Source organism: Cydia amplana, chromosome 27 (assembly GCF_948474715.1).
Source record: "Cydia amplana chromosome 27, ilCydAmpl1.1, whole genome shotgun sequence".
In the NCBI taxonomy this organism is placed as follows: domain Eukaryota; kingdom Metazoa; phylum Arthropoda; class Insecta; order Lepidoptera; family Tortricidae; genus Cydia; species Cydia amplana.
In genome coordinates this window covers 4,741,573-5,023,370 of record NC_086095.1, presented here as the reverse complement: position 1 = coordinate 5,023,370, position 281,798 = coordinate 4,741,573, and the positions used below count along the sequence as shown (strand labels likewise).

General features: G+C 38.9%; 11 protein-coding genes and 1 non-coding gene across 13 annotated transcripts in view; 7 read left to right on the top strand and 5 right to left on the bottom strand.

Annotated features, from left to right (window-relative positions):
• The first annotated feature begins 49,459 nt into the window (after positions 1-49,459).
• On the top strand, positions 49,460-52,716 carry LOC134660368 (zinc finger protein 501-like). Its single transcript, XM_063516100.1, has 5 exons — positions 49,460-49,472; positions 49,717-49,755; positions 50,181-50,234; positions 50,414-50,500; positions 51,437-52,716. Exons 1-5 carry the CDS (start codon positions 49,460-49,462, stop codon positions 52,714-52,716), a joined length of 1,473 nt encoding a protein of 490 aa, XP_063372170.1.
• Positions 52,717-54,526: 1,810 nt separating this feature from the next.
• LOC134660421 (zinc finger protein 260-like) lies at positions 54,527-61,435 on the top strand. Its single transcript, XM_063516161.1, has 8 exons — positions 54,527-54,703; positions 55,392-55,518; positions 56,022-56,072; positions 56,646-56,669; positions 56,921-56,959; positions 57,394-57,447; positions 57,869-57,955; positions 60,153-61,435. Exons 1-8 carry the CDS (start codon positions 54,563-54,565, stop codon positions 61,433-61,435), a joined length of 1,806 nt encoding a protein of 601 aa, XP_063372231.1. The 5' UTR covers positions 54,527-54,562.
• Positions 61,436-63,277: 1,842 nt separating this feature from the next.
• LOC134660420 (uncharacterized) lies at positions 63,278-65,848 on the top strand. The gene is made up of 3 exons (XM_063516160.1): positions 63,278-63,419; positions 65,196-65,322; positions 65,790-65,848. The coding sequence occupies exons 1-3, from the start codon at positions 63,279-63,281 to the stop codon at positions 65,846-65,848; spliced, it is 327 nt and encodes a 108-aa protein (XP_063372230.1). The 5' UTR covers position 63,278.
• A 564-nt stretch (positions 65,849-66,412) lies between these two features.
• LOC134660419 (zinc finger protein 816-like) lies at positions 66,413-69,927 on the top strand. The gene is made up of 5 exons (XM_063516159.1): positions 66,413-66,437; positions 66,689-66,727; positions 67,162-67,215; positions 67,628-67,714; positions 68,645-69,927. Exon 5 carries the CDS (start codon positions 68,815-68,817, stop codon positions 69,925-69,927), a length of 1,113 nt encoding a protein of 370 aa, XP_063372229.1. The 5' UTR covers positions 66,413-66,437; positions 66,689-66,727; positions 67,162-67,215; positions 67,628-67,714; positions 68,645-68,814.
• Positions 69,928-73,682: 3,755 nt separating this feature from the next.
• On the top strand, positions 73,683-79,439 carry LOC134660468 (gastrula zinc finger protein XlCGF26.1-like). The gene is made up of 8 exons (XM_063516224.1): positions 73,683-73,859; positions 74,548-74,674; positions 75,178-75,228; positions 75,787-75,810; positions 76,062-76,100; positions 76,535-76,588; positions 77,010-77,096; positions 78,025-79,439. Exons 1-8 carry the CDS (start codon positions 73,719-73,721, stop codon positions 79,305-79,307), a joined length of 1,806 nt encoding a protein of 601 aa, XP_063372294.1. The 5' UTR covers positions 73,683-73,718; the 3' UTR covers positions 79,308-79,439.
• A 4,125-nt stretch (positions 79,440-83,564) lies between these two features.
• LOC134660511 (transmembrane protein 145-like) lies at positions 83,565-97,489 on the bottom strand. The gene is made up of 16 exons (XM_063516283.1): positions 97,407-97,489; positions 96,235-96,384; positions 95,010-95,146; positions 93,910-94,219; positions 93,218-93,406; positions 91,270-91,354; positions 90,187-90,326; positions 89,760-89,841; positions 88,955-89,127; positions 88,372-88,503; positions 87,136-87,223; positions 86,564-86,637; positions 86,084-86,158; positions 85,265-85,356; positions 84,469-84,902; positions 83,565-83,728 (listed from the first exon to the last, which is right to left on the bottom strand). Exons 1-16 carry the CDS (start codon positions 97,470-97,472, stop codon positions 83,565-83,567), a joined length of 2,391 nt encoding a protein of 796 aa, XP_063372353.1. The 5' UTR covers positions 97,473-97,489.
• Trnat-agu (transfer RNA threonine (anticodon AGU)) lies at positions 94,466-94,538 on the bottom strand. The gene has a single exon. It is a non-coding gene; the product is annotated as a tRNA-Thr (tRNA).
• Positions 97,490-108,053: 10,564 nt separating the features above from the next.
• LOC134660478 (sorting nexin-32) lies at positions 108,054-130,761 on the bottom strand. 2 transcript variants are annotated; one of them, XM_063516241.1, is made up of 12 exons: positions 130,681-130,761; positions 128,675-128,809; positions 128,054-128,224; positions 127,069-127,190; positions 126,129-126,297; positions 120,308-120,467; positions 116,602-116,717; positions 115,726-115,835; positions 112,055-112,127; positions 110,336-110,353; positions 108,613-108,722; positions 108,054-108,159 (listed from the first exon to the last, which is right to left on the bottom strand). In XM_063516241.1, the coding sequence occupies exons 1-12, from the start codon at positions 130,684-130,686 to the stop codon at positions 108,066-108,068; spliced, it is 1,284 nt and encodes a 427-aa protein (XP_063372311.1). In that variant the 5' UTR covers positions 130,687-130,761; the 3' UTR covers positions 108,054-108,065. The 2 variants fall into 2 exon arrangements, with proteins under 2 accessions (XP_063372311.1, XP_063372312.1); XM_063516242.1 differs by lacking the exon at positions 110,336-110,353 and having other exon boundaries at positions 108,060-108,159.
• A 728-nt stretch (positions 130,762-131,489) lies between these two features.
• LOC134660418 (neurofibromin) lies at positions 131,490-253,696 on the top strand. The gene is made up of 67 exons (XM_063516158.1): positions 131,490-131,675; positions 132,583-132,726; positions 135,957-136,143; positions 136,919-137,040; positions 138,578-138,677; positions 139,278-139,378; positions 140,241-140,390; positions 141,283-141,382; positions 142,097-142,239; positions 143,198-143,391; positions 144,560-144,668; positions 145,590-145,748; positions 146,545-146,738; positions 147,757-147,940; positions 150,011-150,197; positions 150,947-150,991; positions 153,028-153,127; positions 153,612-153,750; positions 154,996-155,101; positions 155,678-155,741; positions 156,967-157,138; positions 161,687-161,829; positions 163,310-163,418; positions 165,713-165,819; positions 168,552-168,668; positions 174,892-175,046; positions 175,956-176,113; positions 177,749-177,892; positions 178,911-179,086; positions 180,410-180,545; positions 181,859-181,949; positions 182,395-182,569; positions 183,384-183,567; positions 184,338-184,387; positions 185,097-185,294; positions 186,570-186,692; positions 188,680-188,818; positions 189,552-189,716; positions 191,305-191,406; positions 192,083-192,220; positions 194,037-194,217; positions 195,703-195,809; positions 196,480-196,556; positions 198,070-198,263; positions 201,423-201,526; positions 202,458-202,512; positions 204,715-204,797; positions 205,134-205,305; positions 210,842-210,983; positions 212,612-212,803; positions 215,609-215,688; positions 220,214-220,347; positions 221,524-221,664; positions 222,775-222,854; positions 224,494-224,717; positions 224,829-224,927; positions 227,285-227,397; positions 230,146-230,251; positions 231,326-231,396; positions 234,404-234,481; positions 237,369-237,455; positions 239,395-239,502; positions 247,520-247,649; positions 249,069-249,144; positions 249,365-249,551; positions 252,040-252,370; positions 252,510-253,696. The coding sequence occupies exons 1-67, from the start codon at positions 131,616-131,618 to the stop codon at positions 253,694-253,696; spliced, it is 9,909 nt and encodes a 3,302-aa protein (XP_063372228.1). The 5' UTR covers positions 131,490-131,615.
• On the bottom strand, positions 246,466-246,885 carry LOC134660367 (death-associated inhibitor of apoptosis 1-like). Its single transcript, XM_063516099.1, has one exon. The coding sequence runs from the start codon at positions 246,838-246,840 to the stop codon at positions 246,466-246,468; it is 375 nt and encodes a 124-aa protein (XP_063372169.1). The 5' UTR covers positions 246,841-246,885.
• A 12,944-nt stretch (positions 253,697-266,640) lies between the features above and the next one.
• On the bottom strand, positions 266,641-274,741 carry LOC134660533 (uncharacterized). Its single transcript, XM_063516309.1, has 6 exons — positions 274,368-274,741; positions 271,538-271,687; positions 270,502-270,664; positions 268,934-269,112; positions 267,708-267,783; positions 266,641-266,991 (listed from the first exon to the last, which is right to left on the bottom strand). The coding sequence occupies exons 1-6, from the start codon at positions 274,620-274,622 to the stop codon at positions 266,726-266,728; spliced, it is 1,089 nt and encodes a 362-aa protein (XP_063372379.1). The 5' UTR covers positions 274,623-274,741; the 3' UTR covers positions 266,641-266,725.
• A 1,671-nt stretch (positions 274,742-276,412) lies between these two features.
• LOC134660580 (HMG box-containing protein 4) overlaps positions 276,413-281,798 on the top strand; it is a 7,202-nt gene continuing 1,816 nt past the window's right edge. Inside the window, exons 1-6 of the mRNA XM_063516357.1 lie at positions 276,413-276,542; positions 276,643-276,880; positions 277,287-277,432; positions 278,518-278,639; positions 279,768-279,873; positions 280,885-280,997. Coding sequence (XP_063372427.1) covers positions 276,533-276,542; positions 276,643-276,880; positions 277,287-277,432; positions 278,518-278,639; positions 279,768-279,873; positions 280,885-280,997 — 735 coding nt within the window. The 5' untranslated portion in view covers positions 276,413-276,532. The remainder of the gene's footprint in view (positions 276,543-276,642; positions 276,881-277,286; positions 277,433-278,517; positions 278,640-279,767; positions 279,874-280,884; positions 280,998-281,798) is intronic.

The following is a 281,798-nucleotide window of genomic DNA, read 5'->3' as shown; positions in this document are numbered from 1 at the left end:
TCAGTTTTCCATCAGTACGTGTCCACTTTAACGATCGGTTCGACCTCCGTGAGCAAACTAACTAATCGATCCTATTTTTACTCATCATTAGTCTAAGGTCGCACAGACGTCACCAGTGGTCGAATGTGAAAACATTTGGAACTGGTCGCGTCACCTTGACTTGAAGAATAGGAAAAATTGGTTTTAGTATTAACAAAACAAAATAAAAAAACCGGGCAAGTGCGAGTCGGAGTCGCCCACCGAGGGTTCCGTACTTTTTAGTATTTGTTGTTATAGCGGCAACAGAAATACAACTGAAAATTTCAAATGTCTATCACGGTTCATGAGATACAGCCTGGTGACAGACAGACGAACAGACGGAAAGTGGAGTCTTAGTAATAGGGTCCCGTTTTTACCCTTTGGGACGGAGCCCTATAAATTATAGATTGTAAGGTCAACTGCAGAACACATCAGGTTGTTAACATTAGAGAGAAAAAATAAGATAAGAATAAAGTCAGGTGGGGTAAATGTCCTTAGTCTTAGGTTTATAGTTAGAGAAGCGGTTCTTAACTTTTCAGTGATGGGAACTATTATGGGATGGGAACTATTAGTGCGACATAAAACAGTAGAAATTAAATATAATGGAACTAAAAAAATCCATACTAAATTGTTGCCATGTAAGCATTTTACGTCAAAAATGTGACAGTTACGTAGGAAGTGGCGCCGTCAATAATTTTCTACAATTTACAAGTTAGAGGCTCCATCATTACTGCATTTTTCTCATTTCTTACATACCTATATCATGTATAGCTTGTTACTAGCTAAAACATATTTGGAGCGTTAATCCTTTAAGGTTCCATTTAAGTCCATCGACGATTGAAGCCTCATTATCTCATTAAATGTCCCAATCACAACCCTCCCACTCATGATCATTATTAAATATGACAGATCTTTGAAGTTTACTTTAAAAAAAGATTTACACAAAACACGCACACAAAAGTGCGTACTTAACAGATTTAATGATTATTCAAATAGTTAATGATAATGATAACTGTCGGCTTTGACAAGGTCGGTTTGAGCAATAACATTTAATTGGAAATTAAACGAACTTACCTGTAAGTGAAGTTCATTTCAATTATATTAGCTGCACAAACTTCGAAATGATATATAACTATGTAGTACGCGCTTATCATTTTAGCCTATTCCATGAATGTTACAGAGAGGCAAAGCCAAAATTAAAAATATGTATCTGATTTATGAACGTAACTCCTACGTTGAACGGTTCCCGCGCTGTCAACTGTCAATGTCATTTAGTTTAGAGTAACAAGCCAAGACATAACACTTTCACTGCCAGTAGCCCGCTAGGGTTCTCTATTCTTAGGTACTTATCGCTACAAAGCGGAAAAAACATATAGTATCCGCTATGCTTGTAGCTCACGCTGGCAGTGAATATGCCAATAGATGGAACAACTTGGCCCCCAATTCAGCAAAGCCAATATTACCATAACTTTGACAGGGATTATAGGTACACGAATCCCTGGTTGTCTCAGGACAACGTGGGTACTGGGTGGGATGGGTTATCATTTCGAAGTTTGTGCAGCTAATATAATTGAAATGAACTTCACTTACAGGTAAGTTCGTTTAATTTCCAATTATTATTACGCTGCACAAACTTCTTCAATGATATATAACTATGTAGATGTTTAGAGATAAGTATTCAAAGTTTGTTTTGGCTTTGTATTATAACAATGAAATCGTTGATTAACAATGATTTATTATTTCATTTTAAATTGGGTACCTTTTTAGTTATCTGTAACTATTTTCAAAATATAGGTAGGTATGTATATTTAGTTTACAACATTATTTAGAGATCTAGTGATATCATTTCATCAAACTGTCTATCGTATAGTATATAGATAGTTGAAACAAAAATAATTTGATCCTTATTTAGTAATAGGTAAGTATTTTCATTTATACCACCAAATACCACATAAAAACTTAATTATTATAGGAATATCAAAGAAATCAAAGGATAGCATGAGATGCAATTATTGGCGAATACAACAACTAAGTATAAGCAACTCTTGGCAGTGTGTTGCTGGTTACACCTTTAAGTAACACTTATTTTCTCATTTATCATAGTAAGGATTTACCAAAATTATTGGATGGAACCATGATTATGAAATTGAGAAATATCATTAAGTACAAGAATCACTCCACCTTGATGTTTTTCTTCCACTAATATTAACTCCTAAACGATTTACGGTTGACACCAACACATAACAGGTTAAATAGGTGGTGAAAATAAAAATAAATCTTTTAAGAGTTGACTTAATCCCTCTACAAATCGTTTGGGAAGTGATTTTTTCATGATTTTGAGGGCAATAAATAATCACTAACAAGTTAATAACTACCATCACGAATATTATTGTTCATTATTTATATATAGGTAATCAATGTTTTACACCTCATTCAATTTAAAATTAGTGTTTTCCCTGAAAAAAATAATGCTATGGATAGCATGGGTTGCTGAAATTTATCAATCAGAATAACAGTAAAGTTTGATGTTTTATCAAGGACAGGGTTTTGCACGTTGTGTACAATCACAACAGCTAATAAAAGTGATAAAGTAATTTCTTACTTTTTCTTAATCCTGTAATGAATAATTTTCATTAGTTGGTGACATTGTTAATCAATAATTTAAGACCGATTAAGGGTACTAGGTCACACTTTAAGGTTGAGTTTTGTGTAATCGAAAAAACGTTCTTCATAAAGTGTTCAATTCTATCATTTGAGGAGAGCCTATTCTCCAATAAAAGCACAAGAGCAGATTTACAATTATTTACACATCTATACCTAGCTCCCTCATTACATAAGTAATGCTATTAAAACGGCAAGCACTTCTGAAACAGATGCCATAAAATAATTAATGTAATTATTTTTACATAACATACACCAGTATTTCAAGTGTGTGTGTGTGTGTGTGTGTGTGTGCTTGACGGTGTAGGGCGCAAGGGATTACACTGTACTGTACTCCTTTCTCCTCTTCCTCTTCTCCTTCAGTGATGGCTGATGGCACTTCCTGGATAACACTAGGGTAACCAGGATAAAACGCTGTTGAAACTTGAAACCAGTTAATAAAATATGCTTTTATATATGAGAGCTGGGGCGCAAATCTATACAATTATATGTAAGTACATAGGTATGCATATAAATATTTCGTAAACTGAGTAGTTACAATGACCGTGCCTTGATGCCTTCTACTTTTCCTAAATTTTAATACCTTAGATTTCGTTTCAGTTGGAAGGAAAACATAGATAAAATATTTTTTGCAAAAGCATCTAAGTACTTATGTAGAAAAAACATCTGGGTTACTTCACCAGGATATTTGTATAATATCCAATAACTCGGTAGGTATATGGATTTCCAAAATGTTGTAAGAAATTTCAAATTTAATTTTCGTTAAATCTGAAATCTTACATTATTTTCTCTCAATCAGCTTATGACACTTGAAGCACATATAGCATTTAAGTAGAATATTGTAATGTCTCTTTTCACACCACTGCTAATGTTCCTAGACATAAAAATACTGTATTTCATTTCACCGGTTTATAAATAATTGCGATAGCTGTGTTGTCTTCTCTCAGATGTATCTCAGTGTGGTAAACCGGAAAAGAGGGTCTTTAAACATAAACAAGACCACCATAACCTGAACAAAATTAATGTACCTAATGCATTCTATTAGGCTCATTTAATAATTTCCACACGGGTGTAAGTGTTACTGTAAGTAATTAAATATCTGCAAAAAATATATATTTATAACCCTTTATTTTAATTAGCCATCAATATACGAAATTCAGTATAGGTACTTTTATCTATTCAGCTCTTTAAATACACACATAACCATATTCATTGGCCAAACTTGTAGCTATAGGTACAACAACCCATTTATATGAGCAAAGTTCATTAAAACTAATAACAATGCGACCAATATATAAAGGACTTTATCTGTTGTTTAAGTTTGTATTTGTCCTTATCGGCTAAAGAAATAATTCTAGTATTACCCAGCTTTCTGAGGTAAGTACTAAGGAGCTAGTTTCATTTGATTATAGCTGCATATAGGTAATGGTATCAAGACTAATTAAGTGTATTTTGTATATGTATGCACCTACATAGTATAAAAAACATTTATAATAATGAGCTTCAACAATAGATATATAATCTAAACAATTGCTCATTATGTGACCTCTAGATCTTAGACACTTCATGAAAGGTCTGACACATATCGACACCTAGTCTAATTGTCTAATAATTGAACTTATGTTGTCATTACTTCATTAGTTTCATAACAGTTCCAATTCCCTGTTGACAACCTGTCAGATCCCACGGCTCAGATTTGAGCCAGAACGCTTATGGGTGACGTCACACCTGGGAGTTGACGGGTTAAACTGCTTAGTTGCAATAAATTGACTTCTTAAATATATAGGTATCTGTATTTATTTCTCTTAGGATTTGGTAGAGAAAATATTAAAGTCAATATTAAACTGTATAAAGTGTACATTATTTTATAAGAACATCATAGGCATATACACACAGTATATATCACAGTCACATAGTTTTCTAGTATTTGACTATCAATTTCACAGAATTGATCATATTTCGGAATTGTAACCTTCGGTATTGGCACTGACAAAAATTTAATTTTGTATGACAAAATCCTTGTAAATATTGAATATGATGTCACTGCAATTAAAGAAGTGTATTTAAATAAACCACAGCTTTTGAGAATTTGTTCTAAATGAACACAGGCTGTTGTAATGTCACTTGAGTGCGACCACAATGTGACTGCAGAGAGGAAAGTGTTGCTCCGCTTCTTTATCGCTGCTTTTGACCAGGGTTTTTGTATGTTGTAATGTTAAATGAATACTTTATTATATGAAACAAATACAAGTAACAGCAAAACATACATTGGAAAATATGATTGATAATTGAGCCCTTGAAGTTGAAGTACCGGGCCGTAAGCCATTAGTTTTTCTGCTAGATTTTCTTATAATATCACTTGTCGACAGCATGTTTAAAAATAAAATAAAAAATCTCTAATGCCATTTATTGTGCTTTAGTATTTAAAGGACCACTGCCTTAGCGAAGATTCTCAGTGATGATAATCACACAAAAGACGGTCAGTCACTTAAAAGCGACACCAGCTTGTCATAGCCGGTTTCAGCACAAAATTGATTGAGAGCTAAATCATCACAGTTAGCAAACAAATACTTAGCCTTGTTCCTTACTGACAAGCATCTCACCAATAGAGCACCAATAAAAATTTTACAGCGCAGATTATTTTGCATAATCTTGTTTGGGTCATACTGGTTTTGTAATGTTCTTAATTGTACATCTGAAAACAAACAACGAGGTTGTCCTATTAGGATTTTTCCATATCCAAATTTCTGGTGCCTCCGTCCCATGATGTCAAGATTTACTCGCTTAATTCCTTGCTTGCTGAAATAAGAATAAATGTTTTAATTCACCTACTTGAAGTCATAGTACATACCAAGAGACGGCCTAATTTTGCATACCACATTGATTAACTCATGGGGTTAAGAGCCGTGTCTAGTCTACAAAACCCAGTTCTAGCAAGACTTGTGGCCTTCCACTGCCATTGGCAGGTAGGATATGAGCCATATCTCAGTGCTGTTAGTAAGGAATAAGTGACAACACCACAATGCCCCAAAGATACTGGCATTGAATGCACCTAGTATTAGTATGTGAAAGATTGCCAAGTCCAAATATCATCAGAGATACCTAGGTTAGTACTCCAAAAAGCTTAGTATAGCTATTTTGCAAACAGATGCACCTAGAATAGTGCTCCAGAATGCAGTGCACAGCTCAGTCACCATGTGCAGTTAGCAGACAGACACACCTATAATAGTGGCCCAGAATGCACAGTGCACAGCACAACCACCGTGTGCAGGTAGCAGACAGATGCACCTAGAATAGTGCTCCAGAATGCACAGTGCACAGCACAACCACCGTGTGCGGTTAGCAGACAGATGCACCTAGAATAGTGCTCCAGAATGCACAGTGCACAGCACAACCACCGTGTGCAGTTAGCAGACAGATGCACCTAGAATAGTGCTCCAGAATGCAGTGCACAGCTCAGTCACCATGTGCAGTTAGCGGACAGATATACACCTAGCTAGAATAGTGTTCCAAAAAATCCAGAATGCACAGGTTAGCACAAACGTCGAAAATCATGAACAAATATTTCTTACCTTGCGTTTATTTTCTTTCGGAATTTTAGATATGTACATTCGGTCGCTGGCGAGCGAGGAGGGCACAGATTGCTTTTTATACGCCACGCGAAAATCGCTTTTTTCTCTACGCCGCTGGCGGAGATGGAGATGATGATGCTGCTAGATTCTTATTTTGATATGCAACATGTCCGGGTGGATAGTCATGCTATCCACGAAACGACGCCACCTTTGACCTTGGTCGCGAAAGTAGCATTTTTTTTCTTCAATCTTCTTGTATTTTCTTCCAATTTTGTAATTGGTCGGACTGTCGTACACTAATATTTTATTTTTTCACATATTTATTATATATTTACTATTATTTCCTATTAAAAAAGTTATATTTTATTAAGCCCTAATGGTCTAGGCTAACATGAATAAACACAATGACATTGACAGTTGACAGCGCGGGAACCGTTCAACGTAGGAGTTACGTTCATAAATCAGATACATATTTTTAATTTTGGCTTTGCCTCTCTGTAACATTCATGGAATAGGCTAAAATGATAAGCGCGTACTACATAGTTATATATCATTGAAGAAGTTTGTGCAGCGTAATAATAATGGTCCTTAGGCCAGCTAAGAATTAGACCAGAACCCATCACTGCGGTCGGCAACCATTATTGTGAGGCAACCTAGTCATTTTGAATAACCAATCAAGGATTTAGATATTTTAAATTATATTAATTCAGAGTATCACTAACCCGCCGCCAAGGTTTCATTTTTAGAATCGTTTTCGAAGATCGTGACGCCATTACACATTAAGCGCTAATTTACTTGTAAAAAACTACTCCACAAGCCGTAAAACTCACTAACATCATATGCCAATAATCACTAAAATCTATTTTTTTATTCGGTGGACTGAAATGACAATTCATAGTATGAACATAAAATGTCATTTCATACTAAGAAATGTCATTTTAGTCTACCGAATTAAAAAATAAACTTTACACCTTATGAAACAAAGTCCCCCCGCCCCGCCCCGCCTCGTTTGTCTGTTTGTGCGTTTGTTTGTTCGCGATAAACTCAATAACTACTAAACGGATTTTCATGCGGTTTTCGCCTATCGATAGAGTGATTCTAGAGGAAGGTTTGTGTATAATTTGTTAACCCGTGCGAAGCCGGGGCGGATCGCTAGTTTATTATATGACCGAGTAGTTCTCTCATAGCAAGAAAAAGCCAGTTATGAACTTGATTTTCAAGTAGCTTTAATTATTTTAGTGAACATCAAACATCAACAGTTATTCACAAATAGGCCACAAGGGCACTTTTACATGTCAACATGGAATTTACATACAGCAAAAAAAAAACACATCAACAATTATAAAATACAACTAAGCCGCAAATATCAAATCAAACTAAAGTATTACATAGAGATGTATAGTCTAAATGCGAATTACAAAAAACGCTATAACAATAGAATTGAAAAAAAAAACACAAAGATACAAAAACTATAATCTAAAATTATTTAGAGATGTAAATGTCTCAAGTGTCATCATAACCAAAAGATTACAATAATAGTAATTAATCAAATTATCCTTAGAGATGTATAGGGTCTCCAAGAGTCACAATCCTGTATACCTAGTGAAATATATTTATTATACTCGAGTAGGTATAGATTTTTATTTATTAAGAAAATCCTTAAATATATTAGAAACGGGTCACTCACGTATTTTAAGTCGAAAAACGCTCGACTCAAAATACGTGAGTGACCCGTTTCTAATATATTTAATATGTCTTTGTCTCACGGAAGTTTTGTTATTAAGAAAATCCTTTTCTGCTAGGTATAGCGTTGTGCGAAATCCATTAGTAATAAAGAGTGCCAGATGTCACAACGGTGGCAAGAAACGCACTAATCACCGTATAGTTGCAACATGGTAGCGAGAAAGCGTCCAATGAACGTACAATGTACAATCAGAGGCCGAAGGTGATGACAAATGTACCCTCCTCCAATTGAGGGGGAATTTAAATCTTCTCGGGGCAGAGGTGTAGGGTTGGAGCCGGTCTACCTAGCTTTATTTGACGTTCATAAGCGCATTGTAATTATGCCTACTTGAATAAACTATCTTTTATCTTTATCTTTATCTTTTATTAGTTCTAAGGTTCTAACCTCCTAAGGCCCAGCCATGGAGTCTGTGCGGAAAGAGAAGACTCGTGGAATGTATGGGGCCCAATATATTCTACGACTCTTCTCTTTCCGCACAGACTCTACAAACGAAACATCCAAAATTTGCCACTGAAATTTGAACCTAAACAAACTGTGGGAAATAAGAGTTGATTTTGCGTTGTTTGAAAACTGAACAAACAAAGCAAAAGCGACTCTGTTCCAATTGAACATGGTTTAAATTACATCGAACTGAATATGTACTATAGGTAGGACCTTGGACCTTAGGAGGCTAAGGAGATGACACATATATTCCGATTCGTCTTTCTCTTTCTATACCCCAATTTTAGGGTACCCAAAGGGTAAAAACCCTATCCTATTACTAAGACTCCGTTGACCGTCTCTCCGTCTGTCTGTCTGTCACCAGGTTGTATCTCATGAACCGTGATAGCTAGACAGTAGAAATTTTCACAGTATTTCTGATGCCGCTATAACAACAATAAGTTTTTGGCAAAAAAAAAATTTGGTACAAGCTTTTATCGCTGACTGTACTTTTCTTACGACAGACAACTAATACTCATCGTCCTCATCGAGACAATTCTAAAAACCCCTAACACAATTAGGTTGCGTTGTTTCATCACAGAGTTCCTATGGCCACCTCATGTCTCCATCATCAGATCAGTTCGGCAGTACCATATTATTGTATTGTCATCAGAACTACATACAGCTGCCAATTTTCATGACGCTACGATCCTTGGAAGATGGTTAAATTAGTTACCTTAGATTCCATTACATAGTTACATACAGGTCGACCTAATAAAAGCTTGTTAAAAAAAATAGAACAAATTAAATGTTGAAGTGGGGCTCCCATATAACCAACGTGATATTTTTGCCGTTTTTTGCGTAATGGTACGGAACCCATCGTGCACGAGTCCGACTCGCACTTGGCTGGTTTTTTATAAGATTAGATTTTTTTCTAACCTCAAAAGTAGTAGTAAAGTGGTAATTATTTTATTCTACCAAAATGCTAGGGTTCCTGTGATATCTGATATTGCGGTAGGTACAATAATAATTATGTACAAACGACACTATAATTCAGCGCATAGTTAGGTACTCAGATTTAATTTTGGAGGAAAAAGGTTACCACTACTTTTGAGGTTATAAAATTTCTAATCTAAAAAAGGGGGTATACCTAGTTCGTTTTTATCAAAACCATGGTATAATAATATACTCCGCCTGGTACTCTCTTCCGAGATTCGCGAATGACCTAACTGTCACTTGCCTACGTCATCATGCTGTTTACAGGTTCTCAAACTTTAAAATGTGGGAGAATTTTAACCAACGGTGAAAATTATTTTAACGGCATTAATTTTAAGTTATTCATGTAGAAACATAGTAAAATAAAACAAATCTATACTGCACTTTTCACTCCTACTCTTACAGTTCCGAATAGAGCAGCCAATCATTTTCGTAACAAAACATTAATTACCAAGCTTACGACGTGAAAAGTTTGGAAAACACTGCGATTGCTGACACTGAGCGAGAAGGAAATAACAATTAACACGCGTTCGACAAGGATGACGGTCAGGGACAAAATGGCGGATTGTCAAATGTGACAGCGCTATCCTATGTTGCCAGTAGTGTAAACAGAATTACCCGAACGTCTGAAATTTCTTTCGTCAATCGGAAGATATTGCTAACGAATAATTAAAAATAACGTGTTATTGTAAAATTTAAGATAAAATACATATAAATGAAAATTATAAAATTATAAAGAAATATTTTAACTTATTAACCATAGATATAAAGTACCCATGTAACATGTTATGTTGAAATAAAGTGGCAATGTTATTGTGACGTAGGCAAGTGACACTCTGGGAAGAGAAGACCATGTTTTATTAGACCATGATCAAAACGATCAGTTGACTTTACCCAGCGGGAAAATTCGACCAGTAAATATGAAATGCTATTTCATAACCTTGCCTCTCTCTAAAACTAAAATCACCGAGCGATGTCATGCTGACAGATATTATAAAATAAATCATATAGATAGGTCTAATACACTTTAACTATACATTTTAACATTTAAACCTTTGAAACAAGGCTCAAATTGCCATGCACTCTTTTGTAGCTAGATATCTACAATATTATAGATGCAAACTGGTTGTATCACAGTTCATCGACTTGTCTATTTGTTTAACGCGTTAGCATTTCTTCAAGAATAAAGGTACCTACCTACTAGTATGACGCCATATTTAAGGTATTTGATAGTTAATTCAACACCCTGAATAAGTTTCATTCATTAATTCATCATGAAACGAATCCCCTACCGCGATTTTGTAGGTATATAAGTAACTGTGGAATGAACTGTCGCCTGCGGTGTTTCCGGACCGATACGACCTTCAAACCTTCAAGAAAATAGCGTACTCCCACTCAAAGGCCGGCAACGCACGTACATCCCCTCCGGTGTTGCGGGTGTCCATGGGCGGCGGTAATCGCTTACCATCAGGTGATCCGTCTGCTCGTTTGCCTCCTATATCATAAAAAAAAGTCGAAAAACGTTTTCATAAATTTCACAGGGGGCTAAGCTAACGATAAGTTTTTATATTGAAAACCAAACCTCAAAAGTTTATGTTGACTTGATACTTGATAGATATAATATATTTATTGCAGTAAAAGACAGGTTAAAATACAATTAAAAAGACATACATACGGTCATACTTACAAACTAACTACTAACTAAACATTGCTGCCGCTCCTAGATGCTTCCGGTGCAAAAGTGCCCATAATACTCGCGGCATTGCCGCGCTGGATGGCTATGGATAGCCTTTGCACCAGAAACGCCTCGGAGCGGGGGTCCTCCCCCTTCTGCCTAAGTCGACGGCCTATGTCGCGCACCATGTTTTTCGCGTCCGCCCCCCAGCAGCCCGCCGTTTCTACCGCGAAAGGGACAAAAATGTATCCTGCCCCCAGGGGGGCATACTTTTGCCGCTTCACTGCAGCCTGAGACTCGGCCGCCGCTCCAGCCGTGCGCAATTGTATGCTTGATAGATAGATATCGTAACTCTGCATACCATAGCATATAGTTTTGTATAAAATAGCTGGTGATATTTTAAACAGAAGTATATTTTCAGAGTAGGTAATTTGACGTTTTCCCAAGGGGCTACAGTATGGTGTTCTTCAAAAACCGGCCAAGTGCGAGTCTGACTCGCGCACGGAGGGTTCCGCACCATCAACAAAAAATAGAGCAAAACAAGCAAAAAAACGGTCACCCATCCAAGTACTGATACTGACCTCGCCCGACGCCCGACGTTGCTTAACTTCTGTCAAAAATCACGTTTGTTGTATGGCAGCCCCACAAATCTTTATTTTATTCTGTTTTTAGTATTTGTTGTTATAGCGGCAACAGAAATACATCATCTGTGAAAATTTCAACTGTCTAGCTATCACGGTTCGTGAGATACAGCCTGGTGACAGACGGACGGACGGACGGACAGCGGAGTCTTAGTGATAGGGTCCCGTTTTTACCCTTTGGGTACGGAATCCTAAAAAAGGAGTGTACAGGTTTAATGGGTCGGAAGCGCGCTCTGGTGTTGCAGGCCTCCATAGGTTACGGTGACTGCTTACCATCAGGCGGGCCGTATGCTTGTTTGCCACCGACGTGACATTAAAAAAAAAGAGATAAAATGTAAAAACCCACGCGGTGGCCAAATCTTCCGTCGCAAGTTTCGCGCGGCGTGCCATAATTATGTTTTGTTTCTTTCTAATTTCCTGACTTAAGCCCACTGTTTAAAGTTGCGAAAAGTATAAGTTTTGGGCCCAGCAGTGGGACGTATGACGATAATCATCGCAATATCTTCTAAAAACAACTTACTAAGTAGAATGCTGCTTGTAGCCTTCATATTTACTCCTGAGACGCCGTATCTGGTTTTTAAATAGTTGCAAATCTTAAAATCTTGAACTCGCTTTGAATGTTGACGGGCCAGTTCTCATACCTATGCCAACGGAAAATAGGCTTAAATACATAGACTTAAATAAGCGCTTACGTCCTTTTTGCCTTGCCGTGCGCTTGCGCAGATTTTATAGCAAGGTAACCTGGGGTTTTATTGCAATCACTTGTCCGAGGCGAGTCGCAATAACAAGCCCCAGCGAACAAGTAAGTATGTATACTGTTTCATATGGATTAAATTAGCGTTCGATGCTACTCAAATCCCATCACTAGCATGCGTAATTTTCAACGGCTCATGAAGAAATGGAAAGCTAAATTAGATTCGGATTTTCTCCCAATGGTCTAGACGCGCCGCCACTACTGTAGATAAAAATAAAGAATGTAAAGATAATTCATTTTTCACCCTAAATATCGTTGGGCGAATAGAGTGGAGGCAGATCTCCGTGAGCTTGGCGTCGGCGAAAGCTGGCGTGATACCGCTCTGGACCGAGCAAAGTGGCGTGCTCTTGTGTTGGAGGCTGGCCTCATTTTGGGTGATCGCGCCAGCCAAGTAAGTAAGTAATTGATTTTTCAAGTAGGCATATAACAAGCACACTGTAACTGAACTGCCGGCCTAGCCAAGGTTACAATCGCTATCGCTTCGACAACGAAACGCTTTGTGTCTCTCTATCACTCTTTCATATTAGTAGGTACGACAGTGACAGTTGAGTTTCGATCGCTACGGAGCGTTAGCGATTGGCATGTTGGCTACGCGGCCTGGATCGCAGCTACCTACTTACGTAACTGTTGCGTTTTGCATGCGCGATTTTGGGTAATTGTGGAATTATGGTCAGTTATAAAACGTCATCGCTCTGACGCATAGGTTCCGAGATTCAGAGAAAGCGAGTGTTAACTCATTTTGTAAGTGGAAACAGCAGAAATATGCACAATGGCTGTCGATTTTCGGAAAATGCAATCCCTAGTAAATCTGTAATCTTAGTACAGTCAGCAGCAGAAGTTGCTAAGCGGGCGAGGTGTTCAAAATTACCTTGATGCGCTCTTATTCTCTTGACAATAAAGTCGCGTCAAGATCATTTTGATCAACTCGCCCGCTTAGCAACTATTGCTGCTGACTGTACTTATAGAACGACGAGTGACGGACATTTTGGGACATTTCGAAAGAATCTGAAGTGCTAACGATTCAGACAATTTGGGTTTTTAATCACTCTTAATTGCTAACGTTTGACATAAGTAATGAAAAATAATGAATTTTGTTTTACCTTGCCTGAAATGTGTTCTTATTTGTTAAATGTAATGTTCTTATTTCCTGCAATTATTGACAATTATCTTGCCGGAATAGGATGAAATGGCCTCCAATACTACTAATACTAAATTATATGCTTCAATAAATTCACGCGATAGGTTACTTTAGAAAATATGGAATCAAATTAACTATTATTATGACGCCATTTCAGAATATTATATCCATCACGGCTTTTAATACAATTTGTAGAGTTTCTACGAAATATGTTGATCACTTAGTTAAGGTTATGGCACCTTCCTGTGCAGCTGTGGACATGTTAAAACTTCTTAAAATTTGTATGCTAAAAGCCAAAGTCATAGAAAAATGTATCCACATCGTTTACTTTTTGTATAATGTCTAAAGAATAGACGCCGATATCCCGAACACTTTTGACCCAACTATGTATTAATGTTATGATGAATATGTCAAACATATCGGAATTGTCTTGAACATGTATTCTGCTTCGTTAATCGAAAGCGCTACATGAAACATATTATCAAATACATACAGGTTGTTTATTTAGTCACCTGCAATAATTTACAGGCTGAATATATAGGTCATGCTGCGGATATTTACCATAGGACCAACCCCGAAATCGAGAAAAAAAACCTACTCTCACATAGACAATGTCAAGGTCAGATAGCTAAGATATATGAAACAGCCAAATTTTTTTCGCGATTTCGGGGTTGGTCTCATAGTAAAAGTTGCTTAGTATGACCTATATATTCATTACGTTAATTTCTAGGGGACTAAATAAACAGCCTGTATTTAAAACGTACCTATCGCGTTTTCTTAAGATGCTATGAATGAATAAATAACATTTTCACCTCAGCAGCTCGAACAAGGGTACTTTGCTACTTAAAAACAGTGAGCAAAATAGCATTTTGCTCACTGAGTGAGACAAAATGAGCAAAATGCGATTTTGCTCACTGTTTATAAGTAGCAAAGTACCCTTGTTCGAGCTGCTGAGGTGAAAACTTAATTGTTGGTATATCTTAAGAAAACATGAGTGAATAGAGGTAGGTAAGTGATGAAGAAGGAATAGGTACATTTTTCGGGTTCTCTAATATGTTCTCACTGCTGAGGTGAAAAGTTTTGTGAACTACACGAGATCAAAGTTATTTACATCTCGTGCGCTTTTGAGTCAAAATAAGCACTCGAAGAAATATCAAACTTTGATCTCTTGTTGTACAAATAACTATTATTTCAGGACAAGTCCCATATTATGTTAGTAACAAGTTAGGTATATACGTGTACTTATATCAACGTGTTTAAATTATACCTCTGCAGTCGAAAGATACATTTGCAATTAAAAGGCGCATGTGACGTTATTAAGTTGCGCGACCGCCTGCGCGTGCGACGCGGTCCAACGGGCGCGTTCCCGATACTAGCGCCGTTGATGGTCTAGTTGGATATTAAGTTCCGTCAGTGCGATTATGATTAGACTATTGCTACAGTCTAATCATCATCTTACCTTTAAACGAGCAATTCTTGTACCTATATAAAAATAAAATATTGAAGATAATTAAAATATTGAAAATTGGAATTGTTTAGATTGACTCCACGAGACAGGCCTAGCCTAGTGTGGCGGTCATAGGTAAAGTAAACCATATGTATTTTTTCTGGTAAATAAATTATTTTTATTTATTTATTATTTCGGGGATCTCTAAAATGGCTTTTACGTTTTCGACAAAGTTTGCTATAACCTATAGGGGGGTTTTCGGGGGCGAAAAATCGATCTAGCTATCTTATATCTGGGAAAACGCGCATTTTTGAGTTTTAATATGTTTTCCGAGCGATGCTCGGTCTCCCAGATGACGTGACGTGACATGGGCGTGACGTAGGGGAAACTAAAATTCCTATACAAAATTTCGAACATTTTCATTACGATCGAAAATGTTGCTGATTCTGAGAACCCAAAAACATTAAGATGTGTAAAACAACTTTAAGAGATTTTTTTTAAATATTTCTTTGAACTTTACAAACTTCGTCAGTCTGTAAAAATCGAAAGTCGCAGACATTATGCTAGTGGCACTCGGCACTGATTTGCTCAGATACTAATGAGTGATTGCACATATCCCGCCGTGGCATTGTATGCAAATCAGTTAAATTATATGTGACCTGGAGGTGTAGACACATTATGTACGTACATAGGTAATCTAACAGACTTACCTAGGTACTACCTAGTCGGTCTGTTATACAGTCAAAGAATTTAATTTCCGTACCATTTCGTACCTTGTCACAATCAATAAGAAAGTCGCTAGGGACCTCATACTATTGTCACTGTGACAACTTACGAAATAGTGCTGAAAAAAAATTACCTGACCGTACAGTAGAACCTAAATTATCCGAACCCTTAATTGGTTGGCCGGTCGAAGTATTTAGCAGATGGCGCCATCATAGCTTGCACCATCAATCCCTAGAATTGTGTCAAATTTTAGTTTTTTTAATGCCCTGAATGCCAGCACTTTAAGCCAAATCTCATAGAAAAAGGGGCAAGCTATGATGGCGCCATCTATGCAAACTTTTGACAGTTGCCAACCCCATTACATATACCCGCGAACGCTAAAGTCATCAACTTGGTCAATTAAAAATGGACGTACATTCGTGACAAGCGCTGAATGAGTTAATCATTAAGATTTCTCATATACAACTAAGCTTTTCCTTTCAAATCGTCATTAACTCAGATCTGCTCGCGATAGACCACTCAGTATAACCTTTATTTCGGCAGACAATACTGTGAACGGTTGCTTAATGCTTTTGTACAAGTTATTTTGCGGTTCCCACGGCTCAAGTAATGTATGTGAAGTTTCAATGTAAGTACAGTCAGTTATAAGCTACTGTACTGTAGTAAAGGAATGTACCTACAGTCGCCATCAGATATACCGGAGCGGCCAAGGTGTTCAATATCTGAACACGCACTCTAACGCCCTGACAACAGAAGTGACTTCATGCTTTAAACTGCTGAAGCAATTTAGGTATATCAAATTTGGTATGGAAACGAAGGATATAGGATAGTTTTTATTATTCATCACCATCATTCCCCACTGACGAAGCATTGCTAGTTAAGTTATAACACTGATTAAAGCTGGGTTCACATTTGTCTGTCGTGTTGTGTTGTGATGCATCAGAACGGTATCGGTTTCATACATTTAATATATTAGTTGCGTTCACATTTCTCTGATGCCATGTGTTGTGACGGTGTATGAAACCGATACCGTTCTGATGCATCACAATACAACACGACAGACAAATGTGAACCCGGCTTAACATAGCCCTTCGTAATTGATTAGATCAAACCGCTTCAAGAAAGTGACCTAACCTTGTTGAATCGGAACATTTTGTAACTGCAGCTTCCGGACCGGTGTCGCAACCAACAACCGATGATTTTTACCGATAATTAGCTATAAACAGCAGAATTATCGGTTCCGCCGTCAAAGTATCCGAATCATCCTGTTTTGTAACGCGCACGTGGGTGATGAAACGCACATAATGCTTTGCTGTTACGATTATATTCGACATTGCGTTGTTCCGTTTTGCTAAATAGGTTGGTTGGATCAAATCTAAAGGTGCATGTAGATCTACTGTGCGCTACACGCTTTTTGCTTTGCAAATCTTTTCGCAAACAGGCGCATTTGCATCTCGTACGCCATATCTGGAAGTACCTTAAGAGCCCATCAACGTGCACACTAGCGCCACTCCTCAAGGGCCACAAGGCACGCACGATTCCTTATTTCTTTAGAGACAATAGACGTTCTAAATCCCAACCATAAAAGTTTAATTTTACACCCAAATAATTTCCGCAGTTTCCCAATCAATTACACGCAAACAAAAAGCACCACGTGTTTATCGCTGCTATCATACCCTTCAGATATTAACGCACCGTTATAAGCGTGTCTCCAAATACGAGTAGTTTTCGACGCATCGCGAGCTCATGTTATAAGGGGCGGGCTCGCAGTCAAGATATTTTTTTTGTGAATGAAGCAGCCATTGTGGCTAATCGTTTCCATTGTTTGATGTCCTTGTACTGAGTCATCGATTGCATGCTATCGATTATCTGATCAATTGGACGCCTTTGAACTTGGAGCCTTGATGCTAAGATCAGAGGACAAAGAGCCAGTTAAAGGAATCTTAGGACAAAAAGTATCAATAACTTGAATTATTTTACTAGTCAAATAGAGGGAGCGGACAGATTGCATATTATGAGACAATCAATTATAATGTTACTAAACGGCGGGTTGCGCTATAAACTATGCACTTACGTTACGTTACAGATGGCACTGGCAGTTTAATAACTGTCATTGTCAAACTTTTCATACAAGCCAATAAACTTTTTTAATTAGTCAAAAACGTCATCACTGGGATACCTCTGGCTAAAATCTAAGTACAAGAAAATGTGTCTACGTGAAAGACATTAAATAAATAAGCTTAGCCTTAAACATAATTTTCTTGGGATGGAAAGTTATTCCCATATTTTACATTTTAACCAGAAAAGTATTTACTTACAACAATGTATCTGTACTCTGACACTGCGAAATACGTAAGTACATACCTATGTTCAACGTGTTGACCTTATCCAAGAAAAGATGGTCGAAGGATATCCTTTTCCGCCAAGTTGTGACACAGGTACATCTCAGACAATGTTGTCAATCAACAATACACCTATAGTAGGTACTTTTAAGTTTTTTAAGCCACCTAAAGTATTCATTAGGGATTTGTAAGCATTTAATTGCCGGTTGGGTAAGGTTAGTATGGCTGAACAAATAAAAAAATGTGGTATGCTACTACTTTGAATCCAAATGAATATAAATAAGATAACGTACAAGACAGTCAACGATTTTTTAAGAAAAAATTATAACGGGTGTTTTTTTAGAGGTTTGGTTTTTAAATTGGCAACACTGTTTCTAGTGATTGTCAATTTAACAGTTGGCGGGATATTTGTGGTCAGTACGTTTTGCCATTTTCACAATGAATCTTCAGAACAACGATTGCAAATTGTGCAAATTTATTTTGAAAATCAAAATCACCATCAATTTATTGCGGGAAACATTCGATGAGCGCGTAATTTCCCGTAATGGACCTGTGAACTGGCCTCCACGATCGTGTGATCTCACACCTATGGATTACTTTCTTTGGGGATATGTGAAATCACAGGTCTACGCAGATAACGTTGGACCACTTGGAAGCCTACATTCGCCGCGTTATTGCCAATATACGGCCCCAGTTGCTCGAAAAAGTGGTCGAAAATTAGACTTCCCGATTACGCTTCATTCGAGCCAGCCGTGGCGCCCATATGCCCGAAATCATTTTTAAGAACTAATGGCATAAGAATATCTTTTAAATAAAACCAATACCATTATAATAATATATATTTTTACGTGTTTTATTTAATTTTGAATTTGTATACCTTTAAAAAAAAACATCCTTTACTAACTTAACTATAAAAACCCTGTTTCGTTAACTATCAATTTTAACTTCATTTTAAATACGTATGTAGGTTAAAAATATTTACTAATATCTCGCCTGCAGTTGTGTTAATCGATATTTAATTGTTTAAACAGTTTCGTCTATTGAAATTCGGATTTTACATGAAATTAATACCTATGATTAACCGTCCTAGTTTGTATCTTTTGTTAAAACATTTAATTTTGACCCCAATCACTATTTCTGTTCAATACTAGCTTAGCTCTTGTCACTACTTACAATGAGAGCTGAATATCTTAGAGAAGAATTCATTTATAATGTACTAGCGGCTTTGCACGGGTAAACAAATTATACATAAACATTCCTCTTGAATCACTCTATCAATTTAAAAAAAACCGCATCAACATCCGTTGCGTAGTTTTAAAGATCTAAGTATACATAGGGACAGATAGACAGCGGGAAGTGACTGTTTTATACTATGTAGTGATTAGTGTTGGTCAATACCTGAGCCCTTTGAGTCCTCTGCTTTGACTCATCTCGGTTTTTCAGACTCAAACCCTACTAAATTAAACCCTACTAAACCCTAATAAATTGTTGACGGAGTCTTTTTAAACAAGACATTGAGTACTTTTGGGTTGCAGTAAAAAAATACTCAATATAGTACTCACTTGTGACTTAAAGCCTCGGAAGTTTTTTTAGCACAGTCTTGTATTTTCCTTATTGCGTAAATAGGACCGTTATACCAAATCCAGTTGAAGTTATTATTAAGAGTTAATTACACTAAATGAGTATTAATGGATAAATCATCTATCATTAATCAGTATTAGGGTCCTCCAAAAATCAATTAAAAGTGGTACTTAATTACTTTTTCATTATAATCACCTAAGGGAAACTTAAAACTTAGTTTTGATTGGATAATAGTTATTTGTACAACAAGAGATCAAAGTTTGATATTTCTTCGAGTGCTTATTTTGAGTCCCGTGCAAGCGAAAGATTCTATAATAGATTCACGAGCGTAGCGAGTGAATCTAATTTAGAATCTTGAGCGTAGTAAGGGACTCAAAAGCGCACGAGATGTAAATAACTTTGATCTCGTGTAGTACACAACATTTTATGCATTTAACTAAAAAGCTAAAACGGAAAAATAGTGAATAGGCACGCGAGGAACCCGGAGTTGCATGGATGTTGTTCGTCTTTAATATTTACTAGTCCCTGCAAGAATTTAAAATAATTCTGTGTGCATTGGTGTGTTTGAGTTTATTTTAAAATGGTCATTACTCGCCTTACTCGAATCTCTACCTGTTGTTCCTATTTTCTAGCATTAACCCATCTTGCTTCCAACAATAGAACAACACTGGGCATCCGTTTACTTGAAACATATACAGTTTATCATTGTTGATGCCTAGGTATTATCACTGATAACAAAAATATAGCACCATTTTACAAATATCAAACATTTTTAATATAATTATTAAGGGATAATTCCCTTACCTTAACATTATTTCTTAGAATTTCGATACACGGACATATAAATTCGGTCAACTCGATCGCTTCAAGCAAAAATATAGCATGTTGCGTTTTGAAATGATGACGTAAGGTCAGTTGGAACAAGTGCCTTATGATTATGACTCACTCCCAGAAAGGAAAAGTGCGGTCACGATGAATGAGCCTTTCACCCCTATGCCAGCATATTCGTAGGTATGCTCCTTAAGGGGCCCACAGATTATTTTATTTTATTTAAACTTTATTGCACAAAATATATACAACAATGTACAAATGGCGGACTTAATACCAAATGGCATTCTCTACCAGTCAACCATAGGGCCAAACAGAGATACCTTCAATTGGTGCAGAGAGCGAAAATATATTGAGTGAGTTAAAAAAAAAGCAAACTATACTTATAAATTACATAAATAAATAATATATATATAAACTACCGAAAAATGTATTCCTTCTTCATCACTTACCTCTATTCACTCATGTTTTCTTAAGATATACCAACAATTAAATTTTCACCTCAGCAACTCGAACAAGGGTACTTTGCTACTTAAAAATAGTGAGCAAAATCGCATTTTGCTCACTCAGTAAAAATAAAATTCTATATGTCAAACTGTCAGACACTCTTACATGTGTCTCAGTTGAGTCGCTAGCGGCATATTCCGTGATTATTTCTCACTTGATGGTTTCATCGGAAGATCAGCGCTGGAAGTCGCCAGCAACATGCTGAGATGGGGCCATTTCGTGACACTTTATTTTTCACTATGTTATTTCTATGTATGTCTTTTGTCTGTGTGTTTACGAATAAAAAACTATTCTATTCTATTCTATTCATAATAGGAATATTAGGCGAAACTCTGCGTAGGGGGCGCCACTCCCACAATAAGTCACAATCTAAGGGTCTACCGCAAACGAGAGAGTCGAAATTTTGTTATCTATCTATCACTCTTGCATATTCGAGCGATAAAGAGGCAGTTAGCCGAGTTTCGATTTCGCGTTTCCCGGTAGAACTTTTGTAAACAAACCGCCTTAATGCCGCGTCAATGTCATATTTGATTGTCTGTGAAAACTTATCAAAAAACAGTGTAAGGCACAGTATGTAAAAGTTACTCTATTGTTTACTAAAGACGCTAGTGCTGCACTCTGGCGGCCAAACATTGCAGTAATGCTCCCTATTCCCTTGACGTTATTTCTGAGTAGAGCTCAGACTTCTATAGATATTCTAGTTCGTTGGATATTATGGCGATTATTCTCACTATAAATACTTTAATCGTAGAGCATTTATGCACAGTTTTAATTCGCCAGGCAGGTTATATCACTGTGTGTACGACTGGTTGGGCAAGATGGCACTTACGCAACGCTTGCGACACCGTTCATATACTCGTAACTAAGCGAGATGGAGTGTGTTCAGGCTTTTTTCTTATTTTGTATGTATTTTTATAATCTCAAAATTTGTGCTCATTTTTTCTCGGTATTTTATCTGACCTTAGACCTCCTTCATACAAATACTTTGTCAAAAATGTGATTTAAGTAGAAAGTGGCGCCCTCTTTTATTTTCTACTATTTTATGTCGCACTGTAGCTTAGTCCGACTCAATCAGTGGGTCCGCAGTGCATTTAAAACCTTTCCCGAGACCAGGCGTGGTTCACTCTATGATTTCGTCGCTTTGCTACAGGTAGCTAAAAGTACATCCGTTCCGCCCCAATTTTGGGGAAAGCCATAAGCCGCGCGTGGCGCTGTCGCCACCTAGTGGCCATATCTGTGCTGATCGTAACAGACACGTTTTGTTAGAGAGTGAGTCTTCTGTACTTAGTACTATTTATTTATTCTGTGCCGAGACTGATTTTGCATGCCCTAGTCCGCACTCCGGACTCCGCACATCTGAGCGGCAACCGCGAAAACAGAATTTCGCAAATTGCGGGTATCTTTCTCTTTTACTCCAACGAAGGCGTAATTAGAGTGACAGAGAAAAATGCCCGCAATTTGCGAAATTCGGTTTTCGCGGTAGCCACTCTGTATAAAACGATGATCACTTTGTCTGATTATTATTACGCTGCACAAACTTCTTCAATGATATATAACTATGTAGTACGCGCTTATCATTTTAGCCTATTCCATGAATGTTACAGAGAGGCAAAGCCAAAATTAAAAATATGTATCTGATTTATGAACGTAACTCCTACGTTGAACGGTTCCCGCGCTGTCAACTGTCAATGTCATTGTGTTTATTCATGTTAGCCTAGACCATTAGGGCTTAATAAAATATAACTTTTTTAATAGGAAATAATAGTAAATATATAATAAATATGTGAAAAAATAAAATATTAGTGTACGACAGTCCGACCAATTACAAAATTGGAAGAAAATACAAGAAGATTGAAGAAAAAAAATGCTACTTTCGCGACCAAGGTCAAAGGTGGCGTCGTTTCGTGGATAGCATGACTATCCACCCGGACATGTTGCATATCAAAATAAGAATCTAGCAGCATCATCATCTCCATCTCCGCCAGCGGCGTAGAGAAAAAAGCGATTTTCGCGTGGCGTATAAAAAGCAATCTGTGCCCTCCTCGCTCGCCAGCGACCGAATGTACATATCTAAAATTCCGAAAGAAAATAAACGCAAGGTAAGAAATATTTGTTCATGATTTTCGACGTTTGTGCTAACCTGTGCATTCTGGATTTTTTGGAACACTATTCTAGCTAGGTGTATATCTGTCCGCTAACTGCACATGGTGACTGAGCTGTGCACTGCATTCTGGAGCACTATTCTAGGTGCATCTGTCTGCTAACTGCACACGGTGGTTGTGCTGTGCACTGTGCATTCTGGAGCACTATTCTAGGTGCATCTGTCTGCTAACCGCACACGGTGGTTGTGCTGTGCACTGTGCATTCTGGAGCACTATTCTAGGTGCATCTGTCTGCTACCTGCACACGGTGGTTGTGCTGTGCACTGTGCATTCTGGGCCACTATTATAGGTGTGTCTGTCTGCTAACTGCACATGGTGACTGAGCTGTGCACTGCATTCTGGAGCACTATTCTAGGTGCATCTGTTTGCAAAATAGCTATACTAAGCTTTTTGGAGTACTAACCTAGGTATCTCTGATGATATTTGGACTTGGCAATCTTTCACATACTAATACTAGGTGCATTCAATGCCAGTATCTTTGGGGCATTGTGGTGTTGTCACTTATTCCTTACTAACAGCACTGAGATATGGCTCATATCCTACCTGCCAATGGCAGTGGAAGGCCACAAGTCTTGCTAGAACTGGGTTTTGTAGACTAGACACGGCTCTTAACCCCATGAGTTAATCAATGTGGTATGCAAAATTAGGCCGTCTCTTGGTATGTACTATGACTTCAAGTAGGTGAATTAAAACATTTATTCTTATTTCAGCAAGCAAGGAATTAAGCGAGTAAATCTTGACATCATGGGACGGAGGCACCAGAAATTTGGATATGGAAAAATCCTAATAGGACAACCTCGTTGTTTGTTTTCAGATGTACAATTAAGAACATTACAAAACCAGTATGACCCAAACAAGATTATGCAAAATAATCTGCGCTGTAAAATTTTTATTGGTGCTCTATTGGTGAGATGCTTGTCAGTAAGGAACAAGGCTAAGTATTTGTTTGCTAACTGTGATGATTTAGCTCTCAATCAATTTTGTGCTGAAACCGGCTATGACAAGCTGGTGTCGCTTTTAAGTGACTGACCGTCTTTTGTGTGATTATCATCACTGAGAATCTTCGCTAAGGCAGTGGTCCTTTAAATACTAAAGCACAATAAATGGCATTAGAGATTTTTTATTTTATTTTTAAACATGCTGTCGACAAGTGATATTATAAGAAAATCTAGCAGAAAAACTAATGGCTTACGGCCCGGTACTTCAACTTCAAGGGCTCAATTATCAATCATATTTTCCAATGTATGTTTTGCTGTTACTTGTATTTGTTTCATATAATAAAGTATTCATTTAACATTACAACATACAAAAACCCTGGTCAAAAGCAGCGATAAAGAAGCGGAGCAACACTTTCCTCTCTGCAGTCACATTGTGGTCGCACTCAAGTGACATTACAACAGCCTGTGTTCATTTAGAACAAATTCTCAAAAGCTGTGGTTTATTTAAATACACTTCTTTAATTGCAGTGACATCATATTCAATATTTACAAGGATTTTGTCATACAAAATTAAATTTTTGTCAGTGCCAATACCGAAGGTTACAATTCCGAAATATGATCAATTCTGTGAAATTGATAGTCAAATACTAGAAAACTATGTGACTGTGATATATACTGTGTGTATATGCCTATGATGTTCTTATAAAATAATGTACACTTTATACAGTTTAATATTGACTTTAATATTTTCTCTACCAAATCCTAAGAGAAATAAATACAGATACCTATATATTTAAGAAGTCAATTTATTGCAACTAAGCAGTTTAACCCGTCAACTCCCAGGTGTGACGTCACCCATAAGCGTTCTGGCTCAAATCTGAGCCGTGGGATCTGACAGGTTGTCAACAGGGAATTGGAACTGTTATGAAACTAATGAAGTAATGACAACATAAGTTCAATTATTAGACAATTAGACTAGGTGTCGATATGTGTCAGACCTTTCATGAAGTGTCTAAGATCTAGAGGTCACATAATGAGCAATTGTTTAGATTATATATCTATTGTTGAAGCTCATTATTATAAATGTTTTTTATACTATGTAGGTGCATACATATACAAAATACACTTAATTAGTCTTGATACCATTACCTATATGCAGCTATAATCAAATGAAACTAGCTCCTTAGTACTTACCTCAGAAAGCTGGGTAATACTAGAATTATTTCTTTAGCCGATAAGGACAAATACAAACTTAAACAACAGATAAAGTCCTTTATATATTGGTCGCATTGTTATTAGTTTTAATGAACTTTGCTCATATAAATGGGTTGTTGTACCTATAGCTACAAGTTTGGCCAATGAATATGGTTATGTGTGTATTTAAAGAGCTGAATAGATAAAAGTACCTATACTGAATTTCGTATATTGATGGCTAATTAAAATAAAGGGTTATAAATATATATTTTTTGCAGATATTTAATTACTTACAGTAACACTTACACCCGTGTGGAAATTATTAAATGAGCCTAATAGAATGCATTAGGTACATTAATTTTGTTCAGGTTATGGTGGTCTTGTTTATGTTTAAAGACCCTCTTTTCCGGTTTACCACACTGAGATACATCTGAGAGAAGACAACACAGCTATCGCAATTATTTATAAACCGGTGAAATGAAATACAGTATTTTTATGTCTAGGAACATTAGCAGTGGTGTGAAAAGAGACATTACAATATTCTACTTAAATGCTATATGTGCTTCAAGTGTCATAAGCTGATTGAGAGAAAATAATGTAAGATTTCAGATTTAACGAAAATTAAATTTGAAATTTCTTACAACATTTTGGAAATCCATATACCTACCGAGTTATTGGATATTATACAAATATCCTGGTGAAGTAACCCAGATGTTTTTTCTACATAAGTACTTAGATGCTTTTGCAAAAAATATTTTATCTATGTTTTCCTTCCAACTGAAACGAAATCTAAGGTATTAAAATTTAGGAAAAGTAGAAGGCATCAAGGCACGGTCATTGTAACTACTCAGTTTACGAAATATTTATATGCATACCTATGTACTTACATATAATTGTATAGATTTGCGCCCCAGCTCTCATATATAAAAGCATATTTTATTAACTGGTTTCAAGTTTCAACAGCGTTTTATCCTGGTTACCCTAGTGTTATCCAGGAAGTGCCATCAGCCATCACTGAAGGAGAAGAGGAAGAGGAGAAAGGAGTACAGTACAGTGTAATCCCTTGCGCCCTACACCGTCAAGCACACACACACACACACACACACACACTTGAAATACTGGTGTATGTTATGTAAAAATAATTACATTAATTATTTTATGGCATCTGTTTCAGAAGTGCTTGCCGTTTTAATAGCATTACTTATGTAATGAGGGAGCTAGGTATAGATGTGTAAATAATTGTAAATCTGCTCTTGTGCTTTTATTGGAGAATAGGCTCTCCTCAAATGATAGAATTGAACACTTTATGAAGAACGTTTTTTCGATTACACAAAACTCAACCTTAAAGTGTGACCTAGTACCCTTAATCGGTCTTAAATTATTGATTAACAATGTCACCAACTAATGAAAATTATTCATTACAGGATTAAGAAAAAGTAAGAAATTACTTTATCACTTTTATTAGCTGTTGTGATTGTACACAACGTGCAAAACCCTGTCCTTGATAAAACATCAAACTTTACTGTTATTCTGATTGATAAATTTCAGCAACCCATGCTATCCATAGCATTATTTTTTTCAGGGAAAACACTAATTTTAAATTGAATGAGGTGTAAAACATTGATTACCTATATATAAATAATGAACAATAATATTCGTGATGGTAGTTATTAACTTGTTAGTGATTATTTATTGCCCTCAAAATCATGAAAAAATCACTTCCCAAACGATTTGTAGAGGGATTAAGTCAACTCTTAAAAGATTTATTTTTATTTTCACCACCTATTTAACCTGTTATGTGTTGGTGTCAACCGTAAATCGTTTAGGAGTTAATATTAGTGGAAGAAAAACATCAAGGTGGAGTGATTCTTGTACTAATAATTTTGGTAAATCCTTACTATGATAAATGAGAAAATAAGTGTTACTTAAAGGTGTAACCAGCAACACACTGCCAAGAGTTGCTTATACTTAGTTGTTGTATTCGCCAATAATTGCATCTCATGCTATCCTTTGATTTCTTTGATATTCCTATAATAATTAAGTTTTTATGTGGTATTTGGTGGTATAAATGAAAATACTTACCTATTACTAAATAAGGATCAAATTATTTTTGTTTCAACTATCTATATACTATACGATAGACAGTTTGATGAAATGATATCACTAGATCTCTAAATAATGTTGTAAACTAAATATACATACCTACCTATATTTTGAAAATAGTTACAGATAACTAAAAAGGTACCCAATTTAAAATGAAATAATAAATCATTGTTAATCAACGATTTCATTGTTATAATACAAAGCCAAAACAAACTTTGAATACTTATCTCTAAACATCTACATAGTTATATATCATTGAAGAAGTTTGTGCAGCGTAATAATAATTGGAAATTAAACGAACTTACCTGTAAGTGAAGTTCATTTCAATTATATTAGCTGCACAAACTTCGAAATGATAACCCATCCCACCCAGTACCCACGTTGTCCTGAGACAACCAGGGATTCGTGTACCTATAATCCCTGTCAAAGTTATGGTAATATTGGCTTTGCTGAATTGGGGGCCAAGTTGTTCCATCTATTGGCATATTCACTGCCAGCGTGAGCTACAAGCATAGCGGATACTATATGTTTTTTCCGCTTTGTAGCGATAAGTACCTAAGAATAGAGAACCCTAGCGGGCTACTGGCAGTGAAAGTGTTATGTCTTGGCTTGTTACTCTAAACTAAATGACATTGACAGTTGACAGCGCGGGAACCGTTCAACGTAGGAGTTACGTTCATAAATCAGATACATATTTTTAATTTTGGCTTTGCCTCTCTGTAACATTCATGGAATAGGCTAAAATGATAAGCGCGTACTACATAGTTATATATCATTTCGAAGTTTGTGCAGCTAATATAATTGAAATGAACTTCACTTACAGGTAAGTTCGTTTAATTTCCAATTATAGGCGTGGTGTCTTTTTGTTTCCGACGGCATGCGCTCGCGCCGCGCGGACAGCCGGTGTAATTGGTAAGAAAACATTTCACAGATACTGTGTGGTGCTGATGTTAAGAGACAGCGTTTTTAGGCGATTTGATAAGGGGTTTTTCAACTACTAATGTGTCGTCGGCAAGTTTCCAAAGTTGTGCTTTCTAAACCTATATCTGTTCGTGATTTTTTTTCTTTCGACCGAAAGTTCAAAAATCAGGTTTCGAATTGATGATGTCACTAAAGAAAATCCTCAGGATGACTAATTAAATTTTTGACAACCAACACACCGTAAAATATAAAATAAAAAAAATAAATAAATATTAGGGGACATCTTACACAGATCAACCTAGCCCCAAACTAAGCAAAGCTTGTACTTTGAGTGTTAGGCGACGATATAGATAAATACATACTTATATACATAGAAAACACCCATGACTCAGGAACAAATATCTGTGCTCATCACACAAATAAATGCCCTTACCGGGATTCGAACCCAGGACCATCGGCTTCACAGGCAGGTCCACTACCCACTAGGCCAATACAACAACACTAGGGCAAATAGGTTTAATAAGTTAATTACAAAAATACAAAAGATAATAACAACTTAAGACTAGCTTAAGCTCGTAGAATGAGATGAACAGGTTCATTAAATTCTCTCGTCACTCGCACCAACCGTCGCATTCAAGAAGCGTCCGCTTTCACCGAACGCATTTTTTGCGACGCGGCGTCACTTTCTGCGTCGGACGACGCCTGACTCACTGACATACAGACCTTTTATATGTATGCGATGAACGGTAGCCATTTTACAGAAAGATACGGCAACCTTGTAGATTTAGATTTATTTAATACATTAACTGGACTCTTTAGGTACATACATATATATAAGTAATAAGTTTTGTCAAAAATTAAATTTTTGATACAACGTTTAATCACTGACTATACTTTTCTTACGACAGACAACTAATACTCATCGAGACAATTCTAAAAACCCCTAACACAATTAGGTTGCGTTGTTTCATCACAGAGTTCCTATAGCTACCTGTCTCCATCATCTGATCAGCTCTATGTCATAATATTAATGCATTGTCATCCGATTTATACATGCATGCAAAATTTCAGCTCAATCGTAAACCGGGAAGTGGATCAAATTTAACTTGCAAGATTTGATTACATTACAGACCGACAGACAGATAATGGGACAGGTGAAACTAAATAAAAGCTTGTAAAATAGTGTACCAACTTATTGATTTTTATTGACCGTGACAGTACTAATCAAGGTAATAATCGATGTTAATTGTTTGAAGATCATTCTAGCTAATTGATTTACATTAATGACGAATTAATCAAGGATGACTATTGTTATAGACGATTAAATAGTTAAGACCGACGAACTAGAACAACTATAGAAGTTTTACTAGACCTCAAAAACCGGCCAGTGCGAGTCGGACTCGCGCACGAAGCGTTTCATACCATTACGCAAAAAACGGCAAAAAAATCACGTTTGTTGTATGGGAGCTCCACTTAAATATTTATTTTATTTTGTTTTTAGTACATATTAGTTGTTATAGCGACAAAATGGAGTGAAAATTTCAACTGTCTATATAGATATAGATATACCACGGTTCACGAGTTACAGCCTGGTGACAGACAGACGGACAGCGGAGTCTTAGTAATAGGGTCCCGTTTTTACCCTTTGGGTACGAAGCTCTAGAAATGACCCCACGGGATTTGTCCGCGAGCGACTCATCTGTTGTGCGCGCACGGCGACAAAGTCACTTATTGCAATGACGCGTAAAGAGTGCGCACGAGTGACTAAAATTAAAAATACGTGAGTAAAACCGTAAAATGAGTATGTCTCACGATAGTTTAATTCGATAAATTCGACGCGCCAAAGGTTAGAGTCACAGACAAGACATCCTCTAGACTGAGCATAGTAACGCTACCCCCTCTGCCACTTATATGGTAGTTTTACTCCATCTTCGAGTCAATCCCGTGCCGTGATTGGTCCGTGTCTTTGAACGGACCAATCACGGCACGGGATTCGCTCACCTCGTCCCCCCGCACCCCCGTATTTTTGGCAGCATCGGTTTCATGAAATAATTGCTCTAAACTCAGTCTAGAGGATTCCTAGTCTATGGTTAGAGTATATATTTTATTTTGGCTAATCAAAACTTTTATTGACCAGTCACATTTTTTTAAATATTGGGAAATGGTGTGTTGCTTAATATCCAAGCTGCAGGCGGGGTATATTTATTGAGAAGGGATAACTCTCAGTGATAAGGCAGTACTAGTGCTCGACATGCTAAATGCCTAATGATGGCACCCTGCTGACACCTCTATTGACAATGACTTAAGTTTCAAGATGACATGTACTGGTACCGCGTCGAGCACTAGTCCGTTTACCTTATGTGTCTGATGTCTCAGTCATATGGACAAAGTCAAAAATGTATCGCAGTATCTAACACAATGAGAATAACTTAGTGAGAAGATTACAATCTTTACTAATTATTAGTCTTTGCTGTTATGTTATGAATAAGGTTCTAAGTAACGATGTTTATTCTATTAAGGCCGTGCATCGAAAAATAACAGGATCTTAGAAACGTGGCAGTGGCTAGCCCCGGAAACAAACAGTAGTGATTTTCGGATATATGTTTCTTGACTATATGATAAGTGATTTCGTAGTAGTCGAAACACGAATGCTTAAAATTTTCTCGATAGAAAATAAATCCAAACTTACGTGTTCATTTTTCGGTTTTAGCTTCGTGCAACTAGAAAACACATCCATATCCAGCACAATCCACCTTACAGCAAAGGTTTTAATCTCGTCTTAACTTTCAAAGAACTAAATATTAACTTATTATCCTTTACCGATGGATTTATTATCGATTTTTGATTTTATGAATTCAACAGCAAACGCCCATTTTACGCAGTTCGGTTTCTCTTTCTGTCATGCGTCAAAGTCATAAATGCATTCTTTATGCCAGTAATGTTAGATGGCCGTCGTGCCTCAAAGAGGTAAGACCTATGTCACTTCGCGCAGCGCTCCGAATTACGTAAAATTTTAATATCCAATAAACGTTGAGTCGTAACTCCATTGAGTAGTAACGGAATCGGAGGTAAACCTATGATGGTGCCTTCTTACAGGCCTATACGTTACGCATGTGTGCGTGTTTGCTTAGCTACGTCATGCTACGTCGAAATCTATACTCTTTGTCAGTTACAACGGGTTAGGAAATTTCGACAGATATTGAAATGTATCGGTAGCTGTTTGGTATTTAGCCATCAGAATCTAATCGTAACTTTTTGCTTTATTTTTGTTTGAAAATAAAATATCTATAAGAATATATTTTTTGCTTTTTTTCTATTGTAATGATAAAAATAAATCTAGTATGTTTCATGCTCAAATAATTTAAAATAATTGAATAAATATTAAAAACTAATTGATATTATTCGTTTTAATTATTATATTATTAAGTTTGTTTGAATAAAATATTTTATTTCAATAATACGAAAAGTTATTATATTTAAGTATCACTAAAAAAGGTCCCTACTTACAAAAACTCACTTGCACGGGCCGGGGTTCGAACCCGTGACCTCCGGTTTGAAAGTCGCACGCCACTACAATTTCACATAAGTAATTTACAATGACATGATACCGTGGAAAAAGTGAATATTACAATGTACTGTGTTACTATCATTTTATAGTTTATTTTGGCTTGACAAGGAGGAATGAGAAAAACGTGCAGAGCGAGAGGATTAAATCTCTCTGTCCCTTTCTTAAAGTAGCCAATCCTAATTATGACATCTGTTTTGATATTAATTCTTTGAACATATACTGGGTCAACCAAATCTTGTCAGTAAATAGGAACAACAAAAACTATACTCATCCTTTTCTTTTGGGTGCTAGTACTAGTGTAAGACAAAGATAGTATGATTCTCTGTCTATGTTTGAAATCAAACAGACCTTTGACACACTATAATTTGTCGATGTTCTTTTCATCGAGAAAGATTTTTATTAAAAAAATGTGTTGAATTTATATGTTTTATTTATGTTTTTTGGCATACATTTCATTATTTTGACAAATTTTTATTGTGATGACAAACGATTTGATGTGATGTGTGAAACGAACGATGTGATCAACGATTTATCTAATAAAACTTCATTTAGTCGAAAAAAATTGTTGTCTACTATACCGGGTGGAAAATAATTATGGGCCCTGGAGGGAAAGTGCCTTAAAACCTTAAGTTTGCTCATTTTACTTAAATGAAACATTATTGTTTTTTAAAGAAACAACTGCATTCAAAGATTATTGACGAGAAAACTTCTTTAGCGGCGCTGGGCACTTTTTGAGGTGGGGAAAAAATGATAAACTCGAGACAGCGTAAGGCGATCACGTGACCGTAAGGTTTAGATGGCCACTCATTTAGATGGCATTTAAATCAATAAAGAAAAACTCAATGACATTACATGAAAAAGGTTATAATCTTGTACGGGCTGAAATACGAGGATCTCACAGTTACATTATAACTTTATATCACTCAAATATAAATAATAATTATAATTCAATAAAGCTACATCTTGATGAAATCGCTAATAAAAGTGAACTCTAGTACTGGTGAATAAAACTCAAAATATCATGACCAAATATTAGATGCGAGGTCTGCAAGGTAACTTTACAATTTATATTCGAATTTTAAAAAATTAACGCTACAAATTTGAATTTAGAATTTTAAACAAGCTCACTGACCAGCAATTTCGGAACTAAAGTTTTTCAATAGAAAGGAGGATAGGTCAATTAGTTATTTTAGATTACAAAATTAGCGCATCAAAAAAATCAAAGTGCATAGAAAAAAGTCTCCTGAGTCATAATAAAATTGATGTCTCTTGGGTCACCAGAAAAGTCACCAGGGATAACGATGACCCAAAACACATTTAAAAGAAAATTTAAATTTTGTGTACTACCTACGAACATTTTTCAATAAACTATGTTTTTATAACATATTAGACCCAGGATAGATCTAATACCTCTTTTCGTACCCCGGATAAAATGGTCGGCGACTAAAAAAGTAACTGAAACGTTACGTTATTAGGTTCACGATGCCGCGTTGTACCCTTGCCTTCGTTGCGATATGTTTGGTAAGTCAGGAGACTTAAAAATGAGCCATGATTTTGGGACATACTAACAAATATTTTTTTGAATATATATAAATTTTAGCGGACTTCAATAATTTACCAGTTAAATTAGATGCAAATACCTTTTTAGTTAATCGTTAATATGATATATTAGTAGCAGTAAAACACTTTATTGTACAAAAAGACACATAAAACATGAAAAAACACACATCCTTCGTATATGGTAGAATATATTTTTCACACTTATAAGTAAAAACCAAAACCGATACGCGATTGGGATACATTCTTTTTGTATGGGATACAAAAAAAATTCTCCTGGGTCACCAAGAAAAATCGACATATTAAAATAATTCTGTTCGTTTTTAAGTTCTAGTCAGATTGGTTTTTTGGTTATTTGAGATAAATTACAATAACGCTTAGATTTGAAAAATATGATTTTCTATTTTGTTGCGACACGACCCGGGTAATAAAAATACTGCGAATTTGAACTTTTGTTTGTTGTCGTTGTAAAATGTATTAAAAAATTAATTTTAAATTAATACATTTAATACAAATACAAAATAATACATTTTAAATTAATTTTAATTAAAACCCCTGACAATTGAAATTCAAAATTATCCAGAAAATGGGTGTTTCAAAAAGACACCCTGTATTCCTTACATAAAATAATGTCTTATTCAATAAAACATAATTACTAAACACTGATTTATTTCAAATAAATGCAAATCGATCGGATAAAAGATATTAATACCTACCTATACAATGAATACGAGTACAGTCAGCTGCAATAATATGTTACACACCGAAGGCCGTTTTGCGGTAGATCGTGTTAGATCTTATTTGTAGAGCCATAAGAGCGTGTCACATATTTTTGCGGCCGTCGAAGAGTAACTTATTATTGCAGGTGACTGTACCTATGAAAAATTCGAGGGTTAAAAAGCATTTCAACCAAAGCATTTATAATAATAACGACTATGGACGCCTGCAACCCCAGGGGTATTGTAATCTCATAACAATAAGGTTGAAATTTGCATTTAGTGACCGCAAAGTCAGGTGAGCGTAATCAAGTAAATCTGTTTTCATCATATTTTATCAAAAATAATCTCTTTTCTGTTCTTGTGCTATTTTCTTATTATCAATACTCTTTAACTTATATGCTATCTACGCTGCTGCTTCTATGCTGTTAACATCTTCCAAAAACAACAATAAATATTTAGGTTTATTAATTAATTATTTTATTGTTTGCTATTATGAACAAGTAACAACGCCATCTGTTTCTATTTTTTCCGAATATAAGTTTCTGGCCGACCGCAGCGACCGCGTATAATGGTAGTTAACTTCTGTAACGTTAGATGGTGCTAAAAGGTCACACAAACTTCACGTGCGGCGCGAAGCGTTTCCATGTGTGCGTGTTAGCGGGGAGGGAAGAACTAGCGGGCGTGGTTTACAAAGCGCCAGACGCGGCTGCAGTAGGCCCTTAAGAACCTTGACTGCTCACCTCGCTCGCCAGTCATAAATATCTACACAATTAGCTTGGTGACACATTTTTATGATGTCCATCGATGTTGTTTTAGGATCGAATGTCTATGGGATCCAGTTCTAGTGCTTAAAAATCTTTTAATTACTTATTAAAGCAATACATGGACCTATTTATTTGTTGTAGTTTGTTTATTGTTAGATTTGGATTAAATTTGGCTGGTTGGAAGAGCTCGTCACTCTGGGTGACATTTTAATACGAAATCCCAATTTGGCAGAAAAAATGTACATACCTATAGTTGGTCAAACCAATTTGTCAGTAAATAGGAACAAAAAAAACTATGTATACTCATCCTTTTCTTTTGGGTGCTAATACTAGTGTAAGACAAAGATAGTATGAATCTCTCTGTCTATGTTTGAAATGAGACAGTCCTTTTAAACTATATGTATGAAATTTTCCGTTGAGTTACGTACGTGACGTAGATACCTACGCAAATACCATACGTTTCCGTAACTCAGTGGAAGATTTTTGGGACATACGGTGAAACTGCGAGGATATTTTGAAACCAACACTCAAAATAGTAAAAAAAATATTTTAAGAAATAACGTAAATTAAAACCTTATTTATTCGGTATTTCTATAATTATGATATTAGGTAGGAATAAATATTATATAAACGAGAAACATATATGTTATTTAATTATATCAGGAAAAAGTAAGTCGTAAACAACGACAAAGTCCAATGCTTTAAAACAGACTTAATGTAGGAACTAGTTCGTCGAATTTTAATAGGTTTTTTGTTTCTGTATAATTTAAATAATTAATATGTAGTTGGAACGTATTAAATTGACCTTTATTATTAATTCCTAATACCAGAACACAGCAGTATAATATACATAATATAATACATTATTTATTTAGTTTGTTTTGACAAAAAGAACTGATTTCCAAGTGCTGCTTAGTGCTAGTTATAGAAAACAAATTAATTTGGAACATCGTATTTCCTTATTTTAAAAAGCACTCTTGATGATGCTGTAGACTTAAAAGTTTGGCTTAATTTAATATTTAAATAAAATTTGGTTAATTCACCCCGGACTAAAACTATAAACTGAAATTGATGTCATATACCTACTAAAGAAAAAGTGGTCAAGACCCCCAGTGGCCGAAGCCGAAGGTAGTGTTATAATTAAACATCATATCTTCATAGAAATTTTTAGCATTGCAATTTATGTTAAAGTTAATTAGGTGTACTTAAGTATGTACGAATCAACCCATAAGTACATCAAATACCTCATTGACTGGACTACCGGGAACAAAGCGGAACTGTACAAAGATTCATACGTAAATATTTAAACACTTATTCACTTATTGTTATTGAATTATTCACAATAATGAATAATGACTTCCTTTGAAGACAATCCTTGTGGTTTGGTGGGGAATGTCATAATATATTTATTGTTTTTGTTTCTTTGTTCGATTGGTGTTTTATTAGGTATGCAAGGTATAGTCTTTCAAGCAATTTCAATAGCAATCTTTATGTCAATAGCAATGTAAAGCAAACTAATGTATGGTATCTGGTATCCCTAGGAAACGAACAAAAAGCAGCAATGTACATCGAACAACGATCAAATGTAAACAAAACAGTTCCACAGATAAGATATAAAAGACACGCGATTTTCGAACAATTCAAACGTAGTGTTGCTAACCCACGATTTACATATAGATAAACAAACAGACGATAAAAAAGTCGTGTTATAAACACATTTTTCTACTCCAGCACTTAAATGTGTCAATTAAATGACTGACAGTGATATCTAAAGCAATGTCATTTGAATGATTTGTCTATAGGCTCATAAGATGACTGCTAGCAGTCATCTTATGAGTATAATACAACTGCTTTATTTTTTTTAAAGATACAAGTTCCGATCATCTTGATTGAAAGAGGTATGTTTTCATTTACAATAATAACTCTTTTTTTTTTTTTTTTTGCTGCAGCTGTCATAGAAAAAGTAATGTATGCAACAGCTCATAATTGGTTATGGCCTTATTATATCACTGTTGCATAAACTACTATTGTAATGTATTTAATGATCAAATTAACGTTATTTAATCATTAATATCTGGGTGACCGAGCTTCGCTCGGAAAACATATATAAACTCGAAAATACGCGTTTTCCCAGAGATAAGACCTAGCTAGATCGATTTTTCGCCCCCGAAAACCCCCATATAGCAAATTTTATCGAAATCGTTAGAGCCGTTTCCAAGATCCCCGAAATATATATATATATATATATAAACAAGAATTACTCGTTTAAAGGTATTAGATGTACCTAATTCAGAGCCTTGCGTAAACCTACCCTCAAACTAATGATTCACGTAACTCAAATCTCAGGCTACCCACATGCTCAGATGTAATTCCAATCTCAACATATATACATAGAACGAATTAATATATTTTTTAACAAAAAGGGAGCATTCAAGAAAACTGTCGGGTATGTGACGGTATTTTTTAGGGTTCCGTACCCAACGGGTAAAAACGGAAGTCTTTAGAAGTTTAGATATATAAGTCAATGATAATTTCAAGCTTATCTGAGCTCAAAATACATCGGTATTGCGAACTCTTGAATACCAGAGCGCGCGCAGACAATTAATAAGCTGCCAGTAATCGCCGGCTATCTCGCGTGCTCCAGATTCTTTCTGGGTTGTGCTCGGAAAGTGCGTAATGGTGTGCGAAAGAGAGAAAGGCAATATAATAACAACTATGTGTATTTATAGAATGTTTTCTATGTATTTCGGTACCTATTTATTATATCTTAGTCTTCGTACCCACAACACAACCGTTATTGTAAAATAGTCTGTGCGGAAAGAGAAGAGTCGTGGAATGTATGGCGCCCAATACATTACCCGACTCTTCTCTTTCCGAACAGACTCTACCTAAATATTACCAGACATTGGAGTATTGGCGGCAAAATTAAATTACAGCCAGTGAGTTTCTATATCGATAAACTTAACCGCCGATAAAGCCCTTGCTACACGGTCGCCGACAAGCCTTCTAACCGTCTGACCTTGGTCTGTCCTTGGACAGTTTTGGTCAAATTTTGTTGGAAACAACTGTCTACACGGTCCGTCCAGACCAAGGCCACGCGGTCTGAGGGGCTTGTCGGCGACCGTGTAGCAAGGGCTTAATTTTCCCATTTACGCTTCGCTCCAATAAGTTACGCTTGTAAAATATAACCACCAACGCTTGTGTAAAACCAGAGACAAGGGAAAACTTAATTCTCATTGGTAAAACAAAAAAACTCAGACACCATAGACCGAAAATCATCTCTATTTTTTTTCCATGATCATAATTCCGGTTTTCAATTTCAGACAGGTGTATGACGCGCCTCCTTTGGTAAGGGGTTAAGGCCTATCCACACATGCCAACCTGTCACGTCCGTCCCCCCAATGCTGTCTTACGCAACCGAGGCCGCGACCCTGTGCATCGGCGTTTCTTCATCGAACCATGGCTGCATTACAAATTGTATGGTGTACAGATCGTTATTGAAGGCTTCAATCTCTAAAGCGGCCCACTGATTACCAGTCCGCCGGACGATATCGGCCTGTCAGTTGTTAGGAGCTGTCAAATTTTTGTTCTGACAGGCCGATATCGTCCGGCGGACTGGTAATCAGTGGGCCTCTTAATGGGTCAAAAACGTTCGGGAAAACCTCCTTTTCGTGGACATTACGAAGGTTAACGATTTGGATACTTTTTTTATTACTTTTATCACACAACTTTTAAGAAGTACCTAGCAGATTTGAACATGCTTAGGGCCACTTGCGCATTCTTGGGTTAGCCAACTAACTCTTTACAAGTTTAACCCTGCTTTATAACAGTAAGGTACATCAGTATACCTAGTTTAACTCTGTATAGAACACTACCACCTATCATCCTTTCTTATGCCCAGTCAGCAGCAGAAGTTGCTAAGCGGGCGAGGTGTTCAAAATTACCTTGACGCGCTCTTATCGTCTTAAAAATAGAGTCGCGTCAAGATCATTTTGAACATCTCGCCCGCTTAGCAACTATTGCAGTCAGCACGAGAATGGATAATTTGTCGTATGATAAACTAGCTTGTTATTATAAACTCTATTGTCGTATAAGTTGTAAATCGTTATCATGGTTCGTGACACAGAGGCGGTGCACGAACATGTACGTACGAGTATAATTGACCGGTGGAGGCCGCCGAGTTATCCTCATGATGAAACTGCAGGCTACTTTACTTGTTACTTACAGGTTGAAAAGTAATAAATAAAGATTAGACAAGACAACAAGACATTAAGAAATTAAGAACAAGAACAAATAACAACAAAGAACAAGAGATTAAGAAATGGGGTTGGCCGGTCGAAGTATTTAGCAGATGGCGCCATCATAGCTTGCCCTGTCAATCCCTAGAAATATGTCAAATTTTTGTTTTTTTCATGCCCTGGATGCCAGCCCTTTAAGCCAAATCTCATACAAAAAGGGGCAAGCTAATGATGGCGCCATTTATGCACACATTTGACTGATTTGACAGTTGCCAACCCTATTAGGAGTCGGAGGCCAAGTTTCATTTTGTTGGGTCGCTGAGCCAGCGGATTAAGTAAGTACGCACGTTTATATTGAAATTTTAATTTTACACGCTTTAATCATAAGCAAATGTCATAAAAAAAATCACGCGGAAACTATACATTTGCAGGGGCAGACTCTAACCTTGGCTAGATAAAAAAAACGTATTATTTTCAGTTGTAAATATATCGTTACCCTACCAGTATATCAGTATTCTTCACTACATATGCTTAGATCTTTAAAACTACGCAACGGATTTTGATGCAGTTGTTTTTTATAATAGATAGAGTGATTCAAGAGGAAGGTTTATGTGTAATTTGATAACCCGTGCGAAACCGGGGTGGGTCGCTAATAGTTTAGTATAAAATAAGCTAGTGATATCGCCAAGGAATATGACCAGCAAGATTTTAAAGAGAAATATATTTTCAGAGTAAAGTAATTGAGATATAATAAAAGATAAAAACCCGAGCGGTAGCCATTCCTTCCGTCGCAAGTTTTGCGCGGCGCACCATATATTTTTAGGGTTCCATAACGAAACCTACGGAACCCTTAACCGTCCCACATTTTTCGCACAATCCGAATGCATAATTATTATATCAGTCGCTTCACAATCATGGCTTTTTTCCTCCAACGTAACGATTACGTGACGTATACGTGTCGTAACCTCCTATTCGCAACGTACTATAAAACCAGTTTAAATTAGAACTTTGCATACGTTTAGTTGGTACTGAGCGTAAGGTTCTCTATATTTTTGATTTGTGCTGTAAAATGGTAAAGTGAATATTATATCCATTTGCGTCACATTCCGGAAGGTGGAGCAGTGGTTAACATGCGAGTATATTTACAAAGTTGGCTAATCCACGAAAAGTGTTTACCTCAGCCTCATCAGTCATTCTTATTTCATTTTGAGCATCATATACCTACTGACCACCAACAGTTAATTTTTATTTTATTAGTTTACCATACGTAATTGTTACGTAGACACATATAATGATTAAAAAATAGAAATTTCTGACCTAGTACACTAGGTAATAACAATAAACTGGGTAATAACACTGATTTTTGATCAAAATTATAAACAATCCTTTTAACGTTAATTTGGGAATTTTGAGATATTGACATGACACACTTAAATTTATGCACTTTGCGACAGTCAAGTAAGATTAGATTAAGTGTACCTACATAGACTTTTCTAGTAGTTTCTTTTACTAGACCTCGGAAAAGCCTAAATGAAGGGTTAATACGTGGCTTTAAATTAGAAAAGGGTTCTTATAAATGCACCTGAAGCATAAGGACCCTTCTCGATGGAAAGCCACATATTTTAACAGTCTATTTGTGGAGGTTTTGTCGTAATATATTCCACCTCAAACGTTAAAATTACAAGGTCAATATTGACGAATGAGGTGTCAATCAATTCGCCTTTTATCACCCGAGTCACTTAGGCAAAAAATTAACAGACTTCCTAAAAAGCAGAAAGACACCAGATACGAAACCAGATTTTAGTTTTTCGAATGTTTTATTTTACAATTGACAAGGTTAAGTTAATAATTAATAGAATTACCTATGTGATTGTAATGTCAAATGTAATGGGTTGATACCTAAATAAATAACTTTTTTTTAAAGTAGGTATGCGCTAGGGCCAGGGGTCGGCAAATCGCATGCGGCTCTTTGGACCCGCAATTGCGGCTGTTTAAATTAAACTTCTCGATATTATCATAGGAAATAAAGAAAACATTCATTCTAGAAACGGACAGTTAATTTCAATCCCCATACAAAAATATGAGAAGTGACCGAAATACCGCAATTTCGGATACTTAATTAATAAGTATAAATTTTTTGTTCAATCTCAATGTTTAGTCGCAAGTACCAGTATTTTAGGTTGGTAGACGCAGTGGCGTAACTAGGGGGGGGCTGGGGGGGGCACGTGCCCCGGGCGCCGTCCAAGGGGGGGCGCCAAAATGGGCAAAAGACCTCCCATAGAAAATGGACCAGTCAAAATGTAGGAAACAGTCTAATTTTTTTTTCGCGACTTAGGGGTTGGTCTCATAGTAAAAATTGCTCAGTATAATCCCAAAACCTCCCTGGCAACGGAAATGCAGTTATTTTTTATCCACTTTGTATACAGGGTAGTCCAACCAAATCTTAACGTCAAAAATTTTTTTTAGAATCCTCGTCGTTGGTTATCAGAATATACCCCATGTATGTTAGCCGATTTTTCGTAGTTTCCAAGTTTAACTTTTGTTAAGAAATTCCGGGGTGAAGCTTTGCGTTGCTTTTATGCCTTCCAATAATTGTTCGTGGTATTTGCACTGATAACATGATATAGCGATGGGCAAGTGACCCCATAAAATAATAGTAGAAATAACAAAACAGGATTTTTGTAATGAATTACTAATTTGGAAGCTTTCCACCTCACTTCCTTTGACCGGCGACTCTGACAAATTATGACTATTAAGTATCACTTTTTTGACCTTTTAAAAAAACGGGTCTAGCAGTTTCTAAAATAACCAAAAGTCCTTGAAATCGCTTTTATTTTTTATTTATAGGTAAGGGCAACATCTAAGCTTGACATGCTTGAACGTAAAAGTTTGTCTTTTTTTCCCAACTCAGCCAAGTGAGGATGCTGATTTTTTTTAGCAACTGCGCCGTTTGTGAAGGATTATGTTACAAAAAGAAATATTCAAAAAAGCTCAATAGTTTTTTTTAATAAATAATTTCTTCACCCCGGAATTTCTCAACAAAAGTTAAAAGTAATAAAAATAAAAATCATAATTCGAAAACTACGAAAAGTCGGTTAACATACATATTCTGATAGCCCACAGCGAGAGTAATCAAAAAAAATTTTTTGGGCGGCAAGATTTGGACCAACCTGTATAACACATGCCGTGCCAACATCGCTCGTTCTGTGATACTAGAATGCCGTGAAAAACCTGTATCAGGTATTGAGAGCATTCTATCCAGAGTTTCGGTGTGGGATCGGGAGAATTTAGTCCAATTCAATCCCACCAAGGCTCAATTTTGCGCGTTTACCGCTAAGAAAACCTCATTTTTCATCTTCCCATGTCAGGGAGTATTGGGAGCCTCGGTGTTGACATCTCCATCAGTGACGTCCAATAATTTCGTAGCCACCTTGCTGGGTAGGCTGTGCTCGTATCCAAAAAACTCGGTGTGCTCAATAAAGGGAGGCGATACTTTACTCTGGGGCAGACAGATCCATAGGCGTACCCACGGTGGGGCAAGGTGGGGCAGTTGTCCCACCCTGGTCTCTGACCATAAGCTAAGAATCTCTGTTTCAACCGTAGCCTGTTACAACGTCCCCAGCCTACCCTACTTCTGACCCACCCCTTAAAAAATGCTGCGTACGACCATGGACAGATCCCATATAATGAGTACTGCTGTCACCTATGGGCAGGAGCACCTAGATGCCACCTTGGTCCCTTCAAATTAGTCCAAAGGCGCGCTATGAATAGTCTACGATCCCAAACTTACAAGGGATATTGAATCTTCAAGTCTAAGGAGATCTCCAAAAAAGGAGTGTATAAGTTTTAAAATGGTCGGCAACGCGCATGTAACGCCCCTGGAGTGTAGACGTCCATAGGATGCGGTGACCACTTACCATCAGGTGAGTCGTAAGCTTGTTAGCCACCGATGGACTAAAAAAAACACTTATTTGTCTACTCTAAATCATAAGTAAAAAGTAACCTTTCGTTAGTTCATTTCGTTGGAGGGGGGCGAAAATTTGGTGCCTGCCCCGGGCGCCATATCCTCTAGCTACGCCACTGGGTAGACGTGAAAACATACCTGCCGATGCTACATAATACGGGTATTGTGGTTTCAGTGTCCAACAACTGAATACTTACTTATCGATAATGTGAACAACACAATGCTTTTATGTAGGTCGTGCAGGTTTAAACATATTAGCCATGCGACGGCGAGATGGAAAGTCAAGAGTTCGTGTTTCGTATAGTAGTTGCCATTTGAAACTAAAAGCTATCAACGCGCTCGACGTGGCAAAAAATATATTTGTGGCCAATGGACATCGTTTATCTTATCAAAATGGTAGTAAACAAGCGTAAGGGCTCATTTAGACGGTGCGAGAACTCGCATGCGAGTTTCATTACATTGCAGGTTTTGATCGGTCGGTTGAATTGGACGTAACCAACAGACCGCAATGTAACGGCTTCTTTTAAATCAGCCCCAAGGGCTAAATTAGACGGCGCGCGAACTCGCATGCGATTTTAGTTACGTTGCGGACTGTTGGTTACGTCCAATTCAAAGGACCGATCAAAACCCGCAATGTAATGAAACTCGCATGCGAGTTCTCGCATCGTCTAATTGAGTCCTAAGGCTCGCCTGGTGGTGAACGAACACCACAGCCTATGCACGCAACATACCCCCAATATCTACCCCTATTTTTATATTAAAATAGGCACTTAGACAGAAACGGTCAAGGAAATAATTGGAACCATGTCAAAGTGACGGAAATTTTAAGAAATCCCTACTACTTATATTTGACCTAAGTACTTGTCTGATATGGATTTCACAGTGCAATCGTTTTCTCCTGATAGTGGGTAGATTTAATGTGATAAATATTTGAGATTCAAATAATAGGTACATACCTATTTTACCCCATAAGGGTAGCTAATCATAAATGAAAACATTAAACAAAAACCAAATTGAATTAACCTTAAAAGAGAGCTATAAATAAACGATTAAGCGAGTCATAAATTACTCAATCCATCAATAATTTGATAAAGTAACATTCCACTGATTGCTCAACCACATTATAGACAAGGCTGTATGCAAGTGCCTTAGTCTTAAGCCTTAGAGGAAAATTTCAAAATAATCCGCCCGTCTTACCTTTACGTTCGATTAACAGCGAAAATTTTCTAAATCAAGCAACGCGCGCTCACAAAGTCGTTAATTTTAATTTCACAACACGCACTAAAACACAAAATACACTGTGAATTTTGACAGCTGTCAGTGATTTTTTTTTTCGCAAATCAAGTCTGGTCCACAGACGTGCGGTAGTATGGAGACCGCTTTAGTAACTGTGGATTGCTTGCTTGACCACTTTCGAAACTACAGTAATGTTTACAAACTTATTGGGTAAGCCAATACACAACTTTTCTTTCCTATTACCAACAAATTAAAGTATTAAACCGCGTGGCAGGTGTGTATTTATTTATGGTGATCGTTCCCGCTGTTAACTTTTGACGTATAGGTATTTAAGTGAAGAATCAAATATAGGTCTTAACCGCTTACGTTAAAGATTACGGGGGTTTTGGATGTAGAAGAAGATATCGCGATATCGATTAAGGTTGCATATGTATTTGCATCGATTCTTATTTTAAGTTTATTCCTATATAAATATAACATGACCTACATTGGACCAGGATATTCAGAAATATTTATGCCCTAAGCCCTGCACCTAATAATAGTACTAATTAGTACCTACTTTTTTAGTTGTAGTTTATATTTTTAATTTTAATTTAATATTGTAATATTGTAATGAAATGTAATGGGTTTATACCTTAATAAATAACATTTTTATTTATTTATGTATGAGTATGACTCACGTGAGCCAGTCGGTAGCATATATTTTAATTAATTAATAGTAATACAGTTTGGTACTTAGTTTACGATTTTAAGAACATAAATAGAAAAACTACCCTCAAAAAAGCACCGCCTCATAAAATGCAGGCCGCTCGTCTCGGTCCGGCTTGTAAAGGCCATAGGTCTGTTAGCGTTAATGAACTGTAGGGGTATAGGCAGGTAGGCAACACAAGAGCCTCCTACGCAAGCCTCAAGCCTGTGAGGCCCTGTACTAGGTACAGCTAGTCGACGTCAAAGATATGTTCACATTTTTCGCCTTATTACAAAGTAATAGTAAGGTTTTCCACCTTGTCTTCTTCTTCTACCTAGCGTTATCCCGGCCTTTGCCAGGGTCCGCTTTCCTACTTGCTTTCCTCCACTTTGCGCGATCCTGAGCGTCGTCTCGTGTGGGCCCGTTCACGCTCATATCTGCTTTCACGACATCGAGCCATCGCTTTTTTGGTCTGCCCTTGGGTCGGGGGCCGTCAAGGGCTAGTTTAAGGCATATGTTTCCTACGTAGTCAGGTGGCCTGCGACAAACGTGGCCGAACCACCGGAGGCGACTTTCTTGGAGCTTCTCTGCTACGTCACGGACTGCGAGGCTGCCGCGGATGTACTCGTTACGGATACGGTCAGCGCGCGTAACGCCGCACATCCACCGCAGCATCTTCATCTCTGTAACGTGAAGCTCCTGAACGTGCCTTCCAAGAACCGGCCACGTCTCGGCGCCATAAAGTAGGACTGGACGGATAATACACTTACCACGGTTTTCCACCTTGTAAACATATTTTTACGTCGACTGTACGTATCAGTTGGGTCGGGTGACAGAGCTTCCGCAGGCGCGTTTAATGGCTCCTTTACACGATTGGCTAGCGCCGGCCACTCCAAGGGACGCAGCCATGCGATAGAATGAGATAGCAATATCACTTGCTCCCTCTAACGCATAAATGCGTCCCTTGGAGTGGCCGGCGCTGGGCCATCGTGTAGAGGAGCAATAAGTACAGTTGAGCTGCTACACCCTAATAGCTAGCCACGATTTGCATTGCGTTAACCGTCAAAAGTATGCATGTCTAACGCCGGCTGTTAAACTTAATACTTAACAACAATTTAATATATTTTAATGCCTGTAAAAACATATTGGCAAAGAGTTGTCATGATATTATTTCGCACACAGTTATCGTAGGAGAAAAAAATCGAAAATAACGCAGTCACGCGGTAACAGACTACGTAGTGAATTAATAGTTTCCGTAAAATAAAGTATCCAATACACGTGTCGGGTTCCTTATTTTTTTATGGAACCCAGTTACTACTGTCATAACTTTTCATAAGGCAAAAATCTAAGTATCCGACGTCGCAATCGACAAAACTTTAAAAGTACAAAACGTCAAACAACTGCGCTGTCAACAAACTAGTGAATCGGGATTGTTGAAAATTAGTAAAAATATCCGATTCATACAGTGTTATCCACGTTTTAAGTGGCTCACCTTTAAATTAGCTTAATAATGACGGAAATCTGGAGTTTAGATGCACTTTGTCGATGTTGTCATGCAGACGGCGATTTCAAAGATTTACGATCAGTGTATGTTTCCGATAATGGGCCTGAAAATTATCTTAACATGTTACTCGATACCTTGGGAGTCACGGTAAGTAGTTAATAATGAGAACACTAGTTATTTAGGTGAATTACTTAAGTTATACGGGATATTGCGTCAATGCGACGAGTTGCAAGTCTTGGCAAAGGATTAAAAAATGATTTTTTTTGTAAATAAACTGAGATACGTATTTTATTCGATTTTACAAGCAAGTTGCGCTGTGTTATAGCATGCACGTAATGCTAAATTTTGATTATATGCTAACCAAATCAAATACTTAGTAAATAACTGCTAATAGGGTTCTAAAATATCAGTATAATTCTCAAGTTAATTTAGCTCCACGAAAGTAGGACTTTGAAGTAATACTAAGCATGTTAACTCTTGCTAATTCGAATCAACTCTTCTGTATCTATATAAAGTGTCATTCAATAGAACTTGCTAACTATGTAAACAAACCGCCATACTAAAATTGACACTGAACGTCAATTTACTAGTAACTTTTGTTTACATAGTTAGCAAGTTCTATTTAATGACACTTTAGTTGTGTTGATAGTCTATTGGTATGCATTGATTTGATTGCTTAAATAACACCACTTTATTACTTACTTGATCGTAAAACCCACTACTTTAGCCAAAACATTTAATTGTTTCTTGTGATTTTTTTGGGTTTTAGCATTGACACATTTGTTCTGTCAGATAAAATTGAATTATTCCAATACAATAGGCGTCAATAGGGTATTTGACTGTATTTCAAATAAATTATGCATGAAATAAAGCACCAGAAGATAAATAGAAAAACGTTACTTTTAGACACTATTTATATTTTAAAACCCGTATAAAACTAAAAAGAGTAGGTAATTTGAATGTGACGTCATATGCTAGTGTTTCATATAAATTCCATAGTAGCAAAATCGTTTTGACAGTTCGGAAAGAGAAACTGATTTTAGTAGTAATCAAATACCCTATTGTAAATTTACTTCTGTTTTCAGATAAAGCCACCGTCCGTGAATGCAAGCTACTCCATCTGTGACGCGTGCATCCTGCATCTCCGCAGTGCTGCCAACTTTAAGAAGAAAGTACTGGAATGTGAGACAAAGTTTGAGGAATATTGCAAAAGTAAGTAGAAAGCTATTTTTCTATCCTTGAAAAAATTTAATGGAGACTGTCCTAACTAACTTTGCACAACTTTGAACTGAACAAAATGTGGGAGTGTCATTATAAAAATCATATTTTCATAGAAATTTGACATTAATGATGACATTGGCTCATTTGTCTTTGCAAATGACATGCAAATTTAGCTTGTTCTGACTCTTTGCGCCTAGATTCAATATGTAATTTTCTTTTTTTAAATCTGGCTGTTAGGTCTCATCTAGGGAATGCAATCCCGCATGAGGAATTCAATCCCGGTATTCAGCGGGATTGTCAGTCTCAATCCCGCAGGATCTCGGTATTTGCGGGATCCCGCAAGTTAGTATACAATTTTACGAATTGGTACTAAATTTGAAGGTTTATTTATTTATTTATTTATTAGGTTCGCCAACAGGTGCAATACAAAAAATACTTATAAATAACAAATTATAAAATAATATTGCTAGAGTATTCACCCAATTACAGGCAAACACGGCATGCTTGTAACAGATGTTGCTTGCATATGTTTAAAATTAAAACAACAAAAAGTAAAAAAATGTAGAAACAGTAGGTACATTGTGTATTAAGGGCGGTAAACAAGAATTTACAAACGAGATGTGAATTGAAGGCAATAATAATAATTAATAACACGAGTTCGTAATTCCTGTCCCGTAGCGCACGCAATGTTTGATGATGTTGTTTTTCATCACACTTGTGAAGAAAAAATGTTTATATTTGAATATTTAATCAAAACAAATATTACCCTAATTATTATTGAATTGTCTGAAAAAAAAAATTATTTTATTATTCAATGCACAAGGTAGCAAAAAATAGACAAAACCGGGCAAAATTCGTTTCCGTAATCTTACCCCCTTTCTCTACAGATGCATCTGATCTACGCTCCGTGAAGCATTTTCGCCAGTAGGCGCGTGTCCGAGCACGTTTTACTTGTAGTAACACGTAAGAAGCACATCGCTCCTCAATCCCGCAAATTACGCGGGATCCGGCTTAATTTACGTGCGGGATTAATTCCGCAAATAGCATGCGGGATCCCGGTATTTCGGGATCCTGGTATCCCGGTATTGCATTCCCTAGTCTCATCTAGTTCTAGGTCTCTCATAATATACCTACTTAAATCTATTGATTTTTGTACAATTTTTATAGAATCCTGGTTTTGGCTCCTTCCTGATTAAGAATATACATATGGAAATATTTTCTTTATATATTTAAAATAAAATTTTACTTTCAGATGAGTTGTCACAAACAAACTATGATATAAAGACTGAACTAGAATATTTAGGTAAGTGAACAAGTGTAGCATTTACTTTTATCATATACAAAGAAGAAGAAGAATTTGATTATTGTTTATAGGTGGTCACTAAGGCTACATTTGTTGGGTACATATAGTTTGTTTTTTTTAGCATTAGATAAAGACTACGCGATCTTGACGTGTCTTTTAATTGAAAAACGCTTTTTAAAAATCAGTAACTATTACTTATGAAAGCAAAAGAATGTAAACAATCGTATATGATTCATAATTGTTACATATTTGCCGTGACTTATTTTTCATATATTAAAGATTTGTGCCAGAATGATTCCAAATATTTGTTTCAGATTACTCTGATAACAATGATTTTGGTAAGTAATTTTGTATTTTATAACATGTATCTTGTATAATGCAGCATGCAAAAAAAAACTGCAGACTCCGTGTGTCATATCATACATTTTTGTGTGCTGTGTTGTGCAAGATATTTAAATATGACTGTACTTTTGATTCTGCTCGTATAATTTATTCTTATACTACTGAAGCATTCTTCACTTTGAGTTATTTTGTTGGCTAATAATATTTCCTAAAACACATATTACTAAAAAAAATCTTATTACAGGTGATGATATTGAAGACCAAGGCATTAGTCAAAATTCAGGTGGGTATAACTATTTCAAAAATAAACTACATAAAATAGGGGTCACGTTTTATGCAATAAACTTTAAACAAATCAACTTTAGTATTAATCTATGTTAGTACTTACTTTTTAGTTTTGTAATGACTTTATAGATAGCCATAATTACTTTTTACCAACAGCCTCAGTAAAATGGGTAGTAGAAAAAACTATTAGTGCCTTCGCCAATTCTTAGGATTTGTTGCCAAGCGGACCTCAGGCTCCCAAAATGACGGGACGGGATGACGATTTAGTTCCATTGTCTATTCTATTCTGCAATGCTGTAAATTATCGAATTATTTTAGAAATACTTTCATTTTTATACGGGTAGTTCAACTATTTATATTTTACATATTACTTATTGCACTTAATTCTAATTTTCATGGTAAATAACCATGTCTTTTTTACAGAATTCACCGCAACTATCAAGAAACCAGTAAAAAATATTAAGAAAGAAAAAGAATGTGAGTATTATTTTACACATTTTTTTTAACGAGATTATTTATTTAACTCCAGTGTTTACGTAAGCTGTAATTTCTTATAACAAGTTGGAATTTAATACAATAATACGAGTATTCTTTACCTTTACTTTTCTCTATTTCGTGCAAATAAAAGTTTTTTTTTTACTTATTTTGTGTTTCAGCTGACAACAATCACTTAGAATTGACAATAGACGTGAAACCGAAGATAGAGGGCAAGCCGAGAAAGAGAATCAAGTCGTCCGTCAAAGGTAGGTACTATAATAGTATATTCTGCCCTCCAGGCGGAAAACGTCAACTTTCAACCCGCTGCGCTAAACGAAGATGGCGCTTTCTAGGAAAGAAAAATAGTATGCACACCTCGTATAGTATGTAAGAAAGACTCAGATCTCATATTTGTTAACCTCGGCCGACAATTACATATCGGGAGGAACAGAATGGAAGACTTTTATGCAAACGGAGAATTGTTTAGGCTATTTATGTACTTTATTTTTCGCTTATTAATCAATATAATATATTATTAATATATTATTTATTTAATATTTCTAACCGTCTTTGAGATAGTTTGTTAAACATTAGTGCAATCTGTATGTTTAAATTCAGCCCTAGCAAGTAGATCCTATGAATAACATGACATATATGAGTCAATTTAAAATGTAAATAATTTTGTACTGTTTGTTATGTTATAAAAATATTTAATTTTATGTTTGTATTTTACAATTTAATCCAGCTTTACGATTATAACAACTTGATTGTAGATCACATAAATAACACTATCCTTTCCGCTCAGTCTCCAGAAATGTTCCACCCTGTATTCGCTAGGTTCACGACTGGTGCTGCCCTCATTTTGTCGGACTTTCCACGTTAAATCTTATGGAGTAAAATTAGTTCAAGCGGCTGCCGCTAGTACTAATAGACATTCCATAAGATTACCTGTGCTTGTGACGATCAGCGCCACTTCTCCCTCCACCGACTTTGCACATTGCCAATACATACATACATACATATAATCACGCCTATTTTCCGGAGGGGTAGGCAGAGACCACGGATTTCCACTTGCTACGATCCTGTCGTACCTCTTTCGCTTCCGTTACTTTCATAACATTCCTCATACACGCTCGCCGGTCGGCTAGGATACGATGCACAATAAAAAATATGCATTAAGTTAATATTTAAATTCCTTACAGGTAAATCATCAAAAACCAAGCCCAAAGTCAAAGAAGAGGAATCTTTAGTAGTCACCGTCAAAACGGAAACAGGGGAGCTTTACTCTTGTAAAAATTGCGGCGCCAACTATCAGAACTTGGACCAACTCAACCAACATATTAATACAGAGCATCTAAAAGGATACAAATGTATGTACTGTCCGGAATACTTTAAAAGCGAAAGGGGCTACAGAGTTCATAACCGCCTGCAACACAACGACTTAAAACCATTCCACTGCGAGCACTGCGGCAGAAAAGTGGGATCAAAAATGGCGCTACTAGATCACGTAAACTCTGTACACACTAAAGAAATCTACTACCAATGTGATAAATGTATGAAAAAATTCCATATTAAGCAAATATTAAAAATACATTTGAAGAAACATGACGGCACTTTAAGAAAATTTATTTGCGAGCAATGTGGGGTAGGTTGCAATGACAGGACCAACTTGAGATATCACGTTATGGCAGTTCACGAGAAGTTAAGGTTAAACTGTCAAGAATGTGACAAAAAATTCTCTGCCATGAAACATTTGAAGACACATATGAGGTTTCACACTGGGGAGAGACCATACGAGTGCGAAATATGCAATAACGCTTTCATTTCAAGAGACGCGTTGACTGTTCACCAAAAGGTGCACACTAACGGTGGTTACAAATGTAAGACATGTGCCAAAGTATTCCCTACTAGAGGTTTATACGCTTCTCATTACAGGAAACACTTAAGTACTAAGCCATTTAAATGTCATTTGTGTGATAAGGAATTCGCTGGTAAATACTCCTTAAATCGTCATGTATTTGAGCATACCGGCGATCGTCCATACATGTGTCCAGTCTGTGGTAAAGATTTCTCACAAAAAGCACAGCTAGCTAGACATAGTAAGATTCACGATAAGGGGGAAGTGGTTAAGGAAAAGTGTGAATTGTGTAAAAGAACTGTGCCTAATATAGAGAAACATATGCTAGCGCATAATAATAAGCCGTATCCTTGTCATTTGTGTGAAAAGAGATACCCAGAGCAGAATGCCTTAAACAGACATTTGCAGAGGCATACCGGGATCAAGCCACACAAATGTCAACTGTGTGATAAAGGGTATATTCAATTGAAAACCCTTAGAGGACATATGATGAAAGTGCACAAATTACCATTAAAAACTGAGCAGGAAGATCATTTTGATAGTGTTGTTAATACTTATACCATTGAGAATTTGAAAAGAAAGACAGGTAACCCCAATGATATTATAACCCAAGATAGGTTATGAATGAATGAAATAATGAATGAAAACACTTTGTACAATTTACCTTTTGTCGCACCTGGGTAAGCGAAACGTCCTAACGATCTCCCGTACACCGAAAAAGAAAGAGACAGGCTGCTGTTTAACGAGCATGACAAACATGAATGGAATGCAAAAATAAATTAAAAATAACAGATTTCTTGATAAGTATAGAATTAAATACGGTAGTATTTTTTGTGCTCCTTATATATGAATATAACCTAGCTATAGTTATACATCTATACTATATAATATCATTGGGTTAGATTAGAGTCTGTGCGGAAAGAGAAGAGTCGTGGAATGTATTGGGCCCCATACATTCCACGACTCTTCTCTTTCCGCACCCTTGAATTAGGTTAGCCCAAAATACGTTGATAATTTTTTTTATTAATAATTTATTTATTATTTTGGCATAATCGGTCAGTCGTTTATAAACATAGTCATGTATTTGAAACAAAATGTATTGTATTCCTTTAGTTTTAATACACAAACGCAAACGTTTGTTATAATTATCAACAATATGCCCTAGTAAAAATCTTTGTCAACGTAGTATTTGGACCAACCTGTAGAAAGAGTAAATTTAACAGATATATTCTAAGTTTTATGTATAAGGGGGTTAATCACACTTGAAATTCTTCTAGGGCTTCTAGGCGCTTTGCAGCGCCATCTAGATTAGGATTCAAAATAACTGCAATTTTAATAAAATATTATTTGTGGTCATATTTTTACTCTTGTTTTTAACGAACCATTTTTTAACTTTATCTTAGTGGAATTCGGTTTATTATTATTTGCATATAAGACTGGAGTAAAAGTAATTGTGTTTTGAAAATATATTTTTATTTTCCTTCCCTAACGAATTCTATCAACTATCAGTACATATGAGTCGTATAAGTATAAAGTTATTGATTGTGTTAATTTATAAAAACATCCAAGCTTGACTGCCGAACTAGATGGCGCCATTTGTTTAGTGACGACTGAGAACTGAATTGTCAAAATACCTTAGAGGAAAATTTCAAAATAATTCGCCCATCTTAGATTAACAGCGAAAATTTTCTAGTATGGAGACCGCTTTAGTAACTGTATATAGATTGCTTGCTTGACCACTTTCGAAACTGCAGTAATGTTTACAAACTTATTGCGTAAGCCAATCTCATCTAGCGGCCACACGTACACCATTTTAATCACCATTTTCATTCCTAACTTCGGAAATTGGCATTTTTGTGTCCGCACCTGCTGATTTGATCGGGGAATCAAATTGGCGTTTGCGTCCGCACGGCCTAATTCAATCGGAAAATTTCATCAGATTGGCGAAATATAAAATTGTCTCGTCTGGACTCCACTTAAAAGTATGCATGTGCATGTCTAGCCTCGGCTGTTATACTTAATACTTAACAACAATAAAAATACATTCAATGGCTGAAAAAACATATTGGCAAAGAGTTGTCATGATATTATTTTGCACACAGGTAGGAAAAAAATTGTCGAAAACAACGAAAGAAAGTATATTAGAAAACTACTCAGTCCAACGCAGACACAACGCGGTAATAAACTACGACTACGGAGTGAACGTTTCCCTAAAATAAAGTATCCAATACACGTGTCGGGTTCCTTATTTGTGTATGGAACCCAGTTACTACTTTTATAAGGCAAAAATCTAAATATCCGACGTTGCAATCGCCTAATCTTTAAAAGTACAAAACGTCAAACAACTGTGCTGTCAACAAACTAGTGAGTCGGGATTGTTGAAAATTACGGAATTATTATTGAGTAAAAATATCCGATTCATACAGTGTTATCCAAGTTTTAAGTGGCTCATCTTTAAATTAGCTTAATAATGACGGAAATCTGGAGTTTAGATGCACTTTGTCGATGTTGTCATGCAGACGGCGATTTCAAAGATTTACGATCAGTGTATGTTTTCGATAATGGGCCTGAAAATTATCTTAACATGTTACTCGAGACCTTGGGAGTCACGGTAAGTAGTTAATAATGAGCAAACACTAGTTATTTAGGTGAATTACTTAAGTTATAAGGGATATTGCGTCAATGCGACGTGCTGCAAGTCTTGGCAAAGTATCAAAAAATGGTTTTTAAGTAAAAAAACTGATATGCACTGTTTCGAGTTTACAAGAGAACGAGCTGTGCTGTGGCATGTACGTGATGCTGAATTTTTAACACACTTTTATTAGGTCGACCTGTATGTAACTATGTAAATTTGACTCACTTCCCGACTACCAGTGAAGCTGAAAATTTGCATACACATGTAAGTCGGGTGACAATGCAATATTATGGTACCATCGAGCTGATCTGATGATGGAGACAGGAGGTGGCCATAGGAACTCTGTAATGAAGCAACGCAACCTAATTGTGTTAGGGGTTTTTAGAATTGTCTCGATGAGTCTTAGTTGTCTGTCGTAAGAAAAGTACAGTCAGCGATAAAAGCTTGTACCAAAAATGAAATTTTTGCCAAAAACTTATGTATATAGACAAACCAAATCAAATATTTAGGAAATATTACGGTATAAAGAGTTTTCATTATATAGAGAGAAATTACTATTAAAGTAAAGCAACTAAAGCCAACAAATGTCGACGTTATAGGCAGTGAGTCGTTATATTATATCGAGTGACGTTATATAGAGTTTACACTGTACTTATGTTTTCAGATAAAGCCGCCATCTGTGAATGCAAGCTACTCCATCTGCGACGCGTGCATCCTGCATCTCCGCAGTGCTGCCAACTTTAAGAAAAAAGTACTGGAATGTGAGACAAAGTTTGAGGAATATTGCAAAAGTAAGTAGAAAGCTAATTTGCTATCTTTAGAAAAAATTAAATGGAGACTGTCTAAGCTAAATTAGCACAAAATTGAACCAACAAAATGTGGGAGTGTCATTATAAACAATATTTTCATAGAAATTTGACATTAATGATGACATGAGCTTGGTCTGACTATAGGTCTTATTCATTACCTAATATCTGGGTGACCGAGCTTTGCTCGGAAAACATATAAATCAAAAATGCGCGTTTTCCCAGAGATTAGACCTAGCTAGGTTGACTTTTTGCCCCCGAAAACCCCCATATAGCAAATTTCTTCGAAATCGTTAGAGTGGTTTCCGAGATACTCAAAATATATATATAAATAAATAAATATACTAGAATTGCTCGTTTAAAGTTATAAGATACTAAAATCTATTGGATTTTTGGACACTAGCACAATTTTTATAGAGTCCTGGTTTTGGCTCCTTGCTGATTAAGAAAATTTTCTTTATATATTTAAAATTAAATTTTACTTTCAGATGAGTTGTCACAAACAAACTATGATATAAAGACTGAACCAGAATATTTAGGTAAGTGAACAAGTGTAGCATTTACTTTTATCATATACAAAGAAGAAGAATTTGTTTAATTTTAATAACAAAACTTCCGTGAGACAAAGACATATTAAATATATTAAAAACGGGTCACTCACGTATTTTAAGTCGAAAAACGCTCGACATGTTTCACTTCGTACCGAGAAGTACGCAAGCTCCTGATGACACTTCTCAGTACGAAGTGAAACATGTCGAGCGTTTTTCGACTTAAAATACGTGAGTGACCCGTTTTTAATATATTTATGTAATTTGTTTAATGTTTATAGGTAGAAGTAAGTAGTCACTAAGGCTACATATTATGGGTATACAGTTTGTTTTTTTTTAGCATTAGAAAAAAGACTACGCGATCTTGACGTCTTTTAATTGAAAAACGCTTTTAACAAATTAGTAACTGACTAACTAACTAATAAAAGCAAAAGAATGTACATGAATATATAATCGTATATTCTGATTGATAATTGTTACATATTTGGCGTGACTTATTTTTCACATATTAAACACTAATATTAACAAGATTTGTGCCGGTATAATTCCTAATAATTGTTTCAGATGACTTCGATAACAATGATTTTGGTAAGTAATTTTGTATTTTATAACATGTATCTTGTATAATGCAGCATGCAAAAAAAACTGACAGACTCCGTGTGTCATATCATATATTTTTGTGTGCTGTGTTGTGCAAAATATTTAAAGATGACTGTACTTTTTGATTGTACTCGAATAATTTATTATTAATTTATTCTGAACCATTTTTCACTTTGAGTTATTTTGTTGGCAAATAATATTTCCTAAAACACATATTACTAAACATTTTCTTATTACAGGTGATGATATTGAAGTCAAAGACGATAGTCAAAATTCAGGTGGGTATAACTAGAGCTATTTCATAATTAAACTAACACAGACGTCATGTATTATGCAATTAACTTTAAAAGAAATCAACTCAAGTATTACTCTATGTTAATACTTACTTTTTAGTTTTATAATGACTTTAAAGCTAGCCACAATTATTTTTTACCAACAACCTCAGTTAAATGGCTATTAAAAAAAACTATTAGTGCCTACGCCAATTCTTAGGATTACTTGCCAAGCGGACCCCAAGCTCCCAAAATGACGGGACGGGATGACTATTTAGTTCCATTGTCTATTCTATTCTGTAATGCTGTAAATTATGGAATGAAATTTATTTTAGAAAAAGTCTCATTTTTATACGCGTAGTTCAACTATATTATTTTAACTTATTACTTATTTCTCATAATTCTAATTTTCGTGATAAATAACTCTGTCTTTTTTACAGAATTCACCGCCACTATCAAGAAACGAGTAAAAAATATTAAGAAAGAAAAAGAATGTAAGTATTTTTTATAAGCTTTTACATTTTTTTAACTGATTATTTATTTAAATCCAGTGTTTACATAAGCTGTAATTTGCTATAGCAAGTTGGCATTTCATACAGCAATATGTATTGCTTTACCTTTCTCTATTTCATGCAAACAGATAAAAGTCTACATTGTGTAACTGTATATATTTACGGCTGGGCTGGCATCGAGTCAGGTATTTATATTTTACACTAGCGACCCGACCCGTCCCGACTTCGCACGGGTTAACAAATTATACATAAACCTTCCTCTTGAATCACTCTATCTATTTAAAAAAACCTCATCAAAATCCGTTGCGTAGTTTTAAAGATCTATGCATACATAGGGACAGGCAGACAGCGGGAAGCGACTTTGTTTTATACTATGTAGTGATGTACTTATTTTTTGTTTCAGCTGACAACAATCACTTAGAATTGACAATAGACGTGAAACCGAAAATAGAGGGCAAGCCGAGAAAGAGAAACAAGTCGTCCGTCAAAGGTAGGTACTATAATAGTATTTTCTGCCCTCCGGGCGGAAAACGTCAACTTTCAACCCGCTGCGCTAGACAAAGTTGGCGCTTTCCGGCTCCGTCGGAAAGAAATATAAAGTCCGTCAACCAAATCTTGTCAGTAGTAAAAGGCGGCAAATTTGAAAAATCGCGGGTTAGCAACACTGTGTTCAAATAATTCCAAAACGCGTGTCATCTGTGTTTTATCTGTGGAATGTGGACCGTGAATGACAGCCGTCACCTTATTTGTTTTCATTTGGTTTTCATTCTGAATCGTTTCTGTTTCAAGAGATATTTCTGCTGACACCATTAAATACCAATACATTAAATAAGAATAAGCAAAGCTAAGGGGCCTACAATGTACAATCATGCTCGTTGATGGTAAACATTACTAAAAATTGAGGTTATGACTTGTCTTCGAAAGAGTTCTTCCAATACTTGTATTGGAAGAACTCTTTCGAACTTTTAAGATTATGTTCAGTTTTTTTGTTTTAGGGTTAAAAGGCATAAATAAAATTAAAACGTATGCCTAAATCTATCCAACAAGACCATAAATTGTGTCCTGGAAACCGTCCATAGGCCCACATGTCTAATATTTTCAGCAATCAGTTGTGACTATTTACAAAGGTAAACCTTTTAAACAGTATTAAGAGCCTTGATTATATCGCCGTTCTTTCGCAATATCTACCTAATCCATACATGTTTGTTGCAGGATTAAATCTTGCCCAATATAAGGCGTTCGTAGTAGGTAGTATCTTTTCAGACAATACTTACCTATGGCGGTTTATGTACGTGTACAACGCAACCAAGTCGAAAAGTGACCCTTATCTTATTTACCTTTAAATTAAATAAACACCCAAATATCAGTTGTTTTATTTTTAATATGTATATTGTACAATATATACCAATCAAAAAAATTACACAGGTATGTCATATTCATCCAGAACAGTACACTAATTTACATTAACAAGTGGCATATTATATTGTAAATAACAAATATATGCACTATCTAATTATCTGCATTTTGATATGATTTTATTTTAGTAAACTTAGAAGACATAGATAGGGAACAAAGAGAATATAAGCACTACAATAGGGAGTTGTTTTTGATATCTTCAAATTTGTTCATCATTTTGATTAACATTGTTTTATCATCGCTTTTAAATTGTCCGTCCATGTTTCAATTTTTTTCAATAAACCGCGAGTGACAATTTGAATTGACGTACGCAGGGCGCGCTCAGCGGAAAAAAAAACTGTTGGTTCGATGTACATTGCTGCTTTTCTTAGCGCAATACTGCTCTTTGAGTGTTGCCCTACTTTAGTTTGCTTTACATTGCTACTGACAAGATTTGGTTGACGGACTATAGTATGCAATATGCATACCTTGACAAGTAAATAAGAACTCTCAGATTTCATATCTGTTGGCCTCGGCACCCGGCAGACAATTACATATGTATACTTAATGAAAATACAAAATACAATGCAAATTAAAAAATACGCATAAAGTTAATATTTAAATTCCTTACAGGCATAGTCTAATAAAACATGGTCTCCTCTTCCCAGTCTGACACAAGCCTACGTCACAATAACATTGCCACTTTATATAGCGCTATAGCATATTATCATAATATCTCTTGGAGGATACAACTAAACGGAGTAGCCATTATCAGGCTTTCCCCTCTGTCGAAAATAGGTGGCCAACGGTCATACACAATGTATGGACTGACGTTTATCTGACATGGGTATTTTTACGTTACGCATACATTTGACGTTCCCCTCCCCCGCAAAAATCGGCAGACTGTTTTGTACAGAAAATTACAGACATGGCGTCTCCGTTTAATTATATCCTCCAAGTAATATCTGGGTGACCGAGCTTCGCTCGGAAAACATATAAAAACTCGCAAATGCGCGTTTTCCCAGAGATAAGACCTAGCTAGATCGATTTTTCGCCCCCGAAAACCCCCGTATAGCAAATTTCATCGAAATCGTTAGAGCCGTTTCCGAGATCCCCGAAATATATATATATAAATAAATAAATAAATAAACAAGAATTGCTCGTTTAAAGGTATTAGATTAGATAGATAGATAGCGCTGTCGCATGATGACGTAGGCTTGTGTCAGTCACGTGGTCAAGGTCAAGTCGGAAGAGAGTACCAGGCGGAGTATATTATTATACCATGTTTACAGGTAAATCATCAAAAACCAAGCCCAAAGTCAAAAAAGAGGAATCTTTAGTAGTCACCGTCAAAACTGAAACAGGGGAGCTTTACTCTTGTAAAACCTGCGGCGCCAACTATCAGAACTTGGACCAACTCAACCAACATATTAATACAGAGCATCTCAAAGGATACAAATGTATGTACTGTCCGGAATACTTTAAAAACGAAAACAGGTACAGAGTTCATAACCGCCTGCACCATAACGACTTAAAACCATTCCACTGCGAGCACTGCGGCAGAAAACTGGGATCCAAAATGTCGCTACTAGAACACGTGAACTCTGTACACACTAAACAAATCTACTACCAATGTGAAAAATGTATGAAAAAATTCCATAGTAAGCAAGTACTAAAGATACATTTGAAAAAACATGACGGCACTTTTAGAAAATTAATTTGCGAGCAATGCGGGGTAGGTTGCAATGACAGGACCAACTTGAGATACCACGTTATGGCAGTTCATGAGAAGTTAAGGTTGTTCAACTGTCAGGAATGTGACAAAAAATTCTCCGCCATGAAACATTTGAAGATACATATGAGGTTTCACACTGGGGAGAGACCGTACGAGTGCGAAATATGCAATAACGCTTTCATTTCAAGAGACGCGTTGACTGTTCACCAAAAACAGCACACGAAAAGTGGGTACAAATGTAAGACGTGTGCCAAAGTATTTCCTACTCGGGGTTTATACGCTTCCCATTATAGGAAACACGTAGGTACTAAGCCATTTAAATGCCATTTGTGTGATAAGGAATTCGCTGGTAAATACTCCTTAAATCGTCATGTATTTGAGCATACCGGCGATCGTCCATACATGTGTCCAGTCTGTGGTAAAGATTTCTCACAAAAAGCACAGCTAGCTAGACATAGTAAGATTCACGATAAGGGGGAAGTGGTTAAGGAAAAGTGTGAATTGTGTAAAAGAACTGTGCCTAATATAGAGAAACATATGCTAGCGCATAATAATAAGCCGTATCCTTGTCATTTGTGTGAAAAGAGATACCCAGAGCAGAATGCCTTAAACAGACATTTGCAGAGGCATACCGGGATCAAGCCACACAAATGTCAACTGTGTGATAAAGGGTATATTCAATTGAAAACCCTTAGAGGACATATGATGAAAGTGCACAAATTACCATTAAAAACTGAGCAGGAAGATCATTTTGATAGTGTTGTTAATACTTATACCATTGAGAATTTGAAAAGAAAGACAGGTAACCCCAATGATATTATAACCCAAGATAGGTTATGAATGAATGAAATAATGAATGAAAACACTTTGTACAATTTACCTTTTGTCGCACCTGGGTAAGCGAAACGTCCTAACGATCTCCCGTACACCGAAAAAGAAAGAGACAGGCTGCTGTTTAACGAGCATGACAAACATGAATGGAATGCAAAAATAAATTAAAAATAACAGATTTCTTGATAAGTATAGAATTAAATACGGTAGTATTTTTTGTGCTCCTTATATATGAATATAACCTAGCTATAGTTATACATCTATACTATATAATATCATTGGGTTAGATTAGAGTCTGTGCGGAAAGAGAAGAGTCGTGAAATGTATTGGGCCCCATACATTCCACGACTCTTCTCTTTCCGCACCCTTGAATTAGGTTAGCCCAAAATACGTTGATAATTTTTTTTATTAATAATTTATTTATTATTTTGGCATAATCGGTCAGTCGTTTATAAACATAGTATGTATTTGAAACAAAATGTATTGTATTCCTTTAGTTTTAATACACAAACGCAAACGTTTGTTATAATTATCAACAATATGCCCTAGTAAAAATCTTTGTCAACGTAGTTTTTGGACCAACCTGTAGAAAGAGTAAATTTAACAGATATATTCTAAGTTTTATGTATAAGGGGGTTAATCACACTTGAAATTCTTCTAGGGCTTCTAGGCGCTTTGCAGCGCCATCTAGATTAGGATTCAAAATAACTGCAATTTCAATAAAATATTATTTGTGGTCATATTTTTACTCTTGTTTTTATCGAACCATTTTTTAACTTTATCTTAGTGGAATTCGGTTTATTATTATTTGCATATAAGACTGGAGTAAAAGTAATTGTGTTTTGAAAATATATTTTTATTTTCCTTCCCTAACGAATTCTATCAACTATCAGGTACATATGAGTCGTATAAGTATAAAGTTATTGATTGTGTTAATTTATAAAAACATCCAAGCTTGACTGCCGAACTAGATGGCGCCATTTGTTTAGTGACGACTGAGAACTGAATTGTCAAAGTACCTTAATCTTAAGCCTTAGAGGAAAATTTCAGAATAATTCGCCCATCTTAGATTAACAGCGAAAATTTTCTAGTATGGAGACCGCTTTAGTAACTGTATATAGATTGCTTGCTTGACCACTTTAGAAACTGCAGTAATGTTTACAAACTTATTGGGTAAGCCAATCTCATCTAGCGGCCACACGTACACAATTTAATCACCATTTTCATTCCTAACTTCGGAAATTGGCATTTTTGTGTCCGCACCTGCTGATTTGATCGGGGAATCGGGCACGGCCTAATTCAATCGGAAAATTTCATCAGATTGGCGAAATATAAAATTGTCTCGTCTGGACTCCACTTAAAAGTATGCATGTGCATGTCTAGCCTCGGCTGTTATACTTAATACTTAACAACAATAAAAATACATTCAATGGCTGAAAAAACATATTGGCAAAGAGTTGTCATGATATTATTTTGCACACAGGTAGGAAAAAAAATTGTCGAAAACAACGAAAGAAAGTATATTAGAAAACTACTCAGTCCAACGCAGACACAACGCGGTAATAAACTACGACTACGGAGTGAACGTTTCCCTAAAATAAAGTATCCAATACACGTGTCGGGTTCCTTATTTGTGTATGGAACCCAGTTACTACTTTTATAAGGCAAAAATCTAAGTATCCGACGTTGCAATCGCCAAATCTTTAAAAGTACAAAACGTCAAACAACTGTGCTGTCAACAAACTAGTGAGTCGGGATTGTTGAAAATTACGGAATTATTATTGAGTAAAAATATCCGATTCATACAGTGTTATCCAAGTTTTAAGTGGCTCATCTTTAAATTAGCTTAATAATGACGGAAATCTGGAGTTTAGATGCACTTTGTCGATGTTGTCATGCAGACGGCGATTTCAAAGATTTACGATCAGTGTATGTTTTCGATAACGGGCCTGAAAATTATCTTAACATGTTACTCGAGACCTTGGGAGTCACGGTAAGTAGTTAATAATGAGCAAACACTAGTTATTTAGGTGAATGACTTAAGTTATAAGGGATATTGCGTCAATGCGACGTGCTGCAAGTCTTGGCAAAGTATCAAAAAATGGTTTTTAAGTAAAAAAACTGATATGCACTGTTTCGAGTTTACAAGAGAATGAGCTGTGCTGTGGCATGTACGTGATGCTGAATTTTTAACACACTTCTATTAGGTCGACCTGTATGTAACTATGTAATGGAATCTTACAAGTTAAATTTGACTCACTTCCCGACTACCAGTGAAGCTGAAAATTTGCATACACATGTAAGTCGGGTGACAATGCAATATTATGGTACCATCGAGCTGATCTGATGATGGAGACAGGAGGTGGCCATAGGAACTCTGTAATGAAGCAACGCAACCTAATTGTGTTAGGGGTTTTTAGAATTGTCTCGATGAGTCTTAGTTGTCTGTTGTAAGAAAAGTACAGTCAGCGATAAAAGCTTATACCAAAATTTTTGCCAAAAACTTATGTATATAGACAAACCAAATCAAATATTTAGGAAATATTACGCTATAAAGAGTTTTCATTATATAGAGAGAAATTACTATTAAAGTAAAGCAACTATAGCCAACAAATGTCGCCGTTATAGGCAGTGAGTCGTTATATTATATCGAGTGACGTTATATCTGGGGGCACGGTAGTGCCCCCGCCAAGTCGAGCGCGAAGCAAACACTGCCGTACCATCCTTTACTGGAACCATTTCGCCGCATTTTCAGGCCCCTATTTGAGATCCTCTGGATAAGACCAGAACGCAGAAATTTTCGTCATCCAGTAAGCTATAATCACATACTTAAAATCCAAAATTTCAAGGCTGTAGGTAATTGAGTTCCGAAGCTAAGCGAAAGCAAAGTTTCGCATTTATGACACTCACTCACTCACTCATGATCATCAGAATGGAACTAGTACTTCCCATAAACTCAGAGAGCTGAAATTTGGTACAGAGTTAGGGTTTAATGGCCACATAAAGGAAAAACCTAAAAATATTGCAATATCAGTCACGTTTTAAAGATCTAAGAACTGCATAAGTAAGTTTGTAATCCCATATAAATATATGATATTACAAAGTTACTGTTGCAGTTCCTACAAGTAGTAGGTAAAGTAAAGGTACACTACGATGTACGATGTGAGTATGAATGAAGATATGTTTAGTTATGATATGTGTATACATAGTATGGGTATGAGTACCCGAAAAGAAGGACTGCCTACAAAAAGAGATGAGATCCCATCAAAAACATTACATGTAAAAAGGTGCAAGTCTCGCAACGCTTTTACTACAAAAAAGGTTTGAGATGTAATGTGAAACCAAGTCGGTTATTTTAATCAGTGCCAGGGGGTGTAAAAATCGTATCAATAAGATATCTTTAATTTGTAATACATATAATGACTTGGCAATCGCACATAATGCTTAACTCGTGCTGTACTCGTAAATATGTGTAATGCTCAAACTGCAATTGGCGCTAGCGTTATGTTCAATTAGAATTTTTTTTAATAGGTGACGATGATCCTTTTGTTATTATGCAGCCGTGCGATGGCCAAGTCATTATACATATTACAAATTAAAGATATCTTATTGATACGGTTTTAACACCCCCTGGCACTGATTAAAATAACTGACTTGGTTTCACATTACATCTCAAACCTTTTTTGTAGTAAAAGCGTTGCAAGACTTGCACCTTTTTACATGTAATGTTTTTGATGGGATAGAGTTTACACTGTACTTATGTTTTCAGATAAAGCCTCCGTCCGTGAATGCAAGCTACTCCATCTGCGACGCGTGCATCCTGCATCTCCGCAGTGCTGCCAACTTTAAGAAGAAAGTACTGGAATGTGAGACAAAGTTTGAGGAATATTGCAAAAGTAAGTAGAAAGCTACTTTGCTATCTTTAGAAAAAATTAAATGGAGACGAGAAAGAGTCATTATAAACAATATTTTCATAGAAATTTGACATTAATGATGACATGAGCTTGGTCTGACTATAGGTCTCATTCATTACCTAATATCTGGGTGACCGAGCTTTGCTCGGAAAACATATAAATACTCAAAAATGCGCGTTTTCCCAGAGATTAGACCTAGCTAGGTTGACTTTTCGCCCCCGAAAACCCCCATATAGCAAATTTCTTCGAAATCGTTAGAGTGGTTTCCGAGATACTCAAAATATATATATAAATAAATAAATATACTAGAATTGCTCGTTTAAAGTTATAAGATACTAAAATCTATTGGATTTTTGGACACTAGCACAATTTTTATAGAGTCCTGGTTTTGGCTCCTTGCTGATTAAGAAAATTTTCTTTATATATTTAAAATTAAATTTTACTTTCAGATGAGTTGTCACAAACAAACTATGATATAAAGACTGAACCAGAATATTTAGGTAAGTGAACAAGTGTAGCATTTACTTTTATCATATACAAAGAAGAAGAATTTGTTTAATTTTAATAACAAAACTTCCGTGAGACAAAGACATATTAAATATATTAAAAACGGGTCACTCACGTATTTTAAGTCGAAAAACGCTCGACATGTTTCACTTCGTACCGAGAAGTACGCAAGCTCCTGATGACACTTCTCAGTACGAAGTGAAACATGTCGAGCGTTTTTCGACTTAAAATACGTGAGTGACCCGTTTTTAATATATTTATGTAATTTGTTTAATGTTTATAGGTAGAAGTAAGTAGTCACTAAGGCTACATATTATGGGTATACAGTTTGTTTTTTTTTAGCATTAGAAAAAAGACTACGCGATCTTGACGTCTTTTAATTGAAAAACGCTTTTAACAAATTAGTAACTGACTAACTAACTAATAAAAGCAAAAGAATGTACATGAATATATAATCGTATATTCTGATTGATAATTGTTACATATTTGGCGTGACTTATTTTTCACATATTAAACACTAATATTAACAAGATTTGTGCCGGTATAATTCCTAATAATTGTTTCAGATGACTTCGATAACAATGATTTTGGTAAGTAATTTTGTATTTTATAACATGTATCTTGTATAATGCAGCATGCAAAAAAAACTGACAGACTCCGTGTGTCATATCATATATTTTTGTGTGCTGTGTTGTGCAAAATATTTAAAGATGACTGTACTTTTTGATTGTACTCGAATAATTTATTATTAATTTATTCTGAACCATTTTTCACTTTGAGTTATTTTGTTGGCAAATAATATTTCCTAAAACACATATTACTAAACATTTTCTTATTACAGGTGATGATATTGAAGTCAAAGACGATAGTCAAAATTCAGGTGGGTATAACTAGAGCTATTTCATAATTAAACTAACACAGACGTCATGTATTATGCAATTAACTTTAAAAGAAATCAACTCAAGTATTACTCTATGTTAATACTTACTTTTTAGTTTTATAATGACTTTAAAGCTAGCCACAATTATTTTTTACCAACAACCTCAGTTAAATGGCTATTAAAAAAAACTATTAGTGCCTACGCCAATTCTTAGGATTACTTGCCAAGCGGACCCCAAGCTCCCAAAATGACGGGACGGGATGACTATTTAGTTCCATTGTCTATTCTATTCTGTAATGCTGTAAATTATGGAATGAAATTTATTTTAGAAAAAGTCTCATTTTTATACGCGTAGTTCAACTATATTATTTTAACTTATTACTTATTTCACATAATTCTAATTTTCGTGATAAATAACTCTGTCTTTTTTACAGAATTCACCGCCACTATCAAGAAACGAGTAAAAAATATTAAGAAAGAAAAAGAATGTAAGTATTTTTTATAAGCTTTTACATTTTTTTAACTGATTATTTATTTAAATCCAGTGTTTACATAAGCTGTAATTTGCTATAGCAAGTTGGCATTTCATACAGCAATATGTATTGCTTTACCTTTCTCTATTTCATGCAAACCGATAAAAGTCTACATTGTGTAACTGTATATATTTACGGCTGGGCTGGCATCGAGTCAGGTATTTATATTTTACCCGACCCGTCCCGACTTCGCACGGGTTAACAAATTATACATAAACCTTCCTCTTGAATCACTCTATCTATTTAAAAAAACCTCATCAAAATCCGTTGCGTAGTTTTAAAGATCTATGCATACATAGGGACAGGCAGACAGCGGGAAGCGACTTTGTTTTATACTATGTAGTGATGTACTTATTTTTTGTTTCAGCTGACAACAATCACTTAGAATTGACAATAGACGTGAAACCGAAAATAGAGGGCAAGCCGAGAAAGAGAAACAAGTCATCCGTCAAAGGTAGGTACTATAATAGTATTTTCTGCCCTCCGGGCGGAAAACGTCAACTTTCAACCCGCTGCGCTAGACAAAGTTGGCGCTTTCCGGCTCCGTCGGAAAGAAATATAGTATGCAATATGCATACCTTGACAAGTAAATAAGAACTCTCAGATTTCATATCTGTTGGCCTCGGCACCCGGCAGACAATTACATATGTATACTTAATGAAAATACAAAATACAATGCAAATTAAAAAATACGCATAAAGTTAATATTTAAATTCCTTACAGGCATAGTCTAATAAAACATGGTCTCCTCTTCCCAGTCTGACACAAGCCTACGTCACAATAACATTGCCACTTTATATAGCGCTATAGCATATTATCATAATATCTCTTGGAGGATACAACTAAACGGAGTAGCCATTATCAGGCTTTCCCCTCTGTCGAAAATAGGTGGCCAACGGTCATACACAATGTATGGACTGACGTTTATCTGACATGGGTATTTTTACGTTACGCATACATTTGACGTTCCCCTCCCCCGCAAAAATCGGCAGACTGTTTTGTACAGAAAATTACAGACATGGCGTCTCCGTTTAATTATATCCTCCAAGTAATATCTGGGTGACCGAGCTTCGCTCGGAAAACATATAAAAACTCGCAAATGCGCGTTTTCCCAGAGATAAGACCTAGCTAGATCGATTTTTCGCCCCCGAAAACCCCCGTATAGCAAATTTCATCGAAATCGTTAGAGCCGTTTCCGAGATCCCCGAAATATATATATATATAAATAAATAAATAAATAAACAAGAATTGCTCGTTTAAAGGTATTAGATTAGATAGATAGATAGCGCTGTCGCATGATGACGTAGGCTTGTGTCAGTCACGTGGTCAAGGTCAAGTCGGAAGAGAGTACCAGGCGGAGTATATTATTATACCATGTTTACAGGTAAATCATCAAAAACCAAGCCCAAAGTCAAAAAAGAGGAATCTTTAGTAGTCACCGTCAAAACTGAAACAGGGGAGCTTTACTCTTGTAAAACCTGCGGCGCCAACTATCAGAACTTGGACCAACTCAACCAACATATTAATACAGAGCATCTCAAAGGATACAAATGTATGTACTGTCCGGAATACTTTAAAAACGAAAACAGGTACAGAGTTCATAACCGCCTGCACCATAACGACTTAAAACCATTCCACTGCGAGCACTGCGGCAGAAAACTAGGATCCAAAATGTCGCTACTAGAACACGTGAACTCTGTACACACTAAACAAATCTACTACCAATGTGAAAAATGTATGAAAAAATTCCATAGTAAGCAAGTACTAAAGATACATTTGAAAAAACATGACGGCACTTTTAGAAAATTAATTTGCGAGCAATGCGGGGTAGGTTGCAATGACAGGACCAACTTGAGATACCACGTTATGGCAGTTCATGAGAAGTTAAGGTTGTTCAACTGTCAGGAATGTGACAAAAAATTCTCCGCCATGAAACATTTGAAGATACATATGAGGTTTCACACTGGGGAGAGACCGTACGAGTGCGAAATATGCAATAACGCTTTCATTTCAAGAGACGCGTTGACTGTTCACCAAAAACAGCACACGAAAAGTGGGTACAAATGTAAGACGTGTGCCAAAGTATTTCCTACTCGGGGTTTATACGCTTCCCATTATAGGAAACACGTAGGTACTAAGCCATTTAAATGCCATTTGTGTGATAAGGAATTCGCTGGTAAATACTCCTTAAATCGTCATGTATTTGAGCATACCGGCGATCGTCCATACATGTGTCCAGTCTGTGGTAAAGATTTCTCACAAAAAGCACAGCTAGCTAGACATAGTAAGATTCACGATAAGGGGGAAGTGGTTAAGGAAAAGTGTGAATTGTGTAAAAGAACTGTGCCTAATATAGAGAAACATATGCTAGCGCATAATAATAAGCCGTATCCTTGTCATTTGTGTGAAAAGAGATACCCAGAGCAGAATGCCTTAAACAGACATTTGCAGAGGCATACCGGGATTAAGCCACACAAATGTCAACTCTGTGATAAAGGGTATATTCAATTGAAAACCCTTAGAGGACATATGATGAAAGTGCACAAATTACCATTAAAAACTGAGCAGGAAGATCATTTTGATAGTGTTGTTAATACTTATACCATTCAGAATTTGAAAAGAAAGACAGGTAACCCCAATGATATTATAACCCAAGATAGGTTATGAATGAATGAAATAATGAATGAAAACACTTTGTACAATTTACCTTTAGTCGCACCTGGGTAAGCGAAACGTGCTAACGATCTCCCGTACACCGAAAAAGAAAGAGACAGGCTGCTGTTTAACGAGCATGACAAACATGAATGGAATGCAAAAATAAATTAAAAATAACAGATTTCTTGATAAGTATAGAATTAAATACGGTAGTATTTTTTGTGCTCCTTATATATGAATATAACCTAGCTATAGTTATACATCTATACTATATAATATCATTGGGTTAGATTAGAGTCTGTGCGGAAAGAGAAGAGTCGTGGAATGTATTGGGCCCCATACATTCCACGACTCTTCTCTTTCCGCACCCTTGAATTAGGTTAGCCCAAAATACGTTGATAATTTTTTTTATTAATAATTTATTTATTATTTTGGCATAATCGGTCAGTCGTTTATAAACATAGTCATGTATTTGAAACAAAATGTATTGTATTCCTTTAGTTTTAATACACAAACGCAAACGTTTGTTATAATTATCAACAATATGCCCTAGTAAAAATCTTTGTCAACGTAGTATTTGGACCAACCTGTAGAAAGAGTAAATTTAACAGATATATTCTAAGTTTTATGTATAAGGGGGTTAATCACACTTGAAATTCTTCTAGGGCTTCTAGGCGCTTTGCAGCGCCATCTAGATTAGGATTCAAAATAACTGCAATTTTAATAAAATATTATTTGTGGTCATATTTTTACTCTTGTTTTTATCGAACCATTTTTTAACTTTATCTTAGTGGAATTCGGTTTATTATTATTTGCATATAAGACTGGAGTAAAAGTAATTGTGTTTTGAAAATATATTTTTATTTTCCTTCCCTAACGAATTCTATCAACTATCAGTACTATATGAGTCGTATAAGTATAAAGTTATTGATTGTGTTAATTTATAAAAACATCCAAGCTTGACTGCCGAACTAGATGGCGCCATTTGTTTAGTGACGACTGAGAACTGAATTGTCAAAATACCTTAGAGGAAAATTTCAAAATAATTCCAAATTCCAAATTCCAAATTCCAAATTATTTATTCGTTAAACATAGGTATGTACAACAGTAGGTCTTACATATAAAATATAGTAACACTATGTTTCGCCACATGGCACACAAATAGCTACAGAGAACATGTAGCATGCAATTATAAACTAAGTCATAAAACATACACAACAAATACAAATTAAAAGGTTATAAAGTTTCCTGAGTCTGACAAATAATCTTGAACAGAATAGTATGCTTTAGTTATTAGGAAATCATACAACATTTTTTTAAATTTATTTAAATCATTAATTTTTAAAATCTGTTTTGGTAGCTTATTATAAATTTTTGGTGCCATTCCAAAAAAGCTTTTTGCTAGTAACGCTGTTTTACATGATCTAGATTGTATTCTATGTTGTTGGCGATAACTATTGAAATAGGAGAATTGGTGAGGGTTATACTTAACATATAATGCGACTTCATATATATAAAGACAGGGAAGCGTGAGAATATTTAGCTTAATAAAGTAGGGTTTACATGATTCTAGGAAATGTAAACCGGATACTGATCGTAAGCACTTTTTTTGAGCTCTGAACACTAATTCTCGATCAGTACAGTTACCCCAGAATATAACCCCGTATCTCAAAGTTGATGTAACGTGAGCGTGATAAGAGATTAAAACAGTCGACTGGTTTACTACTTTTCGTAAATTATGCAAGGCATATGAATATTTGTTTAGTTTTTTACAAACGTTGTCTATGTGATTGTTCCAACTTAATGTTCGATCTAAGCGTAGCCCCAAAAAAGTTGTTGAATCCGTTTCTTCAATGTCCTGATCTTTGTATGTAATTTTTAAATCGGAAATAAGTTCTTTTCTCTGTTTAAAGTTCATTATTTTGGTTTTATTTAAGTTGATAAAGAGATTATTTTTATGTAGCCAATCGATTATTAATTCTATTGTTTTATTAATGTGTTGTTCAAATGATGATGGGTCTTCGCTAGTAAAAATCACTGTACTATCATCTGCAAATAAAACAATTTTATCTGTAATTGCTTGTGGCAGATCGTTAATATAGATTAAAAAGAGGAGCGGGCCTAAGACGCTTCCTTGCGGGACGCCATAATTTGTTTGTTTTAAATCTGAATAAAATGTGACCTCGTTTTTAGACTTAACACAAATTCGAGTTATTTGTGTGACTTGCTCTCTATTCGTCAAGTAGGATTGTAGTAAATTGTAGGTATTTCCGCGGATACCATAATTATACAGTTTTGATAATAAAATTTTATGATCCACAAAATCGAAAGCTTTTGTTAAATCCATATACAATGCTGTAACGGGTACTTTTTTATCTAACTGTGTCGTAATTGTGTTAAGTAGATCGTAAATGGCCATGTTTATGGATTTATTTTTGCGGAAACCTTTTTGCTCGTCAGCAAAAAGGTTATGTGATTCAAAAAAGCTACTTAAATTTAAATAAATTACTTTTTCTATTATCTTGGAGAAAATAGGTATCAATGCCACTGGTCTGTAATTAGTTATATCTTTTTTATCTCCTTTTTTATACAAAGGTCGAACGATGGTAGTTTTTAATTTGTCCGGAAATATTCCATGTTCGATACACATGTTTATAATAAAACTAAGCGGTGCTGCAATGATTTTTGAAACTGTTTTAACAATTTTTGTATTTATCCCGTCGTTTCCTGTACTATTGGTGTTTTTCAGTGAGTTGATAATTATTCTTATGTCATCTGGATTTGTTGGCTTCATAAAAATCGAATTAATAGAATTGTACGTCATTGTTGTTTTATTTGTGGTGTATTTATTTATATTAGTTGAATTATCACCTATTGTATTAAGATGAACATAGTAGTTATTGAATGCCTGTGCTATATCTTTGGGGTCCGTTATAAGTTTTTCATTCAAGTTGATTTCTGAAATGTTATCTTTTATTTTTATTATTAAATTCGCCCATCTTAGATTAACAGCGAAAATTTTCTAGTATGGAGACCGCTTTAGTAACTGTATATAGATTGCTTGCTTGACCACTTTCGAAACTGCAGTAATGTTTACAAACTAATTGCGTAAGCCAATCTCATCTAGCGGCCACACGTACACCATTTTAATCACCATTTTCATTCCTAACTTCGGAAATTGGCATTTTTGTGTCCGCACCTGCTGATTTGATCGGGGAATCAAATTGGCGTTTGCGTCCGCACGGCCTAATTCAATCGGAAAATTTCATCAGATTGGCGAAATATAAAATTGTCTCGTCTGGACTCCACTTAAAAGTATGCATGTGCATGTCTAGCCTCGGCTGTTATACTTAATACTTAACAACAATAAAAATACATTCAATGGCTGAAAAAACATATTGGCAAAGAGTTGTCATGATATTATTTTGCACACAGGTAGGAAAAAAATTGTCGAAAACAACGAAAGAAAGTATATTAGAAAACTACTCAGTCCAACGCAGACACAACGCGGTAATAAACTACGACTACGGAGTGAACGTTTCCCTAAAATAAAGTATCCAATACACGTGTCGGGTTCCTTATTTGTGTATGGAACCCAGTTACTACTTTTATAAGGCAAAAATCTAAGTATCCGACGTTGCAATCGCCTAATCTTTAAAAGTACAAAACGTCAAACAACTGTGCTGTCAACAAACTAGTGAGTCGGGATTGTTGAAAATTACGGAATTATTATTGAGTAAAAATATCCGATTCATACAGTGTTATCCAAGTTTTAAGTGGCTCATCTTTAAATTAGCTTAATAATGACGGAAATCTGGAGTTTAGATGCACTTTGTCGATGTTGTCATGCAGACGGCGATTTCAAAGATTTACGATCAGTGTATGTTTTCGATAATGGGCCTGAAAATTATCTTAACATGTTACTCGAGACCTTGGGAGTCACGGTAAGTAGTTAATAATGAGCAAACACTAGTTATTTAGGTGAATTACTTAAGTTATAAGGGATATTGCGTCAATGCGACGTGCTGCAAGTCTTGGCAAAGTATCAAAAAATGGTTTTTAAGTAAAAAAACTGATATGCACTGTTTCGAGTTTACAAGAGAACGAGCTGTGCTGTGGCATGTACGTGATGCTGAATTTTTAACACACTTTTATTAGGTCGACCTGTATGTAACTATGTAAATTTGACTCACTTCCCGACTACCAGTGAAGCTGAAAATTTGCATACACATGTAAGTCGGGTGACAATGCAATATTATGGTACCATCGAGCTGATCTGATGATGGAGACAGGAGGTGGCCATAGGAACTCTGTAATGAAGCAACGCAACCTAATTGTGTTAGGGGTTTTTAGAATTGTCTCGATGAGTCTTAGTTGTCTGTCGTAAGAAAAGTACAGTCAGCGATAAAAGCTTGTACCAAAAATGAAATTTTTGCCAAAAACTTATGTATATAGACAAACCAAATCAAATATTTAGGAAATATTACGGTATAAAGAGTTTTCATTATATAGAGAGAAATTACTATTAAAGCAAAGCAACTAAAGCCAACAAATGTCGACGTTATAGGCAGTGAGTCGTTATATTATATCGAGTGACGTTATATAGAGTTTACACTGTACTTATGTTTTCAGATAAAGCCGCCATCCGTGAATGCAAGCTACTCCATCTGCGACGCGTGCATCCTGCATCTCCGCAGTGCTGCCAACTTTAAGAAAAAAGTACTGGAATGTGAGACAAAGTTTGAGGAATATTGCAAAAGTAAGTAGAAAGCTACTTTGCTATCTTTAGAAAAAATTAAATGGAGACTGTCTAAGCTAAATTAGCACAAAATTGAACCAACAAAATGTGGGAGTGTCATTATAAACAATATTTTCATAGAAATTTGACATTAATGATGACATGAGCTTGGTCTGACTATAGGTCTCATTCATTACCTAATATCTGGGTGACCGAGCTTTGCTCGGGAAACATATAAATCAAAAATGCGCGTTTTCCCAGAGATTAGACCTAGCTAGGTTGACTTTTTGCCCCCGAAAACCCCCATATAGCAAATTTCTTCGAAATCGTTAGAGTGGTTTCCGAGATACTCAAAATATATATATAAATAAATAAATATACTAGAATTGCTCGTTTAAAGTTATAAGATACTAAAATCTATTGGATTTTTGGACACTAGCACAATTTTTATAGAGTCCTGGTTTTGGCTCCTTGCCGATTAAGAAAATTTTCTTTATATATTTAAAATTAAATTTTACTTTCAGATGAGTTGTCACAAACAAACTATGATATAAAGACTGAACCAGAATATTTAGGTAAGTGAACAAGTGTAGCATTTACTTTTATCATATACAAAGAAGAAGAATTTGTTTAATTTTAATAACAAAACTTCCGTGAGACAAAGACATATTAAATATATTAAAAACGGGTCACTCACGTATTTTAAGTCGAAAAACGCTCGACATGCAAGAGTATGCAAGCTCCTGATGACACTTCTCGGTACGAAGTGATACATGTCGAGCGTTTTTCGACTTAAAATACGTGAGTGACCCGTTTTTAATATATTTATGTAATTTGTTTAATGTTTATAGGTAGAAGTAAGTAGTCACTAAGGCTACATATTTTGGGTATACAGTTTGTTTTTTTTAGCATTAGAAAAAAGACTACGCGATCTTGACGTCTTTTAATTGAAAAACGCTTTTAACAAATTAGTAACTGACTAACTAACTAATAAAAGCAAAAGAATGTACATGAATATATAATCGTATATTCTGATTGATAATTGTTACATATTTGGCGTGACTTATTTTTCACATATTAAACACTAATATTAACAAGATTTGTGCCGGTATAATTCCTAATAATTGTTTCAGATGACTTCGATAACAATGATTTTGGTAAGTAATTTTGTATTTTATAACATGTATCTTGTATAATGCAGCATGCAAAAAAAACTGACAGACTCCGTGTGTCATATCATATATTTTTGTGTGCTGTGTTGTGCAAAATATTTAAAGATGACTGTACTTTTTGATTGTACTCGAATAATTTATTATTAATTTATTCTGAACCATTTTTCACTTTGAGTTATTTTGTTGGCAAATAATATTTCCTAAAACACATATTACTAAACATTTTCTTATTACAGGTGATGATATTGAAGTCAAAGACGATAGTCAAAATTCAGGTGGGTATAACTAGAGCTATTTCATAATTAAACTAACACAGACGTCATGTATTATGCAATTAACTTTAAAAGAAATCAACTCAAGTATTACTCTATGTTAATACTTACTTTTTAGTTTTATAATGACTTTAAAGCTAGCCACAATTATTTTTTACCAACAACCTCAGTTAAATGGCTATTAAAAAAAACTATTAGTGCCTACGCCAATTCTTAGGATTACTTGCCAAGCGGACCCCAAGCTCCCAAAATGACGGGACGGGATGACTATTTAGTTCCATTGTCTATTCTATTCTGTAATGCTGTAAATTATGGAATGAAATTTATTTTAGAAAAAGTCTCATTTTTATACGCGTAGTTCAACTATATTATTTTAACTTATTACTTATTTCACATAATTCTAATTTTCGTGATAAATAACTCTGTCTTTTTTACAGAATTCACCGCCACTATCAAGAAACGAGTAAAAAATATTAAGAAAGAAAAAGAATGTAAGTATTTTTTATAAGCTTTTACATTTTTTTAACTGATTATTTATTTAAATCCAGTGTTTACATAAGCTGTAATTTGCTATAGCAAGTTGGCATTTCATACAGCAATATGTATTGCTTTACCTTTCTCTATTTCATGCAAACAGATAAAAGTCTACATTGTGTAACTGTATATATTTACGGCTGGGCTGGCATCGAGTCAGGTATTTATATTTTACACTAGCGACCCGACCCGTCCCGACTTCGCACGGGTTAACAAATTATACATAAACCTTCCTCTTGAATCACTCTATCTATTTAAAAAAACCTCATCAAAATCCGTTGCGTAGTTTTAAAGATCTATGCATACATAGGGACAGGCAGACAGCGGGAAGCGACTTTGTTTTATACTATGTAGTGATGTACCTATTTTTTGTTTCAGCTGACAACAATCACTTAGAATTGACAATAGACGTGAAACCGAAAATAGAGGGCAAGCCGAGAAAGAGAAACAAGTCGTCCGTCAAAGGTAGGTACTATAATAGTATTTTCTGCCCTCCGGGCGGAAAACGTCAACTTTCAACCCGCTGCGCTAGACAAAGTTGGCGCTTTCCGGCTCCGTCGGAAAGAAATATAGTATGCAATATGCATACCTTGACAAGTAAATAAGAACTCTCAGATTTCATATCTGTTGGCCTCGGCACCCGGCAGACAATTACATATGTATACTTAATGAAAATACAAAATACAATGCAAATTAAAAAATACGCATAAAGTTAATATTTAAATTCCTTACAGGCATAGTCTAATAAAACATGGTCTCCTCTTCCCAGTCTGACACAAGCCTACGTCACAATAACATTGCCACTTTATATAGCGCTATAGCATATTATCATAATATCTCTTGGAGGATACAACTAAACGGAGTAGCCATTATCAGGCTTTCCCCTCTGTCGAAAATAGGTGGCCAACGGTCATACACAATGTATGGACTGACGTTTATCTGACATGGGTATTTTTACGTTACGCATACATTTGACGTTCCCCTCCCCCGCAAAAATCGGCAGACTGTTTTGTACAGAAAATTACAGACATGGCGTCTCCGTTTAATTATATCCTCCAAGTAATATCTGGGTGACCGAGCTTCGCTCGGAAAACATATAAAAACTCGCAAATGCGCGTTTTCCCAGAGATAAGACCTAGCTAGATCGATTTTTCGCCCCCGAAAACCCCCGTATAGCAAATTTCATCGAAATCGTTAGAGCCGTTTCCGAGATCCCCGAAATATATATATATAAATAAATAAATAAATAAACAAGAATTGCTCGTTTAAAGGTATTAGATTAGATAGATAGATAGCGCTGTCGCATGATGACGTAGGCTTGTGTCAGTCACGTGGTCAAGGTCAAGTCGGAAGAGAGTACCAGGCGGAGTATATTATTATACCATGTTTACAGGTAAATCATCAAAAACCAAGCCCAAAGTCAAAAAAGAGGAATCTTTAGTAGTCACCGTCAAAACTGAAACAGGGGAGCTTTACTCTTGTAAAACCTGCGGCGCCAACTATCAGAACTTGGACCAACTCAACCAACATATTAATACAGAGCATCTCAAAGGATACAAATGTATGTACTGTCCGGAATACTTTAAAAACGAAAACAGGTACAGAGTTCATAACCGCCTGCACCATAACGACTTAAAACCATTCCACTGCGAGCACTGCGGCAGAAAACTAGGATCCAAAATGTCGCTACTAGAACACGTGAACTCTGTACACACTAAACAAATCTACTACCAATGTGAAAAATGTATGAAAAAATTCCATAGTAAGCAAGTACTAAAGATACATTTGAAAAAACATGACGGCACTTTTAGAAAATTAATTTGCGAGCAATGTGGGGTAGGTTGCAATGACAGAACCAACTTGAGATATCACGTTATGGCAGTTCATGAGAAGTTAAGGTTGTTCAACTGTCAGGAATGTGACAAAAAATTCTCCGCCATGAAACATTTGAAGACACATATGAGGTTTCACACTGGGGAGAGACCGTACGAGTGCGAAATATGCAATAACGCTTTCATTTCAAGAGACGCGTTGACTGTTCACCAAAAACAGCACACGAAAAGTGGGTACAAATGTAAGACGTGTGCCAAAGTATTTCCTACTCGGGGTTTATACGCTTCCCATTATAGGAAACACGTAGGTACTAAGCCATTTAAATGCCATTTGTGTGATAAGGAATTCGCTGGTAAATACTCCTTAAATCGTCATGTATTTGAGCATACCGGAGATCGTCCATACATGTGTCCAGTCTGTGGCAAAGATTTCTCACAAAAAGCACAGCTAGCTAGACATAGTAAGATTCACGATAAGGGGGAAGTGGTTAAGGAAAAGTGTGAATTGTGTAAAAGAACTGTGCCTAATATAGAGAAACATATGCTAGCGCATAATAATAAGCCGTATCCTTGTCATTTGTGTGAAAAGAGGTACCCAGAGCAGAATGCCTTAAACAGACATTTGCAGAGGCATACCGGGATCAAGCCACACAAATGTCAACTGTGTGATAAAGGGTATATTCAATTGAAAACCCTTAGAGGACATATGATGAAAGTGCACAAATTACCATTAAAAACTGAGCAGGAAGATCATTTTGATAGTGTTGTTAATACTTATACCATTCAGAATTTGAAAAGAAAGACAGGTTACCCCAATGATAGTATAACTCAAGATCGGTTATAGGCGTTCCAAAATTGAAGCGCTTACCTTGTACAAATTGTACTAGTTGCCTTTAGTCGCGCCTTGGCAAGCGAGATGTGTGCACGTGCTAACGAGCTCCCGCACACCGAAAGAGAAAGAGACAGGCTGATGTTTAACGAGCATGACAAACATGAATGGAATGCAAAAATCAACAAAAAATAACAGATTTCTTCATAGGTATAGAAATAAATATGGTCGTATTTTTTGTGCTCCTTATATATGAATATAATCTAGCTATAGTTATACATACTGTATAATATCATTGGGTTACCCTTGAATTGGTTTGTTAAAGGTTATCCCAAAATACGTTGACAAATTAATTTTAGGTATATTTTTCTTGCGTAACTAGACCGGTTTTGCAAAATTTTATTAATGAATTATTTATTCTTATGGCATAATCGTTCAGTAGTTTATAAAGATAGTCATGGGTTTAAAACAAAATGTATAGTATGCCTTTAGTTTTAAAACGCAAACGTTTGTTAAAATTATCAAAATATGCCCCAGTAAAAACCTTTGTAAACGTATTTCTGGACCAGCCTGTACAAAGAGTAAATTTAACAGATGTTTTCTAAGTTTTATGTAGGTGTTTTTCTACTCCCGTACTTTTATTTGTCATTTAAAGGGTCGTGCACACACGTTTAAAACCCTACCTTATAGTTGTCAAGACAAGTCTTTAGTCTATTCCCCAAAAAAGAATTTGTGCATACACGCAGTATCTTTTTGGCGATTTTACGATACTTCGTGTAATGACCACTTAAAAATATTCAATGAAATACAGTGTTGCCAACCTTATTTTAAATGTCATCTCTGACAAATAAGTGAACCATAGACATGTTTTTTTTTTAATTTTATTCATTCATTCATTCTTTTCCCGCCCTACCCTCCGTTTTTGCTACTTCTTGAATTAAAAATATTTGTTAAATTTACAATTTTATTTAAAAGTGCTTGGTCGTAGAAAAAGTATTGTACGCAACGTTGTTTAACTGAGTCAAAAAATACTCGTGGCGTCTTTAATAACAATTTTCGACTTCGCCTCAAATTGTTACTCACGCCACTCGCCTTTTATGACCTCTCTTAAACAACGATGCATAAAATACTATAATCACACACGAAATTCTTCTAGGCAATTTTAATTAAATATTTTTTGTGGCCATATTGTTACAATTGTTACTCTTGTTTTTATCGCACGATTTTCAACTTTATCTTAGTGGAATGCGGTTTATTATGTTTTGCAAGTAAACTAACTTGTTAAGTAACGTGTAGTATAAGTTTGTGTCGTTTTTACAAAAAAGGGTCCATAGAGCGACTGGCCAGTACCGGTTCGCCGTTAGGTCCCTTCACTTTTCTTGGCAATGTATCTTATAAAATACATAATTTTACACCCTCTTTTTGTATTTTATTTCTAAGCGCATTTTTTTACTCTATTTGGCGCAATCGCACGGTGAAAAGGTTTATTTTTTGTTTTATTATTTTACATTAAATATATTGTACCTATGTATAATATTAAATATTTTTTTTAAATATTATTATTACAATATTTTGATTGTACACGGGTAATTATTTATAGACTAGAGTAAAAGTTTCCATTCCTAACGAATTCTATCATTTATCAGTACATATAAGTCGTATAAGTAAAAAGTTATTGATTGCGTAAAGTTTATAAAAACATCCAAGCTTGACAGCCGAACTAGATGGCGCCATTTGTTTAGTGATAACTGAGAACTGAATTGTCAAACGGCAAACAACTGGGGCCTTTTCTCAAAAGCTTGTAACTTACAAGTGGAAGTCCCTTTCTAACAGGAGCTGTCAAAAAGTGACATCCGCTTGTATTACAAGTTACAAGCTTTTGAGAAACGGGCCCCAGAGCTACGGTATAATGAACGGGTCCGCATAACGACATCTACTTCAGCTGTCAAATTCGAGGCACAAATTTTTCTTAGATTGTAGGTAACCTTTTACCATTAAATACTCTTAGTAAACTACAAATGGATGGAGGATTTATGAAAACACACAGATAGTGGAAAAAATGTTTATTTCAAATGACTAGAATATAACACTAGAAATTGCTTACACGCTAACTCGGTGACACAACAATACTTAAACAATTGTTTTTTAGGACGTATTTTAAAACATTCTGGCCATGTACAGTCACCTGTAATAATATGTTATTATTCGAAGGCCGCAAAAATATGTGACACGGTCTTATGGCTCTACAAATAAGATCGTGTCGTGTTCGTTGTGTAACATATTATTGCAGGTGACTGTACGATAATGAGTTCGTTTTTTTGTAAACAAGAGGCTGTATAAACAAATGCTACTTACATAATTAACTAAAAAAACATAGTAAAAACGAATGCATTAAATTATTTTGAGATCATAATGAGACTTATTTGTTACAAGCATAATCCAGCTCGATCGGGAACTGTTTTAAATATTATTTTGTTTGTATTGCTTGAAAATAAACTAAATTAAAGCTTGTAAATAACAACTTTTTAAAACTTATATCTAAGCTACGTATAAGGTAAATGTACTAGTGCTCGACATGCTAGTGCCCAAATAGATGTCATCCTGCTGTCACCTCTATTGACAATGACTTAAGTTTCAAGATGACATGTCCGCATGTGTGACTGGGACCGCGTCAAGCACCAGTACGTTTACCCATAGACTAGGAATCCTCTAGACGGAGTTTAGAGCAATTATTTCATGAAACCGATGCTGCCAAAAATACGGGGGTGCGGGGGACGAGGTGAGCGAATCCCGTGCCGTGATTGGTCCGTTCAAAGACACGGACCAATCACGGCACGGGATTGACTCGAAGATGGAGTAAAACTACCGTATAAGTGGCAGAGGGGGTAGCGTTACTATGCTCAGTCTAGAGGATGTCTTGTCTGTGCGTTTACCTTACCTTTGCCTTTACAAAAGAGTTTTGCAAAGAAGGAAAGACTGGTGCCATTAGTTAACTTAATTACTTATCAATTAACTTATTAATTGAGTCCGTCTATAACTTAACACTGAACTGCAATTTTTAACAAAAACTGCCCTGCTATGTGTGTGGAAATATTTAATAAGTTGCCACCTGACATTAAATGCTTGCCAATTAATAAATTTAAGAAAACCCTACATGAATGGCTATTAAATAAAATATTTCTAGAAGTTTGACGTTTAACACTTGCACTGCTTGTGCTATCAAAATCGTGGCATACCTTATCTTGGTTTAACATAACATCGTATTTTCTCGGAAACGTTTTTATTTGTCATGCTACTTCAGTCAACCTTAGTACTGTACTGAGACACTGAGACTGACTGAAATAGATTCCGTGAAAATGCGATACCTAGTAAAACATTATGCGTACCTGTATTTGCAAATCCCGTCAATGCCTAATATCAATCAGAAAAAAATATCACGTGTCATAGAAAATATATTTTTTAATAATAATAGGGAACTGACGACCAAGGTATTTAGGTTAGGGTAGGTAAATCGTCAATTACTGGCCACCGGTTAATAAACTAGCCACCTTATACTAAAAATGAATTCTATTCACCTATAAACAGAATTCATTTTAGTGTAAGGTTTCAATAACTAGCCGCCCTTCAATAACTAGCCACCATAACCATAGCATAGCCTTAAATAGCTAGCATTAGGTGGGTGGATCAACTATTTCTTGTTATTCTGTCCGGTCAGCCAAGAGACAATAGACTTCTTCTGACACGCTTGGTAGACGACCCTCAATGGAAAGAGTTCATAAGTATCACAAAACGTGTTTGGTGAATTTAAATGCCTAAAACTCAGGTTTTAAAGAGTGACCCAGGAGAAGGTATCCATGGCAACGAGTGACAAGAAAAAGTTGATTCACTCAGGTATTAATCACACACGTTAAGATAAGATAAAGATAAAAGATAGTTTATTCAAGTAGGCATAATTACAATGCGCTTATGCACGTCAAATAAAGCTAGGTAGACCGGCTCCAACCCTACACCTCTGCCCCGAGAAGATTTAAATCCCCCCTCAATTGGAGGAGGGCATCCCAATATGGGACCGGCAACAAACTCGGCGGGACACATCTTTAAAAAAAAAATTCAAAATGAATCCCTCCAACTCTTAGCGTACCCCCAGTTACGGCGCATTCTCGGTCCTGCTGGCGTTGAACAGTTGCAACGTGCTGGGAGGCGGGTAACTCTGCTCCCGACCCTCGTGGATGATGCCCCCCCTCCCCACGTTCCCCCCCCCCCCTCCCTACGTTACCCCCCACTCTCCTGCTTGGCGTTGAAGAGTTGCAACGTGCTGGGAGGCGGGTAACTCTGCTCCCGACCCTCGTGGATGGTGGAAATGGCTCCAGAACTCTGGTGAAGACCGTTGCGGACCGGGGGGACTTTCTTACCGTTGGCTATTGGTTCTGGAGGATCTGGAAATAGAAAAGTCGGTCTTTAAGGTGACGTTGGTTTTTACGTACTGGCAGCAGCAATAGTTGCTAAACTTTATTGTTAAGAGAATAAGAGCGCGTCAAGGAAATTTTGAACACCTCGCCCGCTTAGCTACTTCTGCTGCTGACTGTACCTACCACTTTTTAGATCACAATTAGGAAGAATTCGCACGTTTCTAGCAAGCTCCGGTAGCTCAGTTGTTAAGAGCAATTTGACCGGTCTTCCAAAAGAACGGAAGTACGTAACGGTGAATTTTCCATTTTTCTTTCAATTTAAAATTTTTAAGTATCGCTTGCGTATGTATAGTCTGACAAAAAAGAGTAGAAATTAAAAAGTGGCAACACTGTAGTGTCGTCCCGTTTTTCTTAGATTGATTTGAAAGGGACGACACTATAGTTCGTTTTTTTTAGCATTAGAAAGAACTTGAAAGAAGGTAAGCGATCTTGACATGTCTTTTAATTGAAAAACGCTTTTTAAAAATCAGTAACTATTACTTATGAAAGCAGAAGAATATAAATGATCGTATTAGATTCATAATTGTTACATATTTGCCGTAACTTATTTTTAAAATTTGTTTTTCCAAAAGACACATCAAGATTGTTTACCTTATTTCTGATGCTAAAAAAAACGAACTATACAGTATTGCCACTTTTTAATTTCTACTCTTTTTTGCCAGACTGTATCTGCTTAATTAAAAATGGTTAAATATTTTCATGCTTACCTTCTTCACTATTTTTTTTCTTATGCATAGCAATAACGCTAGGCCCCTTAGCAAGCGACCACGACGGCACCGGCACGTCATCCCTCTTCAAAGGTTCCAATATATTCCTTCTCGACCTCATCACACTTGGCATCTCACTACCATTACCCGTCTCATGCGGCATCTTTGGTAGTTTTTCCACACTATCCTGTGGCAACACTGGATTTGGTAGATTTTTTTCGACTGGCAACTCTAGTTTTGACATTTGGTTCTCGACTGTAAATATTTCGGGTTTTATGTCGTCTGATGTGTTGGTGTCGGTGCTGTCTTGCTGGACTAGCTGGTTTTTGGGGGAGAGGGAGTGGATGCGTTTGATGCCGTTTAGGGGGGTGTCCAGAGGGGGGGCGGTGGCCATGTATTGGTTGTACATGTTGCCTATCAGCTCTTCTGTGCGTCTGAAATAAAAAATGGGGATGGTACTATTATGATTTATGAATAAAGTAGAATTTTCGAGTAGGCAATTTAAATAAAAACATATTTTAATTTTTAACAAGCAGAAACGCCTGCGACCGATGCTATTAAGCTTCGTATAAATTTAAAAGTGGAATAATTACTGTCTTGGGCGAGACCTGAAGTCACGGCCTCTGGATCGATACTCCAGCGCTCTGCCATCTGAGCCACCAAGACCTCATCAATAGACAGCAAATCTTTCCACCATATTATGATGGGTCTGGATGGGTGTTTTTTTTGTATGGGTTAAGACAGTAATTTTTCCACTTTTAATTTTATTCGAAGCTTAAAAACATATACTACTTACCTTGTGAGGGGTATGATGACGGTCTGAGCAGTTCCGTTGCTCGGATGGTACGCGTTGTGTCCGAACCCGTCTAGACCGGTACTTCCGGTCACCTGTAAAAAGAATGACCTTTCGAGACATTTTACTTTGATCTTTATTCTTTCACTGATATGTGTCAATTTGTTAAATGTCAAAAAGTAACGTCATCTACTTGAGACTAGGCCAAAGGTATGGTGCAATCTTTTCGAGCGATGGCGCCATACCTTTGGCCACAGAATAAATAATAGTACTAGGTACAGAAGACTCACTCTCTAACAAAACGCGTCTGTTACGATCAGCACAGATACGGCCGCTAGGTGGTGACAGCGCCACGCGCGGCTTATGACTTTCCCCAAAATTGGTGTGGAACGAATGTACTTTTAGCTAACTGTTGCAAAGCGACGAAATCCAGAACGAAATCGCGGAGCTAGATGGCGTTAATTTTTGACATTTAACAAATTGACACATATCTGTGAAATAATAAGGATCAAAGTCAAATGGCGTTCTAACAGTTTTAATCTTCTCTCGAAAGATGGCAGTAAATGTACTGTGACTACATAATTTACCATGACAGTAACTCTCTATACACTCTCTTTAGTGTAAGGCCTGAGTGGACGCTCATGTTGTGCGTGCGGCGGGGCGGGGCGTGCGGCGTGCATGTTCAACAAATGCGCACGTATAGGAGCGGCCTTAGTGCACGCTGCTCACATCACGCGCGAGCCCACAGCCACGCTGCACGCGTCGCCGAGCGAGCGTCCACTCACGCCTTACACATATTTGTCTAAAGAGAGATATACGAACCTCCATAACTCCAATTTGCGTGGTTCGCACGTGGTACGGAAAATTCTTGTTGGCGAATACTGGCAGTGTCAGCAACTGAAATAGTTTTCAATAAAAATCTGGTAAACGCAAAAATCTCAACGCAGATGAGTCTTTGGTTACACTGTCCTCAGCTAGAGTTAAAAACTAAATACATGTAATGAATTAATTGTTTTAACTGAATTTACAATAATATCTATTACGTATAGGTTACCTATAATAAACTATAGGTACGTGACAGGTTGCATTTAGAAAACGTTTCACTTTGTATCCCTCGTGTTACGGGTAGAGTGACAACTTCAAAAAGTAACACAGTTCTATGGTTTGAAATAAATGCTAGATTTTGAAAAAAAAAGCAGTGTTATTTTGGGGAAAACGCGACAACTTATAAAAGTGTGTGGGGTTAGAGGCCACTCCACCATGGCTGTACTTTCCCTTACCTTACTAGAAAAAAAAACTTACCAAAAACATGACGTGTCCGTTAAAGGAGATGAGAAGAAGGACGGCAGTAACTACGCTCTCCCTCACCCATTTGTCTGCAAATCACAAATAATTTACTTAATTAAATACCTAGTAATTCAGTATAGGAGACAAGCCAAAAAATGGAGCTAAACAAGTTCTTAAAGGGTCAGCAATGCGCAAGTGACACTCGAAGGGTGGGGGGGGGGGGGATACAGGAGTCTATAAAGCTTTTATTCTAGCGACGGCGCCTCAAACATATTGACGAAGTTTAGTCTTCACCCTACCAATGTAAGCACAGTAACTGGTTACCATCAGTTAGGCGTAGCGTAGGTACATACATACATATAATCACGCCTATTTCCCGGTGTGGTAGGCAGAGACCACGGATTTCCACTTGCTACGATCCTGACATACCTCTTTCGCTTCCGTTACTTTCATAACATTCCTCATACACGCTCGCCGGTTTAGGGTGCTCTTGACCTGGCCTTTCTTCAGGATTTCCCCGATTTGATCAGAGGAAGGCGTAGGTATGCTTGTAGTAAGAGTATATTAGTTAGATATAAAATAAATACCAATGTAAGCGTTGGCAGTAAGGATAAAAAGCGGGCCCGCGTAGAACCAGAGGGTGCCGCAGATGAAGAATGGACAGTAGAACATGTTCTGTAAAAAGGAGAAAGAGCCTTAAGGTTTTCAAAAAAATGTTGGTAATTTCTGGTCTTGTCTCAATCTGTGCAAAAAATGTTGGTAACCCCTGGTCTAGCCTCAAGCTTCGCAAAAAAATGTTAGTAACCCCTGGTCCAGCCTCAAGCTTTGCAAGAAAAATGTTGGTAGCCCCTGGTCCAGCCTAAAGCTTTGCAAGAAAAATGTTGGTAGCCCCTGGTCCAGCCTAAAGCTTTGCAAGAAAAATGTTGGTAGCCCCTGGTCCAGCCTCAAGCTTTGCAAGAAAAATGTTGGTTGGCCCTGGTCCAGCCTCAAGCTTTGCAAGAAAAATGTTGGTAGCCCCTGGTCCAGCCTAAAGCTTTGCAAGAAAAATGTTGGTAGCCCCTGGTCCAGCCTCAAGCTTTGCAAGAAAAATGTTGGTAGCCCCTGGTCCAGCCTAAAGCTTTGCAAGAAAAATGTTGGTAGCCCCTGGTCCAGCCTCAAGCTTTGCAAGAAAAATGTTGGTAGGCCTTGGTTCAGCCTCAAGCTTTGCAAGAAAAATGTTGGTAGGCCTTGGTCCAGCCTCAAGCTTTGCAAGAAAAATGTTGGTAGGCCCTGGTCCAGCCTCAAGCTTTGCAAGAAAAATGTTGGTAGCCCCTGGTCCAGCCTCAAGATTTACAAGAAAAATGTTGGTAGCCCCTGGTCCAGCCTAAAGCTTTGCAAGAAAAATGTTGGTAGGCCCTGGTCCAGCCTCAAGCTTTGCAAGAAAAATGTTGGTAGGCCCTGGTCCAGCCTCAAGCTTTGCAAGAAAAATGTTGGTAGCCCCTGTTTTAGAGTGTCTTAATATGCCCAAAAACGTGATTAAATTGGGGCATCATCTATGAAAAGGGATGGCGCTTACGCCGCACAGCGTCGCGCGGCATTGTATTACTGAATCGCGATTAGAAAGGGATTGAGATAGCTGTCAATCCATACACTTACGTCAAAATCAATATGGATTGACAGCTATCTCAATCCCTTTCTAATCGCGATTCAGTAATATTTATATCGGAGCATCCTTAATAATGGCGTAACCGCTATTGACAATAAGGTCCCTTTTCATCGATAACGTTACAATTATTCTGTCTATGGCTATGCTATAACGACTGACAAGATGCAGTGTAGCGTACCTTCTCAGGGTACTTTCTAACGGTGAAGAAGACAGAATAGGCGAAGACACATGAAGCTGCGACTCGTAGTACAATGAGCCCGTACCCGGCGGGACTCTCGTAAAGATACAGAACTTCGCCCGGATCAAATGCCTGAAACATAAATGCAATTAGGCTAAAAACTTAAAAAATATTCTGGTTCCAACGGACACCAAAAGTTACAGAAGACCGTAGTCGGGTGAATCAACTTTTTCTTGCCACTCGTTTCCATGATTACGTTCTCCTGGGTCACTTTTTAAAACCTGATTTTTAGGCATTTAAATTCACCAAACACGCTTTTTTGTGATACTTATAAACCCTTTCCATAGAGGGTCGTCTATCAAGCGTGTCAGAAGAAGGTGGTGTACAATGTCTGCTAACAAACTATGCTACTATTGTCTCTTGGCTAACCGGACCGAATAACAACAAGAAATAGTTGGTCCACCCAGTCCATTGGTACCTACCTATCATAGGATTTGGCATACCCATAGATTAGTATATGTTATTACGGCATACCTACGAATATGACATACTTAATTTTTTTTTAAATTTACCTATCGCCTACCTTAGCCTGATAGATGAAGAGTGCAATATACGCCAGTACATAGCAACACATGAAGACAGTAAGTCTGACTGTGAAGCCAGCCTTAAGCCTTCCACGCGTCACGGTGTAACCCTTGCCTAATAACACCAACAGAAGTAAGAATGTCGTTTCTGATATGCCGCAGAGGAATTGACCTGGAACAGACCATTTACAATATGTGACATTCAACAACCATAGGTACAGTCAGCAGCAGAAGTTGCTAAGCAGGCGAGGTGTTCACAATGATCTTGACGCGACTTTATTATTAAGAGTAAGGTCAAGGTAATTTTGAACACCTCGCCCGCTTAGCAACTTCTGCTGCTGACTGTACATATAACATTTCCCGATAAGTAAACGATTAATTTTAAGATTTGTTGTAAGTACTAACAATTATGGATCAATTATGGATTCGATAAATAAGTAATTGAATTGAAACGTAAAGTTTACGCAAGAAGTGCGTATACTCTTAGACTTAGTAGCAGGGTGCTTAGCCAATTAACGTGCTAATCGTTTGCGCTCCATAGAGATCAAAACGCAACGGTCTAACACACTAATATGGAAGAGTGATATAAGAGAGAGATAACTACACGTTGGCTAGGCACCTTGGAGATAAGTCCATTCAAAGTTGTAGTCTTAAACAGTCTTAACTATGTAAAATTGTGTTAACTTTTCGTCACAGGCGCGTTTTCCGGACGGGCCGTGAGCGTCTTATATGTAAAAGCGACGCGCCCCGCTCACGCCCCGCCCGAAAAACGCACCTGTGTGACGAAACCTTTAGTTAACTTACCAACAACTCTGGCCCCGTCACCGCCAAATCCGTGGGTAGCGTAGCGAATGTAGGCTAAGGTCTGTATGATCACGCCTGTTTGCTGAAAATAGATATAAAACAATACACTCTTTTTGTTTGGGCAGTCGTGTAAAAAGGTTTCAAATTTCGTAGCACTTAGAATAGGAAAGCTAACTCTGCACAGACTGCAGTGACAGAGTATGCCAGTGCCACTATAAATGTCTAATTCCTGTTAACAATGCCGCTTTCACACCTCGTCACTAGAAAGACCAGAATTAGCTTAGACTGACTTCCCGGGCACTCGTAAATTGGTTAAGAGAGATATATGTTTCTTGACAATCGTGAAAGCTTCATGAACGTCAGCTGCCGCTCCGTTGGTGACTCACTGAAAAAAAGACACTGACCAGAAGCGAAAGAGACAGCATACCTGAGCACTCACTGACATAAGGAACAACTTGTACGTGGAGTGAAGTAGATGGCGCGATTTCAGCTCTATGCTGCACAGCACAACTGCCACCATCACGATGAAGTAGGCGAAGGTATATGCCAAAAGGACCGGCAGGACATCTGGAAGGACAAACATAGTTGAATTTAAACTGAAATAGATGTCATATATTAAAGGAAAAGTGACGAAGCCCTCCAGTGGTGAAGGTCGGATTCGAACCGGCGTCTTTAGCAATCCGGGCTAATGCCTTGAACCCCTCGGCCACCCCGCCACGGTGGAACCCGTGCCAATTTCTCGACTATATCAGGCGTGTCTCACTCCGCGATTTCGTCGCTTTGCTACAGGTAGCTAAAAGTATATCCGTTCCACACCAATTTTGGGGAAAGCCATAAGCCGCGCGTGGCGCTGTCGCCACCTAGCGGCCATATCTGTCCTGATCGTAACAGACGCGTTTTGTTAGAGAGTGAGTCTTCTGTACTTACTTAGTACTATTATTTATTCTGTGACTATATGCCATCTTAATAAGACTAGGCGTCTTTGGCGTAGTTTATAATTTATATAGAGTAGTGTGACTACTTAAAAATAACACAAATCAAAATATTTAATAAAATAATTTGAATTGTTCCCAAGGTTGTGTATAGGTAAATTTACTTAAAAAATCACGAGTACCTACATTTAGGAATCAAAAAAATGTTGTCTTCATATGTGTAGGAACCCCGCGTTGCGGAGCTTCGTCGACTCAGGAAAAGAAACAACGGTTTTCACGTTTTACCATATGCCTAGGAATTTCATGATCTGGCAAATACATTTACATATACATTTTTCCATTTTGAACCTTAGGTACAGTCGGCCAAAAATGTGGTCTACCACCCTACGGTTGAGGTTCGTTTGAACGTCATGAGACAACAAGGTCGATTTCCCCTTGCAATAATATTATGTCAGTGACAATTGTCAACCTTAGCGATCCTTAGATCTCGCAGAAACTTTTGTCAAAACTGGTAGACCACTTTCTTGGCCCACTGTACCTATGCCTTTAATATGAGCGAAAACCAAGGTTTAACTTACAGAACTCATCAGCAGAGAACTGCTCATGCCAGAAGTCCCCATCTGGTCCGTTGGTCATGAGGAACTTGTATCTGATGTCCAACCCCTAAAACGAGGTCAAAATAATTACAATTTCTCTTAAGTTTAACCAGAAATCAGTGTAATCATTAAACGTTCGTTAGGACGCCCTGGGCAAAATTTCCTTTCACAGGTTTTGACCCTCACCTGTTAAGACACGTAGAGTTAGACCAAGAAAAGTCTGCAACGATTTAGACAGCATACGCAGTGCAAGTGTTATTTATACGTCATAATTTCATAGAAGTTTGACATTTAAAATAACACTTGCACTGCGTGTGCTATCAGAATCGTTGCAAACTTTTGTTGGTCTAACTTAGACCATCGCTTGTGTCCGAGCTGCCTCATCTTTCCCCCGCAGCGGAATCATGTACCGCTTCAGCATTCGCAGCCGATTTTTTTTTTGTGACTTGATAAATAGACGAGTCTTTGGTTTAACGCCTGATTAAAGTGGAGTCCGGACGAGACAATTTTTCGCCAATCTGATGAAATCGTCCGATGGAATCAGACCGTGCGGACGCAAACGCCAATTAGATTCCCCGATCAAATCAGTAGGTGCGGACACAAAAACCGGCCAAGTGCGAGTTGGACTCGCGCACGGAGGGTTCCGCACCATCAACAAAAAATAGAGCAAAACAAGCAAAAAAACGGTCACCCATCCAAGTACTGACCCGCCCGACGTTGCTTAACTCCGGTCAAAAATCACGTTTGTTGTATGGGAGCCTCACTTAAATCTTCATTTTATTCCGTTTTTAGTATTTGTTGTTATAGCGGCAACAGAAATACATCATCTGTGAAATTTTCAACTGTCTAGCTATCACGGTTCGTGAGATACAGCCTGGTGACAGACGGATGGACAGCGGAGTCTTAGATTGGCGCCAATTATTTTCCTGATCAAATCGGTCGATTTGCCCAGCTCGTCTGGACTCTACTTAAGGGTCGGTTGCACCAAACTGTTTGTCATCGTTAAAGATTTCGCTAAATTTTATTGTATGGAAAGTCTCATAGTAAACCGCTGCGGCGCGCCGGCTGACGTTGATCAGTCTGTCAAGTGCAGATGGTGCAACTGGCACTGTATTACAAATGGAACTGTACCTTACCCTTACCCTGTGTCACAACACCAGCGCTCCCTAGCAGAGCGGAATCGTCTAGAGTTGTGGCAGGAGAACAGAAAACGTTCCACGGAGCCTTGTCGTGTCTGGTTATGTACGGAGTTGAGGCTGCAGTAACCTTCTAAATCTTAAGTTGACCTAGATTTATTATCTCAAATATGACTGTTAGGTAATAAATACCTTCGGACTGTCGCAGTTGCTGATCGCGATGAACCACCAGCACTCCCTAGCGGAGCGGAACCCTCTAGAGTTGTGGCAGGAGACCAGCAGACGCTCCACGGAGCCCTGGCCAGGCTGGTTGGGTACGGAGTTGAGGCTGCAGTGACCTTCTAAATCTTAAGTTGACCTAGATTTATTATCTCAAATATGACTGTTAGGTAATAAATACCTTCGGACTGTCGCAGTTGCTGATCGCGATGAACCACCAGCGCTCCCTAGCGGAGCGGAACCGTCTAGAGTTGTGGCAGGAGACCAGCAGACGCTCCACGGAGCCCTGGCCAGGCTGGTTGGGTACGGAGTTGAGGCTGCAGTGACCTTCTAAATCTTAAGTTGACCTAGATTTGGTAACACAAATATGACTGTTAGGTAATAAATACCTTTGGGCTATCGCAGTTGCTGATCGCGATGAACCACCAGCGCTCCCTAGCGGAGCGGAACCGTCTAGAGTTGTGGCAGGAGACCAGCAGACGCTCCACGGAGTCCTGGCCAGGCTGGTTGGGTACGGAGTTGAGGCTGCAGAAACCTTCTAAATCTTAAGTTGACCTAGATTTTGTAATAAATACCTTTGGGCTATCGCAGTTGCTGATCGCGATGAACCACCAGCGCTCCCTAGCGGAGCGGAATCGTCTAGAGTTGTGGCAGGAGACCAGCAGACGCTCCACGGAGCCCTGGCCAGGCTGGTTGGATACGGAGTTGAGTCGGCGGCGGCGGTAGCGTTCGAGAAGCTCGGAGGTTGAACGCTTGATTTTGTGCTGGAAAATTTAACGTTCAGGTATGTTTTCGAGTCATACATTTAAAGTCCAACAATGAAAAGTAGAAAAAACATATTCAAAAAATTTCTTTAAAAAAAAAGTAAAACCGACTTAAAAAGGACATAATAAAATATTATCCCGTTTTATATGCGCTAGCAACTGAAACGTTTGAAGTCGGTGCGGACTCCTCCTGTTTTCGAAGTCTGTTGAAAAGGGCTTTTTATTCCCTCCTAGGAGGTATCAAAGTGCCACTTTCCTTCCCTACTAGGAGGGATCAAAGTGCCACTTTTCTGTTCTAGGACCCTTTTTTTTATTGTACCTACTTATATGAAAAGCAGTATGGTGTCACATGGTAGCAAAATAATTTCCACCTTGGGCGATAACACTTTCTACGCGCGGGATTTCATTTTAGAATCCTTCGCTTCGTTCAGGATTCAATGTACCTCGCCGTAAATATGTCATTTCGCTCCCTTGTGACACAATACACAATTTACTATTCTTACCTTACTATTATCATTATCAAACATCATTTCCACATCATTTAACTTTTCCATCTTCGTATCATTTTCACCCCCAATACTTTCCCACAATTCATCTTCGGCCACCGTAGTAGTAGAAAATTCATCCGTAGGTACTACTTCAAACCACGTGGTAGAATTGGTAGAAATGGTAGAATTATCGGAGACGGTAGTGGACGCCATGGTAGGTCTGAGGAACTGGTTGTAGTAGGTCGGGTCTGAAGGCTCGCTGGTTGTGTTTGTTGTGTTTCTGGGTCTTGCTGTAGTTTTGGTGGGTTTGGGGGTGGTTGATGAGCTGGAAATAGATTTGAAGTATTATAGTAACCGCGACTGTAGTCAATGACTTAATAATAACTTAGTGAAGTATTCTACTTTTATGGTATAGTCAAAGCGAATTTGAAACAGGCGGATTGTCAAAGTAAATTAAGCATTTATTTTATTTTTATTTAGAAATTTAAATCAGGCAACAAGGCCCATATTACAAATACCTTACAGACATATGTATTAAGCTTCGAAATAAATTAAAAGTGGAAAAATTCACTGTCTTGGGTGGGACTTGAACCCACGACCACTGGATCACTAGTACAGTGCTCTTCCATCTGAGCTACCAAGACCGTACCCAATTCAGCGAATATTTCCACCATATATGAGCCCTAGGGAGGCTCATAGTGACATCTACCGTAAGAGTACTACACTTCTTAAACGGCTACCAGAGTTCCAAATCATATTGGAAATTCACCAGTAATGATGCGCTATCCCATACTAAATTAATTTATTATTTCGAAGCTTAATAGCATCGTTCGCAGACGTTTCTACTTAATACAGAATTAAGACATATGTATTTTATAAACTTAAAACTATGTAGCCACAGTAAATTTACTGCCATCGTTTGACGGAAGATTAAAACTGTTAGAACGCCATTTGAGTTTGATCCTTATTCTTTCACTGATATGTGTCAATTTGTTAAATGTCAAAAATTAACGCCATCTTCTCGAGACTAGGCCATAGGTATGGTGTCAATCTTTTCGAGCGATGGCGCCATACTTTTGGCCTACTGTCGAGTAGATGGCGTTAACTTTGCTTACCTTTTCTCTGCCGGTAGCTCCTTACTCTCCTTAGTGACGATGCAACCAGAATACTCGGTGTCCGGGAACCAATGGGACAGCTTGATTATCTGATTCTGTCCCGCTTTGTTTAACACTGCCTCTCGCTCTTTGCAGGTCTACGATCATATTAGGTATAAGTAGCGTATTGATGGTAGATTGTGTTCTAGCCCTCGTATTTCTGGTACAGTCAGCATCAAAAAGTGACAAACAAAGTAAACAAATGCACTGCAACACAGTACCTTACTTACAGGGCGGACACGCCATACATCAAAAATCATTTGCGTTTATATGTGTGCGCGGCACGTCTGTACACGTGTCATTGTGTATGTGTGTGTAAGTCGCTTTACTGAGAGTACGCCAGAAGTCCGCCAGATTCATGTCACGGGGCGAGCACGGGGGGAGGTAATGCGAGTTGGGGCGGGGCGGTGCGTGGCCGTTCTGTATGATAATACTATTACTTATTCTGTGCCATAGAGGACGTACACGGCCTGTAGGGGGCAGCATCTATAATCGCATTTCACTATGGGTTCCCGACTCAACTATAATGAATTCATTATGAAACACTTAAGTGAACTATAATGAATTTGACCAATCACGTCTCGCCGCGGCCAAGAGGCCAAAACCAACGATATCATAGAGCCGCATTTTCAGTAGGTGCCTATATGACAGTAGGGTATTTGACTGTATTTAAAAATATTTTGACCATGCATGAAATACAGCAACAGAAGATTAATAGAGAAACGTAGACAGCAGTTATTTTTAGACACAATTTCTATTATTATTTATTTGTTATGAAAGTAACGGAAGCGAAAGAGGTAGGTATGTCAGGATCGTAGCAAATGGAAATCCGTGGTCTCTGCACTTCCCCACTTCCTCTTCCCCTCTTCGTGGTCTTTCCCTCCGGGAAATAGGCGTGATTATATGTATATGTGTATGTGTACAATTTCTATTTTAAAACTTATACAAAACCCTAAAAAGTAGGTAATTTGATTGTGATGTCACATGCTAATGCTTCGGTAGACTAAAATGACATTTCATGTTATGAAATGTTATTTTATGTAATTTATGTTCATATTATGAAATGTCATTTTAGTCTACCGAATAAAAAAATAGACGTTTCATATAAATTCCATAGTAGCAAAATCGTTTTGACAGTTCGAAAAAAGACACTGATTTGACTAGTAATCAAATACCCTATTCTTACCTTAGAACTATGGTACACCGACGGCCACTGGCTATCATCATCATAATACAGCAGTAGATTTGGCGTGCCCATGTCCTTGTCATACTCGATCAGGTATTCGAACTGACCCTCCAGTGACAGGAAGCAGAAACGAGCGAGGAACGCCCAGTTCTGAAAGTTTTAAAAGTATGTAGGCAATTTTATTATATGACCTACTAAAAAAGAGACGCTTTGCACATACAGAGTGCTTCCTGTAACAGGAGCAATAAATTAAACTGTAGGCTGTACTCCTCAAACTGACCAACATTTGTTCAGCAACTTTTGGAAATAACTCAGGTTTTTTTTTTTTTTTTTTTTTTTCACTGTGGAATATATATAGTTTATTCAGAGACCATACTTTTATATCCGCAACGCAGGCTTCGTCAGGTAAACACAAACTTACAATCAGCTACAGGCATCGACTCAGGTTTTGATTTTTATTACACTTTAAAGTTTATTCTAAGACGCAATGTATTGCAAATTTTGTTATGTTAAAAGCGTGACAAACAACGTCAAACTGATGTCAGCGTACATTGAAGGCAATATTTATTTTGTATGAAAAAGACGAAGTCTAAAGGATTCATAATTTTTAAAAGTTGCTGAACAAATGTTGGTCAGTTTGAGGAGTACAGCCTACAGTTTAATTTATTGCTCCTGTTACAGGAAGCACCCTGTATATTATCGTACAGTCGCCATCAGATATATCGAAGCGGCCGTGGTGCTCAGAAATATCTGGACTCGCACTCTAACGCCTTGATAATAAAGGCGTGTTCAGATATTTGTGAGCTCCTTGGCCGCTACGATGTATCTGAAGGCGACTGTACATTGACCCCCCTGATGACATCGCACTCGCATTATTATATTGTTTTCAAATGAGTTCTTAGCTACGTTTGATAGAAATCGATCCAGCAGATTGAAGAGTATATCAGCTCTTTTCCAAAATGAAAATGCTTTACATTTTTGGCATAAAATATTTTTTATGGCATGTGCCTGGTATTTTATGATTTCGTTCCCAGGCCGGACGACGCGATAGTCGGGATCGTGTACCTACTACAGCTTTTATATCACGAAATTGTTGTGGCCTGGCGCGGATGTCTTTTGGCTGGGTGGCAATGAATGTGTTAATTTAATAGTTATTAAACAAAGTTACGTACGTCTTTGGTGTCGATGCGTCCCTCAATCCACTTGGCCTGCACGGCCGCCAGAAGCGGCCATAGCATGCACGCTCGTAGAAACACCATCTCTATTTATACAAGAGGAAATATGTCGTGCTAGCCCAGCCAATTGATTACGAGTATTGTGGCCGTGCTATATAAGTATCTACGGTAACTGAAAAGGAAAATTTATGAATATGTCTATCAAACTAATTATATAAAAGCAATCAAATGAATATGTTTCTAAAATTAACTTTTCCGATCAATTGAAATGACAAGCAGTAATCAATAACATTTAGTGTAAGGCCTAAGTGGACGCTCATGTTGGGCGTGCAGCGGGGCGGGGCGTGCGGCGTGCATGTTAAACAAATGCGCATGTATAGGAGTGGCCTTAGTGCACGCTGCTCACATCACGCGTGAGCCCACAGCCACGCTGCACGCCCCGCCGAACGCTCCGCTCCGAGCGTCCACTCAGGCCTTACACGACTTACTTATATATACTCGTAAAATACTTATGTCGGATAACTCACTGATGCACCCAATTTAGATTGAATTAATGATTATCAACATTCATTGCATCACTTAATCTAATAGCTTCATAACATTCACGCAACAGAGTCCCTAAAACATTCGTCCCTATTCAAAAAGATACCTTATTCTGTAGTAATAAGATTTAATAAGATTTAATTGGCTACGTTTTTAAGTTTTTACTGGTAGGGATATTAAAAAGGCATAATAAACAAAACCATAGCAACATCGTATTGATTTATGTATTCCTGGTACGGAGATCCCGAAGGAATAAACTAGATTTACTATCTAGGTAATCAAATTTAGCCTTTACTGCTATAAAATTAAGTATTAATTTTGTCTGCCTTTATAAAGGCAGAGGGAATGTATTTCCCACCTGATTATGAACTTTATTTCAAAGTGTTAGGGTTCGATTTTGCATAAATGCAAACACCCTTAGGCCTTATAAAGGGCCTTTCAACACGACGAACCCTAAACGTTTCAAAGGCCAGCAACGCACACGTGGCCCTTCTGAAGTTACAAAAGGTACCTCTATAATATTTAGTTCATTTCAGTTTTAGTTCCCATAAAAATCTATTTCTGTGCTCAGCCTTTATAATATACTTACATATAGTCAAAAAGCGGACTGCGAATGACATATTTTTGGAGGGGAAGAGAGTATTAACCTACCTAAAGCTAAACGGTTAGGAATTTGCTTATTTAAACCACGCGTGCTATTTCCGAGGTAACCACCCTTTTTGAGTTTATATATTTTATTAGCTACGTTTATTCACGTGCATTAAAAAAAAGATTTCTTATACATTATACAAAATGAGGAATAAACAAAGTCACTAAATGGTTGAAGTTTTTAATCCTTTTGGATAATAAATGCTAATTTAGAACTAACAACTTTGCGAGATTTTTGTTTCGTGCAAATCTAATATTATTTTTCAGTTTTCGAGAAATAATTTATATTCTTAAGCCCTAGCTGATTTAATTAGCTATCTTATGGAATTCTTCTAAATTTTCTTATTCTAACTTCCAGAAATAGAGATTTTATTGGTTTTACTTTTTTTGGGAATAATTTAGTAGAAATAATTTAAACTCACCTCAGGCTATAAAACACTGGCACTCAATTTAATGAACTTTCACTATCGATGTAGTTTTGTTTTCAAATATCACTTGTTGTGGGTGTCGCGTTGCCATGGCAACGCATGTGATGCGTTCAGTTTTAGAAACTATTGAACAACGACATGGCTATTATTTAATATATATATATATATTATACTACTCTTTGTATTTAACCCTTTACCAGGCTGAGAATTCAAAAATGACAATCGAATGTTAGTCTTAGTGTAAGGCCTGAGTGGACGCTCGCTCGGCGACGCGTGCAGCGTGGCTGTGGGCTCACGCGTGATGTGAGCAGCGTGCACTAAGGCCGCTCCTATACGTGCGCATTTGTTTAACATGCACGCCGCACGCCCCGCCCCGCTGCACGCACAACAAGAGCGTCCACTCAGGCCTTACACTTACTAATCGAAAGAACACATGTTTGAAGTGCCGTATGTGGGAAATATTTCCCTTAGCCTGGTAAAGGTAAAGGGTTAATATTGTAACTCTGCCGTTGCTAGAGCAGGCAAGAAAAATATATGTTCGAACAAAGCATTCACAAAAAAATCGGACAAGTGGGAGTCGGACTCGCCCACCGAGGGTTCCGTGCTTTTGTTATAGCGGCAACAGAAATACATCATCTGTGAAAATTTCAACTGCCTAGATATCACGGTTCATGAGATACAGCCTGGTGACAGACAGACAGACGGACGGTCAGACGGACCGTTTGTACCCTTTGGGTACGGAACCCTAAAAAACGAAGATTAGAGCAGGGAAGACAAAGCTATGTTCGATCAAAGCATTCACAAAATAAAACAGCACTTCCATTTAATTTCATATATTTTTTTACAATAAAATAAATTTAACCAATATACGAGATACATTTTTACACTTAAGATATAATAGCGGTACAAATTTTGCTTAAAAACAAGTGTTTTCTAACGATACGATCAAAATTACTTCAAGCTAAGACTCCATCAAGTTATCCATATGAAAAACAAAAAGGCACAATTATTGTTAAAATCACCAGACCTTATTGATCGGTCAATATAGTCCAACCAACACTTATTCAAGTGTCTTAGCTTAAAACATTCGAACTAAATAAACACATTGAGGATATTTATATATAAAACATTAAATAAAACCATTAATCAGTACATTTATGAATTTTTTAGGAAAGCTTGTAAAAACATTTGGTCCACAAAATAATATAAAATTGCACCCCTTACTTAATACAGACTGAAATACTTAGGTACCGATTTTAAATTAACTTAGCGCAATAATATGAACGCTATTTTGATACAATCGGTGCCGGCACCATTTTTTATAAACAAGGGCTAGCAAAGACAAACTTATCATAATGTTTTATTTTATTATCAATCGTTCGTTTAGGATAAGAAAACACGTAGAAGTAGGGGCATTTCATATGAAGCGGACAGGAAAAAAAAAGTGAGGTTCCCGAATTTGTTTATATTTGGTTTAGTTCTTCTTCTAGTAGGTATAAAACCGGACGCCAAATATTTTTTATATATGACGTTTATTTTAAAAATTATGAGCTTTTCAAAAATTACCGTAATTGAAATTCCGATTTTTTTAAACTCGAATATCGAATAATTTAAATATATAACTTATTATTAAACCAAGCGTTTTGTATAGAATTTTTAATGATCTTTTCAGCGAAGAAATCAATTTTGAAAAATAAATAAAAAATAATGGTTAAAACCGGAAGTAAACTTTTCGAAACTATTTTTCGAAAACTTTGACCAGTTTTTTTTAAATTATTTTTATCTCAAAATATAGCCCTAAGTATGTACAAAATACACTAGAAGTTGCAGAATGGGATCTCCATTGGTTAAGACAATAGGTCAATAAATGTACATACATGTCGCCCTGAGTGCGACGTACCGTACTGGTATACATGTCGCAGGGAAATGATCAAAACAGAGATTTGAACAAATCTCTAAGGGATATGATCAAATCACGCAGGATGTTAAAATGGCGAATCCATATCATCGTTTCCCTAGAAAAATTCAGTCATTTGACGAAATAACTGACTCTGTTTAGTGAAAAGACAAAATCGGCCAATAAACGCGAAACGCTTTTTCATTTCACTAGATTTGTTTAGGAATTTGACAAAATCGCTAACCACGACAGTAAGTTGACGAAACGAACTTAAAAAGTCAACTGGTTTTATCATTTCGCTAAACAAGTTTAGTGAAATGAGAAAGTCTCAACTGGAAGATGGTATATGGTGATTTGATTAAATCTCTGAACGGCGGTTTAGTGAAATGACGAAAGCAAGTACAGAATACAACAGTTTACTCTACAGTTAAGCGATTTGATCAAAGCTCTGACTAGATTAAGTGAAAATTTTTGAAAATATCGGCTGAAAAAATGAAAGAGACTTCTCTGCACAAATTTAAAGAGTTGCTAATCAAATCAAGCGTGTTGATGGACGTCCCTAAGGTAGACAGAGGTTCATTAGATGGAAGTAATGTACCGGGGATTGTTTTAAATAGGTATTTAAAATTATCCGTACCAAATCGGTACATCTGTCGGCATCATAATTTCAAACATTTTCACTTAATCTAGTCATAGATTTGATCAAATCGCTTAACTGTAGAGTAAACTGTTGTATTCTGTACTTGCTTTCGTCATTTCACTAAACCGTTCAGAGATTTAATCAAATCACCATATACCATCTTCCAGTTGAGACTTTATCATTTCACTAAACCTGTTTAGCGAAATGATAAAACTAGTTGACTTTTTAAGTTCGTTTCGTCAACTTACTGTCGTGGTTAGGGATTTTGTCAAATTCCTAAACAAATCTAGTGAAATGAAAAAGCGTTTCGCGTTTATTGGCCGATTTTGTCTTTTCACTAAACAGAGTCAGTGATTTGGTCAAATGACTGAATTTTTCTAGGGAAATGATGATATGGATTCGCCATTTTAACATCCTGCGTGATTTGATCATATCCCTTAGAGATTTGTTCAAATCTCTGTTTTGATAATTTCCCTGCGACATACATACATATAGCAGCTGTTTTACTTATAAGAACATGTATTCAGTAAGACTGCTGGTAAATTCTAATCATAACATAATGAAATAAGAAAGTCAACAATTCTAACCAGTTTATTTCATAATTTTTATTATTTTACAATAAGAATTATAAGCTAAACAGCTGCTATATGTATGTATACCAGTACGGTACGTCGCACTCAGGGCGACATGTATGTACATTTATTGACCTATTGTCATAACTAATGGAGATCCCATTCTGCAACTTCTAGTGTATTTTGTACATACTTAGGGCTATATTTTGAGATAAAAAAAAATAAAAAAAAACTGGTCAAAGTTTTCGAAAAATGGTTTCGAAAAGTTTACTTCCGGTTTTAACCATTATTTTTTATTTATTTTTCAAAATTGATTTCTTCGCTGAAAAGATCATTAAAAATTCTATACAAAACGCTTGGTTTAATAATAAGTTATATATTTAAATTATTCGATATTCGAGTTTAAAAAAATCGGAATTTCAATTACGGTAATTTTTGAAAAGCTCATAATTTTTAAAATAAACGTCATATATAAAAAATATTTGGCGTCCGGTTTTATACCTACTAGAAGAAGAACTAAACCAAATATAAACAAATTCGGGAACCTCACTTTTTTTTTCCTGTCCGCTTCATATGAAATGCCCCAGTATGCATACGGTTCTAAAATCGGCATTTAATCCGGTAAAATTTTGTAGTAAATAATCCGTACTAAAGTGTCATTCTATGGAATTTGCTAAGTATGTAAACAAACCCCCATATTGAAATTATCTCTGAATGATGAATTTACTAGTGACTTTTGTTTACATAGCAAGTTCCATATAATGACAATTTAATATTATCAAAAACGAAAGTAACTCCGTCTCGTTTCTCTGTTTACCTTTAGACCGATTTAGATGAAATTTGGTATGGAGATATTTGGTATTTGTTGTGTACTTATGTTTTATGGAATTTTATTCTGAAATAAATTATTTGAATTGAATTGAATTGATATTTTCAGACCCTGCATAGGACCCCTCCAGTACCATCAGTCCATTTTCCCAATCTGTCTACTTTACCAAACGGTCTACTTTCTCGATCTGCCTAATTGCTTTTCTCAATCCGTCTAATTACCTATCGGTCCACTTTCCCGATCCGTCTAATTACCGATCGGTCCACTTTCTTCATTGGTCTACTTGACCAAATGGTCCGCTTTTCCGATCCCATGTAAAATGTTGCCAAGACGAAACCACAAGGCTCGGACTGTCAAAAAGTTATCAGATATCTTGTAGAGCCAAGCTTCTAACTCTACAAGCTCTAACATCACAAACTCTACACCTTAGTCAAAATACGTGGCTTGGCCGTTTTTTTTACTACAAAAACTATTGTATAATAAAAAATAATGAATAGATATCACCTTCCGCCCATGTGACGGTAGCGAAACGGCCAAGCCACATATGTTGACTAAGGTGTAGAGTTTGTCATGTTAGGGCTTGCAGAGTTAAGCTTGGCTCTACAAGATATCTGATAACTTTTTGACAGTCCGGGCCTTGTGGTTTCGTCTTGGCAACATTTTACATGAAATGTTTTTCATGGGATATTGTTTACTGGAATGATCCCAGACATTTTGTTCGTTGTAGTCACAAAACGGTAATTTGCTGCAACGCAATCAGTTATATTTGATTAAATACTGTCAGAACAATGACGGTTTCTCACTCGCACCTGTTACAATACTGATCGGTCCTCTGTGGTTGACACATATTGACTTGGCATTATGCTGGCACTAAGCGTTTTTGGTATTCTGTGAAACTGGTGGCTTGTGTGTAAAAAAAATACATTTCGCGAATCGCCAAATGAAAGTTCGCGAAGTTGGTACTATGCTACGAAACGAGTGAACCAATGGCTAAAGTAGACAACGTGCTCAAGTAGACAGATCGGGAAAGTGGACCGTTTGGCAAAGTAGACAGACCGGGAAAGTGGACCGATGGTAAAGTGGACACATCGCGAAAGTGGACCGTTTGGTAAAGTACACAGATCGCGAAAATTGACCCTTTGGTAAAGTAGACAGATTGGGAAAGTGGACCGATGGTACTGGAGGGCATAGGACATACGATCATTTTTATCAATCACTAGCGACCCGCCCCGACTTCGCACGGGTTTACAAATTATACATAAACGTTCCTCTTGAATCACTCTGTTAAAAAAACCCGCATCAAAATCCGTTGCGTAGTTTTAAAGATCTAAGCATACAGACAGACAGATAGCGGGAAGCGACTTTGTTTTATACTATGTAGTGATGATCATGCAGTAAACGAAATTGCGAGCCGATGCTAGTAGGGTACAGTTCGTTTTTTTTAGCATTAGAAAAAAGGTAAACAATCCTGACGTGTTTTTTTTATTAAAATAAAATCACTTTTTAAAAATAAGTCACGACAATACGTAACAATTATGAATTATACACGATTTTTAGGGTTCCGTACCCAAAGGGTAAAAACGGGACCCTATTACTAAGACTCCGCTGTCCGTCCGTCCGTCCGTCCGTCTGTCACCAGGCTGTATCTCACGAACCGTGATAGCTAGACAGTTGAAATTTTCACAGATGATGTATTTCTGTTGCCGCTATAACAACAAATACTAAAAACAGAATAAAACAAAGATTTAAGTGGGGCTCCCATACAACAAACGTGATTTTTGACCGAAGTTAAGCAAAGTCGGGCGGGGTCAGTACTTGGATGGGTGACCGTTTTTTTGCTTGTTTTGCTCCATTTTTTGTTGATGGTGCGGAACCCTCCGTGCGCGAGTCCGACTCGCACTTGGCCGGTTTTTATTTACATTCTTTTGCTTTCGTAAGCAATAGTTACTGATTAAAAAAAAGTGTTTTTCAATTAAAAGACACCTCAAGATCGCGTACTCGCGTAGTCTTTTTCTAATGTTAAAAAAAACTAACTATAGGTATACCTACACCACACCTCATAAAGCTAAGTCTTGTAAATATGTAATTACCAACAATTTTATGGATATGTATTTCTGAAATAAAAAAATTAATTTAATTGAATACAGCGTACGCGTACGTTAAAACTCGTAATGCTTAATCCTACGGAATTCTTAGTAAATGCCTAAAAACGAACTTTTAGCACTTACAATCTAGAAAAATCTCTTCATATCACCCTAGCTAGCCTTCAGACTGGTGATCTGGCCATGCCACGACAAGTCAGTAAGGCTTGTCGAACCAAGACCAATATTTCTTGGATTTCGTAAAAAAAACGAGGCTAATAGTTACATATAATAATTATTATAATGAAATGTGTAAATAGTTATTTTCGATACAAGTGCGAAAAAGAGGAAATTCGAAACGAGTGGCGATAAATTAAAACACGACCGAAGGGAGTGTTTTAAATCGACACGAGTTGCGAATTACCTATTCGCACGTGTATCGAACAACGTTTTACAGTACATATGGCACTTTAAAGTTTCAACATACGCACGAAAAGTTCTATTTTACGCACTAGTGCGGAAAAGTAGCCCCATATGTACTGTAAAAGACAAAAAACAACACTACTCTTATGTGTTTAGAGCTGATTATCTATTGAGCACAGATCCTGAAAATACCAGGGTGTTTATCCGACCATCAATTTTCCGATCGACCGACGACCAAATTTCAATTCAAACTTATTTTTAACATTATAACACCAACAAAAATAGAATATAACGTTATCATATAAAATTATTATAATAATTGTTCAAGTATTAAACTAAAACCAATATATGTATTGAAGTTATAGAATGACTACATCAGTCGATATATATTTGATCTGTAATACCGTACCGCGTATAGCCACAGAAATACACAAAACACATTATTTTCCATCGTATTTTCACGGAAACGTACGGACGTGTCTCGCTATTTCAGTCAGTGTCGGTACAAAAAGTACTGAGGTTGACTGAAGTAGCATGACAAATACGAACGATTCCGAGAAAATACGATGGAAAACAATTATGCACTACATCTGTACACTTTTATTGATAATTGTGACGGTATCTATGAAAGGGACGTTATGGTCGATGGCGCTTACGCCATTATTAACGATGCTCCGATATAAATACAATGCCGCGCGACGCTGTGCGGCGTAAGCGCCATCGAGAATAAGGTCCCTTTTCATAGATAATGCCCCAATTATTATGTATTTGCAATATAGTAGGTTATGTGACTGCTACACATTGAAAACTCACTTCGTTCGTTTCATAAACCCACGATCGAGTTTTAATGCCTTTCATTATGTAGCAGTCACATAAACTACTATTATGCAAATGCCGTAATTTGCGGTTTTTGAACGCGTTACGCGTTATTGTGTTTATGATATGTGTAGACAAAGGTTTACAAATTGTCAGTAAACATTATTATTGAAGTGAAAACTTCTTTAGCGGCGCTGTGCACTTTTTGTGATGGGGAAAAAATGTTAAACTCGCGAGAGGTAAGATTAGAGACGTAAGACGGACACGTGACCGGATCGAAAAACTGTTACAATAATATGCCATTGAGTTTTTCTTTATTGATTTAAATGCCATCTAGTGAGTTTCCCTCTAACTGGTATTAACTCGAGTACTAACAGTGATGTGCTTAGGGGTTTTAAGTAATTCGACGAGATAACGCTAGAAATTATACATAGTGCTGCAGACATTTTGCACTAGTCATTGAGTTTTCACTTCTGCCGGCACTCCCGGAGTGCAACCCGTTGTTTTTTTTATTAAACACTGATGTTAAATCTGTGGTCTAACGTGATACGGTCAAGAAAATTGAAACATTTAATAACTTGACATTACAGTGTTTGCACACGACGCATAATTGCCATTAACACATTCATTGCCACCCAGCCAAACAAGACATCCGCGCCAGGCCACAACAATTTCTTCATATAAAGCTGTAGCACCACGATCCCGACTATCGGGTCGTCGGGCCTGGGAACGAAATCATACACTACCCGATAGTCGGGTTTTCGGCACTGAATGTGTTAAACGTGTGAGCTAGTAATTAGCAGGGTAAACTTCTAAACTTGCTTCAAGGTTATGGTGCGTGTTAATGCTGCAGATGTGATGGCTCTCTGCATAGATAGACATTAACTTAATCCACAGGTACCTAGTCTGTTTTTTTATTCCGTAGACTGAAATGACAGTTAATAGTATGAACATGAAATGTCATTTCATACTATTAACTGTCATTTCAGTCTACCGAATAAAAAAATAAGACTTTATATCCCCAAGAGATACGCGCAAGTCTCAACATTCGCAAGTTACTCCGTGTGCAATCACTTTATTATCACTGTTACAAAGTTCTCAGTGCACGTTTGAATTTACCCGTAAAGTGCAGGGGGGCGATTTAGACTGCGGGGTAATTTAAACTAATCGAAATATCTTCCATGTTTTACATTATTAACTAGAGTCACACACATAGACTAGGAATCCTCTAGACGGAGTTTAGAGCAATTATTTCATGAAACCGATGCTGCCAAAAATACTGGGGTGCGGGGGACGAGGTGAGCGAGTCCCGTGCCGTGATTGGTCCGTTCAAAGACACGGACCAATCACGGCACGGGATTCTGACACTTTGACTCGAAGATGGAGTAAAACTACCGTATATTTGTGGCAGAGGGGGTAGCGTTACTATGCTCAGTCTAGAGGGTGTCTTGTCTGTGGTCACACACAACACATCTTTTTCGCTAACTGGACATATATGACGCTCTAGTTAATAATGTAAAACATTGAAGATATTTAGATTAAGCTTAGAAAACATTTAAAGGTGGAAATATTACTGTCTTGGGTGAGACTTGAACTCACGGCCTCTGTATCGATACTCCAGCGCTCTGCCATCTGAGCTACCAAGACCTCATCCATAGCCAGCAAATCTTTCCACCATATTATGGGTCTGGGTATATTGATAGGTATATTTTGATTAGTTTAAATTACCCCGCAGTCTAAATAGCCCCCCTGCACCTGACATGTTACGCCTTAGTACGTTTACTGGCACTCCTTGAGCACTTGCAGTGATTTCCTGAACAGCTCTTGCTGCGCGCGCGCATGCTTAATTTCCAGCTCCGCTAGATCTATGAGGCTGGAAAAAAAATCACAACTTGTACAAGAGTCAAAGGAATTTCGACCTTTTGTACATGATTTACAGTTCATATTTGAGTGGCAGCGCCGAAACACGCTACGCCAACGACGAGTTGCGGTTTATTTATAGTATTTTATGCAACCGTTGTTTAAGAGAGGTCAAAAAAGTCGAGTGGCGTGAGTAACAATTTGAGGCGAAGCCGAAAATGGTTAATAAAGACGCCACGAGTATTTTTTGACTCAGTTAAACAACGTTGCATACAATACTTTTTCTACGACCAAGCACTTACTTTGAAATAAAATTGTAAAACAAATATTTTTCATTCAAAAAGTAGCAATGAATGGAGGGTACGGGCGGGATCGAGAATGAATGAAATGTGTTTTTGTTTTGTATTCATTCTATGTATAGTTAATGGTAAAGACCTTATTGTTAATGTAATAAAGTTGAAAATACCTCTTCTTGAAGGCAGCGACGCGTCTCGTCCTAAAGTCGATGAGTTCCTCGCGCGCACGCGCAGATAGTTCTTCGAATCGCGCGCACGCCGCGGCCTGAGCCTGCTCCGCCTTATTCAAACAAACATATGTGACGTTATCTAGGAAAAGGGACCTTAGGGCTCATTTAGACGGCGCGCGAACTCGTATACGATTTTAGTTACATTGCGGACCATTGAGGTGACATCAATTCAGCCGACCGATCAAACGACGCAATGTAATCAAATTCGCATGCGAGTTCTCGCACCGTATATATGAGCCCTTAGGGGCTATTCATAAATTACGTCATTTCAAATTGGGGGGGATGATGGTAGCATGACGTAGGAGGAAACGGGGTTATTCGAAGCACGATTTTTGGATGATTTTAGGGAGGGGGTCTAAATCGTCAAATATAGATGACGTAATTTATGAACAGCCCCTTATTGTCGATGGCGCATGGCCATTATTAACGATGCTCCGATATAAATACAATTAGAGATGCCCCGAATAGTGGTTTTGGCCGAATACCGAATATTCGGCATGACATGAGAACATTTTGAGTCACAATTATTATGAAAACTGATCGCTAACAAAGCTCAACGTTAGATGACGTTAGCTAAGATATATTTTTGTTGAACAGCATTAATGAATAGAGTCAAACAAAACAGACTCATGATAAAAATAAATTGTTTTTTAATCAACAAATGCTCAAAAAAGGGTCTTTGTATTTAACAACTTTCCAAGAACACATTCTAAATATACCTAAATAGTTTTTGGTTATTTTAATTATGCAATTTTTCTTTTTAAGTAGATGAAACAGATATTCGGTATTCGGCAGAATAGTAGGCAACATTCGGCCGAATACCGAACATTCGGCAAAGTGGCCGAATAGGCCGAATACCGAATAGTTGCCGAATATTCGTGGCATCTCTAAATACAATACCGCGCGACGCTGTGCGCGTAAGCGCCATCGACACTAAGGTCCTTTTTCATAGATAATGCCCCATATGGAATTTTGCAAGTTAATGGTCGGTCTTCAAACTACAGATGCCACGAATAGTGGTTTTGGCAGAATACCAAATATTCGGCCACTCTCTCGGCCGAATACCGAATATTCGGCATGAGATGCGAACATTGTGAGTCACAATTATTATGAAAACTTTTGCCAACTAAGCACAACGTTTGCTAAGATATATTTTTTGTAAAACATAACTAATGAATGTAGTTAGAGTCAATCAAATTAGACCCATGATAAAAATAAAATATTTCATCATAATCAACAAATGGGTCTTCCTATTTAACAACTTTCCAATTATACATTTTAAATATTACCTAAATATGTATACCTAATGTTTGGTATTTTTTGTGTAATTTTTCTTTTTAGGTAGGGGCAATAGATATTCGGTATTCGGCCGAATAGTAGGCAACATTCGGCCGAATACCGAATATTCGGCAAACTGGCCGAATAGGCCGAATACCGAATAGTTGCCGAATATTCGTGGCATCTCTACTTCAAACACTAGAGACTAGACTAAAGCTGCTACATATAATGCATTACCGCACACAGGTTATGTAGGCCAAAGGTTATGGCGCCATCTCACATACATTGCACCATACCTTAGGCCTACTGTTGGGTAGATGGCGTTAATTTCAAACTCTCTATTCACTCTATTCTCTTTGGTACTAGTGTATAAGCGTGCGTTTACCTCTTGAACCTCCTGGGGCTATGTGAGCACAGAACATATCGTGAAACATTAATACACACATACACACACAAACATTTAATTACATATATTGGTAAAAAAATGTTTATTATTTAGTATATAACCTTTTAACCGCCATAGAATACGTCATCGAGCGTGCTCGTGTCGCCGGGGGCACAGAATAAATAATAGTACTAAGTACAGAAGACTCACTCTCTAACAAAACGCGTCTGTTGCGATCAGCACAGATATGGCCGCTAGGTGGCGACAGCGCCACGCGCGGCTTATGGCTTTCCCCAAAATTGGTGTGGAACGGATGTACTTTTAGCTACCTGTAGCAAAGCGACGAAATCGCGGAGTGAGCCACGCCTGATATAGTCGAGAAATTGGCACGGGTTCCACCGTGGCGGGGTGGCCAAGGGGTTCAAGACGTTACCCCGGATTACGTACACGAAGTCTTATTTATCAGACAGCGGCGAAATGAGCCCGATTTTGTATGTCTTATATACATACCCCGCAACGGAGCTAGCAAAACCGTAGCATATGACAGTTTTGTGTCAGGGTTGGCGATTATGATGAACCATTTTGCTTTAACTTTATTGTATGTAAGATTAATAAAATTGATCGAGAACCTTGTTGATCCTCTTCCGATAGTTCCGATATAACCCGGTTTAATTTACTGTCAAATAATATAAATTAACAGGTCAATGTCAATATTAGATGCGTTTCAATGTATCTGTTATTTTGTTTATAAAATCAGGTTTTTTTTTCGCATATATTTCAAATATTAAAATGGAATTTTCATTGCTTGAAAATATTGGTGTGTTTGAAAACAAAGAAAAAATATTTTTTGTACTTTAGTTTATGCGTAGTTGTGATATCTTGACGTACAACTGCTACAGATTTGCTAGCTCGGTTGCGAGGTATGCTTATATATCAGTATTCGGCGGTTAAAAGGTTAAAGATAACACATTATAAAAATTGGATGATTCTCGTAATCGTACAAACGTAACGTAAACACAGCAAAAGTTAGTAAGTAAATATTTTTGATTGTGCACCATATAGTAAAAAAAACCCATAAAATGAAATACAGTTAAAAGCTAAGTAACAACAGGTGGTCTTATCGCTAAGAAGCGATCTCTTCCAGACAACCTTACCTACCGTACCGTACTTACGTATCTACTTAGGGTGCCGTTACATTTAAAAATAATTTCATTGTACCTAAATACAGTAACGCTCCATGATTGTTACGCAGTTACGCCATTTAGGGTTCTAGCTAAATTGGACATTCCATAGCGCAAGTGGGCGTTTTTTTTTTGCTGTCCCCTACAAATTTTTTTCCAAATTTGGGATTTTTTATGTTATTTCTACTCAGAATCACGAGCTCTTTCTATCCTAATAGGAGAAAAAAAGTGTCCCAAAATTTCCATACATTTTTCGATCTTTCCATTACGCGACCGCCATACAAAGTCTATGAAAAATGGTGACGGAATGGAAATAAAAACCTTAGGACACTTTTTTTCTCCTATTAGGATAGAAAGAGCTCGTGATTCTGAGTAGAAATAACATAAAAAATCCCAAATTTGAAAAACAAAAAGTGTAGGGGACAACAAAAAAAAAACGCCCAAGTATGGAACAACCAATTTAGTTAGGACCCTAAATGACGTAACAATCCCGTGTGGTGACTGTATGTATGTATGTATGTATGTATGTATAACTTACAGCATGTACGTCCTTGTTCTTAGCCCTGGCTTTTTCGAGGTTCCTATTAGCGGCTTCATATGCGGCGAGACATCTGTAAAATATTATATATTATTATATGCGGCATTATCTATGAAAAGGGACCTTATTATCGATGGCGCTTACGCCGCACAGCGTCGCGCGGCATTGTATTTATATCGGAGCATCGTTAATAATGGCGTAACCGCCATCGACAATAAGGTCCCTTTTCATAGATAACGTCACATATGTGTTAACCACTGACCACAGGCACAGAATAAACAATACAAATATAACTAGGTACAGAAGACTCACTCTCTAACAAAACGCGTCTATTACGACAGATATGACCGCTAGGTGGCGCAAGCGCGAGCAGGCGACCGTTCCGTAGCGGTGCGCGGCAACTACTATGGCTAGACACCAAAATTGGTGTGGGCCGCATGTACTTGTAGGTACTTGTAGCGACGCCACGAAATCGCGGAGTGAGCCACACCTGCCACAGTTAACTTCACTGATGGTTCCATACATCTATGCCTATTCGCAACTCGTGTCGATTTAAAACGCCGCTCGTTGCGAATTTCCTATTTTTCGCACTTGTATCGTAAATAACAATTATTTAATTGTCAACGTTCCTTTATTTTTCTCAAATTTAATTATTTATATATCTGGGTGGATCAACTATTTTTTGTTGTTTTTCTGTCCAGTTAGCCAAGAGACAATAGTAGCATAGTTTGTTAGCAGACATTGTACACCACTGACACGCTTGGTAGACGACCCTCTATGGAACGGGTTTATAAGTATCACAAAAAAGCGTGTTTGGTGAGTTTAAATGCCTAAAAATCAGGTTTTAAAGAGTGACCCAGGGGAACGTAACCATGGCAACGAGTGGCAAGAAAAAGTTGTTTCACCCATCTACCTCATAGAGAAAAAAATACATAGATTGCTCACTGCATACATCAGTTTTAGTACCAAATAGACTATTAGCATCTAGCATCGAGTAGCGGAACTATCAGTACTGCTACTTGACAATAGATGTAGCACCGACCGGAAAGTCTTTCCATCCGTGCTGTTGAGATAAGTCTTTCCGGTCGGTGCTACATCTATTGTCAAGTAGCAGTACTGATAGTTCCGCTACTCGATGCTAGATGTAGACACTGAAATTAATAGTCTAACTGATGTATGGAGTGAGCACTCTTGTCTTACTATATTTCTCTATGCTCAATTAGGGTGCTTCAAAAAAATCAAAATGATATTTTTTAACGGGGCATAGACTTAAATGCTTCCAATCGCTAAAAAAACTAACACGTATTTTTTTATTTCTCAATTAAACAACATTTACGGGTCGCTACCAGCCATCAAATCTTTTAAAAAATCGCATATTTGTTTCTGCTCATGTCGCTACAATCATGTTACTAAATACCTCCTAAATAAGCCATTTGTGATTCTAATACACTCTGTTATGCCATCAGTAGTTTTTTCAATCTATAGTTTGCATTTATCGGCATTTAAATAAACATAAATAAATCTAGTAAATCTATCCTCAAATGACCTTTGAAGCTAATTAAAAAAATCACATTAGTCAAGTCGTTCAGTGACATAGAAGTTCAGAGATTTGGTTAGTTAAGCAATTAATGTTATATTCTACGCTAAAACTTACAAATTGGTTGTTTGCGTTTATTTAAATACCTAAGAATACGGAGTACAAGTGTGTTAAACGTTCTGAGCGTGTTGACGTGTGTTTGGTATTGCAAGTCGATGTATAATACCATTATTTTCACTCCAATAAGTGACTACATACATACAGTGGCATACAATGGCGTCTAGTGCTGGTAAAAGTGATATTAGAACAAGAAAAAATACAGATATATGGCTAATTGGGCAGCTGACACCAACATTACCTCAATCAAAACTACCGTCTGTTAAAGAAGTAATGAGTTCATTTTTCTATTATAAAATTATAGAGAAATTAAATAATAAAGACTCCGCAACACACACTGCCTGCGATGTATTACAAATATGGGAAAAAGCAAGTATTCCCACCAGACTAAAAAAACATGTAGGTAATAGCCAAATTATTACAATATTTTTCGGAGTGGCAAAGATTAAAGAAAAGTCTAGGTGTTTCTTCAAAGCGAGCAACTCTTGATCAAGATCTAATTTTAGTAAAAAACTTGGAAGATTTTGTAACCAACCAAACACTGTCTTTTTTCGATACATTGGCCGTTTCATGTGATTTCTTGAAGAAAGATGTGAAGTCGTGGAAAAATGATGACAACTACAACAAATGTAAAGCTTATGTATATTCAATGAAAGTTGTCAATGACTTAGCTGAAAGAGGAGTAGCTCTGATGGAGGAATATAATCGTCTTCACACGACAAATGAGGAACAGAAGCCATTTTTACTTTTGACGGTTAAAGAATACCGACGTAAATTTCCTAATACAAAAAAGTCTACTTTAATGCAATAATTCGACATGTACCATTGCCATGTTCAACGTTATATATGCTTTATTGTAATTATTTCATGTTTTACAGACCTTTATTAAGTAAAGTTATTCATAGTTTAGTATAAATACAATTAAAAAATAATAATAAAAGATTATTTATAAAAACGTATTTTTTTGTAAAAACCTAAAACTTTCACCTCGGGTAGCGACCCCTAAATCATTTAGAAAAAACCCAAAAAAAATACTGTGTAAGTTTCTTAACAATCAAAAACATATGAGAGGGTGCCCCTAAAGAATAATAAAAAAAAATTTTTTTTCATACTTTTTGAAGCTCATGTAGAGTATCAGCTAGTTTAAGGTCCTGGCCGGACGCCACACGACCCTCGACCTTCTACTATAGTAATAGAGATCATATTTGGTTACCTCAGTCTTCTGACGAGTACAGCTTTGGCGGCGTGAGCGTCCCTCATTTAGAGTATCAGCTAGTTTTAGGTCCTGGTCGGACGCCACACGACCCTCGACCTTCTACTATAGTAATAGAGATCATATTTGGTTACCTCAGTCTTCTGACGAGTACAGCTTTGGCGGCGTGAGCGTCCCTCATTTAGAGTATCAGCTAGTTTAAGGTCCTCGTCGGACGCCACACGACCCTCGACCTTCTACTATAGTAATAGAGATCATATTTGGTTACCTCAGTCTACTGACGAGTACAGCTTTGGCGGCGTGAGCGTCCCTCATTTAGAGTATCAGCTAGTTTTAGGTCCTGTTCGGACGCCACACGACCCTCGACCTTCTACTATAGTAATAGAGATCATATTTGGTTACCTCAGTCTACTGACGAGTACAGCTTTGGCGGCGTGAGCGTCCCTCATTTAGAGTATCAGCTAGTTTTAGGTCCTGGTCGGACGCCACACAACCCTCGACCTTCTACTATAGTAATAGAGATCATATTTGGTTACCTCAGTCTACTGACGAGTACAGCTTTGGCGGCGTGAGCGTCCCTCATTTAGAGTATCAGCTAGTTTTAGGTCCTGGTCGGACGCCACACAACCCTCGACCTTCTACTATAGTAATAGAGATCATATTTGGTTACCTCAGTCTACTGACGAGTACAGCTTTGGCGGCGTGAGCGTCCCTCATTTAGAGTATCAGGTAGTTTTAGGTCCTGGTCGGACGGAACACGACCCTCGACCTTCTACTATAGTAATAGAGATCATATTTGGTTACCTCAGTCTTCTGACGAGTACAGCCTTGGCGGCGTGAGCGTCCCTCATGTAGTACCGAAGTGTGTCAGCCAGTTTCAGATCCTGGTCGGACGCCATGCGACCTTCAATTTTCTGCAAAAGAAATAGAGATTAAATTTGCACGTAACATAGAGAAATATAGTAAGAATAAGAGTGCTCACTCCATACATCAGTTTTGGTACCAAAACGCCTATTATTTTCGTAGTCGACATCTAGCATCGAGTAGCGGAATTATCAGTACTGCTACTTGACAATAGATGTTGCACCGACCCTAAAGTCTAATGCTCAAGAATTTTCAGCCAATAATATAACCGGATTAGCCGGAACTCTATTGTCAACTCCTTCTGCTTTAATATTAGTTGTAAATTGTTGTTCAATACAATTTTCGTGAGTCGCGACTCATTAGACATCTAGTATCAAGCCCGCCCAGAGGCCTATAAAAAGCCTCCGTTCCATTCTAATTTGAATCTTTATTTACACAAATTAAAATTACATTTGCATTGGCAAGTTTTGATGAGAGGTTATGTTCTACTAGCGACCCGCCCCGGCTTCGCACGGGTTAACAAATTATACGTAAACCTTTCTCTTGAATCACTCTATCTATTAAAAAACCGCATCAAAATCCGTTGCGTAGTTTTAAAGATCTAAGCATACATAGGGACAGACAGCGGGAAGCGACTTTGTTTTATACTATGTAGTGATGTATGTACATGTACGTACCCGGCACTTGTCAAAGGTGTCAGCAGCCCGAGTGAGGAAACGCTCTGTATGCGGCTGCTCTCTGGTCGCTAGTTGGGTTATGATGATGATAGCTTTATGTCAACTACAGTTCATGTTCTATGTATGTACATGTACGTACCCGGCACTTGTCAAAGGTGTCAGCAGCCCGAGTGAGGAAACGCTCTGTATGCGGCTGCTCTCTGGTAGCTAGTTGGGTTATGCACGATGACAGCTTTATATGGGCGTCGGCCACCTCTGTAAAAGAAAATATTCAATTCAATTCAATTCAATTTATTTATTTCCTTTAAATACAATTTTAACATTACAACATGTTGTTCGTAAGAGTAGGAAACGATTCCTTCGTACTAGTAAAAACTGTATGACGGCAGGAAGCACCACCTCTCCCGGATCACATTCAATCTATCTAAATCTAGACGCAGTATACATAGTATTTACGCATTATACAGTGTGTAAGTCAAATACGGGCAATAAATTAAACCAGATATAGAATTTACCCGTCTTATCATTAATTAAGATGTTTTTTTAAGTTACACTTAATTATGACCCCGTGATTAACTTTTTCCACATGTACCGAGCAGCAATGTACTGTAAACATTAAGAAACAAGATGATAATGACATTACGAGATACGAGCTTTTCATAGTAACTGCCAACAAGCGTTGACAGTTACTTTAAAAAGCTCGTATCCCGTAACGTGTGTGGTGTATTACATTGCGGGCCGAATTATTTTGTATGGTTATAATTTTCAATGCATTTCTAAGTAAAATCTATCTCAATATAGTTTTTAGGTCCTATGCTAACCACCGTTTAAATATTCGCCCGTATTGGATTTACACACTGTATAAAGATAAAGAAGAAAACAAAAAACCGGCCAAGTGCGAGTCGGACTCGCACACGGAGGGTTCCGCACCATCAACAAAAAATAGAGCAAAACAAGCAAAAAAATGGTCACCCATCCAAGTACTGACCCCGCCCGACGTTGCTTAACTTTGGTCAAAAATCACGTTTGTTGTATGGGAGCCCCACTTAAATCTTTATTTTATTCTGTTTTTAGTATTTGTTGTTATAGCGGCAACAGAAATACATCATCTGCGAAAATTTCAACTGTCTAGCTATCACGGTTCGTGAGATACAGCCTGGTGACAGACGGACGGACGGACGGACAGCGGAGTCTTAGTAATAGGGTCCCGTTTTTACCCTTTGGGTACGGAACCCTAAAAAAACAAATGATAAGGCAAACAAGTTTTTAAGTGTATGTGTGTGTGTGTGTAGTTGTTATGTAACTATTATGACATAAATAATTGAGGATGTACATAAGCCTACTATAATTACTAAACCTTACCGTACCTACCATATAGGTACCTACAGTCAAAGAATTTAATTTTCGTACCATGTGCGACTGTCTCACTCCGCGACGTCGCTTTGCTACAGGTAGCTAAAAGTACATCCGTTTCACACCAATTTTGGGGAAAGCCATAAGCCGCGCGTGGCGCTGTCGCCACCTAGCGGCTATATCTGTGCTGATCGTAACAGACGCGTTTTGTTAGAGAGTGAGTCTTCTGTACCTAGTACTATTATTTATTCTGTGGTCATACCTTGTCTCAGTGACAATCAATATGAAAGTCGCTAGGGACCTCATACTATTGTCACTGTGACATGGTACAAAATGGTACTGCAATTAAATTCCACGACCATACGTTTTGAATTGTAAAGTCAATATTTTATACTACCATCGCATAAATATGTTTTATACTGTTTGATATAGCGACCCGCCCCGGCTTCGCACGGGTTAACAAATTATACATGAACCTTCATCTTGAATCACTCTATCTCTTAAAAAAGCGGCCAAGTGCGAGTAGGACTCGCCCATGCAGGGTTCCGTATTTAGGCGATTTATGACGTATAAAAAAAAAACTACTTACTAGATCTCGTTCAAACCAATTTTTGGTGGAAGTTTACATGGTAATGTACATCATATATTTTTTTTAGTTTTATCATTCTCTTATTTTAGAAGTTACAGGGGGGGGACACACATTTTACCACTTTGGAAGTGTCTCTCGCGCAAACTATTCAGTTTATAAAAAAATGATATTAGAAACCTCAATATCATTTTTGAAGACCTATCCATACCCCACACGTATGGGTTTGATAAAAAAAATTTGAGTTTCAGTTCGAAGTTTGGTGAGTTGGCTACGGAACCCTAAAAACCGTATCAAAATCCGTTGCGTACTTTTAAAGATCTAAGCATACAGACAGACAGACAGATAGACAGCGGGAAGCGACTTTATTTTATACTATGTAGTGATTAGAATAGAATCAGCGGCATGAGTACTGAGTGGACGTACTTGCTACATGCCACGGTAAGTTATAAGATGTTATGGTCTAAATTATTTGTGTACCTTTATGTTTAGAAGTCATACGATCCACCCTAGCGACTGCCTCCTTCAAGTGCGTGTAATACTCCTGTAGGAACGTGGTCTCCTGTTGAAAAAAATCGTTCACGTCTCGGCCTGTCGTAGATCTTACCTGTTATTGTTATTATTTTACTCGTAAATACTAACATTATCAACATACCTTTATGTTTAGAAGTCATCCGATCCACCCTAGCGACTGCCTCCTTCAAGTGCGTGTAATACTCCTGTAGGAACGTGGTCTCCTGTTCGAAGAAATCGTTCACGTCGCGGCCTGTCATATATCTCGCCTGTTACTGTTATTTTACTCTAAATAGTGACATTATTCACATTATCAACGTACCTTTATGTTTAGAAGTCATACGATCCACCCTAGCGACTGCCTCCTTCAAGTGCGTGTAATACTCCTGTAGGAACGTGGTCTCCTGTTCGAAGAAATCGTTCACGTCGCGGCCTGTCGTAGATCTCGCTTGTTATTGTTATTATTTTACTCTAAATAGTGACATTATCGACATACCTTTATGTTTAGAAGTCATCCGATCCACCCTAGCGACTGCCTCCTTCAAGTGCGTGTAATACTCCTGTAGGAACGTGGTCTCCTGTTCGAAGAAATCGTTCACGTCGCGGCCTGTCGTAGATCTCGCTTGTTATTGTTATTATTTTACTCTAAATAGTGACATTATCGACATACCTTTATGTTTAGAAGTCATCCGATCCACCCTAGCGACTGCCTCCTTCAAATGCGTGTAATACTCCTGTAGGAACGTGGTCTCCTGTTCGAAGAAATCGTTCACGTCGCGGCCTGTCGTAGATCTCGCCTGATGTTGTTATCATTTTACTCTAAATGGTAACATTATCTAGTTTATCAGCATACCTTTATGTTTAGAAGTCATACGATCCACCCTAGCGACTGCCTCCTTCAAATGCGTGTAATATTCCTGTAGGAACGTGGTCTCCTGTTCGAAGAAATCGTTCACGTCGCGGCCTGTCGTAGATCTCGCCTGATGTTGTTATCATTTTACTCTAAATGGTAACATTATCTAGTTTATCAGCATACCTTTATGTTTAGAAGTCATACGATCCACCCTAGCGACTGCCTCCTTCAAGTGCGTGTAATACTCCTGTAGGAACGTGGTCTCCTGTTCGAAGAAATCGTTCACGTCGCGGCCTGTCGTAGATCTCGCTTGTTATTGTTATTATTTTACTCTAAATAGTGACATTATCGACATACCTGTATGTTTAGAAGTCATGCGATCCACCCTAGCGACTGCCTCCTTCAAGTGCGTGTAATATTCCTGTAGGAACGTGGTCTCCTGTTCGAAGAAATCGTTCACGTCGCGGCCTGTCGTAGATCTCGCCTGATTTTGTTATCATTTTACTCTAAATAGTAACATTATCTAGTTTATCAGCATACCTTTATGTTTAGAAGTCATGCGATCCACCCTAGCGACTGCCTCCTTCAAATGCGTGTAATATTCCTGTAGAAACGTGGTCTCCTGTTCGAAGAAATCGTTCACGTCCCGCACGGTCGCGCCGAGGTAGATCTCGTCTGTTGTTGTTGTCATGGAACGGACCTGTTCAATAAAACCATAGAGAAATATAGTAAGACAAGAGTGCTCACTCCATACATCAGTTAGACTATTAATTTCAGTGTCTACATCTAGCATCGAGTAGCGGAACTATCTGTACTACTACTTGACAATAGATGTAGCACCGACCGGAAAGTCTTATCTCAAGAGCAACTTTTCGGTTGGTGCTACATCTATTGTCAAGTAGCAGTACTGATAGTTCCACTACTCCATTCTAGATGCTAATAGTCTTTTTGGTACTAAAACTGATGTATGCAGTGTACAATCTATGTATTTTTTCTCTATGACAAAACATAAAGTCACAAGGGACAATATTACTGTTGTATAATACTGGGTAATCAAATTTTTGAATTAATACTTTTACACATTATGTATTCCATTGATGTATGGTGTCACTTCAATAAACTAAGTCAACAAATAAAAATTACGTATTTAAGGTGACGGTAGAGGTGGGTAAATTTTCAGATTCTGTCAATTTACCCCATTTCACACACAAGCGCACTTCACGCACACTACCTCACTTTACTGGTACAGGTCATTGACCCATCAAGTTTTTTTAAGATAGCGTTTTGAGTTTAGTGTTAACTACTGACCTCTTTTGAGGAACAGAAACTGTAAAAACGTTCCATTGAAAGAAGAAAGAGAAACAATACATTAAATCTTGCTCTCCTTGTCTGTTCATGTCACACGTGACGTATTTAAATTCTAATTTAATTCATTTGATTGTTAACTATTTTCTGCATATTATGGCTTTGTCGAGATACGCGTTTTGTAAAGTTAAACCGAATAAACCCAGATGTCATTAAGTCAGATGTAAAATGTTATTTACTACTCTATACGGTTATTCATAAGGCGAAAAATCAATTCAATTAGAAATTTAAATAAATAAAGTTTCGGCAGGGTGGAACTTTAATTAAGGCCGACAAAATAAAATTTAATAATATATGTCGGCTGATGTGGGTACATAAGATCTTTACAGATTTACTTGTACGAGTATCGTATATTCGCTATTTATTTTGCTATTAAATTTATAAAATTAAAATAAATAATTAAATATTATACTGGCATTCCACCGCTATTATTTCAGTGCTGAACTGATTATCTTCGATCGTAGCCTTGATGATGTAGTTGTACTTACACTTACGGCGGTAGGAGCGGCAATGAACCCCGCGCAGCGTAGAACGAGAGGTGCGTTGGGATAAGTGCATATACATATAATTCTTCGTGCGTCTGTCTGTCTGTCCGTCCGTCTGTCACAGTCTATTTTCTCCGAAACTACTGGACCAATTCAGTTGAAATTTGGCACACATATGTAAATTTGGCACACAAATGTAAATTTGTGACCTAAAGATGGACGTGTAACGTAAATAAAATGTATTTTAGAGAATTTGAAATACGGTAGCCATTTTTGGGGGGGGGGGTAAATGAAAAAATGAAAAAATATGTTTCTTAAACTATATAGTGTTACATATCAAATAAAAGAGCTCATTGTAAGAATCTCAAAGATATTTTTTTTTTATAATTTTAGGATTAATAGTTCAGCAGTTATTCATGAAAATAGGCAAAAAATGATCATTCTCCGCCCACTTTCTCCGAAACAACTGGATCTAAAATTTTGAAAAAAATACACAAAGTAGTTCTTTACCTATATATGTCAGGAAAATCTATAAGAAATGTGCAGTCAAGCGTGAGACGGACTTAATATACGGAACCCTTAGAATGCGAGTCCGACTCGCACTTGTTTTTGTTTAGCTCTTATTAGGGTTAAGGAGTTTTATGAGTGAAAAAAGAAGTTTTTTGTTTTATGTGCCCGCGTTATTAACGATCGATTGTGTTTTAAACGATAATTAGACAAAAAAACTTGTTTTTCACCCAACGAATGTAGATCTTCCAAGTCGCCTTTGGATAGGCTTAATTTTAAAAATAATTGAAATAATGTTCTATATCATTCATACTTGCAAAAAAAGACTAAAAATAATTTACGTGACCAATGCTTATTATTAGTAAATATCTTATAATTTAATATCTGATATATCACACGATACAAAAAAATGGCCGCAAAGTTAAAAGTTTATTTATTTACGTTACTAGTCCATCTTTGGATCACCGACTCTTTGACATATGTGAAAAATGTGTACCAAATTTCAATTGAATTAGTCTATTAGGGGCAGACACACGAGTGATCTTAAAAGGGATTTTTTTCTTGAATGATTTGTATGTACTTACCCCAACGCACCTCACGTTCCACGCGGCGCAGCGTAATCAGTAAGTACCTAATAATTAGTGTCCGACCGAAACACAATTTCTGTATATATAAATATTGTTGTCCTACTTGCTCCCCAACTTTTGGTCTTTGTCACATAGTTTAGTTTCATAATACGAAGTACTATTTCGTATGTTTCGGCCAGGCCGAAAGATTCGACCGTTTTTTGGCCGAAACCGAAACTACGGCCGAAACATGATTTTATGGCCGAAACTGGCCGAAACAGAAACCGAAACCGAATCTTCGGTCGTACGAATAATCACAATGGTCTTAAGTACCATAGACCCTACTGTCGCTTAAGTCCTTTATGACAATCTCTGCCTATTAGAACTTATAAAAAAAAAGAAACCGAGTAATTATATCCAACTACCGAACCTGCTTACAAATTTTCTCGAGATATTTGAGAAATGTGATATGCAAAGGAGAACATTCGAACAAACGAAAGTATTTTTGCCCAAGCTGAAACGGAGACCTTCGCCTACGCTCGGTCAGTGATGGTTTAGGTACAGTCAGCTGCAGGTCACCCCTGCATAGAAGATTGTATGCAGGGGTGGTACCTTTTCTCTGCAGCTGACTGTACACCTATAAAAAATAGTTGTACCTGCTGCAATTTTATACCGGTACCGTACTTTATATTTCAACAGGTATAGTACCTTCAAAACGAAGCGGTATTGATAAATAATAACGGTACCGTACCGCCTATAAATAATAATAATAATTCAGCCTATATACAGGGTGGTCCAAACCTTGACGTCCAAAAATTTTTTTTTAGATTCCTCACGTCGTGGGCTATCAGAATATACCCCATGTATGTTAGCCGATTTTTCGTAGTTATCGAGTTATGATTTTTTTTTACTTTTAACTTTTCATATGAAATTCCGGGGTTCCCATACAGAGTGGCTAAAAAATAACTGCATTTCCGTTGCCAGGGAGGTTTTGGGATTATACTGAGCAACTTTTACAATGGGGCCAACCCCGAAACCGCGAAAAAAAATTACCCTTCCATAGAAAATGGACTAGCCAAAATGTATAAAAAAGCCAATTTTTTTTCGCGATTTCGGGGTTGGTCCCATAATAAAAGTTGCTCAGTATAATCCCAACACCTCCCTGGCAACGGAATGCAGTTATTTTTCAGCCACTCTGTATGGGAACCCCGGAATTTCATAGGAAAAGTTAAAAGCTTAAAAAATCATAACTTGAAAACTACGAAAAATCGGCCAACATACATATGGGGTACATTATGATAGCCGACGATTTTTGGACGTCACGGTTTGGACCACCCTGTATAGACAATAATCTCAACGCTAGCCCAATGCGGATTGGGGACTTCACACACAGCTTTGAATTTCTTCGCAAATGTATGCACTACGAGTATGCAGGTTTCCTCACGATGTTTCCTCCTTCACCGAAAAGCTAGTGGTAAATATCAAATGATATTTCGTACATAAGTTCCGAAAAACTCATTGGTACGAGCCAGGATACCAATGAGTTTTTCCTTACCGCTTATACCGTAAAGAAATAATGCAGTCTCTGCTTTGCACGATTATTGTGTGGACATAATTCTTATAATCACCGAAACATACATACCTCTACGCACAGAATGTCATTGAAATAAAACATTGTTTTTTATAGTAAATTAATATAACATTCGATTTATACACATAACAATAAGCAGGCCAGGCCGCAGCGATATTGGCCTGTAAGCTTCATCTCGGTCTCCAAATCCGCAAAACTCGCTGGTACTAAATGCTGGTCTTGCCGTTATTAATTATCTTGATTCTTGAAGATTATCAGAACAGCACGTTACGTAATCGCATACATAGACGGAACGAACGTCAACAAAGTAGGTGTAGACACTGCAAGTCTTTAGGTATTAAACGAATTACGCTTCGTATTAATAGATGAGTAATATTTAAATGAACATATAATATTCTCTAACATAAATACAAGATTACAATTAATTGACATCAAAAGTCATTGACGTACAGAAGTCATATACATTTTTATAATGACGCAAAATTGATACCAGCATAATGGAAATCAATCCCAATCAGTAAAACGAGTCTTTAAACTTTTTTCATTTTAAGCGGGTTTTGAAGGAACAAGTTACTTAAATTCGATTGTAATCGTATTGTTTTAGGATAATTTACTGCTGTTTTCGACCGTTACGACCCGTAAATAACAACAACTCACATTTAAAATTTGACTGGAGCTCGACGTGATTATATTTATTTACCCTATTTTATGAAATACAATTTATCTACTGGTATACATTTTCGTATGCGTATATGATGAAATGTCTATAATAATGTCAAAAACGAGCTACGACGACGTACACGTCTGCTTCGATGCAAGGCCAACGGCCATCTGACTCGAAGAAGAGTTTTGAGTGATGTCGTCAATGTATGGAAATTATACGAAAGTTTACATTTGGGATTGAATTTCTGTGTTGTATTTGTGAGTAAAAATATAAGCAGATAATAATCTGGTAGTTTAGTTATCTAGCCTTCAAAATCCCACAACAACTCAATTACTGTCAAAGACAAAACTGTAATGCGTTTTGCTCAAACGGAACTCCATATTTTGATTTTTGGACACTTTTAGTGTCGATTTGTAGAGAATTACAGCAAATAAAAAAAAATATGGCGTGAAGAGCCGGTACACGGCTTCTTCGTGAACAGATTTACGTATAATTTAATGCAGTTATTAATCATTCATTGAACAAATTGATTGCACAAAGTGAGGTCTAAATCGAAAACGTCATATACCGTCCCCTTAATGGCTACTAGCCACCCGCCCCGGTTTCGCACGGGTTACACAAAACCTTAAAAATTTATAATTATTATTAGTATGTAGGTCCCTTTGTTTCCCATAAAGTTTTAAGTCATAATGTATTGTTTGTCATATTATCATTAGTCATATAAAAAACTCAAAAAGGCGCGTTATTACAAAGATAAAACCTAGCTAGATCGATTTTTCGTCCCCAAAAACCCCCACATACCAAATTTCATCGAAATCGTTAGAGCCGTTTCCGAGATCCCCGAATATATAAATAAATATATAAATAAATAATTAAATATACAAGAATTGTCGTTTAAAGGTATAATATAAAACTGAAACGGTTAACCTTTCAGGATTTTCGTAAGGTGTCCTATAGATAGGTTAGGTTAGGTTTGTTTTATGGCAATCCTGAAAAGTGACGCGTTTCTGAACCAAATGAATTATGACTAACGAAAATGCGGGCAATAATACATTATGACTTAAAACTTTTTGGTAAACAATAGAGACCCTAACTTGATGAGGTATATCTTGGTGCACGAAGCGGCGAGTCGTATATAAACTCGAGGCAGGCATGGCTATAAATAAACAGTATGATGGCTCACCAGCGTCGTGATGAGGTGTATCTTGGCTCTCGGCTTGGCGCAGAGGTCTCTCTCGTACTCGAGGAACACGCGCAGGTGCGAGTCGTTCCGAAACACGGGGTGCGACGCTAGCCGCTGCAGGAATACTTCGTGCATGGCGACTGTTTTCTTGAACGTGGCCAGATATTCGCTGTGAAACAAAACATGACGAGTTAAACTTTTATAACTAACACGGGACTTAATCGCGTAAGACTTACGTCACGTTCGAAACGTCAGGCCACAAATAAACGTTAAGTCTTACGCGATTAAGTCCCGTGGTAGTAATAAAAGTATGAGTGAGGATCGTGTTAGTTTAAATCAATATCAGGTTGCGAATATCCGCATCCGCATCCGCAACCGCGGAACTTCCGCATTATTTTCAACATCCGCATCCGCATCAAATCGATGCGTATTTAATGCGGATGCGGATGTGGAACAGGTCGGTACAGGAACGTCTTAGCATCGGCGTAAGTGCTAGACTGCTAGGTAATTTAGTCATTAACCAAAAAAACCTATTAGAAATGAGCAGTCAAGCGTGAGTGGGACTTAATGTACGGAACCCTTGGAACGCGAGTCCGACTCGCACTTGGCCGGTTATTTGAAATAAAAATTACTAAAATATAATATTTGACGTTTTTTATGGTACTATCTTGACATCCGCATCCGCGATGTGAGCCTTTAAAAATCCGCATCCGCATCCGCGGATGTCAAAAAATCGGCATCCGCAACATCCCTGATCAATATGATGACTAATGCTAAACATAAGACTTTCCGGTCGGTGCTACATCTATTGTCAAGTAGCAGTAGTGATAATTCCGCTACACGATGCTAGATGTAGACACTGAAATTTAGTCTTTTTGGTACCAAAACTGATGTATGGAGTGAGCAATCTATGTATTTTTTTCTCTACGAATAAACTCACTCTTCCAACTCCTCCTTCATTTTGAGGAACTCTTCCCGAGTCAAGGCACCTTCGCCTTCGCCGAGACGTTGCAGTTTTTCGCGCGACGCGTCAAAGTCCGGCCGTGGAGGCGCTGGCGGTATCTAATCAGAAATAAGGATTGAGAAAGTATTCTTTATTTCTAGCTGGGTGGATCAACTTCTTGTTGTTATTCTGTCCGGTCAGCCAAGAGACAATATTAATATTAGCATAGTTTGTTAGGAGACATTGTACACCACCTTCTGACACGCTTATCTTATCTTATCTTATTATTTTCGGGGGCCCTTACGGATACACTTCGACCCATAGGGATCTTTTGTGCAATTACCCCCTGGAGAAGATCCGTCAGCTACTCAAGAGCTTTTCCCACCATATCCATGTGTCGGATGATGGAGCTCATGGGTAGCGTTTTAAAGTCCTTTGGTTCCAGATATCCTGCTCCAAAGTCCTTCATTCTTTGTCTGGCGAGGGCGTGACATTCACACATTAAGTGTTTCACTGTCTCTTCCTCTTCGCCACACATACGACAATTCTGACACGCTTGGTAGACGACCCTCAATGGAAAGGGTTTATAAGTATCACAAAAAAGCGTGTTTGGTGAACTTAAATGGTTAAAAATCAGGTTTTAAAGAGTGACCCAGGAGAACGTAACCATGGCAACGACTGACAAGAAAAAGTTGATTCACCCCTCTACAAAAGAAAACACTAATAACACAGCTGTATAAGTGAGATTCGTATTTGCGATGACAATAATATGCTAATATGGAGCTGATCTGATGATGCAGTCGGAAGGTAGCAAACAGAACTCTTTGATGGGAAGACAAAAACACATTCAGTTTAGGCTCATTAGAAAGGTCTCGAGACGTACATACTTGATGCAAAGTACAGTCAGCAATAAAAGTGTGTATCAATAAATATTTTTGACCGTTACTTGTTTAAATAAATAAGTATACAAGGAACTACTCACAATGTAACCAGCGTACTGCTCATTCTCCTCATATCTGTCATGCAGCCACACGAACTCCTCATGCTGCCGGACCACCAGGAACTCTGACTTCTGGAACTCGGGCAGAGTGGTCTTGGTGTGGACCGTGAACTTCACTTTTTCCTTTTCACTGAGCGCGTCCGATATGTCCACCTGTTTGACAGTTGAAAATGATGCTAAATAATTTAATCCTTGCATTTAAACGCTTGCAATATGTGACATTTTTCCTATGCCGTTCAGTTCAGGCCCCTATTTCACCACGGTCACAGGTCAAACATTATTTACAATTATTATAAGATAGCTTAGCTTATATTAGGTATATATATTTATTTTATGGTTTCGACATATTTAATCATTCAGCCAGGAATTCTTTCACCGAGTAGTATGCTTTTGATGTGCAGAACGTGTTGAATTTACGTGTGTAGTTGCGTTCAGTACTCGATTTTTTGATTATAAACTATCACTGTTGCTGACGTCACATGCATCCATGGGCTACGGTTACCGCTTACCATCGGGCGGGCCGTATTTCTGTTTGCCAGGACAGGACATGGTGGGGGCCGAGTGTGGGTCGTGATTGGTTTAGATTAAAGTGTTGAAACTCACCAATAAGCTGTTATCAGCGAGTGACACATTCTCGCTAGGTTTCTTCTTCTCCACAACCGTGTCTCCGGCTGTCGGTGATGGTATGGACATGGTGGGGGCTGAGAGGGGGTCATCGTTGGTTTCTTCCACACAGTCCTGAAATATACATGGTCATCATCATACATCGGTGTTTTCGGTGCGGGAATGTTTTACACTAGCCAAATAACAGGTAAAAAATGTAAAAAACGATACTAGGCGGCAAATTTGAAAAATCGCGGGTTAGCAACACTACGTTTGAATTATTCTAAAATCGCGTGTCATTTATATCTTATCTGTGGAACTGTTTTGTTTACATTTCATCTTTGTTCGATGTACATTGCTGCTTTTTGTTCGTTTCCTAGGGATACCATACTTTAGTTTGCTTTATATTGCTACTGACATATCCGGCTTGACAGACTATAATTTAACATTTCTAAGCACATTTGGACCTTACTACCTACGTTTAATTCAGAGTTTAGTAATTATTTTACAATAAACAAGGTTATAAATACACGAAATCATTCCCGCACCAATAACCCCGATGTATGGTCATCATATTGTCTTCGGTTACCGCGATAGTTACTCATGAAATAAAACTATTAAAACGGATTATATCGCGTATATTGAATAAAATCCGATACAATCTGTTTTAATTGTTTTATTTCTATACATGGTCAGTCAAATTACGGTCGGTTTTAGTCGTATGAGTATCCTATTAGAGTTGCAACTTTGCACCTACTTTGCAAAAAATTGCAACATCGTACATTACCATAGGAACTTGGTGTTTAGACTTTAAGCCTCGTCTCCATATCGCGCGGCAAACCATCGAAATTGGCTCCGCGGCAGACGCGCGCAATGGATACCGGGCGCATCGAGTTGGCTCGCGCGGCAGTCCGGTATCCATTGCACGCGGCTGCCGCGCGAGCCAATGTTTGATGGTTTGCCGCGCGATATGGAGACGGGGCTTTAGAGTATCACTTCCACACAATTAGCTTGGACTGAATCTAACAATTTTACCAAATTAAAATGTAACCTTACTCCACCACATTTGAGCATCATACCCGGGTTGGTCTAAAATTATATGACTGCGGCCAGACTCGACTCCATCAAACTTTTCATACATTTAGTATGATTTCACGGAGTTTAGACGGCACAAATCCAGAGAATGACCCACCCATATCATAGCATCCAGGAAATTTTAATTTTTCCTTTAATTTAAATAGTTACAAGATAATCTGCCCTACCATCAGCCAAAACACAAAAAAACAGACAGACAGACGGACAGAGTTACTCCATAAGGGTTCCTTTTGTAGCTTTTTGGTATGGAACCTTAAAAAATTAGTTGTACCAATGTTTTTCAGAGATGGTTGAATTTAGGAACAGTGACTGATAGGACAGTATGCATTAGAAGACCAATGTTATCTTATCAGCAATGTCAAATAATACTCATTATTGTTCTACATACATACCAAAGACATATTAAAAGCTACACACTTTAGCATTTTACAAAACTAAATAAAACTTCCTTAAAATTCCCAACTAATAACTACACACGCCGAGTCTGACTGTGAAACTAGATATGATCTCTTTTTTCGCTCTCAATAGCAAAGATACCTACTTTTTCAACGCAGCAGTTTCACCAATTAACGAATTACAATGTTAACGACCTAAACATGAAGTAGTTAACAGCATTAAGCCAACAGAGCGCATTAAACAACCTTGGGAACTGTAAAAAGTTTGAGAATGCAGCTAACCACGTCAAATGGCTTGTTAGGGCAAAAAACTGCAAAAACAACGATCTAGTATCACTGATACGTGCAAGCACTGTGACTACTGTGAGTCATACGTGTTTGAAGCCGTATTGATAACGTTAAGTAGTATTTTTACTGCATTATCCCGGAAAACCGAGCGTTGACGCCCCCTAAACTCTAATTAGAAAATCGAGTAAAGAAACAACTGAGAATACATGAAATACACTTGTAACTCACCATCATCTTGTTGTTAACAAGCAGAACACTGAATAGTAAGATAAAGATGATAATTAGAACTAATTTTCCACGAAAACAATAAAAAGTGCCCAAGTGAACGATCGGAATGACAGCTATTTTTATTTTTTTTGTAGTTGGACTAACTTTTTAATTTTAGCTCCACGTTAAGGTTTGATAAATATCAAACGGCCACAGTCAATTTTATTTAATGTCTTATAACTTTTAAATTAATAGTTAAAGAAGATAATTTAATGTTAAATAATTTAATGTTATATTTGTACTTAAAAGTCTTGTTTGTATTTTTAATATCTATACAGAATAAATGACAGATACAGAAATCATAGGTAACTTTGTAAACGTAACTTCTATTGATCGAAAATTTGACAGCCGCATTTTAGTGCTGCCAGCATAAATCAATATTTTTCCGTACAATTAAGATTTTTTTGTTACAAAGAATAAAAATTGTAAAATGTAGTAGTGTTTTTTATACAGGAGGCGAACGAACAGACGAATCACCTGATGGTAAGCGATTGCCGTCGCCCATGAGCACCTAACACGATGCCATTTTTTTTATGAAATTGCATAGCTGGATTAGTACCCCCATTCATTTTTACTTGAATCAAATCAAAATAAAGAATGAAAACTCGTTTCCCATAGTCTTGTATTGTGAGAAAGCCTCTGAAACAAATCGAGCGATGTTCTGTTTTTATGGATATTTCTGCGATATTTTTGGAACTTCACATGGGTACCCCAATATCCACAATTTTTTATATATTGCCATCTTGTTCTATCTCACCAAAATTATCTACTATCCTGTTGTCACAACCCCAGGCCAAATTCAATACAAATCGAAATTCCTAGTCAAGTATGGAATCCTTTGAAATGCGTGTTGTTTATGAATTATTTACATAAAAATATACATTTATTTACACAAAATGGGCACTCAAAAACCTGGAGAATGGGCGAACTCGCTAATAGCCAGATTTGAAGAGCAAGTAAGTAGAATCTTTACTGTTCTTAAGACATAATGAGACCCACCCTTTCTGTATATTTTGCGTACATTTGTGTTGAAATGTATAATTTCTCGCTGAAGTTAGCTTGCATCGGCTTCCAGTCAATGTCCTTTTGCCTTCGGGACTCTTAACAGTTTAAAAATATACGTAGTATAAACATATTTTTTTTCCTAATACGCATCAGTTGAAACCAGGGCCCCGTTTCTCAAAAGCTCGTAACTTGAGAAACGGGCCCCAGGTCTGAATTAAGTCCAGCTGGGCTAGCACATGATTGGCGCGACAGTATCGCGGCGAGATAGACTACCCGTCCCTCTTTAATAACATAGTTAGAAAAAGACGGGTAGTCTATCTGCATGGTGTTTAGCAAAAATGTGTCAACCTACATTCATTTTGCAATAAGATGTCAACTCAAAAAATTGATGCTTAAAGTTGACATTTTATTGCAAAATCAATGTGAGTTGACACATTTTTGCTAAACACCATCCATCTCGCCACGAGATACTCGTGCTAGGCCTACAGGCACAATCGGTTGCGTGGCTCTAGGAGAGGCTAGAGAGAGAAAGAAGTTGTAGTTATCTCATCTGACTGATTAACTTGCCTATACCTATTTCTATTGTATAGTTGCTTTATATCTTTCTACTTTTTTCAAATTTTTTGTGTATTTTCCCCATTCCTTTTTGTGTAATATATGTAGATATGTCACTGTAGAGTTTTTATTTAAAATAGGTTATGCCGAAAATGGATTTGGCGCAGTAGCCACCAGCATCCATATTTTATTTTATATGGTGTGCCAATTTCTAATGTATGGTGGGACCGCATCAGCAGTACATTCTACGCCTAGAATATATTGCACATATCTCCATCTTAATCTTTTGCCTATTCTTCCTAGCTACCATACAAAACCGGGGCACAGAACCTCCACTCCCGAATAAACGAGGAACAATGCAAAGCCTGCCTCGTACAGATTAGCAGGCATCGCTTCTCGCTCGTCATCGCCGGCCTCACCAAGATCCTGCAGCGAGTCAACGAATTGGTACGTTCTCGCTACGCTCGCATTTCATACAAATCCTCGCAACACTATAATAACGAGGAACAGTAAAGCCTGCCTCGTATACATTAGCAGGCATCGCTTCTCGCTCGTCATCGCCGGCCTCACCAAGATCCTGCAGCGAGTCAACGAATTGGTACGTTCTCGCTACGCTCGTATTTCATACAAATCCTCGCAACACTATAATAACGAGGAACAGTAAAGCCTGCGTCGTATACATTAGCAGGCATCGCTTCTCGCTCGTCATTGCCGGCCTCACCAAGATCTTGCAGCGAGTCAACGAATTGATACGTTCTCGCTACGCTCGTATTTCATACAAATCCTCGCAACACTTTAATAACGAGGAACAGCAAAAAAATAAAATAAATAAATAAAAATAAAAATCGTTTATTTCAGACTAAGTAAGTCCATAAAAATGTTAGTTGTATTACAAACTTAAAAAAGGCTATGTTAGTTAAGAACAAGCAAAAACAAACAAAAAACAAAATTAATTAAAAAAGGGTCCACTGACAGGAGCAGGTAGTAGATATTTTTATTCACTACCTGGTCCTGCCAATGACAACCTCCACCCAGTACTTGGTTAGGTTAGGTTAGGCAAAGCCTGCCTCGTATACATTAGCAGGCATCCCTTCTCACCAGGGCTTCCAATACCGGGATCCCGGTATTTCGGGATCCCGGGATCCCGCCTTTTTAAACGTATTTTTCAATACCGGTATTTTCAAAGGCAATACCGGGATCCCGGTATTTTTAAAAATGAGGGAAATGCGCAGTATAAACCCTTTAAATCCATTATATTCGGCTGTATCAAAAAGATTACTAAACGTCAGACGCATCTAGAGTTAGACCAAGAAAAGTCTGCAACGATTTTGATAGCACGCGCAGTGCAAGTGTTATATTAAACGTCAAACTTCTATAAAAATTATGACGTACAAATAACACTTGCACTGCGTACTGCGTATGCTATCAAGCCCGCATTTTATTATTGAAACAAGATCGTTGCCTAATGCGTCAGATAAATATTTGGTGGTTGGTGGTGGATGAATCCTGAAGTTATGTGAGTGATGAATATGATGATAGTGACATTAACATTAACATAATTAGTTCTTATAATTTTATCAAAAAATAAAAAGAAAGAGCAAGGATAACTGTAATAATGACAAACCAATTTTGACGGAAATTTGAAAAAATGTTGTCTGGTTGGTTAGGTGAACAAATTGGATAAAATTATTGCCAACCTGGAGTGTGAAATAAAATTATTGCAGATGGCGGCATTGATTGTTTATTGTTGTAATAGCTTTTAGGACATATCTGGTACTCCAGTGAGCCTAATTCCCCTTTTTAATAAAACTATATATTTTTAAGCGATTCATATCCAATACCGGGATCCCGGTATTGATGAAGACAGTTTCGGTATTAATACTGGTATTGTGAGAAGTCCGGTATTTGGAAGCCCTACTTCTCACTCGTCATCGCCGGCCTCACCAAGATCCTGCAGCTAGTCAACGAGCTGGTACGTTCTCGCTACGCTTGCATTTCATAATTTCATATCAGGGATGTTGCGGATGCCGATTTTTTGACATCCGCGGATGCGGATGCGGATTTTTAAAGGCTCACATCCGCGGATGCGGATGCGGATGTCAAGATAGGTACATCAAAAACGTCAAATATTACATTTCAGTAATTTTTATTTAAAAAAACCGGCCAAGTGCGAGTCGGACTCGCGTTCCAAGGGTTCCGTACATTAAGTCCCACTCACGCTTGACTGCTCATTTCTAATAGGTTTTTTTGGTTAATGACTAAATTACCTAGCAGTCTAGCACTTACGCCGATGCTAAGACGTTCCTGTACCGACCTGTTGCACATCCGCATCCGCATCGATTTTATGCGGATGCGGATGTTGAAAATAATGCGGAAGTTCCGCGGTTGCGGATGCGGATATTCGCAACATCCCTGTTTCATATAATCACTAACAACTCTTTAATAACGAAGAGCAGCAAAGCCTGCCTCGTATACATTAGCAGGCATCGCTTCTCGCTCGTCATCGCCGGCCTCACCAAGATCCTGCAGCTAGTCAACGAGCTGGTACGTTCTCGCTACGCTCGCATTTCATAAAAATCCTCGCATCACTATAATAACGAGTAATGGTACCATTCGATTCCTTACATTTTATTTAAAAAAAATATTGTACAGCAACAATATACATAAACGCAATATTTGACCACAAAATTTTAACTTCCTTGTTTTCGATACATCGAAACGGCTTCTAACGTTACATGGTGACGTCACGATGTATTGCCATTTTGTTCGAAGCGTTACGTCAGTAAAGTGCGGGCGCCAGACTTTGATCATCATCTGTGACTTTTGTATTGCTTTAAGACAATGGGTCCCATACAGACATTTAAGCCCTTGCTACACGGTCGCCGACAAGCCTTCTAACCGTCTGACCTTGGTCTGACCTTAGTCAGTTTTGGTCAAATTTTGTTGGAAACAACTGTCTACACGGTCCGTCCAGACCAAGGCCACGCGGTCTGAGGGGCTTGTCGGCGACCGTGTAGCAAGGGCTTTACTCCTCAAAACAAACCTGATCGACAGATACCATTCATAAAAAAAGCGGCCAAGTGCGAGTCGGACTCGCCCATGAAGGGTTCCGTATTTAGGCGATTTATGACGTATTAAAAAAAAACTACTTGCTAGATCTCGTTCAAACCAATTTTCGGTGGAAGTTTACATGGTAATGTACATCATATATTTTTTTTTAGTTTTATCATTCTCTTATTTTAGAAGTTACAGGGGGGGGGGACACACATTTTACCACTTTGGAAGTGTCTCTCGCGCAAACTATTCAGTTTAGAAAAAAATTATATTAGAAACCTCAATATCATTTTTGTAGACCTATCCATAGATACCCCACACGTATGGGTTTGATGAAAAAAAAAATTTTGAGTTTCAGTTCGAAGTATGGGGAACCCCAAAAATTTATTGTTTTTTTCTATTTTTGTGTGAAAATCTTAATGCGGTTCACAGAATACATCTACTTACCAAGTTTCAACAGTATAGTTCTTATAGTTTCGGAGAAAAGTGGCTGTGACATACGGACGGACAGACAGACGGACAGACGGACAGACAGACAGACATGACGAATCTATAAGGGTTCCGTTTTTTGCCATTTGGCTACGGAACCCTAAAAATGTCAATACCCTATTGTCTGTCAACAGTACCAACCAACCATATCGTCGGGTGTGAACCGACCGCACACGGAGCTAGAGAAGAGCTACAGCGACAGTCTGGTCATAGTTCTGGACACGCTGGAGATATGCCTCAGCTCACAGCCGAAGGACACCACCAAGTTTGATGAGGCGATGAATGTGAAGATACTACTGAGGGAAGTCTGCCAATTTATTGGTAAGTTACTACTCATCTTCCTCGCGTTGTCCCGGCATTTTGCCACGGCTCATGGGAGCCTGGGGTCCGCTTGGCAACTAATCCCAGTAATTGGCGTGGGCACTAGTTTTTACGAAAGCGACTGCCATCTGACCTTCCAACCCAGAGGGTAAACTAGGCCCGTATTGGGATTAGTCCGGTTTCCTCACGATGTTTTCCTTCACCGAAGAGCGACTGGTACTCGTAAATATCAAATGATATTTCGTAGGTTCCGGGGATCGAACCCGCGACCTCGGGATCGCAAGTCGCACGCTCTTACCGCTAGGCCACCAGCGCTTCTCCTAATCCTATCCTTCTAAACTGAAATCACTAATCGTCGTTTATTAAAGACGTGTAAATTGGTTTTATAAATAAATTATTATGATTATTATAAAACAAAGTCGCTTCCCGCTGTCTGTCCATATGTATGCTTAGATCTTTAAAACTACGCCACGGATTTTGATGCGGTTTTTTTAACAGATAGAGTGATTCAAAAGGAAGATTTATGTATAATTTGTTAACCCGTGCGAAGCCGGGGCGAGTCGCTAGTTTGATCAATAAATAAAAACACTACATAGTATAAAACAAAGTCGCTTCCCGCTGTCTGTCCATATGTATGCTTAGATCTTTAAAACTACGCCACGGATTTTGATGTGGTTTTTTTTTACATAGAGTAATTCAAGAGGAAGGATAGTTTGTTAACCCGTGCGAAGCCGGGGCGGGTCGCTAGTTATATTAATAAGTATTGTTTGTCCAGACATGCGGAATGAGAACACAACAAGTAACACTCTACTCCGGCAGCTGGCGAGCAAAGTGCTTTTCGCGCTAAGCCTCAACTTCTTCAACGCGGTATTCAACAGAATCAGTGCTCGGTTACAGGTAAACTTCCTAATTTAACTAGTGGAGTTGGGCGGGACATGTTGCTAGGCAGAGTGATGGCAGCTGGACCAAAATGTTGACGGATTGGTGGCCGCTTACGGATGAAAGAAGCGCCTGGCGTCCGACAAGTGGCGTCTCTTCTTATACGCCACTTGTCGGACGCCAGGCGCTTCAGGTGACCTATGCTCAGCAGTGGGCGAATAATGATGATGATGATGTCAGCTATAAAGTCACTTTCTCCCACATGTTAGCTTGGTTTTGTTTCATTCTATTTTTATTGTGTTTTCCCTGGTTGCCTTGATAACCAGCGCCATGGCTAAGTACCTTAGACATCGGCATATGCTGAGTGGCATCCATTTTGGTGTTAGAATATATTAGAATAAGATGTATTAGATTAAGTTTTATGTTTTACACCAAATAAAGTATTTCTATTCTATTCTAATATGACGTGTGTAGTCCTGCCAACTTCAGCTGCCACAAATGCGGTCGCAAATGCCGGTCCCGCATTAACTTATACAACCACGAGAGACGTTGTTCGTCGCTTACAGACGCTGCATTAATCATCTGTCAAGATGTTAAAGGCCTGATGATGAGTCCTGCCAATAACAAAAAATGTCAGGTCAATGTGGCTAATTCAGTCATAGGGACTATTCCGTCTACTAGCGTTTTTCTCGAACAATATTGATAATTTATAACTTAATCGACAATAGCAGCGATTGCTTTTAGTTTCAGCAATCAAAAGCAGATGGTTTTTTCCTACGATTGACAATCAAAGAAATATACGCTCGTGGACGGAATAGTCCCTATGACGGAATTAGCCACATTGACCTTAGTTGAAAACATCTAGATCTTCACGCACTCTCGGTCTATAAATATTATAGTACTCAGTGGCTCTGTGTGCTGTACACCTCGCCAATACCCAAATACCCATGCCCCCGCCATTTGGAAAAATAATACTGGATTAGAATCGATATAAAAAATCGGATATATTATTGTGGAATATGCTTACGAAATTGTACGAAAATTGGTTCAGAAATGAGACCTGTAGAGGGGAACAGACAGACAGCCGAAAGCATTTTTGCCCAAGCCGAAACGGGGACGCTTCGCTCGCGGTTAACACTCACTCGGTCACTATAGCAAATTGAATGAAATCCTACTTCAGGATGACCTAAATTATTCTAGGTTTTTACAAGCTTTTATTTACTTTCACCTGTCCCGTTGTCTGTCTGTAATCAGATCTTGCAAGTTAAATTTGATCCACTTCCCGGTTTCCGATTGAGCTGAAATTTTGCATACACATGTAAGTCGGGTGACAATGCAATATTATGGTACCATCGAGCTTATCTGATGATGGAGACAGGAGGTGGCCATAGGAACTCTGAGATGAAACAACGGAACCTAATTGTGTTAGGGGTTTTTAGAATTGTCTCGATTAGTATTAGTTGTCTGTCGTAAGAAAAGTGCAGTCAGCGATAAAAGCTTGTACCAAAAATGAAATTTTTGCCGAAAACTTGTAATAATTCTTATGTTAATACAGGAATTGGCTTCAAGCTCAGAAGAAAACCCCGATTATACAGATATAGAGTTAATACAACACATCAACGTGGACATCCTACGGCTTATACGGCTGCTCACAGGTAAGACAATGTGGACTCTATTGCAATAGCAGTAAGGTTCAAGTTAGAAAACCCCGACTATACAGAAATAGAGTTAATACAACACATCTATGTGGACAACCTACGGCTTATACGGCACGGTAAGACAATGTGGACTCTATTATAGTTACTATAAGGTTCATGATCACAACATTTAGAAATCTATAGAGCTGTATAACATTTTATTACCTGTGATATTATATCAAACGTGTCAAAAATAAATAGAGAGCTCACATTAAAAACAAAAGAATGCGCAAAATACTGTAGCCATGAATTTGAGAGCTGAAGTAGATGGCGCGGTTTGTAGTTATTGAATTGTCAAACGTTATCGTTTAACAACATACTGCATATTGTACGAGTTTTTTTTAATATTTACTATTCAGTTGGAAATTAAGTTCCTATTTCATGGTGGGTACGTAAATGCAATTTTAGTACTTTATTCAATACAAGTGGTGTTTACCTTTAAGTAATTGTTACGCTTAGCCAAAATTAGTCAAAACGTTTGTAGTTATATTTTACATAGTGTAAACAATTGTTGGTGAACCAATAAATATAAAATAAAATATCATGTTTTTTTTTCAGAATCAATACAAAAGTTTAAGTTATTAAGAAAATCAGCGCACATAGTTTTGGTATCGTCTTTAGAGAAAGCAATATGGAACTGGATGGATACATACCCCCAAGTAAGTACATATATACATATCTGTTTAACCGTTTGAACACCAAGAATACCTAAACTGTTATGCGGACGCTGTCAAAGTAACCTTCACACTTTCAAGTAAGGTTTACATTAAAGAGGCCCACTGATTAACAGTCTGCCGGACGATATCGGCCTGTCAGTTAGAACAAAAAGTTGACAGTTCCGAAAAACTGACAGGCCGATATCGCCCGGCGGACGTAATCAGTGGGCCAATTTAGCTCGTTTGCGCCCGGGACCTTGGCGTGTCAGTTGGGGGTGATGTTTTTTAGGGTTCCGTACCCAAAGGGTAAAAACGGGACCCTATTACTAAGACTCCGCTGTCCGTCCATCCGTCCGTCCGTCCGTCTGTCACCAGGCTGTATCTCACGAACCGTGATAGCTAGACAGTTGAAATTTTCACAGATGATGTATTTCTGTTGCCGCTATAACAACAAATACTAAAAACAGAATAAAATAAAGATTTAAGTGGGGCTCCCATACAACAAACGTGATTTTTTTGACCGAAGTTAAGCAACGTCGGGCGGGGTCAGTACTTGGATGGGTGACCGTTTTTTTGCTTGTTTTGCTCTATTTTTTGTTGATGGTGCGGAACCCTCCGTGCGCGAGTCCGACTCGCACTTGGCCGGTTTTTATGACAATATTTGGGAGACCGAGCTTTGCTCGGAAAACATACAAAAACTCAAAAATGTGCGTTTTCTCAGAGATAAAACCTAGCTAGGCCTTATCTCTGGGAAAACGCGCATTTATGAGTTTTTATATGTTTTCCGAGCAAAGCACGGTCTCCCAGATATTAAATAAAGCATGCAAAAGGTTAAAAAACTTTAAAATGTTTTCTTTTTCTTCAGGAATTCGCAGAAGTCCAATGCCGGCCTAACGATGATCTCAGCAAATGCTGCGACACTCTTTTCGACATTTTACAAGATAGCTTCTCCGATAATAAGAAATCTAGAGTGGCGATGTGGCCACTGCAGATTATGTTATTAGTTTTGAACCCTGTGAGTATAATAATACGATTCAAAATCGCTTTTATAAATATATAGGTAGTCGTTTTCGAGAGCTTCGTGCGGCGTTCTAAACCCTCTGAGTATTATAATAAAATTCAAAATCGTCTGTAAGTCGTTTGTACGTTTAGTACACTCAACTGCAATAATATCTTACTCTTCGACGGCCGCAAAAATATGTGACACGCTCTTAGGGCTCTACAAATAAGATCTTGTCATATTTAGAAGTGTTGCAGCCTTCGTTGTGTAACATATTGTTGCAAGTGACTGTACGTGTCTAAATCGTGTTTAAAATCGAGTTATTCTGACATTTTAAATTTTATAAGATTATTTCTCCTATAACCAGCAAGCAATCTAGTGAAGTAGGTATAAAATACAGTTAAATATTGCATAAAGGGTATTTGACTGTATTTAATATAAATTATTTTACACCATGTATGAAATAAAGCACCAGAAGATTAATAGAGAAACGTAGACAGCAGTTATTATTAGACACAGTTTCTATTTTAAAACCCGTATAAAACTATAACGAGTAGGTAATTTGATTGTGACGTCACATGCTAGTGTTTCATATAAATTCCATAGTAGCAAAATTGTTTTGACAGTTAGAAAAACAGAAACTGATTTGACTAGTAGTCAAATACCCTATTGTATACTTATAATCGAATTTAAACTGTTGTGAGACATGCTAACATTACGCTGTGACATTATGTTGTGAGTACGCGATACACGGCCGACGTGAACACTGCTCGCACTGTTAGTGCTTGAGAAAGGAGACCTAGGCTCTCCGAAACATGTCGCGCGAGGGACTTAAAACAACTGAGTCTAAACCGTAAAATTATTCAATGTATACTTATACTAAAGAAAAGTATGTATTTATTTGCAGAAAGTTTTAGAAGAGATTGTGAATGCAGACAGCGGCGCTCCGTGCAGTCCGCGACATACCAAGAAGAAACTATTTGTCGACTCAGTGAAGAGAGGGCTTAGTAAGTATTTGGCTTGTGCCTTAATACAAATAACTTTATTTTGCATGAAATATGGTACAAAAGATGGTCAGACAATAGTATACTTACATAAGTAACACATATTTCACCAGCATCTGGCATGCAAAAAACAAAATTTACAACTAAAACTAAGTTCAAACATCCATAATAGTCAACGTCTATATTATAATATGTCACCTTCCTCGGTCAAAAGATGCCATGTATTCCTCTATGGAATAGAAGGCCTCTTGTACGAGCCATGCTTTTAGTTTCGCCTTAAACATTTTCAAAGGCAACTGTTTAATGTTATTGTCTAGTCTATTATAGATTTTTATGCTCATAGATAGATGCCTTTTAGAATAGAATAGAAGAAATTTATTCAAACACGCTTAAATTTAACTTAAGTATTACATGAGGCATACAAAACTAACTTATTATTAATCGTCACTGAAAAGGTCTCCACTCAGCTTAATCTCAAGATACCACCTATAGAGGAATCGAATGGTATCATTATTTTTTTCCTATTTGGAAGTAAAAAAGAAGATTTTTTTGCATCTTTAAGGCTTGTATTTCTTTATTATTCCGATATATTTTTTAAATTTTCAATGTATTGTAATAAATTTCCCATTTTCTATCTATTAAACTAGATTAAGATATATAATTAAACATGTGTCAAATACCGTATTCATTTGTTTATGCTACGTTTCCTTTCCCCAGGCCCACAGAACAACTCTAAACAGATGACAGAAGCGGCGGTCGTGACATGTGTCAAACTATGTAAAGCGTCGACGTATCTGAACATCTCTGACAGTGGAAACGTCACTTTCGTGCTTGTCAAATCCGTTATTAATGATCTCAAGGTACGTTTTTATTATTTTAGCACAAATTTATAACGCTACTGGATACAGTTTTTTTCCCAAAATTCGTTAATCCATACTAATATTATTAATGCGAAAGTGTGTCTGTCTGTCTGTTACCTCTTCATGATTAAATCACTGAACCGAGTTAGTTGGGTATGGAGATAGTTAGAGTCCAGGGAAGGACATAGGGTAGTTTTTATCCCAAAAATCACCCTTTAAGGGGGTGAAAAGGGGGGCAGGAAGTTTATATGGGAAATCGTTAAAAAGCAGATTGGGTAAAAATAAGCTACACAAATTACTAACTGGACGCATACGAAGTCGCGGGAAAAAGCTAGTTCGTTAGCAAAGTTATAATTTTGTTTTTATAATTCACGACAATACATGCAAAGTATCCTGGTCACGGCACCAAAGTGTAACTCCCTTATTCATAAACGTCTGCTAAGTTAATCAGCTGATGATCGTCGCTTGTCCCTCTCTATGGCATAACGACAGATAGGGACATACGACGATCATCAACCGATTAAGTTAGCAGCCGTTTATGAATAACGCCATTATGTATAGTGCTTCGTATTTCATTTTGGCCCGTCCAATTCACGTACTTAAGAAAATAAAGCAATGGGGTTGGTCGGTCGAAGTGTTTTACAGATGGCGCTATACTTCGTTTTTTTAGCATTAGAAATTTGGTAAACAATCTTGATGTGTCTTTTAATTGAAAAACACATTTTAAAAATAAGTTACTGTAAATATGTAACAATTATGAACCTAATACGATCTTTTATAGTCTTTTGCTTTCATAAGTAATAGTTATTGATTTTTAAAAAGTGTTTTTCAATTAAAAGACATGTCAAAATCGCTTACCTTCTTTCAAGTTCTTTCTAATGCAAAAAAAACTAACTATAGCATAGCTCGCCCTGTCAATCCCTATTTTTATCAAATTGTGTCAAATTCTTTGTTCCAGTCTCTCCTCTTCAACCCCTCAAAATCCTACGTGCGAGGCAACTTGATCTCAGGCTACTCGGAATTGGATCTGATGACCGACTGTTTCGTATCGTTATTTCGGATTATGCCACACACGAATGATGCTATTAAAGTGTGCCTCAACCTTAACACGCATATTTCGTACCATTATGTCATAGTCAACTCCTTATTGAGGTTAGTAATGATACGGAATACCTACTCAAAATTAAGTTGAGTCCAGACGAGCTGGGCAAATCGCCCGATTTGATCAGGAAAATAATTGGCGCCAATCTCATCTAGCGTCCACACGTACACAAATTTAATCACCAATTTGCATTTGCAATTTTGCAATTTGATAGTAACTTCGAAAATTGGCATTTTTGTGTCCGCACCTGCTGATTTGATCGGGGAATCAAATTGGCGTTTGCGTCCGCACGGCCTGATTCGATTGGACAATTTCATCAGATTGGCAATTGTCACGTCTGGACTCCACTTTACACTGCATACTTTAGCCTAAGGTTCCAAATGCACACATACATGTTTCTGATACTTTAAATTATTTTTGTGGGTTCGGCGTCGCTTCAATGTACAATAAGATATTTTCCTACTAGTCAAAGCAGTTTATTTTTTAGAACTGTTTATTGGCTAATATGGATTTTTTATGAAATATTACACAGCGACGTCACGGTCAACTCATCTATCTACTCTTTATATTTCTATCCGATTTATTAAATAGGATTTGTGCTTAAAAATAACTGCTATCTATGTTTTTATAATAATCTTCTGGTGCTTTATTTCATTCATAGTGTGAAATAATTTATTTCAAATACAGTCAAATACCCTATTCGATATACTACGGTACGGTAATTTAAGGGTAACATTCCATTTCTGACCGTAGCTGCACTACTGAACGCGTCGCTGTTACTGTCAATTTCCATAGTAAAATGAACAGTAGTGCAGCTGCGGTTGGAAATGGACTGTCACCTTAACCTTTTCGACGCCGCGTCAAACACAAAAGCTGTCTCTCAGACGCCACGTCTCCGAAGTGTAAAACTGAAATTGAACTTTATGCATATGCATCTAGGTCTCTGTTGCTCTGTGGTCTTTGGCGTTGGACCTGCGGTGCGTATATATCGGTCATTGGCGTCCAAAAGGTTAAGCCGTCGAAACGTAACTCCCCCTCTAGGTTGGAAAATCAGATGATTAGTCACTTCGTAAATACCAGTGCTTGCGCCAAATTCTTAGGATTCTTTGCTAAAAGGGGATTGCGGACTACTTTAGGATGCAATTGAGAATGCGCTAAGTTTTAAAAAGTCCAAATAGTACGAAGAAGTTTAAGTAACATATCTTATTATTGTTGCAGGATAATAAAACAGCCACGACTGCCGTGGTGGCCCCAAATAGAGTTACTATACCCGCGCGCGGCCGAGCTGAGAGCTATGTTCACAGACACGTTGAATAAAGCCACACAGGTATGTTTATAAAATATCCTTATTAACTTATTTGTCAAGCTTTAAAAAAGGGTCCAAGATATTAAGTACCTAAATTCATTTTAATAATATCTGACGATGTGATTGGTATATTTTGATGCGAGCCATGGCCTCTTCACCACCATCAGTGTTTTTCTTACATTATTTCCATAATGGAGTCCTGTGGCACTTCACATGAACTTTTGTAACTTGTAATAATAGACGCAGAAGTGTATTTGTAATAAAAGGGTAAATACAATTCTTACTAAGGCTGGTTTTAGTGTCACGCGGACCGTCCGTGTGGACCAATATGTATTAAGGCCCCAGTACACAATGGGCCATCGCCGGCCACTCCAAGGGACGCATTTGTGCGTTAGAGGGAGCAAGTGATATTGCTATCTCATTCTACCGCATGGCTAGGGTCTGTACTGGGGCCTTTAAGTCCAGGGAGCGTTTTAGAGTGGTCCATCTTTCACATACAATTTGGCGGTGCGGAGCGATACGCACGGACGGTCCGCGTGACACTAAAACCAGCCTAAGTACTTCTTACTTTTGGCATAGAGAAAAAAATACATAGAGTGCTCACTCCATACATCAGTTTTAGTACCAAAAAGACTATTAGCATCTAGCATCGAGTAGCGGAACTATCAGTACTGCTACTTGACAATAGATGTAGCACCGACCGGAAAGTCTTATGCTGTTGAGATAAGACTTTCCGGTCGGTGCTACATCTATTGTCAAGTAGCAGTACTGATAGTTCCGCTACTCGGTGCTAGATGTAGACACTGAAATTAATAGTCTGAACTGATGTATGGAGTGAGCACTCTTGTCTTACTTATTTCTCTATGCTTTTGGTTAGATTGCGTTTAAAAACATTATGAAGATCCAAGACACAATATTAATAACATGCATAATTTTCAACAGGGCTACATAGTCCACACGCCGCTCCGTATGATCTCGCGCTCGCTCAAATCCAAGGAAGTGCAAGCCAAGTTCAACAAGTCCGAGGAGATGCCGGCTTACAGGAACCTGCTGCTGTGCATGGTGAAACTTATACATGCTGATCCTATGCTGATGTTGAGTGTAAGTATATTACATGTATTTCTTTGTAAGGCCTGAGTGGACGCTCGTTCGGCGACGCGTGCAGCGTGGCTGTGGGCTCGCGCGTGATGTGAGCAGCGTGCACTAAGGCCGCTCCTATACGTGCGCATTTGTTTTAACATGCACGCCGCACGCCCCGCCCCGCTGCACGCCCAACAAGAGCGTCCACTCAGGCCTTACACTAAAAGTAGGTAAACTTAAAATGTATAATAACGAATAACACAATTTCTGGTAGTCTAAACGAAAGGTTTGTTTCCAAATAGGAGGTCGTTGGTTCAGAATGTTCAAATTTAGCTCCCACCAAAGTCTCCAGGAACTTATATGTACATTGTACCTACATCTATAGGGTATATTTACTACTACTCAAATCAGTTTCTTTTTTCGAACTGTCAAAACGATTTGACGTCCATGGAATTTATTTGAAACACTAGCAAATGACGTCACGGTCAAGTTACCTACTCTTTATAGAAATTGTGTCTAAAAATAACTTCTGTCTACGTTTCTCTATTAATTTGTGGTGTTTTGTTTCATGCATGGTCTGAAATAATTTATTTTAAATACAGTCAAATACCATATTGTTCTGTCAAAAAAATTATGGTATAGGAGTTGCTCTACTAAATAATTGGTTTTTACTTAGTTTTAAGTTTATCACGAATAAATATTTGTTTCTGATTCTGATTTTAAATATAACTTACATGCATGATCGCACGGGAGAGTTCCATCCGATTTTTCCATTTTAACGACTAAAATATTTTATCAAATACCTCTTTTTTCTCAGAACCCCGGCCGCTCAGGCATCGAGATCCAGTCATCAACCACCGAACTAATCAATGGTCTGGTCTCGCTGGTGCATCAGACGGGCATGGGCGAGATATCGCAAGAAGCAATGGACGCGTTGCTGGCTTTACATCGGCCTGATCGGGTCCATATGTGGAATCCTGAAGCGCCGCTTAACACTTTCTGGGATATCAGGTGAGTGGTATTGTCAACTATAGGTAGGGGGCCAACTACCGGTACGGGGCCAACCACTGGTAGTTTTAATAGGGTATCATTCTTAGGAAGGGTGCCGACCACTATTAGGGTGTTAACCATCGGTAGGATGCCAACTATTGGTGTCTTCTATTTGAAGGGTGCTAACTATAGGTATGGTGTCATCTATTGGTACGGTGCCGAACTCTAGTAGGGTGTTCAACCACCGAAATCAATGGTCTTATATCTCACAAGAAGCAATGGACGCGTTGCTGGCTTTACAGTGGCCTGACCGCGTGCATATGTGGAATCCTGAGGCGCCGATCAACACTTTCTGGGATATCAGGTGAGTGGGGTGCCAACTATCGGCACAGTGCCAATTATTGGTTTGGTGTCAACCATTGGTATGCTGCCAACTACTGATAGAGAATGGTAACTATTGGTAGGATGTCAGTTATTAATATCCATTCCGATTTATATTACTGATACTTCTAGTCATAACCGCTGGCAAAAATGAAAAAAATCGTATTTTCATACTGTTTGACAAAATGTCAACTGTCAAATAACGAATATGTCATGCAGCTGCCAGTCAAGCCCCACTGTCGCGCACATAACCAATATGTATTATATGGATTCAATAATTGAGCAAATACTATACCAGGCGTGGCTCCTTCGGCGATGCCGTCGCGTCGCTACAAGTACATGCGGCCCACACCAATTTTGGTGTGTAGCCATAGTAGTTGCCGCGCACCGCTACGGAACGGACGCCTGCTCGCGCTTGCGCCACCTAGCGGTCATATCTGTCATATTAGACGCGTTTTGATAGAGAGTGAACCTTCAGTAAGGACCCAAGTAAAGGCCCAATAGATGACACCATGCTGTCACCTCTATTGACAATGACTAAAGTTTCAAGATGACATGTACTGGTACCGCGTCGAGCACCAGTACGTTTACCTTAGCTAGTACTATTATTAATTCTGTGACTATACATGTATGTTCTAACTAAAAGCTTCTTCCCCAGCTCCCAAATCCTCTACAACATCAGCCAGAAGCTCATCCAGCGTCAGATCGGCAACTACCGCGAGGTGCTGCGGTGGCTGCGCGACATCCTGACGTGTCGGAACGAGTTCTTGGCCAAGCACAAGGAATACGCGAACGTCGGCTCACAGATACCGATATGCAAGCAGGCGCATATTAAGTTAGAGGTTAGTTATTAGGGTGTCAACTATTGGTTAGGTGTCAGCCATTGGAAGTGTCAAACACTGATTAGGTGGCGAATGTGTCAACCTTAGGTAGGGTGTCAAACATTCTTAGATTGCCAACTATTGGCAGAGTGCCAACCATTGGTAGCGTGCTGACTACTGCTGACCATTTGTGGGACGTCAACAATAGGTCATGTTAGAGACTCGTCCAGCGTCAGATCGGCAACTACCGCGAGGTGCTGCGGTGGCTGCGCGACATCCTGACGTGTCGGAACGAGTTCTTGGCCAAGCACAAGGAATACGCGAACGTCGGCTCACAGATACCAATATGCAAGCAGGCGCATATTAAGTTAGAGGTTAGTTATTAGGGTGTCAACTATTGGTTAGGTGTCAGCCATTGGAAGAGTGTCAAATACTGATTAGGTGGAGAATGTGACAATCTTAGGTAGGGGGCCAAACATTGGTGCCAACTATTATTAGGGTGTCAACTATCGGTTAGGTGCCAGCCATTGGAAGAGTGTCAAACACTGATTAGGTGGCGAATGTGTCAAAGTTAGGTAGGGTGCCAAACATTGGTAGGGTTATGACATTTGCCCACTATTGGTAACCATTGGCAGAGTGCCAACCATTGGTAGTGTGCCGACTGATAGTGTGCCATATATTGTAGAGTGTCAACTATTGGTATGGTGCCGATCATTGGTTGGGTACCGAGCATGCTGACGATTTTTGAGATGTCGACATTTGGGCAGGTATCAGAAAATTATGCAGTGCAAATCGGCAACTATGTATTTGAGTGTCAACTGTCAATCATTGGTATTACAGTTCGAAACTCATCGTTAGTTCGGCAACTATACGATGGCTGTGCGAAATTTAAATTTACTTCGCGTAATCAATTTTAATACGACAGGAAAATTATACAATCGTGGTTTTTAGGGTTCCGTACCTCAAAAGGAGAAAACGGAACCCTAATAGGATCACTCGTGCGTCTGTCTGTCCGTCCGTCTGTCACAGCCTATTTTCTCCGAAACTACTGGACCAATTAAGTTGAAATTTGGCACACATATGTAAGTTTGTAACCCAAAGATGTACGTGTAACGAAAACAAATGAATTTTAATTATGGAGGCCAATTTTGGGGGGTAAATGAGAAAATTAAAAAATAAAGTTTTTCAAACTACATCGTGTTACATATCAAATGAAAGAGCTCATTGTAAGAATCTCAAATATATATTTTTTATAATTTTAGGATCAATAGTTTAGCAGTTATTCAAGAAAATAGGCAAAAAATGACCATTCCCCCCCCCTTATCTCCGAAACTACTGGGTCTAAAATATTGAAAAAAATACACAAAATAGTTCTTTACCTATAGATGACAGGAAAACCTATTAAAAATGTGCAGTCAAGCGTGAGTCGGACATAATGTACGGAACCCTTGGAACGCGAGTCCGACTTGCACTTGGCCGGTTTTTTTTATCAGATAATGAATTAGATTAATTAAAATAAATATTAGTCCAAAGAATTGATTATTTTAATTTCATTTTATTATTTACTATTGTTGGGCTTTTATGACTTTTGTTTATTATTATTATTTGTTTTGCAATTTTTAAGTTTAATAATTATTTGTAAATAGTTACCATTATATAGTAGGTATACTTGGTCAAGCAGATCTTGTCAGTAGAAAAAGGCGGCAAATTTGAAAAATGTAGGCGCGAAGGGATATCGTCCCATCGAAAATTTGAATTTCGCGCCTTTTAGATTTACTTGACCAGGTATATTAAGATTATCGCAATGCCCTAACGGGGTATCATGTACCTACTTCATAATGTTTTATACTATTCTCTGTAATTAACATGATCGCAATAAAGTATATGAATATGAATTCTGACATGTCCAAATCATAGAATTATATAATGTATACTTGGTCAACCAGATCTTGACAGTAGAAAAAGGCGGTAAATTTGAAAAATGTAGGCGCGAAGGGATATCGTCCCATAGAAAATTTGAATTTCGCGCCTTTTTTTACTGACAAGATTTGGTTGACCAGCTATATATAATGTATCTTGTTTCCTCCCCAGGTGGTTTTCTTCATGTGCCTCTGGTCCATCGACACGGATGTGGTGTTGGTCGCCATGTCCTGTTTCGCCCTGCTGTGCCAGGAGGCGGATATCCGGTGCGGCGCTGACGAGATCACCACACAGTGTCTGTTGCCAAACTACGCCGTATTTCAGGAGGTGGCGCACACTTCCACCGTACTTACCACCGGTAATAATAGGCCTTTACCATCTGTGTCGGATGTTTAAGAGCCCATCAACGTGCACACTAGCGCCACTGCTAAATAATCGTGATTTTTATATAAAAAGGGGGCCGCTACGTACTGTATCTTGTATTAAAGTACCTTTTGTACACAATTTCTATTTTAAAACCCGTATAAAACTATAAAGAGTAGGTAACTTGATCGTTACGTCACATGCTAGTGTTTCATATAAATTCCATAGTTGCAAAATCGTTTTGACAGTTCGAAAAAAAGAAACTGATTTGACTAGTACTCAAATACCCTATCTATATAGATTAAATTAATATTATTATAAAAACCCCCTACGCTATATGCCAACAAAATCAATTTTATGCCAAAAATGCTTTACATTATTTTCGCAAAGAGCCGATACTCTGCAAACTTCTGGTTCGATTTCTATGAAATATAGCTAAAAAACACCGTAAGAAAACTCGCTTTCACGTATAAAAAACCGCATCGAAATAGGCCCATCCGTTTTAGAACTACGATGCCACAGATATACATTGGTGCAAGCATATAACACTCTTTTTGCGTCGGGGGTTAAAACAAATTTTTCACGTATGCTCGTAAAAATCGTAAAATTGAGGTTTAAGTCGCTTGTATGCGGCACAAAGTTGCTTATTATGCTCTAGGGCATTAAAGTAAAATCATCTATTACTGTTCATCAGTACGTTTGCTACAACATGTATGCATTTGTTACCATTTGTGTTTCAAGCAGCTAGTCAGGATATGGGACGTGGTTGCACTTACAAAAACATTCACAGTAAGTATTAAATCGACTTCACAAATGGGGCATGAAATGGCGCTTACGCCGCACAGCGTCGCACGGCACTGTATTTATATCGGAGCATCGTTAATAATGGCGTAAGCGCCATCGACAATAAGGTCCCTTTTCATAGATAACGTCACAAATGTGTTCTTTTTAGCGCAATGGAATGTTCATACTTTTGTATACCGTCATCTACAATTTGTTGTAATTGTAACACATATCTTTTACGTACAATTGCAATTGTCAATTATAAAAATGATAAATTTTCCGGAAAGTTACTTGTTAAATGTAATATTTTGTGATACGCGTAATTGTAGATTGGTCGCGGCAATTTACATATTTGTATAAATTTTCCATTACAATTTTGTCATTTGCAAATTCTGTGATATGCTTTGCCCAGTTGTAATAAGTACATATTTTGTAACTTGTCACTTGCAAATTGTAATTGTAAGTTTCGTGGGATAGGCCCCAGCCATTGATATAGTATAAAGAACTGGATACCCAATCAGCCGCCAAAAATGGCCCCACAAAAGTGATGTCAAAACAGATCATGCATTACTTTTTCGTTTAGTCTTGTTTGAAACGCTCAAATGTGAAGTTGTCAACAATTACGAAATGTGCCGTTAAAATATGTAAAAATAACAATGATAAAGCAAGGAAAAAGGATGGAATGTATTTCTTTCGGTTAGTTCTTTGGATAGCATTACATAATTTATGTAATCTGGTGGTAATTTTATGGTTTTGAATAAATTAATTTGTTAGTACCAAAGAAGGGATGTCAAGGAACAAAATTCTAATGAGTCGATGTGAGGTCAATATTTATTTTTATTTTTATATGGAATTCATAAGAAATAATATTATGTTTAAATTCAAGATTTCCAAGAAAACCTATGCGACGTGCAAAGTGGACTGCTATTTAATTATAGCAAGAGATAGGGGTGATGCAGTTTTAAACAAGGCAAAACGGCACTTGTGTGTTCGGCCCATTTCCCTGTTTTCGACATATACACCACCAATAAGGGCTTATATCGACTAACTGTAAATGCTAAACCTGTCGGAACACAGTGACAACCACAGGATTTTTTTTATAAAGTATAGGTAGACTTTATAAAAAAAATCCAATCAGTATCTATCTAAATTTCCCCGTGCACCCGTGCTATGAGTAAATGTAGATCTTAAATACACAGTTATTTAATAAGTAGAATTTATTTCAAGGAAATTAGTATTTAAAGACGTATACTTACGAATTAAAAATTTAATTTGTTTGAATTTGAACCACGAATTAATTTTATTTGAGCTCCCGATTAAATTAAATTTGTTTTATTTATTACTTCAATTGGTTTTCCTGTACAGTAATACATATTAAAGTGTACCAAAGTGACTCCATTCGTTCATTATTCTCGTTTGACGTTGTTTGACGTAAATACGTTACGTTTAGTGCCATCGGACTAAATTTTTTAACAGTGTTGGTACTTATGTTTGCAAATTTGACACTTAATGCTTACGACATTAAGTTCTTTTCTGTACGAAACATTTACCTTGACTCAAAATTTACGTAAGCGTTTTTATCATCAATGCAAATGGTGCGAAACGTCATTGGGATCCACATTTCTTGACGTTTTTGTTCTGCTTTGTGTGTCTATTTCTTTTATATTAAGTCAGTGGCCCCAGCAAATTGTAATACATGATTTACAAATTTCAAGGTTGTACCGTCAGGCAGGCGTGGCTCACTCCGCGATTTCGTCGCTTCGCTACAAGTACATGCGGCTCACACCAATTTTGGTGTCTAGTATAATAGTTGTCGCCCGCTACGGAACGGACGCCTGCTCTCGCTTGCGCCACCTAGCGGTCATAATGGACGCTTTTTGTTAGGGAGTGAATCTTCTGTACCAAGTACTATTATTTATGCTGTGTTTCAGGCGCGAATAGGGACCCGAAATGTAATTACGGTGCTTGAATTTTAAGAACCCTTATTATGTACTTGTTGCAGAAAATACTATAGATAAATGACAAAATAGTGTGTTCAACAGGCTCAGCGGCGTTGCAGAAGAGGATAATGGCGTTATTGAGGAAGATCGAGCATTGCGTGAACGGCGTTCAACCGGTGTGGGAGGAAACTTTTCGATGTTGGTAAGTACATATAAATACAATTAAATTAAATAATTGCTTTAAAAATACACCGCCTCATGTCCACTAATGTTCACTACGAAACAGGTCAAAATCTGCACAATGCGGACCTTAGAAACCGAAATGTAGGTATAGTTCCGCCAGCCGAATATTCGACTGCCGGATACCGAACATTCGGCCGATGGTCAGGCCGAACATCCGGTATCCGGCCTAACAACTATCCGTTGCATCTCTAGTTGATATGGAGCGTGCATGAACTGTATGGGGCAGCACAGGCGCCCCCTGTTTATAGGCGCAAAGTTTAAATGTCAAGTTTAAGCTTCCAATGTAGCACACAAGACGGCAGAACCTACAATGCACAAGAAAACGTACGTGAACTGTAGATGGTAGCACTTGCTTTGGCGTGAAGTTTCAATGTAAACTGTACATGTTTCCGATTCGGGCCGCAAGATGGCAGAGCCTATATATATTTCTCTGTATTTTTTAGGGACTCCCTATGCAAGCTGCTACAGAAGTACCCCAAAGGACAGGGCGACAAAATGGACGACTGTCAAATGGAGGCGATCCACAGAGCGGTAGCTAAACGGAGAGTTTCGCATCACAGCAGTAGCGAACACGATTTTGAGGTGAGTTATAATGCGCCGACGATTTGCCGGATATCCGGATTACCCGGTTTAACTCGTGGGACACCCACTACGTGGTTATCTTGGCCCAAAAGTCATTCGGCATGCGGCAGACATTCTTTATTCTTTAAATAAACACATGTATAAGTTTACAGCTCTAGATACGCCAAAACACTTATACTGTTAATACATAGTCATACACATAACTACTAATTTACATAGGTAGAGTTTAAAAGATAAAAAATCCTGATACTACTTTGTAAATCCTGATACTATACTAATTCACATAGGTTGAGTTTAAAAAAATCCTGATACTATGTTGTAAGGACGGCCACCTGTCTGCGAACATGTCTGCGTTTTGGACTGTAGCTAAGAAGTTATATGACCAGCCCAGTCCCACTTTAACTTTGCCGCTTTTCAAGCTACATATATTATTAAACAGGACTATATAGATGGTTGGTTAACCATCCATAGATGGTATGGCCACGTAAAGAGGAGACCACCAGACTACGTTGGAAAATTAGCACTACTCCTTTCCATCCCCGGTAAAAGAGGCAGAGGCAAACCGAAAACAAGATGGAAGAACGTAGTGCTAAAAGATATGATTGAGTGCAAAGTCACAGGGCGGACACGCCATAAATCAAAACTGATTTGCGTTTATATGTGTGCGCGGCACGTCTGTACACGCGTCATTGAGTTTCTGACGGAATCCTGACATGCTCTCAGTAGAGCGACTTACGCACACATTCATGTCGCGGCCAGTCGCGGGGCGAGGTAATCCGAGTCGGGGCGGGGCGGTGCGTGTCCGTTCTGTATGATAATACTACTACTTATACTGTGGCAAAGTATCCGAAAGCGACGTCGAGGATAGGGCGAAGTGGAAGCGAAAGACACGGAAAGCTGACCCCATAGACTAGGAATCCTCTAGAATGAGTTTAGAGCAACTATTTCATGAAACCGATGCTGCCAAAAATACGGGGGTGCGGGGGGACGAGGTGAGCGAATCCCGTGCCGTGATTGGTCCGTTCAAAGACACGGACCAATCACGGCACGGGATTGACTCGAAGATGGAGTAAAACTACCGTATGAGTGGCAGAGGGGGTAGCGTTACTATGCTCAGTCTAGAGGATGTCTTGTCTGTGGCTGACCCCATCACCATATGGGATATATAGCTTGGAGGAGAGAGAGATATAGATGGTTGGTTAACCTTTTTTTTATATAAATATTGATTAAATTTGTAATTAACAGATGCAGATTCAAGAGTGGGCTAACATCACATCGTTTCTATGCGCACTCGGGGGAGTATGCTTGCAGCGGCGGCCGTCTACCGTCTGGTCCCATCTTCACGCTCACGGTAATAATATATGGCTTTCCAACACAGAAGGGTCCTTATGATTCAAGTGTAATAATTTTTTACGTAAATTTCATCGGAAATTCTGATAATAAGGTCCTTATTTCACATAGAGCATTAGGATCCTTCTCTGATGGAAGGCCACATATGGTAAACCAATTTTATCAGTAGAAAAAGACGCGAAATTCAAATTTTGTGTGGAAACCGACCCTTCGCGCCTAGGTCTTTCAAATTTGCCGCCTCTTTCTACGGATGAAATATATAACCTTTTAACCGCCATAGAATACGTCATCGAGCGTGCTCGTGTCGCCGGGGGGCTATACAATAACTTGGTGTAGGTATTATTTTTTCTTATTTAAAAGTTTTGTCTTATTTATCAGACAGCGGCGAAATGAGCCCGATTTTGTATGTCTTATATATCAGTCTACGGCGAAAGGTTAAGACCTTATTCGAGAGGTACATATAAGTCACAAATTGTTTTCACTCTTTGTTTCATCATAGCATCATCATCATCATCATCATACTCTTTGTTTATCATGTGGTTGAACGAGTTGTCTAGAATGTACTTTTTGTCAACAGATTCGAGGAAATACAATGTATTGGCCAACAGCTCACAAGAAGTCCAGTACTGCCCTGTCACACAGTAAGTCAATTTTTTTTAAACTTATATGTATAAATATTATGTAAAGTTAATTATTCAAAACATTATCTCCATAAATTGTTTTCTGTACCTAATACACAAACACTACTACATTTTTTATTACAAATAGATGGAAAAATATTATATAACATTTAAAATTTTCTCGTTCAATGAACACATATTAAATCACGTCACAATCGGGTCTATCGTGTATTTATTTTGCTACTTTTATTTACCGACGTTTCGACACAGGTTTCAATTATATTATGTCAAATAATATGTACTTTAAGACTACTACTAATGTAATGTAACCTATAACCAAAGAGAATGAAAATGAAAATTATACTGTATTTAAAATAAATTATTTTACACGATGCAGTCGATGCATGAAATAAAGCACCAGAAGATTAATAAAAAAAACGTAGACAGCAGTTATTTTTAGACACAATTTTTATTTTAAAACCCGTGTATAACTATAAAGAGTAGGTAATTTGATCGTGACGTCACATGCTAGTGTTTCATACACAGAAAATCCAACCTCTAGACATAGCATACTCGCGCTACCCCCTCTGCCACACATACGGTAGCGTTACTCCATCTTCGAGTCAATCCCGTGCCGTGATTGGTCCGTGTCTTTGAACGGACCAATCACGGCACGGGATTCGCTCACCTCGTCCCCCCGCACCCCCGTATTTTTGGCAGCATCGGTTTCATGAAAGAATTGGCCTAAGCTCAGTCTACAGGTTGGATTGTCAGTGGTTTCATATAAATTCCATTGAAGCAAAATCGTTTTGACAGTTCGAAAAAAGAAACTGATTTGACTAGTTGTCAAATACCCTATTAAATCTATACGACAGGGCCCCATCCCTCCTAGGACCAGGGACCTATTCTTGTAGGTGTCAGCAATAGTAGTGATAGCAACAGCAGCAGAAGTTGCTAAGCGGGCGATGTGTTCAAAACGATCTTGACGCGACTTTGTTATTAAGAGAATAACTTGACTGCATGTAGTTAGTGCATGATATTAAATATTGTACACCATAAATATGGTAGACTGCGGAAAAGGATTTATTATCATTAACATCTTTTATATTTTTTACCTGTGGTCTGACAATAATTAATTTCTATTTCTATTCTATAAGAGCGCGTCAAGGTAATTTTGAACACCTCGCCCGCTTAGCAACTTCTGCCGCTGACTGTACCACTGATACTAAATCAAACTTATCCACAGATTCATCGGCCAACTCCTCCGCCTCCTGCTATGTAGCAACGAACGCTTCGGCCAACAGATCCAAAGCCACGTGAAGGAGCTAGTCGGCCACGAGATGTCGCCGGCGCTCTACCCGATCCTGTTCGACCAGATTAAAGCCATTATTGACAAGTTCTTCGACCAACAACAGCAGGTGTGTGTCACAAAGCCCTTTAGCGACGCCATGACGCGCCTGGTGCGTCACAAAAATCCGTTATATGACGCTTTAGAAGTTTAGAAGCATCATAATGTCCTTAGCGAGACCTTGACGGAGCTAATGCATTACATAAAAGCGTTATGGCATTATCTTTGCCTCTTTACGATATTAACAATAGAAGGTGAAACTTATATTATTATTAACTAACTGAAGTTAGTCGGCTAAATGATACAAAGCCACGTGAAGCAGCTGGTCGGCCACGAGATGTCGCCGGCGCTCTACCCGATCCTGTTCGACCAGATTAAAGCCATTATTGACAAGTTCTTCGACCAACAACAGCAGGTGTGTGTCACAAAGCCCTTTAGCGACGCCATGACGCGCCTGGTGCGTCACAAAAATCCGTTATATGACGCTTTAGAAGTTTAGAAGCATCGTAATGTCCTTAGCGAGACCTTGACGAAGCTAATGCATTACATAAAAACCTTTAGCAAATTATATAACACATCAAGTGCGTCATGACATTATCTTTGCCTCTTTACGATATTAACAATAGAAGGTGAAACTTATATTATTATTAACTAACTGAAGTTAGTCGGCTAAATGATACAAAGCCACGTGAAGCAGCTGGTCGGCCACGAGATGTCGCCGGCGCTCTACCCGATCCTGTTCGACCAGATTAAAGCCATTATTGACAAGTTTTTCGACCAACAACAGCAGGTGTGTGTCACAAAGCCCTTTAGCGACGCCATGACGCGCCTGGTGCGTTACAAAAATCCGTTATATGACGCTTTAGAAGTTTAGAAGCATCGTAATGTCCTTAGCGAGACCTTGACGAAGCTAATGCATTACATAAAAACCTTTAGCAAATTATATAACACATCAAGTGCGTCATGACATTATCTTTGCCTCTTTACGATATTAACAATAGAAGGTGAAACTTATATTATTATTAACTAACTGAAGTTAGTCGGCTAAATGATACAAAGCCACGTGAAGCAGCTGGTCGGCCACGAGATGTCGCCGGCGCTCTACCCGATCCTGTTCGACCAGATTAAAGCCATTATTGACAAGTTCTTCGACCAACAACAGCAGGTGTGTGTCATAAAGCCCTTTAGCGACGCCATGACGCGCCTGGTGCGTCACAAAAATCCGTTATATGACGCTTTAGAAGTTTAGAAGCATCGTAATGTCCTTAGCGAGACCTTGACGAAGCTAATGCATTACATAAAAACCTTTAGCAAATTATATAACACATCAAGTGCGTCATGACATTATCTTTGCCTCTTTACGATATTAACAATAGAAGGTGAAACTTATATTATTATTAACTAACTGAAGTTAGTCGGCTAAATGATACAAAGCCACGTGAAGCAGCTGGTCGGCCACGAGATGTCGCCGGCGCTCTACCCGATCCTGTTCGACCAGATTAAAGCCATTATTGACAAGTTCTTCGACCAACAACAGCAGGTGTGTGTCACAAAGCCCTTTAGCGACGCCATGACGCGCCTGGTGCGTCACAAAAATCCGTTATATGACGCTTTAGAAGTTTAGAAGCATCGTAATGTCCTTAGCGAGACCTTGACGAAGCTAATGCATTACATAAAAACCTTTAGCAAATTATATAACACATCAAGTGCGTCATGACATTATCTTTGCCTCTTTACGATATTAACAATAGAAGGTGAAACTTATATTATTATTAACTAACTGAAGTTAGTCGGCTAAATGATACAAAGCCACGTGAAGCAGCTGGTCGGCCACGAGATGTCGCCGGCGCTCTACCCGATCCTGTTCGACCAGATTAAAGCCATTATTGACAAGTTCTTCGACCAACAACAGCAGGTGTGTGTCACAAAGCCCTTTAGCGACGCCATGACGCGCCTGGTGCGTCACAAAAATCCGTTATATGACGCTTTAGAAGTTTAGAAGCATCATAATGTCCTTAGCGAGACCTTGACGGAGCTAATGCATTACATCAAAACCTTTAGCAAATTATATAACACATCAAGTGCGTCATGGCATTATCTTTGCCTCTTTACGATATTAACAATAGAAGGTGAAACTTATATTATTATTAACTAACTGAAGTTAGTCGGCTAAATGATACAAAGCCACGTGAAGCAGCTGGTCGGCCACGAGATGTCGCCGGCGCTCTACCCGATCCTGTTCGACCAGATTAAAGCCATTATTGACAAGTTCTTCGACCAACAACAGCAGGTGTGTGTCACAAAGCCCTTTAGCGACGCCATGACGCGCCTGGTGCGTCATTAAAATCCGTGACATGACGCGTCTCATAGTTGTCATAAAGCCTTTAGCGACGCCATGACTCGCCTGTGGTGCGTCATTAAAATCCGTGACATGACGCGTCTCATAGTTGTCATAAAGCCTTTAGCGATGTCATGACTCGCCTGGTGCGTCATTAAAATCCGTGACATGACGCATCTCATAGTTGTCATAAAGCTCTTTAGCGACGCCATGGCGCCCCTGGTGCGTCACAAAAATCCGTGATATGACGCTTTAGAAGTTTAGAAGCATCGTAATGTCCTTAGCGAGACCTTGACAGACATAATGCATCACATAAAAACCTTTAGCAAATTATATGACACATCAAGTGCGTCATCTTTGCCTCTTTCCGATATTAACAATGGAAGGTGAAACTTATATTACTAACTGAAGTTAGTCGGCTAAATGATACAAAACCACGTGAATGAGTTAGTCGGTCATGAGATGTCGCCGGCGCTCTACCCGATCCTGTTTGACCAGATCAAGGCCATTATTGACAAGTTCTTCGACCAACAACAGCAGGTGTGTGTCACAAAGCCCTTTAGCGACGCCATGACGCGCCTGGTGCGTCACAAAAATCCGTGACATGACGCGTCTCATAGTTGTCATAAAGCCTTTAGCGATGTCATGACTCGCCTGGTGCATCATTAAAATCCGTGACATGACGCATCTCATAGTTGTCATAAAGCCCTTTAGCGACGCCATGGCGCCCCTGGTGCGTCACAAAAATCCGTTATATGACGCTTTAGAAGTTTAGAAGCATCGTAATGTCCTTAGCGAGACCTTGACGAAGCTAATGCATTACATAAAAACCTTTAGCAAATTATATAACACATCAAGTGCGTCATGGCATTATCTTTGCCTCTTTACGATATTAACAATAGAAGGTGAAACTTATATTATTATTAACTAACTGAAGTTAGTCGGCTAAATGATACAAAGCCACGTGAAGCAGCTGGTCGGCCACGAGATGTCGCCGGCGCTCTACCCGATCCTGTTCGACCAGATCAAGGCCATTATTGACAAGTTCTTCGACCAACAACAGCAGGTGTGTGTCACAAAGCCCTTTAGCGACGCCATGACGCGCCTGGTGCGTCATTAAAATCCGTGACATGACGCGTCTCATAGTTGTCATAAAGCCCTTAAGCGATGCCATGACGCCCCTGGTGCGTCACTGATATGACGCTTTAGAAGCATCGCAAGTGTCCTTAGCGAGACCTTGGCGGAGCTAATGCATCACATACAAACCTTTCGCAAATTATATGACACACCAAGTGCGTCATGGCATTATTTTTGCCTCTTTGCGATTTTAACGATAGAAGGTGAAACTTATATTACTTACTGAAGTTAGTCGGCTAAATGATACAAAGCCATGTGAAAGAGCTGGTCGGCCACGAGATGTCGCCGGCGCTCTACCCGATCCTGTTCGACCAGATTAAAGCCATTATTGACAAGATATTCAACCAACAACAGCGGGTGTGTCTCATAGTTCTCATAAAGCCCTTTAGCGACGCCATGACGCACCCGATGCGTCATAAAATATCCCTTAGTGCCTAGTGATATTGGATGGCCTTCCTAAAGAATTTTCAAATCAGAAGGTTTAGGTAGAAGACTAAATGATACAAAGGCTCGTGAAAAAACTTTAAGACCACACAAAAATCGGGCTTTGAAAACCATTTTTAGGGTTCCGTACCCAAAGGGTAAAAACGGGACCCTATTACTAAGACTCCGCTGTCCGTCCGTCCGTCCGTCCGTCTGTCACCAGGCTGTATCTCACGAACCGTGATAGCTAGACAGTTGAAAGTTTCACAGATGATGTATTTCGGTTGCCGCTATAACAACAAATACTAAAAACAGAATAAAATAAAGATTTAAGTGGGGCTCCCATACAACAAACGTGATTTTTGACCGAAGTTAAGCAACGTCGGGCGGGGTTAGTACTTTGATGGGTGACCGTTTTTTTGCTTGTTTTGCTCTATTTTTTGTTGATGGTGCGGAACCCTCCGTGCGCGAGTCCGACTCGCACTTGGCCGGTTTTATTTTGTTAAATCCAGGGATCCTAAGTCTGCTAAGTTAATCAACTGAAGATCGTCGTTTGTCCCTCTCTATGGCATAACGACAGGTAGGGACAAACAACGATCATCGACTGATTAAGTTAGCAGCCGTTTATGTATAACGCCATTAGCTTTTAACTGCAAATTTTCCGTATGTGTCGCTCTAAAATCAACCTTATAGCTCTACATTCAAGGTCCTCTTTCGCAGGTAATGCTGACCGACATCAACACTCAGTTCGTGGAACACACGATATTTATAATGAAGAGTATATTAGATAACAAGAAGACAGGACAACCTGCGGAGCACCTCAGCACCACGTCTATAGAGGGACTCATGCTTGCTATAGTGAGGTAAACTAAACCACAGAATAAATAATAGTACTAAGTATAGAAGACTCACTCTCTAACAAAACGCGTCTGTTACGATCAGCACAGATATGGCCGCTAGGTGGCGACAGCGCCACGCGCGGCTTATGGCTTTCCCCAAAATTGGGGCGGAACGAATGTACTTTTAGCTACCTGTAGCAAAGCGACGAAATCGCGGAGTGAGACACGCCTGACTAAAGCGGCCAAGTGCTAGCCGGACTCGCGCACGAAGGGTTCCGTACCATCACTACATAGTATAAAACAAAGTCGCTTCCCGCTGTCTGTCCCTATGTATGCTTAGATCTTTAAAACTACGCTACGGATTTTGATGCGGTTTTTCAAATAGAGTAATTCAAGAGGAAGGTTTATGTATAATTTGTTAACCCGTGCGAAGCCAAGGCGGGTCGCTAGTTAAAAAATGTCAAAAAACTCAAGTTTGTTGTATGGGAGCCACTTCAATATTTATTTTATTTTGTTTTTAGTATTTGTTGTTATAGCGGCAACAGAAATACATCATCTGTGAAAATTTCAACTGTCTAGCTATCACGGTTCATGAGTTACAGCCTGGTGACAGACAGACGGACGGACAGCGGAGTCTTAGTAATAGGGTCCCGTTTTTACCCTTTGGGTACGGAACCCTAAAAAATATTGAACTGCTCACCACGCTTACCTATCTACGAGATATTCGCCAAATTAAATTTCAATTGTGGAACACGTCTATAGTCAGGCGATCTAATGATAATATTTTTTAAACAAGCACAGACAAACGAAATTTAACCTTCTGTACAGTACTTACAGTCTATATTGGAATGTCAACGCCGTGGTTGGTGTTTCCGCGTTTGCTCGCAAGCGGTGCTATTTCAATATGGACTATAATTACTGCGCAAAAGGTTCAAATCAATTTAATTCAGTGACGAAGAATTGTGCGATGTCTTCGCCCGTCCACAATAAAGTAGAAGCGACCATAGAGTTATAAATTTATGCGGCCCGATTATAATTTAAAATTAGATTTATTTAGTTTTATTTTAGACTAGTTTGTACTTAGTTTAATTGTAACTTTAAGTTGTTTTTATTTATTGTTTTTGTTATATCCTCCTAAGGCCCATGTCCAACTTATAGTACCTATTCAGTACGATGTAATTTAAACCATGTTCAATTGGAACAGGCCGCGTAGCCAACACGCCAATCGCTTACGCTCCGTAGCGATCGAAACGCAACTGTCACTGTCGCACTAATATGGAAGAGTGATAAAGAGACACAACGCGATTCGATGGCGAAGCGATAGCGATTGTCACCTTGGCTAGGCCGCCAGAGTCGCTTTTGCTTTGTTTCGTTCAATTTTCAAACCAACGCAAAATCAACTCTATTTCCTACAGTTTAGGTTCAAATTTCAGTGGCAAATTTTGGACGCTTCGCTTGTATGGCTGGGCCTTATGAATAATTATTTAAAATTCACTTGTTTCAGATACGTTCGTCATTTAGACATGACCGTGCTATCCGTGCACATCAAAACGAAGCTCTGCCAAGTGGTCGAAGCCATGATGAGAAGGAGAGACGACCTGGCCTTCAGACAGGTGAGATTACATCCTTTTTCTACTCCCGTACTTTTATTTGTCATTTAAAGGGTCGTGCATACACCTTTAAAACCCTACGTTATAGTTGTCAAGACAAGTATTTAGTCTATTCCCCAAAAAAGAATTTGTGCATACGCGCAGTATCTTTTTGGCGATTTTACGATACTTCGTGTAATGACCACATAAAAAATATTGAATGAAACACAGTGTTGCCAACCTTATTTTAAATGTCATCTCTGACAAATAAGTGAACCATAGACATGATTTTTTTAATTTCCTTCATTTATTCATTCTTTTCCCGCCCGTACCCTCCATTTTTGCTACTTCTTGAATTGAAAATATTTGTTAAATTTACAAATTTTTATTCAAAGTAAGTGCTTGGTCGTAGAAAAAGTATTGTATGCAACGTTGTTTAACTGAGTCAAAAAATACTCGTGGCGTCTTTATTAACAATTTTCGGCTTCGCCTCAAATTGTTACTCACGCCACTCGCCTTTTTTGACCTCTCTTAAACAACGGTTGCATAAAATACTATTACTTGATTCATAACCCTGAATTCCTTGGCTCAGAACCGGGATAAGTGGCGTACTCGAAGAGAGGCCTATGCTCAGCAGTGGGCGATAAAAGGAGGATATGATGATGATAACCCTAAACCCTACGCCGAGTCAGACGACGCTTAAGCTTTGCTTTCCTCCGAAAGCGGTGCCGTCATATAGCTGGCGTTATATAGCGGTGAATGACGTCACTAGAACGGTGTCTATGTAAACCAAATGGCGCGGTTTCCTAGAGGGCGGTGATCGACACCGTAACGTCAAAAAGCGGTGCCGCCATTTGCATGACGGCCGTCATGACGGTGTCGATAGTTTCGTGAACGTTTTGTTAGATAGCGGTGAAGCCATTTTGTACTAAAATCTCAAATGCACCTTCTGTACCACAAGATTTAATAAATGATCTTCCGTACTACGATTATTTTCCTTTTCTGATGATATTTCATCCTCCAAGTAAATTAGTAAAGCTAAATCAACACCGTACATTTTCTCTCCTGTAGCGCTAAGATGGCCGGCTCTTTATCATTTGTCACCATGGCTGTCACATTCTAACAAATATGTAAGTGCGAAAGTGACGCATAGCATGACAAGTGATAAAAATGCGACCATGATAGCTGGTCTGGATACGTTTCGTTTGACCTTGATGGCTGACGGTGTGTTATGACGCCGTGGTACTTTCCACATGTCGTCACCGTAACTAAAAACGGCCGTCTTTTTGCGGCCGCTATATGACGTCACCGCTTTTGGAGGAATCCAAAGCTTAACGGTTACGTAGTCGCCCAAATCTAATGTTTAGTTAATTTGTCATTGGTTTTTTTGTAGTTTTATTTGTTTTTCTTGTATCTTATTTGTAGTTTCATAGTGCCTTGGTTTTTACTGTAATGCCGTGTCACTTATTTGAGTAATCAATAAATAAATAACGCTAAAGACGTCAACCGCGCGCAACATCAACCTTTGTGCGTTGCGACACTTGCGACACATTGCTGGGAGAACTTTTGTACCTAAACCTACGACGTTATATTATCGTTCTTGTTTGATTGCCCATTATGTAAAGGGCTCCGTAACCATGGCAACCAGCCGGGCTGGCACAGTATCTCGTGGTGAGATTAGACTACCCGTCCCTCTTTAATTAACATAGTAATAAGTTTTTGGCAAAAATTTCATTTTTGGTACAAGTTTTTATCGCTGCCTGTACTTTTCTTACGACAGACAACTAATACTCATCGAGACAATTCTAAAAACCCCTAACACAATTAGGTTGCGTTGTTTCATCACAGAGTTCCTATGGCCACCTTCCAGCTCCATCATCAGATCAGCTCTATGTCATAATAATATTGCATTGTCATGCATGCAAAATACTTCTATAATTTATTTCTGTGCCTACGAAGGAATCTGTTATTTTTGATAAATTTTCTTATTCCATCCATCTTTGTCACACTTGTTGTTAAACATAAGGTCGTCTCTTTCTCTTTCGGTGTGCGGGAGCTCGTTAGCACGTGCACATTTCTCGCTTGTCCAGCCGCGACTAAAGGCAACTTGTCCAATTTGTCACAAGGTAAGCGCTTCAATTTTGGAACGCCTATAACCTATCTTGAGTTATAAATCATTGGGTGAAACTAAATAAAAGCTTGTAAAAGACGGGTAGTCTATCTCGCGAGATACTGTCGCGCCAATCATGTGCTAGGCCTATAGTGACAAGAAAAAGTTGATTCAACAATGAATAGCTTTTCTGTTTTATTTTCTTTAGGAGATGAAGTTCCGTAACAAGATGGTGGAGTACGTGACGGACTGGGTGCTCGGCACCAGTCACCAGATCGCGCCTCCGCTGCGGGCCGACGCCTCTTCCATATCCAGGTATAGTTTGTAGCTTTCTAATAGACCCCGACGGCTAATCCTATTGTCTATTGTTAAGTAAAACCGCTCGCGCCACGTGCCACAACCACCTGCATAAAAATCGCTTCACTTTACCCAGGTAATTGAATTACAACTCCTATGGAAATTGCAATAAGATTCAAAATGAACTAATGGATAAATATTTTGTTAAGACGTGTGTGGTCAGTACTTCCGTTACTGAGTGCCGGCGAGTCGAACGCTACAGAACCAGTCTAAAATGTGTCATCGAGATGCGTAACAAAGGCGCGTTATCGGAGAGCGCACCTACACTGGTTTTATGAGGGTTGGACTAGCCCGCGCTCAGGTGCCAAATAGAATAATGAAGACCCTTTTTTGCAGGTAAGTAGCACGTGCGGTTTTACTGAACAATAGACAATAGGATAAGCCTTCGGGCTACTAGAAAGCTACAAACTATATTGATAATATCCGCTACTTGACGCTAGATGTCGACTACGGAATAACTCGAGTTTTGGTAAGAAATGTATGGAGTTCCCACTCTTTCTTTACTTCTATTTCTCTATGCTTATACCTAGATGAAATATAAAACGGTGTTTCTTCGGTGTTACACCATAAATCGTCTGGAATAGACGCAAAGGCCATTAATTATTGATGTTTTTGGGGCAAAAAATAGTGGTTGTATGTATCACATATATAAGCTTTGCGAAGCAGTTCTTTATGTGTGTAAAACCTGTATACAACGCACACATAACGTTATTCAGTTTTGCTTCTGCATGTTTGGAATTTCTATGGAGTGAGGTCACGGTCAAGGTAAACGTCAAGGTCAAAATCAGAGGTCACTTCTTTGTGTTTTCTTGTTATGTAGTGTGATTTAAGGTCAATCGGTCTATTTTGCTTTGGCATGCTTATTTTGTGTTTTTTTTGCGGCTGCTGGAGGTCCAGGTTATTTTAATCGTAAAGTTCAAATGCAAAAGCTAAGGTTACATACAAAGGTTTTAGTTAAAGTTGAAGGTCGATGTCAAATAAAATTGTAGCTTTCAAAAATGTAGGTCAAGGTTATGTGTAAGTGTTAAATTTAAATGCTGAGGTCAAATCTCAAGGTCTAATTTTTAATGCTAAGGTCAAATCTCAAGGTCAAGGTCTAACTTTTAATGCTAAGTTCAAATCTCAAGGTCAAGTTTTTTTTTAAACCATTTTTTGTGTTTTGAATGTGTAGTGGTGTTCGTATAGCTAGCTGGCTATGTGTGGACGGTGTACGAGCTACAACCTCTCTTCACGCAGATACTTGGTATGCTGCAGGGAGCTGGACCAGGCGTGCATGGAGGCGGTGGTGGCGCTGCTGAAGGGATCTTAACCTTAACTCTGTCATGTTAAGGTCGCTTTCAGCGTAGCGCGTTTTTAACAGGGGCTTTGACATTTGAGTGACAAAGTATAATTTAGTCAAATACAGTTTCAATGAGGATTGTAGGAGAATAGTCAAATGTAAAGTTCAAGGTCAAATAAATGGTAAAAGTGAAAGTGACCGGCCAAGATCAAACCTTAAGGCGTGTCTAAAATTTCATGGTTAATGTTAATAATATTGAAGGTCAATTCAAAAGGTCAAGGTCTATATTTTTGTGATTCTTGTAGTCATTTCTTTGCGTTTGCTGGAGGTCCAGGTCAATTTTACCCGTAAAGGTCATATGTAAAAGCCAAGGTCACATGCAAAGGTCAAGGTCAAAGACAAATTTTGATACGTTTTTGTCTTGTGGTATATCGTAGCTAGCTATGTGTGGATGGTGTACGAGCTACAACCTCTCTTCACGCAGATACTTGGTATGCTGCAGAGAGCTGGACCAGGCGTGCATGGAGGCGGTGGTAGGCTGAAGCGATCTTAACCTTAACGTGTTAATGTTAAGGTCTTATTTGCATTACGCTTCTTTGGCAGATATTTTGACATTTGAATGAACAGTTTTGATCATACTATTATGTGCGATCATGTTTAGAGGCAATGTTAAGCCTCAAGGTCATTTTTAAATGTGATTTAAGGTCAATCGTTTTATTTTGCGTTTGCATGCTTATTATTATTATTCTTTTTTGCGGTTGCTGCAAGTTTAGATCAATTTTAATAGGAAAGGTCAAATGCAAAAGCCAAGGTCACATACAAAGGTCAAGGTCAAAGACACATTTTGATACGTTTTTGTCTTGTGGTATATCGTAGCTAGCTATGTGTGGACGGTGTACGAGCTACAACCTCTCTTCACGCAGATACTTGGTATGCTGCAGGGAGCTGGACCAGGCGTGCATGGAGGCGGTGATAGGCTGAAGCGATCTTAACCTTAACGTGTTATCTCTCATTCCATTCATTCATTGGTCTTATTTGCGTTACGCTTTTTTGGCAGTGATTTTGACATTTTTGATTTTTATTACTTAAGTTTAGTCATACTATTATGTGGGATCATGTTTAGAGGCAATGTTAAGCCTCAAGGTCATTTTTAATGTGATTTAAGGTCAATCGTTTTATTTTGCGTTTGCATGCTTATTATTATTATTCTTTTTTGCGGTTGCTGGAAGTTTAGATCAATTTTAATAGGAAAGGTCAAATGCAAAAGTCAAGGTCACATACAAAGGTCAAGGTCAAAGTCAAATTTTGATACGTTTTTGTCCTGTGTTGTGGTATATCGTAGCTAGATGGCTATGTGTGGACGGTGTACGAGCTACAACCTCTCTTCACGCAGATACTTGGTATGCTGCAGGGAGCTGGACCAGGCGTGCATGGAGGCGGTGGCGGCGCTGCTGAAGGGGCTGCCGCTGCAGCCCGAGGAGTCCGACCGGGGGGATCTGATGGAGGCGAAGAGCCAGCTGTTCCTTAAGTGAGTGTTGCCAATGTGAAATGTTATTCTCAATTTTCTATCTCGCCCATTAGTTCTACAGCAATGTCTTCATACAGTATTATATATTATATTATTATGGTCTTTAAATGTAACAGGACTGATTGGCCAGATAGAAAAATGTGAATTAAATTTCACGTTTTCTCCATAGTAAATGTATGGAAAAAGTTTTCTTTAATTTGTGGCTTTTTAGTACATTACCGTAAGTTGACCCCAAAGAAACTATTGATACTGGATAGGAATGGAATCGATTGGCATACAAAAATGTGAAAAATAAAAGTTTTCATTTTCATACAAATTGGGAAAAGTTTTCCTCGATTTGTGGCTTTTCTAGCCGGAAATTTCTTTTTGGTTCCATACAAGCTTTTGATCCTTAATAGGAATGGGATCGATTGGCATAAAAAAAAAGTTTGTCAAAAATGACCTTTTTCTCGCACCCTGTATGTTTTTTCAAAATCTGTAAAAGCCAATCTTCATTAATTTAAAATTGAGGGAAGGTCTTCTTAGACCGTTTTCTCGTAGCAGCACGGGAGCTGGTAGCTGCCCTCATTGACCCAAAAAGAAAATCCACCCTGTATAGTGCATCTCACTACAGTGCGTGCGACATAAAATAGTAGAAATTAAATGAGGGCGCCACTTTCTTTCATTTTATTTATTTCACAAAAAGTAAATGGTACCCTTTTTTTCTGAAAACCCACATATATATGAAGTATTTTTTCTCCGTTTAACTGATTTAAAATGCTACGGAACGATAGGGACATGACGAAACTGAATGCATTTTGTTTATCCTTTTTCTTTAATGAATGTTTTAATGAAATATAACTATTACAGCAGCGATCGGCTACCTTTTAGCAGCCAAGGGCCACATAGTAGTTAACGAAGTTGACGCGGGCCGTACTTGGCTAATATTTATGACTTTATCAGACATTGTCGTCAGGGATGTTGCGGATGCAGATTTTTTGACATCCGCGGATGCGGATTTTTAAAGGCTCACATCCGCGGATGCGGATGCGGATGCGGATGTCAAGATTAGGTACTTAGAAAACGTCAAATATTACATTTTTAGTATTTTTTTATTAAAAAAACCAAACGTTTAGTATTTGAGCAAGAATATAGGTGCGTTACATTTAATAAACAAGTAACTTCGCCGACTTTTCTGGATCTAGACGATTTCGTTATAGGTAATGACCAAATTGGGATCCCTTTGTTTCCCACATATTTATTGCTTCGAATTTCGATACTCAGAAATTGATATCTATATGATTTATTGACATAATCATCAATAGTCATAATTTTTGTTAAGTACAACGTTTCATAGTTCTAATATTAATGATCTATAATATTAAATGAAATGAAATGAAATGAAATGAAATGAAATGAAATGAAATGAAATGAAATCACTTTATTGCCAAAACATGATAGGTTGATGGTACAAAAAGATATCAATACAAACAATACCTAAATTCTAGGTTAGGATGTACTAACTTATTCTAGGTTAAGTATTAACTTATTGTCTAATCTAATAGGTAATCAAATTTAGCAAGACATGTTGGCCGTGGGTACCAAAGCTCAGCATGTGCTAGACTGGCGTCCAGCGCTGGTTTTCAGTTTGGTCCCTTTTTGTTGAAGGTCTGACGGAGTACATGTTGATCTTTCCTGAGCCGTTACGCATTCTACTTATATTAGAAACAAAAGTAATGTAAAAATTATGAGTAATTATGAAATAGCAATAATCTAAAAAACTATGCATATTACAATATCACAGTCAAATGGTTAGCATGTCGTGTGATTCTAACTGCTTATGAGTGTCATCTGTTGATGTTACTGTGGTTGTGTGTATTAAGGTAGCTGGTGATGTACGTGATTTGGGAGTGTGTGTATGTATGTATGTATGTATGTATATATATATATATATGTATCTCACTGTTTTTTTGTGTTTTTTTATGTTTGCATTTGTAATTCAAGTAAGTGTTTTTTTACAAGGCTTTTAAACTTGACCAGAATCATTGGTTCTCGCAGTGGCGGAGGTAGGTCGTTCCAGATTTTTGCTGAGGCAAATTTAAAACAGTTAAACGATGCGGTTCTATGTCGGGGAGGTATTAACTTGTATTCTCTCGTACTTCTAAGAGGTCTTGTGCGGATATCCTTTACCCATTTTAGTTCATTATAGAGATAACCTGGCCTTTCGAACTCGATGACTTTACGGATGGTGAAGACTAAATGTAATCGCCGCCTATTGTCCATGTTCAGGAGCCCTTTATCATTTAGGTACGGTGTAATATGCGCTCGCTTTGGAATGTTATGACAGAAACGCATAGATGCATTTTGCACCCGCTGAATAGATTTTTTTGTTTTATTAAGAAGCCTTGGTCCGTATACGATGTCGCAATAGTTGAAATGGGAGAGAACTAAGGATTCCATTAGTATTTGTCTGATCTCTTCAGATAGGTACTTTCGAACATGATACAATGTTTTGATTCTATAAAAAGCATTTCGGATCTTAAGGTTGATATGTTCTATGAATCGCATTTCCCCGTCAAATAGCATACCCAAGTTTTTCGCGCTTTCTACTCTAGATACGATTAAACACTATAATCACAAAAGTTATAAAAGTGATGAGTATAACATTCAAAGATCTATCAATAATTATTCAGAAATATTTTAAGGCATATATTTCATCGTACTAATGGTCGTTAATCATATCTTTTTAATGTCATCCCTTTGTTTCCCATAAACTTACTGTTTCGAATTTCGATTGTCAGAAAATGATATCCTTATGATTTATGGACATAAACATCAATAGTCATAATATTAGTCAAGTATAAAGTTTAATATTCATAATATTAAAGAGCTATAATATTAAACACACAAAATAAATCACAGAGATTATAAAATTGATGAGTATAACATTCAAAGGTGTATCAATAATTATTCAGAAATACTTTCAGGCATATATTTTAATGGACTAATTGGTCGTTAATCATTATCGTTTTAATGACTAAAGTGAATTACGTCTAAGAAACCAAATCAATAACATCCTTCATATTATGTCATTATTACTCTACTCTCTCTACTATTAGGTACTTATTTCAAAGTTCATTTCATTATGATTTTCGGTAATATGTCTTATTAAAGTTATGATGAAAAACGTTATGAAATGGTAAAAGACTCCCGATTTTACCTAATGTAAATTACGTCTTAAGCGATCAGTATAGAAACGAATTAGAACAAAAGAAACTTATTTCCCCAGGTAGGTTCGTTAGTTACCTTGTGTCCCTCAGAGCGGAAATAGTTGACTCGTTGGCGGGACGAAATGGCTTAATAAGCTACATGAAAAATAAGAAATGGCGGGAAATCAGTAAGCCAAACAAAAACAACCTGTTTCCTCAGGTAGGTTCGTTAGTTACCTTTTGTCCCTCAGAGCGGAATAGGAGCCCCGCGCAGCGGGGCTCCGTCGACTCGTTGGCGGGACGAATTAGCTTAATAAACTACTTGAAAAATAAGAAATGGCGGGAAATCAGTAAGCCAAACAAAAAAACCTGTTTCCTCAGGTAGGTTCCTTAGTTACCTTGTGTCCCTCAGAGCGGAAATAGGAGCCCCGGTCGAGTCGTTGGCGGGACGAATTGGCATAATAAACTACATGAAAAATAAGAAATGGCGGGAAATCAGTAAGCCAAACAAAAAAAACCTGTTTCCTCAGGTAGGTTCGTTAGTTACCTTGTGTCCCTCAGAGCGAAAATAGGAGCCCCGCGTAGCGGGGCTCCGTCGACTCGTTGGCGGGACGAATTGGCTTAATAAGCTACATGAAAAATAAGAAATGGCGGGAAATCAGTAAGCCAAACAAAAAAAACCTGTTTCCTCAGGTAGGTTCGTTAGTTACCTTGTGTCCCTCAGAGTGGAAGTAGGACCCCTGGACTCGTTGGCGGGACGAATTGGTTTAATAAGCTACATGAAAAATTAGAAATGGCGGGAAATCAGTAAGCCAAACAAATAAAAACCTGTTTCCTCAGGTAGGTTCGTTAGTTACCTTGCGTTCCTCAGAGCGAAAATAGGAGCCCCGCGCAGCGGGGCTCCGTCGACTCGTTGGCGGGACGACTTGGCTTAATAAGCTACATGAAAAATAAGAATTGGCGGGGAAATCAGTAAGCCAAACAAATAAAAACCTGTTTCCTCAGGTAGGTTCGTTAGTTACCTTGCGTTCCTCAGAGCGGAAATAGGAGCCCCGCGCCGACTCGTTGGCGGGAGGAATTGGCTTAATAAGCTACATGAAAAATAAGAATTGGCGGGGAAATCAGTAAGCCAAACAAAAAAACCTGTTTCCTCAGGTAGGTTCGTTAGTTACCTTGTGTCCCTCAGAGCGGAAATAGGAGCCCTACGTAGCGGGGCTCCGTCGACTCGTTGGCGGGCCGAAATGGCTTGATTAGTTACATGAAAAATAAGAATTGGCGGGGAAATCAGTAAGTCAAACAAAAAAAACCTGTTTCCTCAGGTAGGTTCGTTAGTTACCTTGTGTCCCTCAGAGTGGAAGTAGGACCCCTGGACTCGTTGGCGGGACGAATTGGTTTAATAAGCTACATGAAAAATTAGAAATGGCGGGAAATCAGTAAGCCAAACAAATAAAAACCAGTTTCCTCAGGTAGGTTCGTTAGTTACCTTGTGTCCCTCAGAGCAGAAATAGGAGCCCCGCGTAGCGGGGTTCTGTCGACTCGTTAGCGGGCCGAAATGGCTTGATTAGCTACATGAAAAATAAGAATTGGCGGGGAAATCAGTAAGTCAAACAAAAAAACCTGTTTCCTCAGGTAGGTTCGTTAGTTACCTTGTGTCCCTCAGAGCAGAAATAGGAGCCCCGCGTAGCGTAGCGTAACTAATCACGTGACTATCTAAGATTATAACCTGCGAAAGAAGTCCTTATAACAATTATTATAAAGTTTATTTGTCTTCAACATTTGGTATGGTAACATCTGGACTTTGAATATAATGAGTAACAAATTTTATGGCTAACAATAAAGATGACCTACAAAAATCGGAAATGCAATTTGTAATGTTTAATATTATAACTAATGATAATATGACTAATAATAATTATGATGGAAAACGTTATGGACTAAAAAAATCGGAACATAATATTTATGGAAAGCAACAGAGACCTCCTACTTATCATTATAATCTGCGATAAAAGACCTTACAACAATTATTATAATCAAGTTTATTGCCTTCAACATTATGTAATGGTATACCATCTGGACTTTGAATATTATGAGTAACAAATTTTATGACTAACAATAATGATGACCTGCAAAAATCGGAACTCCAATTTTTATTGTTAAATTTTATGACTATTGACAATATGACTAATAAAAATTATGATGGAAAACGTTATGGACTGATAAAATCGGAACAAAAAATTTATGTGAACCAATAGAGACCCGACGAAATTACCTAGCACTTACGCCGCCGCTAAGACGTTCCTGTACCGACTTGTTCAACATCCGCATCCGCATAAGCTCCGCATCGATTTTATGCGGATGCGGATGCGGATGTTGAAAATAATGCGGATGTTCCGCGGTTGCGGATGCGGATGCGGATGTTCGCAACATCCCTGATTGTCGTTTGTCAATATTACATACAAAATAGCCAGGGAGGCTCGCGGGCCGCAAGTGACAGTTTCACGGGCCGCAGGTTGCCGACCGCTGCTTTACAGCCTTCATGGTCAACGGTGGACTGAAGAAAATCCGTTACAATCCGTCCGATATAATCCGTTTTAATAGTTTTATTTTATGAGTAAGTGTAAGGCCTGAGTGGACGCTCTTGTTGTGCGTGCAGCGGGGCGGGGCGTGCGGCGTGCATGTCAAACAAATGCGCACGTATAGGAGCGGCCTTAGTGCACGCTGCTCACATCACGCGTGAGCCCACAGCTACGCTGCACGCCCCGCCGTACGCTCCGCTTCGAGCGTCCACTCAGGCCTTAGTGTAAGGCCTGAGTGGACGCTCGAAGCGGAGCGTTCGGCGGAGCGTGCAGCGTGGCGTCGAGCTCCCAAGGAATTTGAGCAGCGTGCACTAAGGCCGCTACTATACGTTTGCATTTGTTTGACATGCACGCCGCACGCCCCGCCCCGCTGCACGCACAACAAGAGCGTCCACTCAGGCCTTACACTTACACTAACTATCGCGGTAACCGAATGTTTTAATGTGAAATTATTTTCAGGTACTTCACTCTCTTCATGAACCTACTGAACGACTGTAATGAAGTGGAGATGGCCGAAGGGCCGGGGAGGCTGGAAACGCTGCGTAACGCTACCATACAAGCCATGTCTAATCTACTAAGCGCTAATATAGACTCGGGGCTCATGCATAGCATAGGTAAGCTTATACATACATATTTTTAATATTTTACTTACGTAAACACCTTTAGCACTTGTCCAATGTAACCAAATGCGAATGGCAGAAGGCCCGGGCACACTTAAAACGCTGCGTAACGCTACCATACAAGCCATGTCTAATCTACTAAGCGCTAATATAGACTCCGGGCTCATGCATAGCATAGGTAAGTGCCATCTTCACCAGGGTGTATTCCCATTTGTCCCCGCCGGGCACAAATGGGAATAGGTGCATTCATATGAATCATTTCATCCGTCCCCACCTCGTGTATGTTGGCGGTCACGTCTTGAGAAATGGGAACACACCATCACCAGCCTTAACACATTCACTGCCAGTGACTAAGGCGAGTTTTCTGTTCGTATCCGTTTTCGCTACAAAGCGGAAAATCCCCATATCGGCTTCGAATATTATTGGCACGCATAGTGATATGGGTTTTTTATGTAATAACTCGGGCATTTGCTCTCGAGAAACCATCATTTGGTAAAGTGGAAGAGTTTTTTTTGGCATTATTTAGGACTCATTGACAAATATGATAAGACTAGCGAGTAGCGACCCGCCCCTGCTTCGCATGAGTTACACAAAACCTTAACAAATTATACACCTAAACCTTCCTCAAGAATCACTCTATTGATAGGTGAAAACCCCATGAAAATACGTTCAGTAGTTTTTGATTTTATCGCGAACATACATACAACACAGACAGACGCGGCGGGGGACTTTGTTTTATAAGGTGTACTGATATAAGAATACTAATATTTATTTAAAATAAAAAAACCTTATTAACATTTGTCAATGTCCTGTGGACCCACACTAGGCAATGCCTGTCACGTGGTATCCGGATTCGTAACATACAAATAATGCTCATTTAACAATAACATTTTTCTCATTCAGATCTGGGTTACCATCGGGACCTACAAACCAGAGCTGCTTTTATGGAAGTCCTGACTAAAATCCTGCAACAGGGCACAGAGTTTGATACCCTAGCGGAGACTGTCCTCGCCGACCGTTTCGAGCAACTAGTGCAGTTGGTCACCATGATCTCTGATAAGGTAGGATCAGAGAATATACATTTTGTCGTCAGATAGCCTAATACCATTTTCTGGTTAACCACAACACAAGACTTCTTTGCTCAAGATTCCACTTTACCTCCTTGCTAAAAAAATAACTATTATAGGGATGTTGACATGAATCGCGAATATATAGCATGTTATGTTTTTACCATAGCAGGGAGTATTAGAACGATATTTTATTTGTTAAGTTACTTTTACTCATTCTTAGGTTTATTTTAGTTTATAATTTGTATGTTTAATCAGTTAACTACCTATATTTTTGAAGTGTAAATTAAATGCAATTAATACGCGTCGTAATAGATATAATACATGAATTTAATATAACCACAAGCTCATGTTGTACCCTAAGTACGTACTACGTATTTGAGTAAAATGGGCATGTAACATTTGATTAATATTGGCTTTTTATTGTATTTCTGTCCTGCTTTCTGTTATTAATAATAGGCCGACTAGTCGCCGACTAATCGCCGACTACAAAATATGTGGCCGGATAGTCGGCTTTCCCGACTAGTCGGCGACTAGTCGGTACATCCCTAGTGTTTAAGGCTTTAAAAAAAATTTGTCAGTTGCCATATCAAGAATTTAATAAAATGACTGACAGCAGTTTGTTTAAAACGCCGTTACGTCATCAAGGTCACGTGACAGTTTGGAGCGTTTAGGCGCGAAATTTAATCACGAAACTTATTATACATGTTTTTTTATTCAAAATTAATGAATATATTTCTTTAATATTTTTTTCTGTAATTATTACGTGTCTATCTACAAAATGAAACCAGTTCCAAAAAATTGTCAACATCCCTATTGCTTACTTAAATTGTTAGACCGCACATAAAAAGTATCCGGACTTGTGATCTAACCATTGCCGGGTTTCGTTATGTTTTTTTTCTACTCCCGTACTTTTATTTGTCATTTAAAGGGTCATGCACACATCTTTAAGACCCTACCTTATAGTTGTCAAGACAAGTCTTTAGTCTATTCCCCAAAAAAGCATTTGTGCATACACGCAGTATCTTTTTGGCACTTTTTCGATACTTCGTGCAATGACCACTTAAAAAATATTGAATGAAATACATTGTTGCCAACCTTATTTTAAATTTCATCTCTGACAAAGAAGTGAACCATAGACATGTTTTTTTTAATTTCATTCATTCTTTTTCCGCCCGTACCATCCATTTTTGCTACTTCACGAATGAAAAATATTTGTAAAATTTACAATTTTATTTCAAAGTAAGTGCTTGGTCGTAGAAAGAGTATTGTATGCAACGTTGTTTAACTGAGTCAAAAACTACTCGTGGCGTCTTTATTAACAATTTTCGGCTTCGCCTCAAATTGTTACTCACGCCACTCGCCTTTTTTGACCTCTCTTAAACAACGGTTGCATAAAATACTATTTTTTCAATTATTTGTGATTGTTTTCTTTTATTGAGGTGTGTAATAAAGAGTACCTATAGTTTGTCAAAGGACTGTCTCATTTAAAACATAGACAGAGATAATCATACTATCTTTGTCGTACACTAGTACTAGCACCCAAAAGAAAAGGATGAGTATAGTTTTCCTGGTTCTTACTGACTGACAAATTGGTTTGACCAACTATATTGTATTTATTGTTGATAGGGCGAGCTCCCAATAGCAATGGCCTTGGCAAACGTCGTCAGCACATCTCAAATGGACGAGCTGGCTCGTGTGTTCGTCACTCTCTTCGACGCTAAGCATCTACTAGCACCGCTGCTGTGGAACATCTTCTATAGAGAAGTTGAGGTGAGCAAGCAGAAGTGTATGTCAGTAGGGTAGAAGTTGTAGTTTCACTTTGATTTACATCTCTATCAAATAACTTCGAACGAAAATGAACCTTATGTGTTATGTGTAAGATAAGGTAGGGAGTCGCTTAAATACAAATGGACGAATAAGCTCGTGTATTCGTCACTGTTGTGGAACATCTTCTATAGGTAGAGAAGTTGAGGTGAGCAAGCAGAAATGGACTTTAAGTGTATGGCAGTAGGGTAGAAGTTGTAGTTTCATTTTGATCTACATTTCTGTCAAATAACTTCGAACGCAAATGAACCTTATGTGTAATAGATAAGGTAGGGAGTCGCTTAAATACTAATGGACGATCTGGCTCGTGTGTTCGTCACTCTCTTCGACGCTAATCATCTACTAGCACCGCTGCTGTGGAACATCTTCTATAGAGAAGTTGAGGTGAGCAAGCAGAAATGGACTTTAAGTGTATGGCAGTAGGGTAGAAGTTGTAGTTTCACTTTGATCTACATTCTGTCAAATAACTTCGAACGAAAATGAACCTTATGTGTAATAGATAAGGTAGGGAGTCGCTTAAATACAAATGGACGAATAAGCTCGTGTGTTCCTCACTCTTTTCGATGTTAAGCATCTTCTAGCAGCACTGCTTTGGAACATCTTCTACAGAGAAGTTGAGGTATGCAAGCGAGTAATAGGGAATGTTACGCAAAACTCTGCGTAGGGGGCGCCACTAGCACAAAAAGAGAAGGAACATTTAAACTTAGGAACAATCATGTTTTTCGAGTCAGCTCTACTATACAAATTTCAGTTGTTCTAAATATAAACTTAATGATGACATGCTTAACTTGAAAAGGTAGAATATTTATTTATATTTAATCTTTATTGCACATATAAAACAAACTGTATAAAAGGCAAACTTAATGACATAAGGCATTCTCTACCAGTCAACCTTTAGGCAAAGCGGATAAGTTGTAGGGACTTTCCCAATAGAAATTAACTGTGACATTTCCCTGTTTATCAGGTGTCGGACTGTATGCAGACGCTCTTCCGCGGCAACTCCCTAGGGAGTAAAATCATGGCGTTCTGCTTCAAGATCTATGGCTACGGTTACCTGGTTTCCCTGCTGGAACCGCTGGTTACCGCGTTATTAGAGCAGGCAGACCAGCCTGATCTGAGCTTCGAGGTGGATCCAGCCAGGTTTGTACATTTAGCTCTTTGTAAATGTTATTCTTCATCCCTTTGACAAGGTCTATGGTTACGGTTACCTGGTTTTCCTGCTGGAACTGCTGGTTACCGCGCTGCTAGAACAGGTAGACCAGCCTGATCTGAGCTTCGAGGTGGATCCTGCCAGGTCAATATTTTGACAATAGAACAAGGAAAATCTTTTTTTTTTTCATAAAAAAACTACGTTTACAATGTAGCCTGTGTGACCCGCGTCATAAGAATGATCGAAATCTGATACATCAAAATCGGCTCAGTCGTTTTGACGCTACCGGGTAACACGCGACACAAATCACATGCATACACAGAACCATATGCATTAATTTTGTGCAAGCAAAGGGTATAGTTTCATGACAGAAAGGACAATAATGGAAATTGCTTCATTACGAAAATTCTGTTTTCAACATATTTATTTAATCACAGAAACGGGTCTACCGCAATATAAATCATAAATTATTTATTTGCGTGAATAGGGCCAGATTACAGAATGAGGGTTAGTTGGTCAAACCAATTCGTCAGTCAGTAAGAACCAGGAAAACTATACTCATCCTTTTCTTTTGGGTTCTAGTACTAGTGTCAGACAAAGATAGTATGATTCTCTCTATGTTTGAAATGAGACAGACAGACAAACTATAGTTTCATTGTCATAATTGTGTCATTTGGTTTCATTTCTTTGTCAACCCCGAACATTTTTATAAACTAATTTCGGGTAGTTCAGTGTTGTTTTACTAATATCTCCGTTGACATTTGTTGGGACGTCAGTCTATCCGTGACCACAGCTGGTGCCACTCAGCTGAAAAGTCGGAATTTAAGGTAAAAACAATGAAACTATAACGCGGTAGACCCGTTTCTGTGATTAAATATGTGTACAAAGTGCGAGAGTTTAAAGTGTTTTATTCTGTTCAAATCGATGAAGCGCTGGTGGCCTAGCGGTAAGAGCGTGCGACTTGCAATGCGGAGGTCGCGGGTTCGAACCCCGGCTCGTACCAATGAGTTTTTCGGAACTTATGTACGAAATATCATTTGATATTTACCAGTCGCTTTTCGGTGAAGGAAAACATCGTGAGGAAACCGGACTAATCCCAATACGGGCCTAGTTTACCCTCTGGATTGGAAGGTCAGATGGCAGTCGCTTTCGTAAAACTAGTGCCCACGCCAATTACTGGGATTAGTTGCCAAGCGGACCCCAGGCTCCCATGAGCCGTGGCAAAATGCCGGGACAACGCGAGGAAGATGATGAGGATGATTCTGTTCAAATCGATATTTTTCATTGCTCTAGAGTATATGTTATTGTTCCAGGCTGGACCCATCGCAGGACATAGAAGTCAACCGCTCCAACCTGATAGACCTCACCAAAGAGGTCTTCAACAGGATTATCAACTCCGCGGACAAATTCCCTCCGCAGTTGAGGAGCATGTGCCATTGTCTCTATCAGGTTAGTTATTCTTAAATAAATAAATATTATAGGACATTTTTACACAAATTGACTAAGCCCCACGGTAAGCTCAAGAAGGCTTGTGTTGTGGGTACTCAGACAACGATATATATAAATAATATGGTTTTTTTTTTAAACCGGACAAGTGCGAGTCGGACTCGCGCACGGAGGGTTCCGCACCAGCAACAAAAGATTGAGCAAAACAAGCAAAAAAACGGTCACCCATCCAAGTACTGACCCCGCCCGGCGTTGCTTAACTTCGGTCAAAAATCACGTTTGTTGTACGGGAGCCCCACTTAAATTTTTATTTTATTCTGTTTTTAGTATTTGTTGTTATAGCGGCAACAGAAATACATCATCTGTGAAAATTTCAACTGTCTAGCTATCACGGTTCGTGAGATACAGCCTGGTGACAGACGGACGGACGGACGGACGGACGGACAGTGGAGTCTTAGTAATAGGGTCCCGTTTTTACCCTTTGGGTACGGAACCCTAAAAACTAGTTAAAAAGCTCATTGATACTACGGGTGACCAGAGAGCTGACAGCTTTCTCTCGCAGCGCATAAGTATTGTCATTCAGCGAGGGAATGCTGCCAGCATCTTTCAGGCCGTATTTAGATGTATTTTAATTTAGATTAGTTTAGTATTCAATTTTATTTTGAGTAATTTATATTGTGTTTTTATAGTGAATAAACATTTTATATCATTCCTGACATCTATATTAATTTTTAGGCCACTACTAATCTGATGCACCTATATTTTGGAAGTATCACCAGTCTTATCTCGCTGTCACTAACACAATAGGGAATATTACGCGAAACTCTGCGTAGGGGGCGCCACTACCACAATTACTCACAATCGGAGGGTTTACCGCAAACGATAGTCGAAATTTTGTTATCTAACCTCTATCACTCTTGTATTTGAGCGATAAAGAGACACGGGGCCTACCTCTCTGTCGCACTTGTAAATTCGTACGTAAGTGTAACAGAAAGGCAACACGTCAAACGTAGTTCGCGGTAGGCCCTCAGATAGCTGAGTTTCGATTTTCGCGTTTCCCGGTAGACCCTTTGTAAACAAACCGCCCTGATGTATCAATGTCATATTTTATTGTCTGTGAAAACTTGTCAAAAAACAGTTTGTCACTGTATGTATGGTTTACAATGGGTGCTAGTGCTGCACTCTGGCGGCAGAACATTGCAGTATTACAATAAAAATGAATATACAAAAATATCAGTATATTCAGTAGCCTTCATCCAGAAATCGTTGGTATTCAACAGATATATCACATAAATTGTATACCTTTTTGTTGACAGGTTTTAAGCAAACGATACGCACACATACCTCAAACTAGTGTGGGTGCTGTTGGTACAGTACTATTTTTGAGGTTCATCAATCCAGCCATAGGTAAGGAAGCTAAGTACAAAGTTACAGTTAAAAATACTATGTTCTTCAATTTAGACATATTAAACAAACCCTGACTGTTCGGAATGAAAAACGAAAAGGAATCGGCAAGATTATTTTGTTTTAAATCAATGTACATGCAGCATTCCATTTATTTTGACATAAATATCGATGCGAAGCATTTCAGTCTTGATTAAACCAGTCGAAAAAACCGGACATGAGATTAGATTATGTCTAAAGAAAAAAAAAACTATTAATTTTGTAAGATAAATTGCGGACATTGCGGTGTTAGTAGAGTTTGAACTTCAACTCTACTAACTCCTACTTCTATTTGACAAAAAAAAAATCAACAAAATATAAATGGAACATCAAATCCCACATGTAGTACTAGAAGGTAATCAAATAAATGGTTAATCTATCTATCAAATATTCTTTGTATGTCTTCCAGTGTCGCCGCAAGAGATGGGTATAGTCAGCCGTCCCGTTCCCCCCACGATAAAACGTGGTCTCATGCTGATGTCCAAGATTCTGCAGAACATTGCCAACCATGTCGAGTTCTCTAAGGAGCAACACATGTTGCCTTTCAACGATTTCTTAAGGGCCCACTTTGAGTTGGGACGCAAGTAAGTGTATTTTTGCTATGTCACTGAACTGTAAATTGTATTAAAAAAAAACAGCCAAGTGCGAGTCGGACTCGCGCACGAAGGGTTCCGTACCATTACGCAAAAAACAGCAAAAAAACCGGCCAAGTGCGAGTTGGACTCGCGTTCCAAGGGTTCCGTACATTAAGTCCGACTCACGCTTGACTGCACATTTCTAATAGGTTTTCCTGCCATCTATAGGTAAAGAACTATTTTGTGTATTTTTTTCAAAATTTTAGACCCAGTAGTTTCGGAGATAAGGGGGGGAATGGTAATTTTTTGCCTAAAATTATAAAAAAATTATATTTGAAATCCTTACAATGAGCTCTTTCATTTGATATGTAACACGATATAGTTTGAAAAACTTTATTTTTTAATTCTCTCATTTACCCCCCAAAAATGGCCTACATATTAAAAATTAATTTATTTACGTTATACGTTCATCTTTGGGTCACAAACTTACATATGTGTGCCAAATTTCAACTTAATTGGTCCAGTAGTTTCGGAGAAAATAGGCTGTGACAGACGGACGGACGGACAGACGAGTGATCCTATTAGGGTTCCGTTTTTTTTCCTTTTAAGGTACGAAACCCTAATTAGGGTTCCGTTTTTTCCTTTTGAGGTACGGAACCCTATTTAGGGTTCCGTTTTTTCCGTTTGAGGTACGGAACCCTATTTAGGGTTCCGTTTTTCCTTTTGAGGTACGGAACCCTAAAAATCACGTTATTGTATGGGAGCCCCACTTAAATATTTATTTTAGTTTGCTTTTAGTTTTTACAGTTATTTTTTTTTTCAGGTTCTTCATACAAATAGCATCAGACTGCGAAAGCGTGGACCAAACGTCACACAACCTCTCATTCATCAGCGACGCAAACGTTGTAGCATTACACCGACTGCTCTGGAACCATCAGGAACGGATAGGGGATTACCTGTCTTGCAGTCGAGACCATAAGGCCGTAGGACGACGACCGTTTGACAAGGTAAAATCAACCATAAAGATAGTGCGTTATAGTATAAAATGGGTTAGCCCCATAATCCCTTTTTTAAGAGCGATGCAAACATAGTAGCATTACATCGACTACTGTGGAACCATCAGGAACGGATAGGGGACTACCTGTCTTGCAGTCGAGACCATAAGGCCGTAGGACGACGGCCGTTTGACAAGGTAAAATAGACCTTACGACAATTTACTTAGGGTAGGATCTCAAACGTAGTAGCGTTACACCGACTGCTCTGGAACCATCAGGAACGGATAGGGGATTACCTGTCTTGCAGTCGGGACCATAAGGCCGTAGGACGAAGGCCTTTTGACAAGGTAAAATCAACCTAAAAGACAGTGCGTTATGGTATAAAATGGGTTAGCCCCATAATCCCTTTTTTAAGAGCGATGCAAACATAGTAGCATTACATCGACTACTGTGGAACCATCAGGAACGGATAGGGGATTACCTGTCTTGCAGTCGGGACCATAAGGCCGTAGGACGCCGGCCGTTTGACAAGGTAAAATAGACCTTACGACAATTTACTTAGGGTAGGATCTCAAACGTAGTAGCGTTACACCGACTACTCTGGAACCATCAGGAACGGATAGGGGACTACTTGTCTTGCAGTCGAAACCATAAGGCCGTAGGACGACGGCCGTTTGACAAGGTAAAATAGACTTTAAATACATCTGATTAAGGTGGAAAATGTATTCTATTTTTATTTAGTTTCAAATTATTTATATTAATTACACATGTTTTTGTTTTAGATGGCCACATTGCTCGCTTACTTAGGACCTCCGGAACACAAACCTGTCGAATCGTAAGTACACTTTATCACTCGACATGCCGTAAACAACCGTACTACAGTCAAGTGTAAAAATATAGGTGTAGACAACTTACTCAAAAATATGTCCCGTAGTCTTAATTCGATGACATAATAGCCATGGGACATGTTTTTGAGATGATTCGTGCACCCATATTTTTACATTTGACTGTACAATGTAACTTTTTCAAGTACAGTCAGGCGTGGCTCACTCCGCGATTTCGTCGTGTCGCTACAAGTACATGCGGCCCACACCAATTTTGGTGTCTAGCCATAGTAGTTGCCGCGCACCGCTACGGAACGGACGCCTGCTCGCGCTTGCGCCACCTAGCGGCCTTATCTGTCCTAATAGACGCGTTTTGTTAGAGAGTGAATCTTCTGTACCTAGTACTATTATGTGTTCTGTGGTGCAGTCCTATTTTTGTTGTGCGTGGCGTGGGCCAAACAGGGTTGAAGTGGTTATTAATATGGGGACGACATAAGTACAGTTTACCCGATATGTATAATTCAAACTCCAATTTACCAATTTGTACCTAAATTTAAAAGCTTACAGTCGCCATCTGACATATCGGGGCGGCCAAGGTGCTCACAAATATCTGAACACGCCTTTACTGTCACGGCACTACAGTGCGTGCTCAGATATTTTTGAGCGCCTCGTCCGCTCCGATATATTTGACTACAGTAACACCATTATTTCTAGAACCTCCGGTCTCCTTTTCTCCTCGTACGCCCGATGGTCCTCAATCGACATGTCTTCCACCAACTTCGAGGAGTTCATAGTGAAACACAACATGCATGAAAAAGAGGAGTTTAAGAGTATCAAGAGCTTGAACATATTCTACCAGGCGGGCACCAGCAAGATCGGGAACCCGGTGTTCTACTTCATCTCTAGGAGATACAAGTGAGTAGATACCATCACGCTCCGCCATTTAGGCCCATTTGCACCATTCCACTAACCCGGGGTTAAACGATTAAACCTGGAGTTACCATGGTTACCAGTACAATTTGACTCTGGGTTTACGGTTTAACCGCTTAGCCCTGGGTTAGTGGGATGGTGTAAGTCGGCCTTAGGGTCCTAGCTACATTGGTTGTTCAATAGGGTATTTGACTCAAATCAAATTTGAGTCAAATCAGTTTTCGAACTGTCAAAACGATTTTGCTACTATGTAATTTATATGAAACACTAGCATGAGATATCACGATCAAATTACCTACTCTTTGTAGTTTTATACCGGTTTTAAAATATAAATTGTGTCTAAAAATAACTGCTGTCTACGTTTTTCTATAAATCTTCTGGTGCTTTATTTCATGCATGGTGTAAAATATTTTTCGATACAAGTGCGAAAAAGAGGAAATTCGAAACGAGTGGCGATAAATTAAAACACGACCGAAGGGAGTGTTTTAAATCGACACGAGTTGCGAATTACCTATTCGCACGTGTATCGAACAACGTTTTACAGTACATATGGCACTTTAAATTTCGACATACACACGAAAAGTGCTATTTTACGCACTAGTGCGGAAAAGTAGCCCCATATGTACTGTAAATAACTATTATTTTAAATACAGTCAAATACTTTATACTTACGCTATGGAATTGAACATCCATAGCGTAATAGGGTATTTTCGTAGCGTAATAAATTATTTCACACCATGCATGAAATAAGGCACCAGAAAATTATTAGAAAAACATAGACAGCAGTTATTTTTAAGCACAAGTCTTATTTAATAAATCGGATAGAAATATAAAAAGTAGGTGAGTTGACCGTGACGTCACGATGTAATGTTTCATATAAATTCCATGTTAGCAAATCGTTTTACAGTTCTAAAAAAGAAACTGATTTGACTAATAGGAAAATACCCTATTATGGAATAAACAATTTAGGTAGGACCCTAAATTGCGTAACAATCCCGTGTGGTGACTGTAATATCACTGTTTGTACACCACTTGTTCACGCTTATACCAGGCGTGGCTCACTCCGCGATTTCGTCGCGTCGCAACAAGTACCTAAAAGTACATCCGTTCCACACCAATTTTGGTGGCTAGCCATAGGCCGCGCGAGCGGCCATATCTGTCCTAATCGTAGCAGACGCGTTTTGTTAGAGAGTGAATCTTCTGCACCTAGTACTATTATTTATTCTGTGCTTATAGTTTGTTATGATTTTTTGCTTGTAGGATAGGAGAGGTGAACGCGGACCTCCTGATATACCACGTGATCTTGACCCTAAAGCCCTTCTGCCAGCAGCCCTTTGAACTCATTGTCGACTTCACACACACCAACTCGGACAATCGGTTCAGGTAACCCAACAATTATGAACTGTTTGTAACAAGGTTATTCCAAGTTTGACATCGTTATCATCATCACCAGAATATTACGTCCCACTACTCGGATATCCGTTTTCCCATCTCTATACTTACTTAATACATTTATCTATAAATTGAACCAATTGTATGTCATATGTATATGCTTAAGAAAAATTTACCTAATCCTTGTAATATCCACCTTATTAATTGAAGGGATGTTTACAAAAACAACATAACTGACTACACTGGTTGACACCTGAAACGATTAACAATGTTCTTAAAAAAAGCGGCCAAGTGCGAGTCGGACTCGCCCATGAAGGGTTCCGTATTTAGGCGATTTATGACGTATAAAAAAAAACTACTTACTAGATCTCGTTCAAACCAATTTTCGGTGGAAGTTTACATGGTAATGTACATCATATATTTTTTTTAGTTTTATCATTCTCTTATTTTAGAAGTTACAGGGGGGGGGGGGCACACATTTTACCACTTTGGAAGTGTCTCTCGCGCAAACTATTCAGTTTAGAAAAAAATGATATGAGGAACCTCAATATAATTTTTGAAGACCTATCCATAGATACCCCACACGGATGGGTTTATTAAAAAAATTTTTGAGTTTCAGTTCGAAGTATGGGGAACCCCAAAAATGTATTGTTTTTTTTCTATTTTTGTGTGAAAATCTTAATGCGGTTCACAGAATACATCTACTTACCAAGTTTCAACAGTATAGTTCTTATAGTTTCGGAGAAAAGTGGCTGTGACATACGGACGGACAGACAGACAGACATGACGAATCTATAAGGGTTCCGTTTTTTGCCATTTGGCTACGGAACCCTAAAAAGTGTCAACCGCTCTAAGCAGTTATGTTGTTTTTGTAAACATCCCTTCAATTGTTAACCTCTTATAATAGATTATGAACCGAATGTTTATTTAAAGTGTTTAGTAATGCACTCAAACTGTCACACAAGGACACTAAAGTTGCTATAAAGGTAACGTTGAGCAACAAAAGTTGCCAGGTTTTACAGGAGGACCTCAAAGTGTTCAGAAATGCATTATATTATATCTGTCGCATAAGGACACTGAAGTTTATTATGAAGTATTGTCTTTATTAAAATTCCAATACATTAAATTCCATATAAGTATGCTGGCGTAAGCTGTAAAATGTATGTTTGTGTATGAAATAAAAAAGAAGAATGTCAGATAAATTATAATACATTATTGTCGAGGTTCGGAAGTAGCTACTTGCAGGCTGAGGATTCGTTTTAAACGGACGACCTTGGGAGTCCGTTTTAATTGAATACGAAGCCAGTGTGGGACTCCTATTTAGGATTAAATAAATAATTAATCTCATATAGCTAAAACGTATTAATATTTATTCTGACATAACAAGAATATCTTATATTAGACAATTAAATTGACACCTAGGTATATCATTGACTTAGCGGCCTGCTTTCGCAGGCGGAGGTAAGCCAACCGAAAAAGGTTCGCTACACCAGCAAGTAGCCTTCCAGCCGAGTCATATATAGAGCTTTTCTCAATAATGATGCAAGAAATAGAAATTATTTACCGGAGCAATGGTCTAATTATCACAGAAAAAAGTAAAACCATTGAAAATATTTGCTTTGCCGCCTTTAAAAAAAAAGAAGTGTATTTTTCTGCTCAAAATACGCCAACCTATTTGAGACACCTAAATAGTCGCGGTACCAACATTATAATAATAAGTGCTGATCATCTGTTTGGCTGTTTAATTGGACCTATGCTTCATTTGATATGGCCATTTCAACTTTTAAAAAGATTGGAACTCGTTAAATAATGGAATTTGTATGAAACATTGCAGTCCCGAAATCGAGACTGCAATGTTTTTAACTTTTTAATTTTTTGACTGACGCACTTTGCGACCAATTTTTTAACCGGCAACGTCGACTTTGCCGTCCATTTCTGAGAAAAATATATTTTTTGGAACAAATCACTTGGTTCACAGAACGGACTTCCTCCAAAAATGGTTCACGGTGCTCCCCGACGTGGCGTACATCAACATACACGCCTGCTACATATACAACTGCAACAGCTGGGTGCGGGAGTACACTAAGTTCCACGAGGCGATACTAGCTCCACTCAGAGTAAGATACTAAATGACATATGTCGCATGTGTAGGGTTTCCCCATATTCAAGTTCACGGAACGGACTCTCCAAAAATGGTTCACGGTGCTACCCGTCGTGGCGTACATCAACATACACGCCTGCTACATATACAACTGCAACAGCTGGGTGCGAGAGTACACTAAGTTCCACGAGGCGATACTAGCGCCACTCAGAGTAAGATACTAAATGACATGTTTCGCATGTGTAGGGTTTCCCCATATTAAAGTTCACGGAACGGACTCTCCAAAAATGGTTCACGGTGCTCCCCGACGTGGCGTACATCAACATACACGCCTGCTACATATACAACTGCAACAGCTGGATGCGGGAGTACACTAAGTTCCACGAGGCGATACTAGCGCCACTCAGAGTAAGCTACTAAATGACAGGTTTCGCATGTGTAGGGTTTCCCCATATTAAAGTTCACGGAACGGACTCCAAAAATGGTCCACGTTGCTACCCCACGTGGCATAGATAGATAGATAATATATATTTGTCATTGAAATTTTACGTTTTGTTTTCCATAAAAACAGCAGAAATTCACAAAAAGATCAAAAAGAAAGAAAGACAGAAAAAATAATAATAATGACATTAAAGCTCTCCTAAGGGAATCTACGTGTTGGATCTACATATATCTTTTTTATAATAAGTTTTTTTTGCAATTAATTTTGGCTGTCATAAACAATAAGTGACTTTTGATTATTATTACAGGGCAACAGAAAACTAATTTTCATCGACAACCACACTCGCCTCAGCGACTATGTGGAGGCTGAGCAACAAAAGTTGCCCGGCGCGACACTGGCTTTAGAAGAGGATCTCAAAGTGTTCAGTAATGCACTCAAACTGTCGCATAAAGACACAAAAGTTGCTATAAAGGTAAGAATGAGCAACAAAAGTTGCCAGGTTTAGAGGAGGACTTCAAAGTGTTTAGTAATGCACTCAAACTGTCGCACAAGGAGACTAAAGTTGCTATAAAGGTAAAGATGAGCAACAATAGTTGCCAGGTTTTAGAGGAACATCTGAAAGTGTTAAGTAATGCTCTATAATTGTCGCACAAGGACATTAAAGTTGATATAAAGGTAAGGGTGAGCAACAAAAGTTGCCGGCTCAACACTGGCTTTAGAGGAGGATCTCAAAGTTTTTAGTAATGCACTCAAACTGTCGCATAAGGACACTAAAGTTGCTATAAAGGTAAGGATGAGCAACAATAGTTGTCTGGTTTTAGAGGAACATCTCAAAGTGTTCAGTAATGCTCTCTAATTGTCTCACAAGACTCACAAGGACACTAAAGTTGCCATAAAGGTAAGGGTGAGCAACAAAAGTTGCCTTGTTTTTAAAGGAGGTTCTCAAAGTGTTCAGTAATGCACTCAAACTGTCTCACAAGGTCACTAAAGTTGCTATAAAGGTAAGGACTAGCAACAAAAGTTGCCAGGTTTTAGAGGAACATCTCAAAGTGTTCAGTAATGCACTAAAACTGTCTCACAGGGACACTAAAGTTGCTATAAAGGTAAGGGTGAGCAACAACAGTTGCCTGGTTTTAGAGGAACATCTCAAAGTGTTCAGTAATGCACTAAAACTGTCTCACAGGGACACTAAAGTTGCTATAAAGGTAAGGGTGAGCAACAACAGTTGCCTGGTTTTAGAGGAACATCTCAAAGTGTTCAGTAATGCACTAAAACTGTCTCACAGGGACACTAAAGTTGCTATAAAGGTAAGGGTGAGCAACAACAGTTGCCTGGTTTTAGAGGAACATCTCAAAGTGTTCAGTAATGCACTAAAACTGTCTCACAGGGACACTAAAGTTGCTATAAAGGTAAGGGTGAGCAACAACAGTTGCCTGGTTTTAGAGGAACATCTCAAAGTGTTCAGTAATGCACTAAAACTGTCTCACAGGGACACTAAAGTTGCTATAAAGGTAAGGATGAGCAACAAATGTTGCCTGGTTTTAGAGAAGGATCTCAAAGTGTTCAGTTATGTTCTCGAATTGTCGCACAAGGTTTATAAAGATATGGGCCAATATTAGCAAGCAAAGCAACAAAACCGAAGATATTTTTATCTACTACAATAAATGATTAAAAAATAAAACAGTTAAAAAAATACTCCATAATGAAGCCAGAACTGTGTCTAAGGGCGGTATCCCACCTGTCCGATTTCTTTGTCCAATGTGTGTCTTGTCTCACATTTTGCTCGAGAGAGAGTGAGACGCCATAAGATTGGACAAACATATTGGACAGATGGAATACCACCCTATAATACTAATACCTATAAGAGTAAGGCGTGAGTGGAGGCTCGCTCGGCGACGCGTGCAGCGTGGCTGTGGGCTCGCGCGTGATGTGAGCAGCGTGCACTAAGGCCGCTCCTATACGTGCGCATTTGTTTGACATGCACGCCGCACGCCCCGCCCCGCTGCACGCACAACAAGAGCGTCCACTCAGGCCTTACACTAGTTAACTTTATTTCTTAGGTGGGACCAACAGCTTTACAAATAACATCAGTAGAGAAGACTAAAGTTCTTGGTCTGCCGGTGTTGTTGAACGACGTTTACTACGCTTCGGAAATAGACGAGGTATGCAAATCTTCTTACCGCCTCGTGACCGTAATGTCAGCAGCAATAGTTGCTAAGCGGGCGAGGTGTTCAAAATGATCTTGACGCGACTTTATTGTTAAGAGAGCAAGCACGCGTCAAGGTAATTTTGAACACCTCGCCCGGTTAGCAACTTCTGCTGCTGACTGTACAGTCAGCAATACTATTAGATTAGCCCCTTTGCATACAAACATCTATGCAGGGGGGTACCTTTTCTCTGTAGCTTTAGTACTTTATCTTTATATATGAATTCATTCATAATTTCTCCATGAAAGTTTGCAGCTCACTGTACCTGATAGATAATAAAGCTTAGCTTAGTAGCTTATGGAAAACGACATTTTACATTTCCAAAATGGTCATTGGCTTTATTTCTTGCACAATTTTTTTTCCGAAAACTTTTCCAACGTATAATTACCCAAACACTTAACCTAAGGTTGTCTTGTAGAGATAGCTTATAGCAACAGGCCCCGTAGCCAACATGCCAATCGCTAACGCTCCGTAGCGAACGTAACTGTCACTCACACTAATATGGAAGAGTGATAGAGACAAAACGATGGCGAACCGATAGCGATCGTCACCTTGGCTAGGCCGGGACCGCCTGATGCTGTCTTTATTTACTTACGAAGTAAAAGATTGTAAAACCAGTGTTTATTTCCAGGTGTGCCTCGTCGATGACAACCAATTTTCTCTGTCAATCGTGAACGAGCCTACTCCACTAAGTTTCATACACAACGATTGTGATAATATTGTGCAATCCATCATACATATACGGAACCGCTGGGAGCTGAGTCAACCGGTATGTTTTTATAAATCATCATCTTCATCAGGGATGTTGCGAATATCCGCATCCGCAACCGCGGAACTTCCGCAGTATTTTCAACATCTGCATCCGCATAAAATCGATGCGGAGTTTGCGGATGCGGATATGGAACAGGTCGGTACAGGAACGCCTTAGCATCGGCGTAAGTGCTAGACTGCTAGGTAATTTAGTCATTAGCCAAAAAAACCTATTAGAAATGCGCAGTCAAGCGTGAGTGGGACTTAATGTACGAAACCCTTGGAACGCGAGTCCGACTCACACTTGGCCGGTTTTTTGAAATAAAAATTACTAAAATGTAATATTTGACGTTTTTTATGTACCTATCTCGACATTCGCATCCGCATCTGCATCCGCGGATATGAGCCTTTAAAAATCTGCATCCGCATCCGCGGATGTCACAAAATCGGCATCCGCAACATCCCTGATCATCATAATCATCATCATATCAGCCTTTTATCGCCCAAATCGCCTACTGCTGAGCATAGGCCTCTTTGAGTACGCCACTTATCCCGCTCCTGAGCCAATCTGTATTCAGTATATTTATTGCATCTTCATGTTGTTTTTTACAAGGTGTTAAGGTATTTCATTTCTGGATCAAACATGAACCCTGTTAGGGCATAGCAATCTTATAACTATATCTTATATCTAATAATTTACATGATATCTAGAACGGACGCCAGGCACTCCTTTCGTCTGAAAGCGGCCACCATTCCGTGGTTTTTGTAAATACGTTTACTAACAATTGAATATTAAGGTATCATAAATGTAGAAAAATCTTTAGCAAATAATTTTCTAGTTACTCCCGCGTTAAGACTGAACATAAGGACATACAATTCGTTAAAATCGGTTCAGCCGCTTAGTAGTCACGACAGAATAGTGACGGACGTATGTTCAGATTAAACACATAACCCTCCTTTTTCGCAGCAGTCGGGTTGTACAAAAACAACTTTGCAAAAAGTTTATAAATCTTACCGAATAAAACATATATTGAATATCGAATTAAAAATCGTTATCAAAAATGTGAATGGGCCATTTTATTGAATGTTGTCCCCTTATTTTTTTAATTTGTGAATTTCTATGTTATTTCTACTCAGAATTACGAGCTGTTTCTATCCTAATAGGAGAAAAAAAGTGTCCCAAGGTTTTTATTTCCATTCCGTTACCATTTTTCATAGAATTTGTATGGCGGTCACGGAATGGAAAGATCGAAAAATGTATGGAAATTTTGGGACACTTTTTTTCTCCTATTAGGATCAAAAGACCTCGTGATTTTGAGTGTAAAAGACCGGCCAAGTGCGAGTCGGACTCGCGCACGGAGGGTTCCGCACCATCAACAAAAAATAGAGCAAAATAAGCAAAAAAAAAACAAGCAAAAAAACGGTCACCCATCCAAGTACTGACCCCGCCCGACGTTGTTTAACTTCGGTCAAAAATCACGTTTGTTGTATGGGAGCCCCACTTAAATCTTTATTTTATTCTGTTTTTAGTATTTGTTGTTATAGCGGCAACAGAAATACATCATCTGTGAAAATTTCAACTGTCTAGCTATCACGGTTCGTGAGATACAGCCTGGTGACAGACGGACGGACGGACGGACGGACGGACAGCGGAGTCTTAGTCATAGGGTCCCGTTTTTACCCTTTGGGGACGGAACCCTAAATCCCATATTTCAAAAAAAAGTGTAGGGGACAACTTTAAATAAAATGGCCCGAATGCACTTAGTTCAATTTTTTTTCTAAGTTTATTCGTTGAATTAGGAACTTCTTCAAAACGATTTCTTCTTATTCTGCAGGACTCAGTAACAGTGCACCAGAAGATACGTCCAAAAGACGTCCCAGGGACTCTCCTCAACATGGCCCTGCTGAACCTTGGCTCCTGTGACCCCAACCTTCGGACGGCAGCGTATAACCAGCTATGTGCGCTCACTGCTACCTTCCATTTGAAGATTGAAGGTCAACTGCTGGAGACATCAGGTTAGACCATAAACATATCTAGGATGTAGGTCTTAATGCCTTAGGATATTAGGACATAGGATGAGGATGACCTTGGCTATGCAATTGGCTCCTGTGCACCAGGAGATACGTCCCAAAAGACGTCCCAGGGACTCTCCTCAACATGGCCCTGCTGAACCTTGGCTCCTGTGACCCCAACCTTCGGACGGCAGCGTATAACCAGCTATGTGCGCTCACTGCTACCTTCCATTTGAAGATTGAAGGTCAACTGCTTGAGACATCAGGTGAGACCATCAGCATATCTAGGATGTAGGCCTTCATGCCTTAGGATGGTCTCAGGAGGCCGTAAGATGAGGAGCACCTTGGCTATGCAATTGGCACCTCCTGTCCATCAGGAGATACGTCCAAAAGATGAAAGATGGCGCTGCTGAACCTTGGTTCCTGTGACCCTAACCTTTAAACTGCAGGGTATAACCAGCTATAGTTGGTCAAGCAAATCTTGTTAGTAGAAAAAGGCGGAAAATGGCGGGTTAGCAACACTACGTTCGAATTGTTCGAAAATCGCGTGTCATTTATATCTTATCTGTGGAACTGTTTTGTTTACATTTCATCGTTGTTCGATGTACATTGCTGCCTGTTCGTTTCCTAGGGATACCATAGTTTAGTCTGCTTTACATTGCTACTGACATCCTGCTTGACAGACTATATGTGCACTCACTGCTAGATTCCATTTGTAGATCGATGGTCAACTGTTAGAAACCTCAGGTTAGACCAGAGGCCGTCGACTTAGGCAAAAGGGAGCGGACCTCGGCTCCGAATCTTATATCGAAATATTATAAGAGACATGAATGCCGACTTCGTGAAATGAAATACTCCATAGTTTAATATAATATATTAGGAGTAAATATAAGAGCGATTACAGCGGCAGTTAAGCCTCAGGGGGCTTTGTTCGCTGTCATAATTTTTTGAATGTAAATATTTTGTGTTAATAAATAAATAAAAAAATAAATCGTTTCTGGTGCAGAGGCTACCCATCCAGCGGGGTAATGCCGTGAGCATTATGGGCACTTTTGCGCCGGAAGCGATAAGGAACGGGTTTGACTATACTTCATGTGATTATGTAATTATTTGTAAGATTGATAGGGTATTTGACTGTATTTAAAATAAATTATTTTATACCATGCAAGAAATAAAGCATCAGAAGATTAATATAGAGAAACGTAGAAACTGTCTACTAGACAGCAGTTATTTTTAGACACAATTTCTATTTTAAAACCCGTATAAAACTATAAAGAGTAGGTAATTTGATCGTGGCGTCACATGCTAGTGTTCCATATAAATTCCATTGAAGCAAAATCGTTTTGACAGTTCGAAAAAAGAAACTGATTTGACTAATAGTCAAATATCCTATTGTATAAAAAGCTACGTTATGAATAGTGTGTAATATTTTATTCTTTTCATTAAAAAAAAGTATCACATTAATTATCATATTATTTTCTTTGACAGGCCTATGCATACCTTCCAACAACACAATCTTCATCAAATCAGTGAGCGAGAAACTAGCACACAACGAGCCCCATCTCACTCTAGAGTTTCTCGAGGAATGTATTCAGGTGAGTACCTACTATAAATAATTAATTAAAAAAAAACAACGGGTTGCACTCAGGCAGAAGTGAAAACTCAATCACTATTGCAAAATGTCTGCAGCCCTATGTATAATTGAGGTTAACGCCATCTAGCGTTATTTCGTCGCATTACTTGAAACCCCTAAGCACATCACTGTTAGTACTCAAATTATATTAATACCAGTTAGAGGGAAACTCACTAGATGGCATTTAAATCAATAAAGAAAAACTCAATGATATTAAAGTAACAGTTTTTTGATCAGGTCACGTGTCCGTCTTACGTCTTACGGTCACGTGACACCTGTTACGAGTTTAACATTTTTTCCCCATCACTAAAAGTGCACAGCGCTGCTAAAGAAGTTTTCACTTCAAAAAGTCTATTTGTACATATTCTCAAAGTTAAGGGCTATAAAGTCTTGAGTTTTGTGTACACTTTGTTTTTCTTTAGTTATTAAAAACTAGCGACCGCCCGGCTTCGCACGGGTTAACAAATTATACATAAACCTTCCTCTTGACTCAATCTATCTATTTTTAAAAACCGCGTAGTTTTAAAGATCTAAGCATACACAGGGACAGACAGACAGCGGGAAGCGACTTTGTTTTATACTATGCAGTGTTTGTTTGCTACATAGCAATATATATTTTTTTTAATTTTCAGGGATTCCGTGGCTCCTCGATAGAGCTAAAGCATTTATGCCTGGAGTACATGACACCATGGCTAGCCAATTTAGTCAGGTATGTATGTTGACACAGTTACTGATTATTTTGTGAACTTTATTTCAATGATGTAACATCATTAACTAAAACGGGACTTAATCGCGTAAAAGTATTTTTATTTTATTGTATGTCTTTTTGACGACCGGTCTGGCCTAGTGGGTAGTGACCCTGCCTGTGAAGCCGCGGTCCTGGGTTCGAATCCCAGTAAGGGCATTTATTTGTGTGATGAGCACAGATATTTGTTCCTGAGTCATGGTTGTTTTCTATGTATTTAAGTATTTGTATATTATATATATCGTTGTCTGAGTACCCACAACACAAGCCTTCTTGAGCTTACCGTGGGGCTTAGTCAATTTGTGTTTAAATGTCCATTAATATTTATTTATTTATTTTATTTATTTATATTTCGGGACCGTGGGGTCCCGGACCTTTGGGAGGCATGCGTGGGGCCGAGGCCAACAGCACAGAGTCTCTTTAAGACAAGTTTGATGTTAAGTAATACACCAGCTAGAACCCATTCACGGGTATAGTAAGGCTCTTCTCAGGTGAACTTTTCGCTTCGAACCTTAATCTTTCAAACAAAGGCCATTGTCTCTATTATCGCAAAGCCGCTAGCTCCCGACTTAGCACGTGCCAGTACAACATTCATATTGAAAAACAACCTCATAGTATTAAGGTTCAAATTTAATGTCACTGATATTCTAGATATTACGTTTTGGTAGTGTAGGACGATAGACCGCCCCGAAGCGATACGGCACTCATATTATTTTGATACTTAGTGTGGTGTTAAAAACCGGCCAAGTGCGAGTCGGACTCGCGCACGGAGGGTTCCGCACCATCAACAAAAAATAGAGCAAAACAAGCAAAAAAAAAACAAGCAAAAAAACGGTCACCCATCCAAGTACTGACCCCGCCCGACGTTGCTTAACTTCGGTCAAAAATCACGTTTGTTGTATGGGAGCCCCACTTAAATCTTTATTTTATTCTGTTTTTAGTATTTGTTGTTATAGCGGCAACAGAAATACATAATCTGTGAAAATTTCAACTGTCTAGCTATCACGGTTCGTGAGATACAGCCTGGTGACAGACGGACGGACGGACGGACGGACGGACGGACAGCGGAGTCTTAGTAATAGGGTCCCGTTTTTACCCTTTGGGTACGGAACCCTAAAAATGAAACACTTTGCTTTGCGATAATAGAGACAATGGCCTTTGTTTGAAAGATTAAGGTTCGAAGCGAAAAGTTCACCTGAGAAGAGCCGTACTATACAAATAGATACCCGTAAATCGGTCCCAGCTGGCATAGGAGCTATTGTAAATACAGTGGAGAAAGAGTGCCGGCCACGGTATTGAAGTTTGGTTGGTCTTAAGATTGGGCTATTGCTGAGAGGTTCGGACACCTGCACTTACCTTCGTGTTTCTGAAGAAAGACAGGGTAAAGTCCCGTTGTAGTTAATATTCAATAATAATGTATTAATGTGTGATGTATATGAAAATAAAGTAAAATGAAGTAAATTACCTTTTTTTCTAGATTCTGCAAGCCGTCAGACGAGTCCCGCCGCCAGAAGCAGGTCGCCCAAATCCTGGAGAAGCTGATCACCCTCACCATCGAGGAGACGGAGATGTACCCCTCGGTGCAGGCCAAGATCTGGGGCTCCATCGGGCACGTGCCCGAGCTGATCGACATGGTGCTCGACAGCTTCATACAGCGGAGCGTCAACTCGGGTAACGCTTGTTATGATACCCTTATGCCACTCATTAACCCGGTCACTCACTAAATGTCGGTCACTCACAAACCGGCAGCCACTCGCTATATTTCGCTCGCTCACAAATGCCCGGCCACTCACTGCCGGTCACTCACATGTTACCGGTAACTCACTAACGTTGGGTCACTCACAATCAGTCACAGTCACTAACTTACCGCTCGCTTCATTCTTGTCAAGTATGTTTTATGTAAGTAAATAAAAGGTAAATGGCACAAATCCTGGAGAAGCTGATCACCCTCACCATCGAGGAGACGGAGATGTACCCCTCGGTGCAGGCCAAGATCTGGGGCTCCATCGGGCACGTGCCCGAGCTGATCGACATGGTGCTCGACAGCTTCATACAGCGGAGCGTCAACTCGGGTAACGCTTGTTATGATACCCTTATGCCACTCATTAACCCGGTCACTCACTAAATGTCGGTCACTCACAAACCGGCAGCCACTCGCTATATTTCGCTCGCTCACAAATGCCCGGCCACTCACTGCCGGTAACTCACTAACGTTGGGTCACTCACAATCAGTCACAGTCACTAACTGCTCGCTTCATTCTTGTCAAGTATGTTTTATGTAAGTAAATAAAAGGTAAATGACACAAATCCTGGAGAAGCTGATCACCCTCACCATCGAGGAGACGGAGATGTACCCCTCGGTGCAGGCCAAGATCTGGGGCTCCATCGGGCACGTGCCCGAGCTGATCGACATGGTGCTCGACAGCTTCATACAGCGGAGCGTCAACTCGGGTAACGCTTGTTATGATACCCTTATGCCACTCATTAACCCGGTCACTCACTAAATGTCGGTCACTCACAAACCGGCAGCCACTCGCTATATTTCGCTCGCTCACAAATGCCCGGCCACTCACTGCCGGTCACTCACATGTTACCGGTAACTCACTAACGTTGGGTCACTCACAATCAGTCACAGTCACTAACTTACCGCTCGCTTCATTCTTGTCAAGTATGTTTTATGTAAGTAAATAAAAGGTAAATGGCACAAATCCTGGAGAAGCTGATCACCCTCACCATCGAGGAGACGGAGATGTACCCCTCGGTGCAGGCCAAGATCTGGGGCTCCATCGGGCACGTGCCCGAGCTGATCGACATGGTGCTCGACAGCTTCATACAGCGGAGCGTCAACTCGGGTAACGCTTGTTATGATACCCTTATGCCACTCATTAACCCGGTCACTCACTAAATGTCGGTCACTCACAAACCGGCAGCCACTCGCTATATTTCGCTCGCTCACAAATGCCCGGCCACTCACTGCCGGTCACTCACATGTTACCGGTAACTCACTAACGTTGGGTCACTCACAATCAGTCACAGTCACTAACTTACCGCTCGCTTCATTGTTGTCAAGTATGTTTTATGTAAGTAAATAAAAGGTAAATGACACAAATCCTGGAGAAGCTGATCACCCTCACCATCGAGGAGACGGAGATGTACCCCTCGGTGCAGGCCAAGATCTGGGGCTCCATCGGGCACGTGCCCGAGCTGATCGACATGGTGCTCGACAGCTTCATACAGCGGAGCGTCAACTCGGGTAACGCTTGTTATGATACCCTTATGCCACTCATTAACCCGGTCACTCACTAAATGTCGGTCACTCACAAACCGGCAGCCACTCGCTATATTTCGCTCGCTCACAAATGCCCGGCCACTCACTGCCGGTAACTCACTAACGTTGGGTCACTCACAATCAGTCACAGTCACTAACTGCTCGCTTCATTCTTGTCAAGTATGTTTTATGTAAGTAAATAAAAGGTAAATGACACAAATCCTGGAGAAGCTGATCACCCTCACCATCGAGGAGACGGAGATGTACCCCTCGGTGCAGGCCAAGATCTGGGGCTCCATCGGGCACGTGCCCGAGCTGATCGACATGGTGCTCGACAGCTTCATACAGCGGAGCGTCAACTCGGGTAACGCTTGTTATGATACCCTTATGCCACTCATTAACCCGGTCACTCACTAAATGTCGGTCACTCACAAACCGGCAGCCACTCGCTATATTTCGCTCGCTCACAAATGCCCGGCCACTCACTGCCGGTAACTCACTAACGTTGGGTCACTCACAATCAGTCACAGTCACTAACTGCTCGCTTCATTCTTGTCAAGTATGTTTTATGTAAGTAAATAAAAGGTAAATGACACAAATCCTGGAGAAGCTGATCACCCTCACCATCGAGGAGACGGAGATGTACCCCTCGGTGCAGGCCAAGATCTGGGGCTCCATCGGGCACGTGCCCGAGCTGATCGACATGGTGCTCGACAGCTTCATACAGCGGAGCGTCAACTCGGGTAACGCTTGTTATGATACCCTTATGCCACTCATTAACCTGGTCACTCACTAAATGTCGGTCACTCACAAACTCGCGGTCACTCACAAACTGGCATCAACTCGCTATATTTCGGTCGGTCTCAAATGGCCGATCACTCACTACCGGTCATTCACTTATTGGCGGTAACTCGCCGACGGTGGGTCACTCATTGGCTACAGCTGATTTGATTGTCAATCACTCCCTGACTAACAGTCACAGTCACTAAAGACCTATGCCTGATTATGTTGTGGACCAGCCCAAAACCCAAAAGTGCCAAAAATAATAGCATAATAGGGTACATGACTAATTTTCATTTATGGTATCAATCGATCGGGTTTGATTTTAGGATCAAATGTCTATATGGGACCCATTGCATTAAAGTAACACAAAGTCAGAAATTGTAGTCAAAGGCCGACAGTCGCACTTCACTCGCGAAACGCCCTTAACAAAACGACAAGGGATCGTGACGTCAAGGTCTCTGGGAGCCCATCTTGTAGTATGGACAAAACAAGAAAATTGCGTTTTTGTCGGTGAAATATTGCGTTTATGTATATAGTTGCTATACAATATTTTTTTGGATGAAATGTAAGGGATCGAATGGTACCCTTACTTTTATCGTTTTTGGAAGTTAAAAAAAACTTAAATTTTGAAACTTTCAGGGCCTGGATTTTTGTAATTTTTAAATTTTTTATTTTAATATCCACATTATTGTGATAAATTGCTCGTTTGCTATCTATTTTACTAGATTTTGTTATAAAATTCAACATGTGTCATCATCCGTATTTGCTATCTTCCACAGGTCTCGGTTCACCAATGATTGAGATAATGGCCGACACTGCCGTCGCATTGGCATCCGCCAACGTGCAACTGGTCTCTAAGAAAGTCATCGGCAGAATGTGCAGGGTGAGTGACGTATATTTAGTATTCCTAACTGCCCGAGTGCGAGAGGATTACCCAATCTTTTACTTTACTTAAAATAAATTATTTCACACCGTGCACGAAATAAAGCACCAGATGATTATTAGAAAAACATAGATAGCAGTTATTTTTAAATACTAATTCTATTTAATAAATTGGATTGAAATATAAAAAGTAGGTGAGTTGACCGTGACGTCAGTACACACGTTTTCATATAAATTCCATATTAGAAAATCGTTTTGACAGTTCTAAAAAAGAAGCTGATTTGACTAGTAGGAAAGTAGCCAATTGTGTTGCTTTTGAATTTCGAACCTTATTTACAACTTTCAATAAAAGTTTAAAATAAAATTTATGATAGGTATGTACATACGAGCGGCGACTGAAAAGATCGCGGCCTTAGAAAAAAAATGAAAGAGAGTATTAAAGTAAATCTTAATTATTAATTGTTAGTAATGACGGCAATATTTAGACTGCCAAAGAGGCGGGAAAAAAGGTAGCATTTTTTTTTCCTTTTTTTTTCTAGCTTAGGCCGCGAATATTTCAGCCTCCCCTCGTATGTATGTATGTGTACAATATGTATACAGTCACACGAGTCGTCAAATCTAACAAGTTGTTAATCATCGTTTGTTCCAATCGATACATTTGAGATTATGTGTTAGAAAGATACATATTTCAATAGTGGTTCGCAAATTTTTATAAATGGGGGAGGGGGGAAACCTCATAGTGGATTATCTATAAGAGCGCTAATTACACTCAAAAACAACATAAACAAGTCACTTCGTACGAAGTCAAATAAAGTGACCTGTTTTTACAGCGTAGCTCATTTGGAAGTATTTTTCTTCAAGTATTTCCACGAGTACTGTTAAGTGTAGTTGTATAGAGGTATTTGCGAGTTTTAAACTAGTTTTTCCTGCAGGCCCTATCGAAACTGCCCAATAATGCCCTGGGCCCCGTTACCCCGGCCACTGTGAGTTGGTTTTATTTTTATTTTATTTGCTTATTTATTTTATTTCAATAAAATTATTAAAACAAACGAATGCCAAACTAAAATCAAGATTAATATAAATAAATGTGACGTCCCACGGCAAAAGGTACGTTATGGCGGTTGGTTCTTACGTTATTATTAGCGCCGCTCCAATATTATTGCGGCGCTATGCGACGTAAGCGCCAGCCGCCATAAGGTACCTTTTGCCGTCGGACGTCACAAATAAATATTAAAGGACATTTTTACACAAATTGACTAAGCCCCACGGTAAGCTCAAGAAGGCTTGTGTTGTGGGTACTCAGACAACGATATATATAATATACAAATACTTAAATACATAGAAAACAACCATGACTCAGGAACAAATATCTGTGCTCGTCACACAAATAAATGCCATTACCGGGATTCGAACCCAGGACCGCGGCTTCACAGGCAGGGTCACTACCCACTAGACTAAACCGGTCGTCAAAAACTTTTTTTTATCATAAACCGATAAGATCTTAAGACCTTCAACTACTCAATTTAAGAAAGGTCTAAGGTCAGTACACCCAATTCTTAAACATAGACGAACACATTGTAATGTATGATTTTTTATAAGATGTCACACCGAACCGCACGCACACGCCACTGTGTGACGTCTGTTATGATTATTTAAGCATTACAACACATATGAGCATGTCTACGCATACCTACTCGTTGGATCTCAACCTCTAAACTATTACAGTATTTAATTTTGACAAAGTTAAAGATTTATTTAAGCTAATAGGATAAAAACATTGTAGTCAAATGTTTTATTATAATTAAATTAATTCAAATATATAGGTAATACAAATAAATTGACGTAACTATTAAAATTTCGTCAACAAGAAGCAAAATTGGTACACACATCTTGCAAAACAAGTATAACCAAATCAATTCGTAATTCATTCTCCTAATTTGCTTTTTACTCTAGGCTTTTAATTTATTTTATGATTTGTCTTTTGTTTTATGGGGAACATTGGCAGTGACTATTAAAATGTCAAAGTGGTCAAAATTACAGATTATTTCCACACTTAGCAGCTTCTAACACTTAGATTAAATGACAAGTAACTTATTAAACCCGACCATATAGAAAAAAATACATAGATTGCTCACTCCATACATTAGTTTTGATGATATCAGTACTGCTACTTGACAATAGATGTAGTACCGATCGGAAAGTCTTATGTTGTTGAGCATAAGACTTTCCGGTCGGTGCTACATCTATTGTCAAGTAGCAGTACTGATAGTTCCGCTACTCGATGCTAGATGTAGACACTGAAATTAATAGTCTTTTTGGTATCAAAACTGATGTGTGGAGTGAGCACTTTTGTCTTACTATATTTCTCTATGACCCGACTTCAAAATTATATTGTCAGATACATTAACAAAAATTACATATTATTTAGATTTCGTAATTGGCTAAAAAATGATATTAACTAAACGTGCCATTCTATGGAACTTGCTAACTATGTATACCAAAGTCACTCTATTTACTAGTGACATATAGAAACATTTTCAGTATGGCGGCTTGTTTACATAGTTAGCAAGTTCTATTGAATGACACTTTATTTTATAGGGTAAACTACCCAACGATTGGCACTAAAAGTGCGAGTTATTTACACATATAGTGAAATGAAATATGCCAATCATTGGTGAGGTGCCGACAGTTGGTAGTTTGCTGTAGCCTTTGAAGTCGGTTAAAAAAACAAAGGGACATGATGATTCCTTTATAAAATAATTTTTAACCCAACATGTGACGTTTCAGCCAAATGATACCATATTTCATGAAGCAGAAGGATCCTTCACTGATGGAAAGCCACATATCATTCCTGATTTTATCTTTATGGCAGTAGATTCGACAACATGTACATTTTGTTTCGAAAACGTCATATATTTATAGGAAGTTTAAGTAAAAATTGAATATGTCACTTGCGACTTTAATTTTTGGACGAGAATTATAATTTGCAATGACTAAATTGCGAGAAACATGTGACACCACAATAAAATTGCAATATTATTCTATATAGTCTGTTAAGCCTAAAAAAGCGGCTAAAAAATGTAGGCGCGAAGGGTACGAAACTTTCTGCTGTTAAACTGTCAATAATAGTGCCAATAAAAATTGCCTTTTATCATGAATCATAAACATTCTGTGATATTTGACAGGTAGTGGACAAGACCTGTCATTCACCGACGCCCGTCCTAGAGATGCACATGATGTGGGGTGACATTGCGATATTGGCGAGATATTTGGTAAGTTAAATTATATACTATTATACAATGGAAATTCAATATTCTTATGATTGACACTTAACAGAGCAGAGCATCTCTCGACCTTATTGATATAGGCAAAAAATAAATAATAGTATGTACTAGGTACAGAAGATTCACTCTCTAACAAAACGTGTCTAGTACGACAGATATGACCGCTAGGTGGCGCAAGCGCGAGCAGGCGTCCGTTCCGTAGCGGAGCGCGGCAACTACTATGGCTAGACACCAAAATTGGTGTGGGCCGCATGTACTTTTAGTGACGCGACGAAATCGTGGAGTGAGCCACGCCTGGTTAAGGTAGATTGTTTTTTGTTCCAGCTGATGTTGTCGTTCAACAACTGCCTGGACGTGACGCGTCACCTGCCGTACCTGTTCCACACGGTCACGTTCCTGGTGTGCTCGGGCACGGTGTCCATGCGCGCCGCCACGCACGGGCTGGTCATCAACATCATACACTCGCTGTGTACCTGCAACAGCCCCAGTTTCTCTGGTTAGTGATGTTGTCGTTCAACAACTGCCTGGACGTGACGCGTCACCTGCCGTACCTGTTCCACACGGTCACGTTCCTGGTGTGCTCGGGCACGGTGTCCATGCGCGCCGCCACGCACGGGCTGGTCATCAACATCATACACTCGCTGTGTACCTGCAACAGCCCCAGTTTCTCTGGTTAGTGATGTTGTCGTTCAACAACTGCCTGGACGTGACGCGTCACCTGCCGTACCTGTTCCACACGGTCACGTTCCTGGTGTGCTCGGGCACGGTGTCCATGCGCGCCGCCACGCACGGGCTGGTCATCAACATCATACACTCGCTGTGTACCTGCAACAGCCCCAGTTTCTCTGGTTAGTGATGTTGTCGTTCAACAACTGCCTGGACGTGACGCGTCACCTGCCGTACCTGTTCCACACGGTCACGTTCCTGGTGTGCTCGGGCACGGTGTCCATGCGCGCCGCCACGCACGGGCTGGTCATCAACATCATACACTCGCTGTGTACCTGCAACAGCCCCAGTTTCTCTGGTTAGTGATGTTGTCGTTCAACAACTGCCTGGACGTGACGCGTCACCTGCCGTACCTGTTCCACACGGTCACGTTCCTGGTGTGCTCGGGCACGGTGTCCATGCGCGCCGCCACGCACGGGCTGGTCATCAACATCATACACTCGCTGTGTACCTGCAACAGCCCCAGTTTCTCTGGTTAGTGATGTTGTCGTTCAACAACTGCCTGGACGTGACGCGTCACCTGCCGTACCTGTTCCACACGGTCACGTTCCTGGTGTGCTCGGGCACGGTGTCCATGCGCGCCGCCACGCACGGGCTGGTCATCAACATCATACACTCGCTGTGTACCTGCAACAGCCCCAGTTTCTCTGGTTAGTGATGTTGTCGTTCAACAACTGCCTGGACGTGACGCGTCACCTGCCGTACCTGTTCCACACGGTCACGTTCCTGGTGTGCTCGGGCACGGTGTCCATGCGCGCCGCCACGCACGGGCTGGTCATCAACATCATACACTCGCTGTGTACCTGCAACAGCCCCAGTTTCTCTGGTTAGTGATGTTGTCGTTCAACAACTGCCTGGACGTGACGCGTCACCTGCCGTACCTGTTCCACACGGTCACGTTCCTGGTGTGCTCGGGCACGGTGTCCATGCGCGCCGCCACGCACGGGCTGGTCATCAACATCATACACTCGCTGTGTACCTGCAACAGCCCCAGTTTCTCTGGTTAGTGATGTTGTCGTTCAACAACTGCCTGGACGTGACGCGTCACCTGCCGTACCTGTTCCACACGGTCACGTTCCTGGTGTGCTCGGGCACGGTGTCCATGCGCGCCGCCACGCACGGGCTGGTCATCAACATCATACACTCGCTGTGTACCTGCAACAGCCCCAGTTTCTCTGGTTAGTGATGTTGTCGTTCAACAACTGCCTGGACGTGACGCGTCACCTGCCGTACCTGTTCCACACGGTCACGTTCCTGGTGTGCTCGGGCACGGTGTCCATGCGCGCCGCCACGCACGGGCTGGTCATCAACATCATACACTCGCTGTGTACCTGCAACAGCCCCAGTTTCTCTGGTTAGTGATGTTGTCGTTCAACAACTGCCTGGACGTGACGCGTCACCTGCCGTACCTGTTCCACACGGTCACGTTCCTGGTGTGCTCGGGCACGGTGTCCATGCGCGCCGCCACGCACGGGCTGGTCATCAACATCATACACTCGCTGTGTACCTGCAACAGCCCCAGTTTCTCTGGTTAGTGATGTTGTCGTTCAACAACTGCCTGGACGTGACGCGTCACCTGCCGTACCTGTTCCACACGGTCACGTTCCTGGTGTGCTCGGGCACGGTGTCCATGCGCGCCGCCACGCACGGGCTGGTCATCAACATCATACACTCGCTGTGTACCTGCAACAGCCCCAGTTTCTCTGGTTAGTGATGTTGTCGTTCAACAACTGCCTGGACGTGACGCGTCACCTGCCGTACCTGTTCCACACGGTCACGTTCCTGGTGTGCTCGGGCACGGTGTCCATGCGCGCCGCCACGCACGGGCTGGTCATCAACATCATACACTCGCTGTGTACCTGCAACAGCCCCAGTTTCTCTGGTTAGTGATGTTGTCGTTCAACAACTGCCTGGACGTGACGCGTCACCTGCCGTACCTGTTCCACACGGTCACGTTCCTGGTGTGCTCGGGCACGGTGTCCATGCGCGCCGCCACGCACGGGCTGGTCATCAACATCATACACTCGCTGTGTACCTGCAACAGCCCCAGTTTCTCTGGTTAGTGATGTTGTCGTTCAACAACTGCCTGGACGTGACGCGTCACCTGCCGTACCTGTTCCACACGGTCACGTTCCTGGTGTGCTCGGGCACGGTGTCCATGCGCGCCGCCACGCACGGGCTGGTCATCAACATCATACACTCGCTGTGTACCTGCAACAGCCCCAGTTTCTCTGGTTAGTGATGTTGTCGTTCAACAACTGCCTGGACGTGACGCGTCACCTGCCGTACCTGTTCCACACGGTCACGTTCCTGGTGTGCTCGGGCACGGTGTCCATGCGCGCCGCCACGCACGGGCTGGTCATCAACATCATACACTCGCTGTGTACCTGCAACAGCCCCAGTTTCTCTGGTTAGTGATGTTGTCGTTCAACAACTGCCTGGACGTGACGCGTCACCTGCCGTACCTGTTCCACACGGTCACGTTCCTGGTGTGCTCGGGCACGGTGTCCATGCGCGCCGCCACGCACGGGCTGGTCATCAACATCATACACTCGCTGTGTACCTGCAACAGCCCCAGTTTCTCTGGTTAGTGATGTTGTCGTTCAACAACTGCCTGGACGTGACGCGTCACCTGCCGTACCTGTTCCACACGGTCACGTTCCTGGTGTGCTCGGGCACGGTGTCCATGCGCGCCGCCACGCACGGGCTGGTCATCAACATCATACACTCGCTGTGTACCTGCAACAGCCCCAGTTTCTCTGGTTAGTGATGTTGTCGTTCAACAACTGCCTGGACGTGACGCGTCACCTGCCGTACCTGTTCCACACGGTCACGTTCCTGGTGTGCTCGGGCACGGTGTCCATGCGCGCCGCCACGCACGGGCTGGTCATCAACATCATACACTCGCTGTGTACCTGCAACAGCCCCAGTTTCTCTGGTTAGTGATGTTGTCGTTCAACAACTGCCTGGACGTGACGCGTCACCTGCCGTACCTGTTCCACACGGTCACGTTCCTGGTGTGCTCGGGCACGGTGTCCATGCGCGCCGCCACGCACGGGCTGGTCATCAACATCATACACTCGCTGTGTACCTGCAACAGCCCCAGTTTCTCTGGTTAGTGATGTTGTCGTTCAACAACTGCCTGGACGTGACGCGTCACCTGCCGTACCTGTTCCACACGGTCACGTTCCTGGTGTGCTCGGGCACGGTATCCATGCGCGCCGCCACGCACGGGCTGGTCATCAACATCATACACTCGCTGTGTACCTGCAACAGCCCCAGTTTCTCTGGTTAGTGATGTTGTCGTTCAACAACTGCCTGGACGTGACGCGTCACCTGCCGTACCTGTTCCACACGGTCACGTTCCTGGTGTGCTCGGGCACGGTGTCCATGCGCGCCGCCACGCACGGGCTGGTCATCAACATCATACACTCGCTGTGTACCTGCAACAGCCCCAGTTTCTCTGGTTAGTGATGTTGTCGTTCAACAACTGCCTGGACGTGACGCGTCACCTGCCGTACCTGTTCCACACGGTCACGTTCCTGGTGTGCTCGGGCACGGTGTCCATGCGCGCCGCCACGCACGGGCTGGTCATCAACATCATACACTCGCTGTGTACCTGCAACAGCCCCAGTTTCTCTGGTTAGTGATGTTGTCGTTCAACAACTGCCTGGACGTGACGCGTCACCTGCCGTACCTGTTCCACACGGTCACGTTCCTGGTGTGCTCGGGCACGGTGTCCATGCGCGCCGCCACGCACGGGCTGGTCATCAACATCATACACTCGCTGTGTACCTGCAACAGCCCCAGTTTCTCTGGTTAGTGATGTTGTCGTTCAACAACTGCCTGGACGTGACGCGTCACCTGCCGTACCTGTTCCACACGGTCACGTTCCTGGTGTGCTCGGGCACGGTGTCCATGCGCGCCGCCACGCACGGGCTGGTCATCAACATCATACACTCGCTGTGTACCTGCAACAGCCCCAGTTTCTCTGGTTAGTGATGTTGTCGTTCAACAACTGCCTGGACGTGACGCGTCACCTGCCGTACCTGTTCCACACGGTCACGTTCCTGGTGTGCTCGGGCACGGTGTCCATGCGCGCCGCCACGCACGGGCTGGTCATCAACATCATACACTCGCTGTGTACCTGCAACAGCCCCAGTTTCTCTGGTTAGTGATGTTGTCGTTCAACAACTGCCTGGACGTGACGCGTCACCTGCCGTACCTGTTCCACACGGTCACGTTCCTGGTGTGCTCGGGCACGGTGTCCATGCGCGCCGCCACGCACGGGCTGGTCATCAACATCATACACTCGCTGTGTACCTGCAACAGCCCCAGTTTCTCTGGTTAGTGATGTTGTCGTTCAACAACTGCCTGGACGTGACGCGTCACCTGCCGTACCTGTTCCACACGGTCACGTTCCTGGTGTGCTCGGGCACGGTGTCCATGCGCGCCGCCACGCACGGGCTGGTCATCAACATCATACACTCGCTGTGTACCTGCAACAGCCCCAGTTTCTCTGGTTAGTGATGTTGTCGTTCAACAACTGCCTGGACGTGACGCGTCTACTCGCGTTGTACCTGCAACAGCCCCAGTTTCTCTGGTAAGTGATTTTTAAAGGTAGCCGGGGAAAAGTAGCAAGATTTAAAATATTATTATGTATATTTTTTTACAATCGTATGTCTTGATGTCAGGCCACCCTAGTTTCATCTTCCTTGCGTTATCTACTAATCCCAAGAATTGGCGCAGGGACTAGTTTTTACGAAAGCGACTGCCATCTGACCTTCCAACCCAGAGGGAAAAACTAGGCCCTTATCGGGATTAGTCCGGTTTCCTCACGATGTTTTCCTTCGCCAAAAAGCGACTGGTAAATATCAAACGATATTTCGTACGTAAGTTCCGAAAAACTCATTGGTACGAGCCGGGGTTTGAACCCGCGACCTCCGGATTGAAAGTTGCACGCTCTTACCGCTAGACCACCAGCGCCGCGATACCCAATTTAATTAAACAAGAACGGAACACACGGCACAAACATAATCACCCACATATAGGTAAATTACTAAAATCACATCCCTTAGGGCCACTTGCACCATTCACTAACCCGGGGTTAACCGGTTAAACCTGGAGTTACCATGGTTACCAGTACAATTTGATACTGGGTTAGCGGTTTAACTGGTTAACCCCGGTTTAACCGGGATGGTGCAAGTGGCGCTTAGTCACCTTAGGCCCACTTGTACCATTCACTAACCCCGGGTGCCAATGCAAGTGGGCCTTAGTGGGTTAATAAAAAGTATTCTGGTTCTCAGAGGAAACCCAGCGAGTCCTGATGCTGTCCCTGGATGAGTTCGCCCTGCCCAAGTTCTACCAGATGTTTGGCATCTCCAAGGTCAAGTCGGCAGCGGTCACCGCCTTCCGGAGCCCGCACAACCGCCATCCTGACAAAGAGTGGTGAGTTTAACACACAGACAAGACATACTCCAGACTGAGCATAGTAGCGCTACCCCCTCTGCCACAAATATACGGTAGTTTTACTCCATCTTCGAGTCAAAGTGTCTTTGTGTGACGTCCGTGTCTTTGAACGGACCAATCACGGCACGGGACTCGCTCACCTCGTCCCCCGCACCCCAGTATTTTTGGCGGCATCGGTTTCATGAAATAATTGCACTAAACTCCGTCTAGAGGATTCCTAGTCTATGGTTTAACTTTAACACATTCATAGCCAAACAAGACAGCCGCGACAGGCCGCAAAAATTTCGTCATATAAAGCTGTAGTACCAGGATCCCGACTATCGGGTCGTCCGGCCTGGGAACGAAATCATACAATACCCGATAGCCGGGTTTTCGCCACTGATTGTGTTAAGGGTCGGTTGCACCATCCGCACTTGACAGACTGATCAACGTCATCCGGCGCGTCGCGGCGGTTTACTATGAAGCTTTCCCTACAATAAAAAATTAGCGAACTCTTTAACGATGACTAACAGTTTGGTGCAACTGACCCTTAGAGTAGAAAATATTAAAGCTACATTTCAATTCATTATACGAAATTTTATCTTATTTATATAAAACCTAGAAAGAAAAACTAAATGAACAAAAGGCGAACTTAATGCCACGAGGCAATTGATGATGAATTGTTGAATTTATTGATGGGGAATTTGCGCCTCGTGAACAATTTTGGCCATATCTTCTTATTTACAGAATATACAGTCAGACATATCGGGGCGGCCAAGTTCACAATATCTGAACGCGCACTCTAACGCATTTAGAGGCTTGTTCCGATATTCGCCTACGGCTCATAAAAGACATCTCGGGACTCGTAAATAATAACCAGAGCTCGGATTTTTCACGGAAAAACAAAACACTAGCGTAATCTAGCCAGTGCTTGAAATATTATTTTATCGATATCGAGTATTACTAGAGTATATGACAGGTATTGCCTCAATACATTTTTAGGGTTCCGTAGTCAACTAGGAACCCTTATAGTTTCGCCATGCCATGCCACTTTTACCAGTGATACGCAAATTTGAAACTGCTCGAACGAAATCCTGATTACGAAATTTTAAGAGACATATCTGAAAATATTACCCGAACTGAAAATGAATTCTATAAATTTGCTCCCTTGACGTCAAGTGAAATTGAATATACATTTAGTGTAGGTACATAAATGGCTTTATAGTGATAAACGAAACTGTTTACTCCCAGAGAATGTTGAAAAGCTAATGATTATCTACTCCTATCACTATTACACAAATAAAATGCCATGTGCTGCTGTGTGTACTGACGTAGATTTTGAAGAAGAAATTGCGTCTGTTTCTAATATATAACTTCATACAAATGTTTTTATTACATATTTATTTTATTTGGTGACGTATTTTCTTCTAGTACTGAATTATCGATATCGATAAAATAATGTTTCTATCACTGGCTAGATTCCGATAGTGTTTTGTTTTGCCGTGAAAAATCCGAGCTCTGATAATAACACACTTTTCACACTTGCATTGGCATGTACTATTAAAAACGGGGTCAAGCTTTTCCTTTGGTTGTATTTCTTTTTTTCAATAAAACTAACTTTTTTGCAGGTACTCTGAGCACTCGTACACGGCCTGTACCGAGTCCGGCACGTCGTCCGGCAGCGGAGCCCCGGCCGCGCCGCCGCACTCGGACCGCGAGCGGCTGCCCCTGCAGTCGCTCGAGACCATCACCGACGCCCTGCTCGAGATCATGGAGGCCTGCATGAGGGACATACCGCGCTGCGACTGGCTGACCACGTGGTACGGGTTTTCTGATAAGATTTACTCAATTCATCATCTTCCCGTTGTCCCGGCATTTTGCCACGGCTCATGGGAGCCTGGGGTCCGCTTGGCAACTAATCCCAGCAATTGGCGTGAGCACTTTTTACGAAAGCGACTGCCATCTGACCTTCCAACCCGGAGGGTAAACTAGGCCCGTATTGGGATTAGTCCGGTTTCCTCACGATGTTTTCCTTCACCGAAAAGCGACTGGTAAATATCAAATGATATTTCGTACATAAGTTCCGGAAAACTCATTGGTACGAGCCGGGGTTCGAACCCGCGACCTCCGGATTGCAAGTCGCACGCTCTTACCGCTAGGCCACCAGCGCTTTTTAAGATAAGATTTACTCAATTAAGAACACAATTAGGTAAAAAAATGTTTACATATGAAGGTGCACAGCTTTATAATAAATTACCGTCTGATCTGAGAGGGGCAGGCTCATTCAATGAGTTTAAAGCTAAATTATCGCAGTACATTTTAAACCACTACCCACCTTAAAAAAAATAGTTGCGTGAGCGTGTACCTCTCGAGCGACTTTGTATGCTACCGTAGATATAATTACTTTTACTTTATAACTATGTTCTCGTGTAAGTGACTTGTATGTCTTTTATGAGAATAAATATCTTTAAACCTAACCTATTTACTCACAGACAAGACATTCTCTAGACTGAGCATAGTAACGCTACCCCCTCTGCCACTTATACGGTAGTTTTACCCCATCTTCGAGTCAATCCCGTGCCGTGATTGGTCCGTGTCTTTGAACGGACCAATCACGGCACGGGACTCGCTCACCTCGTCCCCCGCACCCCAGTATTTTTGGCAGCATCGGTTTCATGAAGTAATTGCTCTAAACTCCGTCTAGAGGATTCCTAGTCTATGGGTTTACTGAATATCTAGTTAGATGGCGCTGCGATTTCTACATCGCGCTAACGAAATATTTATTGGGTTTGTATATAAGGGCTCATTTAGACGGCGCGCGAACTCTCATGCGATTTAGTTAGATTGCGGACCATTGAGGTTACATCAATTCAGCCGACCGATCAAATGACGCAATGTAATGAAACTCGCATGCGAATTCTCGCACCGTCTAAATGAGCCCTAAGGGATAAAAATTGCTCTTGATATATTGGCTTTATTGTGATTGTGACAAACATATTTGCAAACCAACGTTCCAAAATAGTAGTTTAATGTGACTGCTACATAATGAATGGCACTAAAACTCGAGTGTGGGTTTATGAAACTCACTTCGTTCGTTTTATAATAGAATCACACTCGAGTTTTAATGCCTAATTATGTACAGTTACACTGCTTTATCTACATACATATTACAAACATTCTAGGATACATTCACTAACCTCATATTATAGCTGGTGTTCGACGGGCGTAAAATTCACGACGACGCTTGGTTTAAGACACTCGCAAGTAAGCGAGCCAAGCGTCATCAGCCCGACACTTGTTCGCCACGGGTACAGTCACCTGCAATAATATGTTACTCTTCGAAGGCCGCAAAAATATCTGACACGATCTTATTTGTAGAGCGATAAGAGCGTGTCACATATTTTTGCAGGTGACTGTACATTACACCTGCCAGGCCTGTGGTCGTGTTTGCCGCTCCCGTATTGGCTTACATAGCCACGAAAAACGTTGTCGCCCTACCTGACACCGTTTCAATAGTCTGTAATAAACTTTAAGGCCAATGATGTTGATATTACAGCCGACATTGAGGCACTTTGTTCTCTGACGGAACTCGCGAATATGAGATGACGTCTCCGAAATATCTTTGTAAAAGATAAAGATAAAAGATAAAAGATAGTTTATTCAAGTAGGCATAATTACAATGCGCTTATGAACGTCAAATAAAGCTAGGTAGACCGGCTCCAACCCTACACCTCTGCCCCGAGAAGATTTAAATCCCCCCTCAATTGGAGGAGGGTATCCCATTATGGGACCGGCAACAAACTCGGCGGGACACATCTTTTCAAAAATAATTACATCTTATAATTAACATGCATTACGAGAAAATAAGGAAAAAAAAATACAATTTAAATCACTATAGAATTCATGCAATTATACACATAAGATGTAATAGAAATTTGATTTAGAAAATATACATATGTACATGGAATCATACAAATTCGTAGCTCTTTCAGAAACACACATTTTACACGAAACTTTTGCTATAGTTACTTTATAGACAACAAAACAAAACATTTTTTTACTTACAAACTAAATAAAAGATAAACTGTACGTCAAATGGCGGCAAATGAATATATATTTACACATAGAGTCTGTGCGGAAAGAGAAGAGTCGTGGAATGTATGGGGCCCAATACATTACACGACTCTTTCTCTTTCCGCACAGACTCTACCTTATTGTCAGTGTCTTAGAATCGTGTAAAATATTCATCCTCCCTCGCGTTGTCCCGGCATTTTGCCACGGCTCATGGGAGCCTGGGGTCCGCTTGGCAACTAATCCTAGTAATTGACGTGGGCACTAGTTTTTACGAAAGCGACTGCCATCTGACCTTCCAACCCAGAGGGTAAACTAGGCCCGTATTGGGATTAGTCCGGTTTCCTCACGATGTTTTCCTTCACCGAAAAGCGACTGGTAAATATCAAATGATATTTCGTACATAAGTTCCGAAAAACTCATTGGTACGAGCCGGGGTTCGAACCCGCGACCTCCGGATTGCAAGTCGCACGCTCTTACCGCTAGGCCACCAGCGCTTCGCGTGTAAAATATTATGATTATTTATTTATTTACTATGTAATCATTGTTAACAGGACTTCCCTGGCCAAAAGCTTCGCCTTCTGTTTTAACCCGGCACTGCAGCCGCGCGCTCTAATCGTATTCGGTTGTATTAGTAAGTAACTACACCCAATGACGTTTCCTAGTACACCAAATTCGCATGACAAGCTTTTATTAAGAGGCAACAGGAGTGGTCATTTCTCCATACAAACGTACTCGACTGTTTCCTCCGTGGGTTTTGAAGCTGGAGCAATGATTTTTTCAACACAGATTAATATTGTCAATATCTGTGTCGGACCGTTTTGCTTTTTTTGATATTTTTCTTTTTTAAGGCGCTAGAGCCCTTCAAAAATGGCCAAAATGGCCTAATTGACCATGCCGCAATGAGAGGCGTGGTATTCAAAACTGATATCAATTAGCCAAAAAAGCAAAACGGTTCGACACAGATAATTTCATAATCATTTAGATTTCCAAATTTGGTTACGATTGGTTAAGTTTTGGAGGTAGTGAGGGTGTTAAGTGAAATGACCTTTTTTTGCTTGATTAAAGCATGAAACTTGGCACAGTTGTTCCTTATATCAAAATAAGCCGATTAAGATCGGTAGCCCGAGGGACCCACCGCTTAAGCCCGAGAGGGGGGGGGGGTCAAGTAGCGCCCCGCCCGGCTTCATTCTAAAAATTCTAACAGGCCCCGTTTAGCTAATAGGTCATATTTGGTATCAATTTCGGATAAATAAATAACGTAGAATTCATTTCTGGTATAAAAAATTGCAATTTGTTGAAAAAAATAATAAAAAAACACAAAAAATCTAATTTTTCAAGTGTAATTTTTGTTTTTTATTTATTGTCAAAATTAAACTGCTTGGTTTTTCTACATACAAAAAATATGACAATAAAGCCTATTTAATGCAGATTTTAAAAACATAACTTTTACTAACCTTTATTAAAAGGAAATTGCATAAAAAAAACTTATATCGTCTCGCGCCGGTGAATATCTTTTTACCGACGTCGGCATCGATATAGACAACATCCGAAGTGCACACTCTGGAGACCGATTAAATGTATTGTTTATTGTTGTAGATTCTATTATAAAGATAGAAAAGCGTACAATTTTTTTTAATGTGTCGTTCAGTGAAAAAGGGACCTTAAAAAAATTATCACAGCCAGCCTCGTGTTTGTATAGAAGCATACTCGTATTTAGTTAGTGCCAACCACTCCATGGACTCCATGGTCCCTGTTCTCAATTAATAAGAAGTAAACTGTAAGTATTCTTTAATATACTTGCTTATTACATTATACCACACTTTAATTTTGCGTCTTGTGTATTAATACAGTTCCTTCCCCCGACACATGAATGGGTACATTTCGTCATTCACGTATATATGTCAGTTTCAACCATATTCTGGCCACAGCAGGGTTGTCAGAACAGTTTGGAAACAGTCGTCTGCTCCTTGCTTTCATTCCCAAGAAGATGGACTGAGCAAGTTTAAAGAGGAACTAAAGTCTGACCCCAAACATATAATCCTATCCTGATAAGGCTGCTTCTATTTCAGTAGTCGATTCATGTAAATAATTATTTCGGGCATTTTTTCATTATTTAGCAACGGCTTTATCTGTAAGTATCACTTTACTTTGCTTACAAGGTTATTTCACCTATCAACATATAAAGGTATAATAAAGTTTTGGCGAATGCTATTTATTTACTGCTATTGCTCCATCCTGTAGGAGCTTGAATCCTTGTATCGGCCAGGCTAAAAAGGGTCCATGCTTAGATCTCACTTTTATACACCTTATATTAAATGGGGAACCCGGGTTCAAATTCTAGAAGGCATTTATTTGTCTGTTTATCGTGAATACTTGTTCCTGAATTACCTATGGATGTTTTGAGTGTATGTATCAAATATATATGATATATATCATGTAGTACCCACATCACAAGTCTTATTGAGCTTACAGTATTACAAGGTCGATCGAGAGAATGCTTGGAATACGAGTACGACTCCTGGTTTTTCAGGGCCCGATAGAAATAAATTAGAGTTTAATTTACCATGACGGTAAGCTTCACTTATAACCACTGATCTTTTAGTGAAACTCATTTCTTTACCACTAGGTAAATCATTTTGAGACACTGTGTTGACAAAACTTCGAAGAGTTAAAAGTCCTTATTTATGCCATCGCGAAATTGTGTAGAGAAACATGTCACAAGTAATGTTCCTCGTGAGATTCCGAATATTCCAAGAACCATGAAAAGTCCGATTCATTTAATATGATGGCCCTAGTTGCAGATGCTGTAAAACAGTCATTGCAAGGTATTGATACGCACAGTAGACACGAACGTAGTCATAGCAGCTAGACTAGATTCATGCGTACGAATATTTCCCCAACTACAGGAATTGTGGGCTCACGTTGACACAGTGGAAAACACAATTATATCACATGACACACCATTGCATCCAGGTCAGGGAATTATATTTTAAGCTAATAAAATTATCTATTCTATAAGCTAAGTAAACTATCTTTTATTTACCCTAAAAGAGCGGAAGTCTTACCCCTGTTTCGAGCATTCAGTGGAAAGGGGAGAAAAAGTGAATTCGAAGCATGGAATCTGTTCAGAGTTCAACCAAACCACTACAAGGATTCAAGCTCTTACAAGATGGAGCAATAGCAGTGGCTAAAAGCATTCCCCTAAAATACTAAAATGTTATTATATGATCGGTAATAAGTGCAATATTGAAGAAGGCAAGTTATACCGGGATATTGAAATGAAGAGTTGTATAATGTTATACCTGTTCTATGAGATTAAGTCACTGCTAAATTATTTTATTATTAAATTCCATAATGTATACCTACTTCTAACAAAAGGGAGCCATATAAATGCCCTATTACGCGCAGTGTACCAAGGGTTTGATGTTTAGGTTCAGACGTTAGTTCGTCGTCAAACTTGCTCAGTCCGTCAGACTTCTTGGGAATGGAAGCAAGAAGCAGACGACGGGTTCCACACTGGTCTGACACCTGCTTTGGTCAGAATATGGTTGAAACTGACCAGAAGTAAATGCAAACCGGAATAAAAAACGCGATGCAACTACATGAATGATGAAATGTACGCATTTATGTGTCTGGGGAAGGAACTCTATTACGACACAAGACGCAAAATTAAAGTGTGGTAGGGTAATTCGCCAGTAACTGGCCACTTTTAGTAACTGGCCACCCAAAACCAAAAATTCATTTTAGGCTAGCCAGTGGCCAGTTATTGAAAGCTGGCCAGTTTTTGGAACCTTATACTAAAATGAATTCTGTTTATAGGTGAATAGAATTCATTTTTAGTTTAGAGCGGCTAGTTATTAAAGCGGCCAGTTACTGGCAAATTATTCTATAATGTAATAAGTAAGTAGATTAAATAATACTTACAGTTTACTTCTTATTCATTGAGAACAGGGACCATGGAGTCCATGGAGTGGTTGAAATTAACTATGCTTCTATACAAAAGAGAGGCTCTATGATAAATATTTCCAAGGTCCCTTTTTTCACTGAACGACACATTTTTTTTCTAATAAAATATTATGTACGGCTTTCTATCTTTAATATATGATCTACAATAATAAACAACACATTTAGTCGGTCTCCAGAGTGTGTACTTCGGATGTTGTCTATATCGATGCCTATGTCGGTAACAAGATATTCACCGGCGCGGGACGATATATGTTTTTTTAATGCAATTTCTTTTTCATAAAGGTAAGTAAAAGTTATGTTTTTAAAATCTACATTAAATAGTCTTTATCGTCATATTTTTTGTATGTAGAAAAACCAAGCAGTTTAATTTTGACAATAAATAAAAAACAAAAATTACACTTGATAAATTAGATTTTTTGTGTATTTTTTATTATTTTTTTCAACAAATTGCAATTTTTTATACCAGAAATGAATTCTACGTTATTGATTTATCTGAAATTGATACCAAATATGACCTATTAGCTAAACGGGGCCTGTTAGAATTTTTAGAATGAAGCCGGGCGGGGCGCTACTTGACCCCCCCCCCCTCTCGGGCTTAAGCGGTGGGTCCCTCGGGCTACCGATCTTAATCGGCTTATTTTGATATAAGGAACAACTGTGCCAAGTTTCATGCTTTAATCAAGCAAAAAAAGGTTCGACCTTTTTTTGTTACTTAAAACCTTAACTAAGGAGGAAACAGTCGAGTACGAAACCTAGATTCTTGAGATTTTTACGCAGGATTTTTCGCCTTGTCCTTATCGCACTAGTTTTAGGAGCCGCTTCCGTTAGCGAGACGGAGATTTACCTAAAATATTTAAATCTCAGCTCCTGTTTCGTCTTAAACTTGCTATGTACATCCACCGGCAGAAGTTGCTAGCTTTTACGAAAGCGATTGCCATCTGACCTTCCAACCCAGAGGATAAACTAGGCCTCATTGGGATTAATCCGGTTTCCTCACGATGTTTTCCTTCACCGAAAAGCGACTGGTAAATATCAAATGATATTTCGTACATAAGTTCCGAACAACTCATTGGTACGAGCCGGGGTTCGAACCCGTGACCTCCGGATTGCAAGTCGCACGCTCTTACCGCTAGGCCACCAGCGTGAAATAAACATTTTGATTGATTGATAGAACAAAAAACTTATTTCAGGTAAAAATGTAACCGACGACGATATGAAACAGCTGCTGCGTATATTAGTAAAGGCGCTCGAGTCGTTCAACGACTTGGCTTTATTAGAAGCTCTTATTATGTGCCTGACGAGGTTGCAACCACTTCTCTACCCGGTAAGTACACTCTAAAGCAGGGATGTTGCGAACATCCGCATCCGCAACCGCGGAACTTCCGCATTATTTTCAACATCCGCATCTGCATCCGCATCCGCATAAAATCGATGCGGAGCTTATGCGGATGCGGATGTCAAACAAATCGGTACAGGAACGTCTTAGCGGCGGCGTAAGTGCTAGGTAATTTCGTCATTACCTATAACGAAATCGTCTAGATCCAGAAAAGTCGGCCAAGTTACCGTTTATTAAAATATAATGCACCTATATTCTTGCTCAATAAATACTAAACGTTTCGTTTTTTTTAAATGATACTAAAAATGTAATATTTGACATTTTCTAAGTACCTAATCTTGACATCCGTATCCGCGGATGTGAGCCTTTAAATATCCGCATCCGCGTCCGCGGATGTCAAAAAATCTGCATCCGCAACATCCCTACTCTAAAGCTATGTAAACGGGTACTTTAACACATTCATTGCCACCCAGCCAAACAAGACATCCGCGCCAGGCCACAAAAATTTCGTCATATAAAGCTGTAGTACCACGATCCCGACTATCGGGTCGTCCGGCCTGGGAACGAAATCATAAAATACCCGATAGTCGGGTTTTCGGCACTGAATGTGTTAATAAGGAAACAAAATAAAGTATTTCATGGAAATATATTTGTTTGTGTTATTTCAAGTAGAAACACTACTATTAAAATTATAAACTGAAATAGATGTCATACGAAAGAGAAAGTGACCATGGCCCCCAGTGCCCACGGCTAGAATCGAACCAGCGTCCCCTGCATTCACGGCAGATGCCTAGACTACTCGGCCACCCGGGCCATGGTTTTTTTTCTAGTATACCTATGCGAAGGGGTCGTTTTCTATGGAAATTACATTGAATCATTAGATACTTTTTTAAATTTGTTGATTGAGGTTCCTATCGATCAGTTTTTATGACCCGAGTGACAAAGTCGCATTTTTTAAACGACTTAGAAAGAGTAGATTTTTTTTATCCAAAATTGTAGTAATTGAAAACGTTTTGGAACACTGGAAAGCATTATAATCGATAATATTTTGGTATGTTTCTTTTATTTTCTTTTCTTTCTTTCATTCCCCCACGAGCTGTGGCGAAAAAGCCATCCCTTTATCCCTACAATCAAGGAAGATGATGATGATATATTTGTTCTTAGGAATCCCCGATCCACACGGCCCTATTCTGGGTGGGTCTATCGGTGTTGCAGCTAGATGACCCTACCCTGTACGCGGCTGGGCTGTCTCTCCTGGAACAGAACCTGCATACCCTCGACTCGCAGGGGCAGTTTGAACATAAGGTTATTACACTATTTCGTAATATGGGGCATTATCTATGAAAAGGGACCTTATTGTCGATGGCGCTTACGCCGCACAGCGTCGCGCGGCATTGTGTTTATGTCGGAGCATCGTAAATAATGGCGTAAGCGCCATCGACAATAAGGTCCCTTTTCATAGATAACGTCACATATGTCGAATCGCAAATCCACCATTTTATTTTCACAACAATTAACTGTGAAAAACACACACGCCAGCTTTGTATTAACTTGCAATGAATGCAATGTATCTATGTAACTATGTTTGTACGGGTCAAATCCTGCAAGTTAAATTTTACCCACTTCCCGACTTCTAATGAAGCTGAAAATTTGCATACATATGTAGGTTGGGTCATAATGCAATATTATGGTACCATCGAGCTGCTCTGATGAGACAGGAGGTGGCCATAGGAACCCTGTGATTAAACATCGCAACATAATTGTGTTTGGGGTTTTTAGAATTGTCTCAATGAGTATTAGTTGCCTGTGGAAAGAAAACTGTACGTCAGCGATAAAAGCTTGTACCAAATTTGAAATTTAGGCCAAAAACTTATTTGTAAGAAATTTTCAGCTTATTCTTCAACATTGTTTTTATTTGTAATCTAAGAAGATCTTGACTGAGATTTTATTTAGGGTGATTACCGTTTCTGGGGCATTCCACGAGAATGTCGCTTACGTAACGCTTTCGCCTTGTATGGCAGCTACCTTAATCAAATCCCTAAAGTTCTAGAATATACTGCCAATTTCTTAGCCAAGTCGTGAAATATTAACAGACCCAATATATGTATATATAAGTGATAAGTAGCTATTTATCACGCATCAATATTATTACGTGATCTTGTGGCAGGGGGGGAGGGGATTGCGTTAAAATCACCAAATATCACCTGGGGGGTCAAAATTAGGCCAAATATGATCACATGATTTCTGGACGACCCCTTTGCAATCAAAACCTATGACTGGCTTACAGGGTTTTAATCCATATATGGTGGATATGATATTCAACTCTATTGACAGCTATTAAGGTTCAAATTTCAACAAATATTTTTTATTACTTGAAGTAAGGGTTTTAAAATGTTACAATATCGTAATTTTCAGACCTTGGAGCAAGTAATGATGGAGACAAGAGAGCCACTGGAGTGGCATTTCAAGCAAATGGACCACGCTGTAGGACTGAGGTAATAATAATATTGTTTTCATGAAAAAAATCAGTTTTTATGAAAAAGAGTACAAGTCTCGGGCAGCGCAGGTGTAAAAGGTTGTAAGTTCCACGTAACACTTATGCCCTTGTACCCTTTTTTCTCTGCTTTTCACGTCGATTGTGAGTAAAATATACAGTAATATAGCTGGTCAACCAAATCCTGTCAGTAAAAAAAGGCGCGAAATTCAAATTTTCTATGGGACGATATCCATTCGCGCCTACATTTTTCAAATTTGCCGCCTTTTTCTACTGACAAGATCTGCTTGACCAAGTATAATAATATTGTTTTCATGTTTCTTGAATTATCTTTTAACTTAGGCCAGTGATCAAATTAGATTTAAAAAAAAGCGTTTGTGCAATTAACTTCCAGCAAGCTGGAAATCATTTTAATATATGTACCTTGTAATTGTAATTTAATAATTTAAATAATTAATAATATGAAACATGAATTATACCTGAAGGGGAAAATTCTAATTTCTTATTCGGTAATAACTCGTAAACCGTGCAACTTTTACGGAGGTCATGTTAGGCTGGTTAGGCAGGCGTGTCTCACTCCGCGTTTTCGTCGCTTTGCTACAGGTAGCTAAAAGTACATCCGTTCCACACCAATTTTGGGGAAAGCCATAAGCCGCGCGTGGCGCTGTCGCCACCTAGCGGCCATATCTGTGCTGATCGTAACAGACGCGTTTTGTTAGAGAGTGAGTCTTCTGTACCTAGTACTATTATTTATTCTGTGGGTTAGGTGAGTTCACCTACCTCCGGTGTCACTGTGACGTGGTAGTTCTGGGACATCCTGTATATATTTTATTTATTTATGTAGTTTATAAGTATATTTTCCTTTTTTTATCCTTCTCTTCTCTCTGCCGGCGGCACTCTACAAAACGTTACAAAAATAGACAAAACCTAACCTTTTGTCTATTTTTGTAACGTTTTGTAAGTGTTTTATATTGTACTTTTATACTCACATTGTAAAACCCTAACCTAGGACCCAAGTGAAATAAAGGAAAAGCTTGTGTAAAATAGTTATTTTCGATACAAGTGCGAAAAAGAGCAAAATTCGAAACGAGTGGCGATAAATTAAAACACGACCGAAGGGATTGTTTTAAATCGACACGAGTTGCGAATTACCTATTCGCACGTGTATCGAACAACGTTTTACAGTACACATGGCACTTTAAAGTTTCGACATATGCACGAAAAGTGTTATTTTATGCACTAGTGCGGAAAAGTGGCCCCATATGTACTGTAAACACTTTTTGAAGTGAAAACTTCTTTAGCGGCGCTGTGCACTTTTTGAGGTGGGGAAAAAATGATAAACGAAACAGCGTAAGACGATCCCGTGACCGTAAGACGGACACGTGACCTGATCGAAAAAGTGTTACATGTAATGTCATTGAGTTTTTCTTTATTGATTTAAATGTCATCTAGTGAGTTTCTCTCTAACTGGTATTAATATAACTAGTTATTAACAGTGATGTACTTAGGGGTTTGAAGTAATTAACGCTAACGCTAGATGGCGTTAACCTCAATTATATATAGTGCATTTTGCACTAGTCACTGAGTTTTCACTTCTGCCGGCACTCCCTGAGTGCAACCAGTTGTTTTTTTTTTCTCAGTTTCCGCTCCAACTTCCACTTCGCCCTGGTCGGTCACCTGCTGAAGGGTTACCGGCACCCGCTGGCCGCGTCCGTGTCGCGCACGTGCCGCGTGCTCGCCGCGCTGCTCGCCATCACCGCGCGGCACGCAGACAAGTTCCACGTCACGCCCGTCACCGTGGCTTACCTCACCGGTTGGTATTGCCTGCCTCGTCTTCATGAAATGACCTCGCTGTACTCGGCCGGCAATTTTTAAGTCTAGGGGCCCGTTTCTCAAAAGCTCGTAACTTGTAATACAAATGGAAGTCCCTTTCTAACAACAGCTGTCAAAAAGTGACATCCGCTTGTATTACAAGTGTCGCGCACGTGCCGCGTGCTCGCCGCGCTGCTCGCAATCACCGCGCGGCACGCCGACAAGTTCCACGTCACGCCCGTCACCGTGGCTTACCTCACCGGTTGGTATTGCCTGCCTCGTCTTCATGACATAGCCTCGCTGTACTCGGCCGGCAATTTTTAAGTCCTGGTAGTATTATACGCCCGTCACCGGTTGGTATTGCCTGCCTCGTCTTTATGACATAGCCTCGCTGTACTCGGCCGGCAATTTCTAAGTCTAGGGGCCCGTTTCTCAAAAGCTCGTAACTTGTAATACAAATGGAAGTCCCTTTCTAACAACAGCTGTCAAAAAGTGACATCCGCTTGTATTACAAGTGTCGCGCACGTGCCGCGTGCTCGCCGCGCTGCTCACCATCACCGCGCGGCACGCAGACAAGTTCCACGTCACGCCCGTCACTGTTGCTTACCTCACCGGTTGGTATTGCCTGCCTCGTCTTCGTGAAATGACCTCGCTGTACTCGGCCGGCAATTTTTAAGTCCTGGTAGTATTATACGCCCGTCACCGGTTGGTATTGCCTGCCTCGTCTTTATGACATAGCCTCGCTGTACTCGGCCGGCAATTTCTAAGTCTAGGGGCCCGTTTCTCAAAAGCTCGTAACTTGTAATACAAATGGAAGTCCCTTTCTAACAACAGCTGTCAAAAAGTGACATCCGCTTGTATTACAAGTGTCGCGCACGTGCCGCGTGCTCGCCGCGCTGCTCGGCATCACCGCGCGGCACGCAGACAAGTTCCACGTCACGCCCGTCACCGTGGCTTACCTCACCGGTTGGTATTGCCTGCCTCGTCTTCATGAAATGACCTCGCTGTACTCGGCCGGCAATTTTTAAGTCCTGGTAGTATTATACGCCCGTCACCGGTTGGTATTGCCTGCCTCGTCTTTATGACATAGCCTCGCTGTACTCGGCCGGCAATTTCTAAGTCTAGGGGCCCGTTCTCAAAAGCTCGTAACTTGTAATACAAATGGAAGTCCCTTTCTAACAACAGCTGTCAAAAAGTGACATCTGCTTGAATTACAAGTGTCGCGCACGTGCCGCGTGCTCGCCGCGCTGCTGGCCATCACCGCGCGGCACGCAGACAAGTTCCACGTCACGCCCGTCACCGTGGCTTACCTCACCGGTTGGTATTGCCTGCCTCGTCTTCATGAAATGACCTCGCTGTACTCGGCCGGCAATTTTTAAGTCCTGGTAGTATTATACGCCCGTCACCGGTTGGTATTGCCTGCCTCGTCTTTATGACATAGCCTCGCTGTACTCGGCCGGCAATTTCTAAGTCTAGGGGCCCGTTCTCAAAAGCTCGTAACTTGTAATACAAATGGAAGTCCCTTTCTAACAACAGCTGTCAAAAAGTGACATCCGCTTGAATTACAAGTGTCGCGCACGTGCCGCGTGCTCGCCGCGCTGCTGGCCATCACCGCGCGGCACGCAGACAAGTTCCACGTCACGCCCGTCACCGTGGCTTACCTCACCGGTTGGTATTGCCTGCCTCGTCTTCATGAAATGACCTCGCTGTACTCGGCCGGCAATTTTTAAGTCCTGGTAGTATTATACGCCTGTCACCGGTTGGTATTGCCTGCCTCGTCTTTATGACATAGCCTCGCTGTACTCGGCCGGCAATTTCTAAGTCCAGGGGCCCGTTTCTCAAAAGCTTGTAACTTGTAATACAAGTGGATCCCTTGCTAACAACAGCTGTCAAAAAGTGACATCCGCTTGTATTACAAGTGTCGCGCACGTGCCGCGTGCTCGCCGCGCTGCTGGCCATCACCGCGCGGCACGCAGACAAGTTCCACGTCACGCCCGTCACCGTGGCTTACCTCACCGGTTGGTAATGCCTGCCTCGTCTTCATGAAATGACCTCGCTGTACTCGGTCGGCAATTTTTAAGTCCTGGTAGTATTATACGCCCGTCACCGGTTGGTATTGCCTGCCTCGTCTTCATGAAATGACCTCGCTGCACTCGGCCGGCAATTTCTAAGTCCTGTGCCCTGTTTATCAAAAGCTCGTGACTTGTAATACAAGTGGAAGTCCCTTTCTAACAACAGCTGTCAAAAAGTGACATCCGCTTGTATTACAAGTGTCGCGCACGTGCCGCGTGCTCGCCCCGCTGCTCGCCATCACCGCGCGGCACGCAGACAAGTTCCACGTCACGCCCGTCACCGTGGCTTACCTCACCGGTTGGTATTGCCTGCCTCGTCTTCATGAGATGGCCTCGCTTTACTCGGCCAGCAATCCCTATTTCGCGCTAATAATATAAAGTGTATTAATTTCCCTTACAAGGAAATATGATGTAGGTAATAAATATTTTGCATTTTAAGGTTATACATTGTATGGAGACCGATGACATGTACCACCGTACCCAAGCGGTTTGAACAATACTTTAGGAAACAGGTATACCCTCATAAAATACAATTAATTTGTTCCAGCATTGGTGTGTGTGAGCGAGGAAGTCCGTTCCCGCTGCCACGTGAAGCACTCGCTTCCAAAATGGCTGCCGGACAATTGCGACCACTACTGCCCCACCATTGACTACAATCAGGTATACTTGTTTTTTAATTAATAGCCCGTTAACGATTTTAGAGCCAAAATGTAAAATTGATAGATTTAGTCGTTGAAACTGTACACTTTCTGTTACGTAATATCTAAATAACAAGTATTGGTTTCTATTATCACGTCTTCTCATCTACAATTGTTTAAGTATCAAAATTACGTTGAAATTATGTCGATTTTCACGAAAAATTGTCACTTGTTTTGAAGTAATTTCTGGTGAAAATTGATTTCGTCTAACTTTCATTTACTCTTGTTCAATATCATATAACAAAAATTTGTCTATTAAAGGTGGAGTACAGGATATGTGTAATACAAAATTACCATTTTTAGCAGTCCAAGCTTTACGAAATTTACAAATAAGATCGACAAAATCAGTGCTTTAAGCGCGTTTACCTAAACGTCCATCAGAGAAAACAAGCAACAACGGTTGCACTCCGGGAGTGCCGATAGAAGTGAAAACTCACCTCACTATGTTACCGACGCCCGGTAACACGATACATACGTTTAGCGGAGGTATTCTATTTATTTATTATATATTATCATTCACAAATAAGATCACACTTTTTCATTGACATGTTTATTTACATACTGCCATGACAACGTTAAATTATTTGAACATAGGTAAAGAGTTTTGAAAAGGAGTCCGCAACATAAATGTCAAATAAGATTGAGTTTTTCTTTATTGATTTAAATGCCATCTAAATTATAAGTGGCCATCTAAACCTTACGCCCCTTACGGTCACGTGATCGCCTTACGCCCCTTACGGTCACGTGATCGCCTTACGCTGTCTCGGGTTTATCATTTTTTCCCCACCTCAAAAAGTGCCCAGCGCCGCTAAAGAAGTTTTCACTTCAAAATCATTACTAATTTAATGAGTCTGTTTTCAAAAAAATGATCTGTAAAAGTGCAAGATAAGAAGACGTGCTAATATATACCAGTACTTGTTATTACTATTATGTACTCGTAACAAAAGGTGTACAATTTCATCAACTAAATCTATCAAATTTACATTTTTGCGACTTCAATCGATACCGGCCTCTTAACTATTGCATTTTCGCAGGTGTATGGTTTTTAACTTGATGTGATTCGGAATAATAAGTGATGGCAATGTGAATAAGTATATGTACAAATGACGAGTAGAAATAATAGCAGTTTATGTGACTAGTACATAATGAATGGCATACAATAATGACATATGGCATAATGGTATATGAATACGATTGTGGGTTTGAAACGAGCTAAAAGCATCTAAAAGCGAGTTTCATGAAAACAACACACCTGTGTTTTAATGCGTAATTACGTACAGGTACCTACATATATTGCTTATCATGTGTTCAGGCTTCAGGCACCGCATGTTACGACCGCCATTGCAGCATTTGATCACAAACTCATTAAAATTTCATCTCGACTGATACTAGAATAGAATTAACGTCAAATCAAATTTCTTTGTATTTGAGAGTAATTCGTAATTTTAATGTCATTATTAAATCGATTATTACAGATATTTTTTTTTAACAAAACAGTTTATCTTTACGCTGGTCGTAATTTGCGGTTTTCGAACGCATCATAGAGGGCGGGGTTTATGATATGTGTAGACAAAACAATTTAGTAGAGATGCCCCGAATAGTGGTTTTGGCCGAATACCAAATATTCGGCGTCACAAGCGAACATTTTGAGTCACAATTATTATGACAACTGATCGCTAACAAAGCTCAACGTTAGATGACGTTAGCTAAGATATATTTTTGTTCAACAGTATTAATGAATAGAGTCAAACAAAACAGACTCATGATAAAAATAATATGTTTTTTAATCAACAAATTCTCAAAAAAGGGTCTTCGTATTTAACAACTTTCTAAGAATACATTCTAAATATTCCTACAAAGTTTTTGGTTATTTTTATTGTGCAATTTTTCTTTTTAAGTAGGTGTAACAGATATTCGGTATTCGGCCGAATACTAGGCAACATTCGGCCGAATACCGAATATTCGGCAAAGTGGCCGAATAGGCCGAATAGTTGCCGAATATTCGTGGCATCTCTACAATTTAGGCAATACTGTAAGAACAAATTTAATTACTTTCTATGAAAATATTTTAATTTGTGTTATTTCAAGTAGACTAACTAGAGTAATTCGCCAGTAACTGGCCACTGTTAGTAATTGTCAACCAAATGAATTCTATTCACCTATAAACAGAATTCATTTTAGTATAAGGTTTCAATAACTGGCCACCTAATACTAAAATGAATTCTAAAGCCAGTTACTAAAAGTGGCCAGTTACTGGCGAATTATCCTACTGTTTCGCTCAGGCAGGCACAATCGGTTGCGTCGTTCAAGGAGAGGTTAAAGAAGCTATGGCTATCTGATCTGACTGATTAATTTGTCTATATTTCTATTGTATAATTGCTTTATATGTTTCTAATTCTTTCCAATTTTTAGTGTATTTTCCCCATTCCTTTTTGTGTAATATATGTATGTTTATCCTATATCCTTTATCTTTCTGGTACCTTGTTGTACATTTTGCTGCATTTGTCACCCGCTTTTCACTTTCTCCTCTCATCTACTCAAAGGTTAACTGGAAGAGATCCCTCAAAGGGATAAGTTCGCCTTTGTACTTCTTACTAATTGTATGTTATTTTTAATGTCTTTTTGTACAATAAAGAGTTTACTACTACTACTGCTACTATTTAATTATTATGTCAGTTTGTAATTTAAGCAATATTGGAATTTGTTTCAGTCCTCAATGCTGATCCAGCCTTCTACATCCAGCAGCTCATGCCAGAGTCGGCGACAGAAGTCCTGGGACGTCCTAGACCAGGCTGCTATATCCTCAGCTCATGGTGGTAAGCAAGCCACGTTATGAAATGAAATGAAATGAAAAACTTTATTTTCAGGCAACTATTGGCCCATAGATAAATACCTACCTTAAAACTAGCATACATATTATTATAAAATATCTCTTAAAAAAAACACACAAAAATTAATATCAATGTTCATGTTATCAATGTTGCAGTACACTAAATGAGCGTTTCTTTCATTTTTTGCCATTTTTATATTAATCACGAGCTGTTTCGATCCTTTTGGGATAAAAATAATGTCTTAGAGTTTTTTCCTATTGTGTTACCATTTTTAGGGTTCCGTACCCAAAGGGTAAAAACGGGACCCTATTACTAAGACTTCGCTGTCCGTCCGTCCGTCCGTCCGTCACCAGGCTGTATCTCACGAACCGTGATAGCCAGACAGTTGAAATTTTCACAGATGATGTATTTCTGTTGCCGCTATAACAACAAATACTAAAAACAGAATAAAATAAAGTTTAAGTGGGGCTCCCATACAACAAACGTGATTTTTGACCGAAGTTAAGCAACGTCGGGCGGGGTCAGTACTTGGATGGGTGACCGTTTTTTTGCTTGTTTTTTGTTGATGGTGCGGAACCCTCCGTGCGCGAGTCCGACTCGCACTTGGCCGGTTTTTCCCATATACTTTCTATGGCGGTAAAAAAGGAAAGTTTGAAAAATGTTTGGACATTTTAGGACACTTTTTTTCTCCTATAAGGATGAAAAGCGCTCGTGATCCTGACTAGAAATAACACAAAAGTGGCAAAAAAGGTCACAATATATAAAAATAGCAAAAAAATAAAAGAAACGCTCAAATAAGGATAAAGACATCCTCAGTTTTTTATCGGAGCTGACCGCCATATGCATGCACTACATAGTATAAAACAAAGTCGCTTCCCGCTGTCTGTCTGTCCCTATGTATGCTTAGATCTTTAAAACTACGCAACAGATTTTAATGCGGTTTTTAATGAATAGAGTGATTCAAGAGGAAGGTTTATATATAATTTGTTAACCCGTGCGAAGCCAGGGCGGGTCACTAGTTAAATATAAAATGGCGACTAACGTATATTTATTTCTCAGGTAAATCACCCACAATGCAACAGTCTAGTAGCGGTGGACACAGCCCGCATTTCATCAATATACCGCATCAGGTAACGGCTTTCGGCCTTCATACATACATACATACACACGTAAACTACATGCGAGTATCAAGCTTCTAAGGGTGAAACAATTACTTGAAACTGTAGAAAATGTTTATTAAAATCAAATCTCAAAAAAACAGCGGTACCTAATACTCGTAGAGTCCTAAGCTAACTACGCGCCGAATTGAATAGAGCAAAGTGATGGAGTGTCATTATAAACGTCAGATTTTCATAGAAATTTGACATTAATTATGACATGGCCTCACTTTGGCGTTGCAAATGCCATGCACAGTTAGCTTGGTGACACTCTAGCACAAATTTTCTAAATACAAAACAACAAAAGGTCAATGTGGCTAATTCCGTCATAGGGACTATTCCGTCCATTGGCGTTTTTCTCGAACAACTATCAAATTTGATAATTTCATCGACAAAGCACAGCAATTGCCTTTAGTTTCAGCAATCAAAAGCAAATGGTTTTTTTTGGGGGAAAATCAAAGGCTATCAACTTTTAGATTAAGTCAGGTCCCCACAGAAAACCAGCGCCACGGTTTGCCGCGGCATTATGCTGAGTGGGGATCCTATTTTAGCGTCCAAATGTCTTTTATGTCTGCATGCTTCTCTTTTTTCTTTGTTTTCATGTACCATGTTGTGGCGTATGTATTTCTTCTTCTTCTTCTTAAATATACGCTCGTGGACGGAATAGCCCCTATGACGGAATTAGCCATGTTGACCTTACACATTTATTTCACCCTTGGAACTAAATCATCAAGTAAAAGTATGTCAATGTCTAGTTAAAAGGAATGGCTGGGAGTTATTTTTCATTATGATTTTATAATTATAATACAAAATTAAGTCTACGTTGGGAAAGATTACTAAATGTAAAGATATGAATAACATGCCACATAAATACATAAAATTTTCAATTTAATAAACAAAATTATTTATTAATTATACAGTAATTGACAAACTTAAAAACTAAATCTAAAAATTAAGCATACATACTATATACTAGGGTCGACAGGTACCCGGATAAATGTGCTTGATTCTTGTCATATCGTCAGGTGACAAGCAAAAGTCACTAATTACTACAAAATATTTAAACAAAAATCAACCTTCTTTTCGTACTAATATGGCTCACTATGGCTATGAACTTGTGGTGGTACTTAGTGACTTTTGCTTGTCACCTGACGATATACTAGGGTCGACCGGTACCCGGGTAAATGTGCTTGGTGCTTGTCATATTGTGTTTCTTAAATATTACTGTAGAAATACAAATATATAAAAAACCAAGCACAGATTAAAGACGCATTATAAACGATTTAAACAAGTTTCAATAATATAATTACCAATATTTAACTTTCCCACGTAGACATACAAAAATCGGCTTTTTAGCTAAACTTACTTTGGCAGGACAGCTTGTGTGTTGGTTTGACATGCCACCCGTGGTGTTTTGACATGTGATGACGTATCCGACCATGACAGTAGATATAGAACATGTATTATATTTATTATTTACTTTGTTGTTTTTTCTGTGGCAGATGGAAATATTCTTAAAAAATAGATTAAAAGTATTTTGCCAATTGAAAACGGATCCCTAAATTTTAGAAATACCAAAAAAAATATTTGATAATCACGCTTTACGTAATTTATGAACGCCCCCTTACGCGGCTATTTGTAGATTAATATTGAAATAACGAAAATCCGCAACTTAAAAAGACTTTAACCTTCGGATAAAGACTTCGTCAAAAAAGTGACCCCACACCGGGTGTGACAAGGAGGGGGAGGGATAAAATTTCATCAAATTCGTATGATGTATGGTCAACCGAGTTAAATGAAGATTTCTTCTAAACGGATCATTTTAGAACTATTGCAACCCTTTCTGTTTAAAGTGTGGTCACTGAACTTTTAATGCAGACGGCTATAATAGTTATAATATGTTGCGTTTCGAAGATATCTTCGAATGACGCATTTACCACAAGAGACGCATTTACATCGTTTGACCTTACATCGTTAGTTCCTGTCACACTACCCATCGAGTTTGAAAATACTATGATTTATGGACAACCCCTAATGCACTTATACAGAATGTTTCCTGTAACAGGAGCAATAAATTAAACTGTAGGCTGTACTCCTCAAACTGACCAACATTTGTTCAGCAACTTTTAAAAATAATAAAAATAATTTATTCTAAGACGCAATGTGTTGCAAATTTTGTAATGTTTCAAGCGTGACAAGCAACGTCTAACACACTGATGTCAGCGTACATTGAAAGCAATATTTATTTTGTATGAAAAAGAGGAAGTCTAAAAGATTCATAATTTTTAAAAGTTGTTTATCAAAATTTTTATAGTTTGAGGAGTATAATATGTTTTAATTATTTGCTCGTGTTACAGGAAACACCCTGTATGACGTCAGATAAATGCAGATAAAGTTATCTTATCTTTTAATTTCCACCTGCCATCATCGTGTCTTAACTCTCTTATCTTTTCAGTACAATAGGACACTTGTAATGATTCATACTACATCATAATGTGTTCTTTCATGCAACTATTTCTTGGAACGGTTCAATTGTATCGTTTGTATGCATTTGGAATTTTCATTGTACCCGCTTGCGTTTATATTCGTTATCTTATCTTATCTTTTTATGTGACTTTTATATTTTTTGTGTAACGAATATAACGTATACGTGTTATGTAAACGATTTCATCTCCAAACACATTATTTTATGTTACAAATTGTCATTTGTGATTTTTTTTTATATTATACCATAATTATTATATTTTCTATAAATACTGCTTTATGTTGCTTAAATAACGATGTCATTATGTTTTGTTTTGTCTATTACCTACATATTTGTGTTTTATGTTATGTTACATAATTGTTTGTTACCCATGTCATCAACTTAATGTAATTACAAACATGTATATTCGTTACACATACCCTATCTTATCTTTTCTTATGTTATCTTCCGACGAATATGACGCACCTTGTACCGACGTTCGCTTTGCTTGTATAGACCTCAGCTCGAATGCTTTTTAAGACCCAGAGGTCTTTTTCAGTACCAACGTCGAAAGACACTATAGGGCCACCAAGGGTAAGATGTGTTGGATCTTATGTCCGTGGATTAAGGTTCGAAGTTGTGTACACATTTGAGGTTCGATATTTTGTAAAAATCAACTTCAAAAAAGTATGTTCAATCAGCAGCAATAGTTGCTAAGCGCGCGAGGTGTTCAAAATGATCTTGACACGACTTTATTGTTAAGAGAACAAGAGCGCGTCAAGGTAATTTTGAACACCTCGCCCGCTTAGCAACTTCTGGTACCCCCCCCCCACACTGTTAACTGTGCATCGGTGGACCTTATTACAAAAAGCATAAGGTCCACCAATCGTCAGTTAAGAGTGTTGCTGTTTGTCCTCACATTGTAATATGTGACGTTATCTATGAAAAGGGACCTTATTGTCGATGGCGCTTACGTCATTATTAACGATGCTCCGATGTAAATACAATGCCGCGCTACGATGTGCGGCGTAAGCGCCATCGACAATAAGGTCCCTTTTCATAGATAATGCCCCATATTTATTGAAGTTGGTTTTCTTTACTTTGAGGGACTGAGTTTAGATTTTTATATTTATGTTATACAGGGTGTTGCCTGTAAGACGAGCAAATAATTAAAACATATATTATACTCCTCAAGCTATAAAACATTTGTTAAACAACTTTTAAAAATTATGAATCCTTTAGACTTCCTCTTTTTCGTACAAAATAAATATTGCCTTCAATATACGCGGACATCAGTGTGTTTGACGTTGCTTGTCACGCTTTAAACGTAACAAAATATGCAATACATTGCATCTTAGAATCAACTTTAAAGTGTACCCTAAGCGGACCCCAGGCTCCCATGAGCCCTGGCAAAATGCTGGGACAACGCGAGATGATGATGATGTAATATCATATCATATGTAATATCAATAAAAATCAAAACATAAGTTTTTTAAGAGTTGCTGAACAAATGTCGGTCAGTTTGAGGAGTACATCCTACAGTTTAATTTATTGCTCCTGTTACAGGAAACACCCTGTAAATACAGATGTTTATACATGGGACACATTTTAATAAGTATGCCAAAATTAAACAGCATTTACACGCAATCCACTAAAAATGTGTTATAATACACTTTCACTTATTAGTGAATAAGTGTTACAATTCACAAATCACGATAGTTGGCACATCACGCTCTTGTATAAATAAAAAAATAGTAAATAAAGTAAATTAGATTTTACATTTAATTAAGTGATAAACACTTAATTGCACAAAACAAGTAAGTAGAGTTAGACAAAGATATATATATATATATATATATATATATATATATATATATACGTCATAATTTCATAGAAGTTTTAACCACCCTAAAAGGATCTTAACCCGAGATTTGGTGTTCTAATGGTAAGGGCTAATAGAATAATGAACTTTATTATGTGCTTGCTTTGAGCAAGAAAATCTCAAAAAAGTTATTCTTGAGATAAAAAATCTTTTTGCACAAAAACGTGAGAAATCGCATTAACACTTACACTTACAAAAAGCTTGGGCCTAGCTTGGATTTCTGACCTTAGAAATGTAGTTTTTTTTATAGCTTCTCCCCGAGCCTGCATGCTCGATCCCGACAACTTATTAGCAAATGCGGTCTTTCTCTCGCATTTTACTAAGCTGATAAAGATAGAAGATCTTTGTTGAGTGACTAAAAAAAAACGACTGGCGCAGTCGGTATGGATAGAACTGTATGTTGTGGAACAGCAAATACTTCATTAAATATATTACAATGGGTCACTCACGTATTTTTAAGTCTAATTTTGACATGTTTCGCTCCATAAAGAGGAGCTTCAACAGGATCACGCGTTGGCAAACCGACGCAGACTGCCAACGCGTGCTCCCGTTAAACATTCTCGATATAGATCGAAATCTGTCAAGCAATTTTCGGCTTAAGAATACGTGTAGTCATTTTAATATATTAAATATGTCTGTATCGGAAGTTTATTATTAAAACGACTTTAGTTTGTTATCTGTGTGAAAAGTTTGTATCTAGCCTAGAGAAATAGTTTAAAACTGAAATTAAACCAAACGTCCCTAGCTTTAAAATAGATTATTAAAACATAGCTTTTTGGAGTGTTCTTTGTGCCCCCTCCTACCCCATTTGGTATTTGTCGTCATCTGTATTTGTGTGATCCCGAATGGTCCTAAATATGTATTTAATTCCATATTTTTTTTATAGAAGGTATTGTATTTTTCATGTTATATAAATTACATATTTTTTTTTATAGAAGGTATTTTTCATGTAAATATATAATCATATTTATAACAATCATCAAACCCCGTTATTAATATTGGAGTTCATTCAAAATAAGAGTTGGCAAAAACTTGTACCCTAAATTCGCCTTTATTACATAACTTCGCCTAGCACTAAATTTTAGGGCTCGTAATTAAAACATGTAAATTCGTTTGAGATTGAGTTTTATTTTACAATGACAATTATCTAATGACACGTCGCCCAGACTTTTTCTTTACCGCGTAGACAATCTTGCGCGGAGATGTGCGCAGCAGCTACATACACTATAAATTCTAATTAAACATTTAGGATGTGGAGTTGTAGTTGTAGTATCATAATCAAAACAATAAAAAAATAAGGCGAAGTTGGGGACTGGCAGAAAAGATAGGTTATTTTAGAATAAAAAATAAAAATAATTTATTGCAGTAATAATAATATTTTCAATAAAAAATATAGGTACAAGTAAAAATGATAAATATTCATGCCTTGACATAAAATTTTAATGAAATGAGCATTTGATTTGATCTAATTAATAAAATATAAAATTAGTTGATAAAATATAAAATTCTATGGTTTAATCTTCGGGATCACACCTACCCCTCCTCATATATGTCAACTGACCCTCTATAGACCACAGACTAATATTTTACATACCACAGGACAGCGAAGGCCGAGCACACAGCATGCAGCACGGGACCTCGGGTGATGCCGCGCGCGCTGAACAAGACGGCGACAGTGTTCTAGATGTGAGTGTGTCTGTGTGTTGCCATGGTTACGATCTCTATATTACAAACCACAGCTAAGGGCGAGCACACAGCATGCAGCACGGGACCTCGGGTGAGGCCGCGCGCGCTGAACAGGACGGCGACAGTGTTCTAGATGTGAGTGTGTCTGTGTGTTGCCATGGTTACGGTCTCTATATTACAAACCACAGCTAAGGGCGAGCACACAGCATGCAGCACGGGACCTCGGGTGAGGCCGCGCGCGCTGAACAGGACGGCGACAGTGTTCTAGATGTGAGTGTGTCTGTGTGTTGCCATGGTTACGGTCTCTACATTACAAACCACAGCTAAGGGCGAGCACACAGCATGCAGCACGGGACCTCGGGTGATGGCGCGCGCGCTGAACAAGACGGTGACAGTGTTCTAGATGTGAGTGTGTCTGTAACTCGTTGCCATGGTTACGGTCTCTATATTACAAACCACAGCTAAGGGCGAGCACACAGCATGCAGCACGGGACCTCGGGTGAGGCCGCGCGCGCTGAACAGGACGGCGACAGTGTTCTAGATGTGAGTGTGTCTGTGTGTTGCCATGGTTACGGTCTCTATATTACAAACCACAGCTAAGGGCGAGCACACAGCATGCAGCACGAGACATCGGGTGACGCCGCGCGCGCTGAACAGGACGGCGACAGTGTTCTAGATGTGAGTGTGTCTGTGTGTTGCCATGGTTACGGTCTCTATATTACAAACCACAGCGAAGGCCGAGCACACAGCATGCAGCACGAGACATCGGGTGACGCCGCGCGCGCTGAACAGGACGGCGACAGTGTTCTAGATGTGAGTGTGTCTGTGTGTTGCCATGGTTACGGTCTCTATATTACAAACCACAGCGAAGGCCGAGCACACAGCATGCAGCACGAGACATCGGGTGACGCCGCGCGCGCTGAACAGGACGGCGACAGTGTTCTAGATGTGAGTATGTCTGTGTGTTGCCATGGTTACGGTCTCTATATTACAAACCACAGCTAAGGGCGAGCACACAGCATGCAGCACGGGACCTCGGGTGACGCCGCGCGCGCTGAACAGGACGGCGACAGTGTTCTAGATGTGAGTGTGTCTGACGTCTGTGTGTTGCCATGGTTACGGTCTCTATATTACAAACCACAGCTAAGGGCGAGCACACAGCATGCAGCACGAGATATCGGGTGACGCCGCGCGCGCTGAACAGGACGGCGACAGTGTTCTAGATGTGAGTGTGTCTGACGTCTGTGTGTTGCCATGGTTACGGTCTCTATATTACAAACCACAGCTAAGGGCGAGCACACAGCATGCAGCACGAGACATCGGGTGACGCCGCGCGCGCTGAACAGGACGGCGACAGTGTTCTAGATGTGAGTGTGTACAGACACACTATGCACACACAGGTGTTGCCATGGTTACGGTCTCTATATTACAAACCACAGCGAAGAACGGGCCCACAGCACGGAACTTAAAAAAATTGGAATATAATGATCATACCTCGCAACCGAGATAGCAAATCTGTAGCAGTTGTACGTCAGGGTTATCACTACTACGTATAAACTAAAGTAAAAAAAAAATTTTCTTTGTTTTCAAACACACCAATATTTTCAAGCAATGAACATTCCATGTTAATATTTAAAAGAAATGCGAAAAAAAACGTAATGTTATAAACAAAATAACAGATACATTGAATTGAAGCGCATCTAATATTGATATTGACCTGTTAATTTATTTTATTTGACAGTAAATTAAACCGGGTTATATCGGAAGAGGGTCAACAAGCTTCTCGATCAATTTTACTAAATCTTACATACCATAAAGTTAAAGCAAAATGGTTCATCATAATCGCCAACCCTGACACAAAACTGTCATATGCTACGGTTTTGCTAACTCCGTTGCGGGGTATGATAATGATGCACTACATCGGTATTTTACCTTGTAGGTCGTGGAGGATGAGGGGCGCGGGTCGCCGGGCAGCACGGACGAGGCGACCGAGCGGCCGTCTTCAACCAAGTCGGGGGACAGCGACTTCCCCGAGAAGGTTAGCAATGTTAGTACGGTACACGTTCATTATCTAATACCTTTAAACGAGCAACTTTTGTATATTTATAAAAAAAAAATTAAATTAAAATTATTATTAGAGTAAATTACAGATAACATTATAGTATTTAGTACCTCTTTTTAAGTAAATTATTACCTGTGTTAAGAGGTACTGCTCTCTTTTTTTAACAAACTTAATTATATAATAAAATCTGATGAAATAAAAATAAAAAAAATATTTATATATATATTTCGGGGATCTCGGAAACGGCTCTAACGATTTCGATGAAATTTGGTATATGGGGGCTTTCGGGGGCGAAAAATCGATCTAGCTAGGTCTTTTCTCCGGGAAAACGCTAATTTTTGAGATTTTATATGTTTGAGATTATGATAGACATTAAAAAAAATTGTATTAACATTACACCAGTTCTTACTCACTTAATTAACACCTGCCTTGCGACATCTGTATACCCCGACGAACTCAAAACGGGTATAATACGCCCTATTTACAAAAAAGGAGTGCATAAAGACTATAACAACTATAGACCAATAACTATATTGTCGTGTATCGATAAGATAGTTGAGAGATACCTCGGTAACGAAATCAGTAACTTTTTGACTGAAAACAATATAATAAACAGTAAACAATACGGTTTCCAAAAAAACCGAAGTACCTCTCAGCTACTTTGTGACTTTAACAATGAAATCAACGAGCACATGCATGAAAAAAGGCATGTGCTCGTTGTTTTCATTGATTTCAGCAAAGCTTTTGAAATGTTAGATTATCAAACGTTGTATTACAAACTAGAGCAGAGCGGTATACAGGGCCCTTTAGTTAACTTGCTGAAAAACTATCACAAAAATAGACATACACGCGTAAAGATAAACAACACATACAGTGACGAAATAAAAACCGAAAAAGGCACAGCGCAGGGATCCATAATCGGCCCAACTGAGTACTTGCTGTATGTTAATGATATGTGCAACATAATAACCGAGGGCTCGGTCTATCAGTTCGCGGACGACACATGCATTATCACAGCCGACCGTGACATAGTGGCCGCCGAGCGTACAATGCAATCTAACTTCAACACCCTTTGCAAATGGGCGCATGACGTCGGTTTAGTAATTAACGCGCAAAAGACGAAAATAATGCATATTCGTTCGGCTCAGAATAAAACTACTCATGACATTACTGTGGTTGCACACCAACATAGCTGCCTGCACCAACCTAATATCACAACGTGTAACTGTGATAAAATCGAAGTAGTCACAGAACACATGTATCTTGGGCTCATAATCGACCACAGATTCAACTGGGGGCCTCATATTAATTATGTGTGCGATAAATTAAGAGCAATTCTAAGTAAAATGTCAACACTAAGGTACAAATTACCGTACAAAACCTTACGTATGTTGTATTTAGCCCTCGCTGACTCTGTGATCGGTTACGCTCTGAGCACATATGGTAGAACCTTTAAAACATATATAGAAAAAATATATAACTTACAGATAAGACTGTTAAAGACACTTGTACCTAAGCATATAAAAAAGAAGCACGAAACAGACTACGCACAACTTTTCAAATACTGTAATGTACTCCCAGTTCAAAATAAATGTAAACTAGCCATACTAACTGAAGAATATCACCATGTCACTAAACTAAAAGAATATAAAAGATGTACAAAACTAAGAAGCCTACAGAACCAAAACAAATATTGTTTACCCAAATATAATAACATATATGGCACTAGGCTGTATACATATATATTGCCTAAAATATTAAATGATTTACCAGAAGATGCTAGAGCAAAATATGTAAACGAGAAAAATATAAAAAAAGTTATTAAAATGCACTTGTTGCAATCTAACGACCTTAGTTACATATAATAATAATTTTAGTTATTATAAGATAGATATATGTATCATGATTTTTTTTTTCTTGAACTCCCCATCGGCACACAAACCTCCTCAAGGTTTTGCCCACGATGGGTCCTGTAATATTTACATGCATGTAACTTGTATTATTGAAGTGTTCGGCGTTCAGGGGTTATAATGATAACACAAGAGTCGAGTAAATACTGAATATATTGGTAGAAAGCGCTGGCCTTATATACTAAAGTTTTAACAGGCTTGATCGAGTGGAAGTTATGGCAATGGTCATTAACCATTGTATTACAGTAAGTCAAGGTTTATGGCATCGTTAACTTAATGTTCTGTAAAGTAGTAAAGTACATATGTGGGAGATAGGTATCAGCTGTATCAAGAGCAGTGTGCCAGCTGATAGCAGTTGTGTATGAGCCGACTACACTACAGCTTTCCCGTTTTTTTTTTTTTTTTGAGACAAAAAATATTATTATTATTTTTTGGCTTAAGTGAACTTATATCAATGGTATACATATTGGTTCTTAAAATTATGAATATAATAAAAATCTTAATGCTAATTGGATATACAATTTGCTTACATGCCTATTTCTAAGATTACATGTTCCTTATATGGTTATGAAACACATTGTTGCATTAACATGAAACTGTTAATATGATATTTAATTGTTAGGCATTATAGATTAATTCTCTGTGTCATGGAGATAGTGGTTCCTTATATGGACGGTGGTATGCGATGGGATGTTAGGTTTTCTGTTACATTATTTATCTTATAGCTAAAAGTGCGGTATTGACATTTAGTATGTTTCTTACTTATAATTATTCCTATGTAACATTAGATATACTACTGTAAACAATGCGTTGCTTGCTTTCTTACGTTCTAACAAGGAAGATGGAGATCCTTTTTTGGATTTTGTCGGCTTGGTAAGTTTGAAGGTGATCGGTTTTAAATTGCATTTGTAAAATAAGAAATGTGGATTGTTAGATTATCAGATTAGTTCCGTCGCTTACTTCGCGGATTTGTGTCGGTCGATCATGGAACTTGTAATTACGTTTGAATTTGACTTGTGTGTTTGTGTGTGTATGTGTGTGTGTTTCTTGTGTCTGGTGTGCCGAAAAGGTGAGTTCTAATAGTAATAGTGCTTTGTTCTGTTTTGGTGTACAATATTTTCTTTTCCTGATACTAATATTTTTAAATTTTGACCTTAGTCTTGAAATACTGTGTAGGGTTAATACTGGGTCCATCTTATCTCTATCTTCCTTTTTTTATTAATATTATGTTTCCTACGTTATTGTTACATGAATTTTTTTTTTCTTCATATTTTTGTTTTTTAAGTTTTGTCTTAATTAAATTATGTCCAGCGTCCTCCTGGGACTTTTGTAATCTATACTTAAGTTCTAGGGAATAAGAGGTAAAATTATAAATTGGGTCTATCTGTTATATATAACTACGGTTCAGTGTAAACTGATATTTTTAGATGCCGAAAAGTGTAATGATTTGAAAAATTGATTTATAATTTTGATAATATGTCATTGACAATGTAAAGGTTGCATTCATATGTGTTGTTTTGTTTTTGTGCTGCATGGCTGTTTTTTTTTCAATATGTGCTTACTTAATGCTAATATTTATACCCTGATTTTGAATAACAGTGTATGGGTCTTTTATACATTGGGTAATAATAACTATGTGGTTAAAGGGTTTTTCTACATTGGTGACGAAAAACTCGTGTTGTAGTATAATATAATACTCTAAACTTTTAAATTAAGTGGTATTCTTTTGAGTGAAATAAGTTTTGTATTATTTTATTTATTTTATATATATATGTTTTTTTTTTACATTGACCTATTGTAGATATGGCAAGTAGGTTGTTAGGTATCTTTGCGAATTCTCTTCGACATGTAAACTGGTCATTAACTCATTAATTTATTATTATATTATGGACACAATACTACGTGTATTGTATTTACATGTAAGGTATTTTTTGTGATTTACTTGTTTTTTTTTTTCATTAATTTAACTTATTTTTAATTAAGTATGTATTTTTTTTTATTTAATTGATTTGTTTATTATTATCACTGTAATTGTAGGTATTTATTTAATGTTGGTATTACGTTTTTTGTTTTTTTTTTTTTTAGTTAATGTTCTTTGCGCCGGGAACGACTTGAAGCGTTGTCTTTTTTTTAATTTATAATTTTAATTGTAATTTTAGATATAAATATTAAATTTGTTCTGAATTCTGTTATAAAACATGTATTTTAAGTATTTTATTTTATTCATAAATATATTTAGTACATAATTTATTGTATTATTTATTTGTTTTCTTCTCTGTTTTGATTGATAGTTGTTTTTTTTATTTATTTATATAGTATAATGCTATATCAGATTTTTATGTATACTTAATTTTTTTTTTACAGGCTGTTTTTTTTAACACATGTTTATATTTATAAACATACTATGTGTCCAAGGACCTTCATGCAAGGTAACTCGACCGTATCATGATGTCTCAAGGATTCAGTGCTTGTAAAAGAAAAATGTTATTCTAATGTGTTATAGTGTCTATTATTTTTCTCTGGGGTTTTCAATTATTATTAATATATATATTTTTTCCATCAGAATTCTTGCTCGTGATTTGTAGAAAATTGTTTGTTAGTGTAATAATTGATCGCCAATGAGCCATTTTGTAATGTCTGCATTGTGACCTAATAATTGTAAGCTGACTTTGTGATACCTATCACCTGTCTTTTTAAAAAGTACACAGCGCCTTTTAATAGCGCTCTCGGTCGGCCGACCTTTTTTTCTTACATATAACATATTTATTAAGGATACAAAAATTTATAATTTATTATAGCGCGCTAATACATATTACGTGTTAATATGTATTGCCAGACAGTTGTTTTCACACATCGGAACAACAAAAAACCTTTCCGTGTGCCCAAGGACCGCTGCAATTGAGAGCTCGCTCGAATTGTTTAGGTTTCAAGGGTTATTGCCTGGTTGTATCCTGGTGTACCTTGCTTACATTTTTTTTTCCGCGAGCTACCCCATTTTGAAAGGAAATCATCATTTTGAAAACTTAAAGCATATAAGAGTCACAATAACTTTTAGTTGATCAGGCTAATTGTTGGTTGCAACACTTATCTGATTTAGCTCTCTCAATGTGATATTTTTATTTTTCCTTCCCTTTTATATTCATTGTATACCTACTCGTATATTAATTGACGCCTTAATTCTCATATTATATGTTGTGAATTATTTTTTAGTTTAAAACTCTAATAATGCGTCAAGTGTATGAACTGTTTAATGTTATTTATTTTTCTTCTTTCTCTGTAGGTAGGTACTCGAAATTTGAGATGACATAGCATGTGTTGCTTGTTCATCCGTATTGGGTGACGTGTGACGAGCACGCGTGACGCGGCCTTCACAAGTCTGGTGCATTCCATTAATCATATGTTTAAGTTGATTAGTAGTTACTGTTGTTATGTTTGTGTTACTTTGTATGTTTTGTTGTTATTGGTAATTTGTTGGATGTGAATATTGATTTTCTAATTTAATTTTTGTATAATTTCTTATATTTGGTTATTATAAGTTTATGAGAGTGGTGACTGGCTGATGGCATTTTCTTATTTTTATGCAATAACTAATTAGTTAAGTAGTAGATTCGTGGATTGAATATTATTGATATATAAATGTAAGTTAATGTATGTTAATGTAAGATTGTTATTTATTTACTTTAGATTTAAAAACAAAATATTTACTCAGATCGACTACATGTCATAGAAATAAGTTATATCGATAATTTAAAAAAAAAAAATTAAATCAAATTTGTAAATTGAACAGATAATAATAAAAAATAGATTATAATTCGCATTAAAGGTATTAAAGTATATGTAAGTTGAAATTATTTCACCTAAAAGAATAATAATATTCTGTGTAAGTATTCATGTATAAAATAATAATGTGTTTTGTAATAGTAATGGAGTGTTAACATATAGAATACTTCTATTTTACCAATAAAAGTTTGATTGATTAATTGCAATAGTGAAATGATTTGATTGAGCTTTTTTTTTTCGTTTGAAAAACACGAAATTAATTTTTAACTGGTTAAGAGGGCATTTGCAAAAATATATTAAATTATGTTACCAATTGAAAACCAAATGGTGTGGAAGCTAACTTTTTGAACGTTAAATTGGATAATCATTTGAAATATCATAAGTGATGTTGTTTAATGTGTGGAATAGTAGATTCTAGTGTTTCTCGGTTAGTTTAAGTTAATGTTAGGTTAGTGTGTTAGTGGTTTTGTCTTTAGGTTGGGAAATGGGTTTTATTTTGAAATGTTAGGTTAGTTTGTTCGTGTTAGTGTTTGTGGTGGGTGGTGGATGGTGGGTTAGTGGTTTGTTTTGTTTTAAACGAAGCTAAATAATGTTACTGTTGGGGTAGTTTTTTTTTATTGTGGTCTTTAAGATACCTATATGAAGATATATATGTTAAGTTAATTGCAAAGATGGAAATAATGGAATGCACCCCCGTCTTTGTTATTTAAAATTGCTGTTTGTATAAAGTTGTTTGAGTTTATCATGCGACGCGTTATATGTGTTTTGTTTGTTTAAATTTAGTTTATATGTTTTATAATTTAACGAATGATGCATCGGTTAAATTTATTGATGGTTATTAGAAAATGTGTTTGTGTTATTAATTGTTTTATTTTAATAAGTTGTTGATATTTAATTTTATCTATATGTATGTTTTATTACTTGTTTTATTTTAATAATAATTACTTATGGTCAACTGGTGAATATATATTTTTTAACATATATTCATGCTTTGTTTTCCGTCATCAAGTAGTAATCGTAAACTAATTATAATTTTATTAATAGATAAATAGATAGTAGAATTTGGAATATCGCTCGCAGACGGATCCGCATGTTTAAAGAATAGATTATACATTATTAAGGTTATAGATCTATCTTCCCATAGATAGATAAATTATGGATTTGATTAATATTATACTTAATGATAATTTTAACTGATAATTTTAATAAGGCGAGAAAAAAAAAATAATCTTAAGTAGTTGGTGTGCTTGCTTACTTGTTAGTTTTCATATTCTTTTCCTTTTTGGGAGGTTTTAGCGGGCTGGCTGCTCATGACCTTCTGGACGTAATCTTCTCCCTTGACGAGCTGAACGTACGCGCACCGGTCGAACCAACGCGCGTGCTGCTCCCACGGGTCGTCGTCCTCCTCCCAGTCCTTGAGTCCTCCGTCGCAGTAGAAGCACTTGGTCTTGTCGCTCTGGCCGGTGTAGTAGAAGCCGGCCTCGGCGAGCTCCTCGGGCTTCTGCTTTATGCTCTTGGGCCAGTGTTTGAAGGTGCGGAGCCGGGCGGCCTTGGTGTTGTAGCGCGGGTGCGGGGGCACGCTGGCGTCGGGGGGCGGCGCGCGCATGCCGCACTCGTCCTGCCCTGTAGTCATCTGGTGGTTGCTGTTGGGCACAGGCGGTGTTGGTAGTGGCTGGCTGGCTGGCTGGGTGGCTGGCTGGCTGGCTGGCTGGCTGGCTGGCTGGCTGGCTGGCTGGCTGGGTTACTGGGCGGCGTCTAAACTGGGGCTGCCTCAAGCAGCCCGACTGGCAGGGTCGCCATGAAGTGTTCGGCGTTCAGGGGTTATAATGATAACACAAGAGTCGAGTAAATACTGAATATATTGGTAGAAAGCGCTGGCCTTATATACTAAAGTTTTAACAGGCTTGATCGAGTGGAAGTTATGGCAATGGTCATTAACCATTGTATTACAGTAAGTCAAGGTTTATGGCATCGTTAACTTAATGTTCTGTAAAGTAGTAAAGTACATATGTGGGAGATAGGTATCAGCTGTATCAAGAGCAGTGTGCCAGCTGATAGCAGTTGTGTATGAGCCGACTACACTACATTATTCAATAAATTAAAAAAAAAAAAATGTGCCGTGATTGGTCCGTGTCTTTGAACGGACCAATCACGACACGGGACTCGCTCACCTCGTCCCCCGCACCCCCAGTATTTTTGGCAGCATCGTTTTCATGAAATAATTGCTCTAAGCTCCGTCTAGAGGATTCCTAATCTATGGTAAGGGCTACCGGCTCCTACATAGAATTAAAACTAAATCTTATTTTCAACAGCAAGCGTCTACGGACAAGGACACAAGCAGCCCGGAGAGCAACAGCTTATTGGACCCGAGTGTACTCTCCGACTTCACCACGCAAGCGCTGGTGCTGACTGTACTCGCCACTCTAGTTAAATACACTACAGGTAAGAATTACTATAGAGAAATAAAAGTGCCGACAGAAGTGAAAACTCGATGACGTCTTACGCTGTCGCGATTTTAATTTTTTTTTTCCCATCACAAAAAGTGCACAGCGCGGCTAAAGAAGTTTTCACTTCAATAAGAGTAAAGAAAGAGTGGTAACTCCATACATCAGTTCTCTTACCAAAACGCGAGTTATTTCGTAGTCGACATCTAACGTCAATAGTGGAACTATCAGTACCGCTACTCCACACTAGATGTCACAAATGTCGCCACTGACGAAAAATGTACTGCTAAAACAATTTACAACTAATATTATAATCACAAGGAGTTGAAAATATAGTTCCGGTTAATCCGGTTATAATATTAGCTAAAAATTGTCGAGCATTAGAGTTTTTGTTTGCCGCGACATCTATTGTCGACTAGCAGAACTGATAATGTCCGCTACTTGACGCTAGATGTCGACTACGAAATAACTCGCGTTTTGGTAAGAAAACTGATGTATACTCTATACGAGTACATCACTCTTTCTTTACTTTAGCATAGAGAAACAAAATACATAGAGTGCTCACTCCGTACATCAGTTTTAGTACCAAAAAGACTATTAGCATCTAGCATCGATTAGCGGAACTATCAGTACTGCTACTTGACAATAGATGTAGCACCGACCGGAAAGTTATGCTGTTGAGATAAGACTTTCCGGTCGGTACTACATCTATTGTCAAGTAGCAGTACTGATAGTTCCGCTACTCGATGCTAGATGTAGATACTGAAATTAATAGTCTGAACTGATGTATGGAGTGAGCACTCTATGTATTTTTTTTCACTATGACTTAAGGTACCATCGCCCACACTGTTAACTGTACTTCGGTGGATCTTATTCCTTTTCTAATCCACCTAAGGTCCACCGATATACAGTTTGGAGTGTTGCTATTTGTACTATTAGTTCCTAAACAGGGTGCAAACATGCCAATCGTTTACGAGCGCGAACGAAATGCTAATGTCTGTTACTAATATGGAAACGATAGAGAGAGATTATCGTATCGTTCGTTACGGAGCGAACGATTGGTATCTTGGCTATGCACCCAGGTCTTGATCACATTATTTGTGAAATACTTATCGTAAAACATCGTTTTTCGTGTCAACCGAATCTACAATGACCCATTTACGCTTAATTATAAATAATAAAACATTTTCAACCAAAAGGTACCACATGATTGTCGGTAAGGTCGATTTCAAATTTAAGCTATATGAAAACAACGCCTTATTGACAACCGACAGTAAGTACCAATAGTAATTGGTTGCGAATGACACGTAAATGTGCAAAAGGGTTCTCATCACGTATAATAACATTTCATGTAGTTTTTAATTATTTATTTTTGTATAAAGTAAACTAAGACTAACGATGGACATGATTGTTTCAGATGAAGACGAAATAAGAATATTGTACCAGTATTTGGCTGAAGGCTCTGTCGTATTCCCGAAAGTATTTCCCGTAATGTAAGTACCTATATAGCAAAACTTACATATAAATATATACTTACATATAATGTTATAGTCTAACGCAGCTAAGAAGTAAGTTTTGACAGTTATGAATTGGCCCTTATATATATTTCACTAAGGTTATCAGTTAAACGGTAGGTCTTAGGATCGTAAATATAAGGGTCCGTTCATGGGCTATCAGTTTAGTTTTTTCCATAGTTAATTTTTTTTTTTTCAGCCATTCTCTCCTAGATATGAAAATAAACCACGTGCTAATGCATTGCCACGACCAAGTGATCCTGAGCGCGGTACAGAGTATAATACAGAACATGATCGCGTCCGAAGACGCCAGTCAGCAACAGCTGCACTATATGCAGAGCTGCGGGTTCGGCGGGCTGTGGCGGTTCGCGGGCCCTTTTACTAAGGTACGACACCGAGGGGAGGGAGATGGCGAGGTGTGAGAGAGAGACAGACAGAGTATAATACAGAACATGATCGCGTCTGAGGACGCCAGTCAACAACAGCTGCACTATATGCATAGCTGCGGGTTCGGCGGGCTGTGGCGGTTCGCGGACCCTTTTACTAAGGTACGACACCGAGGGGAGGGAGATGGCGAGGTGTGAGAGAGAGACAGACAGAGTATAATACAGAACATGATCGCGTCTGAGGACGCCAGTCAACAACAGTTGCACTATATGCAGAGTTGCGGGTTCGGCGGGCTGTGGCGGTTCGCGGGCCCTTTTACTATATGCAGAGCTGCGGGTTCGGCGGGCTGTGGCGGTTCGCGGGCCCTTTTACTAAGGTACGACACCGAGGGGAGGGAGATGGCGAGGTGTGAGAGAGAGACAGACAGAGTATAATACAGAACATGATCGCGTCTGAGGACGCCAGTCAACAACAGTTGCACTATATGCAGAGTTGCGGGTTCGGCGGGCTGTGGCGGTTCGCGGGCCCTTTTACTATATGCAGAGCTGCGGGTTCGGCGGGCTGTGGCGGTTCGCGGGCCCTTTTACTAAGGTACGACACCGAGGGGAGGGAGATGGCGAGGTGTGAGAGAGAGACAGACAGAGTATAATACAGAACATGATCGCGTCTGAGGACGCCAGTCAACAACAGTTGCACTATATGCATAGCTGCGGGTTCGGCGGGCTGTGGCGGTTCGCGGGCCCTTTTACTAAGGTACGACACCGAGGGGAGGGAGATGGCGAGGTGTGAGAGAGAGACAGACAGAGTATAATACAGAACAATATCGCGTCTGAGGACGCCAGTCAACAACAGTTGCACTATATGCAGAGCTGCGGGTTCGGCGGGCTGTGGCGGTTCGCGGGCCCTTTTACTAAGGTACGACACCGAGGGGAGGGAGATGGCGAGGTGTGAGAGAGAGACAGACAGAGTATAATACAGAACATGATCGCGTCTGAGGACGCCAGTCAACAACAGCTGCACTATATGCAGAGTTGCGGGTTCGGCGGGCTGTGGCGGTTCGCGGACCCTTTTACTAAGGTACGTCACTGAGGGGAGGGAGTTCCGACAGACAGACAGACATACTGCCAGACAGACATACAGAGAGACAGACAGAGAATCATCATTTAAACAATCATGACCAAGTTATTCCTTCTTCGCTTGTATAGGGACCGTGCGCCTTGGAAGGTCTGCCATCTTGTGCCCTGAATCCGAAACATATGTGCATATGTACGTATACATTGCCAAAGCAAGTGCTACCATCTACCATTCTCGTCGGTATGTTTCCTTGTGCATATTAGGTTCTGCCATCTTGTGGGCTACATCGGAAGCATAAACGACACATTTAGTAACTTGTTTTTTGACAATAAAAATATATATATATATATATATATATATATATATATATATATATATATGTATAATACAGAACATGATCGCGTCTGAGGACGCCAGTCAACAACAGCTGCACTATATGCAGAGTTGCGGGTTCGGCGGGCTGTGGCGGTTCGCGGACCCTTTTACTAAGGTACGTCACTGAGGGGAGGGAGTTCCGACAGACAGACAGACATACTGCCAGACAGACATACAGAGAGACAGACAGAGAATCATCATTTAAACAATCATGACCAAGTTATTCCTTCTTCGCTTGTATAGGGACCGTGCGCCTTGGAAGGTCTGCCATCTTGTGCCCTGAATCCGAAACATATGTGCATATGTACGTATACATTGCCAAAGCAAGTGCTACCATCTACCATTCTCGTCGGTATGTTTCCTTGTGCATATTAGGTTCTGCCATCTTGTGGGCTACATCGGAAGCATAAACGACACATTTAGTAACTTGTTTTTTGACAATAAAAATATATATATATATATATATATATATATATATATATATATGTATAATACAGAACATGATCGCGTCTGAGGACGCCAGTCAACAACAGCTGCACTATATGCAGAGTTGCGGGTTCGGCGGGCTGTGGCGGTTCGCGGACCCTTTTACTAAGGTACGTCACTGAGGGGAGGGAGTTCCGACAGACAGACAGACATACTGCCAGACAGACATACAGAGAGACAGACAGAGAATCATCATTTAAACAATCATGACCAAGTTATTCCTTCTTCGCTTGTATAGGGACCGTGCGCCTTGGAAGGTCTGCCATCTTGTGCCCTGAATCCGAAACATATGTGCATATGTACGTATACATTGCCAAAGCAAGTGCTACCATCTACCATTCTCGTCGGTATGTTTCCTTGTGCATATTAGGTTCTGCCATCTTGTGGGCTACATCGGAAGCATAAACGACACATTTACGCCTCGCGCCAAAATCTGACAACTCCTATGCTGCCCTCTATAGTTCATGCACGGGGCCTATTGTATTCCCTCACCACACACTTCGCAGAAACTCCATTTTCTGGAACACATTTCAATAGTAAATTGTTTTTCAGATCCAATGCACAGCGGAAAGCAGCGAGCTGTTCGTCAACTGCTTAGAAGCCATGGTCGAGACGTGTCTACCAGGGTCTGAGCACGCTCAGGCCCGTGCTCCACCCCCAGACCCCGACCGGCAGGACACATCAGGTACACACCCGGACCCTGCCCAACTGTTCTGTTCTTTAGAAGCCATGGTGGAGTGTCTACCGGACTCGACAGTAGGACACAGGTTCATTCCCAGACTCTGTCCAATGCTTAGAAGCCTACTAGAGACGTGCCTCCCAGGGTCTGAGCATGCTCAAGCCCGTGCTCCACCCCCAGACCCTGACCGGCAGGACACATCAGGTACACACCCGGACCCTGCCCAACTGTTCTGTTCTTTAGAAGCCATGGTGGAGTGTCTACCGGACTCGACAGTAGGACACAGGTTCATTCCCGGACCCTGTCCAATGCTTAGAAGCCATGGTGGAAACATGTCTACCAGGGTCTGAGCATGCTCAAGCCCGTGCTCCACCCCCAGACCCTGATCGGCAGGACACATCAGGTACAAACCCGGACCCTGCCCAACTGTTCTGTTCTTTAGAAGCCTTGGTGGATTGTCTACCGGGCTTCACAGTAGGACACAGGTTCATTCCCGGACCCTGTCCAATGCTTAGAAGCCTACTAGAGACGTGCCTCCCAGGGTCTGAGCACGCTCAGGCGCGCGCTGGACCAGACCCTGACCGGCAGGACACATCAGGTACACACCCGGACCCTGCCCAACTGTTCTGTTCTTTAGAAGCCATGGTGGAGTGTCTACCGGACTCGACAGTAGGACACAGGTTCATTCCCAGACCCTGTCCAATGCTTAGAAGCCTACTAGAGACGTGCCTCCCAGGGTCTGAGCACGCTCAGGCGCGTGCTGGACCAGACCCTGACCGGCAGGACACATCAGGTACACACCCGGACCCTGTCCAACTGTTCTGTTCTTTAGAAGCCATGGTGGAGTGTCTACCGGACTCGACAGTAGGACACAGGTTCATTCCCAGACCCTGTCCAATGCTTAGAAGCCTACTAGAGACGTGCCTCCCAGGGTCTGAGCACGCTCAGGCGCGTGCTGGACCAGACCCTGACCGGCAGGATACATCAGGTACAAACCCGGACCCTGCCCAACTGTTCTGTTCTTTAGAAGCCATGGTGGATTGTCTACCGAGCTTCACAGTAGGACACAGGTTCATTCCCGGACCCTGTCCAATGCTTAGAAGCCTACTAGAGACGTGCCTCCCAGGGTCTGAGCACGCTCAGGCGCGTGCTCCACCCCCAGACCCTGACCGGCAGGACACATCAGGTACACACCCGGACCCTGCCCAACTGTTCTGTTCTTTAGAAGCCATGGTGGAGTGTCTACCGGACTCGACAGTAGGACACAGGTTCATTCCCAGACTCTGTCCAATGCTTAGAAGCCTACTAGAGACGTGCCTCCCAGGGTCTGAGCATGCTCAAGCCCGTGCTCCACCCCCAGACCCTGACCGGCAGGACACATCAGGTACACACCCGGACCCTGCCCAACTGTTCTGTTCTTTAGAAGCCATGGTGGAGTGTCTACCGGACTCGACAGTAGGACACAGGTTCATTCCCGGACCCTGTCCAATGCTTAGAAGCCATGGTGGAAACATGTCTACCAGGGTCTGAGCATGCTCAAGCCCGTGCTCCACCCCCAGACCCTGATCGGCAGGACACATCAGGTACAAACCCGGACCCTGCCCAACTGTTCTGTTCTTTAGAAGCCTTGGTGGATTGTCTACCGGGCTTCACAGTAGGACACAGGTTCATTCCCGGACCCTGTCCAATGCTTAGAAGCCTACTAGAGACGTGCCTCCCAGGGTCTGAGCACGCTCAGGCGCGCGCTGGACCAGACCCTGACCGGCAGGACACATCAGGTACACACCCGGACCCTGCCCAACTGTTCTGTTCTTTAGAAGCCATGGTGGAGTGTCTACCGGACTCGACAGTAGGACACAGGTTCATTCCCAGACCCTGTCCAATGCTTAGAAGCCTACTAGAGACGTGCCTCCCAGGGTCTGAGCACGCTCAGGCGCGTGCTGGACCAGACCCTGACCGGCAGGACACATCAGGTACACACCCGGACCCTGTCCAACTGTTCTGTTCTTTAGAAGCCATGGTGGAGTGTCTACCGGACTCGACAGTAGGACACAGGTTCATTCCCAGACCCTGTCCAATGCTTAGAAGCCTACTAGAGACGTGCCTCCCAGGGTCTGAGCACGCTCAGGCGCGTGCTGGACCAGACCCTGACCGGCAGGATACATCAGGTACAAACCCGGACCCTGCCCAACTGTTCTGTTCTTTAGAAGCCATGGTGGATTGTCTACCGAGCTTCACAGTAGGACACAGGTTCATTCCCGGACCCTGTCCAATGCTTAGAAGCCTACTAGAGACGTGCCTCCCAGGGTCTGAGCACGCTCAGGCGCGTGCTCCACCCCCAGACCCTGACCGGCAGGACACATCAGGTACACACCCGGACCCTGTCCAACTGTTCTGTTCTTTAGAAGCCATGGTGGAGTGTCTACCGGACTCGACAGTAGGACACAGGTTCATTCCCAGACCCTGTCCAATGCTTAGAAGCCTACTAGAGACGTGCCTCCCAGGGTCTGAGCACGCTCAGGCGCGTGCTGGACCAGACCCCGACCGGCAGGACACATCAGGTACAATCTCGGACTCATGTCCAACTGTTCTGTTCTTTAGAAGCCATGGTGAAGTGTCTATCGGGCTTCACAGTAGGACACAGGTTCATTCCCGGACCCTGTCCAATGCTTAGAAGCCTAGTGGAGACGTGCCTCCCAGGGTCTGAGCACGCTCAGGCGCGCGCTGGACCAGACCCCGACCGGCAGGACACATCAGGTACAATCTCGGACTCATGTCCAACTGTTCTGTTCTTTAGAAGCCATGATGAAGTGTCTACCGGGCTTCACAGTAGGACACAGGTTCATTCCCGGACCCTGCCCGATGGCTTAGAAGCCTAGAGCTCAGGCGCGCGCTCCACCAGGTACCTTACCAGGCCTATGGAGCTAGACCTCCGGCCTCGCTTTTTAAGACTTGGCCAATGGTTCTTGTTTGAGCTCGGTTTTATTGAAGCTTGGCTTTTATTCTTAAATGTAGGCTTAGCACGGGAGCGCGGCGACAGTATCTGTATCGTGGTTAGCCGTCCCTCTCTTATTAATATATGTAGTTAGAGAAACACGGGTAGTCTATCTCGCGTGCCTGATACTGTCGCGACACTCATGCTAAGTGAAATGAATCTTCGGCCTCACTTACACTTGGCCATTGGTTCAATTCCAAGCTCTGCTCCTGCAGCTCTGCCTTCGGCCTCGCACAGAAGGGCCTAGTCGTTACGGTCTTCGGCCATAAGCGGAGCTCGGCCTCGCTCACACTTGACGATTGTTTCAATTACAAATTTTGCTCCTGCATGCTCGGACTTAGGCCTCGCAAAGAAGCGTTTAGTCGTTACGGCGTTTGTAAATAAATTTTGAATATTTTCTACATATTTAAATATTATTATAGGTATTTATTATGTATAGTAAGTTGCCGTTATGTTTTCAGGATCATCAGCATCACACCGCCCGCCACCATCGCTCTACTGCTCAGGGCAGGACCCTTAGCAAAATGAGCTTGTAAGTATATACACATACATTACATATTATTATTTCCTAACCCTATCAACACCACCAAAGGGTTACAGTTGTAACTTTTTACTAGTATAAATACTCTATGTATAGTTGGTCAAACCAAATTGTCAGTAAATAAGAACAAAAAAAAACTGTACTCATCCTTTTCTTTTGGGTACTAGTACTAGTGTAAGACAAAGACAGTATGATTCTCTCTGTCTATGTTTGAAATGAGACAGTCTTTTAACAAACTATAGTTGTTTTTGCAAGAACAATTATATTTAAATGGTTTTTTAATTTAATATAAGGTCAATGTGGCTAATTCCGTCATAGGAGCTATTCCGTCCACTAGCGTTTTTATCGAACAACGAACATAATTGATAATTTCATCGACACAGCGGCGATTGCTTTTAGTTCCAGCAATCGAAAGCAGATGGATTTTGTCTAGCGATTAAAAATCAAAGAAATATACGCTAATAGACGGAATAGTCCCTATGACGGAATTAGCCACATTAACCTGAATAATATTGTTTATGTTTGTTCCAGTTCTGTAATGAAACGACGGTGTTATAACACAATTAGCAAAACCAACATTTAACCTAATTTAACAACCTCAAACTTGCTTTACATAGTACCTTATTTAGTATTTAGATTTTTAAATGTGCTCTACTTAAAGATTACAGGCCAGAGCGCACCGTATGCGTGTGCGCAGACGTGCACGTGCGCGATGTAATATTACAGATACTTAAGAGGATACGGGAGCAGAGATTTAAATATTTTAGGTAAATATACCGTAACGGAAGCGGCTCCTAAAACTAGTGCGATAAGGATAAGGCGAAAAATACTGCGTAAAAATCTCAAAAAACCAGGTTTCGTACTCGACTGTTCCCTCCTCCAAAACTTAATCAAATGTAACGAAATTTTGAGATCCAAATGGTAATGAAACTATCTATGTCGGACTATTTTGCTTTTTAGACTAATTGATGTCAGTTTTGAATACCATACTTTTCTTTGCGGCCTAGTAAATTAGGCCGTTTTTGCGAATATTTGAAGTGCTCTAGCGCCTTACAAACAAAAAGATCAAAAAAAGCAAAACAGTCCGACACAGATATTAATAATAATAATCTGTGTTGAAAAATTCATTGCTCTAGCTTCAAAAACCGCGGATGAAACAGTCGAGTACTTTTGTATGGAGAAATGACCACTCCTGTTGCCTCTTAAGAGCAGACATAGGAATCCGTGGGGCAAATTTTCTTGACGGGTAGGGACTGTGTCCATTCTATGTACAGTCAGCAGCAAAAGTTGCTAAGCGGGCGAGGTGTTCAAAATTACCTTGACAAGCTCTTATTCTCTTAACAATAAAGTCGCGTCAAGATCATTTTGAACACCTGGCCCGCTTAGCAACTTCTGCTGCTGACTGTATGAAAAACATACGTTGTTTTCAAGTACGAAACGAATGGAAACCCTATCGTATTTCAAATTGCGTCATGAGCACAAATTTTATTAAAATCATTTAGATAGTCTTATTAGGAATATTAGGATAAATGCACAAAATTGAAAATAGTGATCTCACTTACTATAAAAATAGAACTTATTAAAATGCATTTAAGATTGAAATCGAATGAACAAATTGAAAGATCTGAACAGATATATCTAGGAATTATATCCTTCCTAAAATGGCACGTTTAATTTAAAGATACCATCTTGTGGTTAAGTGATCAGGCGGCCTAGCCAAGGTGACAATCGCTATCGCTTCGCCATCGAATCGCTTTTTGTCTCTCTATCACTCTACCATATTAGTGCGACAGTGACAGTTGCGTTTCGATCGCTACGGAGCGTTAGCGTTTGGCATGTTGTATACGGGGCCAGAACCCCTAGTGTAAATTTCATTCGATATCCGGCCTTAGTCGGCGATTAGTCGGCAAAAAGGGCCGATTAGTGGGCACTTTATAAGTGACAGAAAAACAGGGAAAAAAGAAATAAAAAGCAAATATTTACCATAAGCTTTCACCTTTTTTGCCCAAATTCCTATTTAGGGTGCTTACGAAAACTTTTGTTCACATTATTGACCGTGTGGTCGCTTTCTTATGTCCGATTGTCGTATGAATTATTTTTTATTTTGAGCGTTACTATAATATAATGAATCGCGCGACGAAAGGGGTAAAACGATTGTTCTTTAAGTGCATCTGAACCGAACTTAGACGAAACTAATCATCTGGCCGACTAGTCGGCCGACTAATCGGCCATCCGAGCGCCGATTAGTCGGCTAGTCGGCCAAATCAATAGTCGGTACTTCACTAATTTCCATACATTATTTTACGTTTATCTTAGTATTTCGTTTCGTTTTCTGTTCACGATTGTTATAAGCTAGGCCCCCAGGGGCCCTATTCAAAATATTATAACGATAACTTGTTGTATTAGGCCCCTTATAAGTAAATATGCCATCTATTTTAAATCAGAAGGACCTAACTGTTTCAAATATGCTCTCTATTAATGTCGTGAAATATTTAAATGTTGTGATAGTTGTTTAGTACGTAACTTGCACAGTCAAGCTGAGGACAATTTCACCGAATGCTTTAAAAGAAGGTCGTACTAGTTTAAAATGTCCAATATGTTATTGAAATTTCAACTTATACTTAATAATTAATATTATCGTAGGAATACTTTTTTGGACATCCTGGGGGACGATTTTTTTAAATTTAGATCGCTCGATTTGGTCACTCGAAAACAGCGGAAAGCTAATTTTTGAAATACGAGCGATAGAAATTGGGAATCGAGTGGTATTGACCACTCGTTTTCAATCTATTAGTAGAATTTAAATGCCTTTTAGTTATTATTTATAGTATATTATTGAACGAAATACACGAAGTCAGAATACAGAGGGGAACGCCTGTTAATGGCTACTCCGTTTGGTTAAATGGTTATATCCTCTAAGTTTGGACAGGACAGAAACGATTTTACACCAATTATTATTTTTTTTGTTCATAAGTCTCGGTTTATTTTGGCTTATGCATATAAAAACAAGCATTTTGTAATGGGCATTATTTTTTATATATTACGAAACTATTATTAATTATTATAGGTTTTTCTTTATACGCCGTCTGAAAGGAATAGATTTTAAATACCTTTAAACGAGCAATTCTTGTTTATTTATTTACATATACTATGTATATTTCGGGGATCTCGGAAACGGCTCTAACGATTTCGATGACTTTTGCTATATGGGGGATTTCGGGGGCGATAAATCGATCTAGCTAGGTCTTATCTCTGGGAAAACGCGCATTTTTGAGTTTTTACATGTTTTCCGAGCAATGCTCGGTCTCCCAGATATTAGATTTTAAGTAAAGCCTATATTTACTAAACGTTTTAGTACAAATTAATTTATATTGTATGTTTGTTATATTATAAATGTTCGTTCGTCGATTTTTAACGCTTTTATAGCTAAGCAAGCTGTTACAAATAACTGCCTTTAAAAAGCTGGTCAAACTATGTATATTGCTTACAATTACAAATTAATTTAAAGTTAGGAATAAATTCAAAATACAGTGTAACTGTGTGGATCAACTTTTTACTGTTGTCATTCTGTCTTGCAAAAAGTAAAGTAAGTATAATAGGTACGCGTACTGTCTTGTCCAGTCAGCAGCAGAAGTTGCTAAGCGGGCGAGGTGTTCAAAATGATCTTGACGCGACTTTATTGTTAAGAGAACAAGAGCGTGTCAAGGTAATTTTGAACACCTCGCCCGCCTAGCACCTTCTGCTGCTGACTGTCCAGGGGACAATTTTCTAATGCCAAAGCATTATAAATGGCATATAACTACCACAAAATGCATGTTAGGGAAATTTAAACACAAGATTGTTTATAGTAACGAAGTCGACGACACTAAAGAGTAGATTCACCCAAATATAATGAAATTGTCGTATAGAAATAGTGTTGATAGGAACTCGAGTCTTTCGAATCTGAATTTGAAGAACTCAGCTCGTTTTTTAAGAGACTCGGCGCTTAAAAAACTTGTCTTTTAAGTTTGGAGTCGAGTTATTTGTTGGGTCTTTTTTAAGAACAGCTCAAAAGGACTCGAGCCTCCGAATAGACTCCGTCAACAATTTTATAGGTTTTTCATAAATAACAGTAAAGAAAATAAGCATTATTGTATGATTTATGTTGGTACCTAATTCACAAATCTTACATGAAGACAATGCATTTTGAAATTGTTTGTAATCAACATTTCTCTGAAAAAGACTTAAGTCTCTACTAAAGATTCGGGTCTCTAACAAGTTGAAAAGAACTCGAGTTTAGACATAATTATAAAGAGTCTGAAAAACTGAGTCGAGTCTTGAAGCAGAGGACTCAAAGGACTCGAGTCCTACCCAACACTAGTTTTATTTTTAATGACATTTTATATATATGACGCGTGTAGGTAAGATTTTTTTTAATGTTTTTTGTCAAAGTATTTTTGAACCAACCTGTATAAGAGACATTTATGCGATAATTTGTATTGTGCAGTCAAAAAAATTAATTTCCGACCCATTTCGTACCTTGTCACAATGATAATCAATATGAAAGTCGCTAGAGACCTCATACTATTGTCACCGTGACAAGGTACCAAATGGATCGGAAATTAAATTCTTTGACTATACATTTTATTTTATAATTATAAATAATAGTGACAAAACTACAACGAGTATTCTGTTGAATCACATGCAGGCAATAAGCATTAAGCAACATTTGTTATTTGTATGTAATAATAAGTGTATAAAGTGGATTAAGTGTAAATGTTAGAATATGGAATAACTCGGAGTACAGTCGGCAGCATATTTAGCTTATGTACAGTCAGCAGCAATAATTGCGAAGCGGGCGAGGTGTTCAAAATTATCTTGACGCGACAGTATTGTTCAGAGAATTAATAAGAGCGCGGCAAGGTAATTTTGAACACCTCGCTCGCTAAGCAATTATTGCTGCTGACTGTATGTGTGTTTGGTAATTGTATAACGGGTTCGATTATAGATTTTAATATGATTTTTCTAAATGGTTTATTTTACTCAAGGTGGCAGGAATAGGAGGCATCTGAGAGACGGAAACATATTATACCAACTTTTGTTAGAAAGGGACTTCCACTTGTATTACAAATTACAAGGTTTTGAGAAATAGGGCCCTGGTAAAATATACAAGGTGCTCGTAAAAATTTCGTTGAAGCGATGCAAGCTAATGTAAATAATGGTGCCAGTTTCGTCGCCGACTGTACGTTAATAATGTGATTAAAAATTAAGTTTCAAAAATATATTTGTGAGCTTACTAAGGCCTAATCTAGGCGCTAAAATATTATTAGAATTGTCTATTGGAGGGAGTTCAAATATTACGTAACGACATTTTCGAAGATATTCCCTCCCGCCCTGTAACGCATCGTAAAGTTTAACAAGAACAAAATGCGTTACGTAATACATATTTGAACGCCCCCTTGCTCGGAATTACAGAGGCATATAATTATGTAGCAATTTATATTTTTTGTAGATACATTTAAGCTCATCGTATAACATTGCTCGTATAATTTTGTAGCAATTTATAACTTTTACGTCACCAACCGCTACGCGAGGAGAAAATCTCACTTCCTGGCCAAGGCAAGACGTAAAACTTTAGACAAATCACGGCCGGTAATTCGTAAAGCCCCAGATCGCATTGACCCCCCTAGGTATGTAATGTACTATTGTAGGTACATTTAAGCTCATCGTACAAATTTGCCCGTATATAACTTTGCCTGCCTTGAAAATTTTAAAACCATGGGAGCAGTGTTGGCCCAAACGTTAATGCAAATTGACCATTAACCATTACAAATTGAACCGTAAATCGTAACGGACGTTTACAGTTTACGGTTCAATTTGTGATGGTCAATTCAATTGCAATTAACCTTTTCGACGCCGTGTCAAACACAAAAGCTGACGCCACGTCACCGAAGTGTCTAAACTGAAATTGAACTTTATGCATATGCACGTAGGTCTATGTTGCTCTGTGGTCTGTGACCGATGAATCGGTCTTTGGCGTTGAACCTACGGTGCGGATATATCGGTCATTGGCGTCCAAAAGGTTAACTAACGTTCGGCCACACATAGAAGTTTGCCCTAACCAAACTACCTTGTTGACATTTTACAAATTGTTAAGTTTCATTATATGGGGCATTATCTATGAAAAGGGACCTACCTTATTGTCGATGGCGCTTACGCCGCAAAGCGTCGCGCGGCATTGTATTTATATCGGAGCATCGTTAATAATGGCGTAAGCGCCATCGACAATAAGGTCCCTTTTCATAGATAACGTCACATATAAGAATAAGAATAGTTTATTTTCTAAAAGTGTAGTTACCAGGAGCCCCCGCACTAGGTTACACCTGTATTGCGGGGTTACCTGTATATGCCTTTGTAATTTCGCACAGTATACGTGTTGGTTAGAAACAACAATGTCTATTTATATCTTATGTCACTGCTATAATAGTATAGCATCACAATTTATTACTCGTGTAGGTTCAAAATTATGTTTCACACTTTGACTGTTGTTGAATCGCGAGTAACTTATTATTTAATATAAGAGTTTAAAACAATATGGACCTGAATTTTTTACTCTTGTTTGTAAAGTGTCATTCTATGGAACTTGCTAACTATGTAAACAAACCGCCATATTGAAATTGTCTCTGAATGATAAATTTACTAGTGACTTTTGTTTACATAGAATGACACTTTAATAGTTTTCGAAGTAAGGCAATTTGCCTACTGTGTGTCGTAGTCAAATCACTCCTATTAGAATTCGAATATATTGATATACATACATTATGTCTATATATTCAACTATTTTATTTGTAACTGACATTGTGACGAAATTATTTTAGAATATTTTTTTATTTGGTGAACCAGTTCTTAACTATAATTTAAATAAAAGCATAATTTCACTGGCATTTTACAGTCAGAAAGTCCGGTTTAAATAGTCGGTTGTATTAAATTAAATTTTCGATTCAAAACCATTTTTCACGTACGTATCGAGTTACGTATACCTACTTATTTAAATACTTGGCCCACATTTTCGGGCAAAGTTGTCATTTTTAGGGTTCCGTAGCCAAATGGCAAAAAACGGAACCCTTATAGATTCGTCATGTCTGTCTGTCTGTCCGTCTGTCCGTCTGTCTGTCCGTCCGTATGTCACAGCCACTTTTCTCCGAAACTATAAGAACTATACTGTTGAAACTTGGTAAGTAGATGTATTCTGTGAACCGCATTAAGATTTTCACACAAAAATAGAAAAAAAAAAACAATAAATTTTTGGGGTTCCCCATACTTCGAACTGAAACTCAAAATTTTTTTTTCATCAAACCCATACGTGTGGGGTATCTATGGATAGGTCTTCAAAAATGATATTGAGGTTTCTAATATCATTTTTTTCTAAACTGAATAGTTTGCGCGAGAGACACTTCCAAAGTGGTAAAATGTGTGTCCGCCCCCCCCCCCTAACTTCTAAAATAAGAGAATGATAAAACTAAAAAAAATATATGATGTACATTACCATGTAAACTTCCACCGAAAATTGGTTTGAACGAGATCTAGCAAGTAGTTTTTTTTAATACGTCATAAATCGCCTAAATACGGAACCCTTCATGGGTGAGTCCGACTCGCACTTGGCCGCTTTTTTATCGCTTTGCAATTTTCCAGTTATATGTTGTAGGTAGTACTGACAGCTGGTTCAACAAATATTTTAATAATATTTATTTTTCCATGAAATGAAGGTATTACTATTTTATAAGATTTATAGCTATCAATGTGGCAAATTATATCTATTGATGTATTTAGTAAAAACTACGAGACTAAAATTTGTTTTAATTCCCGCAATTTTACATATTAAACTAATATAGTCTGTTCGGAAAGGGAAGAGTCGTGGAATGTATGGGGCCCAATACATTTCACGACTCTTCTCTTTCCGAACAGACTCTACCTAGCGTGTGATAGAGACAGCACGCCCATGCGTGCGTTAGAAAGAGATGGCACGCCAACTTGGCCAATAGAGCCAGTCTAAGTAGACCCTGGCTCGCGTATTAACAGACTAAGGCGCGGGTCAACTTATAGTGGCGTTTGCGCGGCCATGTTGTTGTATCGCGCAGGACGCTAACAGCGCTGCGCCGAGTAAAGTATCTAAAGCATAGATGGTAGGATCCTGATAGATGTGGTATACGCGTACGTCCGTAAGGGATAAAACATACGCAATGCGACACAATGATTGTCGAATTTATTTGTTGCCCACCATAATTCATACTAAATTACGGTGGGGAATAATAAAAAATGTGACTGTGACAAGGGACAAACAATAATAGCGCTTTCGCTGCTACTCCTACTGAAAGATACATAAGACTATCCCGTTCGGTCATTTCCCCACCCCTCATGTCTGATCAAGTTATATTAGATTCATGATCTAAAATGTACCTACTCATTCTATGGAACTTGCTAACTATGTAAACAAACCGCCATATTGAAATTGTCTCAGAACGATGAATTTACTAGTGATTTTGTTTACATAGCAAGTTCCATATAATGACACTTTACAACTTTGGCTTGCGATTATCGTTGGCTACGCCCCCACAACACGACATGAACCGAACGTTGTCGTTTCACGGCGTCTTCAACCGGTAACTACTATAGGACATTTTTACACAAATTGACTAAGCCCCACAGTAAGCTCAAGAAGGCTTGTGTTGTGGGTACTCAGACAACGATATATATAATATTTAAATACATAGAAAACAACCATGACTCAGGAACAAATATTTGTGTCATTACACAAATAAATACTTTTACCGGGATTCGAACCAGGGACCATCGGATTCATAGGCAGGGTCACTCCCCACTAGGCTAGTCCGGTCGATTAGATATGACTATACATATCTATAAATAAATAAAAGCTCACATTAACAACAATCATATTTTTATTGTATTCGTATTAATACAAACATTGGAATAAATTTTCAATGGTATCTATAACTACAACTATGTTAAATAAAACCGTAAAGTTTGAGAAGCAGTGTCACCCGCGTAAAGAGGACAGAAAGATTTTGCATACGACAAGAATTAAAAGAACTACCGTCATCCGGGGTGAATAGAGATGGCTGGGGTGAATAGGGACAAATATAAAATGTGGTTTCCTACCAGTCAAATCAGCTTCTCTTTTAGAACTGTCAAATCGATTTGCTAATATGGAATTATATGAAAACGAGTATAGTGACGTCACGGTCAACTCACCTACTTTTTATATTTCAATCCGATTTATAATGTGTTTAAAAACAACTGATCTCTATGTGTTTCTAATCATTATCTGGTGCTTTATTTCGTACACAGTGTGAAATAATTTATTTTAAGTAGAAAAAACATCCCAATTTCTTAAAAAAATACCCACATAAATTGCATATCGTCAGGTGACAAGCAAAACTCACTAAGTACCACCACAAGTTAATAGCCATAGTGAACCATATTAGTACGAAAAGAACCCCCTTAAGAAGATTGTTGTTTAAATATTTTATAGTAGTTAGTGACTTTTGCTTGTCACCTGACGATATATCATTGATTAAAAATAATAATAGATTGTGTATGATATAATTTGTGTATGCCCATTTCTTTCACCCCAGCCATCCCTATTCACCCCGTTTGACGGTATACGAAATAAATAAGTACACAAATGGGTCACAACGGTCGGCAAAAGTCTGACTTTACTCAAATCAAATATTTTGTATTATGTATCACAGAAAACTTTTAACTCCTGTATAAATATCTTATTTTTAAATCTTAACACCGATGTATAAAAGTTCACTGAAAAAGCAACTCGGGACAAATTGGGCATAGAGTACAAAAGTTTTTTTTTCGTGATATACCATTTTCTATATACATATAGTGTTGAAGAGATATAGTTACATTATAAAACCAATGTTTATTAGCACATTTTATTTTAAACATGAATTTGAGTCTTACACGGCCATATTAGATTAGTGTCTTTATAATAAAACATTTTGATTGAAAATAACTATGAATAGTCTCCATTCCCTGTACTAAGTTTAGAGACAGGTAAACAATAATGATTGCCAATCTCCACGGAAAATTGACCTCCTTATTATGTTGTAGATGTCGTTATTGCAAATTCTGACTCATATTGTTTTATATGGCACGTCGATTTTCGCTTAAAGCGCCATCTATCAAGCCCACAAAAAGACCAAAACATACAGATGTAGTGCATAATTATTTTCCATCGTATTTTCACAGAAACGTACGAACGTGTCTTGCAATTTCACCCAGTCTCAGTACAAAAAGTACTGAGGTTGACTTAAGAGCCCATCAACGTGCACACTAGCGCCACTGCTAAATAATCGTGAGTATTTAAATTTAATGAAATATATTTAAAAAAAGGGGCCGCCACGTACTGTATCATGTATTAAAAGTACCTTTTGAATACATCAAACTAGTTTATATGTTGCTGGATTCGTCAATCTATAAACTCAAAACAAAAACGACCGTTTTAACTTTGGACGCATAGATTGACGAATCCAGCAACATATAAACTAGTTTGATGTATTCAAAAGGTACTTTAATACATGATACAGTACGTAGCGGCCCCTTTTTTTAAATATATTTCGTTAAATTTAAATAATCACGATTATTTAGCAGTGGCGCTAGTGTGCACGTTGATGGCCTCTTAAGTAGCATGACAAATCGTCGTTGCGCTTACCAAATCTGATATGTGCGCGATTTTAATCAAATGAATTATAACCTTATGTGTTTTGTTGCTAGGTAACTATTTGTCAATCAAAAATCGAGCACATATCAGTTTTGGAAAGCGCAACGACGAAATACGAACGTTTCGAGGAAATACGATGGAAAACAATTACAATGCACTACATCTGTACGCTTCATCTACAACAACTTCAGAAGTCTTTAATACGCACTAGTCTGAAAAGAAAACCATACGCCTGCGAATTTGCAAAAAAAAAGACTGTTTCGAAATTCGAAATAACATTCCAATTTCGAATCACGACCTGCCAACAATGCTGCCCAATAGGATCGCGAGACACATGACAACTCCAATGCCCGTTATGATCTGTTGCGGTTCCAGTATAACTCTGTTATGTGTGTCTTCCTTATCCCTGTTATCGTCGTCTAGATCTTGGTGGACCACAGACAACGCTTTGGCTAGTTCCGCGTCCGATTTTGCGCTAGTCTGTGACGCGGCGATGACAAGTTTTTTTAAATCGCGTATCTGCGTTTGCATGTGATGCTCTTGCTGGTTGATGTGATCTGTGAAACGAGAACAGTATTTTATTTAAACTTTATTGCACATTAAAGAATAAGTAGGTACAAACGGCGGACTTAATTTCTTAAGGCACTCTCTACCGGTCAACCATAGGGCGAATCAGAAATTCTCGAAGTGAAGTGCAGTGAGAAAAATAATTTAATAGACTCGAATATCCGAATATCGAATAAAATAACCGCCATTCAGGCCAATCTAACTGCCACAACAACAACAGCTGATATAGGGTCATTACGCTAGTTTTCGTCCACTTGACGGATTAGCAAATAATATATTCCATTTTTAATTTGCTTCTTGCGAAATATCATTTTTATGTAGATAGATATATTGTTTAGACATTGCGGATTGCAATTAGTCCAAATGTGTGCAGCAACGTAGGTTTATATATATTAAAATTTGGTCAAGTGGACGAAAACTAGAGCTGGACGAAGACTAGCGTAATGGCCTTATATCGTAAGGGGCTATTCATAAATTACGTCATTTCAAATGGGGGTTCTGGACATTGGATGATGGTAGCGTGACGTAGGAGGCAACGGGGTCATTCGAAGCATGATTTTTGGATGATTTTATGGGGGGGGGGGGGGTCAAAAATCGATGACGTAATTTATGAACAGCCCCTAAGTAGAATCGAAAAAAATCGTTTTTTTTTTCAAATTTTAAAATCACGAGTACCTTGGTTAGGAAAGACATAGATAATCCTTACCAATAAGTGACGTCTGTTTGGCGACTAGATGGTTGATGTTGTCCTGCATCTGCGCCAAGTTGGTTGCTAGCTGTTCCTGCGAGAAACCAAAATTATAACTTAAATAGGAATAATACGCGAAACTCTGCGTAGGTGGCGCCACTCCCACAATAAGTCACAATCTAAGGGTCTACCGCAAACGAGAGTCGAAATTTTGGTTATCTAACCTCTCATCACTCTTGCATATTTTAGCGCTAAAGAGGCAGATAGCTGAGTTTCGATTTCGCGTTTCCCGGTAGGCCCTTTTAGCAAACCTTGATGTATCAATGTCATATTTGATTGTCTGTGAAAACTTGTCAAAAAACAGTGTAAGGTACAGTATGTATAAGTTACTCTATGGTATACTTAAGGCACTAGTGCTGCACTCTGGTGGCAAAACATTGCAGTAATACTCACTATTATAAATAATTAAATTTTTTGGCCATGTAAAAATGCATCAAACAGCCTAAAAGGTACAGAGATTATACATTTTTAATAGGGTATTTGACTGTATTTAAAATAAATAATTTTACACTATGCATGAAATAAAGCACTAAAAGATTAACAGAGAAACGTAGACAGCAGTTATTTTTAGACACAATTTCTATTTTAAAACCCGTATAAAACTATAAAGAGTAGGTAATTTGATCGTGACGTCACATGCTAGTGTTTCATATAAATTCCATAGTGGCAAAATCGTTTTGACAGTTCGAAACAAGAAACTGATTTGACTAGTAGTCAAATACCCTATAGTAGTCTCATTTAGTTTTAAAACAAACACCATTAATATTGCAATGTAAATTATGTAATCAATCTCTAGATTAATATTTAAATCCAGGAACTTTAATGCCTTCAAAATGTATAATATAATTAATATATTATTAAATTGCACACCGGGACTTAATCGCGTATCTAAGTTTTAAGATTTACCTCTGACGTTTCGAGGACGGCGTTGTCCCCGTGGTCTCGGAGAAGAGTCGGTGAGTCTTCTCCGAGACCACGGGGACAAGTCCCGGTGTACAATTTAATAATGTGTAAAAATCGTGAAAGTTTAAATCAGTGTTAATTAATATATGTCTACCTGGTAAGCGAACTCTGTCTTCATGGCCTCCGTGATGTCCTGCCTGGAGGCCGAACCGCCGCCGGCCCCTGTGTACAGCACGGAGGCCGACCGCGCCATCTGCTCCATCATGTCTATATTAGTGTACCTGGTAAGCGAACTCTGTCTTCATGGCCTCTGTGATGTCCTGCCTGGAGGCCGAACCACCGCCGGCCACTGTGTACAGCACGGAGGCCGACCGCGCCATCTGCTGTTCCATCATGTCTCTAAACTCCGCCATCTTGAGCCGGTTGTTGATGGTTGAGCCAGCAATGCCCAAGACGGTGCCTGAAACAAAGTTTACGTCTAAATAAGAGCCCCCTCCCATCCTTCTTAAAGGCCGCCAACGCACTAACAACCCTTCTGGTGTTGCGGGTGTCCATGGGCGGCGGTAATCGCTTACCATCAGGTGATCCGTCTGCTCGTTTGCCTCCTATATCATAAAAAAAAATAGGACAGGGTTCGAAAGGATAATTTTCAATGATAGTTGATAATTATCGTGGTTTTTATGCCTGATAATTATCGATTTGATAATTACCTAAAATTTAAAACATAAAATGTAAAAAAGGCCCCAGTATTTTTTTTACTATCAAAGAATTCAAAGAAAATATTTATATAGCACCATGCATACTAGGAATAATTATCTGGATAATTTCGAACCCTGGAATAGGATCACACTAGCGTCTCCCGAGCGTCGGCGTCTAGTCAACTCTATGGCTGCTGCTCGACGCAGCGTTGGCGCTACTGCGCAGCGACGCCATTTTCCATAGCGCTGACTAGACGCCCTAAAACATCAGCCGGACAATCAGAGATTTCGAGCTAAGTAATTATAGACGGATAGGGATTCAAAAACGTACGCCGGAATACGTTATTATAACTAAAACATTCAAAAATAGGTTTGCGAAATATAGGTATAAATTCAATTGTAAAGTGATTTTATAAAAGAAAAAGGGGGGGGGGGGGGGGGGGGATTAATGTATTTACCACACGTGCGGCGGTTGTCCGTCAGTGACCGTATAACATTCGCTAATATTGTATGAGAATTTAAGTCAAATGAGTCGATACTCACTGAATATAGAAGCGACGATGTACCAATACTTGTTTCTCTCGGCGTGCGCCCTCCCCCTCTCGTGACCTAACTTGACAGCGGCTGACATGCGAGCGAAGAGCTCTCTCTCTCTCTCTCTCTCTCTTCGTCCAAATGATCTGACACTCACCGAATATAGAAGCGACGATGTACCAATCCTTGTTTCTCTCGGCGTGCGCCCTCTCCCTCTCGTGGCCTAACTTGACAGCGGCTGACATGCGAGCGAAGAGATCTCTCTCTCTCTCTCTCTTTCTCTCTCTCTCTCTCTCTCTCTCTCTCTTCGTCCAAATGATCTGACACTCACCGAATATAGAAGCGACGATGTACCAATACTTGTTTCTCTCGGCGTGCGCCCTCTCCCTCTCGTGGCCTAACTTGACAGCGGCTGACATGCGAGCGAAGAGATCTCTCTCTCTCTCTCTCTTCGTCCAAATGATCTGACACTCACCGAATATAGAAGCGACGATGTACCAATACTTGTTTCTCTCGGCGTGCGCCCTCTCCCTCTCGTGGCCTAACTTGACAGCGGCTGACATGCGAGCGAAGAGATCTCTCTCTCTCTCTCTTCGTCCAAATGATCTGACACTCACCGAATATAGAAGCGACGATGTACCAATACTTGTTTCTCTCGGCGTGCGCCCGCTCCCTCTCGTGACCTAACTTGACGGCGGCCGACATGCGAGCGAAGAGATCTCTCTCCTCTCTCTCTGCGTCCGCGAAGTGACTGCGGAGGTTCCGCTCTTGGATTATGAGCTGGAAAAGGAAATATATAGTCAAGAACATGTCATTTTAAATGGGACATTTCATTTATTTAACATTAAAAGTCATGTGCATTACAGAAGATGTTAGTAGAATGTAGTCAGTACATGACACCCGGGTAGGGCGCATAATGTTAGTACTTACGAGGACATACGGCCCGATTCGCAATTTAAGATACGTAAATTAATACATCTAGAAACGATATGGATTAGATATGTCAGTGTCAAATGTGACGTTTCTTCAAACAAAAACGTCACTTTGATACTGACACATCTAATCCATATCGTTTCTAGATCTATTAATTGACGTATCTTATAATTCGATTCCGGCAGTTAATACACTGAGGATTGGTGTAACGCAGCGGTCGGCAACCTGCGGCCCGTGAACCTGTCACTTGCGGCCCGCGAGCCTCCCTTGCTATTTTGTATGTAATATTGACAAACGACAATGGCTGATAAAGTCATAAATATTAACAAAGTACGGCCCGCGTCAACTTCGTTAACTTAACTACTATGCGGCCCTTGGCTGCTAAAAGGTTGCCGACCGCTGGTGTAACGGAACAGGGTTCGAAGTTTAACCTTTTCAACGCTTTTCGTCCCATGCTAAAATGTGGCTTATACGCCAAATGGTTGCAATATGAAGAGCGAAAATAAACCTTATCTGTCAGCAGGAAAATTGCTTTGACAGCGTCCGTCATAGCCTTTTTAGTGGCTGTTGGCGTCATGGGCACGACAGCACTCGACCACTTTAGTGGCTCTTGGCTTGGCGTTGAAAAGGTTAAAGTTGAATTTTGTTACTCTTTTCACACTCAATATCATGTTCGTGTAATTCAAATGTGTTAAAGACGAGACAAGAGAGAAGTGGTACCTTATGCTCCTCAGTACAGAGCTGCAGATATTTGTCGTCGCCCTTCATGGTGCTCTGCATCTCGGCGTGGAGTTCCTTCAGTCGCTCCTCAATGTTGGCCAGCTGCCGACCCAGCTCGCGCCTCCGGTCCTGGGCTGAGACGAAGCGCTCCTGTCAAGTTAAACAAATCAGACATGTTCACGTATAACGTGTATTGCGGCCGCATTTTATTACTTGTTTATTACTAGACGCCCCGGCTTCGCACGGGTTAAAATTATACATAAACCTTCCTCTTGAATCACTCTATTAAAAAAAAACCGCATTATAATCCGTTGCGTAGTTTTAAAGATCTAAGCATACAGGCAGACAGATAGACAGGAAAGCGACTTTGTTTTATACTATGAGCTTATTCCACCGTCCCCATTCTACCATCGGACTTTTAGACGCACGGCCGGTTTCCATCCTTACTTGGTAGATATTCCACGAATCCGCACGAAGCGCTTTGCTTCCTCTTTCCTTATGCGCACTGCCAAGGAATGGAATTCCTTGCCGGCGTCTATATTTCCGAGCTCATATAACCCGGCAACCTTCAAATCAAGGGTGAACAGGCACCTTCTGGGCAGACTCGCTCCATCGTAGGCCACGTCTTCGCCTCGGCTAGTCTGTGGCCATGAGTAAGCCCATTTTTAATAAAAAAAAAATGTAGTAATAGTGATTATTTATTGTGAGCCTATAGTGTCCCACTGCTGGGCAAAGGCCTCCCCACTCTTCTTCCATTCATCTTTATATTATTACTTACAATATAAAGATGATACAGTCGAATCTGACATCGAAGGGAAGTGACAAACACGTCATACTAAGCGGATGTCATATAAAGCATAGTGGATTAATTTCTTCATCTTATCCGACTTTGTCACTAAGAATTGTATATGAAAACCAAACTTCGCACAGTAATTGCGTCAAAGTAAGCGGTTGGTCAGTATAGGCGGAGTCATAATAAACGGATTTCACTGTATTTATTTCTATTTTAGAAATTTCAAAGCATCCTTAATCATATCAGAAACCTGTGTCGTAAACACTATTGAAAGCCGCAAAGTGGCCAAATAGGCCGAATACCGAATAGTTGCCGAATATTCGTGGCATCAGTATAAAACAAAGTCGCTTCCTCCTGACTGTCCCTATGTATACTTAGATCTTTAAAACTACGCAACGGATTATAATGCGGTTTTTTTAATAGATAGAGTGATTCAAGAGGAAGGTTTATGTATAATTTGTTAACCCGTGCGAAGCTGGGGCGGGTCGCTAGTCTCTAATAAGAACCAAAAACTGAACCGCTATAGTAAATACAAAATGTAGTACCTAGTGATACAAACTTTCTCTATAAATCTCACTGCATGTTTATCTATGATAACATATTTTTTCCAAATACATCTTTTATCAGAACATTTAACTAAATTATCTACATCTACAACATCAAACCATAAAAGATTGTGCATAGATAAGAAGCATTTTGCATGTTACAGCATTTAGTACTTATATTTGAGGAGTGTCTTTTCAAAAGGGGTTATTTCTCTATGAAAACCAGACAGAAATAAGCCCTTTTTAAAATACACACCCTCGTTTATATTAGTGTGGTTCTACCAAGTCGTTCCCAATTTTAAGTTATTATTATAAAATGTGACTATTTTATTCCAATTTAATCATTTACTTGACATGGACGAAATGTAGTGTAATTTGTGGAAAATTAAAACTACTATTTTGTTGAGCAAGCTGCCGCTTTTATTTCTGACGACATAACCACGATCCTTCGTTGCATTCCAACGCCGAGCCCTGCGTCTCTATCCTGCTCATCAATTTTAATTAACCTACATACATTTTGAAGTGTTAACAGTCTAACTGTGAATTAAATTACTCTACAAAATCCGGCCCAGTGCGAGTCGGACTCGCGTTCCAAGGGTTCCGTACATTACAAAATTTTTAACAATATTTTTTTTTTTTATGAAAAGTGAGGAAAAATGTCTTTAAAACACCCATCAAAAACTGCACATTTCTAATAGGTTTTCCTGTCATCTTTAGGTAAAGAACTATGTATTTTTTTTCAAAATTTTAGATTCAGTAGTTTCAAAGATAAAGGGGGAATGGTCATTTTTTGCCTATTTTTTTGAATAACTGCTAAACTATTTATCTTAAAATTATAAATAAAATATATTTGAGATTCTCAAAATGAGCTCTTTCATTTGATATGTAACACGATAAAGTTTGTAAAACTTTATTTTTTAATTTTCTCTTTTACCCCCCCAAAAGTGGCCTCCATATTTAAAATTCATTTGTTTACGTTACATGTCCGTCTTTGGGTCACAAACTTACATATGTGTGCCAAATTTCAACTTAATTGGTCCAGTAGTTTCGGAGAAAATAGGCTGTGACAGATGAACGGACAGACAGACGCACGAGTGATCCTATAAGGGTTCCGTTTTTTCCTTTTGAGGTACGGAACCCTAAAAATGAGGTTGTGTTCATAAGATAAATATGAATATACAAAATTATAACAGACCTTTCAGCACTAAATAATAGTAAAAAGCTGTAGTAAACAGCAGCAGTGTGTTTGTGGCTTGTAACTTTAGTTAATAATATTTTCAGTTAGAAGGAGAAACAATCAACGATTACAGAGGTCATAAGCCGTTTGTAAAACGTAACCCTCAATATATTTTAATACTGATAGAATAACTTAAGACTACATGCATTGCAATTGCATCAGATTGTCTATAAATTGCGCCAGTCATTGTAGCACTGTATAAACACACCGAAACTCTCAAAATAGACGAAAATGACGTGAAAAAATGCAAATTACCTGAGCCTCGATAACGGTGTTCTGAATAGCCATTATCTCTTCGACCCCAGTGAACTTCTCATACCGAGCCACCAGCTCTTTGACCTTCGTGCCTATGGGCTCATTCCTCAATTTGTCGGCGAAATCGGCGACCTTATCAGCAGGCATGTATTTGGTGATCAAATCATCTATCTTCTGACGGCTGGATGTGGCTGTCACGGGCATGTTCAGTTTCGAACGTAGAGTTCGGGCTATATGGCGTATACGGTCCGCCATGGTCGCATGATATGATTTTTATTGTTACTAAACGGTTTTTATTTCCATTTTTACGCGGAATGATATCATCCCGTGCGAAATGGGATTTGACATTGAATTTTATGACAGTGGTATAAAAAAAACTGTGGTTGACAGTTTGTTTTAGGACGGCGCGTTCAGGATTTAAGGTTTTAGTTTTTGTAATTTCTTAAGATATTCACTATGAAAATGTTAAGCTTCGTGAAAATAAAGTAATATATAAATAAAACACTTTTATATGTTTTATTAATAGTAATTTAAATATATGAAAATAGTCTTGATAATTAATCAAGCACTATATTTTTTGTTTAAGTTTGAACGTAACTTTACAATAATAGTATTTTAAATATATGAAAATAGTCTTGATAATTAATCAAGCACTATATTTTTTGTACATTTGTGATTATGTATGACTTATGACCATGAAGTTATAGTCCGTCAACCAAATCTTGTCAGTAGCAATGTAAAGCAAACTAAAGTAGGGCAACACTCAAAGAGCAGTATTGCGTTAAGAAAAGCAGCAATGTACATCGAACCAACAGATTTTTTTTTCCGCTGAGCGCGCCCTGCGTACGTCAATTCAAATTGTCACTGGCGGTTTATTGAAAAAAATTGAAACATGGACGGACAATTTAAAAGCGATGTTAAAACAATGTTAATCAAAATGATGAACAAATTTGAAGATATCAAAAACAACTGCTTATATTCTCTTTGTTCCCTATCTATGTCTTCTAAGTTTACTAAAATAAAATCATATCAAAATGCAGATAATTAGATAGTGCATATATTTGTTATTTACAATATAATATGCCACTTGTTAATGTAAATTAGTGTACTGTTCTGGATGAATATGACATACCTGTGTAATTTTTTTGATTGGTATATATTGTACAATATACATATTAAAAATAAAACAACTGATATTTGGGTGTTTATTTAATTTAAAGGTAAATAAGATAAGGGTCACTTTTCGACTTGGTTGCGTTGTACACGTACATAAACCGCCATAGGTAAGTATTGTCTGAAAAGATACTACGTACTACGAACGCCTTATATTGGGCAAGATTTAATCCTGCAACAAACATGTATGGATTAGGTAGATATTGCGAAAGAACGGCGATATCATCAAGGCTCTTAATAGTGTTTAAAAGGTTTACCTTTGTAAATAGTCACAACCGATTGCTGAAAATATTAGACATGTGGGCCTATAGACGGTTTCCAGGACACAATTTATGGTCTTGTTGGATAGATTTAGGCATACGTTTTAATTTTATTTATGCCTTTTAACCCTAAAACAAAAAAACTGAACATAATCTTAAAAGTTCGAAAGAGTTCTTCCAGTATGTACTTGTCATAACCTCAATTTTTAGTAATGTTTACCATCAACGAGCATGATTGTATATTGTAGGCCCCTTAGCTTTGCTTATTCTTATTTAATGTATTGGTATTTAATGGTGACAGCAGAAATATCTCTTGAAACAGAAACGATTCAGAATGAAAACCAAATGAAAACAAATAAGGTGACGGCTGTCGTTCACGATCCACATTCCACAGATAAAACACAGATGACACGCATTTTGGAATTATTCGAACACAGTGTTGCTAACCCGCGATTTTTCAAATTTGCCGCCTTTTACTACTGACAAGATTTGGTTGACGGACTTTATATTTTTTTCTAAATCCGTGCTTATGACCATAGATTATGACGCTTGACGCTTGGAACTTGGAACAAAGTGTCAAACGCGTACACCGTACAGTATACAATTACACTGAATTACAGTAAAATCGGCGCAGTTTCTCTAAATCAACTAAATCTATCACTTCTCCTTCAATAATTTCCTTCAACAAACGCGTAATTCACAGTTAACAACTATCAGCAGCCAACCTTAAACATGCAAGACGGTAAGTCGCCTTCCATCATGTTTACCTCACAACCTGAGTGTCTTGAAGTGTTTATTACCTCACAACCCATATTGAATATAATCATTAATTCCATATATAGAGGTCACAGGTATCTCGCGGAGCGGGCGAGTGCGGAAGAAGAGCTCCAAGCTCATGGATTTCGAGTCTCCGGACGATATCGAGACGCGGTTCCGGCGGCAGACGCCCGTGAAGTCCTACACGGCGTTTAGGCAGGAGGAACAGCCAGAGTTCAGAGAGGCGCCGCAGCCGATGGAGGAGGGTGCGGCGTCGGGCAGCGACTCTGATTATTATGAGAATAACGGGGAGAATGCTGAAAGGTAAAGTACTGCAAACCGTAAGCTTGTCTGCATAATATGTTTTCCACTGCAGAAGGGTTTATGTTTCAAGTGCAATAAGGATCACCAATTTTGGTGTCTAGCCATAGTAGTTGCCGCGCACCGCTACGGAACGGACGCCTGCTCGCGCTTGCGCCACCTAGCGGTCACATCTGTTGTAATAGACGCGTTTTGTTATAGAATGAAATTTCTGTACCTAGTACATTTATTCTGTGGTTCTGTTTATACTTGGTCAAGCAGATCTTGTCAGTAGAAAAAGGCGGCAAATTTGAAAAATGTAGGTGTGAAGGGATATCGTCCCATAGAAAATTTGAATTTCGCGCCTTTTTCTACTGACAAGATTTGGTTGACCATCTATAGTTAAAAATGGCTGCTTTATTTATTGTAGTATGGAGTCGGACAGCTCCGCCTCGGACGAGGGCTCGGCTCGCACACCGGCGAACTCTCTCTACATGATGGAGAAGAGCAAGAAGAAACTTATTGTTAAGGACGGGAAGGTCATTGGACGCGCTAAGGCTCAGCGGAAAGATAAAGGTAACAAATAACACACATTCTATAACCTCTTGCCGCCCAATGTACATTAGGATGTACACTGAAGTTTCGATGGAATGTCAACCTTAATTAAAAACAAAGTAGGTAGCATTTCACTTGTCTCTTAAAATTTTCGAACAAATGAAATTCAACCCAATTGAAAATACAACAAGATTCAAACTTCCTTGGCTATAATTTTGTATGGTGGGCGGCACGAGGATATAGCTATATATTGTCAAAGAGAATTTGAAATAGAGGCAGATTAGCAATGTAGCCACAGTAAATTTACTGCCATCTTTTGACTGGACAAAAGTAAAGTAAATACAGTCGGGTAGATGGCGTTAATATATGATATTTAACAAATTAACACATCAGTGAAAGAATAAGGATGAAAGTCAAATGGCGTTCTAACAGTTTTAATTTTCTGTCGAAAGATGGCAGTAAATGTACTGGGACTACATAATTTACCATGACAGTAACTCTCTATACACTGTATTCTCTTTGTTATGAGTAAATTTCAACTGCCTAGCTATCACGGTTCATGAGAAACAGCCTGGTGACAGACCGACGGACAGTGGAGTCTTAGTAATAGGGTCCCGTTTTTACCCTTTGGGTACGGAACCCTAAAAATGTGTTGTCAGTGTACGTCCTATACCGATCATCTATATATATAAACGTGAAAGATCTGACTGACTGACTTAAATCAACGCACAGCCCAAACCGCTGGGACTAGAAAGTCCAAATTTGGCAAGTAGGTTCCTTATAAGGTCTAGGGGTCCACTAAGAAAGGATTTTATAAAATTCATAAAAAAAAATCAAAATTAAAAAAACTCTCCTGCGCGTGCGAAGCTGCGGGCAAAAGCTAGTTACATATATTTCACCCTTTATCAGTGTTCGAAATTATCCAAATAACTATAGTCTTTTTGATAATTATCTTGATAAAAATCCTGACGATAATTATCAGGCATAAAAATATATATAAAAATATAATACGATACTTATCGCGATAATTATCAAGATGACTATCATTGATAATTATCCTTTCGAACCCTGCCCCTTATGCTGTAAATGTATCACTTTGTTAACAGGCAAGACGCGTATCACTGCATACATGTTGTGGGCCAAAGAGGCGCGTAACGAACTGCTTCGTAACCACCCCGATATGGACTTTAGCGCCATCTCCAAACGGCTGGGGGAAATGTGGTCTAATGTAAGTATATACAGGCACTGACAGAGTAGTTTTAAGTCATAATGTATTGTTTGTCCGAATTTTCGTTAGTCATAATTGGTTTTTCTCAGAAACGCGTAACTTTTCAGGATTGCCATAAAACAAACCTAATCTAACCTATCTATAGAATAACCTTACGAAAATCCTGAAAGTTAACGGTTTCAGTTTTATGACTAACAATAATATGACAAACAATACATTATGACTTGAAACTTTATGGGAAACAAAGGGACCCCCAACATATACATGATGTTCTGCCGATAAAGATGGGATGTAGCTTTTGAACAGCATAGCCTACTCCTAAGGCCCAAGGTCCTACCTATAAGTACCTATTCAGTTTGATGTAATTTAAACCATGTTAAATTGGAACAGAGTCGCTTTTGCTTTTGCGCAAAATCAACTCTATTTCCTACAATTTAGGGTCAAATTTCAGGTTTTTGGATGTTTCGTTTGAATTGCTGGGCCTTAGGAGGATAGGAGTAAACACCTTGAATCGTAACAGAAACTCTTATTCAAAATCAGTTACTTGCGGTTGCCCCAAAACGTGATGCCATAACCCTGTTACAAATGAAAGTAAGCAAGATACATAGTTAAACTGCCTCTACGAATCTCCGTCGTTAGGCATGGTTTGCGACAGTTGTGAACGCCGGTACTTCTTGCTGGGATGATTTGACGGGTGGAGAAATGAATGCTACTACTTTCCAAAATAAAAAATTGGTTTAATAACCATTAAAAATGAAATATGTAAAAAAGTAGCACGTATTAGGTGTGGTGGCTTGAGGACGAGTCAAGGACGCGGCGCGGTTGGTAAAGCAGGCGGCTCGCGTCGATAGGGCAGGTTTCTTGACGTATGCATGTGTGAGTGGTGCATCGTCGTTCACACAAACGCATGCTAGGCGTTAACAACAGTAAATAGACCAATCTAACTTGGCAGCGATTTTGATAGTAATAGCACAGACTGTGTAAGTGTTATTTTAAAGTCAAACTTCTATATTAGATTATGACGTTTAAAATAACACTTGCGCAGTCTGTGCTGTCTCGCTGCCAAGCTAGCTTGGCCTGACTCTAGTAGTGTATGAAAGAAGTATAGTAAATATTGGTTTGTTTTAGGTGAACTATAATGAGCGCTACTTGTGGAAGCGTAAGGCGAAGCGCTTCGCCATGCAGAAGGAACAGAGCCTCCACTCGGGAGTCAGCAAGATCATATCTAATCCGAGTAAGTTTTTTTTACAAGCAGATACGTCTGCGAACGATACTCCAAATTTTATATTAAAGGAAAAAAATTGAAAAAGTTACGCTTCCGGCAGGACTTGAACCCGCAACCTCCGCAATCCGTGCGTTGCTCTTAACCAATTGAGCTACGGAAGCCTACCAGGACCAGTAACAATGTGCTAACCCGTACTAAATCAATTTTTTTAAAAGCAGATACGTCTGCGAACGATACTCCAAATTTTACATTACGCCACCCCAAAGGCGTGTATGCATAAGGGAAGGAATGGAAAGATTTGCGAGGTCCTGGTGGGCTTCCGTAGCTCAATTGGTTAAGAGCTACGCACGGATTGCGGAGGTTGCGGGTTCAAGACCTGCCGGAAGCGTAACTTTTTCAATTTTTCCTTTAATATAAAATTTGGAATAGACCCATATTTTGTTACTTTTATCATAGAGAAATATCAGTTTTGGTCCCGGTAGCAGTACTGATAATTCCGCTACTCGATGCTAGATGTCGACTATGAAAATAATAGCATTTTTGGCCGTGGCAAAATGCCGGGATACCGCGAGGAAGGAGTGAATTCACTGCCATCTTTCGACACACGATAAAAACTTTTAGAACGCCATTTGACTTTGATCCTTGTTTCACTGATATTGTGTTAAATTTGTAACATTTGTGGCGCCATCTACACGAGTGTAAAGTGTCATTCTACGGAACTTGCTAACTATGTAAAATGAAACTAGTAAATTCATATTTTTTGACAGTTTCTATAAGGCGGTTTGTTTACATAGCAAGTTCTATGGAATGACACTTTAGGCCAAAGATTTTTACTGGTGGAGATTTTTATTGGTATTAATCATACACTGTCAGTTACATATTTAACAATAATTCGTTACAAATGATAATTAATAGATTTAGATTCATATGTCAATAATGTTTAAAAAAGTACATAGCATACGCCTGTATACTAAGTTATCTTCGCCTGTACGATATACGAGTATGTCCCCCCCCCCGCAGGCCCCCGGCCGACCCACCCGGGCCCGGGCCGCCCGCCGGCGCGCCGCACGGTGCCGGAGCCTCTGCCGCCCAACAACCAGATCATACCGGTAAGCTTATCTAACTATACTATAGTACAGCCATTTAGGGTCCTGGCTAAATTGGTTGTTCCATACTTAAGCTATAGAATGTCCAATTTAGCTAGAACCCCAAATGGCGTAAGAATCGCGGAGCGTGACTGTACATGTCAATTCGATACCAGACAAAACGTTTAACTCCGGAAGTTAGGATCAATTTGTGTGTTTCCTTTAACCTTTTCGACGCCGTGTCAAACACAAAAGCTGTCACGCTGAAGCTACGTCACCGAAGTGTCAAAACTGAAATTGAACTTTATGCATATGCAGTATGCACGTAGGTCTATGTTGCTCTGTGGTCTGTGACCGATTAATCGGTCTTTGGCGTTGAACCTACGGTGCGGATATATCGGTCATTGGCGTCCAAAAGGTTAATGATTATTGATTTTATAGTTCGTTATTTTTAGCATTAGAAAGAAGGTACGCGATCTTGACATGTCTTTTAATTGAAAAACGCTTTTTAAAAATCAGTAACTTATACTTATGAAAGCAGAAGAATATAAATGATCGTATTAGATTCATAATTGTTACATATTTGCCGTGACTTATTTTTAAAACATGTTTTTCAATTAAAAGACACATCAAGATTGTTTACCTTTTTTCTAATGCTAAAGAAAACTAAGTATAGTAATAACCTAGGCGCTTAAATTGTATTTACTTTGCAAAAATTCAGAATAGGAGTACCAATATTATAATTCCTTATTTAGCGTTTTTATTAGGGTTCCGTACCCAAAGGGTAAAAACGGGACCCTATTACTAAGACTCCGCTGTCCGTCCGTCCGTCCGTCCGTCCGTCTGATG

What these genes read in the sequence shown, in the direction of transcription:
- LOC134660511 (XM_063516283.1), bottom strand. Translation starts at nt 97,472, where the DNA reads ATGCTATGGCCGCTTCTGGCGGCCGTGCAGGCCAAGTGGATTGAGGGA. An exon ending in CGCAAATTGGAGTTATGGAG is followed by an intron (nt 85,357 to 86,083) that starts GTTCGTATATCT and finishes TTCTTTTTACAG; the next exon opens with GTGACCGGAAGTACCGGTCT. An exon ending in GTCATCATACCCCTCACAAG is followed by an intron (nt 84,903 to 85,264) that starts GTAAGTAGTATA and finishes TTTTTATTTCAG; the next exon opens with ACGCACAGAAGAGCTGATAG.
- LOC134660468 (XM_063516224.1), top strand. Translation starts at nt 73,719, where the DNA reads ATGACGGAAATCTGGAGTTTAGATGCACTTTGTCGATGTTGTCATGCA. An exon ending in TCGAGACCTTGGGAGTCACG is followed by an intron (nt 73,860 to 74,547) that starts GTAAGTAGTTAA and finishes TTATGTTTTCAG; the next exon opens with ATAAAGCCGCCATCCGTGAA. An exon ending in AGACGATAGTCAAAATTCAG is followed by an intron (nt 76,101 to 76,534) that starts GTGGGTATAACT and finishes TCTTTTTTACAG; the next exon opens with AATTCACCGCCACTATCAAG.
- LOC134660368 (XM_063516100.1), top strand. An exon ending in AGGCATTAGTCAAAATTCAG is followed by an intron (nt 49,756 to 50,180) that starts GTGGGTATAACT and finishes TCTTTTTTACAG; the next exon opens with AATTCACCGCAACTATCAAG. An exon ending in AATCAAGTCGTCCGTCAAAG is followed by an intron (nt 50,501 to 51,436) that starts GTAGGTACTATA and finishes AATTCCTTACAG; the next exon opens with GTAAATCATCAAAAACCAAG.
- LOC134660478 (XM_063516241.1), bottom strand. An exon ending in ATGAAGGAGGAGTTGGAAGA is followed by an intron (nt 126,298 to 127,068) that starts GTGAGTTTATTC and finishes TTTGTTTCACAG; the next exon opens with CGAATATCTGGCCACGTTCA. An exon ending in TACACCTCATCACGACGCTG is followed by an intron (nt 120,468 to 126,128) that starts GTGAGCCATCAT and finishes TTTATTGAACAG; the next exon opens with GTCCGTTCCATGACAACAAC.
- LOC134660419 (XM_063516159.1), top strand. Translation starts at nt 68,815, where the DNA reads ATGTACTGTCCGGAATACTTTAAAAACGAAAACAGGTACAGAGTTCAT.
- LOC134660367 (XM_063516099.1), bottom strand. Translation starts at nt 246,840, where the DNA reads ATGACTACAGGGCAGGACGAGTGCGGCATGCGCGCGCCGCCCCCCGAC.
- LOC134660421 (XM_063516161.1), top strand. Translation starts at nt 54,563, where the DNA reads ATGACGGAAATCTGGAGTTTAGATGCACTTTGTCGATGTTGTCATGCA. An exon ending in AGACGATAGTCAAAATTCAG is followed by an intron (nt 56,960 to 57,393) that starts GTGGGTATAACT and finishes TCTTTTTTACAG; the next exon opens with AATTCACCGCCACTATCAAG. An exon ending in TATTAAGAAAGAAAAAGAAT is followed by an intron (nt 57,448 to 57,868) that starts GTAAGTATTTTT and finishes TTTTTGTTTCAG; the next exon opens with CTGACAACAATCACTTAGAA.
- LOC134660533 (XM_063516309.1), bottom strand. Translation starts at nt 274,622, where the DNA reads ATGGCGGACCGTATACGCCATATAGCCCGAACTCTACGTTCGAAACTG. An exon ending in ACACCGTTATCGAGGCTCAG is followed by an intron (nt 271,688 to 274,367) that starts GTAATTTGCATT and finishes TTAACTTGACAG; the next exon opens with GAGCGCTTCGTCTCAGCCCA. An exon ending in CATCGTCGCTTCTATATTCG is followed by an intron (nt 269,113 to 270,501) that starts GTGAGTGTCAGA and finishes ACTTTGTTTCAG; the next exon opens with GCACCGTCTTGGGCATTGCT.
- LOC134660420 (XM_063516160.1), top strand. Translation starts at nt 63,279, where the DNA reads ATGACGGAAATCTGGAGTTTAGATGCACTTTGTCGATGTTGTCATGCA. An exon ending in TCGAGACCTTGGGAGTCACG is followed by an intron (nt 63,420 to 65,195) that starts GTAAGTAGTTAA and finishes TTATGTTTTCAG; the next exon opens with ATAAAGCCTCCGTCCGTGAA. An exon ending in GTTTGAGGAATATTGCAAAA is followed by an intron (nt 65,323 to 65,789) that starts GTAAGTAGAAAG and finishes TTTTACTTTCAG; the next exon opens with ATGAGTTGTCACAAACAAAC.
- LOC134660418 (XM_063516158.1), top strand. Translation starts at nt 131,616, where the DNA reads ATGGGCACTCAAAAACCTGGAGAATGGGCGAACTCGCTAATAGCCAGA. An exon ending in TGTTATTAGTTTTGAACCCT is followed by an intron (nt 140,391 to 141,282) that starts GTGAGTATAATA and finishes ATTTATTTGCAG; the next exon opens with AAAGTTTTAGAAGAGATTGT. An exon ending in CACTTTGAGTTGGGACGCAA is followed by an intron (nt 182,570 to 183,383) that starts GTAAGTGTATTT and finishes TTTTTTTTTCAG; the next exon opens with GTTCTTCATACAAATAGCAT.